The sequence below is a fragment of the Struthio camelus genome, chromosome 9 (assembly GCF_040807025.1).
Source record: "Struthio camelus isolate bStrCam1 chromosome 9, bStrCam1.hap1, whole genome shotgun sequence".
NCBI classification, from domain to species: Eukaryota; Metazoa; Chordata; class Aves; order Struthioniformes; family Struthionidae; genus Struthio; species Struthio camelus.
In genome coordinates, this window is record NC_090950.1 from 11,106,039 (window position 1) to 11,394,396 (window position 288,358).

A 288,358-nucleotide genomic window follows, 5' to 3' on the forward strand; every position below is an offset into this window, starting at 1 on the left:
TATCTAATTGAGGAATTGGCAATGTCCAGGTCAGAAACTCCACCAAGAGATCTCTGTCACTTTCTGCGTACAGAGTAGCAGCCAGCTACCTCCAGGTGTAAAAATGAATTCCCTAGGTGTTTGCTTCATGGTATTATAAGGTATGTAATGGAAACATGCCATATAGAAAGCATGATGAAGGCCAGGGTACTCATCTGGGAGTCCTAGGTTGTACAGTTCCTTCATTTTAGAATGCTGCATTCAGTCAGGTGTTTATGTCCTGTTGCAATTAGTCCTGGTTAGTAGCATTACAGAACCCTGCTCTACTTGTCTCTTAAAAGATTTATTCACGGACAGCAGCATGTTGGTTTATTATCTTCAGGTTGCCTCATACAACCATCGCTTTAAAGATTTTTAACAGCCTTGATTTTTATGAATTTTGCAGATACGTCAAGCAAATATGAATCAGTCAATGAAAATGGTCATAGTCCATAAAGATGTGAAACTGTATTGTCTTAAAGACACGGGAAGAAGAAATATCCAGGACTTAAACTTCTAGCCAACAACATGATCCTATATTTCAGTCTGAGCTATTTTAATTTTTAACTTTAGAAGACAACAACCAGAGAGATGATGCTGTTAGGTTCGAAGTGACATAACTTGAAATGTAGGGCATCAGTCTAGCAATGGGATCCCTCTTCTTCTGAAATATCTCAATTTCAGTCAATTCATTCCATGACTTATCTCTTCTAGAGATCTCGATCTTTTACTGTGATTCTGATGTGGCCTAACACTGTTAAACTGTTTAAATGCGAATGAAAGATTTTCTGAATAATATTGTACCTACCAGTGTCTTTGCTAGTCCTGGGAATCAGGGGGGAAAAAAATCCAAGTTACTTTCTTTATATGTTTCATTATATGTTGTGGCTGTCTGGCTCCAGATCCCAGGAATATCACCAGGTTCCTGTACTCAGAACGGCTGGGAAGGGAAAACGCGTTCGTTCCTCCAGGAGAGGGTATCCCATCACTGCTGGCCACAAAGGACCTAAATGCTCAGGGTTTACGTATACTTTGGCCTGCCTCTCCCCATGTCACCTCTCAGCAGAAAATATCTTTGAGAAATGCAAAGACATTTCTTTAAATGGTGTCAAATCTTAGTGAAAGATACTGTGTTTTAAAAGGTTAATGGAAAGAATATACCTGTGTCTCTTGCACTTAGCTCCCAGCTGTACCCATGCTCATGAGGCCTGTTAATGAGCATAGAATCTAGCTTGAAGGCACTAAGAGCAATTGTACCTATCACAATTCTTGTTCCTTTTCTGTTTATATAACAACCTATATCATATAGGATATTCTGTTGGTTCCTTCCCAAAATCTACCATCTGATTTATGGAGCGTATTTTTGTCCTTGTCTGATTTTGTTTTCAGAAGCAAGGTGTGTTCGGTATAGCAGCAACTATACCGTTTACACCCACCTGGTAAAGTACCTTGATTTAGTTTTAGCTGCTGCTTCAATATGAAAGCCTTTGCTACTCTGTTCTCTTTAAACAATGGCTCATCATTCAAGTGCATGACATCTTTAATGAAAATTTGCATGAGGTTGTAGAAGTCGGTCCAGCTGATGGTTATGGAATGAACGCAATGAAAAATTTATTTGGGGGCTTTGAGTACTTCGTTATATTTTCAGTTGCTATTGCTCTTCCAAAATCCTGGCAGCTGAAAAATGAGAAAAAGAATAAGCAGAGAGAGAATCAATATCAGGAAAATTAACTTATAATATAAGGTGACAGCTTGACAGTGAACATACTTGGCATGAATTGCAAATGCAGCAAAGAGTGGGAACTGTAATCTGATTTCTTAGATTTTATATCATCATTTTATAGTGTCTTATGTGTACTAACAGCATTTGTGTCATATGAGAGCCTCAATATCATTAATATTATATCACAAAAACATTCTCAGGATGGTCACCAAAGTGTCTCATGTCCCCTCAGTGCCATTTGCAATTAATTTTTGGAATATTAAACGTCAACTTTTTGGGAATCCAGGTTAGTTCTAACTGAAGGAAGTCTTCTGCACTAGATTGAGTCACCTCTTAAGAACAGATAATCTCAAGACTTCTGTTCTTTGACGCTGAGATGTCATAGAAGTAACTTAAGTTTGGTATTATTAGACCTGAATCAAAATGTTAGTCCTGACTTGGCTTATGAATTGTACCTGTAATCAAATCCACACCTATATCTTCAATCCTTTTGATTTAAAGGAATAGGTGAGGGCACTGTATATGTGTCTCATACAATTTCTACAGTGTTGTGCTTAGCAGTTATTTCAGTTCTTTCTCCAAACATCGTATTTTTTTTTTCCCCCTAGCTAATTCTAGCTCTGTTTGGAAGAGCCCATCTTTGCCCTCCCTGTCTCTTGAAATAGCCAACACACCTTGCACCATTGGTGAGCTGGAAGTTGTTCTTCCTGTACCCTGCTCTTGTGTGTCTTTTTTAGCCTTCGCTATGTGACAGCCCCAAAGGATGCCATGCAGAGTATTTCTTCTGAGATTCCTACCAAAAAACCCATTAATTCTTTCAGGTATTTTCCTCAACTGCAGAGCGTTCATTTGAGCTAAATGAATTTGATTAAAAACTAGATCTGTGTTTAGTTTTAAAGCAATAAAAAGGTAAGGTATGTTACCTAAACATCTACACCTCTACATCTGAAGCTTAATGTTTAATAAAACACATGGCTGAGAAACTCGCCTTGCTTAGTATTGAACACAGTCCCTATGCTTGCATGTGTCCAGTGGAAAAGATGACATCAAGGAAACAAATGCTTGCCTGTGTTTACTGAAACTTCCTAATGGGGCTTTTAGTACTAGTTTTCTGAGAATGGCTTTGAAATTCTGTGTGTTACAGTGATTCAGGTCTTCATTCGCAGCTAAAACAGACGCAGCAATTATAATCCTACATGTTAAGAAAACTGGCCGTTCCCTCTGCCCCCTCTTGGCTCTCTGGATATGGATCACAGTTCTTGTATTTGGACTCATTTTAATTTCTCTGGTTGGTGGAACTGAAAGATCATCAGTCAACTCATTAGGATAGCTATGACGCTGTCTCTTCCAGAGGCTCATTAGTGCTCGCTCAGCAAGGTTCCACAGCACGCCTGCGCTCTTTGGAAGTAGCAAACAGATTGTACGTAGGTGTATAGTAAGTATCCGTCAGCAAAGTGAATCAGTCTTTAACAACTGTGATTCTTCTGTATAAAAAAAAAATTAGGAGATTCCTCTGCTGCTTTACATCACGCAGACTTTACACCGTTAATAGTAAGGAACATGTGTTCACTCTTCAACTTGCTTAAACAGTTTAAAGTGAGACAGCATTAGTGTGCTTGACCACTTCTAAAATTATACTAGTTATTGTGCCAAGTTAGAGACGTGAATGTCAAGCCATTCCACAAGCCTGGAAAGGATAATAAAAGTATATATGAATGTTGCAGCTGTAACTGTTAGATTTTTAAAGGCCTGCACAGCTTGCACCAATTTATAGCTGTTCAGCTCTTTAAAAAAAAAAAAAATCAAAACATATTACATACAAAAGAGTAAGGAAGCCATAAGCTGCGGATTGAAAGAGCTATCTAAAAATAAGAGGTATAGCTATAAAATTTAATATCCCACTGAGCAAAGGAGAGGGTTTTTCTTGTCTGGTTACAAGACTGCAGTTTTGCTGAAATGTAGTTCTCATTTTGCCTTATATAGTCTCTATGATGGTGACCGCTATTTTTATTTTAAAGGTGGGCTTTTTAATTTCCTTATTTGTGTTTTGATTCTCAGCATAAGGGGTGTATTGTAACTATTCTCTCTATTCATGAAGGGTGTTTAATCTAAACCTTGACATGGTACAGCTCTGGACTGAGCTGTGGCAGCTGGAAATTCAGCACAACTAACATACAGTCCCCAACTCTGAAAAGTCTCAAAGACACAAATTTCACAACAGATCAAACAAACAAAAAAAATGTTCACAGAGAACAGCTGGAGTTGTTTTGTACCTACATGGCGACTATTCTCTGCCATTGTCTGGATGCTTGCTTTTTTTTTTTTTTTTTAAATATAATTTTGATTTGATATTCTTAGCTAGTAGAGCAAGGATTGAGTCCTTGGTGTTCAGATGTGCAAGATTTATTTTTAATTGTGGTTGTTCAGGGCAGACGGTGCTCTCTTTCAGAAATGAGAGGGGTGGGTAACAGAGGTGAAATGCGCTGTTTTAGTAGCCTAACAGAAAACTGATACCATGAGATGGATTCTGGAAGTCAGAAGATTAAAACAACAGAATGGGAAACTAGTTATTCTTCTCAAACAGTGTGCATTTTTGATAATTTCCCTGGGGAGTTACCGTCTTGGAGAGCAAATTCTACTTTTTCTATTAAAAAAATAGAAAATATAGAAAATGTGCCTCTGCCAGCTGTGTGAGACAAACTGTTGTAAGTTTGTTTCTTTTCAGAAATGCTTCATGTTAAATGTCTCCCTACGTTTTGTTTGTCATGCTGATAGCCATTATAGGCTGTGGCCTGTGTTATGAGAAATGTGAAATGTAATATTGATGTACTTGGTCCTGGAGTGTGAAAAGCAAGTAAGGATTTTGGCTGACTGGGATGTTTTGGCACTTTTGAGAGGCTTGACTTTCAGAGGGTACCATTGATCCTCTGAAGAACAAAAAGCGGGTTTGAGAGTGGAGCGAGATGGAGCGAGATGTCAAGAAATCAGTAGCTGCCACATATTCTTAGAAACAGTGTGAGTAGTGTGAGTGCTACTTCAGGTTTAAAATTAGGATCCCAGTTTGGCAGTTTTAGCCTAATTTGTGAATTATGTAATGTAATACTTATTTAAAAATGCTGGATTGACAGCGTTTAGAAGGCCAAATTCCTCTGACCATCAAAAGAAGATGTAGGCCTCAGAAACATATCCTTGCATTTTCACTCTGTCTTTTTCTCTCTCTCGTGCTCTCTTTCTCTCTCACACTCTTTTGCGCTCGTATTCTCTCTCACGTGCTCACTCACATTCTCTTTCTTTCTTTTATTCCCCCCCCACCACCCTTTTTTTTTGGCATGCCTCCTTCCTAAGGTGATTTTAGCCTCTGTTTATGTTGCTGGTAGGACTGCTTAGCCATACAGCATCATAGCACTGGTAGTTTGTGAATTATCTCCAGAAGCACTTTGAAGCTTTCTTTGTCACTGCCTCATTTCAGAATTTGACAGCCACTGACTAGTGAGGATGAGAGGAAAGGCGGGGATTAAAACACCAGCCTCCAAGTCTATTTGGGTTTTATTTCTTTGTATTTGCTGTGGATCCTAAAGCAAGTAACCAGGTCTCCTGGAGGAGCATTGTTAGCAATGCTCTGCAGTGCCCTGATTGTGTTCCTGTGGGAATCAATGGAATGGTTGTTGTTAACTTATCTTCAGAAACACTGGCCAGACTCTATTTCTTGAAGGTTTATGTGTCCAAGGTGTCCATGTATAAATAAAGTGAGATGTACCTTAGGAAAATGCTGTGGAAATGACATATTTGAAGTGTTCATGCACTGCAGTGTTAAATCCTACATAAAACCCATATATATGACTAGAAAAAGGCACAGGGAAATATATAGAATTGCTGCTTTAAGGCATTTCCAAAGGTTGACTGCATTTCATGTTCTTCTCATTAATCAATATTTCCAAGGCCTCCTTTCATCTCTGTTATTCCATATGTCACATGAAGTAATAGAAATCTGAAATAGAGACTGGTTTTCAAGCATAATTCTAGGAAAGCATCCCCCCTTTCACGTCTGCCACGAAATACAGCACAAAAGAACATTTTTAATGAGACATCAATTATAAAATAAGTGCAAAAGTGAAATACTGCAGACCTTATGGAATGGGCTTCCACAAAATGATATGGGGCATAACTTTGTAGGACATAAGAAAAAACATATCTGATTGCATTGTTGATCTGTCAAATCTGATGTCCTGTGTCTACAACTATAGAAGGTGGAGAAACTTCAATAGAGACATTAATGAAATAATCGATAGTGAGTCATTCCTTTCTACACTAGTTAAAGGCTGGTGTATGATCTGAAGCGGAAGGGCCCATGGAATTGAGAACTTTTCTTCTTTTAGCCTCTAGAACCTGTGCAAACATCCGTTACTGATGTAAATGGATGTGACAAGACCCCTGGCTGGCAAGATCTTTGAGGGAAGCCTGCACACTCTCACATAATCTCCTCTTCCGAAAGAAAAACAGAGGCTTTAAGCTAACAAATAAATTCTGTTACAATGTAAGCTAGGATACTTAACTTTTTAAATAACAAAAATCAATGCGTCCAGGTCAGCCACCATGTAAATAAAAAGCTTCTAAACAGCACTCCACCAGGTACTAGTGCAAGTAAATCCTTGTTTCCCCACGTAGTTTAGCTCATTTCAGTTGTTTTCTGGGTTGCAGAAAATTCTACCAGTCCCACGTGGTCTTTCAGTTTTTTTCCATCTCTTTCAGTGTCCAGAAGTCTGATCCCTGTTTAAGTTAAAGCTCCCAACTCCATGTCATGACTCTTTCAGAAGTTCACAAGGACTATCTTGGCCCAGTGGCTATTGTGGTGACTGAACTAGTAGGGCTCTTACTGAGAAATGAGTCCTGCCCCAGGGCCTTTGGAACTGCTTTTGCCTGGCAATGTGTTGCAGAATGGCTGCACTAGGGGAAAGGATGTGAGCAGCTCCAGTTGTTTTGGTCTTTCTTTGGAAGTCTTTCTGTATATCCAGTTTTGTCCATCTCTATCTTTGCAATGCTCTGTCTTTTGCATTTTATTTCTGATCATTCCATAGGGGATTCTGAACTTACATAAGTATTTCACAGTTAAGGCTAATGATAAGTGATGTAATTTATAATACTTTTATTATTTTTCCCTACCATTCCTTAGCCAGCCTCAGACTTGCTTTCTTATGTGCTTATGCACACTGAACAGAAGTATTGATACATAGGGTTTTTTTTGTTGTTTTTTTACTCCTGAGTTGCTACAGTTAATTTAAAGTGCAAGTGCAGTCTCCCACAACATTCAGTCCCGAAATGTAAATAACCCTTCTTCCCGCCACTCCTGCAGCTATCAGTAGACTCCTCTAGCGAAAGCAACAAGATCAAAACCATATGAATGCTCTGGAGAGGGAAAAGAAACTCAGCCACTCGGAACTGAATCTAAAGCATCATTATGGGCTCATTCGACCTGCTGATTTTCAGTGAAAACTGAGCCTTGTACCAACTTGCCAAAGGTACTTTTAACCCATTAACACATCATCATAATTCTGCAGTAATCTGAAAGAGAGGAACTAAGCCTCAAAAACAGTTTTGCTTGACTGCAGCTTCATCTGGTAAGTGACAATAAGTTCTGAATGTTATTTCTGTAGCTATCGTTACAATTTTGGCCTTAGATACTTAGTTAATTAGCAGGGCTATGGCAAAGCTTGTGTCACTGCTTTCATCACAAACTGCAAGTATTTCAAAGGTCAAGATTGAATGGCAGAGTCAATGAAGTCTCTTTGAACTCATTTGCCCGTTACTACTTCCCTGATCTTTAAATCTGCATTCCATTACATTCAAAACATTTTCTCAACATGACTGTTTCTTAGTTAAGACTCAGATTCCTGGGTTCATATAACCTCCACTGCCCTCTCTTCCTTTCTTAATGGCCTCCATCGGGTTCTGCTTCAACGCATTTCAAGCTTACCAAGATGTGGTAGCTGTTTGTGGAAGCAAAACCACACTATTCCTTCCCCTGTGATAATGACTGGCTCCTTAAGCATTTTCTGTCAGGTCTTCAGGTCAGTCTATAGTCTTGATTTTGCTCTTGATTTTGTGCTGATATTGAGGAGAGTTTTTGTTTTTTTGTTCTTTACGATAGAGCCAGTTTAATTTTATTCCTCTATCTCACCAAATTCTGTTAAATTCACTGAGTAAAATGTAAGAAGGAGGAGATTTCAGAGGTAGGTAGAACCCCTACATGATGTTGTGATTAATGTTTGGAGTTTGATCTTCAATGTCCATTTACCATACTGTCCGCTTTTTACCTGAGGACAAGTGACTATGTAGTGTTGAAATTATCTCTGGATTTCCTGTCTTACTTGGCTGGGCAGTATTTCCCCAGCTTTCTGACGAGGAATCTTTGTTTCCTGGTAGTCTGAGGGAATTTCTTCTTTTCTGCATTTGAGACATTGGAACCGAATGGGTTCTCAAGCTCTTTCTCCTGTACTGTCACTTAGTCATCCTTGTCAGACTAAGACTGTGTCATGTTTTTGGTCTCTCAGTCCTCCTCCTCTGTCATTGTCGCTCTATGAATGCAGGCGCTGCATTGTCCTCCTCCCTGGATTTTCATTTGCCTTCACTGCCATTTGTGCTATCTCTTCTAATGACTATCCTTTTCTTGCTCTCCTGCTGCATCTCTAGCTGTCTCTTCATGAGATCTTTCTCCCTGCAGCTATCTGAGGGAATGGCACACAGGATCCTCTCTTTTCTTTTCACCTTTTTCAATGAGTAGTCTTGTCCCTGGTTAATTTCGTCGTTACAAACTGAATTCAGTGACTATGCTGGTGACTTTTAGATTGGCCTCTCTGTTTCAGGTCTGATTCCTTGGATTCAAATTAAAGCTTTAGGTGGTCTCTTAAATCTTGTGGAAGTCTAAGCCATCAAATCAGTTTCAGAAGCTCTTATCTGTGCTTTGTATTTGGGGAAAATCTGTTTCAGCTTTTCACACCTCACCTGCCTGCTAACAAAAAGCAGGGCCTGTGCAGATAACTGAAGTTGTCATGTTTATTCATTGTTCCTATGGATTCTCACATTTGTTTGTTACAAGCACTGTTTCTGCCTGTTAGTTCCATTAGTTAGGGCGCTTGAGTGTGAATGTTGAGAGGGATCTCTGTGGAGTGGATTGTATTTATATTTTATTATGTACAAATTTTTAATTTTTTTTCCTCGTGTCTTTTGTACTCAGCAAGAGATATCCCACTGTGCTACAGTTTCTGGGATTCTATAGCATGAGCTCAGGAAGCGCTTCTTTATAACACTTCTGCTAACAAAGGAACGATCCTCCAATTTTTCAGGGTCTTTGGTTCTCTGCAGAAGCTCAGCTGCTGTATTTTGGCTTATCCAACTTAATTTTTAGCCTTTCAATGCTGAAGCTATTGGTAGGGAGTAAAAAGACTTCTTTCTCATCTCACTTAAACTAATTTTACATCTGTATGTTCCCACTGGAATTGTTCTGATTTACTGTGATGTGAATGAAATCAGAATTAAGACCACTGAATGTATAAAACATACTTGGGTTTGTACGTATGATTAGCTGTGAAATATTTCTTGGTAATTTTGAGTGCAAGATGGTATACAGTAACACACTGTGATACTCTGGGAGAGCCAGGGTTGCAGACTCTGCAGGAGATGGGCAGCAGAGCTCTGCAAAAATGAGAGGGGTGACAAAATAGCAAGTGAGAAGAAGAGAGACAGAGAACATGAGAGCCGATAGAAGAACGTGTAAATGGACTGATGAATGATGAGAGAATGTGCAGCTGAATTAAAGAACGTGCAAGCTAAGAGATGGGTGATCTGGGCAGGCAAACCGCTGAACCAGCTTCACTGAGTGTATTGATAAGCTGTACTCTAAAGGGAGAGAGGAGGACATGAAGGATAGAGGGATTAAAAGACAAAGGCATTCACTACGAGACCAGCAAGCATTAGTGAGATTGCCCTTTTCAGGAGAACATTGCAGGTCAGTTAGGGAAAGGAGGAAGACAGCAATGGCTTATATGAAAAGCCTTGAAAGCCTTGATTGAAATCAGTGTGGTAGGAAAGACAAATCTAACAGAACTTTAAATCTTCTCCTAGAAGAGCTAGCTTTTCTTCTGGGCTTGACCAGGGTGATTTTCAGGCCAGGATCTCTATTTTACACATCTTAATTTGTATGAATGTGTATGCATATTCCTTACAACTGTCACTCAGGGGCCTAATTCAGAAGTTCTGAACAGTATACAGAACTATACCTGTTCTGTATAGTTGCAGGGTCTCCAGAGGACTTTGAAGTAGCATTTATGTGCCATAAATAACCTTTGGAAGCTTAACTGGCTACTTGGGGAGTTTAAGCTTTTAATTCTGACACTGAAGTCAATTGCCTTAAGTTAGACAGCGTAGGCTTTCCAGGTTGTGACATGCAGCACCATCAGAGCAGGGAGATGGAAGTGATCTCTTCGGTACAGCTTTAGGAAGATTACCTGTATTCAGTAAAGTACCACTCAGTACCACTCTAATGGATAGTGAGAATTCAGCATAGTTCTTTTGCTGATCCTTGTCCGCTTCCTTACCCTTCAAAAGCCTCAGCTCATGAGAAATGATTTTAAGAACTGTCTATATATTCTTTGTATGTCTTGGCTAGGAGAAAGCTATAGCTATTATTTCATACATACTTTCAGCTGGAATTTTTAGCAGAACCTAATCTGTGTTAAAACTAGACACTGTTTTTTGATGGATCAATCTTTATCCTGCATCTGTTACCCAGTCTATTTTGCCATGGTGCTGTACAAATGCTTTTGCTGAGATGAAAGATGGAATGGTGATGGACAGGAAGAAGCAGCTGTGGAGCAAGTCCCCTTTTTGTGAGGGCCATGCTGCCTTAAATTGTGTGTGAAACTATAGGCAAAGAAACTATAGCAAACTGGTTTTGCTGTAACAGAGTTCAGCCCCCTGCCTCCCAAAGAGAGGAAGCTAGCACTAACCATTGGACCTAGTTTAGGATTTTATACAAAATAATATGGCCAAGAAGGATGGATGTCCTATTGTCTGTGAGGGTTTGTTCCTGTTAATTCCCTTCTAAATGTTTCCCTGTTATGCCCTTATTGGGGGAGTCCTTTTATATTTAGCACTATCAGTTACCGAGAACTTTAAAATAGCCTGGTCAGACTCTCATCCCTATTATGTTTACTTAAAACTGGATAAACTGCCCTTAACCTGTAGTTACAAGGTTTAATGGATAGTGGGGTACTTAGTGTAGCATTCCAGAGAAGACTGCATTACAGTTGTTGTCTGAGGAGCTCTTTCCAGGTTCTAAGCAAAAGAAACGCACCAATGTTGGTATTTCAGTGCAAAGCTCTGCAGAAATTCTGGGTAACTCTGCAGGTCATAGAAAAACTTAAGGAAACTGCTGACTCAAGGCTGATCACACCACGTACTGAAAATCTCATGATGTATCTGAAGCATGTACTACAAGACAAAGCAGGGAACAGGTGTTAGAACCCAACCACAGGGTCAGAATAGTTACTGAAAAGCAATTGGGCTCTAGGCAAATCAGGACATTGCTTAGAGCATTCTGCTGTATACTTAGCTGCAAACTCAGCAGAGATCTCTTCTTTCAGAGGCTATGGTAGGCTCACTGATAATCTTTACCTTTACCTCTCTCATCCAGTGGTATCTAGCCTTGTTCTCCAAGCCTCTGCGTTCAGGGTTGTATCCTACCATTGTCCTTTCTCTCTTCCCCCCTCCCTGCTGCAGCCATCAACAACTCAGCCTTATACCCTGGGGCGCAGATATAATAAATTTTCGTTTATCTACTGAGAATGCTTGAGTCCGCTCTAGATGCAGGTTAATTAATCAGAGTAGAGCACCATATAGATATAAGCATACTGCTCCTGGGGGTGAGATTGAATTCTGTGCATTGCAGTGCTGGTAGGTATCCAAGCTCTCTTAGAGCTGGAGTGCGTATCCCTAGAATGGACTAGCATTGTGCTGCACCCTTGTTCCCTATCAGGCACTGTGCTTGAGCTTTGGGTTAGCACTGTTCCCTCAAATTAATCCAATTATCATGCAAATGGCCTGATTGTCTATTAGGATCTATATATTTCTCTTCTTGGCTCTGTGAAATGCTATGGTCAGCTGCTTCTTTCTGTTGGATTTCGACAATAAGGCTTCCTTTAAGCTAATATTAACAACTTGCTGTACTGCTCCTTGCCAAGATAGATGTAAAACCAGCTCATTTGCTATGCCTGTGTTTCATCTACACACCTGCAAAGCAGGGCAGTAGTCAGTAGCTAGAAAAAAATTATGATGGATAGCAGCAATTATAAACCAATAATATACGGGAAACAGAAAAGATTGCAAAGAATTTCCTGCCATATGCATTTAGGAGGCATCTGGACTACATCTGGGAAAGCACACAGTCAGGGAACTGTAGCTTGTTGGAGATGCATGTCTGTGCTATCAAGAATAATGATAAAATGGTGCAATTTGTGTTCGGTTCTTTGTATATTGAAGTGGGGGAAGGGTTAGTCAATGTGGAGCACTTCTCCAAACAGATGGAATACAATATAACATTAATTGGCTGAGAAGTAGGGGAGATCACCTTGTGAGCTGTTTGCTTGCTTTATTGCTTAATCATATTCAAGATGATTGATAACGTTCCTTAAAGAGTATGGTGCTGGGATTGCTATTAGCATAAGTGGTGACATGTAAATATGACCGACCTTAACATTTACATTTTGGCTCATTGGCCAAGGGGACAATCTGATGTGTAGTCATGCATTTTGCTAATGAGTCATTAAAAAGAGGAGGAATAGAACCTATCTGAAAGATGTGCCTGCTGATATACCAGAGCAGAGTAATTGCTAAAAAAGATTGGGTTGTCTGCTGGGAAAATTGCAGAAGAGGGGGGGGGAAAGGTTTCTTATGGAACATTTTCTAATATGTGGAAAGTTGTGGGTTTTTTTGTTTTTTGTTTTTCTCCTGATGAAATGCAGTCTGTTCCTTATGGTTACTAAGGTGATTTTCTTAAGGGCTACTGAAAGGTTTCTCTAGTTTATACACTTGTTCACATGAAGATCAAAACAACGAATAGATGTCTGTGTGGCTACTTTAAAAAATAAAAAGCCTAGGTACCTAATCCTATGGAAATCGATGCAAACAAGCTGTTCTGCACAAATGGACAGAGGTGTTTTATCCTGACCCACTCTTACTGTCTGTCTAAGAAGGAAGCTTGAAAATCACTTGGTTCTAGACACCTAGTGAGATTTTTGAAAGCTTTAGTGCACCTAACTCCTAGTTTTCATAAGGGTCATGATAAGGTCATGAGGCTCTTACAGCCTCTTTAGAGGCTCTTACAGCCTCTAAAGCTCTAACCTTCAGCTAATAACTTCGATTTCATGATTGTAGTGCAGGGAAAATCATGACTTGGCTTGGGTCTTCTACCCAGGCCCTAGGCTAATTCTTTGTTTCATTACCTGCTTCAGAGGATACTGTAAAACACATTGTTGTGTGATCTTCCAAGGCATGCTGTTACTCCTGTATTTTCTTTTTTGTATATAACCATACAATGACTGATATGTGCAGAAAAAAAAATGCTTGTTTGAATTTATTTTAGTGGAGATGAGTGATAATACGTATCTGATGTCTGTGTTTCATCATGTATTAGTCTAGAGCTTCAGACATAGATTGCAGGGGCCTAAGAGATTAAGGGCAAAGTGCTGTGTCCTGTAGCTAATCTGTACTTCTCAAGAAATAAGAGTAGCCACACAGCATAGGTCAACTGTTGTATCCTTTAATAAATGAGGAGTTAAATCAAGACTAATTAGATCCAATCCTTTCTGCTCTCTAAGTGTCCGTCCTTGGAAGGTTAAGAATAATTATGAAGCCAAAAGAACCGTTTTGAAGCTGAAATTGAAAGACGTTTTCTAGAATAAGAGTGGAGTGGTTTTTTTGCTAGGTCTCCCATCAGGGAAAAATTTTTTTTCATATGAAAAGTCTGTCTTTCATGGTTTAGGAGATTAAGTCACCAGCTTTTTTTCCCCTGCAAAACTAGCCCATAAACTCAACTGGTTTTTAATCGGACATCCGGCTTGATGCTGCTTTTCAATTCCATCCTGCCTGTGGGGTAGCATAGTGGAAGTGGACAGGTATATACATCATATTACAAACCCCAGGTGCAGAACAATCTCTCATCACAGAGTAGGTTCCATGGTTCTTGGGAAAGGATCATGTTTCTTCCTTTTCTGTCTGTTGTTCCCATTTGGTGGGGTTTTCACAGGCTTCTCTAAGCAGTTCCTGCTGTGTGCTTGACTGTACCTGAATGTAGGGCAGGGGAATAGGACTGTATTTACCTCTCCTGCCTCCACAAGCGGGTAGCTGGGCTTTGTGATTTCAGCAAAAAAGTTGTACCTTTTCCCTGCTATTACTATCTGTTGTGGGAAGAAGCCTGAAAACACCATGTAATACTATTGGCATTAAAGTTATTTGGAAGATCTAGGCAAGGAGTATAGGACAGTTATTTTAGTTCTGCTCCCTGCTGGGTTGACAGTGTTCACTTCCGGAGGCTAGACCAGCAGTTAGGGACTGTGGGCATGCCAATCTGTCTGGCACATCCCAGTTCCCAGTGGACTTTCTGAGAGACAGCAGGGAGAGAAGTGGCATCCAACAGAGCATCTGAGACTGTTCTAGGGGAGTGGGTCTCCATGCCAGAGAGGCAACACTAGGTTTTAGGTACGTCTTTGATAAGTAATTTTAAATCACAAGCACAGTGCTTCAGGGAAAAGAACAGAACAGAACATCACATGCAACAGCATTTAATGTTTTTTATCTTCTCTGAGTTATGCAGCTGACGGAAGCCATGAGCTCTCATAGTCTTGACGTAGTCAGTGTGGCCTCATTCCCCAAAGCAAGGCAAAAGCCAATAGTACTTGGCTGGAGTGTGGCATTAGTCAGATGGCACACCTGGGCTTTTAATATCATGCTACACTTCTTTATTGACTTTGCTTTTTACTTCTCCTGTCTGTCTCCTTTTGTGCCTTTCTTTCACGTTGCTTACAGCAGTATTGCGGAGAAAGCTTAGCCTCTGGCACTCTATCCTCACCTGTGGCAAAGAAATGATCTTCATATTTTTGTCATTTTTTTTTTTATAGTCAAACTAATAGTAAGTCTGAACAATATCATTTATTGCAGTATACAGCGCAGCAAGTATTCATGCAAATCTGGGTGCTCCAAACTTCCTTGATATTAATGTTTTTTCCAAGATAAACATTTTTCTATAGCAAATCAATTTACAAGGACTTCTGTTGTCATATAAGCATTATTTTGATTCCAACATTGTTAACAAAAGAGTCTAGGAAACACATACCATCTCCAACCATCCTCTGGTTTCAGATTTTCTCTCTGCAAAGTTGTCTCTCATTCCTGCTACTGGTAGGCTTATCTATCTTGGTACCAAATCTACCTTAATAGTTTGCAATATCAGACATATCATTCATCTGAGCTCAATAGTGAAGGATAATTTCTTAGTTTTGCTGAGGTGCAAAAGAATAATGAAAGAATGACAACCAGCAGCTCAGCAAAACAAACAGTAATGTATGTCCTGTGACTATTTGTGTGACTGTCTGTCAAGGTTTTTCTGCAGCTAGTTTTGTCTCTTCATGGGAATGTTTTAAATAACTGCCTAAAGAAGGGATTCACAAACAGGTAAGACTATGTGCAGGTTTCTGTACTGTTGAGAGACTGAATTGTAAGAGGTGAATTTGGACCTTTCGGAAGAACTCCGTCTCTGGTGCATGCAGTTGATTAGTTACTGTTTTGGAGAGTTATTGATACATCTCTAGATAACATTTAATGTAGCCCTTAGAACTTTTGTGAGACTTGTGTGAAAAAGTAGAGTTTTGGGGAAGCATCCAGAAAATGAATGTTTCTGAAGAACGTCTGTGAAGGCAATGATGTACTACTTTTAAGGCACTTTACCCAAATCCACGCATTTCTGTTTGCCTTTCTAATTATGTGTACCAGTATACTGGAACTTGCATATAAAAGTACTTCCTTCATAAATTAAATATATAGAACATGCCCATATGTTACTGGGAGAAAAGGAACTGAAAGATGTAGTTTGATCCTAGAGTGAGACTTGAGGGTGATGAATGTAATTATTCTGCTCTCAATCAACTGTGATAAAGAAGTGAGACTCTTTCCTAAGTGAGTTTATTTTCTTTCCATCCTTTTCAAGTTTGGGGAATAAGGTCCTGAAAAGCAAACTTTATGTTCCCCAAATATGAAGCCACTGGAAGAAAGGAGTGGGAAAGCAACTCCGTTCTCTCTAGGCCTACAAAGATGAGTTGCCAAATGTTAACGGCACTGAATTCACGCCGGATACTTTAAACAAACAACAAAAATGTGTCAGTCTTAGAACATGGGCACAGAACATATTAGCTCAAAGTCAGGTTTGGAAAATGATGTGTAAATGAAACCGCAGTATGGGAAGTGGTAGGCGGTCCTAACTGTTGCCATTTCTACCACTTCTGCTAAAAAAAAAAAAAAAAAAGAGAAAGATGGAAAGAAAGAAATCTCAAAGCTAAAATAGATTACTTTTCATAACTGTTACTACCTGATCTGCAGATTTTTATTACTTCAGCAGACATAAGGCTAGGAACGCATTTTTCTGTGTCTTTACCTCTTGATCTGTTTTGAAGAAAAAATTTTTTAGCATGTGGCCTTTAAGCATCTTTCTACATTGTACAGAGGACTTTTGTTTGCTCTACTGATTGAGTATGTTGTAATTTTCTGGTGATTCTTCCTTTGCAACTTTGAGTTCTCAGTCCCTTTCCTCTGCTACCCAGAAAGGGCTTGGTCTTCAAACTCTGAGCTATCAGCTGCAAAAAGGGCAAAAGGAAGGAACAGAAGTCTTGTTGAATAATTGCTGAGGAAACCAGCTCTGTGCATGCAGAAAGAACAGGTCAAATGCAGGAGAGATCCAAGGCGAGTAGCTATCGCCGTGTAATCACTTTGATGAAAGAGCACAAGGGAAAAACTGACTGCAATAAGGAGTCATACTTACTGCATGAAGAAGGATGCCAAGTGTAGAAAAGTAAAGTTAGCAAATGAGCATGCTTGAAGTGCTATTTATCCTTTTAGCTTCAAATGTTTTCTGTTTTTGATTTTTTTCTCATGTTCTGGTTTATAGCTGTTGCAAAAGTTAACATCCACCTTTGCAAAAGCTTAATTAGAATTACAGCTTTGAACACAAGAAGTTGGTGAGATTCCAAATTCAAATGATCCCTTGAAAGGAGGCAGGCAAACAGCATAAAAAGAAAAGAAACATTTGGAAATTGGTAAGACAGACCCCCTCCCCCCAATTTATTTTAGGAACGTAAAAAAAGGGAGTAAAAAGCGAATCTTCCATATTCTTCAGCCATTTGCTTAACATGGCCTCTCACAGGAAGCTGTCAGAGTTTGAACAGTGCAAGTGACATTAAAAATTGTGGAATAGTTTAGTGTGTTTTTTTAAGGGGTGGTGGAACAGTGAGAAGATATGATGCCATTTCTTGTGCATCTTTGTTGAAGGATCGAAGTTGAAAAAAATGGCAATGACATTTTTGTTGGTGTTTTAAAGTTCATTCCTTGTATTTGCAGCCCTTTTCCCACCTCTCAAATAGAAATGCAATGCTGTTGAAGCGTATCTGTGGAGCAGAGAGCAGGGCATGGGAATAGAAAGTTGAAAGGCAGCAGTTGTAGTTTAGCTCTGTTTCACGACTTTGGACAAATCACATTTTGTCCTCTTTACTCTAGGCTTTCATTTTCCCTTCCTCCTTCCCTTCTTCCCTCCCTCTTTGTTTAGGTTGTGTGCTTTTTCTGGGATGGACTGTTTAACCTAATGCTTATATGTGCTATTGCAGTGACTAGCAGAATGGGTTCCTGATCACTTTTGGGATCTCTAGATGTACTTTAATTCCACTAATAACACCCCAGTTGCATTGATTTCTTGTTTTTTTTTTTTTTTTAATTTTTCCCTAAGTCAATATTGAGAGGTTCTTAAGGTCCTTTTTTGCCTGCCTGAGCATGATTTGATATACAAGTCTGCTGTCAGAGTAGACACACTTGAATTTTGTCCTTGCTCAGATTTCAGACCTAGCAGTAGGATATGCATACTATATCTATGCTTTTCCAAATCAAAAAGCCAAAATTTCAATGTTAAAATGAGTATTTTGTTACAATTCAATTTCATAAGAGTTCAAAGCATCAGAAGTTGAAAACCAGCATTTTTTTTTTTTTTCATTTTTTGGGTTAGCTCTGCTCTTAATAACTGTGGTGGTGCTACAGTTATTACCTGTGTGGTAATAACTGAGTTGCAGTGTCTCTACAAATTCTCAAATCTTTCGTAAGAGGAAAGTTGCCTAGTGTTTTAATAGGAGCAGCTTGTTCCTTCGTGGTTTCCCTAGTTAATAGCACAATGCTGTGTTGCGGGGCTATCCAAGTGGAGAGTCCTTTCTGGTAGAGGCAAGTTTTCAAATGCTTCTTAAGCAGTAAGCGCTTTTAATCTAGTTTTGACTTGCTGCAGCTCTCTCTTCCAGCAACTAATTCCTAATCATGTTTTTGCCTGTTCTTTCCTAGATGTCTGTTCCTAGATGTCATTTTTCTGACTCTGCTCCCTGTTGTACAGGTGGCTAGATCAAAACAACCCACAGCTAGAGCTGGCCTCATAGAAAGCCTTGATCACTGCGTAAGTGGGAGGAAAATGGAAATCCTCTGTCCTTCTAGAAATCGTCACCCATCAGTAGAGAAAGAGTGTGCAGCAAACTTATTCCATTCCAATTCCTCACAGCAGAGTTACCAGCACCTCTCATGAGTGTTTTCAGAGATGACTCATTTCTCATTCCTATTGCTCTTCTGAGTACCATTTACTAGTGTTTTCCCTCTGCTCTGCAGGGGTATTCTTCTGTCACTGGGCTTATTAAGGGGGAGGGACATGTTTCTGCCGTTGTTAGCTGTTCTTAGTTATGTGACATGCTGTAAGCAGCCCTGTCCTAATCTAAGGAGTACTGCTGCTGATCACAGATCTCTAGCAAACCTAGCAATATGTTTTCAGATGAGGAAGGAAATAGGATACATTGTTATACTATGTTTCTGAAAATCTACAGATATGTTAAATCTTCTATGGTATGGTTTCCTCTTGTATAGCTTTTCAAATTACTGAACTAAAGTAATGCTATCCATGAAAGCCTGGCCTTCCTGAAGTCAGAGCACAACCCTCTACTGAGTTCAGTGGAGCCATGCTATCACCCTAAGTTTTATTGGCTGTTACATAATGTTAGATATAATATAATATATATATTCATAAAATGTATGTTTTGCAATCTTGTTCTGTACCGTCAGCGTTCCAGGCTCGACAAGCACTCGCAAGCATTAAAAAGAGCACTTCAGAGACTTCGCTTGGGTTTTGTGGCCTCTTCAGGATGACAACAGCCCCACCTTTCAGAGGCACAGCCAGCAGAGCAGACTTGAGCTGTTACGCGTTTTTAAAAGAATGCGTAAACAGGACCAGCGGGTAGCTATGCAGTGTTTTTTTTGTGGTCTGTCATGAAATCATAAAGAGCTCTACTGCTTTGCCCTGATCCTGCAAAAGTCTCAGAGCCTGGGCCAAGAAGATGTCTAAAACTATAGTTAATAGTGTACCATAGGGATTTAAAAGCAAAACAAAGCTGGAGATATCGTCAGTGGAAAATATACAGTGTGGGTAGTAGCTTGCAATTGATGAGCTCAGAAGGGCCTGATGTCCCTTTCTTCCCTCCCTTTTTTTTTTTTTAAACTTTTCAGCAAACAACATCTCCTCTTCACACAGGTGTTGCTTTGCAGCAAACATGGCAATTGTCATGACTTTTAGAATTTTAGAACTATTCCTTTTCTCCTTTCTTCAAAATCACTATTAAAATTATTAACATTGACTTCTGAACTAATATACTAAAGCAGAAGCTGTGCTGTTCTGTTTTCTTTAGAGGCTCTAGTTTTGATTGTTTTGTCCTGAAGCTAAAACGTTTAGTGAAGAAATTGCCACACTGGTATTCTGTTTAGTTTAGGTGAAATCCAGTCAGCTTCTTTGAATGCAGTCACTCTGCAAGGCTGTCTGTGTTTACTGTTCTTAGAAGCTGCTGGTTGAATTGCTACTTGGGTCGCTTAGAACTTGTGACTCATTTCAGGAGGCATTGTCCTGAAGTAGTAGCTTCAAGCTCGTAACATTTTTCAAAATCCATTTAAATACTAACATGGTCCAGGAAATCACCTAATTGCTCTCTGAGCCAGCTGACACTTTGTAGATTGCATTTTAGGAGAAGCCTCTGCTGTGCGATTTTGGTATACAGCAAAGTCTGTTTTCCAGAGTTTGAGTTCTGCTTCAGTTTTCTTGATTTCTGGGGCAAAATCCAAGGGATTTTGTTTGTTTTGTTCTTTTGTTAAAGAAACGTGGACGTCTGCATATACTATTGCATGAGTGTTTGCAAGTGCTCAAACCTCTTGATTCTTCCATATGTGTTTTCACTTGTGAATTACTCTTCTGATGTTTATTACTGCTTTCTATGACTTGTTTTTCACTTATAAGGCTATTCTGGCAGAGGTGGTTATTTTGCTTCTTAAGAAATGTGAGGTTTCCCCATAGTCATCACTTACGTCATGCTCTTAGTAAGTAGATTCTGTATGAAGACTCATGCTCTGTTTGCTTCTGCCCACTCTTAGGCTTGTTCCATCTCAACCAGAGGAGCACTCTTACGTCTGCTTGCTAGCATTCAGATTGTTTTTCTAGGTTAGAATAGAGAATAATCAGCATACCTAGAGTACTGAAAGCCTTTTCTAGGCAGTGAAGTTAGGAATCCATTACAGAAGGCCTTGGGAAGCATTGCTGCTGGGACAGCCTGTGATTGAGAAAGGAATGGAAAGACACAGAAGCTACAGGCTTTGGGGAATTAAAAAGGTGAGGGCTCAGTCTTTAGGTTTCTGGAAATGTGCAATAGGTTGGGCGGTAGATTTTGTTGCTCCAAGGGCAAATCTGCCACAGTAGATTTGAAGAATCAGTGTTTTCTGATTAGAAAAAAGATATTTTGCAGTCCTTTTCACTCTCTTCTCACCAAATTCACTTCTTCTTTTGCATTGCTATAATAGTACATTGAAATATCTGCAAATACTCCAAACTAATGCAATCCTAGTGGAACAATAAGCTCTGTTTCATCATGCTTTTTCACTGAGTTTACAGTATAATTGCTCCTTTTTAAAATTCCTGAATAGAATTCACATAGTATTGCACAATTAGCTGCCTCGGAGGAAGTGTAGCTAGGAGACATACTGAGAGTACAATATTGTGGAGTGTCACACAGCACTGGGTAAGGGCAAGTGATCTACACTGGTCTGATATGCAGGTGATTTCATTCATCTCTGTTGAAACATCCCGATTTACATTTTATTACAAGGATCAGAATGAAGCCTGAGCACACTCTGCTTCTCAGTGGGTGACTGCCCCAGGAACTGCTTGGTGGCAGTAACGGGATGTGCTGTGTCAGCTCAGCCACTCTTATGGCTCATCTGTGTTCCAGAGTCCCAGCAAAAGTTGGAGTAATTACAGTAGTATTTCCAGTAACCTGTAATACCTAGAATAACTCCAGCACTGCACAACAGCTTTTTTTTTTTTTTTTTTACCTGAACAATCTGGTAGCAAAACATCCATATAACCTTAAAATGAGTCCCCTTACTTTAAGAGCAGGTTCTGAAACTTGAGTGGATTCCACTGGGGTAAAATTTTATTCAGCTTAAGTCTATTTGTATCTGAAGTGTACAGCCATGTTCAGTGAGTGGGATATACGTTTTTAGCTGGGTCAGTGAAGGCTTTCTAGCATCTCCTTGAGAAGAGTACAAGGATTGCAGTTACACCTTCTTGCTACAGTGATTGTAAGGGATAAGATTCCTTCTCTGCTCACTGGCATCAGCTCTGACTAGCCTTGCTCTTTCCATATATGGAAAGAAATGCATTTCAGCATTTCTTCCAAGTTCAGATTTAGATGGCTTTCCTCTCCCTGTTCCCCACATCCTAAATATATTACGATTAGTGCTGAGTTTCCTTTAATGACCAAATATGTCAGAGATATTAATTTCTGATATTTGTACATGATTTGTGTCATGCTGTCCTGAAATCAGTTTGGGATACTTCTCCTAGGACATTATCTGGCAATAGTAATTGACCCTCTGAAGTTTCACATGCTCTGTGCTGCTTCTCAGTAGACAAGTTTGAAGAAGTGAGTGTGGACCCGAGAATTTCTGGAGGTATTTTGCTGCTGCTGCTAATGATGACAGTGGTAGAAAACAAACTCAGAAGTTACAGCTGAATTTGTAACTGTAGTATTCTGGTCCCAACTATAACATTATTGATTTTTTTCCAATTTATTTGAAAGAATTACAATATAAGTCAATGAAAGACAACAGCATAACACATGCAACAGAATATATGTAACATCTGCCAGCGCACCCGTAAGCATAACCTCCATATATTTTGACTTTTTGTTTGAATGCTGAAATAGAGAAAATTTATTGTAGTTTTTAGGAAATGGCTGATACATTGCAGTATTTATGGCAAATTTCAGCTTGGCATGGTGCTGACGTTACACCATGTTAAACTTTGGAAACACAGACAAAAAACATTGTTCTTCTCTCAACCTCTTTCCCTGTCTCCTTCTCTTCCTCTCTAACCTTCTTTTCTTCTTTTTCCAATTCCAGGTTAAGAGTTTGGTAGGTTGAATTCTGGCTGGAATTTGGGACTGAATCCTAATACTTAAGCTTACTTCCAGTTTATGTTATAGTACTATCGGATGGTTTGTTTTCCTAAAAGGTGAGCACGTTATTTTCAGCATCACAACATCCCCTGAAAGCGAAGAGCGAGTGGTAAAATGAATACATCCTCTTTTGAGCTGATGAGAGAATTCTAGCAGAGGATGGACTTTTCTACATTTATTGATTTTTCTGTATATAAAATTTTATTGGAGATTTACCTATATCCAAAATCTTTTTTTCAGCTATATAAAATTGTGCCTGTGTATTTGTTTGTCCTATCAGGATGCTTTTCTTCTGTGTTTATTTGATAGTTTTCTCCCTGGTCCCATTGAGGTATGGAGGAGTTTTGTCCGTGAATTCAGTAGACCCAGGATTTCCCTTGAGTTCCATAAACCTGAAGAAATAAATGGCTAAATAGTAGAAATCAAGCACCTTAAAAATGCACATATAACTGACTACGTCTGAGACAATTCAATAAACTCTATGGAAACAAAGCAAATTTCAGCACAATAACAAATAACTGAATAATAAAACTATTAAAATTATCGTATTCCACTATTAAAAATGACTATTGACAGGCAAGCACTACTCAAGGCTATTTCTTCAGGTTGGCTGTTAACTATGCGTAAAAGTTATGTGGTTTTGGCCAATAGTAGCAATTTCATTTTGCTGTTTGTGAAGGAATTTCAGAAATATACCATACAGCGTTTGAACATTCGAACACACACACACGCACACACTAGACAAGGCACAGTCTCTTACTCTTTGTCTGTGCAGAACCACTGTGAGAGAACCACTCTCCTGTTTGTGTCCATACTTTCTCTGCAAGCCACCGTCCCCTCACTGATGAGCGTAGGGGTCTGCATCGCTGCTTGGCAGCTTTCGTTCCCTTGGGATTGCATCTCATCATTGCATTGATGTAAAAACGTGATGCTGTTGGTTTCAGAGAAAGTAGGATCAGGCAATAAGTCCTCCAAGTAGGACGTCCATTTGCAATGTCTTTCATCAGATAAAATATCATGCTAGCATATGATATTTTATGAGGCTAGTTGTTTCCTCCCTATGCTGGCTATGGGTGAAGTCTGCATCTGTGTTCGAGGTGGCGTCTTCTATTTTGATGTCCAACTTCTCTAACACTTCATAAAACTTGGAAAAATTCTTGTGATTCAAAAGGCAAGGAGAGTTTTACTTTAGTTGTTTGCAAAGTCCTGTGCCTAGCAGTTTTCATTTAGAAGCAAGCATTCGCATTTCTGTCTCAAAAGATCATATGTGGATGCGATATTACTCTGTTTCATCTACCAAACTCTTAGAGTAGTGTTGTAAGTCACAGCTGTCAGTTATTGGCTATCTGTGCTCAGAGATTTTCTGTTGATCCATGTGTAATTTCAGGAGCAGTTGCTTTTAGAAGCAGTAGTAGTTACTGCTTGATTCAGATACTTGACTGATATTTGCCTGCAGCGTTTTGATGTATAGGTTTGAGCTTGCAGACATGCCTCTGTGCTCTTGTGCCTGCCTGTACATGGCTCAGGCAGCTGAATCCTAAGCATTGCCGTGTAACAAACTGGCATGCTCAAAGCATGGAAGAGCTTTACACAAGGAAGAGTGCAGGCAAAACAGTTTCTGTGAACTGCAGGGCTAATGAAACTTGATTTTTCTAAAGATTTGTGTTCTGTATGGGAGCACTGGGGTAGAGTTCTTGATATCTAATAATGGGCTAAGATCTCTTTTGCAATCTTTCTCAGTAGGCCACTAAACCTCTCTCTCCTGATTCCGGCTATTTTTTGATGTAATTTTAAGAAATTAATGTTATTTGGGTTCCTACTATTTCATCAAATTGTTTTAAAATCGGCCAATAAGTTCAACACTTACCAGTGGAAAGACAGGTAAATGTCTGTATCCAGAATATGATCAAAGACACCTTTTTTCTTTAGGAAACCAGGCTAAGAATCTTTTTTGCTTTGAATGAACCAGAACTGATGCAGGAAGATTTGCAATGGAATCTGCCTTGGATGTCGTAGTGAGTGAATGTGTCAGGAGGAGGTAGAAATATATAATCTCAAAATGGAGAAGGAAGAGACCCATGCATTGCAGACTACAGCTGCCATTTCCACAAAGTCAGTAATTTTTACTTATGTTTGTATGTTATATTTGCATATACAAATATTTGTATACAAAGAGCACAATTAAGTGGAAGGTGATTTGAGATATAATTTGCTTTTCTGAATTGTTTGCAAGTAAGACAAAAGCAGAGGGCGCTCTACTGCAGGGTAAGTGGATGATTACTTCTGGGTTTGGTTTGTGTTTTTACAGGGTATCGAACTGTGGCAAGTTTAAGGATACTACACTTTTGGAAGTAGCTTAGAAGCGCATTTTCAGGCATACTTTTTTACCCCAGTGTTCATCCTGTCTCTCAGACTTGTGGAAAATACGTGTATACGTATTTATATGTACATAAAAATCCTTTTTGTGCCTTCCATAACAGATGAAAATCAAATTTTGCTTTTGAAACCTCTGTCATAGCAGAAAACACCTTCAAGTGAACTAATTTTATCGGTGAACAAAAGCTTGCTACAGATACCAAAGGGATTGTGCTAACATGGCAATATAGCTCTAAAGCAAGCAAGTCTTTGTGTTTGAGAGTATTGTTTATTCCTTCACCATCAAAACAAATGGTAACGGTGAAGGACTGAAGAGATTAATTTGCATTTGTGCACGTGTGTGCGCACGAACGTTGCATGGCGTACTTCTGAAATTCCCACAGAAACAGCAAAATGAATCTGGTAATATTGGCCAAGACCATGTATCTTCTATGCAAGTTAATCCAGTTCTAGAAGGTACAAAATCTGAGGTCCTTTTGGTATGGCTTTCTTTTTTCTGTGGTGATTTCTTAGATCCTTTCCCTTGTGGTGTTGTTTTTCAGGTTTATTTGTTTAAAGAAGGTTCCTGCAACAGTAACAGAAACTTTGCCTAATTTATTTTGTTCACATTTGCAATAGGCTGCATGCTGACCAGGCTTCCTGTGAATGATGGTCTTATTCCTAGGGTTTTAATTCAAACCTAATCCTTACACATGCCTGAGCACCACTTCTTTGGGTAAAATCTGCTGTCTCTACAGAAACCTTTTATGGATTTTATTAATATGAATACATATCAAAGGCTTAAATGCTCATTTTGACCTGCTTCATGAGGTTCAGACTTCTGTATTCACAATATATCATGTTGAATTAATTCCTTTGAGTTAAGGGAAATTTGCCATTATGAGCCATGATTAGTTTAAAAGGCAGTTGTTTCTGTTTTCTTCCTTCTAGAAATTAGAGCTTTCTGTGGTACCTGAACTACTTCAAAACAATCTTGTGTGCTGGGCTTCCAGTAGCAGCTGCTGTTCACTTCTGCTGGGAGCTGCACGTAGGGCTGGTGGGAAGCGGCTGCTCAAGGGCAAAATACATCTGGGAACATCTCATTTAGGTAGAGTATCTGACTACAAATTATAAAGCTGAATTTTGAATGCAATTCCTCACCTTATTCTTTTTTCCTTGTGTATTAATTTTCAGTTAACAATTCTTTAGAGAACAAGGACCTGGACTACAATTTAAAAGCCAATGAAATGCTTTTTACTGACTGCAGTGGGCTTTGGTTTAAACTGTAAATGTATTGAGAAATATTTATTAGTAGGTCTTGTTTATTGCAAATTCATCTAACGTAAAACCAGTAGCCACCTAGCCCAAGTGAGACAGAAGAGTGCATTACTAACCAACTAGAATATCAGCTGGCTGCAGGAAACACCTCTGCTTGTGCAATATGCCCTTCTGAATAGAAAAAGCTTTTCTTGTTAATGTCAGTGTAAGCTGGTAAATATCGAAACATCATATTGGCAGTTTAATTACCTTGGCACAACAGAACCTTTATCCACAAAGTACCCATCACAGGAATGATTCTATTGAAAGGAGACACATTGCCTGCATCAAAGCATTAGCTATAATACATTGGTGGGTAATGTTTAAATTACTACCTGTCAGAAGATGATACCTGTTAAACCTCTTTTAAATCAAGTGGTGAATTACAACAATAGGTTTAGCTGTTTAGTGAAAAGATACGTTAATCTACAACATGATGGAACCTTTTATTTGTATATTTTATAAAGGAACAAACCTATAGAAGATAAACATTTTAAATAAATCACACTGATTACTAGCTTTTCAGATGTTGCCAGCTGTTTGGTAAGAAGCATGTTATTCTCCCGTTGATTCACTAGATGGCAGGACAAGATCACCCTGCTCAGATAGGTAGTACCTAATAGGGTAATCTCAAGGGATGGAAACAAAAAGCTAGTTACAGTGAAATTGAACAATTTGAGATAAAAGGAATAAGAAACTGTTAAAGAGACAGAAAATTTGCTTCCCCTTGATTAAAAACAAAATTTAGATTTTTAAACTGCCATTCCAACAGGTACAATACAGTAATGGCTAAATTACAGACGCTAGAGTGTGAATAAGTGGAGTCTTTATTTCAAAGAGACAGTGGAACACATTATAAAGCAAACAACCTGACAGTAATTTTCTCCTTGTCTGCTTTTAGTGAAGACCCATATGTCTGAATAAGAACTTTCTTCGTTGTCCCTAGCAGCGTCTCTTTCAGATAACTCTCTGTATTCATAACCTTAAAGCTCTGTTGTGAGAAAATGGATCATAAGAAAGAGAAATGGAAATGACCCTTGGGGCCATATTTTCATCTCAGCAACCATAGTGTTAATCCAAAGTAAGTGCAAGCAGCGTCTACCCTATTATGTAATACAGTTCATTCCTTTGTCAATAGAGGATCATTTCCTGTAGTAAATTTTCTAGATACTGTCTAGCACAGCTTTAAATGTCACTAAACAACTAGGTTTCTGGCACTTCCTCTGGAAGACTGTATTACAGACAAAGAAAATGTCAGGGACTTCTGTGACTGCGTTCCAGGATCAAGAACCTGTACAATGTGCTTTCTGCACAACAGTTTTTTTTCCCCCAAGGTCCATGTACGTATCACCACCACATCTGTATCCCACTCTTCATCTTGTTACCAGAACTACTGAGAAGAAAGCAACTTTAAACAGCAAATAGTTTAATTGTGTCAGTATCAGAAAACATATCAGAGTGCACATTTCTAACTCAGATGATACTAGACTGCAAGTTTCTTTGGCTTTCTGAAATTGAAAGATCAACCACCTCACAAGATTTCCACAGAAATGATGAATAAATAATAATCTGGGCAATGACAAAACTGCATTCTGCTACAGTTCAGTGTGATTCCAGATAACAGAACTGGGTAGAAAACGTGGATTTTTCTCTCATAAAAATGCTTAAGAGTACAACAGAGATAGAAAATAACACCAGTGATGCCAACAGCAAGATATGAAGCTATTTCTGTAAAACTACTTTATGTACTGTGAAGTTCTTGGGCCAATAACCTACATTTCAGTAGTTTTCGTATTGCAGGAACATCTGTATGTAAGGTGGAATTTGTAAAGCTGCCTAGGAGATTTGAATGCTTGATTCCTGTTGAAATGAAAATGAAGTTGTGTATCACCATTCCTTACCAAATACTTTTAAGGTTGTTTGTAATGTTGAGTTTTACCCTATTTCTGAATGCTTCTATTCCAATTGAAAGGGTCATATTTATAGATCCGCTTTATTTTTTAGAAGTAAATAATATGGGAAGAAAGGGAAAAATCACAATCTCCAAGTAGGTTTTATCTGCATATAGCTATAGAGCACTATTCTGTTCCTGAAAATCTCCTTTGTCTTCATAGACTATCACATAACTTACATGGAAAAAGCAGGAGATTTGCATATAAATTGATATTTTTCATCATACACACAATTCTTCTGGGCCATATAGAGACTAAGACTTAGACCATAGGTAGGAAAGCAAGCAGTTCAAAGAGAAAACGATTCTGTATTTTGAAAAGACAAAGTGAGTTTCAAACAATCAAAGTAAACATCATAGGAGATATTCTCCTCCACAACAGTTTATAACTCTTTTCTTTCAATTAAAGCTGTCTGATCTGAATCCCTGAAGAACCAAGCTACAGGCAAGATTGTGCTGAGGGCTATGGTAAGGAGGAATGGAGCTGCTTTCTCCTTTTGGCTAAAATAGCCTTTTCCATTCTAGTAATTCATGGATCCTCAGTTTTGCAAGGGCAACTAATTGCATTCAGCAATTCAGCTTCTCCTTAAATGTCCTTAATATCTTGCAAAACCTGTTAGTATAGTAGAGGTAGTCTAAGCGTGGGTACAGATCTGTCCCCTATGCTGCAACCACTGAACAGAGAACTTCTGTTAATTAACCTAAATGTTAGGAAACTTAGTTTTTTTACTGCTTTGGAAACATGTAAATGGTTGGATATGAATGCCATCTGGAGAAAAGACAAACTACCTGTGACCCACCAGACTTGCAGAGAGGAATTCTGAACTGCACACATGTTGAGTGGCAAATATGAATAATGACTCGTGCATAACAGCCCAAGGTTGGACAAGAGGATTGGCATGGCAGGAATGTCCTAAACATTTAGGATATCTGTAACTGCAGTTTTCGTTTGGCTATCAAATGTATGTAGAAAACATGGCAAAAGTCATAAAATCCCCCAGAGTAATTCAGCTCTGTGAGCTAAAAATTTGTTTTCTTGAGTCATTTGAAAGAATTTGATGAGATGAGGGCAACCCAGTCCTGGGTTTAGATAGACAGATAGCTGCTGCCACTGGGGTGGCAAGAGATATGCAGTAGAAATCTGGTAGTCTGGTGTTGTGCTGAGTGGGGTGCTAATGGGGTGGTGAGGCTTTAGCATGCCTGGTCTCCTGCAAGGCAAACGTGTAGAAAATTCATCACAAAGGTAAGGAGAAGACTTGCAGGGGAGAAAAACTGGAACACTTCTGATGTGAAAACTTTGCACTTCCCATTTGAATTTCAAACACCAAGATCATGCCTGAAAGAGACAGGCTTAATGGCCTAAGAAAAGAGTGTGTCTCAGCTATGTAAGCTTAATGTTTATTTACAGTAAAATGGTTAAATAGAAGTCAGAATTTGAATTCAGAAAGGAGTTTACTCTGGACAAATAGTTATTATTTCTGGACAAAGTTACCAGTTGTTTCTATTTCTCTTTTGTATGTGGGTCTGAGAAATGTTCTTCGTATAACCTCATCTTTGACAGGAGATTGTACTGTGCCATTTCTAAATGGAAGATAATATATATGACTATTTACACGATGACTGTGCTATCATTCTCTTTTTGCAGTATTTTTATGGATGTTTGTGATGTTGCTGTTTCTGGATAAACACAAATTTCAGAATGGCAGATATTAATGTTAAGATCTAGGCATTTCTCAGCAAGTTATCCCATTTATTTAGATATGTAGATCTGAGAGCCATGAGCAAATTTTAACAGTTATTAGAAAACAGTCAGAAATATTAAAAATAGCTCCAGAGCCATGGTGGGAACAATTTAGCTGAATAATAATTGATAGGAGCTATAGGAGAAACTATATGGAGTCTTTGTTACAAAATGCACCATTAAGGGAGACTGTATATTATATTATATTGCCATTAAAAAGCAGTTTATTTTTGTCTGTATACCTACAAACTTTTCAGCTTCACTGGGGGCTAGTTCTTAACATACAGGGGAGTTCAGCTTTTGTTCTACAAAGTTAGAAATAGATTTCTTTTTATTTGATCTGTTATGTGGAAATGACAACAGAGATCTAACATAGGAAAATCTGTCATTTTTATAAGAGGGTATAACTTGAGAAACTCTTGGCCAAATTAAGACCAACTTCTTATAATATACCAAAGGCATAGCAGTTTTGAAGGTAACTGAATAAAACTTGTGAAATGTTGGTAGTAAGTTTTCTTGCAACTACAAAAACCTAAAAGCTTTAAAATGTTATTTCTTTGGAAATCTGTAATTTGATCAATTAGCTATTTTAATCTGATAAATTAGCTGTTTTATGTTAATAAAAGGACTGAACCGAATCCCAGGTAATAGCTCTTACTTTTACTGCTGTGCAAATACAGGGATTTCAGCATACTTTGAAAGACCAATTCTGAATAGAAAGATCTGGTGCACTTTTAGGTAGACTCACTATCCTAACCGCCCTATATACAGAAACACAAACTCATACCTGCAGTAAACAATAAGCGTTGATGATTAAAGAACATAAGAAACACATTTTTGATGTTCTTGTGGGGGAAGGTGCTATGTGCTCTAGATAGTTTTGAGTGGTGTGTGTGCTGCTAGCCAGCCCGTGTGTACTGATGGGGCAGCTGGTTCTTGCCTGACTCTCTAACAACTGAGTCCAGCATGTCCACTTGCCTTGAGTGACAAGGCTAACTTGATTTTCTTCGCCATATTTGGGCACCAGTCTTCAGGAAATGTACAGGAATGTACCTTTGAAACTTCCACTCCTTTTCTGTATTTGGTTTAAATTAGCCAGCAGATTCAAAGATTATAAGCAGGGAATAGACAGCACAATCACAGAAGCCTTATTTTGTTAAGAAGTCAGGCTCAAAAAAGCTAGCAAATTGATTCAATGATAATTTAAGAGTATAACGAAAAAACAGTTTAAAGGCCTTAAATTTAGAGGATTTAAAACCTTTATCCTTTTCACTTGCTCAGTTTTCCAGCTTTTTTCCTAATAGAACTTTCTTGTAGCTTGCCTTAGAGATTAACAAAAAGTTATCCCTCCTAGGATTTATTTGGCAACATGATCTAGCAGGAACACAGAGTATCTGTCTCTAGTTCTCCTCTGCTATGAGAAAGTCACTTCATCTCTTTTTCTTCAAATGGTGATAAATGGTTGTGATCTTCTTTGTAAATATTTTATTTATGACTAGTCCTTTATAAGAATCAAAAATTGTTGTATTGCTCCTAGAGAAGGTTATGGAGCTCCATCCAACAGTACCCTCCTCTGAGAGGTTGAGACACCTATTGTATGAATACTGGCACTTAAAAAATCCTGAAGCTCCTTCTAACCTTTCTGTGCATGGTTCTATTATTTAATGGCAAAAAAATACAGCTGACCAGAGGAAGAGCAAATCTGATAGTAGAGATAGCTGGCCAGCTAAGGTTGGCAGGCTCTGATTTTCTTGTTTTGGCTAAATCAGGAATCAACTACCTTATTTTTTTTTCTTTTTTAAAGTTCCAAAAGGTCATAATTGGACACTGGTGTCTAGCAGCTATACTACTTGAAGTCATACAGAAGAAAGAATACAAGCTGCTGAAATGTCCATCTTCCTTATCTCATGCTTTGCAGTTGGCCACTGCTTGGTGAGGGACTTGGCTGTTTCCCCATCAGGGAAATTTTGTGCTCTAAGGCCCCTTAACACATGGACCTTCAGGTGGGAGAAGTAGTGGGACACTGACTATTTTCATCTTTGCAGCCTTTCGCTAATTCCTGATTCCCTTTTTGTTCACTCTCCAGCAGGTCAAAGGGTTGGGGAGAGAGAGAGAGTTTGCCTCACAGCTCTATTTAGACCTAGGCCTGGTTAGTAGAAATAGCATTCTTCACAGTTGCAGGATAATGTAACATCATAAATAGAGCTATCAAGATTGTCAGGCAGCCTTTGTGGTTGTCAGAGCGGTGATGTTAAAAGAAAAGGTTTTTTTGTTGTGGTTTTTTTTTTTTCCCCCTAATAGCTTTCCTCAAACTGTCAGGAGAGCACCTGGTGAAATGAAGCCTTGCTTTTGCCATGCAGCTTTTGTTCTCAGAGATGGCTTAAGTAATAAATATGATGAAATAATTACATAGAAAAATAACAACTTCATTTCCATCAGAACGTTAAAGGAGTGGTTGTGATTCTTCAAAATGTCTTGAATACTTGAGGAAATAATTACAGCCGGGCTACGGCTGAACTACTCTATGCAATATCCCAATATCTGTGGGTAGCAGAGGCTGTGTAGTACCTGAAGAAGCAGGGGGAGTGAACATTTGATGCTCAGGCTAATTACTCTGGAAATGGTTGAGTGGGAATGAATCACCTCTCATCTCATTAGCATTCAGCAGCACAACGGCTGGATAAAAAGGAAACAAACACTTGGAATTGCAGAGAGACAAAAAGGGCCAGTTTTTTCTGTTGGTGTAAGTCAGGGTGGTTTTACAGGGAATTCGCTAGAGCTTAAAGTGATTTATGCCTGCTGAGGACCTAGCCTTAAAGAAGCAGCTAGAGTAAAAGTTTCTTTTTAAGGGACTGTGAGGTCTCTCTGGAATCTCTGCAAAATCAAGCACTGAGCTTCTGGCTGCCAGGGGCCTGCACACATCTGTGTCTGATTTATCAGTAAACAGATCATTTGGTTATTGTTTTCTAGCAAGTAACTGTATTTTTCTACAAAGGGAGAAAGGGAGGACCATAAGACTCCTTTTATCATTTGCTGTGGCCCTTAACGTTAAGTCCTCAATCCTAACCCCCAGAGCTATCTGTTCTTAATTCTCCCCATGGGGAGACAGGAGGTGGTTGTGGCTAATGATACAGCAAGGGTGAAAACATGGTGCTTAATATAATCACTAACTGCAGCTATTTTGTACCTTATTATCTCCACCACAGGTTTTACATTTCATGAAGATGACTGCAGCCCCCTCCATCTTTCTGTGTTATCTCCTTCCTGCTAGCTACAAGATGCCATAGGAATGCAAGGGTACTAGGGTGAGTGAGAAATTCGAGCTTGGTGTCAGAGCTGCTGTAAGCCCTCTGGGATAAAGGTACAGAGATTTTTATGATTTTGCTTCTCTACCATGCAGTTGTCTGGTGGTAGAACAGGTCCATAAGACTAGGTATCTCTTTCGTCTCTACCGTTGTATGCATACAGAGGCCAGGAAAAAAGGGTCTGGTTTTGTGGCTGGAGCTTCTGCCTGCTACCATGAGTAACAATGAATAGTTAACTGTCCCTATAGATTGGGGAAGCCCTCTTGCTTTGACCTGCTGCACTACTGACAGGCACAGTTTGGCATAAGCCAAAGAATTTGCACTATGCTGGAGGCAAGAGAAATCTCAACTGTTTGTTTTTAACAGTATTCAGCAATATTTCTGTTTTCTTAAGCCGACTCAGGATTGAAGCCCTTTGGAAGTTTGTTTTGGGTAGCTTGGAGTAGCTTTCTAGTTCCTTAACAGTTACTGTTTCTCAGTGTGCTAAAGATTTAGATAGAACATGTGCAGATATTGTACACTGCGGGGGCAGAGTGTTGCTGTTAGTGTGAGATACAGCAGCCGAATAAATCTGATTTATAGCATAGAAGGTCACAGCAAGGGACATGGAAGTATGGCAGGCATCATTATTGTCCCAGGAGAAAAAAACCTTGCTCTGCCACAGCTTATAGTGGTAAACGCTTTGTTAGCAAAATATAGAACGTTTCTTACACGAGGGTAAGGCAATGATTTTTTATGGATGTTTTCTTGCTGGGGAGTGAGGTGTGATATGTGTGTATGCTTCTGGGGCAATGGACTTTTCATTTCCTGAGATGCAGCCAGTTTGCACATGGCTAACAGAAGAGAGACAGTTCTGCTCTCTTATATACGTTTGAGATTTTTGGGGCATTTTTCTCTTTCCTCCCCTTCCTTCCCCTCCTCGTTCCTGAGTATCTGTCTTGCCTTCATTTTGTCTGAAAGCAACTTCTTGATTTAAAATATGTCTTTTCTGAGTGAAACCTTGATGGTAGTATAACCTCGATTTTTAGTTAACTTTTGAGAAGGAAATGGGAACCGGAAGGTGAGGGAAGGGTTTTAACTAGGCAGGGAAGGAAGACCCTGTTTTAAGTGGTTTCAGAAACAGATTGGCCTGGTTTTTAGTAGAAACACTTGACGTTTACTTCATGTCTTAATGCTGCAAAAGGCCTCTTTCAGGAGGAATACTACCTGCTTGACTACTGTTTAGGCTTTTGTTGCTGCTTGTAGAAGTTAGATTTTGGTTCTGATGCTGTCCAGTTTCTTTTTCACTTACTGTCATCAGAGCTCTAGAGTGTTTTAGTGTTTGTGTTGTTGATTTGTGGCTGCAGAATAGCAATTTCTTCTGACGTGGATATGTACGAGGAAGATGATTCTTACTATCAGGTGTCCATCTGTCATTTGATGCACAGGTGTGTATTTTCTTCAAAGACATGTATTTGCAAAAATATGTTTGCATGAAGATCATTCCTCTCCTTTGAAGATATTTTTGTCCCATTTGGTTTGTCTTCTGGGGTAACGGGTATGCACAATATTTGTAGAGAGGTGAAGTGACTACTACAGAACAAGGAGAATGTGCCAGTGAAGTGTTCATATAGTTGTCATGCAAGCTTGGAGATCGACTTAAATAACCAGTTACATATCACATGTAACACAAATTAGCAATATATATGACAACACAAGAACCCGTGCATTAGAATTCAGTAAACACTGTTTGAAAACAAAGTAAATGGGTCAGTCTGTCGCTAAGAAGAACAATCACTAGCACAGAAATGGCTGAAAATATATCAGATTTGTTGTTCACAGAGAATGTTTGCCCTGTTTCAATCTTCTCTCCTTGGGCATGCAACTCCCATTAATGGATATTTATGGAAATTTAATGCACATTCAGAAATGAACATCCTCCTTGAACTCAGCGACTGTATCCTTCAGCAGGATGCAGTCTAATACAGAAGGCCTGTCACTGCTGGCTAGTGAGCTCTGACCAGTTCTTCCCATCATCAGATAAAATTCTCTTCACTTCTTTACTTAATATTTTGCACGTTATGCATTAGTACAATACTGTCACTCATTGAACAATGGGAAAGAGGCTTAAAAAAAAAAGGTGACTGTAACTGGTATTACTTTATTAATAGGGAAGCAGAACTTTGAATTCCAAACTCCCTCTACTTTTTTTTTCTTTTCTCTTGTGACTGTATGCAACATCCACTGCTACTTTAAACTCCACAGGGGAAATGATGAATGGTGGATATGGAATTTACATCAGGTACCTGCTGGATCATGAAATAATAAAAGAGTTGGGGTGCAATGAATAGGACACCAGGATAAAATTAGGAAGATCTGAAAGACAGGTCATCTTCTGAGCTTGTTAATACTTAGAAGGTGTGCACTGCATTCAGTAAGGTTTTGTACCTCAGTCTTTTGGGTATTATTTCCTTATAGAGGGGACATATAATGTTTTAGCTGCAGTATGCAAATGTAGGTGTCTCAGGACTGAAGCCAGAAGCAATGAATCAGCAAATTGATGTCTGGCCAGTAAACTGGGATTAGTCTCTAAGTTAGTAAAGTAAATATAGACATACTCTTTTTCTGTTACGGTTATATAGTATGTAGCAGAGGGAATCTCAGTCCCTGGCACCTAGATGCAACTACATTCCAAATAAATCATGAAGCACATAATCTGTGGATGTAGGTGGTTTGTTGTTGTTGTTGGATTTTTTTGGTAGAACAGGGCAGTTCAGTGTTATGATTAAAACTGAAAAGACAGAGAGCAAAAATATGTAACAGTGCAAATATGTGGAAAACTAGAAACGCTAGAACATTTCAAAACTTGTTTAAGTCACTTGGAACCAGCTCGGTATTCATAGCTCATGGATTTTGCTGAGCTTGTCAAACATAAAGAAACGATGTTTAAAACCTTGATGGTGAAGGAGCTGGAAATTGCTAGACGGTATAGTAGTTTCACGCGTACAGAGTCACATCCCTTTAACGACTTTCTTATCTAAAATCTCTTTTGATAGTTCATCAAACTGATTGTTGGGTTCCAAATATAGTCTTAAATTTGGCAAGAGCATCTTACGTTTCTGTGACTCCAAAGAACATTTGTTTCTATTTGTTCTAAATCAATAGTGCATATAATTAGAGAATATGTTGTGGGAAGGAAGGTATCCTTGGCTTTTTTCCACTAAAATGGGGAAATGAATGACTCTCCTTTTGACAGTTTTTACTTTCTATTTTGTTGGAGGGGAAATGGTAGTACAGCATGAGATCTGATAAAACTGAAATGGGAGAATAAAAAACTAGGTGTGGAATGCAACATATTTTATGCTGCACTTGAAGGAATGTTTAATAACTCTTGAGAAGAATGTGAAATGAAGCATGGTCTGGTGGTTAGCTCAAAGGACTGAGTCAGGTCTCTTTAGCCTCTGTTTCAGCGTGGCAGTGACTTTCTCTCTGACCTTGGGCCACTTGCTTGGGTGCATGAAATTAGGGACTCAGCCTCTCTACTCCTTCAAGTTCATACATATTGGCTGACTCCTGTAATCACACAGAATCACACAGAAGCCAGTCCTCATGGCCTAAATGTGCAGAAATATGTGTGTTCTATGGTGGTTCTTAGTGTATGACAAACTGCTAGGAGTTAGTGCTATCCCTGTCTATATTATACTTTCACCAGTGGGGATTCAGGTAACCAGAGAAGTATCACAGAGAAGGGGGAGAAAGTGTTAATCCTGAGTGGTAATAGGTTGAATGTCCTAAAACTTGTGTACTTACAAATCTGTTATCATGTAGATTCTATAGTTTCTGGGCTGTGCTCAAAACTACTGGAATAAATTTGGAAAAAAATTCAGCAGATCTCCATCTATCAGCTTTTGAAGGCTTCACAGAGACTCTTCTTTGCTTCACAGAGACTATACTCCTTATAGCTGTGCATCTGATCTGGGATTTTTGAAATTAGTTCAATCTTCCTATTGCTTTCAGTGAGCCTGGCTGAAACCCTATAGGCAAACTGTTTGTGCAGATGAAACAGTATCGAGCTCCTGGATCCTAGTCTTGCAAATTTACCATTAAGTTACATCTTGTAGACCTTGGAGGGAGGTGACATGCAAGGAAACGTGAGAGAAGAGACTGTTGAGAATTGCTGGAGATACTGCATTTTCATCCCCTTCATAGGGCAGTCGGAAGTGATGTTAAAGCCCAGAGGAGATTGACAGGTATTGACAGTAACTCACAAAGCCATCCTAAACAAGCTTTCAGTTCTGACTGAAATGTTTTCATTGCTGCAGATCTTCCTGAATTATAAGAAACTTGTAGCATACATACGTAGAAGGCCAACATTTAAAAACACATTTAGAAAGCACCATAATTATCAGAGTGTAAATGGCCAGCTATTGTGATGGATGGTTTCAAGTAGACTGAACCTCTGAAGTGACACACCTAGGTTGCTAATCCCGTTTACAGGAGAATGACATTGAAACTGCTGTCTCCTGTCCACACTTGCACATCCAGAATTTTATTATTTCAGAAATGTGCTGTAAGATCTCCTAGGAAGAAACTGGATTAAACGTTGTTCTGGGGTGAAACATGAGGCATTATCATCTCCTCTTTTAAAATCTTTCACTACTCTCAAGACTTTAGCATGGACTTACATTTAGGAAGTCTGGATGCCAGTGAAGGCAGTTCACGTTTTCTACAGACAGTGACAGACAGTATATTCTCAATCAACTCACTCAGGTCAGAGTTCAGCTTTCATCCTTGCCTCTGGTCAGAGACTGGATGACATCCTGAACAACTGGTTCCTTGTGGTTTATGATGCCAAGTGACAGCGGAGTAGTTTATATAATCTACAGCCTTTAATTGCTTGGAGAGGAGTGCAGCTGACAGTGTTTGATAAGTCATTCGTGATAAAAGAATAATCGCTACAGAGAAGTGGAGCTGAAGAAGCTGTAATACAGGATACAAATAGCTGTTGTGTTTATTCTGAGTGCTCTAACTGTTTAAGTCTGACCTGGAGATGCACAGTGAAAAGAATGAGAAAACAGGAACATTGCTGCCACCCATACAGGTCTCTATCAAAAGGAAACCCAGCTTTTCTGGACTTTATGAGAAAGAAGTGCTGTGTTGAAATTTTCTTATGAATTAACTTTCCTAGTGTGAGTAGGCATATGTGTATATAAACATCAATAAAGAGTATCAGCACTTGCATAATACATTACAAACATGAACTAGACATAATAGCTTCATAAAGTGGAAACTAAGGCGAAGATGTTAAATGTCTACTCCTTGTTTACGCTAAAGTCGTGTTCCTGTCACAGGGGTATAGATGTCAAAATTGGTGCCAAAGACGTTGTATTACTGTCTTTGACTTCATTTCCTTTTGTGTTATGCCGTTTGCCCTCTTCATAGCAAGATGCTACTCTGCTCAGGAGACAAACCAGGCATCCAGAGGCCAGCAAAGAGCTTGCAGTGTACATATAACAACAGTCACAGCAGTCCCTGAGACACTTCTGCTAGGCTTGACATAAACTGGACTTGAGTTATGCCAAAACTGAGACTTTCACCAGTTGTTCTATGAGGTCAGAGGGCAGGTGCTTAACCAGCAGGACTTTGACTGTTGAAAACAAACTGTGAGAAGCTTTTAGGCTTTATGGTATTCTAGGCTAATCTTGAATTTTATAGGGAAATCTCTCAAAAATATTATCTAAAGGTGAAGTATTACTTGCAACATTGAAATATCCCTGAAAGTTTACAGTTGGATGTGAGGATGGAAAGCTAGGTCTGTGTGTCCTTCTATTGCTTAAGAGAAGAGTTAGATTTTCACTAATACAGGTACTGCTTCTTAATTATAAATCCTGCATGGGTAGTCCAGAGATGCCTTTTCCCACTACTAGGAATTATCCAATAGTTCTGATGCCATTTAGGGATCTGGCTACAAAGCACAGGGATATGGAATGAGGTCTGGCTGGCAGTGCTTTCTTAACGGTGCTTTAGGCAAGTGGGGTTGTAACAAGATATCAGTGAAGTACAGTGAAATCTTGCTTTCTTCCAATAACGCTCAAAAGACAAATTCAGAACGAGCTGTATCCTCCTCTGTTTTTACCTAGAGCAAAACTGCCATTGATATTTGAAGGACAAAAATGCGGAATACATGGACCAAAACAAGTGATGATGAATGCAGCTGACAAATTCAAAGCTGGAATATTTATGAATGTTTGCTCCAGATATGAAAGTATACATATTTGAATAGAGATCAGAAGTCAAAAATGTGGTAGTAAGGGGTGTGGAATAAGGCGAATCATGACTCAAATTTGGGCTCTTTTTGTCATAGTTGGTGAGAAAGAGGGGCTCTGTAAACCTCAGACCTGCTTATGCCCTGCTGCAGACGCTGCAGAACACAACCTAGCTGTGTTTCAAGAGCTACTGTGCCTTGCTCAGTGTATATGCGTGGGCAGGAAAGACTGTGCCTCAGAAGATGCAATGTTCACAGTAGTAATGCTGAGATTTTGGGAAATCCTCCTTTCATAGGACATCCTAAAGAGGCTGCTATAACTCAAGGCTCCAAGAGTCTCTCCAGCTTCTGGATCAACCAACAGCTAATAAACGTCTGCACGCTCTTCTCCAGACAGATGCAAGCTTACCCTGCCAAGAAGCCATATAACTGCATCAAGCCTGGGCCTGATCTCAAGCTAGTATGAGAGACTGTTGAGAGGCAGCTTTATTAGTGAGAGATTTAGAACATAACTTCTGGCAGACTCAGAGACGGGTGAAACAACTTCACTTTTGCCTTTTAAAGACACCTCTGCGCACTTTCCTTCCAGGCAGAAAGATGACCTGTATCTCTTACCTTGTGTTTCTGAAGAGTGTACCCTATAGTGTGTCTGGCCTGAGCTGCTTTGGGTATTCCTATTCACATTTCCTCTCAATTTAAGTAAGTGCACTTCCCCCTCTCCCCCAGTTGTTTGCAATCTAAGAACTCTGTTTAAGAGCATAGCCAGGATCTTCAGATTCTGAATTATTACTCTGAACAAACCTTGGAGATGAAGGATACTCTGCGTTTGGAAGGGATGGTTTTTACATGTTTGTATTTTTGGAAAAATATGAGAAGCAGCAGAACAAAATCAACTGGATTCAGAGCAAAGGGAAAAACAGAGGCACTCTCCTCTGAGAATATGAATGATAAAAGTGTGATGGGCAGGTCAGGATCATGGCAAACACTTAACAAAAATGGTATTTTTAGATGCTCTTATGAGCTTAGCATTTAAGATTTATGCTGTGCTCCTTCCCCTGTGAATTTCAAAATATTTCTCAAGGGCAGAGAAGTGTTATTCCTATTCCGTACCTGGGTAAGCTGATGCAGAGAGGTGGAGGCTGAGGTTTCAAACTTAGTTGTCTAACTGAAAATCTCTTGTGGGAGTTGTGGATATTTAGCATCTTCTCAAACTGCTTCAGACCTGTTCAAGTGAAAGACTGTTAACTTGCACAAGCGTTAGAGCAGGTGTTTATTTGGGTGCCTGACAAACAGGCAATGGAATAATTTGACCAAAGTTTTGTCATTCCAATTCAACCAGCTTCTCCAACGAGCTTTATTCCTTTCCTAGCAATGCAAAAGTATTACCATTATTGAACTAAGAAAAGGCTCTGTGTCCCACCAGACTTAGAGTTGGTAAAATGGAAGATGCTTACATTAATGAAAATCACCTGGCAGCAATTAAAACAATACTTTCTAAGCAGAATAGCTGAACATGCCATTGATTTAAACCTTGGCAGTGACTGTTTAGCTGGATTTACAGGAAGCTTCATATGACATTTCATTAGTATCACAGTGAATTAACTTTATAGTGGTGTAGTGCTTAATCCAATTTAGGCTTGGTATTATTAATGATACTGTTAGGGAAATAGTTTTTAAGGCAATTAAACAGCAGTATGTAATGTTGCCAAGCATCACTACTGATATCCGATGGCATCACAAAATAACACATTTTTAAAAGGGAACTGAAAATGGAAAGATAGCACTTCCTGATGATTTAATCCTTTGCATTTGGAAGGCTACCAAGCCACATAAAAATCCATTCTAGAAGGTATACTTTCAAGCCAGCATAAGTAAATACATTTGTCCTTCTGCTTGCTAGCAGCTTGAGCCACATGCAGTGCATGCGTTAACTTCAGCAAATGTTACTTTGTTTTAAAAAAGGGGGAAAAGAAAACATATATTCTTGTCTCCAGTGTAAAATATAATGGCAGATTAGGAAAAATAAAAGCCGTAAAAATGGAATATTGTTAAATATTAGAATACCCAGGCTAAAGTAATCTCTGGCAATCTCTGGCAGCAAACTCGCAATATTTGTGTCATGTCTGCATGTTCATAGATAGCTGGAGCCCAAAACCGATTCAATGCAGGCAGAAGGAAAGCCTCATCAACAGAGTGTATGGGGTGTGTAGGGCTCTGACTCAATGATTTCTGGAGAGTTACCTCAGAAAGAGGTTACTGTTTATGGCTGCATGTCTTTCCCTTCTTTCAAATTTTGCTTTCTCCACAAAAAAGGCAGTAGAATGCTCTTCGTTCAGTCACCGCACAGTTCATAGCTTGTATTACCTGGAGCTGAATTGGTGCTGATTTAAGTTGATGCACAAAGCGGTGAACTTCAGGATATGAGGAAGCAGATGCATGGTGCCATCTGTCACTTTTTCAACAACGGCAGTAACCTAAGGCAGTGGGTTGGGCAATAGTTAGGGTCAAGAGCTTCTTTAAAAATCCAGTCTGAGTCAAGAACTGAAGGCCACAGTTTGATCTCTCTTTTTAACTATTCTTTTCCTCTCTTTCCTTTCTTCCCCCAACTGTTTCAGTTGGACCTTCTTAATCAGGCCACTGGGTAGCCAAAGTATTGAAGTGTCAGCAGCTTCCCTACATAAAATGGGCCTATAATCTTTTATTTTATTTTCTCTTTTATAATTTTGTCAGAGTCAATAACTCTGTAAATCTGTTGCACGTGGAAATAAGTAGGAGTCCTAGATTTCTAGAGAATATCTTTGGGATAGAGAATTGGCTTCTTTACTTGTATCTAATAGCTTTGTTCAGCAGGAGGTGCCCAACCCAAAACTCACTGAAACTGATTGAAACCTTGCTGCTGATTTGATTCTTTTGGGTTCAGGAAAGATACCAAGCCTTTAGTGGTTTTTTTTTTTTTAAATGATATAATTGATTTATATGAGGTAAAACAAGACATGATACTGTAGGCCTCCTTCAATCAAAATACCTGCTCACATCAACTGTAATGTTCCCTGATTCAGGACAGCACCCATAATTACCCATAACAGCAAAGAACTATGAATTGGACCAAGAGAAGTGACAAGGGTATTTTAAGAGATCGTAAAATTCCCATTTCCAGGCACTGTTGTGTTAATGCCCCACGACCAATAACCCATATCACCATATACAAGATTGGGTGCTTATTAAATTGTATTTTAAAAAGTGGGCTGCATTGTATGGTGGTTTGGCTAAGAGATCCTGCGTTTCTGTGTTGCTCTGGTGTGATCTTAATCTTGCTCATTGCCTCAAACTCAGGTACTTTAAGTTCAGGGGAAAAAAAAAATTTTAAGTTTTAAGCAACAAGCTATGGGTTCTTTTGAGACAATTTCTTTTAGGATCTTGCTGGGTTTTGGTTTAGTTGAAATCCCATTCTGTGTTACTGTTGGGCATACAGCATTCTGTAGACAGGTTTAAATGATACTGCCAGTTCTGAAGATGATTCTTGTGCTAGTCCTATTGCTAATTTTTTCTCCTTGGTATCTTTAGTAAGGACAAAGTACTTTTCATTTTTATTTTATGGCATGAAAAATGCAGTAAGGGAAGGAAATAACATGTCTACACCCTTTACACTGCAGTATTTTACTGTCTAAGCTGATGTGATAAAGACGTGTACTGTATCGCATCATTTAATAACATTTCCATACAATGATATTGCATATTACAAGTGGGTGGGCCCTTCTGCCTGTTCGATTTTGCGTAGACACACTAATTTGTGTGTTTTGTGAGTATGTATTTATTTATTTAAATTATGGAACAGAGGCTTCTTCTATTATTTAATATAAGTGTTCACAAATGCTGTGACTTAAATTTGGTTGCTGATACTGACAGGAACTTACAAGGCCTAAATGGCAAGTTCAAAACAGGCAGAAGGTGATGGTTATTCACATAATGTGAGGCTAAAACACTCCCTACTGAAAGATGTTGTGACTTCTAAAAGTTTGCATGTATTAAAAATGTAGACTCATTACTGTCTTAGACCAAAAGTCCCTTAAGAACCACCCAGTGCAAAGAAAGCACCTCTGATTGGGCAGTCTCTGCAGCACAAATCACTCCAAGAGACTTAGAGGATGTTTCAATAAATATTTTTCACTTTTCCATCCTTTTTCGTAGGCATCTCCTGTGTTTTGGACTGGCCCCGTCTGACTGCTCATCAGACTGCTGTTATTATGTTCTTTATGGCGTAACTAAACTGAAGAGGGAAAACCATATAGAATGTGTATTTAAACCAAAAAGAACCAACCAAACTTACAGCTGGAAATTAATGAAACTGATCGTTCTTCCCAGTTCAAAGGCCCTCTAAAATCTGATGCAGGCTGCGTTTACCCTTGTTACGTATGCCGCTGTGTAGGCAAGTATGAAGTACCATTATTGTAAGAGTGTTGTGGTCTGTGCTCACTTCCGCTAGTGTATTTGATGACATCAGCTGCAATCATCAATAATATAGCCTTGAGAAGGTTAAGCCAGGTACTTTGGGTGGAGTTTTTGTCCATGAAATAATCCCAAGGGAAGTGGAATTAAGTACAAACTCTGAAGGAAGGGATTCTCGGAGGGCCTGATTCAACTCTGGAACCTGCAGATGCTCTCTTCTGCTCCCAGTGTATGGAGTTAAATTGGTTAACGTGGAGTTTTTTGTGAAGGGGGTATTTTAGAGAGGAAGTAGAGCAAGTAAGGAACTTAAACTGCCATAACAGCAGCACAAGAATCTGCAAGCTATGCTAAACTAGGCTATGCTAAACTAAGCTACGCAATAGGGCTGAGGGTAGCCTTGTGCATCAAGGAGCAGAATTTGGCCTTCCAAAGCCCCCTTCCTTTGATGAGCAAAAGTCTGCACAGCCAAAGTGTCAGCCTTAAAGGTGATGGCAATTCTGTCACGGTTTGTACTAAACGTCCTGATTTCTTTGAAAATACAGCTTTTATCAGCACAAAAGTCATCATAATACAAGGTGAGTCCTTAAGTGAGCTGAAATAAATATTCCATTAATAACTGTTAATTACCATATCAGTAGAGCACAATAACTGTATCCGATTTTATATCACTCAAAGAAACACCACTTCCCTTCTTTGTAGAGTGTTTCCTTTCTTTGAAAGTCGAACCCTCATGTTGAAGGCAGCAGTGCTGAACAACATGTTGAACCAAACTGTGCAGTTACACCCCATGTATATGTGTTGACCTCATTGGAGGTATATGGGATGTGCGTGAGGGTAAAATCTAGCCGTCAGCCTTGGACTTGGGGAATTCTCCTTTTGTAAATTCAATTCTCAGGTACACTAATTCCCCTCTACTTTTCCCAGGGAGGTCTGTGGTCTGTGGTTGATTTAAGGGTGGGAAATTGTTGCAGCCTGTTGCCAATGTGGCCAAAGAATTTATGAATCTGGAGTCCCTGGGCAGTTATAGAATCCTAAAAATTGCAGATGGAAAGGGACTAAAGTGTATCATTCAAATACACGTGCCAAAGCAGGATTGTTTTGTGCAGTTTATTCTCCAGTGCTTTGTCCAGACATATTTTGAAAAGCTGTTACATGATGTGCACAGTGAATGCTGGGGAGTATTGTGTTCCTTGACACTTAAGTGCATGCTTCTCAAAACTTGTGAAAAATCATCTATTCACATGGCACGTATTTGTCACGTGGATGAGCCATTTTTCCTGAGTGACTGGTTAGAAAAGCACTCTTCGATACTAATTTATAACGAACTTCTCTAAGGCACTGCTTGTGAGCTGTGGGAATTACATGATATTTGAAATTGAGAGCCTTGGAATCTATTAACTTTAATGTCTGTATTTCATAATCTGAGACTGTGAGGAGCTGATCCTTGCTCCTTCACAATTCAGTGTAGAAATAAGAACTAGGAACTGAGTTACAGAAGATGCTCATGACCAGGAAGGTCTGGGCTACTACTGCTCCTTCCATAGCTTCTGCCTGGGTTTCACGTAGTGGGAATATAGTAGAAGTGGAAGTTTTATGAAGGACGTTCTTTGGGAATAGGAACAAAACTTCAGTGGAATACTCTTGCAACTGGGATTTGTTTGAACTCCACCTGTCTCTGCAAGTTTTGTATGCTTAGATGGTAACTTGGATTTAACGTTATCTCTGATGGTTCTGAAGCTGATTGTGTCAAATACACTAGCCAGAGTTTTGATACCAAGACCAAGAGCTTCTTTCACTTAGAGAATATTGTCCCTCTAACGTTAATCAAACAGAGGAGCTACGGCTTTTCTCCTGGAATATGTGTATTCCTTTTCTTGGGTTATTTACAAAAGTGATAAAAGGTTGATCTTAAACTTTGTGATTGAGTTTAGGATTTAAAACTGTCTTGTTCCAACAGAGCTGATTTTAGCAGGTAAAATATTTTGTGAGGTAGCAGGAAAAATCTTTTTAATTCTCTCCTTTTCTAATACCAAGTGTTAGTACACACATGTTAATCTATTTTGTAAGCCAGATCGTTCTGGGCTTCTGCTTCACATGGGTTGCATAGCCCCTCTAATTGTCCTGGTGGCACAGAAAATGCTAGAAGATGCAGGTGCTGTACATGGAATGAGTAAATATATATGAAATTTAGCCTTAACTAATTAAATTGCATTGACTTCAATTAGATTTCAGATATTTAATGGCTAAATGAACCCAAATGTCTTAACCCAAGTGTTTAATCAGGTAATATTAGTAAGGTCAGCGTCCCATAAAATAAGCATCAGATTTCTGCATTGGTCCGTGGAAGACCTGAATTACTGACTTCTGTGCATTCAACCAGATTTGCGATATATGTCAGACGTGTTTTTATTAAATCAGTAGCTATTTTAATCAAAGTGTGACCTTTCTAATGAAGCTTCAGTTTGTGAATATCTCAATGGATGAGTTTGGTAGAAAAAGTGTCATATTTTAAAGAAGTGAAATAATACACGATGTACATCTTTGCACTCTGTAGGAGTGCATAAAAATAAATGCAAGACAAATGAGACTTGGCAGGCCGTTTCATGTGTGTGTCTCAGTGACAGCATGATTTGCTCATGCTACTTTTGACTCTTGATATTGACTGCAATACATTCAATAGCAGACCCCAAAATAACTGTGTGGGCGCTTGGTCCTTCAAGATTTGCAAGATTGGTTATACTGTTACATGCATTTGAAAAGACAGATTGCTTCACATATTTCAAAAATTCTTTGGAAAAGGATGGTTCTAGGGAACAGTTAGTGACTAGGTAAGGAAAGTCATTTTTTGAGGACTTGAGCCAGAGAATCTTGCAAAGATTTCCAAGCTTTTCTAGTTGGCTCAGGCTCTTTCCTGCTTTTAGGCTGACTGAGGAGGTATTGAAGAGGGGCAATTCGGTTCTTGCACGTTGTGGCTAGGAATGAGGTTACTAGCAAGAGCACTGGAAAAATTTGAGGAGATCAAGCAAACTTGAACTCCTGAGGCTGATGAACACTTGAAAGCAGCGAGCCAGGAGAACAGGTGGGAAGTGTATGTACTAGGGAGTTCCTGAACTGAAGAGGTCGGGAGGGAAAGGAAACCTGAAAGCCTAGAGAAGGACACTTCCTTACCTAAACAGAGAACCCCTATTTCAGCTGCTCCACTGGCCGCAGGAAAACAGAGAGTATTGAAAAGCCAGTATAATGAAAAGGACTGGCAACAAGTTGCAGGAGAGGTGTAATTTCGATTTGCAAACTCTAAGTTGTCTCTGTTGTGTCTCAGAAGCCAAGTTACAAACATATTAGGAGCATGCAGAGTCTTCCTTGGGCATAATATAGACTGAGTTAGCATTGGCATCCAAACACACTCTTCCTGGGTAGGAAAGGAATGATGAAGATGCATACTGAACTGCATCATATGAAAGAAACTTGTTTCTACCTTTGGTCCTTGCCAACCTGCTTGCACTATGGGAAGTGCAGAAAGAAAACCTCTGAGGCAAAATCTCTCCCTGATGTCTCTGCGATATAGGATCATTTTACCCCAGTCTCAATCCCTCTGCGTGGAATTAGAAGTAAAACATAAGAGATATATTTTTAGACCTGCTAGTCTCCTTGGCTAGAATAAGCTTCAGTCTAGAAAGAAGAAGTTCCTATAAGTGATAAAAGTGATCATTTCAAGAAGAAGCAGGAACTAAACTGAGACCGCTCATTTGAGTGAGCGACAGCTCTCTTGAGTGAGCATATACAGTCCATGCAGACTCTGAAATCCTGCAGTCTGCAACTAAATTGCAACGACTCTAGTATCAGGCCTGATGAGCAATGCAGAGAGGGATAAGTTTCAGAATCATAGTCTTTTATCTGTTTTTTTTCATACTGAATTGTTATTTACTAATTGCGTGGGGCTCTGTGAAAATCCCATTGAATAAGCTGTTTGCTTGTAAAGATAAGGGTGGGTGTTTGCCTCTCTTCATTATGGAGAGATCACTTTTTGCAAAAAAAAAAAAAAAATATCATTTAAAATTGTGAATAGATATTCACTGTGGCTAAGGACTAAGCAACTGAGAGTGGAAGGCCAGATTTTGCCCCTTTTTGTAGGGGATTGGGCTGAAGGATGACTTTAGATAAACCTGTTTTTGGATGATGACAGTGTGATACGAGAACTTAAGAACAGTCATTGTAGGCTTTTTTCACTATATAAGTAAATTTCCCTTAATCTGAGAACCAGCAGTTTAGTGCCCCCTTGGACCTGTTGGACAAGGATTCTCTCAGCTATTGTACTCTGACAGAGATTTGCTGTGACATGTGACACAGCTATCCCGATGCTTTGATCAGATCAAGGATTTTCTGCTACCAGTTACCTTTATGCTATATTGTAACATGATTTATGTTCCTGGTTAGCTGTGCTGAACAAGCCATGTTTATAACTTAATCCATTTCAATTTCATGCTTTTCTGTTCTCTGGGCTCTGTCAATAAAATAGGCTTTTAGTTAAGATAATTTGAAGTAGAGTCCCATTACAGTGAGGTTGGGTATGTTGAGGCCCCCTGCAAAGGACCTAGGGTGCAGAGGATGCCATAGGAAGAAAAGTAGTTTATTTCATAGTTCAGGATGCCTTCAGGTTAGAACTAACCTTTCTGCAGCTTACTGGAGGGCACTGGAGAATATTTTGTGGTACATGAGTAATCATGAAAAAAGAGTTTCCATGGGTCATAATTGGGCTGAAAGTCTCCAGTGTGGCTGTCTGTGCTTATTGGGGCCCAAAGCCTCTGACCCAGCTGCTCCCTTTAACTCCTTTGGCCTTACGAAAGAAAAAGAGTAAATCTTACAGGAAGCTGAATCAAAACTTCAGGTCATAGGCAGTTAGAGAAAAGACTGTTGCTGTGGCTCTTCGAAGAGTCAGATGGTTTGGGTAGTGCTAATTTAAAGTTTATCTTCCTTTTTGGTGGAAGATGGTATAGCTCTGAATAGAGTTGCCTGCATGCTGTAAAGCTCTTTACACAGTTTAAAGACAAAGAAAAAAAGCAGAAACATTTCTATACTTCTGGGAAGTCTCTGTGATTTACAGAAGGAGAGAAGTACAGTTAATTACTGTCTGCAGGCTAATGTGCATATATCCCAGAGAAGCTTCGCAGAGACTGGAAAGGAAATGCTGGCCCTGTTGAAATCAATAACAGCACTTCCACTGAGTTCAGTGGGGCCAGTTTTTCACCCAGAAAAATCATAAAGTAATCAGGAGTATTGCCAGTGACTGTGGGAGAGGCAGGAAAATCAGAGTTCAAACACTTCTTTTTCAGGTGCTCCACCCTCTAATTCTTAGTTTGTAAAATGAAATAATAATAAAAAGCAAACCCACAAATGCACAGTACAAAATCTTGTTTCTTGTTATTCAAAGGACCTTTCTTCTCAGCAGATTTGCTAGGTGGCAGAGTCACAATATTTACTCTGAAAGCAGCTCTCCCAGGCTTCCATAGACAAAGCTTGTCTCAAACTTCTTAAAAAAAAAAAAAAAAAAAAAAAAAGTCCTTGTTAGAAGTAAGGGCAGTAGAGATCTGGTCTTGCCACATACAGGTGAATACCCCGTATGCAGACATGCAAATTTGATAGAACCACTCAATATACTTCTGTGGTTATATTCATGAAAAAGGAAGTTTTTTAAAGTTTCCTTAGGAGAGGTTAATTAATTGCTTCTTAGGACCCTGGCTTCTTCCCAGCAATTCAATGGCAAAATTCCCACTGACTTGAATGATGCAGTTCCAATCCCCTTGAGATTATTTAAGAGGGAATTGCAAATCTATAAGTTGAGGGCCTTATGCTTCTCTGTGATTTCCCTAGAATAGCTGATAACATAAAAAACATCTAAAACAGCTGCATTCAATGCAGCGCTTCAGGTGTTAGAGTCTTCAAATACAATAGGCAATACAAAACTCCTATATTTTGGGTCTGGCAGGTAAGCGAAGGAGGGAGAGAATTATTTTGCGCTTTTCAGACTGTGTGTATCAGGCTTTACTAACACTCCCCACGCCAATTTTTGCTTTTTCTGTTAATAATGTGAGATTTTGAAAGCCTATTTCTTATTAATTATTCACTGTTACATTTTGGTCAATGTAGAATTGTGCACGGTGCTATTAAAAGCAAATAAAAATAAGGGATCCCTACTGGAAAGTTCTTAATTCTCTAAGTAGGATTTTGGAATCTAAAGCTGTTGTTTTGACTTTTAAGACCCAGTTTGTGGTGGAAGCGCAGAGTGTACATTCTTGGGAATGTGTTGGCTGAATCACAGCTCTTTCAGAAGTGCTGCTGGGAGGAAATTGAGAGCCTGGATGGGAAGGGTGAACAACTGGAAAGGGCTAGTGTCACCAGAACCGGCATTGTAACCCATTTTTTCTTGTGCAAGTGCAGTTGGGTCCCTTCCAACTCATAACTGCTGGCTGCCTGACTGCTGCAGATGCCATAACCCGCTGTTCACCTCTTGTTTTAGTGAGTTTGCTGTTGCTGGCTGTGCTGAACTCATTTTGACTTTTGAGAGTTTATCTCTAATAAATCTAATAAAGTATCTAGTTACAGCTGGTTTACTCTAAGGATGCAAGTTTTTCCATTTTTTCTCACACCTTTTCATGGCAACACAGGACAGATAGGGTGTAGCTGCACCCCTACTCTCAACCTTTGTGGGAGCAGTGAGAGGAGAAGCCAGGTATAGACAAGATTGTAGAAACTGCAGGATACCTAACAAAAAAAAAAGATACTTTTATTTATTTTTCAAGAAAATTCATTTTGTTTCCACACTAATCCTGTTGAGCGATATAGACAAACACAGGGAAGGCTTGCAACACGTTTTTTGGTGCTTTTCATGTGAAAAGCTTAAACCAGAATAATATTGGAAAAAGTGCTCATTAGCTGTTACGTCCATCTGCAAATAAAATACCAAAATATCTGGAAGTGAAATCTATCTTTCAGCATCTAAATTCTAGGAACAGCTTGTGCATTCCACTGGTCTAGCCACAAAGACAGGGGAGACTCATTGACTCTTTGAGGAGTGGAGTAATTGACTTCTACTCATTGGCGGAGCCTCCAGTCTCATTGCAGGTGGGAATAGGAAACGGAAAACTGTTTGTGTCTAACAGAGGTATTTTTCAATATGCAACCGGTGGAGAAACTAAGCTATAGTTATGGTAAGTTCCTTTTGGAAGAGAGGTCTGCAATGGAGTCGGGTAATAGAGTTTAAAGGTTGTAGTATTTTGCTGATGTTTTAGTATAAGTCCTGCAAGGTCAAATGCCTGGGCTCTAATCTGTTTCTGTGACTCGTTGAAGATCTTTAATTATCAAGAAATGGCTGATTTTACAAAATGCCTTCTAGCCAAGGAAGCGATCACAAAAACAGCTGCATCACGTGTTTCATTTGGATTATTCCCCGGCAAAGCTCTAATTTTTTTCTTGCACTGTTTGTAAACTAATGTGGATAGCCTTGGAGGGAAATAAAAGATAGTCTGTATCGTCTTTATATCTGACCCTTGTAGTTTTTCTGACTGTCCTCTAATGTGAATTCACCTGTCCCTTCATTGCTCTAGGTAGTGTTTTTGTTCTGATCAGTGTTTTCTGTGCTTGGCATTTCCAAGAGTTGAGTGCAACTCAGGTCCTTTGGCTTGCACAGGAGTCAGCCCAGTAAGTCACTGTAAAGCACTAACATTGTTAGGATTCAAATGACCGCCAGACTGATGGGAACTGAATCTTCGAGGCCAGCTGATCTTTCTGGGTGCCTTTTAGGCTCCCTCCTGAGAGATGGCAGTCAGGAGAGGACCCGAGCTACTGACTTTAGTTCCAAATATGAGTGATTCCTTGTCCTCCAGCATTAAAACACAGAACACGGCCTCACGGGGACCTTGAAAGAGCAGACTTCTAAGCAAGAGATGGCAAAGGAAAAGAGAAAAAAACTGTCAATATTCTAAGCTGTTCTGCCTGACCAACATGACCAAAAGAATTGAGAGCAGTGTGCTTTAGTCTAAAATTGGTCATAGGTGGTTGGTCAGCAATATTAATTATTGGGAGCACTTTTAGGATGTGTGATTCCCTTTCAGCAAAGCTGTTTCACCATCAAAATTAAAATATTGTATCAGTTCTGTAAATTTATGTACACTTAACTTTTCCAATAAGCTCATTTTCACTTTATATTTCAATTTTTCTGTTGTGCACCAGGGAAGTGCTGAGGGAATATGCCTGTCTATTGTGTCTGACATGGCAGGTGTGTTGACACCTTCTTGTTTCTTCCATCTGTTGTAGACTATGTGACTTGTGGCCTAATTTTTGGTCTCCCTCCCTGGGTCCTGTTATCTTTCCTGAATTAAACTCCTAGACTGAGCTGCGATTCTGTATTCAAATCTGTGAAATACATGCAATGTTTGCATGTTAGCAGCTCTTCTCAAATTACTGCCTATAATAAGTAAGCAGTAATTAATAAAATTAGCGATAACACTCTGAATTTGTATCGTCTCTCTACTGTTGATTTCAAAGCACTTCTGCAAAAGATGAGCAAATATTGCATGAGACAAAAGTTGGCAAAAACTGCAGCAGAGGTAGGTAATACTGGTATTTTCCAAGCCTTCAATAATTCCAACGAGTTATTTTCCAAGATCCCAGTATCTTCCGCCCTACGTGATGCCCTTTATAGTACTTGAAACTGAGACAGCAATTGGTGCTGGCCAGATGGTTATTTTTTCTTTCTTCAGGAGGAAGGAGTGGAGGACAGGTGCTATTTACTCCTTTTAAGTACCAGTTGTAAGATTAGGCTGTCAGTATATTGAACAAAGAAAAGGAAGAGCCTCTGGAGCGCAACTCAGGAATAAGAAGATAATTTAGTTGTTTTGACTTGACCTCTAGGAAAAACCCTGCCTTTTTCTCTTGAGTAAACAGGGTAGCAGGCTGCCTAACCTGGGTCCCTAAATCTTATCCCTGAAAGTTCATAGATGATTATCACTATCCCCTGTAGTGAAAGGATTGGGATTAAAACATAAGTTTCAGGCTACATCTGATGTCCCAACTTTTTTTTAAAATATATTTTTTAGTGATTAAAGTGAGAGTACAGTGTTTGAGGTTTTTTGTTTGTTTTTTGTTTTTGTTCTTAAAACAACAGCCAGCATGTTACTTTTGGTAAAAGTCAGTCTCCTTTAGGGATTCAGCCTCCCAAAAATGCCAGCTACCCTGATTCTTACTCATTTCTATAGAAAGCTAGCCCTGACAGTTATTCATGAGTAGCATAACTGTCAGTGGTGAAGTACAATTTGGTGCAAGGTTTTAGAGTTACAGACCTCCTAGAGAGTAAGATCCCCAGCTAATTGAATTACATTAGTTCATAGTAGCTGAGGATGTGACTCTATTGCAGTGTTCTCAGTTTTTTCCAAGGAAAGTCACCTTTCCCACACGTAGATTGTTCCATGATTTCCTCCTCATTTACTAATATGGGGAAGTCAGGACGATCTGACCACAGCAGCTGATCATAAACTCTTTGAGACTTCTGACCCTTGCTAGAAAGTCCAAGCTATCCTTTGCTCCTGAATAGAAGTGTTTAGAGCAAATCAAAGGAGTTGGAGGCTTAGGAAACCATGTTAAGCAAGTCATCGGTACATGTTCTGCGAGTTCAAACGAGCGATTCTAACTTCACCGCTTGAAAGACATGGGATATTTTGTGGCAGAGAAACAACAAAGAGAAGAGAAACAACAAAGCATAGATTTCAGTAAATCATCTTTACTATAGTAAAGAGGGCTTCCTTGAGGTCTGCTTTACTGAAAACTCAGGGGTTCTAAAGTCTCAGCAATTATCTCTTTCAGTTCTGTGGCTATCCCCTTCGCCATGAAATCTGTGGGTGGAATAAGCTGGATGGTGGATGTATGACTACCTAGAATGTCTTTCTCTTGCTGCGAATCCTAGAAAAATTCTTTGGTGAATTTTGTCTGGAGCATAACTGGTTATTAACCACAAACACACACACAGGAAGTGACTATGTATGAGACTTTGCTATTGAGACTTTTAAAAGTAAGGCGTAAGACACATCTATACTTTTCACCAAGCTAGTTCTTTTCAAAGCAACAGCTGTTTTCGAACATCTGCAGCCATATCATGTCAGCTGATTGAGTCACTGAAGAGGAGAGTTGCTTTGGCTTAACTGGCGGCAGCGGGCCTCCAGATAGCACTAATAACATCTGGAGCAGGGTACAACCAATGTTTTCACTGTGATGAGGTTTGGCGGCTTTTTGCTAATCACAGTCTGACGCTTGCTAAGCCTGAGTATGGTGCTTGGAGAGCTTTCATGTTTGTAACATTGCCATTTGATGAATTGCACTTCTAATTTAGTCACCCGAGCACTTTCATTTGAAGAATTTTATTTATTGTGAGGAGAAAATATGGTTGCTTGGTTCCTAAATAACCTATTTCTCTCTTTTTCTAGTGGCTATATGCATGTATGCCACCTACTGTGGCAAATCCTTTGAAATCAGTAGCTGGAGAGTCTTCAGGTATGCTTTTGTTCAACTTTGCCAATGAGAAAAGCATGGCTGCAGACAGTAAGGTCATAGAAAAAGAATGGTTTTAATAATCTTGCACTTGGACTCTCTAAACACAGTACAAGTACATTCACCATAATCCAGCTGAAAGGGAAAATTAGCGAAATAAAGCACGTGGAAGTCCAAGCAAAAGCAAAAAGTACCTGAAGGGGAGGGTGTTGAGAGGATGAGGCCGGACTCTTCTCCGTGGTGCCCAGTGACAGGATAAGAGGCAACGAGCATAAACTGAAACACAGGAAGTTCCGTCTGCACATGAGGAAAAACTTCTTTACTGTGAGGGTGACAGAGCACTGGAACAGGCTGCCCAGAGAGGTAGTGGAGTCTCCTTCCCTGGAGATATTCAAAACCCACCTGGACACAATCCTGGGAAATATGCTCTAGAGGACCCTGCTTGAGCAGGGGCGGTTGGACTAGATGATCTCCAGAGGGCCCTTCCAACCTCAACCATTCTGTGATTCTGTGAAAATAAATTGTTGCAGGCCTTGCTAAAGCAAAAAGTCTAATTTCATATTAAGGTGGGAAATGGAGGGGAATATGTCTGATTTCCCTGGATTGTGTGATATGAGTGGAGCAATTCATGTGGGTTACAGCTGTAGTTTCTGGCTGTCTGCAAATTCAGGCAGCCTTTGTCATATTGTTTTACCCTAACTCCTAATTTCTGAAGGACCCCTATAATCATAAAAGCAAAGAAGAATTTTCTTTTTCTACAGTGAAAGAAGGAAGAAAAGAAAGAAGTAGAAGAAGGAATCTTATTTTCCCTGAAACCTACTTCTCACACTTACCTGTGAGATTATATCTGCCTGTTTTAGAATATCCTGTGGCAAATATACTGAAATCACTAAGCATAGGAAGCGTTCTCGTTTGATACCAACTATTTACATAGTGAAAATAAGCTGCTTAAGCAAAAAAAGGTAGTGATGCTTTGTTTATATTTATTCCTCAAAATACTCTGAATTTATTCATTGAGTGTTTGTCTGTTATTGTTCTCTGGACTTGGTGAAGCTGGCTATGGAACCTTTCCCATGTTCCTGCAATATACTTGGCTTCTGGCAGAGATGCTTACGGGGAATGAAGATGTTAGCAATCTGCCTTCACAGGGGTTCATTGCTATGATGAGCTTAGCTTTCCTCTTGTTTGCTTCCCATATATGCTGTGAATTTTTATTTTTTAAAAACTGAACCATTACAGGCCTAGATGATACCTTTTGCATGTGGACAGAGGACCCTTGATGGCTAATTCATTATTCCAGACTGGGAATCTTGCCCTCAACAAACATATTTAATGCACTTACAATGTCTCTTGGCTGTGTACACTCATGGCCCATCTGCTTGAATGGCATGGTGCCTGCTCCTTAGGGCCTAGGTTCTAAGTGGTGACGGGTTTAATTTGGCATTGCATATGACAGTGCAAATACCATAACCTCTTCAAGAGGTACTTCTGTGAGTTATGCTATCTCATCAGGTCATTGAAGCCTCTTTAAAAGTTATTAAATTTATTGACCATTCGGACTCTGAATAGCACTGAAAGAAGAGGAAGAAATATAGGCCTCAGAGACATTTATTTAGGCTGGTAGTGATCTGATTTTTTTTAGTGGTTGTTGTCAGGTAAATGAAGGCCTCACAGAACATGAAAATGTGAGGCACGTAGTGCGATAAGAACCTACGTATGTGATAATGGCCTTATGCAATAAACTGCCCTGGAGAAATCTAGCAGTCTCTTCCATCACAAAATACGTTAGGTACTTGGTACAGCCACAGCTTAGTGAATGCATTTAGGTCTTTTGAGTAGTAAACACGTTATATTTGTCTGTTTTGAAAGCATGCAGAATACGCTTGATTTTACTTACTGTCACCTCTGAAGGCTGAACTGAGGAACAGTAGTCAACTGCATGGATTTACATGGCTCAACATTCAGATCAGCGCTTTGCTAATGGAGAAGCCAGTATTTCCGTAGATCTACCCTCTCTTAATTATTTCATGATATGAATGACAACTGAGCTAGGATGTTGGGATAAGCATAAATAATGTCCCGCATAGTTGGTGATAGTAGTTAGGAGGCATTAGATGCGAGTTCAGGAGCAGACTGGAACTCTTAATATGAGGATCCAAAGTCTGATTCTCTTTTAGACTTCAGCTTTGCCAGTGGTGAGCTTTAGGCACAGGAAATGTTTGCAGGCTCTCTGATTGATTTGGCTCTGGTGCATTGGGTTGTCCCCTGTAATAAAGGACAATAACACTTCCTTCATGGCATCCTTCTATCCTGCACTCGTGACCACTGAGTATCTCAGTGTGCCCACTGTCCTAAACAAAATAGTCAGAGTTACACAGTTCCCCATACTAGATTCATAAGAAGAGCTGCTGTGAACTAGGTGTCTAAATTCCCATGACAATTTTCTAAATCCTACCTGTGAAATATATTGGTATAAGTAACAAGCGGTGCATGTGTGTTTTTTAGCTCAAAGTTTATTTTTTGTAGATACTGTACGTCTCCTTTTCTGACTGGGCCACAAGGAGAAAGGCTGCCTGTCTGCTAGAGCACTTTGAGGCTATGCGCAGCCATGAAGCAGAGAAGACCAAGGGAAGAAGTAGGGTGCCATCCCAGAGGGCAATGGGGCATGCTCAGCGAAGGGCCCTGCTGGAGCACACATCAAGGGGCAGGGCATGTTGCTGGGAGTGGATGCAGGAGGTGCCTGAGAAGAGCAGGGGACAGATGCAGAGATTCAGGTGAGGGAGCCAGAGGGGGTAGTGCACAGTTTGTACGACTCAGAAGCCGCTGGAAGTTGCTGGTCTTCTATGAGAGGCAACAGTGGTAATAAGGGGAGATTTATTTGCAAACCTTTTATCTGACTGTCACCCAGGAAAACAATATTTTCTGTTTTAAAAAGTGACTATGCCCTAATTTGCATCAGAATAAAAGAGAGCTTTTGATATAGGAAAAACTGCTGAGTGTTTCTGATGTAGCTACTTTAATGAAAAAGTGCAAGCAAATCTTTAAATCTCTAGTCAACTCAGACTCCCCTTGCAATACACTTCTAGTAGTTTACAAAGTCAGATGCACAGTTTACCTTTTGTCACATTTAATCATCATGATGCATTAGTTCATGAATTAGTTGCTTCCCTGCCATGCACAAGCCTTTTGTGAAGCTAATAATTTTACTGTTTTTCTCCAATTTTAAGTATGTGAAATGTCTCAAAATTTATGGACTCTTTTAAAACAGTGACAAATTTTAAAGTGCAAGAACCTCAGTTTATCAGGTCTATGTATTCTCATACTATATGGAAAAACATGAACCCACTGGTTTTTAGAGTTGGCCCTTTTGAAAAAGTTAAGTTTGAGTTAAATCCTCAAAAAGAAAAACAGATCTGAAGGTAAGGAAATCATGGATGAGATATAAAAAAAGTTTAGCATATTGGATGAATATAAATCAGTGATTTAGCAACAGGTTACTGTTTCTTCCTTCTCAGTGGTCCTTAATGAGTCTTTGAAAATTGATAACAATTTAATGTACTTTTGATTGCCTCATTCTGGAGGTCAGTCTGATAGAGTATTGCATGATGCCAAATTACTCTTCTCACAGTGGATATAATTAAAAGCACAAGCACGCTGTTTTAGATGAAGGGAGCTGAAAAGAGTTTATTTTCTGACTAACTAAGAAAAATTGAGCTTCATGGAAATAACTTTGGGTTTTTAGTTACGCTGTTGCTTAACCTTTTCTTTGCCTTTAAAGCCTGTGCGTGTGTGTGACTGTTCAGAACAAAAACTGAATCAGCAGAGCAAATGCATGCAGCAGTATCTCAGGATCTTTCTAATGTCTTTTGAAGGAAGTATATCGTATATACTAATCCCAGGTAGAGTGAATTTCATAGGACGCAACTGGTAACACCAGTCATCTGGCGTATGAACCCTCTGCTTCTGTTTCTGCGCGAGTTAGCGCATTAGTCCATCGTTCCTATCCATAGTATTGCAGTAATTTTACACAGTTAAAAACTGTGCTGAAATATATAGGCAGAGTTGCAAGAAGATTGACTTTTCTTGTAAGGATATACTTGCCCAACTCTCATGATTTGCTGCACTCATAATTTTGTTTCTCAGGCAGCAGAAATGAGCATTGGGTCAATGCCTAAGCAAAGGTCTCCTCTCCAAAGTCTCCCACTTTTCAAACAGTGGCAGTTAGCATCTCTGCCTTGTGCTGCCTTGTGCTGTGTCCCAGCTCCTGGAGTGTGTGGTTGCATAAGAATCTCAATTTCAGTAATTAAAAAAAAAAAGTTTTTTTTTTTTAAATCTAATGCTGTCATAGGGGAACTGCAGCTTGAAATGTGATCCAAGTGGCTTAAGTATGCGCAGGGAAACAGCAGGAACTCCATACTCTTCTACATTTGTAAAATTCATGGTTCTTAAGCCATGTTTAGAATTCCTAGGGATCTGGCTTATGATTTGTGAATGTGTCAAACTGGCAATACTATGTTGTTTTAAGTAACCCAGATTGCACTTATTCACACAGAGTAGTCTCATGTCATAGAGGGCTGTTTTCCTGTTCTGTTTTTTCTTCTTTTGTGTTCTGAGCTGGAGCTGGTTTAAACTTATATTTTCGAGTGAAATAAGCACTCTACGTCTTGGGATGGAAAACTTAGTAAGTGGTGTATTAAATGTAAAAAAAAAAAAAAAATTGACCTAATTTTCTATCTGGGTATATTTATATAAACACTGTTGTAAAAAATGATTACAATGCCATAGCGCATAAAATCCTAGGTCACAAGTCAGTGTGTAATGAATTTGCTGGTTACTCTGACATTCACAGTTGCAGGAGATATTTGAACTGTTTCACATCAACCTCCTTTGTAGCGGTGGAAAGGATCTCATTGGACTCAGCAGCCTTTGGATGAGGCTGTCACACTCAGTATTTTTCCCTCTCACTGGTAATTATTGTCCAGTGCAACTGAGATATTTCTCTTTTGCTGTTAAGCAGCAATTGGTTAGAGCAGTTTGGAGAAGCTGAGGTTCCTTTCCCTGGCCATATAAGGGGCGCTGCTCCTGCCGGTGGATGGTTGCTTGCCACAGACACAGCAGCTCTAAGAGTATGCTGGTCTCTGAGCACATGGGACGTTTCAAACCTGCCAAGCAATAGGAAATGAGGTAGGTCAGCCAGCATCCCTGAACTGTGGTTTGAAGGTTAAAAAAGACTTTAAAAGCTTTCCTGGGTGCACAAATAGTATGGTCTACTTTACTGCTCAAGTAGGTTTGGAGAGGAGCCAAAAAAACCCCCTGTGGCTATCGACTTTGTATGAATTGAGTTCAAAAGAGAGATCACTTGCTCTTGTGAACTGACAGGTATTTTCAGTTTTGCAGCATGATTTCATTACTCATAGTTACCCAGATTTATTTTGTCCTGCTGGAGGCACTTATTGGGCACAGGGGTAGATTTAATTTTAATAGAGGTTTGGACCTGGCGGTAGTTCAGTATTATTAGTCTGGGGTGGAGAAGGGAAATCAAACTTGGATTGCCGGTTTGCCTCTTGGCTGAGAGATTATCAAGAGGGAAATAAATTTGCAGTAATAAAAGTTGTTCTTGACATTCCCTTATGCAGAAGAGGTAAAGGTGGCGAATAAATGGGGGTTACACATTAAAACTTCACAGTCAGAGGAGGGGAGAAAGGGCAGAGCAAGATGCCTATCTGTCCCATTGAATGCTGGAAGCTTCAGGTACTGGGTTTTATTATGGGCTCTGAGGAATTATAAGATCTTCTTTATACTTCTAATGGGCAGAATATGTGGTGTCAACTTACATTAGTTATGGTTTTCTGATTAGTTCAAACGTGCAATCATAAAGACAACCATAGTTACCTGTTATGCTCTGATTTGGATTTCTTTCCAGTCAGTCAGGTTAAACAAGATAGTAGGGTCAAATAAAGATGAGTGCAGAAACTGAATGAATTTTCCACTCATTCTTGTGCTGAAGATAAGGTTTTCTGGAGAAACCTTTTAATTTGCATTCAGACTCCAATTCATGCATTTTTTTGGATGACGTTTACTGGGAAAATGAACATAAACCTAGACTGGTTCAAATGGGAAATCACAGGTAACGGCTGTTGTTGCACCTAGAGAATTAATAGTTTGTACTCATCTCTTCCCTCTCCCTCCCCCCCAAGTACTTTTAAGAAAAATGAACTTTACTCTTACCATCCTGTGCAGTGTCAGCTTTTGGGTGTCAGCAGAGTAATGTCCCTTATACTGTGTTGTCTATTTCTGCCTGAATTGGGCCGTCACAAGCCAGTGTAAAAAGTTGGTGATGAATGTGAGATGTGGTCGTTAGCCTGCATTTTCCTGTTGGACAGATCTAGTGATACACACATGATGTGCAGCTGGCCTGAAAAGTGAGTGGCTAGAATTCTTGTTCTTAGTAACGGCCCAGAAGGGGAGAACAAGACAGTAGTCTTTTGTGTTGAAGAGTGAATTTACATACACGGAAATGCAGCCCTTGAACTTTTTGCTTGCACAGAGGGGTTCTGTACCTTTTGTTTTACAAAATTGCGTTTTTGTGCTTTTTTTCCTCATGTAAGTTCTTGTGCTCCGTAGTCCATTGCATATAAATTGGTTAGGGTCACTTCTTGCTGTATCTTACCGAGTTATGTGACTTTGACAAGGAGTATTGATGAAAAGATCGTACCTTAGGAATTCTCATAGTCCAAAGAGGTGTCAGCTGGGCTGCATCACTTCTTCAGTTGTTTGTCTAACCTACCCTTAAAGATTGCCAATGATAGAGACTCCACAAACTTCTGAAGTAATGTGCTATTCTGTCCCTTTATTTCGAAATCTTTGCCTTATGTCTAATCCTTTTGCTTATTGTTTTGTACACAAAACACATGGAAAGCAGGGTATTCCCTTTTGTGCAATAGCCTTTTTGAGTACTTGGAGTTTTTCATCACAGAGCCCCTTCATGTCTCCTCTTCTCTAGGATAAACAGCTCTGGTCTTTCAGTCTTCCCTTGCCAGTCATCTTTCCTAGAAGTGAAAGGAGACTAATGTACTATCTTGATGGGCTACATGGGAGGAACAGGCTGCTGAGTGAAATTCTTCTGTTGGAGATTATTCATGCTCCAAGATGTGCTAATGAAATACTTCATAACTGCCTTAATATAAACATCAGAGGGGTGTCATTTACATTCATGACCTTTCATTCCTTCAGCATGGTTGCTAATGAAGTCGGTTAGTTTGTTTTACTGAGAATGAGTTCTTTAGCATAAAATGAAAGAAATAAACTGAAAGAGTATGTACTAGATATAGCCATGACTGTGCCAGCAAACAGCAGTATATGTGGCAATGGCTTAGTTTCAGCTGACCAGGCCACCAGAGTCCATGAGTTGGGGAGTACTGAGGTTCCACTGAGGTTAGTTAGAAATGCCAGTCTCTTTATAATAATCTCCATCCAAAGGCTCTCTTTCTCATTACACCCATCTCATGCTGCAGATGAAGTTAGGTTTTAGGTGTTAGGTTAGCTGTCCTTTTAGAAGGCAACTGTGGCAAGAGTTTTTGAAATGCTCTGTTAGTGACAACTAATCGCTTCTATTAGGTCTGTGTTAGCAGCTTGACTCAGATGTCTTGATCTCCAGTCCTCTCCCTTTTCACGAGATCTGTTTTCCAATGCTGTTGTTATATCAGTTATGTTAAAGATGCAATGTGTGTAAGTCCTATTTTGTTATTGTCTCAGGATATTAGAGTAAGAATGAGATTTTCCAGCGTAACAGGAAAAAAGAAGTATTCTTTTCATTTCCATCTGCTCTTTTGTCTCCTCTCCTCTTCCTTTCTTCTTCCCTTCCTTCTTTCCTTTTCCTGTTTCTTCTCTTAACCACTCATAACTGCTACTGTACAGCCTTCTGGCAATGCCCTAAAGTTGTCAGGGAGTTGACAGAGCCTTTTCATCATGAGATCTGCCAGAGGAGATGTATCAAGGCCTTTTTTCCCTCCTTGAAAGAGGCAGAAGAACTAACATGAATAAAATTCAATCTTTCTTTAGGGAAATGGAAGTGGATGAGATATTCCTGTCTATAACACTTCTTCCCTTTACTTCTATCTCTTCCCCTCCATCCCACATGCCATATGTAGTGGGTAGGTAGAGCAGGACCTCAGCAGTTCCTCAGCCAAGAAGCAGCTGTCTCTGCATTTCACTTCCTAACTCCTTTGATGCGTCCACAGAAGGAGTGGAGAGTCTGGGAGAGCCATGGAGAAATTCTCTTGTGATAAAAATAAAGAGGAAGTGCTTCCTGCTGTGCTCTTCAAGGGTTGGGCCAGTGGGTCTACTCTATTAGCAGCTGCTTATCAGATGCACTTTGTGATTACTTCTTTCCTCTGACTGCAGGACTTTATACTAATGTCTTATGTGCTTGTGGCCAGTGTGTCTGGCAGGAGTCTGCAAAGCTGGCTTCAGAGCTGGAAGTACCGTAATGGCTGGGCTCTCTCTTACCCCTGCTTATCATATGTTCTGCATCTACTGTCATGTTTCAAGCTTACTACTGTTACTTGCACAAAGTGATTGTTATGACTTATCACTCACACTGTGACAGAAGGGAATCTAGAGCAAGAAAAATGGTCCAAACTGTTTGAATCTTGTTCCCAGTGGGATATATTTTTCTATGTTAATTCCTATTAAACTTTCCACAGGCAATAGACAAAAGAATTAGAAACACATAAGGAGACTGATATACAGCTATGTAGCTGTTCCTGTTATAGTTGATTTAGAATAATTGAATCATTTTCCTGTAGAAATCTCTTCTTCTGCAGAACGCTATTATACTCTGCAATACCTTTTGTTCCTTTGGTTAATAGAGCTATATAACAAATGCGTATCTGCACTGGCAAATGCAGGCCATTTGAACTTTAAAATATTAATTTTAAATGTACCTATGGCTATTTTTAATAGTAATTTAAAGTGATCCTAAAAAGCACATGTTGAGATAATGAGAGCCATAAATACTGGTTGGCATTATTGATTCACATGTATTGCTTCCGTCGATTACTTCCATTTTCCACATTTCTTTTCATGTCTACACTAATCAGGGGTTTGGATTTTAAATGTATTTATTTATACTGAGCCTTGCATAAATACAATGAAATAAATTTTCCAGTGGGAGCAGAGCTAGGCCAAGGCTCACCATGCAGAAAAAAATTCCAATCCTTAGTTTTTCTTAAAGGTTAAGGGAAAGTGTTTAGCTTATTATATAAGAAGGGAGGAAGTAACTTTCCCTTTCCCCAAAAACATGAGGGACCACTGCTTAATTTTGCAGGGCGGAAGAATCATTAGGGAATGGAGAGACAAGAACCTACTGTTGGAATGAAAAGTCATTTTCAGTGGGAACAAACCAGAATGGTGCAGGCTTGTCCAAGATGATGTGTCTCAGCTTGTGTGAGTCAGTGAGTCCTGTAGCAGCTAGCATTCTACAGTCAGGACACTGGAATAATTTTAATTGTGTTTCTGTAAGATATTCTGCTGACCATCCCCACTGATGTCCTATGTAATTAAACCAGACAAAACTATGGCCTTGTCAAAACAAGAAAAATACCCTGAACCTCATCTAACCTGTGATTCTGACGTGATTCAGTTATACCCATTCATATTTCTGCAGGGCTAGTCATTTTCATATTGAGTGTGTGTATATATATGTGTGTGTGTGTGTGTATATATATGTATATTTTTGGGGTTACATATGAACCTTTCCCAAACTGATTTTGAGATAATCCAAAATAAGCCAGGCTTAAAGATTGTTCATACAAAATATCATCCTGTTTTAAATTGCCTGCGGCAGCTGTCCCATATTAACAAAGTGTATCCACATTAGAAAAAACAAGTATGTTCTTACCACATGGTTGTTAAGGACTCGGCATTTAATACTGGATAAATGCTAGTGAAGAGAATGTAGTTTGTGCAGGGTTTCTGAAAGATCGACTTCATTGGATTTAAGTGCTGTGATTTAAGATGTCAGCATACTTGCTATCCCCCCTACCCCTTTGCAAAAGAATACTGCCAGCAGAACAGGGATGGTAGAAATCGACATTTTTGCACACTTCTCATTGTTGCCTTTCAGAACTGAAGACCTGCCACCCCTGTTCATCACGCTCTCGGGCTGTGTGGCTAGTTGATTAAGTTAAATTCTGCAGGGAATTTCAGGTTCCAGACATATTTCACCTCATACAAGTTTTATATTCTTCTGTTTCAGTACTTCTAAAATTGTTTTAAAATATGTGACTGTGTAGAAAGAACACTCATTTTTTTGAAGACATGCCTTTTGTGATGTTTTGAGCTCCCTAAAATTAATGTTTTTAAAAGTTATACATCTGTTTCTGTCCTGTAGTGCAAACGAAGAAATGAGACTAAAGTCTAAGCTAATGTGGCTTATGTACTTTTTTGTATCATTCAAGTTTTTTGTTTTCTTTCTCATGTGTGTATTCACTCAGCAACACGGACCATGATCTCCAACCACTGAGAGATGGTACACAAAGGTGGAAAGATATTAAGATGACATCACTTAAACACTAAGTGGCAGGGGTGTAATGTAAAGTTTTATTTAAAATTAGTCTCTTTTGCATTTGTCATCTGCTCTGAGATTGGCAGGTTGAATTATTTACTCTACATGCTTTCCATTCATAAGATTTCTTCTGAATGTGGTAACAGAGAAACAGTGACAAATCTTATGTGGAAGAGATGACATGTCAGCCTTTTGTTTTATTGGTTATTGATGATACAGTATATCACTAAAAGCAGTTTTAGAGCCTAGGAAACAGCATTATTGATCTCCTGGAGTCTTGTTGCCAGAAATTGTATTAAAAAGCTTAATACTATGATGTGTAGCCTCATGGTAGCCACATAGCCAAGAAAGACCTTTCCCAGAGATTAGCAAGTTAAGAATCCCAGTAATACAGTGATTTTCCTGAAGGAGGTATTTTGCCTGTTTGCTGACCTCCTGCAGACCAAACTGTTGAGTACCAAGAGGAAGATTTATACGTTCAAGGTTTCAGTGTCCTGAAAGTACTGATCCAGATTTAGAACAATGTAGGTGTTACTGCCTGCCCTGCTGTGCGTGCCCACCCACCCCTAGGTTTTGAGCAATGTGTTATATTTTTCTATTTGTCATCCACTTTCAAGACTAAACTTGGAAGATGAATGTAAACATACGCCAAATTTTCAACTATATGATTGTATGCGTCAAAAAGAAATAGTTTATTTCCCATAAATACTATATTAATATTACAAAGTTGTTGGCAAAAAAATCTGTTATGCAGCTATAAAAGCAAAATTAATCTATACCAGTGAAGTGAGTTGTTCTAAATTTATACTTGTTAATTGAAATCAGAACTTGAACCCCATTTAAAAATTGGGCTAAATAGCCTTTATTTGAAGAATACCTTTTCTTTGATTCATGTTTAAAAAGAAACACTGCACTTCTTTTATATTGCTTAAATACAGGTTTAAGTTGTTTAATACTATATGAGATTTTAAATGCTTACATATGAAAGGCTGCTTATACCCCAAAATGCATATATTGTAAAAGCAAGTCCATGAAGAAATAATGCATACAGGTTTGGAAGAGCATGCATAACTTTACAATTTTCATCTCGTTTTACAAAATGAAGGAGAAGCCTACTTACCTTCCTAAGAATCGTATTCTATTTGTTTCTAAATAGACCTGGGGTTTCTTAGAAATTTAGGGCCAGATCTGCAATATATGTAGTCACCTAAAAGAACAGATAGGCTCTTCAAAAGTTCCACGTGTCATGCTTCTGACCATAGGCATCTCACTTGGATATTTCTGAAGTCCCTCAAGGCATCTATTTGTTTTATTAAGCATTAGGCTGTATCCTTAGTGTCTTTGAAAATTTGATTTTTAGCTACTTTTAAAAACGTAAGCTAATATGTGATTGGGAGAATCTACTTATTTCAAATACAAATCATAAGGTTTACTTCCAACAATATTATTACAATCTTTTAAGCCACATAAAACAAGATAGGAAGTGTTTCATGAGTACAGCTTTGCTTTGGTCCCATACTCCTTCGTTGAAAGTGAATTGCTGCTACTTCTCATGCCCTGACCCATGGAGGAATTTATCTTGGTAAAAATTAGAGATAGTCAGTTCCCTTATGCTAAACACCTAAAAACTTGATGCCTTAGCCACAGTTTCTGTTAACTTTTCAAATTGTTTCATTTTTCAAAGGGGATAGGAATGCTCTTAAAGGGGATAGGAGTATTCTTCTATTTTGGGTTCTTTGTTTCCATTTAGAACTAAGAAATGGAATAGGTACAAGAAGCAAAAGGTTATGGAGAGAAAAGTCAAAGTTTACTGCAGCTTCTCAATTAAAGCCTTAGACAAATTACAAAATGTTTTTCTCCTGTCACTTGTTTCTGTGCTAGTACATCCCTTCTAATAAGAATATGTTATTGTTTTCACTAATATGTCATTTTTATAAACTTCTGTTTTATAAGGCAGCTCTCTTAAAAATTGTGACTCTTCCCTTTCCCATGTGCTCACGTGTCCGTTAACTGGAAAGCATTTGAATCTGAAAATGTGGCTTGATTCCCAGTGTCTGCTGTGATTCCCATTCACAAGTCAGTGACTAAAGCTAGAGTTACTGCTCTGCAGATTTCAGCACTTCATCTATTTAGCTTTCATTTAATTCACATTGCTTCAGGAAAAAAATGTATTTCTACTCAGAAAGCAAAATGCTCCACATCCACAGTGCAAACCTACTTTTAATCAGTGGAGAAGTAAGAACTCTAATTGTAGGTTGGTACCATTAAAATGTTTGAATGTGCACAAGGACTTTGTCAGCAGTGATCTGTGTTTGCAGAATAGCTGGCTGCAGTGTTTAACCAGGGATTCAACATTATTACCCAGTAATGGTAATTATTAAAGATTATTACCCAGTAACACAATATGAACCAACCATGAAAAAATGACTTTTCTTAAAAAAAAAAAAAAAAAAAAAAAGAAGGAAAGTATTCCTGAAAGTACTGTGGCTGATATTCCAGCTTTTCGTACAGAAAGCAACATCTTCATATTTACAATTCCACCCTTAAGTCTATTCTCCACCCTGACTCTTCAAGTGTCGCGTTCAAGCTTTGGAATATGTTTTTTCAGGTTACATGATCCAGGTGTTGTTTCTGCTACAATGATAGTATTTTCTCCTCAGTTGAAATGCAATTGTAGATTATGACTAGACTAAATCCTCAGATATAGAGACTTTAAGCAGATGGAATGCAAACTTGGCCTTTTGTTTCTGTGAGTGTAAGCTAGGCTTTGGCATGGGCAGACAACACGGCTGTGGAGTTAGACCCAGCCATAGCTGTACTCTGTGTTCATGCTGTGTTCTATGTTTTCTTCTGTCTGTCCTACAAACTGAAAATGTGGTAATTATGGCTGTGGATTTTGTTATTGGTGTATCCTCTAATTCTGTTTTATTTGTAATTTTAGGTGGGCTCAAAGCTCTAGGTCCAGATTTACAGTCATGAGCCGTGCTGTTGATTTCTCGCAAAGAAGTCAAAACCACAGCTCTGAGCAGCTTCTGCTGTGAAAGAAGTGTTGTATTTGCAGCTCAGAAGTAGGGAAGCTGCCACAAACCATAAGGTAACATTTTAAATGAAAGCATGCCATTCTCTTTCTGAAGGATGGTTGTATGTTGGGCATACTTTAAGTGAAGAGGTTTAGGGGAGGGTTTGTTTTCTCTGTAGAGAAAAGACAGCTACTAACTCTTAGCACTTGTATCCAGATCAAGTCACTGCTTTTCTTTCTTATAAATCCGTTAATAGTTTGGGGAATGAAGGGTATTATTTTCTGTTCTGCTCAGTGGGTGAGTTCAAAGCAGTGGGAAGAGTTCAAAGACTTGCTAAATTTCCTGAAGTTTAATGGAACGATAGTATTTGTAAGAGATGGGGCATGTTATTCACAACCAACTAGATGGGAGAGCTGTAGCTCTGTCTCAGTCATCAGAGGGATGAGAAAGGATGATTCTGTGCAGTGCAAATTACCACGTGTTAAATGAATAGGTGCCTCTGCTCGGCCCTGGAAGCAGGGCTGAGAAATAGCCAGTTTCGCTGTTATGAAGGGTTGCCCCTGCACTCCGAAGGCCGTACGTGCTGTAGCTCTGTCCACAAAATGTCGCGTTAGGCCTTTGTTAAAAAAGGTGAGAGAAAGTAGTAGGAGCTTAGGTGGTGCTCCTTCAGCAGTAAGTGCTCGCCTAGGTGTGTGCGTGTATGGAGAGCGTGTGCCTGTATGGGAAGCTATTGTCTTGAAGGAGATGAGCTGTCTTCTATGCACTTAGTGCAGGAGTATGATGTAGGCAGATTATGTAGCATGTACACACTGTCCTGTCTCATAACATTTTCCTCTGTATAAAGCACATTGTTCTATGCAATGCCTTCCCTAAGTCCTACAGTGATTATGGAGTTTTAGTGGAGAGAATAATACTTAAAAGCAACACTTTCTCATGAGAAAGTACAAAGGACAGTCCGTCAATCAATAGCCTCAGGTAGTACCTGTGGGATTTTGTGGCAAAGAGGAGGTAGTAAATCTGAGACTAGATCTTGGTTAAAATGTCACTGCCTTCTGCTGTTCATCATCACTTCTCACCAGAATTCACCGTTTCCCCACTTCTGTTAGCCCAACTGCCTGCATAGTTGCTTCCTAATATGATTTTGTGAGGACAGTGAGGGTTAAGATAAACTCATTTGTTAGCAGGGCATTTTCACTCTGTGATATGAGGAGGTGCCCAGTTCTGCTGTTGAGGCATTGCAACACAGGTTATAGTGTGGAAAGATCAGTTGCCTCTGTATCCAACCTAGATGCAGTGAGAAGGGCGCTGTAGTCTCAGCCAGAATTGCATTTCCTCATGGCCTGGTTCTTGAAAAGTTTTGAGTGTTTTCTTTGGAGGAAATTGAAGAACAGTCATGGGTGGTGAATGTCTTTACAGAGGGAAGGGATTCATGTGAAGATGATAATGTTATCAAAGAATTAAAAATAAATGTCTGCAATATTAGAAAGACATTTGACAGTTTCCCCTAGAATTGTCTATGTGATTACTCATTTTACAGAGGCAATTTTTGGTCCAACGTTTTTGCTGTCACAATCAATTGACTACAGTTAATAAGGCAGTGTGTGAGTTATTTGGACCACACAAATAAGGCAGTTAGCCTGCTAGCTGCAAAAATTAACCCTTGAGAAATGGCATGAGTACAGAAGTGTAGATAGAAATATTTTGTTGACTGACTCTCTTCTCTATGCTTGCTTTCTCCTTTTGACCTCCCTCTTCCTTCTAAGACAGATGCATGCACTTAAGGCTTGGCTGAGGTGCAGCTGAAGATTTCATTTAAGAATAAATAAACTACTGCTTAATTCGTTGCAGCCTTTTGTGCATAAGGTAGATCTTATATTTCCTGTTACCTAGTATAATCACTGATGCCGGAGGACATCACACCTTGTGTGTTCTTTCCTTTCAAACCATTAATGTTTTATCTATCTCAAGTAGATATATAAATCTCTGGAACACTTTGAGTGCGGTGCCATTTTGACATATGTTTTTTGGTGTGGAAAAAATATAGATGGTTCTTTGCTTTCCTCTGTGTGAAGTACTAAGATTTGGTCCAGCTATTTTCTGCAAAAGAAGTTTTGTGGAGATGTTTCTGTTTCAGTTTAGTTCCCTTTGAAGTGTATTTTGTAAGAAGGAGAGGTTGACTCACATTTTGCAGCTTGCTAGTTAGAGTACTATCCTGGGATGTGGGACAGCCAGAGTAATACCACTACAAGTCGTATGCAGAGACTTTGCCAAGAATGGGGCAGAGCAGAATTGCAGCTTTTGGTATTCACAAGGCCATACGCATTCTCTTGTGAAACAAAAATTTCAATACATAACGCAAGCAGTTTAGGAAACCTTAAGATTTGTCTCAAAATGGAATTGTCGTCATCTCATCTCTAGTTGGTATCTTCGTGTCCCTATCTTTGTGTCCCTTATGTCAATACGTAGTTCTGTCACTCATTATGATGTAAGTGTTATTGCTTTGGGAGGGAAGGATTAATTGCTGTTTTTTAAGTGCCCCAGTGCTAAATAATTTTCTTTCTCTTTAAATAACTATTAAACTGTTAGGAGAAGGTACTCAACAGGAAAGGAAAGGTAAGTAGAAATATTTAAATAAAAATTCATCAGGGAAATAGTCCCTTCGCTAGCAACAAAATACTTGTAGAAATAAATGAAATTGCTTTTGGCAGCTCATTTGGAATTAAGATCATTTTTGTGCTGAGATGTTTAAATTCATATGTTCGCACTTGAAGCACTAGATGCTTATGCAAAGACTTCAGAGCAGATACGGAATTAGTGGCTGTGCTTTCTCATGTATTTTAAGTAATCATAATGTAAAGAATTAGGAGGATTTCCAGACATGAGCAACATCTATAAGGCACATATGAGCATTTTGAGTATCATCTATGAAACAGAGAACATGGGTTGGGGAGATATCAGTACTTCACTTTCTGACCAACAATAGTGAAACAAGAGAAATGAATGAGTTAATTGAAATGCAGCTGTTGCTATTATAGAATCAAGTTCTGTTCTGGGAATCAAATTGCACTGAACTTAACATTGAACAGTGATTTGTTTTATAAACAAGCCAGCCATGCTGGCATCTCTGGTCATTTCACATAGTGTTATAGCACAGAGCTGTTGTTTTTCTTCACCTCAGCTGTTCAGTCCCTAGATCGTAGTCATTTCCTGAAGTTCATCAGTTTTGTTGCTTCTTTGTTTCCTCTCATGCTCTTTCTCTACATTGTTGTGCTGGAGTTGTTTCCATTTCTTCCTCTTTGATATTATAGAAATAGACAAAATGTCTAGATTCTAATCTTACGGTTTTAGATCTGTATAGAATTTTTGATTTTGATATAACTGCTCTTGATAAACTGTAATGCAAAGGCGATTGGAACTAGGTTCCCAAATGAAATTCTATTAAACTACAGCTGAGATGGGGTGAAGGTAAAGAAGCTGGCTGGCTGCATGTATTTGAGACAGTTCTGTTTCTTGTGAAAACTTGTTCCCATAGTCAAGATCCATAAAGAGGTACTGTCAAATGAAACAAACTTTGTGTTTAGTCAGGTTCAACATATTTGAACAGAGGGCAATGGGCCTCAAATGACCATGCTATTACTAGTTATAAAATGTAGTTATTAGTATCCTGATTTGGGCATGAAGTAGTCTGTGGGCTGATTCTTCAAATATGTCAGATAGATTCAATGTTGTTTTGAGCAAAGACAGCCTCGTAGCCCTTGATACTGCTGAGATTAGTCTCAGGGCTGCCTTAAATTGCTCCAGCTAGTAGCTTAATTGTTTCCATATAAAACAATTCCTAGTATCAAAGGAATTCTGAATTAGGGTAAATTTGTTGTGTGATAGAATAACAGATTTAATGATAAGGGTATTCTGCTGCATGTCTATACAAAGAGAAACATTTACCTTACCGTTGAGCCTGGATCTGTAGTTTTCCAACATTTTCAAACACTTGGATTCCTGCTTCCAGATTTGACCTGTTAAAATTGTGGTGGTGTGGCAGGTTTTGACTAAAGGAGCTGAGACCTGGAGCTGCACACATCTGCGCTTCCAGAATGTTCTGGTTCAGACCTACTACTTTTTAATGCTTGCTAGCATATTAAGCACAAAGATGTGTCTATATTGACATTATGGAACCTCCAAACACTAGTGTTTTGTCACGGCTTAGACAACAGAGAATTGCAACTACCTGAAACTGCTTTTTATGATTCTACAGTCAGAAAATATTTTGAACAATTAATCCTTTTCTTTCTCCTCCCTCCTTTTTTTTATGTGGAACATACATGTAGGCTGACAAGTTTTATTCCAAGTTTAACCCCATGTGACTGAAAAAGAGCTGCGATATAAACCCCTAGAGATTGATTTTACAGTGGAAACCTTGACAGAACTTTAGGTCTGGTATAGTGGCACTAGGAGAATGCTGCTATAACTACTTTTATTATACAAAAGAGAATGATCAAATTCGCTTATAAGAGAATATGGTATGAAAGGGTCACTCTCATGTCTGATATAAAAACAATATGTCACAACAAAAAATTTTCCTGTGATTAATTCTGTTTTAAAATCCAGTGCACAGGCAGTGAGCATGTTTTTCATCTGGATTTTTTTTGTATTCCAGAGTCTTTTTGTGTGGACTGGGAGCAGATGTGAAAATAGGAGAAACTGAATAGCCTGATATATTGCTGTAGGGGAATAACAAAATACGTACTCCTATCTCTCATCCAGAAGATTGTTTCATTACCCCCCAAAGCAAGGTGAGCTTGCCTGTAAAATCAGTTTCTTTTCTTCTGTCGCTTCCCTCCTACTATCTTACTCTCCATTTGAGAACTTTTTAAATCATTTCTGCACATATACAACAGCATTAGGGCAGTAGTAATCCTGATCTAGACCCCAATCAATTTTTATTCATTAAAAAAAAAAAAAAGGATTGATTTGGTGTTTCCTTCTGTTTCTTCACCATATTTTCATTTCCTGGTGTTAACTGTGTTAGGCGTATTACCACCTACTCTGGTATCTCCAATAGTATGAAAAAAAAATTGAGTTATCTCTTCCACAAGTGTGAAACTCATTTCTGTAATAGAGAGACCTTTCCAAGACTGGTTTTCCCACTTGCAGTCATTTAGAAGCACAGCAGACTTCACTAACAGTCAATCATATTCTAAGCAGAACAGGAGAAACTTCTTATGTCACAGATATGCCCATGACACCTCTCTTAATATTCCTTAATGCGTTTCTGGAAAATGTGTACTTGAGATAAACAAGTACTGATGTAATTATCACATGTAATTATGGAAAACATTATTATTATTATTATTATTTTTACTAGTAGGGTATTCCTATAAGAATTCTGTAGGAATTAAGTTATCACAGACATTGCCATTGGTTATTTGTTGATCATTTTTAGTCACTAGTGACAGTGACTGTATGTGTCATGGCAGACTTTTTTCCCTTTTTATTAGTTTTAAAAAAAGTTAGATGGGGAAAAAAAAGAAAATTAACGTTTTATTTCAGAGAAGCCTGTCTCTAGCTCCCAGCTTTCATTTCGTTTGCTTTTCGTTGATTAAAGAGACACTGGTATAAGACTTTTTTCCCATGTGATTTCCTACTCTTTACCATCTCCTGATTAATGAGGTATTTGGAATTTATCAACTCTGTCACTGTGAAATAGGTCCTCCCTGTTTTTAATGTCAAGTTTGTGAATACCATAGCATTTTCTTGCAAGGTCTCACTCTGCAGTGAGTGCAGAGGACTTGTAGACCTCTTCCTTTGTGGATCTGTGCTTGTGGTGGTTCCGCTATGAGTAAGTTACAAATGTGTCACACTAAGCAGTAGTTATCTAGAATTTAGATACTGAAGAAAGCTGCTGTCTTCTATCAGACCGCTTTGAATAATTTCTAAATGATAAGTGCCAAAAGGAGTGAAGAGTATTTAGAAAAAAAAAAAACTGAGTGGAAGAACTGAGCAATCAGAAGTCTCAGAACTGCAGAGAACAGTTAAATACAGCTTCAGTTTTAATGTATAAGCAATATGGCCAGCAAAAAGAAGGTTGTTGGAGGTTAGCCTAACTTCTGACAACAGTAGATTCTTAAGCACCTTTATAATTACAATTCCTTTTGCTAACTCTGGTAGAGTAGACTAATTGTGAAATTGTATGGGAGACATCTGAATGCTGTATTACACATACATTTGGCATCAAGTGATGTCTTTTTAAACAGAATAACAGAAGAAAAACTCTGAAATTTTAGAAGACTCTGTTTCATCAGTCTTAGATCAATCTCAGTGTGGTAAAAAGGGAAGAGATGTTCCTAAAGAAGAAAATGGACCGCATCTGAGCTCTCAGAGACACTACTAAGAATTCCTAGCAACTATGCAAAGTTGCCATGGGAAAAAAAGACGCCAGCCAAGATTGGGGGGTGTATGGTGGGTGTGATAGAGTTGCTTTAGGTAGGTTACTGAAGGACTCTACTAACAAACCTGTGTGTACTAGATGATGGATTTTATTCATAAAATGAACATTTTGGTTAGATCTACCTCCCTCCTGCAAGTGTCAGTTAAGTAGTTTTTTGTCTATTTAGCAGAGATTACAATGACACATCCTGCTAATTTTACCAGAGTCATTTAAATCACTTCAATGTACTTTAGCTGTAATTGCTCGGCATAAGGTTTAATTTTCTTATCCAAATTGTGTTCTCATCAAGAAAAGATAGGTCTGACCATGAAACAGAGCAATAAAGCTGTGTTGATTGACATTAATCTTTAATTATTTTCTATTTGCATCTCATCTCAGCCTTTCCATGATTGTGTCAGCCTGGACAGAGTTGTTATTATTTGTTCATTCTCTTTTCCATTCCAAAATATTGTTTGATTTCTTCCTTTCTCTCCCTCCCTTTTCTTTCCTCTTCTCTGAAATTTCTCATGTTCTAAAACTTGCCAAACCTGGCAGTAATATTTTAGATTTCTGTAGGTTATTCTTTTGTTTTTCTTCTGAGTGGAAATTACCTGATTGTGTAGAGTTAAGGACACTGAGTTACTGTTAAATGCCTTCCCTGCTCACCAATAGAATGGAAAACGTTACTTAACAATAAAATAGGAATATGCCACCTTGGATTTGTCCTTATACAGACAGAAAGATTTTCCTTTTCTTTATATTTGGTTATCCCGTTCCAATATCAGATCAATACCTTGGGGGCTTAACAGTGATAATGAGGAAAATCAGGAATATGGAAATCTAGGATGCTTTTGCAGGTCATCCTAGTGACTGTCATGCAATGGATGTCTGGTAATATAAGTGACTGATTTTGATCTTGTTTCCAAATCTGAAGACCAGAGGTAACTAAATTGACCGTAGCGTTGTTCCAGGTTAAAATGGCATAAGTGAATTCAAATTTGAGCCCAGTTCAATGGATTAGTTGTCACAGGACAATGAATGGTCTGAAACATTCTCAAATTAAGTGAAATCATAATCTGTAAATATTGCACACTGTACGTATTTGTGTGTGTGTGCCTATATAAATATATATGTGTGTGCATTTTAAGCACTCTTAGGAGAAGAGAACTGTATGAAATTTCATAACTGGAGGATCAGATTTCACTGTGTCTAACAGCTGGTTGAATTTCCTGGACTGACACACAATTGTCCTTGATAAAGTGTAATCAACTTATTTTTTCCCTTACTTGTAGTTCATCTGAGGCTCCTTGTAAGCCTTATAAAATGCTGTATGGCATTTTACAATATTGAGTGATGGCTATATAGGTGTAGCAGCCTTTAGGAACTCTTGTTTTCTTTTTGGGATAAAGAGGTTCCTCAAGGCCCTTTGAACAACTATCATTCACATAATCTGTGTTGTTTTTAAATTATGATAACATTCCTTCTTGTCACCTCACACAGGTGGTAATGAAACCTCCTGATTACCAGGGTCCATTTATTACACCCTCAACTAAATGATAATAACTGCAACTCAAAGTGAAAGGCATTGTGCACTTTAGCATGGTGCATTACAACAATGACTTCACTTAATGTATGTGCCCGTTATCACCTTAATCTTCAGTGGACTGTGAGCATGAGATAACTTATCCGATCTTTAGTTAAGCAGTAATGATGGTTACCGTATTTTCTCATTGCAGTACGTACATTTTCATTAACATTTTAGATTTTTTTCATTCTGCCTACTCATGTTTGATTGACACCAACTTTGTGCCTTCTGAGAAGATGGGTAGTATCCAAGCAACCAATGTAGCTCTTCAAATGGATTCCTTTTTTCCCTTTTATTCTTTTAAATACAGCTTTTTACAAGTTGGTTTCTTTTCTGCAGTATTTTCTGAGACTTAAAGCTTTAAGACCAACAATATTACATCATTCAAATGTCAGCAGGAAAGTCTCTTAAAAAAGGAAAAAAAGTAACGTATAATTCACCTTGACTAATGTTTGTCAGATCAAAGAAAAAGAAAATTTAACATACAGAATTTTTAAAGACTGGGTAGGGGTGGGAGGCAGGAAAGGGGATATTTAATAAAGATCAGGAAACTCAAATGAGCTTGGAAAAGTTGTTTTTTCCAGATGTTGTAATGTGAGGAGGCCACTTGTAAAGTCTATTTGCTGAAATTCCCTTCTCCCTGAATTCTGTGTTTTGGAAAGAGTTTATTTTGGTATTTGCTTCCGTATTTGTTTCCGTAAATGTCTTGATTTAAACATTTGATTGTAACGTTCACATGTATCAAATGCAAATGTATTGAAACAAGAATAAAAGAGAGGCTGTTGTGAAAAGTGAGGTTGAATGTTGTATTGGGCATGACATATTTCCTTCTCCCCTGTCCTTCAGAGAGTGTGGGCAGGGGGTGTCCTGAAGGCTCTGGTCATTGTGAGGGTCATGTAGCTAGAACAAGTGGTGGGGCTGGGTCTTAAGGTGAATCCTTTCAGGAGCTGTGTGGGGCAAAGGGGACCTTTACTTCTTCTGGAGATGAATGCAGGAGTACCAGTATCCTCCCTGTCCAGCTGGGGAATTTTGCAGTATTTGTGGCAGATAAGGGGAGAGGGAGAGATGCAGAAAGAGCAGAACTTGCACAGACCCAAGGATGCCAAGGATTTTTCACTGTAGTGAAAAGGTTGAAATAGTATTAAAGCTCTTTAACTCTGCACTTGAGAATTTTCCTGGGATGGGAAATTCAGAGAATCACACAGAATCACAGAATGGTTGAGGTTGGAAGGGCCCTCTGGAGATCATCTAGTCCAACCGCCCCTGCTCAAGCAGGGTCCTCTAGAGCATATTTCCCAGGATTGTGTCCAGGTGGGTTTTGAATATCTCCAGGGAAGGAGACTCCACTACCTCTCTGGGCAGCCTGTTCCAGTGCTCTGTCACCCTCACGGTAAAGAAGTTTTTCCTCATGTTCAGACGGAACTTCCTGTGTTTCAGTTTATGCCCGTTGCCTCTTATCCTGTCACTGGGCACCATGGAGAAGAGACTAGAAGCCTAGTTACTGTCTGCTGTAAGCATCGCTGTAGGAACTTTGTTTAATTTACAGAGCTGCAGGCGAGAGGCGCATCCTGTGAGTCTGCTTCCAGAACGTAACGACAAGAGTTATGGGCAGCCCTACCCAACAGCCGAGACTTGCATGGCCTCTCTGTTTTGTCTTGATTATCTGTAGGATGTTCTCAGCAGAGCAATTCTGTGCTGTGCCAGCTCCCTGTGGCCCTTCTAGTATACAGGTATCAGGCCTCACCTCAAATCAAGAAAAGGAAAATTCCATAAAAGACCTGCTATGGAAATGTTAAGTTGTATGTAACATTGTCAAACATTATGATAAGGCAAAGTTAAACACAAGATAATATAATATCCATTTTTAGAAATTAAAGTACATACTTTGTCTTGTAATTTCGCTGTGAAACCTGCATTTTTACAACACTTACATTATCATCATAGTCCAGAATATTTTTATTAAGTTAAACATTTTATATTATAAGATCTTTTCTCTCCAAGGTATTTATTTTGATAATTTAATTAGCAGTCACATACTGAATTTATTTTCAACTAGCAGCAGAGCCATCTTCATTTAAAATTCAGTGCTAAGTTAGCTTCAAACTTAGATGGCTGACAAAAGCCTGCAAATTTTCACCCTTACACCTTTTTGTTATGTTTAAATTGTGCTAAATTATGTAAGAACAGATCTCTGTGATTGTTTGTTTGTTTGTTTGTTTTTTTCATTTAAGCATCTCTAATAAATTCTGGTTTTGTGGAATAAGTAGCACAGTCCCCAGCAGTAGAGGTGATGCTTTTATCTAAGGATATATTAATATGTAGGCCCTGTTTTTTCATTTGAAAAATGGCGTGTAATCATGGAAATAAAATGTTAGAACAGACGAGGCAGTGTCACAAGGGTGCGTTCGGCCTTTGTTCTCTGAGAAGGTGTTTGGGTTTCTCAGAGCATAAATTCTTTAGTTATGAAATTGTGAGGCTTTTGCCAAAAAATTTAGGTAGTTTTTTTTTTCTTAAAGAAAAGAAAAATGAAGAAAAATTCCCCATAAGATGGGGTTTTCAGCACATTTAATACTATACACCTTATATTTTCTAGAAAGATGGTGTAGTTTCGTTTCCTGCTCCCATGAAATTCTTTCCTAAGGGACATTGTTGGTGCCATGCTGGGGTCAGAGGTTTAAGAAACAGGAGAAGTCTCTGTTTATGTCCCTCTCTGACCTCAGCCTTCAAGGCATATTGCTACACAAGATAAATCTGATTAGTGTCATTTTATGCTTCTTATTTACTGCTTACGATAAATATGCCTAGTGTTGGTAGACTAGGGCAGCTACTAGTTGAAAACCTAGCTCCTGTGAGACCTGTGTATTTGCTCAAGAAACACTGCTCCTGTAAAGCAACTGTCCTAACCATCTGTGGCTGGCCTATTTTAGGTGAGATAGTGACAAGCCTGTCTTTCTGAAGAGGTCTAAATAGCTGTAGGAAGCATGATTTGGTCCTTCTGTGGATTTCTGAATATTTCCATGATTCTTCTGAGGGGGCTGGGGCTGATGGGACTGTTTATTTAAAAAAAAAAAAAAAAAAAAAAGAAGAAGTATTTTTCAAAGTATTAGATGAAACAAGCTCTGAATTGAATTCTAAAATTCTTATTGAAGGCTAAGAGATGAAACATCATTGTGAAAAATTATCTGGTAGAATATAGAGAAAGGACCTAAGAAGTTAAATGCAGTCTTGAGCCCAATTTTTGAATCCAGAAAGACTGTATCTGATGAACAAAGCTGTAACAAGACCCTTGGAGGTTCCTTAATGCAGTTGGTTGAACCAAAAGGCAAAAAGTCAAGTAGAGCAGCCTGGTGTTACAGAGAGGGTGAAACTGGGAGTTGTTTTATTTAGAAAATCATTTTTTGCATAGAGATTTGTTTTGAAAGAGGTACATTCAGGCATGCAGATGACTGATATGCTTCAGCTCTCTGAAAGAGCTGGATGGAAGGCCTTTAGATGGTTTTTGAAATATCTTAAATGTTGAGGCTTGAAAGTCATAGAGCAGTCTTCCGGTATCATGTGATGAGTTGTTCTGAACACCTCAGGTAGTTAATGTGCTCCAGCATAGATCTTGTTAAATTATGTATAACATATACAACATCAGGTGAGTTTTGACTTGCTCAGCTTGAAAATCCTTCGTAGGCTCTTACTAATTACAATTAAAATGTCCACATTTTCAGCATTCCTTAGAATTCATTTTTAAAAAATGCTATCGAGAAGAAGCTGGGTGTCTTTTTCTTTTCTGTTTGTACTCTGGTAGTATCTGAGGGCCTGGCATATATATTGGAACGACACTGGGCGAACACATAACAGGGTTGATTACAGAAAGGTTCATCTTGGTATTTGCATGTTGAGCAGTACTGCTTTGCTGGAACAAAACTGTTTCTCAGTATAAAGATGGGATGCTGGAGTTAGAATAGAGTGAGCAATCAGAATAACCCGGAGCGCAGTGATTATGATATTCTCAAGAGATGTCACATAACTTAAGCTCAAGGTTCAAGGCTGAAATCAGACATTACATATACTTAAACTTCCGTCTTCCATTTGCCGTCTAAGTGCTGTCATCCCTGGGCTATTATGGGGCATGTTTGTGCATCTTTCTGGCCTTTGTACAATTTTGCAATGATCTCAATTCTGTTTGATAGAGCAAAGGAAATGGTAAATTGTAGTCATTCCCTGTGTGCCACTCTCCCCCCCACCCTGAAAAATCTGAATTCTTGTTTTCTAGCCAGGCCCATTCCCCATTTAATCTCCTACTGGGAGATGAAGTAACTTGTCCAAGGTCTGTTGTGTAGGCAGGAATGGAGCTAAGGGTACTAAGCCCAAGGCAGTTGCTCTTTCTTTCCTGTTTATCTTTTGCTGTACTTTTTGTGGTGTGCCTGGTCATCTAAGGTATATGGTATTGTCAATATTCTCTGAATTAGTGAGCAAAACTTTTAAATTAAGAATGATTGTTTTTACGGTTATTATAGTGAGAAACATTTTTCCACAAGTACATCAGCATGAATTCCAAGTATTCGTGTTCAAATGGTAATTCCCTATGTGTCAGTGAAATAACTGTGTTCTCCTAAAGCTTATTAATTCTTTTTTTTTTGTTACTAGACTTTTGCATTATCCGGGCATAGTAGTAGACTTCTCTAGGCTCCAGACTTCAGTCATGAAATCGTCCTATTGAAATGGGAGACAGGGCTTAAAATGCTCCCATCTTATCAGTACTTCCCAGTATAATTTGTACTTTCATTGTTTGTTCTTTTTTAATAAGAAACCTTCCTAAACCCTAAGACTTGAATAAATGAATATTTAATTCCAGAGTAGGATGGTAAACTATCAAAGAGTTTGTATGTGCCTGGGGTTATCCATTTGGTTACTGCCTCTCTGAAAGTTCACTGTGAAGCATAGATTAAAGCAACAGGCATTTATTTAAATGTTACGGCCTTCCATATAGACTTATCAGGCAGCTGGAGGGATAGATTTAGATGTCTGTAGCTTCTGCTCAGAAACACAGCACAGATCTCCATAGTGATCCTCTGTCAGAGTAATAGGTGTGGAAGCTTAGAATTTGTGTTTTCAAATAGAAATAGGTCACATGCAGACCACTTCCAGTTCTCCTAGGTACGCTTGCCTAATGTGATTGCTGCTAGCAGTGTGCTCAACTTTCTCTGTTACTGTGAAAGCAGGATATATAGGTAGGGAGAAATATTATCTGTCTCAGTCAAAATAGCTGCTGGGGAGAGAAGTTTCTTTGGGAGAGATGTGGGGATCAGAACATGTCACACGTACGTTCATCCGTACGAGTGATTAGAAGCCTCTGTTGGTCTGATGGTACCTTCTTCATGTATGTAGACCAAAAATTGCTTCATTGATTTTTTTCTCTAGGCCTGCTGAACAGAAGAGCTGTGAAAAGGAGAGAGGGGGACCAGCGTACAGGGCTGAATAATATTATTCCTCAAAGAAGGGGCTAAACTGTAACAAAATCTTGAGTGGGTTACAGCTTGTTTCTGGGAAGGCAAACAGCAGGCTGCCTGTGGGGTGGTAAGTGTTGTGTTGATGCCCCAATTGCTTTGCAGTTGAAATGCCATCGCCTCTTATTTCTTCTAAACGTGCAGGCAGAAGTAGTTAGGAAGTACAGGCTATGGAGTGGAGAACTCGATTTGGAGTCACTGGAAGAATTTGAGCATGAACAAGGTGATTATCTAAGCTGCGTTTAGCTAACGCATCAGAATGTCTTCTGTAAGCCAAGTTTAGACTATGCTTTCCTCAAAGAGTGTACAGACTCAGGATGCTTACCTAACAATCGCTACTTCCACAGCACTTTTTCTTTTCATTCAAGTGACACACGCGTCTATAAAGATGAAAGTGGTGTTATACTTCCTACTTGTTCAGCTGGTCCACATAAATTTTAGGTTTTTTTCCAGTTAAAAAAATGACTCTGTTTTTGAAGCAATATTCTTTGGAGGGATTTTGATAAAGCTTCTAAAAGATGTTTACAAAAATAGGCATTTAAAAAAAAATTAGTTTTTTGATGATTGAGATCTTTTCAAAAATTTCTTCACAAAATGTGAAAAATGTTTAGAAGAAAATTAATGAAAAATAAGTATTTTTGGACTGACTGAATGCACTTTTGCATCATTATTGGGAGATATCTCAGAGCCGAAAGATTATAGCTTTTTAAGAATATATATTTCAAATGATTATACTTACAACTGAATAAGGGCTTATCTTGTCCTGGGTTTGTATTTTGTGTTGTATTATTTGTTCAGATAAAGATGGAGAAGTTATATAATTTTAGGCCCAACTTTGACTGTAGTCTTTGTTCTTGAACTGAAAGTATAGGATACATTTTTTCAGTGGGCTTGATTAGTTCAAATAATTTAAGAAATTGTATTTTAGACCAAAATTTATCTCTTTCTGTGAATGTTTTTGTGAAGTTAAATAAAAAGCCTTATTGGAGGATTAAATTATTCCTTTTTTATTTTTATGAGAAATATCACATGTCCTTTATAGAAGAGTTACAAAAAGCGTGTTTAGTTATTGCATAGATTCATCGCTAATGGTTTTCATTCACCACATGAAATACTGTTATTAAAAAAAACCCTTTGTTTTTGATTAAACTTGAATAATTCACGTGATTTAAAATGTAATTTGTGCATACATACATATATATATTTTTAAATTTATTTTACTATCTTCATTTTTAATTTAGGTTAACCTGTGAATGAAATGCGATTTTAAACAAAAGCTGCAAGGTTTGTTTTGAAATCATTCATGTTGAAACTGAGATTCAGAAAAAATTCATTTTTATTTCTAATTTTTATTAGAATTGGCACAAATTTATGCATTGTTTTGGTTCCCCAGTGCCCTTTTTCAGCAAATATACTTTCTATAGCAAACAAGAGAACATGCCCACTTTTCCCCAGATTAATCAGATGAGAGTTTAGATTGCAGGTACAAAGAATATAATTTTGAATGGTACATTATTACCTTCATTTTGAACTGTTGGACCCTTTCTCCTGTGAAGGATCAACAGCTCTTGTGCACCGCTTGCTACAGCTCAGGACTTTGGCAGTAAGAAAGCTTTACTCCTTATTCGTCTACATTTAATAATGCCATTTATTTCAGAAAGCTTTCTACTCCATTCCTCAGCCTCTGCCAATCAGGTGGTGTGATTAAAGTTTCTGCTCTGATTTTGTTTTGTTGTATGTGAAGCAAGGGCCGCACAGAAGCCCTCTAATCAGCAGAACCTGGCGGGGAGGTAAATCCCCTTCAAGGCTTGGCATCTTTGCACTGTCACTGCTTCTCAGTGAGATTACAGGAGAATGATGTTTTGGATGATTAGTCAACCTTGACGGGCCTGTGGTAGAGCTGGTCACAGAATCTATTTCAGAACCTGAACGTTTCTGTTTAATTCTAAGCACGGAGCCCGACCAGAGATACTCTATCTGAAACTTGATTTTAACTCGTTATGGTTTCATGCACATGCCAATATTCTCTGCTCTGTAATGGTAATCGATAGCTAAAGAAAAAGGTACATTTATATGAAAAATTATCAAAATATTTGTTGTATAAACTGTTCTATCCTTGGTTTGCATCATCCAATTATATTTATCAGCTATAATTGGATATGATTATATGCTGCATTCTAGGCAGAGCAATTTTTTTGCTACTATCTCCCTCTGTATTTGCTTTTCAAATTGAATTTTCTATACCAAAGAGAGCAAGGAGGCTATTTAACACACTGATATTCATTCAGAATACTGATTATATAGCATTCTCCCCCCCCCCCCCCTTTAAGACATTCAATTCCCTGACAGACTATACCAGTAATAAAAATTATAAAATGTATCAGTAATAGGCAAGTGATAGGGTTCATGTATGGCAAAGTATCTTCTTTCTGGTTGCTTCATCATCATAAAGACATAGAAATTAGGGTTTAAGCCAAAGAACCTCAGGGATATTTTCTTTTTTCAAAATGCCTCCTTACCTGGTGTGATTTAGTTATTTTAGCACCATAAATAAAATGCATTACTTGTTGTAAATAGCATATTAATTGATGTTAATAGGAAGTAACTGTATTACAAATGGTTCACACTATGGTACTAAATTAACATTCACCCTCTAGCTAGAAAATTTATTGGTGTGCTGGGCCAGCGTTATACACTCAAATGTAAGTTGTTACTTCAATTATAAACACTCAAAATAGCGATGAAAGAGCATGCAGGTTTCTTCATTCCCTGCTTTTCTAAGCAAAATTTTTCTCTGACTATAGTAACCATTTAGCACTACCAGGAAATGCTGTTAAAATGTAGGATGGTTGCAGAAATTTATAATTTCCCATTTATGCTGACATTGTGCTTTACAGAGGACAATGTCATAAGGAGGTACGATTTGCTCAACAGTATTGAACTGCTGGCTCCAGTGCAGGCTAAAAATCCTGTAAGCATGCTAGAGCCCTTTTCCTGCAGCAGAAAACCTTCTCTCATCTACTCCTAAAGAATGTTGTCAGAAAGTTCATTTCCTTCCAGCTTTTTCATGAGTGGTATGCAATGAGGAGTGTGTGTAAAGATTTCATCACCTTATAGCCAATTTAATGCACCAGCAGAACTGCAAGTCTTAAGGTCCACATGGATTGTTTCCTCCATATTTCCTGGGAGCAATAATAGTGTCCGTTGCAATGATTTTAGAGAGGGCAGAGATGTAATTTTGCTATAACCTCCTTCTGACCAGGGATGGCAAGCACACAACTCGATGACTTTGCCAGCTAGTCTGATATTGACTGGGTAAGGTTGTCTTACACTCTGAAGAGAGATCCTGCTACAGCTGTGATTTCCCCTTGCTCCATACAGCTACATGCTTCAGTTTGCCGGGCTGCTCAGTCCAGCTCCGAGGAATTGAGTGTTTGAGAGAGAGCAGTTATTTGCATCTGTTTCGTGGTGGGGCTGATTCCAGTACACTCTCTGCAAGCAGAGTGGCCCACCTGGGCAAGCACTTGCACCTTGAAGGCAGCGCTAGGTGCTTCCCAGATGAGTTGTCTTGGTGAAGGGAAGGTAACTGCTTCCAGCACTCACTACTGTGTCTTCCTTGATGCTCAGCATTTCCTCCTTGATGAACACTTGCATTCAAAAGGTTTTCCCCACTTAGTTAGTTCTGCTGCTCTGCAGTATGTGAAACACAAATTCCGATGCCATTAAGAGTGTGTTGGCCAGGTACAATTTAGTGATACAGTCATATGGTTACAGAGTAGTTTATAACTGAACTCTCAATACCTTTGTTTTTACTTAGGTCAGATTCATTATTCTGAAACACAACGTCATTTATAGTAGCAACGACTCTGCATATGACTGTAGAATTTAGTGTTGCTTTGCGTAATTCTGTATTTCGGAGCACTGATGGAACATGTGATTTCAGTGTGGTTCCAACAGGGCATAACTCCTAAAATTTATTTTATGAATGACTTTAGAAATATTATATATTTATTTTCAATGGTTTTCAGGGTAGCATAGGCCCGATTTTTCTTCAGCACACTTATAGTGTGACAAAAACAATGTAGCAGGATTGTGAATATGATCTTCATGTCTTAATTACTGTGTATATTGTTTTATGTCTTTGAGCTCTTTATGTTAGCAGGGAGGAAACCTAACATGGGCAAACTGATGCCAAATGCACGTAACAGATTGACAGTTTCCAGTTTGATATCCTCTGATTCTGATGTGCCTTTTTTGTTCTGCTGTTTCACTATAACACTAGAAAAAAGAATGCACAATACATTACATATTATCTTCTTGCAATATAGTGGAGCGTATTTGCCACAGTAGCTTTTTGGTGAAGAAGGACACCAGAGAGCACTAGCAACTCTGTCTTACTTTTTCAGTAAGACAGAAAACATTTCCATTGTATGCCATCGTAGAAAAGAATTTGAGTCTCTGTTTTTAATACTTGACAAGGAACTTCTCTAAATGAGAAAACAATTTAATCTTGATTACAGTTTCTCACTGTAGAGTTGCTGCATCAACTTGTAGTTTTCGTAGCTGCAGTTTTATAGAAATAGTGCACACGTCCTCATGCATTATGATATCTTAGCTTAAATAGAGATGAATGCTATTTTTCTTTTCATTAGATTTTGAATAAAAAAGTCATAGACATAAAGTGTCTGTAGTGAAGACAAATTTCGGTCTTTACAATAGTGTCTTTGTATTTTCTCCTTGTGTGGTACCTGTGAGTATAAGTAAATGAATCAATTCCCATGTAGTAATTAAGATGGGAAGGATGTTTGAAGGATGAAAGTCCAAAACTTGTTTTAACTGTTTGGTTTACTCTTCAGCTATTTCTGACTTGCAAACAGGAAATTGAAATTGGCTGGAACTAAAGGAGGACTTGAACAAAAGACTCACCTGCTAAAGGTCATATAAAAAGAGGTTTATCCAGAAGCATCTTGCTTAATACAAAATGTATCTATCTGAACTAATCCATGTGGATAACACATTTAGGATTCTCACTGACAGGAGGTCATACACCATCTGTATTTGATTGAATAACATTGTATCAAAGTCAACATGCACAGGGCCTACCAGAAGTTATCAGAATTATCATTTCAATTAAACAGATGGCTGAGGAATCAAATGAAGAGCCTTTGAGTGATGGCTACAGAATCAATAATATGTTTCTGAGCTTTATTGATTTATCTTTGTCCAGGCAGTAGAATTGATTTATGTCTGCAGCTCTATTTTGATAAGTCAATGATAGCTCAACTATTCCTAAATTAATGTCGTCTTTTTGTGGCACTTACATTTTTTTTTTCCCTGTGGCAAAGACAGAATTTTACATCAAGCCAAACTGATTTTGCTAAGTAATTCTGTGGCTAACAGGGTATCATAAATCAAGCAGAAGGATGGTCTCTGTAGTTTGACATGGGGTACATGACTTAGAATTGTGGAAAATGCATTTATTTATTTAACCAGTCAGATGGTACTGCATTTTTCCTCTTTATGCTAACAGACAAGCTGACATTTGTAAGCAGACAGGACTCCTGCTGTGAAGAAAGCAGTAGTATGAGGACTGCAGTGTCCTTCCACAAATAGCAATTGAAAAAGAGGAGAAGAATGTGTCAGTGTGTGAGAGAAGGAGAAGAAAAGTGTACTCCACAGAAAAGCTGTTTCTGCCATATTGTATGTTCAAAATATATGTGAAATTACATAACACTTGGAACTCATAACCTCTTGTGTTGTGGTTAACAAAGCCTTGCGTGGTGCTAGCTTGCTTGTTACAAACTTCGATCACACACTTGCCAGCAGTTGGTTTTGCTGCTGTTAAGACTTAAGTCCACATTAGTAAAAGTTTTGTTTTCCAGGTCACTGGAATATTGGTAGAAGTTTTACAAGCGATGTAAAGAATGTTCACAGCTGTTGCTTTCTTTTTAAGTATGAGCTCTTTAAAATTTCTGGAAGCAGTTATATTTTGTTTAAAAAAAAAGTCACAACAGTAACAACTAAAAAAAGTATCAGAATGTTCTCTTATTTGCTCTTTTTCAGTACCAAAACTTTTCAAGTAGCTTGCTCAGTAAAATCTAAGCAAATTGATCCTGTGGTAAGACCTTATGGTAAATGGGTATGGGAGCTGCTGAGGCAACAAGGAATTATGGTTGAGACTGATTTTTGTATTGGCTTAACGGTTAGGTTGCGCTAGCTCATTTACTCATGTCCCTTTTAACATATGCTCTAGAAAACTTGGTGCAGCCTCCTACAATTTTGTATGCCATGTAGACCCTTCCACAATTTATCATTTTGGGGTCTTCAAATATCAAACAAAGCGTGGCTTGAAGTGTCTGCGAATATCTAGTCTGCATTTATTTTTTAGAAACGAAGAGAGAAATAATATTGAAAAGCCAATGTGGAAAGAATGTCAGGAGATCTGGATTGTAGTTTTGTTACTGCTTAACTTGTGTATAGGGGTAAATTACTTCATTTCTCTTGTCTTCATAATCAGTAAATAAGGATAAATAGGTCCAGAGTTGCTCACTTATACTTGGGTTTTTAACACCCTTTAGTTCTGGTGACAGTTTGGTGTCTGAATTCCTTTGAGCATAAAAGTCTATATTTTTAATCACTTTTTCCAAGGAGGGTTTTGTGATTTAATTTGTGACAGTCTTTCTGAGGTCATAAATTCAAAGCATTGCTATTACTGAGTAAGGGGAATAGGACTTTTGATTTAAAAAAAAAACCAACCTTCTGTAGAGGGGGAAAGAAAGAATTATGTGGTTTTAAAAAGCATATTAGAAAGCAACACATTAACGAACTAAAAGATTCCTTGAAATCAGGAGTGTAGAAGGAAAAAGTACCAAAATGCATGGTTGTTCACAGAAATCAAAACTGTGTATCTTTTGATTGATTTCTCATCAGTAATTATTATCATTAAACGGCATTCGAGAGCTGTGTAACTCAGTATTCCAGGTCAGCTTTTCTATCAAAGCATAAACAGATAACCCTAATCAAAAGCATCTAAAGTCAATGTAAACATTGTTAATCAACCTACATTTGTCTTGAGCTTTTAGTGCTCTGTTACTACTTGAACATTTGTATACTGCATGCATAATTTCTTAGCTATTTGGGACAAAACTAAATACATATGTGTATATATTTATACAGACATGCACATTTATATGTATACATATATTTATATATATGCAAGCATAAGTCTTCAAAGTTTTGGTCCTAAGAGACTAAATTAATGATAGTGGAGTGATTCTCTAAAGGCAAACCTTTTGTAAAGGTAGATTTTGTTAGTTTTTAAGCTAGTTTTTAGGGTTTTAGCTATGTTTTCATGTATTTAATGCTTAGTCAAGTCCATCATCTGAAATAGTGCCTTTTTTTACTATCTCAGAATACTAATTAATAAATAGCATTTAAATATCATTTTGAAAGAGGTTCATTTGGGAGGTTGGAAAAAAAACCAATGAAGTTGTTTACAGTGCAAGTAAAGCAGTAGTGTAAAACCACTTTTTTATTATAGCAGTAAGGGATGGTCAGTTATTTTTAACTAAAGTAATGCAGTAAAGTTATGCAGAAGCACAATAAGAAAAAGATAAAAGCATTCCAACTGTCATACCAATATTATCACTTCAATCAGATTTCAAGCACAATATAACTACGCTGAACTATGGTTCAGCATGTCAAGCCATTGTCTGGCATTAGCATCTGCATAGCTGCTATTATTTTAGTGAAGCAGCTGCCATTCAAATCTATGATGGAGTAGGTGGCAGGCATTCCACAGTTACAGTTGCATTGTGCTACACAAAAGAGACCTACTGGGAAAACTCTCCCCTCTTTTTTTTAGCTTTCCATGACTTTAATACAAGAAATCTTTTGTTTGAAATATTGGACAGGCTGATAAGCAGGATCCTGGAGATGAAAATTATGATACAGAAATATCTATAAATAACATGATCTATGTGACAAAGTATTCATGCACAAGTTGTGCTTCTCACCGTTTCTTCTGATGGGTGGACATACACCATCTAACTGAAAATATCCTCTGGTTCTTGCTAGAGATAGTTCATTCATACAAGAGAGTGGGCTTATGCACGAAGGAAATTGAGTTTGTTCGCCTTGAGAGAGAATGAATATATTTTCATAATCTTTTGTTTTGAGATTTTTAGGGAGAAAGAAAGTACAGCTAGTTCAGAGGATGGCAAGTATGGGTCTCAATGCAGCTGAGTGGTCAGTGATTAGTAATCAGCATGTGATAGCTGTTTGGCTAATGGGAAATGAGTTGCTGGTCTCAGCTGAATCCTTAAAGCTTTTCTGCTCTAATTACAGTCTTCATGGGAGGTAAATGGAAACCCCTTCAGAGAGAAAAGGAGGAGCGAAAAGGGGAAGCTGGTTTTCTCCCTTTGAATTTATTTCTCCCAGCAAGGATGCTGCTTCTGTATCAGAACTAAAGTTTTCAGAACCACCTGTGAAGGTCTGAAGTCTTCCCACTGTGTGTGCTTGTTGATGGCAGCACGTGTGGTGGGAGCTGAAGGATGGTGTGGGCACCCTCCACAAGAACCTCTTGAATGTCGGAGTGGTTGAGAAGGGAGACACCAGAGTTTTAGCCTGAAGTTAAAAGCATCTAGCATACTGGTAAAGGTACCTGTATCTCTAGAAGATGTATCCATGTGCCTACAGGTTCTTCCTAAACTACCTGACCGGTTACTTTGTCCTAAGATAAATCTCGGGAAAAACTGCCTTGCTTGTGATTGGCTCATGAACTTTTCTCTCATTTTGAGTGACAGTCTGTGTCAATCTACTTATTAAAAATACTTACTGTATTTTTCAACTGAAGTGGCACTCTCAGGCTTGTGTTGCTCATATAGCCTTTAATAGTCCCGAGTACTTCCTTCCTGTAAGAGGGGTATCTTAGTATTTACTGAAAGGATATCAAGCTTCTTGTACGTCTGCTGTAATTTTAAAACATTTAAGGTGCAAAATCTACAGTAAGGGAGGCTGCTGGATTTAAGCTTGGCAAGGACAATGGAAGTAGTACAATCCAGGTTAGCAAAGAAAAAAAACTGTTTAAAAGGCGATTGTTTACTAGACTGTCTATCAAGCTCCATTACTTTCTGTTGCTTCTCCCTCATCTGCAATTTCTAGCAGCACTGTTGGTTTAGTACATTCTTTCCTTTCCCTTACAGCTTTACATATTTGCCAGGGTTCAAAGCTAGAAAACTCCAACCTTTGCTTGTCTCTAAGCACTCTGAATCTATATGTTATCTTTACTTTCACATTTGCAGTACTGTTGCTTTTACTGTACTGGGAAATCTCAAACACATAACGCCGCAAACTGCACAACTCTGATCAGGAACAGATTACAGGAGTTTTACTATTGTAATCCTAAAAAGGTTGTGACGTTGTAACAGGAGTAATAGTACTGGGCCCTGTGTGAGGAGGAATTCCACCCCATAGGCATGATCCAAGGTGCCACAGGGCTTCAAAATCTTGCTAATGCTACCCTTGCCAGACCCAGTGTGCCATGGGTCTCCCTTCCTAAGAACACGCATGTACAAGCAGAGATGGTGGGACCAAGCCCATGTTTCACAATAACCTGAAGGTCTATTCTTGTTTCGGTTCATTTGCACCAAAAAAATGTTTTTAAGGTGTGAACGTTCCTCCTTCTTTGTTTAAAAAAAAAAAAAAAACACCAAAAAATAACCAAACTTACTCATCTGAAGAAAGAGATGATGGGCACAAATTGAAATACAGGAAAATCAACTTAAAAAATATGAAGAAAATTTTTTACTGTGAGGATGGTCAACCACTGGACACGTTGCCCAGAGAGTTGTGGAGTCTCTATCCATGGAGATATAAAAACCCATTTGGACATGGTCCCCAGCATCTTGCTCTTGTTGCCCCGGCCCTGAGCAGGAGCGGTGGTTAGACTAGGTGATCTCCAGAGATGCTTTCCAACTTCAACAATTCTGTGATTCTGTGATTTAGACAAGGAAAATCAGGAAGGCTTTTCACCTAAAACCTTTTTGCCAACTAAAGCCAAAGTCCATCATTGCATAATCACGGAGCCATTGCGTAGCTGTACTGTCTTGCTGGGGACGTAGTTGTTTCCAGCCTGTTTCTTCCACTTTTGCAGAATATTCAAATAGTCATTGCACTGAATAGGTGTCATAGATAGCAGAGTTCAGGTCCTCTAAAAAGGGGTGATGGTGATAGAGCAAAGATAGGAGAGGCGAGAATGAGCAAAAACATGATAGAGAATGAATAATGAAGCCCTCTTGCATTTTGACTCACCATGCTCCGTAACAGAATAGTGGATGAATATGTGATACAGTGAAAGAGAATGAAGGAACCAGCAGTACTTACTTACAGTTCAGGTTAACAAAAGGCAGTCACTGTCTTGGTATGCTTTTGAGACAGTTCCAGAAAAAACATTTGTTGTTTGTAAAAGCACAGGATTTGTCAGGTGTTTGTGGTTTAGCTGAAGATACGAAGAGCAGTTTTGCAGCTTTTTTGCATTGGAATGTTGAGCTCAGTTCTGCTGGAAGCATTTGCAGCAAACACCCAGGCCTGCAATGGTTTAATGATTTGTGTTTTGGTCTAGCCGGTACCCAATTTTGTGTGTTACTATTAAACTGATGCACTTTTCCCACCGTATGTCTGTATCTGGGCAGATAACCCCTGATATTGCTGATGTTCTTTCTAATGGGCAGCGTATTGTGACTGGGTAGGAAAAATGGATAAAACAATGTAGAAATATCATTCATTGAGGGGATGTTATCAAAGCAAGGCAGGAGGAGAATACCCATGAGCTGAGAGCTCCCTGCTGCTTCCCATGACCCTGCTGCTTCATGTTTTCATGCGAGTGATTTGGAAGTTAAACAGAGAGTGAATCCAGGTACTGTGCAGACTTGCTGCTGGTAGCGAGCCACCAGGTGGCAAGCAAAATACTTTTGTTACAACCTGTCCTGGATTTTCAGACCCTTTTGCTTCCTGAATCTTGGTAAGTCCATGCTCAGCCACTTATTTCAGTGCCTGAAAATGATATGCAGGTTGTTTTGGTTGTGATTGTTTTTCTTTTTAATAATTGTTATTTATTTATAAGAATTCTCTGGCTTTACTGAGTGTGCTCTGGGCAGATATTTGGTGCAGTAGTTTGAGACTGGCTTCCATTTTAATCTCTAGTCCTTGGTCTTCTAAAATCAGACAGATAGATAGACATGAAAGACATTAGCTTTTTCTTTTAACAGTGCCTCTCATATTTTGAACGGGTTAATACTGGCTGCTGTTCCAAGACCTTTTCACAGCAAGATAGTTTCATTGCTGTAAGTGTATTTTTGGTGACTTGCAGGCAAGTAACTGATTAGGGATTATACTTCCGATTGCCTCCTTGATTTAGTTAGAATAAAAGCGTCAGTGACATTGCCAATGACCCAGATGTTTGCCAAATCCTTAGATTAAGCTATTGAGGCCCCCACCTCCAGATCTTACAATATTACATTAATGCACGTTTTGAAGCTGCAGAATTGGATTTAAATGCAGTACTTGAATCCCCTTCATAATTGCATTTTGTACTTTGTGTGGTGAAAATAAGAGTAATGCATCTGCCACAGGAGTGACTGTGTGAGCGTTTTTCACATTAGAAAGGCTTTTAATAAAGTAAAAGTGCTTTAAGTGTAGAAGCATCTTTCCTTACTTTGTTACAGCCCTGATAACAATGAATAAATTTCAAAGTATTGTAACTCATTGTGGCCTGGAGTTTGGGGGAAAAGCGATATGGTTCTCTGACTCACAGCATAATACAAGCTTCAGATATTAAGGCCTCATTAAAGATAGATGATGTTTACGTCATTCATGGTTACTTTAAATTTTTGTTGCACATAAAACTATCAGATGGCATTACAGATGAAGATGAAGAATGAGAGCAGGTGATTGCATCAATCTCAGTTTTGATCCTAGATGCTTCTTAAAAAGGTGGGGCAGGGAGAGGAAGGGAAATAATAAATGTATATATTTATAAGGAAATCCTGAAGTGGGTTAGTATATCCTGCATTGAAGGTCCTCAGCAAGGGTCATTAATAAATGTAAATGCAGTGGCTTACATCCAAGTCATGATGCAAATTTGGCATACTTCTCGTAAGTTTGACAAACGGGCACTGGTGTAAGACGATGGACACTAAGCAGCATACACTCCACGCATGCTACTGGAGCAGAAGCAAGCATTAAATCAGATAGCGCTTCATGGTGACTTACAGTGCTGATGTACTTCTTGCTGGTGGAATTAGAAAATGGGGTTTCCAGTACAGGTGATCCTTTTCAATGCTAATTTACCATCTGCTAGGAGCAGGTGGTATTTCCCTATGAACATGTTTCTATCATACATAAATGAAGTGATGAATTTCTATTCTAGGACATTTTGTTCAAAGAAAAGTTAATAATCTGCATATTTTTCAATTGGTATGGGGACCTGCCAGAGAATTACAGCCTGAGTGAAGAAACAGCTCATTTGCAGTAGCTGATTCACACAGTACATAGAAAATTAGTTTGGGGAAACTGAAAGGGGAATTTACAGGTATTACCAATGTTCCCTCCCCGCCACCTCTGCTCCAAGTGTGTTAAGTTATAAAACTTAGTTCTGAGTTCTGTAGCCTGCAATAAAATGCTAAGCACAGGACCATGATTTAGGCTATTTTTCGTCTGAATAAAAAGGAAGCTGTTTTACAGGCTGTTGTTTTACTGACAGAGGATATGTGGAAGGCATGAATGAGGATTAAGGTCAGACATGTAGTTATGTATTACAAAGCCTGTAAGTACAGGAAGGATTATCCATGGACTGTGGACAACTAAAGTCAATCGCTTAAAGTCAAGTCTTGCTAAACTTAGTAGTCTGTTGGGCGGGTTGCCTTTTTAGCAGATCACAGCTATTATGGATCACTTCCAGTAGCTACTGAAGGGACTAGTTTGTCTGCTCTTTGGAAGACATTGGAAGGAACCAGGAAGAAGCTATGTACATTGCTGTGCTGACTTGTCCTTGATTTATGAGCACTTTTCCTCTATTTGAAATAGAGGGCTAATCTACTATGTTCAGTGGAAAGATAAATTGGAATTCTGATATTCTGCAGTACATACAGGAGCAAAATGAACGCTTTAACGCCTTCCCTGTTCAGACATTTGGACAGTTTGGGCAATGGTTATATCATCAACCTGAAGAGCATCTTAGGAACGTATTTATAGCTTAGATAGGATAAAGCCAAGCTAGACATGTCCTGATCCAATTTTTTCCTCCAAACATCTCTGTTCTCAAATGTCAAGATGCAGCTACTGGGCGCTTGCTCTTGTTAACAGTTGGTTTGACAAAGACCAAAGGTCTGGTGGTTCACATAGGCAACTCAGCAGCACACCCTTCCTTCTAGCTGTGCCCTTTTTCCTTCCAGAGAAGAGCAAGAGGGTATTTATGTTGTAATGGTCTTTGTATTGATTATGTTCCCTGTCAATTCATTCTTCAGCTCACTTCTTCCTAGCGTGGATTTTCTCTTTAGTGAACAGAGGTCAGAAATGAAGATATGAATGAATAAAAAACAAAGCTGGCAGTGTAATTTCATTCCTTCTGCATATCATTTTGATTAAGTTTAATGTTTTGCTGATAACTGGAGTTTATTATTTATCTCTCCTAAACAAAAGCTGTAAACTACTGGAAATTGTCTTACTAAATCAGACCTATGACACAGGTAGTTACCTCTAAAGAAGATGATACAAGAAATCTCTCAATGGGTAGAGGTAGCAAAATCAACTTCCTTAATGGTTCTATCCTAATCTGTAGTATTTAGAGAACAGTTTAAGGCCTGAAAAAGGAGACTTACCCTTCTGAGATTCTTTTTCTTAGTGTTAGCTATCATAACTCTGGACATTCCTGTCGAAGAGTAAATGATCAATTAAGTGGCATGAAGATCAGGTAATTATTTTAAGAAATGAAGATAGATTATGCATTAGGCTTGAAAGTCTTCTACCATTAATTTAATAAATGCAATTTCCTCAAGAAATGTCCCCCAAATGGATTTTGTACCTTAGGAATATTAAAATACGGAGATTTTAAGCCACTGAAAGAAAAAACTAGTAAGAAAATGTCCAGAAGTCAAAATATAAATTATTTGAAGGACGACTACTTTTTATTTTGAATTTGTTTCTGTCACCCTTAACATTACAGTAACAGTATTTGTAGCTAGTCAAGTTAGTGATTCAGTGTCTCAGTCCCAGGTAGTGGGCACTAGGGAACCGTGCTTTGAGGAACACCAGAAGCCCAAGCCCTCCTAAAGACCCTTCCTGACAATTGTACTAGCACTTGGTGTGATCTAGAAGGCTTCTCCTAGCGTGCAGCTCCCCTTTTGTGGGCTGATGTGAAGAGCACTGCCTTTTTAGTTTGGCACATACGTGGTTTTGGCACGTAAGATAACTTTGGCCTTCTCATTTTGGAAGAAATGAGCGTCAGAGACTGCTGCCATGAAAGCAGGACCTGCAATCTCCCATGTGTGCATGTGCTGGGAGAGTCTTGTGTCGCCTATTCAAGGACAAATAATCTAGTTCTAAAACAGCTACATCCAATGTATTGAGACCTCTGTTAATGTCATGATTTATAAATCATGTTCCTAGGCATTTAATATCTGAATGAAGTTCACAACACTCAAGGTTAACATTAGCTTAATTTTTTTTTATTAGGCTTTTTGTCGGTTTGTTTTCATGCAAGAAGGGGTTTCAGATGAAACTCTAATGCTTGTATCAGGACCACTGATGCAGATGGAAATGCTCTGTAGCGTAGCTTAGTCGTAAATGTTTAATCCTGTGTCTATGGGAGGGATTAGTTTTTAATAAAAATATTACTGACTTTTACACTTTCCCTTCCCTTAATTTTTTTCAGTATTACATATGGCTTTGGTTATTGTAGGCTTTTTGAACTGACAATTAATTAAGTCTTTACTAGCCTACCAAAATGTACTGCTCACTGTTAATTCTTTCAGTCTGATTATTTGTCCTGCACTGCTTTTCCAACTTTCCCTCAACAAAGCGTTTTCATTTGTTTCAATTTAATTCATTGGCATAGAATTTAATTTGGTGTTTACATCAATTTATTAAATAAAATACCACATGACGATTAAAAATAATTTAACGCTTTCTTATCTGAGTTGAGAAGAAGTATAAAACCTCAGACTGTGTGGAAAATTCTAGACCACTTCAGATATACTTTTCAGAGTTGCTGCTGATTCCTCAGAACACATAGCTGTATGTGTGCTTCTGTATTATATACACTGAATATGTTGCATAATCCAAAGCAGTGCTTTCTGAGTGGAGACGACAGTCTCCCATCACAATGGAGATATTTTAACTTTGCAAACGGTTTTCTCTTGTAATGGAATCCATGCTTCAAAAAGTTATAAACACATAAAACCCTACCATGCCTTTCTCTAAACAGGATGGCAGAATTCATTTTTTAATTCAATACCTTTCTCCAAAGTGAAATGTTTTCTATTGTGAAAAAAGCTTGTCTCAAACTAAAAATGTGTTAGAGCTGCAATTACCAAGGTACTGAGTGAAATCTATTCATGGAGGCAGCATCAATGAGCCTGAAACCTCATAATGAGGTGCAGTCACACTTCCAGCTATTTTTGGCTACTGTTGTACAACTTCAGTGTCTCAATGACCACTATTGATTGATAAGATAAAACAAACCCCCTTGCTGTCAGATTTTTTTAAACAGAAGTCAGCAGTGCAACTGAAATGCCCTACAGCTCCTTTTGCCTGAGGTGATGTATGCTAATATCTTCAGCTGGGCACTTTGAATCACTTTGTTGCAAAATATAGTGGCACCAGCTGAAAGGTGGTTTGAAAGAGTTTGAAGCTCTATGAGGGCTTCTTGAAAGTTTTTTCTAGATGTGGCTGTGTTATGTGAGAACTCACACATGCAAATGATGTGTGAAACCCAGAGCACAAATCCTTACTGCCTTAGAACTGTTCTTCTTATTTGACTTTGCGTAGCTTGTGGGTCTTGGAGGCGTTTTCTCAAATGCAGTGCTTAGGAGCTTGCTCTAAAGTTACTGAAGTCCGAGATCTACGTGAACCTGGGGAGATCAGCGGTGGCCGAAGTTAGCTATATTAAATGTTTAAATTCCGTTCATGTACATCTCTATAGGAAGTTTATTGGAGGTTAAAATCTTAAGTGAGCAAGACAAATAGTAGAATCACGACCCTGGGTTTCAGGAGAGCAGATTTTGGCTTGTTCATAGATCTGCTTGTTAGGATCCCGTGGGAGACTGCTATGGAGGGCAAAGAAGCCCAGAAGAGCTGGTCAGTCTTCAAAAACAACCTGTTCAAAGCCAAAGGACAGTCCAGACTGGTGTGCAGCAGGAGAAGCAGGTGTAGCAGGAGGCCAGTGTGGATGTACAGGGAACTCCCAGCAGAGCTCACGCACAGAAAGAAAGTAACCAGAAAAAGGATGTGGGGAGGCACCACTCCAGAGGAATGTAGAGCCATTGCCCCAGCACACAGGGAGGGAGTTAGGAAAGCTGAAGATCCTGGAGTTGGATCTAGAAAGAGATATGAAGGGCTTCTTCGAGTACTTTGGCACCAAAAGGAAGGCTGAGCTGCCTCTGAGGGGCAAGAGACCTTGTGACCAAGGAGTTGGAAAAGGCTGAGGTACTAGATGCTTTTTTGCCATGTTTAATACTGGTAAGGTCTGCTGTCTGCCCTCCCAGGTCCCTAGGCCTCCTACCAGAGTCTGTGGGAGTGAAGCTTTACCCATAGAAGAAGAAGATAGAGTTGGGGAGCACTGAAGTCAGCTGGGCATACAGAAATCTACGGGGCCAGATGGGATGCATTGGAGGATGCTTGCATTGGAGGGTGCTGAAGGAGCTGGCCGATGTCACTGTGAGGTCACTGCAATTTTTTTTTAAAGGTCATGGTGGTTGGTAGAGACTGCTCTTTTCTTTTTTTTCCCCTCCCAATTGCTTATTTTTCTCTAGAGTTTACAAAGGCTATATTGCATTTGAGTACGAAAACAAGTCCGTGTTCAGTTGACTGTTTTCAGATGTTTTCCTCTTTTTTATTAACAGCTACTCAACTGAATATATTGCTTTTTCTTACATAGTAATTTATTCCTTTTTCAGAAAAAAAAATTTAGTTTGTTTATTCAAATTAAAAAAGCAGAAAAAGATAAACTTGTTTGTTTAAAAAAAATCTGGAGCTGGGATAAAAAGTTTATGAGTGTACAGCTGTCATTTGCAAAATATGTATATTTGTAGTGGCAAGGATGTGTACAAATCTACAAAGAACACAAAATCTACAGAAGATTAAGCGCAAGCCTGAATTGGAGACCGCTGAAGTTACTGGAAACTTCTCCATTGATTCCAGTAGTTTTGAATCAAGCCCTTAGTGAGTAAGTGTGTTTTGGGTTCTGTTTCACTGTTGGCTAAGTTCATTTGCTCTTAAGTTCAAAGAGATTATTTGTCTTTCTCATGTTTCATATTTGTTTGTTTCTATTTCATCTTCATCTTGGAGTTCCTTCTTTTGTCTGGAGATCTAAACTCACAGTGGAGGAGTATGATTTCAGCACTTCTGTTGCTAAGCTCATTCAGGGTGGTATAAGAGCAGTTGCATGAGCCAGTGATCTCTTCATTTGCCATGCTGGAGAGTTAGTTACTTGTTACTGTCAACATTTTATTGAATCCTTAGCTACCTGAAGCAAATACTATTGCTCCAGTGCTGTTATGCTCATCCAGGCATGTGCATGGAAAGCTTCACAGCGTGCATTGAATACAAGCCCATTTTACTTTGCTCTCTAGTGAATGTTTCTCCTCAGCTTTGAAGCACAGGTCCATTTCTTTCAGTTCTGGAAGAGTGTATCAATATTGGTCTGACTGCTCCAGCTCTAGTAATTTTGTGTTAGAGATGGTACATCAAACTATTAGAAACAAGGAGCGTGGTCATTCCTTGTCTCACAGGAATGTTTGGTTGACTGTGAAAATCCATGATACAGCACATTAAAAAATGTTTGATTAACTTTTAACATTTACTTAACTCTTTTATATAGTCACAGTAGTAACATTTTCCACATATTGCAAGCAGGAAATCTGAGATTAAGTGACTTTCTTGAATGAATGTGACTCAGCTAGACTAGACACTTAATACATCATTGCAACATCAATGAAAGTAGTATGTGCTATCTATTTTCAAGTAGTATGTTTCTGCTAGTTGGCACTGTCTGGAGGGAAACGCTGTGTTTTGAGAAGACGTCTCCTTGCAAAATTTCAAGCTGGATTTTTATTACCAAGCAGTCTTGATTAGGACCAGAAAACCACTTCATATTTCATGTGGCCACTATCTTCAAAATGTGATTAGTTATACCTTTTAGCTAAAAAATATCTGAAATATACATATGTTGTTGGGCATAACTTGCCTTAAGACATACTGCTGTTCGTCAGCTGAGCTGCCATAACTGACCATGTATTCTGTCCGTTATACAAGATGACGTATTAGCCTAGGCTGTTGTTGAAAGCCTGTGTGTAGTGTGTTACTACAATGTAGCTGACAAACTATGGCAACTTGATGGCATCTGTTCTTTCCAGGGGTTTCTGTTTTCTTTTTATATCTTCTGTTTGGTTTAACTAACTGTTAAAAGAAAAAAAATCACTATGCTTTCATGGAGTATGTATGTTTTGCATGTAGGTATGAAAGAGATGGAGAGAAAGAAAGGAGGTAGGTATATGCAGACCGTGTGGCATAAACAGCTATTGTGGTGCACTATTACTATTTTCAGAATATGAACTTGAATATATGACTTCCAGTTAAAGGCTTGATTACCCAAGACACTGGGATTAGTTCAGAGAATTTAACTGGAGCACATGGAAAAGTCAATCAGTCAGTGCATCTCAAGTAAGTAAATGGATTAAAGGAAAAGTGGCAGTTCCAATCAGTTTGGAGTTGCAACTGAAAGTAATGCAATTTTTAATCGCTGGAGTCAGTGGTATGGGTTTATTATACTGGTGTGTTGATGAGTTAATTCTTCTATACCAAGAGGCTAAGATTGTGAATCCCAGAGCTGTTTTCTGAGCTGTAATTTCCAATTAGAGTACTGTCTCTGAATTTCTAGGTTGTGAAGAAATGCTTCTGCCTATGTATATCCCTTGAAGGGAATAGAAAAAAATAATGAAAGGAGGGATGGTCTAAATCCTCTGTAATTGCTTTAGGACGCCACCAAAGCAGGGCTGCTGAAAACTGTGCAGAGTCTTATGAGGTCTGTGGTTTAAAGAAGGAGGGAAAGAATCCCACTGAGCAGCAGAGATTTTGGGAAATTTAGTATATGGGATCAGATCTTTAGACAACAGAGTAAATAGTCTCATATCCTGTGCCTGAATGCTGTGGAGCAGAGTGAAAAACTCTATCTTCCTTGACTGTAGTGTGCTTTGTCTGTGAAGTTGTCCTTGCTGGAGAAAGGATCTTCCAGATATATTATGAATGGATTGGCAGTAGAGGGAAGAAGAGTTAATTGCAATTATATCTCTCTTTTCTATTGATTGGTCAGGATCTTGGGAACCTGAGTCCAGTGGGAGAAATAGGGAACCTAACGTGGTCTGTCACCCTCTCTGATACTATAATCAACTGCAGACTGCCTTTCTGGGACTCAGCACCTCCCTTTCCAAGCAGCACATAGACTCCTAGACTCCTCTGCAGCAAAGCAGAAGCTAGAGCTGACCAAAATCTAGACTTTCAGCTTTGCAGGAAATGTAAAGGCCAGGAAACTGGGTTTGGTCCAGATTGCTCTGGCAGCCCTTTGTGCTAGCTCTTAATACTTGTTCACGCTGAGTGCCACAGCCCTGTTGGAGCAGCTGGTGATGCTGGTATGGGACATAGCAAGGCTGCCAGATCTTGTGTTGTAGGAGCCAGTGCTTCTCCTCTACAAAACACTTCACACAGAGGAAAGTGAAATTAGCAGACTGGTTAATTGCTCAGAGGGTGTAACAATGGGGGGCACCAATCAAGGAGCAGCAGTGCTGAACATGCAGGCGCTGGAGTACAATTAATAGAGATCTTGTGATGGCAGAGCACAGAAATTGGCTACTGACAGAAGAGAGAAAAAGGGAAGAGAAATGATGAGAGTATCTAGAAAAGGGAAACTTGGAGTGAAGGCTAAGGAATGCTTTGGGTTTCTGAGTTCTTTGGACTCTGACACTCACTGGTGGTATTGACCCTGGGTCTTTTGTCATGAGGTCACCGTTTCAAGAAGTGAACAACTGTTGCTCTTCTGTTAAAGTTTTTGTGTACAGAATCCAGGGAGCTGCAAATAGAGGCTTGACTAATAGCATTTAAATCTGAATGCAAATCAGCCTGCTGTAAAGTTCAAGAATTTTGGAACCTGTGCTTTTACTGTGGCCTGTTATGAGACAGAGGCCAGAGGAGAAGAATGGGTATTATGCAAATAAAAATAATGGTAAATATTTGTGATTTGCTTTCTTCTGCTTGTCCCTCTCCATCACCTCATCACATGTGCATTTATTTCTTTTTTTAAACTAGGTAAACTGATGTTTCCTGCCTGAACTAAACTTTTCTAGATAGCAGTAACTAAGACTATTTTTGCTTACAACTCTAATACTTTGAAATTAATAGTTGCATAGTTCTTTTAAGTCAGTGAACAAAAAGCTTTAGTCAGACTTAAGAATTATGTTTAGAAAGGATGAAAAATTAAGCTTCTCTTTATCTGTAGACTGTAGGTTACAAGCAGAAATTGTCATTCACAAATAAGCAAATATGAACACCAACTCAAACAGGAAGATTAGGAAAAAAATCAACATTGCTGCTCCTCTTTAGCTAGCCTAAGCCCTTGTCTTGCTTCTTTATACACCTTTACAGGCCAATAATTTCCACTGAATTAGCTATCCTATAAATTAATATCCATTACTAGCATAATGGATTTTTCTTTCTTCATAGTAATTTGGCTGTGGAAGTGAGCTATCAGATTTTTAATGGCTTAGACAGACATTCATGTTGTCCAATTTGCTTCCTTCACTGTTTTTATTTTCTTCCCTTATTAATCTTATAAGTCTCTGTGGAAGTAGCAATCCTGTCAAAAAAGGGAAGAAAAAAAAAAACCCAACAGAAAAATGAAAGGGCAGGGTAGCAGCCCTAGCTGTCATACACTGAATAGCAAGTGCTTGAATGCTTGGTATATCATTCTAATGACAGAGAATAAGGAGTCTGGGAAATGGGTATTACCTGAACTTATAAGATCACGGCTCACACAACACATCAGCTTGTTTACTTTAAGTTTCTTAAAGCTTATTTGGATAATTTACAGTTAGTTCATTATTATCATCATCAATAGGTCTGGAGAACTAAGTGACTTGCTCAGATGATGCCCAGTAAAGCTGACTGGAGGAATATTATATGCACCATTTGTGAAACTGGCTGGGGGAAAAAAAAGAAAAGAAGCCCCCTCCTTGAGCTATAGGAGGCAGTTTAAAGTAAAGGTGATCTGAGGCTTATTCCTGCACTGGTGTGTTCTGATAGGAAATGAAGCTGAATCTGGTTAATCACACACCTAAGAAGAATCTAGCCTAATACTTAAATGTTTGGCCACCACTACACAACATCTGACAGATGAAGGGCTGGTTTATACTATTCCAGAGAGGAATACAACTTGAAATTTACTGTGCATGCCTGGATTATAGGAGAAAACTCTGCCCAGACCATTCCTCATGGATGGAGAGATGTCAAGACAAGCTGTCTACACCAACTGAGGGGTGAGAAGTGGTGAACATGCAGCGTGGCTGAGTCAATACTGTGTGTGATCTGCCTCACAGAGTCAGCATGGGAGGAGACTGAGGAAAAGTAGAGATGGTCGTGTAGAGCAGAGGTGTAGCTTTGCAGAGCTGTAGAAAAGAGGTGAAGCTCATGTGCAGCAGCAATCATTAGCCTTCGTACCTTTAGAGAAAGGAAACAGCATGCTGGCATCAATAGGCAAGGAACATGTCTGCATGATACCCCATGGAACTGCCTGCTTTCTTTGGCTATTCACTCAAGAAAGATGAAGCTGGCATCTCGTGTGAGCAGAAAAAGAACATTGGCTAGGAAAGCGGGACTTGGGTAAATTTGTTACGTGATAGAAGTCGTATTTCTAATCTCATTCTGACATCTTCAAGTAGAATTGCTGTCAGTCAGTAGGAATGTCTGAAAATAGGGCATCTTTCTTCAAATGCATGTAACTTGTCCTTATAATGTGGACGAGAACGATTGTATATCAGTTAGTGTTCCACTGTAGCTTCCTTTCCATAGTTCGGCAATGGGAAAGGTGTGAGAAACACTTTTAAATTCCAGAGGAGGCCTGGGATATTTTATTACCCTTTGACTAGAGTAATAAATTGTAGTGAAAAAGAGCAAATAGAAGTAAGGCATTAATTTAGCAGCGTGTGTGCCAAAACCAGTGAAGTGACACCAGCAAAACTTTAGTTTAAGCATTTTTCCTGGATTTAGTTCCAGTGACTGCTGTATTGCATCATTTTCTAGATAATGTCTCACTTCTGTCAATTACAAAATAGAAGTTCATTTCACACGGTGGCAACAGTCAGATACTCTTTGACCTCCTGGTCAGGGTCTCAGCTCTATAGTGGTGATGTTTGCTGTTGCCATGTGTTGCAGCTGATCTGTAAACACGACTGGAAGTGGTATTTTGAGAATGCTAGAGATTACTGATCGCATTGGGGTTACTGGGTGCAGATGCCAAGATGAGAGGCCATTGTCACGAAGAAAATTAATGTATGTGAATAAGAGCAATTAAGAAGTTTAGTCATGAAATACCATTTTCTTCCTTTACCCTAGTGATTACAGAGCTATGTTTATTTACAGCTCTTGTAATTCATAGCATGCTAGTCCTTAGTCCCGGCACTAAATGATACTGTAGTCCAAATATGAAGTAATTTGCTCTAATTTAATATCACTTTAATTTTAGTCCTTCCTCCACTTATAATGGACTTGTATACCTCTCACATTCCTTGCATCTGGTCAATTAAAACTTTCAAAGCAGTAAGTTTGGAATGGTGTAGTCTTCAATAAATAATCAACTCCTAATGCTGAGGATAGCTGATAGGAGGGATACCCTGTCACTCTGTGTGACAACACAACAAGTCCTTTAAAAAGAAAAGTTGAAGTATCCAGTAAAGGACAAACAAGAAGCATAACTGAAGGAAACATCTTTTTTTCTTCTTTTTCTTTCCTCTTGTTCACCTTGGTGGTAGGTTTTATCATGTCTTCTACTAAGGATGAGAAGAAGAAAAATCTTTCTGAGCTGGCTTTTGTCCTCAGTTAAAATGAGCTGACACCATTTCTTATCAGTATTCTGCTGAGGCACTCTGGGCTGTTCATTTCATTCTTTAACAGATGATTGATCTGGACCTGAGGATGGAGGGAACCATTGGAAGTGCAAAAGCAAACAGAGATAGAGGGATTGATTGTACTCTGCTGCAGTGATTTTATGCGAGTGTTTTTTTTTCCTTAAGAGATTTCCTACTTTTGAATTGAAAAAAAAGTTTATATAGGCTCCAATCCTTAGAACTTTTATTTACTTTCAGTTAGTGAGGTGCTGAACAGTGCAAGGAAAGTTGCATATTGGAATGGTGGCACCTGGCAGCCTGTTTGCCAGGTTCTGAGTGGATTTTTATGAGGACTGTAACTTTAAAAGCTAAGCTTTCTAGGTAGAGAGTTTGGATAGAGTATGTGAACCTGTTGTGTTAATACTTATAATCCTGATGAAGTGCTGAATGTCACATCCTCCAGTGAATGGATGGTCTCACTGTAGCTGAATGATGTATCCTGTTGCAAAGACCTCTTATGATTGGCTATCAAGAGCAAAAGCTACCGTAACTTTTAGTCCTGTTAGTTTGCAGGACTAGCTTTAGGCATTATAAAAGTTGGAAGTTGCCAAGGGCAACAAATGGTAGTGGCCTATTTACTTTTGCTGTTCCTGAGTGTTGGAAAGCCATGTTGTCCTATGAAAGCCAGCCTGCACTTGTGGCCAGAATAGGCTGGGGAAGGAGGGAGGCTGAGCAGTCTGTTGAAAGATCTGGTGTGGTTTTCCTAGGAAGTGCATTTATACTGCGCTAAGGAAGAGTAAAAACAGAAGTTTTTGGAAGAAAAAATCCTGATTTCCCTTCTTCTGTAATAGAGAGCTGTGTAGTATCTATGAGAGGCTGCGAAAGCCACATAACTTTGCTGGGGCCAACCTGTCTAAAGGTGAAACTGAACAGTGGATAAGGTTGCCTCATCAACACAGAGGCACCTTTGCTTGTAGCCTGTGGAAATGGCTGACTCCCTGTGAGAATTTCTGTAAAAATTCCTTTTCTTTCTTGGTAATTCCTGACTGAGATTTATCTGTTTGCTGACCTTCCATAGTAATTGCTGCTGAATTCAGTTGTGGATTTAGGATTTGTAACATTAATTCAGTCAAGGAAAACGTGAGTTAGGAAAGCCAAAGGACGGCTCAGATGCTAATGCAAATGACTGCTCTCTTTTCACTCCAAGTGAGTTATACAGCTGGAACTGGAGAGAGGTGAGACATTTCTCCATCACTCCCTCGTGCCACATTCCCCAAAATACATTTATTTGATCAAATACCGTGTTTAAAGAGAATGTGCAATGACCATCGCTTTTCAGATGGAATTAAACCAGCCTTGTTACTCTATTAACCAGTTTTACTGCAGACGTAAGGCCTGATATTGAGGACGTCCTCAGCTGGTGCATGTGAGTGTATCCATATAATTACACTGGGGATAAGCTAATTACAGTGAATGCCTAATATTGAATGGGGGTAGATTGGGATGCAGTTGTGAGGGGTTAATATGGGGGAGGTATGGAAGGAAATTAGAACAATGTTGCTTTCATTAAGTGGAAGTAACCTGCCTGCTTGAGATGAGCAGACTTTGTCTTATCAACTTTGCTCCTCCTTATCTTGACTGGACTCCTGTTGAACGTGAAAGCCTTATAGTAAGGGACAGAAATTGTCAATAGGGCCAGAGTAAGTACCGAGTTTTGAAGAATGCTGCCCTTTCAAGTAAACGAACAGCTAGCTCTGATAGTACTTCTTGATCAGTACTTCTTGAAGCAACACTGGCTTCTCTTTCTAATGCTTGTATTGCCTTGAGAAGAACTGTGTGTGTTCCACAGAATTAGCTATTCCTACAAGGAATATTCCTAAGGAAAATTTCTACAAGGACTGGAACTGGTTACATTTACTATCTAGAACAATTGAGTCCCTTTTGCTGGCCAGCATCTGGTAGGAAGGAAGAAGATTGCATGATATTTACCCATAGATGCTGAGGATGTGGATACCTGCACTAAACTGCCGATTTTTCTTAAAACTGTCTTAATTGACAGGAAACTGGCCTGTTAACCTTCAGTTTTCCTTTGTATTCCAATTGTTGCCTGTCTCTTTGCTCCTTGTCTGCAGCTGATTGGTTGGAATAAGTTAAATGGTATTGAGGAATGGTGGCAACAAAGGTTGCCATCTGGAGCAGTACTTTCAGAGGAGAAAAGTTCTGTTGTTTTTGGAAGAAAAGGGAAGTGAGTCCTGTTCTGTGAACAGAGCCGCTTCTTGAAAACATAGCTGAAACTCATAGTTGCTGTTTGATTACACAGGAATAACCTGCACTGGGTAAAATATGGCCGGTAGTTTCAGAGAGAGAGATGGGAAGACAGAGGGAGAGAGAGAGAAAGGAGTTATATTTAGCATATTTAAGAAAGGAACAGAATAGGTTTAATTTGCCTTAACAGAGTAGCTACAGAAGAAAAAATAGCAGGATAGAGGTTAGCAAATGAAAGAGTACTGTGAACAAAAATATAAAATAATTTTTGAGGTTCAAAGTTTCTTTTTTTTCCCTGTGTTCTCATAATGATTTCACTTGTGTATATAAAATGCATCCTTTCAGTATGTTGCATATAAATGCCAAAACAAGGAAATATACGTTGACAAGCACAGTGAAGCATCTGGTCTTATTTATATGCAGCGTAAGCAAAGTCCTTTCGATGTACTTGGACTGAGGGTCAGGTAAACTGTGTGAAGTTAGGTGCAAAAGCAAAAAAGGCATTTTAGACTTTTCATTCTTTAGGAGAAGCAAAAAGTCTGCAGCACAATGATCGATTGATTTGCTTGTGTAGTCCATATGGCACTTGATGTATTTTAACTAAATGTTTTCAATAATTAGTACCCATGAAGTTGATCCTGAAATGGGAAGCTCCAAATTAATCTTGAGTCTGATTCCTTCTGCTGCAGAAGGGGTTTGGAATAGGTATTTCTCACATGTTCTCTTGATCTCTTCATTCCTCATCATTAATAATAAAGAGGCTAAATCTATGCCCTCATGATGAGTTTAATAGCTGCAGACTCTGCAATAATATTACCCAGTATCTTGTCTCTCTGTGGTGAATTCCAAGACTATTAAGAATTAGAAGGTAAAAGAATAGTGTACCCTAAACCTCCTTTTTAGTGCATATCAAAAAGTAGCATTACAAGTAATTGGTATTACAAGTTATTCTTGGATTTAAAGATCATTTTTCTTCACTGCTAAACATTAGTCCAGTCTCATTAGACCAACTGAATGACAGAGGTAAATTAAGTTTAGTTTATTTACCTATGATTAAAAAAACTATGTAAGAACATAAAAATCAGCAGCAAGGCATGTTAATGAATTAATTCAGGAAATGACACCTTTAGTCTGAAGAGATCACTGCAGATTTTTTGTAATATTCGCAGTTGCATTTTGTAAGGCAGCTGGTATTCTGGCAGAAAGAAACTAGAACTTTAAAAATTGGCAGTTTTCCAGTGAAGACAACCAAAATTTATCATGTGTCCACTAAACTAACCAGCAAAATAAACGTACCTAATTTTGCTGCTCAAGGTGTCATTCATCATCTTAAATGATGGGGGACTTGAATTATATAGCTACACATATTTTATAAGAATTTTAAGTCAGGGAGCATTTTCACTAGACTGATATTCTTTCCTTGAGAACCATACCTAACACTTATGTCACTGCAAAAAGGTTTTAAACTGACAACAGTTATCAGCAGTTATTTTTTCTGCCTCCCTTATGTTTTTTTAATCATTAAAACTAGATGACATTTATCTGCATTATAAAGTCAATCGTTATTTTCCTGACTATTACAGTTTAAGCAGTAAATGCAAGCTCTATACATTTATTTGTCAGAAAAAGCATGAGATATTCCTGAGAACTGTTTCCCATAACTGTTTTCTACAAAAGCTTTGTCATTATTTGCTAGCAAGAAGCCACAATAAACGCTGGTGATGTGTTTTGATTCTTGTACCTTTTTCATTATTATTATTATTTTTTACTTTGTTTCTTAGACTGGCTGGATCTTCCCCTTCTACAGAATTAACAAAACATTTGTGTTGCTTTTTCTTCTATTTAAATTCTTTTATGTCCTTTTCCTGAAAAGTTTGGAGGCTTTCACAAACGTTAATGGCATAAACCTCAGCACAGGTATGCATGTTGCTATAATACCGTTTCACAGAGAGGACAGTTGAGGCATAGGATAACTTAAGGTCGCACAGCCATGATGAGAACCCAGATTATTTTACTCTCACTGTAAAGCTTTAATCTCTTGCCTTTATTGAGTTCACAGTTTTCCTAATTACTTCCTAACCATAAAACACCAGAGGGGAGGGGATTGACACTATCAGAGTTTTCTTTTCCCTGCTACATTCCATACTCATTCTCTTCTACTGTTTTAAATGTGCTTTTCCTTTCGGTTGTCAAGCCTTGAAACCCTGTTATCCAATTGTATTCTTCTGCTTCCAGAATACACCCTAACAACTGGACACGGAGGAAAATTCTGTTGACTTACTCTCCGTAATAGATGTAAAATCATTTATTTCCAGTCTGCCGTGCAACTAGTGTTCTTTGTGCTGCAGTTTTCTCTCTGCTTTGCTACTCTAAAACGTAGGCCTCTTTTAGGCTTCAGTCACTTTTCCCTTCCCTAGTCCTTCAAAATACAAGGGAAAACTGTCCATTTTATCTTACCTATTCCCTTGAAATCTCCTTAGTGGCTCTTGGAATTGTGCTATGTTATGACTCTGTTCAGCTCTATCTTGTCTGAATATTATTCCTAAATTTTTTTGTACAACCCCTGTTCAGTCCTTTTCCGTTATTGCTCAATTTGTCACCCCCTGCCACTCTGGATATGTTGCTGGTTCACATTGCTGCATTTGTTTGCAGGAAACTCTATTACAGTTATTGTCCTCTTGCAAAATCACTCCTTGTGTGAAATTCATTTGTCTCTAGCCTTCATGGGTAACCTTTTCTCAACTTGTTCCTTGAATTATTTGGTTCAGATTGATAACAAAGGCTGGATTTACTGTTTTTAACTCATGCAATAATATATATTCATGTCAGGAAACCTATTCAACAGGTCGCCTCAGTATTTCGTGGCATGAGTAGGCTCAGGCCTGCAGATTGCAAAACACCTCATGCCACATGCTGTAAGCAGCATTCTGCAAAGTGCTGTGCACAGAGGCTGCTAAGAAAGTACATTGTAGTCTGCTATAAAGAGTATGCTATTTTCTCTGCTGCTTCAGAGAAAAACAGAAAGATGCAAGGAAGATGTGGGTACACAGCTGATTTTTCAGAGGTTTCATACAATTGATGTTGGAAGTTCTCAGGATGAGAATGTTATAAAAATAAACATAGTCTGCACAGTGCTGTTCGTAGTTGCAACTTTTGTGTACTATTTGTATGATTCTACGTACAGCAGCCAGCATGCCAACAACATGTAGGTGTTTAAATAAGTCTCCTGGGAATTGCCAGCACCTCCTGTTCTTACTTTGTAGTATGTGACTTTTTTTTGATGAAAAACCCTCATGTAACATGAAATATTCTATTTTATGTATAAACTGCGATATGCACGCACACACACATCTATGTGAAAAATGTGGCTTAGTAATTTTTTGATTGTGCATCAGGTATCAGTGATGTAGATGGATTGTGCTATTCATGATTTATCCAGTGTTAGCAAAGATTGTGGAGCAGAGGAATCTGCAGCTGACTAGAACTTAGTCCAGACAAAGTGAAAAGATGCCTAGAAGCTGCAGAGAGGAGAACAGTATTTCTATTTCTCAGCAGTGTTTTTGTGATGAGCATCATCCAGGTGTTGTATATCAGGTCTTGGGTATGGCAGTGTGTACTGCTTCCTGAATACCTGGGAGAAGGTAGCTGTGAAGAGAGCTCTTCCTTAATTGTGCCTGGCAAGAAGGTTTCAACCACTCGTTTTGATAAAGACATTCCCTCCTTTTATCACTTTCAGATTGAATTGCTGTCATATTTACAATGCTATTGAAAGGGTGTTATAAACTTGGAGCAAGCCCTGTGTGTGACTTGTTGCTGAAATTGTAAGAAGTGGTCAGCGGTGTGTGATCACGCTGGTTGATGTTGTGAAGTTTGACTCATCGGAGGCTCTACTTGATGGTCTTACCTTCCATCCATGCATTCAAAGTAATTATTTTCTGGGTCAAGTACGCAGTCATTACATAGTCTTCAGCTCTGGGATCCAGCTTGCTTTTTTTATCCATCTTGTTTGCTGGAGCGTAGAAAAGAAGACCTACACAAGATGCTGAAAGACCTGTTCTTCCACTTCCTTTGGTGGAAGTGGAGCATATGTTGTATGGGATTGAACTGATGCAGAGGACTCCTAGCATTATTTATTAAAATATGTTTATTAAAAGATCTTAGTTTCTTACAGTATTTGAAAGCTTTCGAGGAGTCATGAAAGGGTTCTTCACACAGTAACTGAAAAACCATCTCTCTGAAGGAATCGGCTATCTATTGTGATGTTTCTAGCAAAGTTGTTCAGCAGTCTTTATCAAGGCAGATGGCTGAACGTAACTATAATGAAAATAAGACCAAAGCATGAACAAACTGTATAGTTGGGAAATGCAGAGACTTGAAAAGGTAAATAATTTCCTTTTCAACATAATTAATTTTTTAAATGAATTTGCAATATTTGTAATAGGTTGTGGAGTTATTTTAGCTGTCTGTGTTATCTTTCTCTCTCCATATTCTCTTGTCCCAAGAGAAAGAAAAAAGAAGGGAAAAACTGAGGAAAAGCTAAGAAAAAGGAATTCTTGTTTTCCAAATCTCAAATAGATTGAAGGGAGTGTGATTAAAATATGTAAAAACAAAAATGCTCCCTTCATTCAAATAGAAAAATCAAACTTCAAGAAAAAAATCTTTCAATTTGATACTCTCTTCCTGTCTAAATGTATTTTAATCAACTCTGCTAACAAGAAATGCTGCAAAATATGTCTTTATCTTGGCTGGTTTTGCTTTGTCCGGTTGTCCTATTGCCTATTTTTAAGCTGTACATAATTTATTTATGCTATGAGTTCTTTGATGCAGGAACAATATACTGCTTGTTTGGTTGGTGTTACCGAGGTATCTCTGCGCGGCCACGCTGGCGTCGTGTCTTGCCACGCAGGAGTTTTTACTTTTGAAATTCTCTTACTGTGTAAATTGGTGCATGTTGGACATGCTGAAGAAGTGGAACTATGCTGGAGAGCATTAACAGAGATTCATTTTGCAGCACTTTAGTTTTCTATATGGTAGCAATCTTTTTATAAGCCAGAATAAAAAAAAAAAACTCCAAACAATAACAGCTAGGTATCTCCTAATTTAAGACTAAATACACAAACATATTATGCATAAGCGCTATTTGAATCCTTCTGTTTAACTCAATATGAAAAAATTGTTTATGAATGCAGCGGTGTTTAAGCTAGAGTCATCTTTCCTGTGCACCTTTGAAATAAACTACTCCGTACACATCTTGGTGCAGCGGCTATTTTAGGCCTCTATGAGATTAAAATAGCATTTTAGTAAGGTCTACCTGGCAGTACACAGTACAGAGCTGTTAAAGCAGATAGGATGCCAAACTGCAAGACTGCCCAAGTAACTTCATATGTTTCAGTGACCTGGAAGTGGCCAGAAATTTAGTTTGATCACTTTTTTCTTTTTGTCAGAAGTAATAGCACTGCTGTGGTAGATGGTTTCAGATTGCATTAAGAGCAAGATTAAGAGCTGATTTCAAGGAGAGACACTAAGGAAGTAAGATTTTACCAACAGATTACCAGGAATGTCCTGAAAATGCAGTTACATTTCACATACTTTTATTAGACTAACTCAATAAAATTAGCAGGGCAGCTTTCTGGCCACAGGACTCACTTCTCTAGGTCAATACTGTGGTAAATACAGGCGATCTCCTGATAAATAGGGGCAGGTGCTCTCCTGATGTTCCCTGGGGTGGATACTGCTTTTCAGCCGTATGCTTGCAATACTGTATAAGTCCATGTCAGTTTTTCATTATAGTCGTTTTTTGGGGTGATTGGGTCAGGAATTTCAATCCTTTGGTCTGGATCAAGTTCAGGTCAGTGAAAACTTGAAGTGACCTGACCTAGCCATGAACTAAAGATAGGCCCAGAAGTTTCCCTTGTGATGGAAACTGGACTCCTGATGATGTTTATCTACTTGTGACACAGTATGGGTTTCTAGATAACGTATGACGCTGTGGGGCGCTTGTGATCACAAACTTGTCTGGATAAAAATGAAATGGACCTTTTCCTAAATTTGGTGAAGTTGCTAGTGATATTGTCATTTGCTTTTAGGTTGACTTTAATGGGTCTGGGAATCCATAATTTGAAAAATGTGTTTCAAGCCTTTTATCTCTGCCTGATCTATTTTTAAATGCTTTTATTTTCACAGCTAATTTGCAGATTCCTAAAGTATAAACTTACCATTCAGGGCCGCAATACCATATGGCTTTATGGTTTCATTGATTAGTTTCACCTTATTACCTTTAATTTATTAGGAAAAAAGGGAAGGTTCCTATATGCCATAGGTCATATAACTGAGATCAAAACAGCAAGGATAAGAGCTGCTACTGCCTTACAAGAGAAACTGAGCCAAGGATTGTGTCTGGATATACTGTGTGCTTTGTCACGCGGTCCAGCTTAGCATGAACAAAACCAGTTTCCTCCTTTTCTTTGCTGTTTGTTTCTGCCTACCCTGATCCACAGCTGAGGATCAAGATTCTACTCAAAAATCTCTTGAAGTGTTCCACAGATACTATACTATCGAAGGTTGAGTGAGGAGCCATTAAAAATACAGGTAGTATTATCAAAACTATAGCATTATATTAAAACTATAGACATGAAGAGGTTTGATACCTGTCAAACTTGCTAGGGAGAGCTGGGTACCTAAAGGCTGTGTAATTCTTCCAGCTCATGGCAACTTTGCTAACAGTGCCAAAAATTAAGATAAAGTGAAAAAACAAAAGGCCTACCATTTTTCTTCCTTATTAATCTCCAAATGGTATTTCTTAATTCCCTTTTAATAAAAGCTGGAGTGTGTCTGGCAGCACCTGCTTTGTTTGCTTACTTTTTAAAGGACAACTATTTGTTTGCAGCTCTGTCTGATATAGCCAAATCAATTGGTTTACTAACAAAAGTTGTCTTGTTGTCCAGGTGGCACTGAACTGCAGATGTGTGCTCTGCAAAGTGCTGAGTATCACTGGCAAACTTCACTGGAAGTCTCCTTTGATCTCCCACTGGAAGGGACATTGGGTTTCTCTCCCCAGACTTGAGGATCTTGCAGATTAGCTGCCTTCCTCTCTATACAACTTCTTCTTTTGCCTCCTCACCTATCAGTGTACACTCAGTTTCAACAGGAAAGCTTTTGGCTTGAACTCTGCTGATAGGATGCCCCTATTTCCTTTAATTCAAAACAATGAAGAGGTAAAGCCTGTTGTTATATTAATCCATACTTCATCTTCATTTAGAGAGTAGCAAAAGCAGCCTTTGTCATTTTTACCCTCTGCTCCCTGGAGCCCAATGCAAAGAACCCCCTGAGTAAGAGTCCCTGGGGGAGTAAAAGCAAGGTAAAACATGACATCGAAGCTCCCCTGTGTTTAAAGAAATGAGGGGAAGCATGAGGGCATGAATATGTTTTATTTCTTAACAAGATTATTTTTTGCAAAGCTTGCATTACCATGAAGCCCAAGATTGATAGGCCTTAGCATGGTTAACCCGGTTTGTAACCTCTTTCCCTTTAAATTTGTCCAGATCAGACATTAATAATAAGACCCCTAAGATAAATAGGGATGGATGTTTGTTAAGATAAATAAGATAGGTATTTCGGAGCACTGTAGAACAAGTTTCATTTTGGAATGCAGCATAGTTTGAATCTGTTCTTTCAAGTGGACGCTGTCTTCTGCTTATGTTGGAGTGTTTTAGTAAGCATTAAATTAAGGATTCAGGGCACTTTAGGTGATAAAAAGGAAGAACTGATGGTTCTGATGGGATGTGAATGAAACTGTACCTTCTTACATTAATTAATGGGCTTAAGACAACCTAGTAAAACTACTGTGCGAAGAAATGAAAGGTGTTCTGAGAAATGTCCCTTTCCCCCTTTGCCTAGTGGTAGTCCTGCTGGTAGGTTCTTCTGCTGGTGCTTATAACTAATAAACTAAACTCAGAATTACTGCATTTCTAACCTGATTTCAGGTCATTCATTTTGTGAAAAGCTCTGGGGAGTGTAAGTAAAAGACTAGCTGTATAAAACCTGATGGGTTTCTGTGAATTTGCTTTACCATATTTCTTATTTCTGAGTGGATAAAAGCATAAAACATAGCTCAGTCCGGGGGCCAGTCTTTCCTGCTCTATTATAAAGCCTGCATCAACTTACCATGCAAGTACTGTATGTGTGTGTACCCTGAGCCTTCTCTATCTGCTTGACCAATTCAGTTAACAGCTTTTACTAAGGCTCCGCAGGATCATTTGATCATCATTTTGATCATCTGCTGTGTTCTGTGATGTATCATACAGCAGTCAGTTTTATCCTCTTGGGACCCAAAGTGTAAGTTTTGGTAGAAATATACCTGTCAAAAAGTGATCCAGTCCTGGTTGGAAAATGTCAAACAAAGGAGGACCCATTGCTTCTCTAGGTAGGTTTTTCTACAAAGTAGTCTTTCAAACTGTTAAAAACTCATCTCTTTTATGCTGAATTTATCTGGATTCAGCTTCCAGCCATTTGCCCCCTATTATTCCTTTCCACTAGATTAAAGAACCATTAAGACCAGGATTTCCTCCCCATAAAGTTCCTTTTCCACTATAGTAAGTCACCTCTCATTCTCTTGGATAAACTAAATAAGTTGAACAGTTCATGTCTTTTACTGTGATTTTTCTTTCTTTCTTTCTTTTTTTTTTTTTGCTGGCACCTCATCATATTTGTGTCTTTTTGGCACAATAAATTTTTTCACTATCATTTTTTATCCTGTGGCTAACAGAACTGTCCACAATATTTTAGTCTGTATTTCACCACTGCTATTCACAGAGATAAAATTACTTCTGTGATCTTTGTTCAATCAATGTTCACAATAGTCCTTATTGCCTCAGCAAATCCGTCTCTTTACAGAGGTTGAACATACATCTGTGGTAAACAATTTATTAGGAAAAGAACATAAAAGCATTTATTTCTTTGCAATTATGCTTATTTTAATTTATTATTGCTGTTACTGCATAGAGCATCTTGATGTTTCTTACTTTTTGGAAATACACTGACCTGCTCAGATGACACAATCAAATGCCCAAACCAGAGAAGTGAGGATGTTCCAGATCTATAGAATTACCAGAATTATGCAGCAAGGAATTTCCCAGTTAAGTTTGTGTTTAAAGCTGGAGGTTGGTGTTCTTGGAAATGATATGGCCTTTCTGTGTTCCAGAGCAAGAACTATTAACCTCATTCTCAAATTCCTCAGAACTTTTTTCAGCTATCATACTGTGGGCCAGACTTTCAACTAGGGTAAATCAGTGTAGCTCTGAGGTCATTAACTCTGCCAGCTTACACAAGCTGAAGACATGAGGCATCTGTGTAAGATGTATAGGAAATTCATATTTCTTGTATTGGCTCTTTAAAGATAATTATCTTAATACTATTTTTAAAAATGAGGGAATTTAATATTTACTGATTCCTGTTTCAGAAATGAACTGCAATTATATTAATTAAATATGTGGCAGCAGGTCTTGAACAGATACACGAAGTGAATTGTTGTTCAGTGTAACACTAAAGTACTGTGACCTGTAGTTCTACCATGCAGTGATGCACTGGGAACATTCTGGTATTTGACTGATGGATGCTCGAACCTGTAAAAAGGGGGTCATATATGGATTTTGGTATGGCAGCTTAACCCATCTAGATGATATTCCTCCACTAGAAGAAAAGAGGAGCTTTTGCGGCCTTCCAGAGAATGTCCTTCATTATAATTTCGTGTACAGGTTGCTGCAAAGCAACAATATCTAGGGAAGTAGTACTCTATATGTTCCCACTGTATCCATTATCCAGTATTGTTTCCCTGTGTGCTGAATTCGTTGCATGACATAGCTGCTGGGGCACTTTCCATACATATGGCTGGTTAGAAAATTTATTGTAATAGGAAATTACAAAGAGAATTTTTCGTGTTAGACTTTGGCTTCAACAAAATAAAACTAACAGTGAAGGGATTTATTTATTTTTTTGGTGTGTTTTATATGTACTTTTTTAGTAGTATTGAAAGTCCTGAGTGCCACTAAAAATTTATTTCTGTCAGCTATTTGCCCTGACTGAAAACCTCTACATGCTGACTTACTCGTAGAGTGAGTGGATTTGGCAGATGGCTTTTCCCCTGAAAAGTACTTAGGCTGCCCTGGACCCACACAACTTAGGTGCCTCACATTTGAGCTTTGTAAGAGGTAAGTTTGAAAGTTACTGTTTTCTTCGTTATTCTCCACAATCAATAAGTAACTGAGACTTCATAAACCAGTGGGATATGCTCTGAGCTGGGTGAGATTTAAATAAAATGACTCTGTTTTTCTGTAGCTTGTTTCACTTAGTTTCATCAGCATCCTGAAAGTTTAAATTGAATATCTGTATGGTAAATTCATCATCTTAAGCTAATCCAACAAAACAGAAAAAGTCAGGTTTGACACCCTTTCCCAGGGGGCCTGCAACAAAAGTCTCAGGACAATAGACAATATTACATCATAGCTTATTGTGCTGAAAATGAACTTCTCTCTGGAGCTACAGTCCTAATTCCAAAGTTGGGCACTAGAGTAGATATTTCAAGTTTTATTTTTGACATTATCTTTTCTTTTCAATTTCCTGATCAGTTCTCCAGGGGATTTTTGTGGTTCATATTAATAGATTAGGGTTTGAGTTAAAGCCCTCTGGAGTTGATGAAAAGACTCCCCTTAGCTTGGATATGTTCTAGGTAAGGCCTTGATGCCCACAAAATTAGAGCAGAAAAAAAGTAAAGAATATAAAGTGAAAATAAAGAATTTTATTCCTTTATTGGCACTACAACAGTTCTGGTAGCATAGCTCTATGCAGATACCTGACCAATCATTTGGAGAATCAGTTAAACTCAGCATAATTTAAAATCTAAAACTTTCAAACCTCAGATGATCTGGATGTTCTTTCTAATTTTTGTGGTATTGACCTTCTGTATTCTGTAAACAGCTCTGATAGTCTCTATAGCCTGAAGGAGGGTATCTGCCTTCTTCCATCCAATGGTCCTTACATTGAGGATTTCTGGATTTCAAAGCATAAATTATAAACCCATACATGAGGATGTAAAAAGACAGTATTCTCTCAAAAATGGCCATGGTAAGGTAACATGTGATGGTACACATCCCACAAGAATGCATAAATTCATTATTTTGAATACAGCATGTTACACATATGTAAAGAACCTTCAAAACCACGGTCACATCTTCTACATAAGAAATGTGGGAAAGAAATCTCTTCAAAAGAGACCCAGGCTTGGTGATTTGCAGGTAGGGAGGAGAATTAATCCAAATTTGAGCAAAAACCCAATTTTGTTCTTCTGTATTGTAAATCTGGCAATTCATACTGCTTGTAATTATTTATGTTTTTTATACACATTTCATATGGGCCAGGTAGCTCACTTTTTTTCTAACTAGTCCTTGAACAAAAGCTTTTTAGAGTCTAGTAAGATGATTTGGGATGAGCTATGAAGTTTCTTTAAAGAGAAAATGATAAATACTTTTTAAGAATCTAGACTACTTATGGTATATATGAATCTGATAGTTATATGAGTAATTGGTGAAAATGTACCTGGTGTTAAAATATGTGGAACCTATTTGTCCCATTATTTATACTATGGTTGGCCAGCCGAGTCCTAGTTCTGCTCCCCTTTTGAGCCATTAAAAGTAAGAATGAAAAGGGGTACCTGGTAAATGGTATAAAGCAGCATACGAAAACTTAATGTAGTTTTAAAAACATATTCCCACTTCTTGGCATAGTACTTCTTGCAAATAGTAATATTTTAAACTTTGTGTTCCTTTTTAGTATTTGTGAAGAGAGACTCCTTAAAAATATTCTCAGATATTGAAAAATGAGCAGGAGGAGAGGCAGGAAAGGGGCCTTGATCAAGCTAAACAGCTATTTGAATACAAAGACTTCATGTACTGCGGTGGGATATTTTTGTCTGCCTTCTTATTTGTTTTGTGGAGGAACTGGAAGTAAGGCTGTAATGCAGCAGCCTTAGTCCCTACTATGGTGCTATTGTTTCAGTTTTATTTCACCTCTTTCTGTTTCTCCGCTATACATTTTAATTAAGAGAGCTTACCTAGGTATTAGTTAACGTAACATGGTGGTGGCTCTCAAATTAGAGAAATAGACCTCTGATCTTAGGGAAAACAAAGGTAATACATAAGTTAAGGCCTTGAACATTCGGTTCCTGGAGAGGTGCTTTCAAAGTGCTGGCTACAGGTCGGGGCACTGAGGAGGGCTTCAAAGACGGCTGCTGGGTATAGTTATCGAAGATAGGTGATCTCTGTCCATCAGGCTGCAAACCCATCCCCGTAGGGAGAAATATATCAAGGAAGCACTCTGCTTGCAGTGCAGTTCTGCTTTCTGTGGGTTATGTTGCTGGAAGACTGCTGCCCATTGCCATTTTACTGTAGAACCTTGTTCTCTGTAGCCCTGACCAAAGCCAAAATGTCAGTGAAATGGATGAGTAACAAATGTCATATGTTTGATTACCATTTCACAATTTGACTTCTTTATTGCTGAGTATGAAATAATAATAAAGTACATACATGTTTCCAGAATCTGAAATGCCATATGTTGAAGTTATATGAAAAATATCAATGTATTTTGAAAGTGTTTCAGAAATACTATTATATAGGCAATACTATTTTCAGCAGGAGCAACAGAAACCCAGCTCTGTGAGCAGAGTCAGTTGAGCAACGCATTATGATACAGAGTATTACTAATAGAGACCAACTTTATGGTACGTTATTGAGCTTGAGATTAATAGAGCAGTTCTAGGACAAGCTGATGATTTTATTCTGTTACTCAGAAGCATTAGATAGTGACAGGTTTCAGTTCAAAAGACAGAAGACTTCATATACCTTTAGCTAGTTCCTCAACTACTTATTACTGTTATCCCCATCTGTTTGTGTATAGCTGATGCTAGGATAAAATGCGGTAGACTTAAGGATGGTCTTCTGTTCTTGGCCAGATTCATTTCTACCTTGCTAGATATGGAAAAATTGGTCAGTGAAAACCTGGAGTCTTTGTTTGCATGTAAGGAGCAGTAGTAGGAGTACAAAGAATGTAAGACAGTACTATACGCATATAGCTGTGCTATATGCCCAGTGTACTTAAGCACAGGTTTTGATTTCTATAGAAAAATGCTATTTGCCTGTATATGCTAGCAAAAATACTTGCTGTAACCCATTTCCCTGTTTGAATTATATATAAAATCAAATTTTGTAAGTCGGTAACTACAAAATATTGGCAAATCTTAAGTTATCACTTGCCTCTAAGGCATAAGTGCCAGTAAGAAAATCTTCTGGTTCTGTAAATGGAGAGAGGCTAGGGAGCCTTGTGGTTAAGGCTAGGACTAAGACTAGAACTCAGACCTTTTAGGTGCCAAGGTCTGAGTGTGCCATATAGTCATCTTAATTTTCAGTCCTTTTGGCTCTTAGGATCATAAACTTTCTGGAGAAGAAAGTTTCTTGTTTCTACTGTGCCTAATACAGTGAAGCCCGTTGTAATTTATAGATGCTAATACAATGCTACTAAGAAAGAATAGTCTAGAGCCCAAACGTGAAAGGAAGCTACCTGAATTAAGCAGAAGGGAGCAAGACAGCTGATGTCAGGTAACTGCCAGAACTGTGAATTTTTACCTTTTTTCTCAAGGTGTCCTGTTCAGTCTGAACTGAAGGCTTCAGAAGACGTACCAGTGAGAACCTCAGCGATCTTTGAGCATGGAGGGTTTTGACACATTGAGTTTATGATGGATACTTGATGTCATCTGGAATTCTTCTCCAAACAGTACCTTTGCTGGTTATTTTAAAAGCAGGCTGACCATTTCACAGCTAGGTGGATGAAGTGTAACATATACCTGTTATTCATACGTTGTGCTCTTTCTTTTCCTTTTTTTTTTCCATTTAGAAAAGTTTGACACTTTTCTCCAGACTATACCACAGATGTGAATTTGCCTTTCTGACACATACAGATATTGAAATGGCTGACAGCAGTGCAAGAAAGCCGTAGAGAGATCATGTAGTATAGGAAGTGGCTTTTCATCTTGGAGGCAAGGGGATGCATTTAGTTAACTAAATTCCTTCAGGGCCAACTCAAAGTCTAAGCTGCCTGCCCATCAACACGAACTAGTGGTGTGAAGGCTGTAAAATACTCCCATTACATGCAGATCAAACATACCCTTGTTCAGAGCAATCTGGACTTCTCTGACTCTTTTTCATTTCCCTCTAGATATAGATTTAGCATATTTGGTATCTCTCTTTTCTTTTTTAAGGGTATTACTAGATCAGCATATTTTTTTTGCATACTACAAAGAAAATACATTTTTCCTTTAAAGAAAAATGCTTCTTATTTGGCATTTATGCAGGCTTACCAAGAAATATATGTGCCTGTGGGTATATATTGTAGATGTATCTGGAAAATACGTGCAAAGTATTTACTGCTCATACAGAAGTGCTTCATGTACCTCATAGTAAAACAAAGGCATTCTTTGATTTGCTGTGCTGTATGATGTAAAAGTATCAGTTCATAATAATGCAGATTTAAAAAACAATCACTTCATGAAGTAGAGAACGTTAGGGTCTATACTGAGGTAGAAACAATAGAGTGAAAGTGAGGGATTTGAAGCTTGGTCATAAATATTACATCCATATAGTGCATGGCAATCTTTTTACAGTGCAACATGCACCTATTAATAATGTATGAATTATATGTAATTTACATTCTGGGGCTTCCGCCTTGAATTGCTGGAGTTACTGACTAACTTCTCCTTACAGCTGTAGCAGTTCGCAGTGCTCAGACAAGGCAGGCATGAGGCTCTCATGATTACAGGATTTGCTGTGTATTGCTCTTCCCTCCCACTTAGGGCTCCCAATGCCTTTTTTCCTGGTTCTTGTACTGACACTGTTATCAATGTGCAGTACAAAGGTCTCTCCAGGATTAACAGAAATTTAATGTATTTGCCGCATGTTAAAAAGTCAGTTTTTTTTTTTTTAATAAGGACAATAAAAGGTGTTGACTGAATATGTTGTTGATATGTTGTTGATTTTGGAGAGTGAGAAGGCCTGACATTAAATACTTGAGTTGGATTTCTTTACAAAAAATTTGCTTTTATTTTCATGCATGCTTGCAATGCAGAAGACTGACAAACGTTCCATTTAAAATGACAATGTTTTCCATCTGCTGAGAACACTTTTTCCCAAGATTATTTTAAGAAAGGAGCTTTGTGCTGTTTGGTGAGCTTTACACCTAGACTGTGCGCAGACCCCTTGTCTCTGCAAGAAACTCTATACAAGGCCGCAGTCTAGAGTGCAATAATATTTCTGAGATTGTAAACTGTAGGTACTAATAACAAATGTAAGGTTACTACTAGGTCATGAAAACCTTCAGAAACCTCACAGCTGAGCCATGTAGGCTAACAGAATAAAGCCTTTAACCTACTGAATAGCATTAGGCAGGTACCATATTAAGTAACCTTGTCTAAACAATGGTGAAGTACACTTAGGAGAAATGCTGTCAGAAATACATGTGCCAGAGATGCTTACATGATCTCATAAATGCTCTGAAAAGCCCTAAGTACTACATTTCATTTACCTTTTAATTAGTTTCATTGTCCTGTAATAAAAAACTTTTTCTTTTCTGTTTAAGACTTCTATTAAAGGGAGTGGGAAAAGAACTTTTATTATAAAGGAGAAGAGTTAATTCACTTTGATGTTTTTCTCTTGCTATGAAGCGGTAATTCTACTGTTGAGGTCCTTTAAGAATCCTGCACTGTGACAAAAAACTGCTGTCAGTATAAAAAAGTGTTAAATTAATGGGAAGAGCCCAAATTCCATCAGTTAAATTTGATATCTGCAATGCCTGGGGGGAAACTCACTTATATCTAGCAATATTCATACATGGTATCTAAGAGAATGAACATTGCTAGAGCTCTAGAAAAATAAATGCCACCTTTCTTAACTGAACTGTAAGGGAAATGAAAACTTGGCTCTCAGCTGAGACCATCAAGCCAGATAATGAAAAAAGAAATAAAACAACTCTTTTAGAAGAAAAGTTGAAAGGTACTCATGTGGAGGTACCAAAGCGAGGCTGAACAGGTTGCTGCACAGCCTGTGATGCAGGGCTATTTCCTACTATTCCATCACTTCTGATATACTCTTAAATGATTCCTGTTGGTAGAGACAGACCTGTGCTGTTTGTGCATACGTTACCACAACTTATCTGTATAATCCTTTTGGTGGAAAGAGTTATTCTGAAAATGATGTGTCCTTTATTTTGCATTTTTCAGATAGTTGAGAGCAAAAAGTTGCACAGTCAGCTATGTGGTAGAAAACAGTGATTACAAACGGGTGAATATGCTACAACAGAACAGAACTGAAAGAGGGTTGAGGAGTGATTTTGCACCCCAGACTGGAGGATAAGAGCAAAGAACATGTTATAAACAAGCAGAAATAAATGGTGTTGGTACATACAATTTCACGCTTGCTTTCTCTTATCTCTAAATATGCTTTTGTGTGGTTTGGTAAAATGTGGGATTTGACTTCATTGTTTTCCAGATTCAGTATTCTTAGATGGCAAGTAAAAAAAAAATCCTAGCATTTCTGATAGTTTTAACCTGTGATATCTCTCTAAACACTATTTGTGATCTGGTTGTCCAGGCTAGTTCCTTTTCTAATTAAATGCTCAGAGATTCTCCAGCCTTCATGGCATGCAGAGATTACAGAAATGAAGAAGACACTTTCGGTTGAGGATGAGAGAAGTTCAAGAGGAAGAGGATTGAAGGCATAGATATGGAAGGTCATAGGAGGTAGAATTGTATTGTGCTCTAAAAACAGTTTCTCTGCTGAGTCTGTGACTTTTAATACCATCCTCCAGTGTTGATGGCCGTCTGAGGTGTTCTGTAAGGCCTTCCTGTGCCAGATACTCCCTAACGTAATGATTCTTATTTGTGTCGTCAGTCTTACCACTGTATGACTCTGTAATCCTCACTTATCTTAGTGGAAATTAGAGGAGAATCCACTGCAAAAATAATTCTTCAAAGAAGAAAGTGTCATTTTTACTTATTTTTCAAGTAAGAGTTATGAATTTAAAACAGGCTAAGTTAGAGCAAGCCATATAATAATGAATATTTGAAGTGGAGGAATTGAAAAGGTGAAATTGGTGCAAATGCTACAGTCGGGCATCGTGGAAGTGATAACAGAGGCAGCATACTGCAAAAGTACCTGCCCTACATGCGTAATTTACAGCAAGGTTTTTGACACAAGTGCTTTTTTTAAGACTCAGGTATTAGCAAACTTGCAGTTTTGTCTGATTTAGTCATTATTTGCCAAACAGAATTCTTGATAAGTAGCTCTCTTCATAGAAGGAGTAGCTCAGATGTGGACAATCTTTTTGCCAGTTTTGTGGTTCAGGCTCTTTTGACTGCACACCCAACACACACAGTACATATCTCCTTCCTGACAGCACTGATACACTGTTTCAAGAGCGTGGTCTGGGGCAGAATTCTCATTTTACAAATAACAAATTAGATATTTGCAATATTGCTTGATCTTTATAATTTCATTGCTGCAGGCAAACTTTATTTGCTGCAGTGGTCACGGAAAGTGAACGAATGAATGTATGCAGAATGGGAATAAATAAGTTAGAGTATTTTTTCAGCATTGATCCGCGTTCATGGGTGACAACTCTTGTATAAAACAGTGGGAAGTGTTTTCTGCGGCTTTGGTCACTGAAAAAGCCTAAGGATTAAAGCAGCTGAAACTATTCTGCTCTTAGGCTGAATTTCACAGAAGCCTACAGATACCATTCCCATATCAAGGAGGGCCAGATGACATCACATTATCTTCCTACTTGGGTCTTTGGAGAATTTACCTATGCCTGTTTATTGTGGGAGCTCTGAATTCAAGTTTCTCCTTTGTTTACAGAGCAGAGATAAATACTTGGGTCTCTTCTGTCTTCTTTTGTGAGGCCAGAGTCCTCTTGCTATTTTAATCTCACATTTCCAAATATCCTTTTCCTTAAAAATTCCTCAAAAAGAGTACTTTTTGACTGTGAATGATTTTTGCTTTTCTTTACTGATTTTTTTTTTTTTGCAGGTTAGTGAAAAACATTTAAAAATATTTTTGGTTTCAGCAAGCACACAATAAAATGAAATACATTTTCTTCATCCAATTCTAATGCCATAATTATTCTTCATTTTCCTCTCTCTGACTTGAGCTGAGCAATCAGTTCTTCAGTTTGAGCAAGACTTTTTCTGACAGATCACTAGCATCTGCTACTCCTGCCTCTGCTTGTAGCTAGTCTGCACAGGCATGTGTCTCAGTTGTCAAAAACACATAAATCATGTCTTAAGGTCATCTTTATTACTTGCTTCTGCTTAGTTAGGAAGTGCATCATCAATCAGTGCCTGTGAGCCTGCATCCCTCTCATCCTTGTGGCCAGCTTGTGCAACTACTGTTAATGCTATAGGCAGGGAATAAGTAAGCCTGGATTTAGAAAGTCAAAGGGTAAAGCCATGAGGGAGAACTGGTACAGGTTCTGCTGATGGAGTGGAAGGAAACTTAGGTGAGTAGCTGGAGTGTTGTCAGATCAATGATGTCCTTACATTTTTTTCCACTGTCTTTCTGCTAAAGATATTGTGCTTGAAATAAGCCCCGGGGAAAGTGATAGTGGTGCTGAAGAAGCATGGTGTGCTAATGGGCATTTACCATTGCTTTTCTTTGTCCGTGCTTTTTTGTATGTATTAAACTGACTCTGTATATAAGTATTTCTTAAATTCTGTAAAGTTCCTGATACAATGTCAGTACACTCCTGGGAAGACTATATCTTAACATTGGAGAGGTGACAACCAGCACGCAAGCATTAGGTGCGTGGTTACTTGTTAAATTGTCCAAAGGCCAATGAGAAGTTCATAGTTTTGATTCTGTTTTACTTTTTGATTTAGACAATTTGGGGAAGGATCCTTATTGTGGAGAGGCCAAACAGCACGAGTCCCGCTCCTGGAGTGCGAATAGGTGCATGCAGGAGAGAGAACTGGCTATATCGCATCCCGTCAGTGGTCACTCTCCATCTCGCTGAAATGAAGAGGTTCATTGATTCTTGGAAATTATTGTTCGCTCTCTGAAAACGTGTTCGCAGGGATAGAGTTGCAGTGCTGGCCTTCCTCTCAATCTGCTCTTGAATCACCTCAGGCTATGTTCTGTCAGATGTTATTAAGTTGATAGAAATTTGGGTTTGGACAGTGCTTGGATAAGTGACCCTCAAGGAAAACTCACATACAGTAAAACATATAGGTGATTCAGAGGCTTTTTCCCTGAATCAATTCCCAGTCACTCCTCCCTAGGCTGATGCTAACTAGCACTTTGCTGCTATTTTTGAATGAGAAATAAAACTTGTCTGGAATATTGCAACGGTGCTCCATTAATATTTTCTTTAATTTCCAATTAATTTCTTTTATTGGCTCTCAGCCCTGTTTTCTGTTCATTTACCATGAATTGGCTGTTAAACCCTGATTGCATTCGTCTTCCCAGAGCATGAAATAGTACGGTACTATCACATTTCCATTGCGTGAATGCTTGACAAAACACAGAACAATTAAATTTGGTTAGGAGAAGCACCAAAAGATTTGGAAACTCTTTGAAATCGTATGTAGCTTGGCTAAGGTTCTTGGGCCCAGTTTAATTTTTACACAGTGGAAAAATGTTACTATGAAATTATGGAGCTAGGTGGGAAATCTCAAGAGAGGAAGCTTCCCTGCAATCTTTCTATTAGGTCTTGTTCCCAATCAAGCAGTATGTACAGTCTTTCAAGGTATTTTGGCACTTGGCTTGATGATCCTTGCCAGAAGCCAGAAGTGCAGATGTGCATAAAAGTGAATAATATAAATAAACTGTGTTAATTAGACAATTCACAATTTTCAGATCTATCTGATTTGAGGCTTGGGAAAACAGATCATTTTTCTTTCCAGGGTTTCCCTTCCCTGTTCTGTGGCCTTTCCTACTCTTAGATTTATTTACAGAGATGGTTTTAACTTTGTCTGTCACAAGCAGCGGGCTGGTGTTGATTCAGTTGCCATGTATTTTGATAGATGAATTCCCTAATGTTCATCACATTGATTTGGCCCAGCTTTAAGTGTCAAAGAGAGCACTTACGGAGGTAGCACTTATGGGTATGTTGAGAGTGACTGACTAATGGTCATAGTATTGTTTGAATAATAACTTCTTGCTTCCCAGCCCACTAGGATCCACATTTTAGGCACACAAAGAAGTGTCTGAAGTCTTAATAAAGAGAGACTTTCGGGCTGACATTTCCCTCAAAGCTTATTCTACTTTGAGTTACATTTTTGTGACTATATCCAGCAGGGAAAGAGTGACTGTGTGGGGCTTGATGTCACATCTTATTTAGCATCAGTTCAGGAGCACAGACAAGGAATTCTGCACATGCAGAAATCACGTTGTGTAGTTCCTACCATCTGCAAAATAATAAATTAATTACAATAGAAGGAAACTGATACTGAGCAAGAAGGTCATACTGTAACAGAAAAGATAAAAGTGCATGTTTCTGCATAAAATATGCTGGCAAGTTGGTAGAATTTTACTTGTTTTCAGAAATTGCCATGAAGTATTTATTATCTAAGGTGGGCTCATTTTGGGGTGAGTTTATTTCACCCAGTAAAAATGGGGCTCAGGAGAAGATGAAGGAAATAGATTGGATAAAATATGAAGTATGAACAAGCTTTCACTTATTCCTACATGTAAGTTGTGCATATTCTGATCCTGCATAGGAAAATTGAAAATAAGAAACAGTTTGCTTTAATAGGGTGTCAAGTTTATTTTAGCATTTGGATAATTATTCCTTGAATTGTTTGTAAAATAATGCAATATGTGTTCTAACATGTCTTAAGTGATTTTTTTAAAAATTATTAACTTGACTGAGTAATTCAGAATCAAGTATTAATTACACATTTGTTGTGTCAAGAATTTTGAAATTTTTGTTTTGCGTAGAGAAGGGCATATTCCAGCAGAAAATAAGTTTCTACTCCTGCCAGTCTCTATTACATTGATCATTTGAATTCAGAGATAGCAGCTGGAAACACTACTAAAGGCCCAAATTTAACATCAGAATTCAAGAATAATTAAGTGGACAGATATTTAGCAAGATCACTCAGTTCTGATTGTGCCAAATAAAATGGAGGGTGCTGTTTATCCTAAAACAATATTAAAGTCTTCTGATCTATTTCACCTTTGAGTAGGATCCTTCAAAGAATTTTAATGCAAGCATGTGTACGATCTTAGTGAAGTGAATTTCAAATATGGTTGTAAAAACTATATTTCTTAACAAAGCTCTATAAAAAAGTCAGTGCTTTTTAGAGTGAAAAATTTATCCTTGAAATAGACTTTTTTTTTTTAAAAAGAGCTTTGATCAAATTTACTGCTTTAGAGATACAAAGCAACATACTGACCTGCTGCTTTATGTCATGGTATTGTCACAGAGTTTGACTATTCTCATTTTCAGCCGCTGAGCATCTTGCTCTGCGTCCTTACTGCAGCATTTAACATTAGATTTAAAGATGCGCAATTTCTTTATTTCGGTGTGACTAAAATATACCCTTTAGCAACCTCTGGAAATTATAGGTCTTTTGGCTTTTATTGCTCTTCCTGTTCTTGAGCATATTGTCGTTTTCATGTCTTCTTCAGTCAAGATACCTTGACTTGCAGCAAGGCCTATACCCAGTTTGACCTTCCACAATCAAAGCTGAGTGCTAGGTTGCTAATATGTCTGGTGTTAACTTATCTTCTGCTCAAGTAATCCACATGCCTCCAACACCCAGCAAGGAAGGTATTCAGCTCACAACTGTGTCCTGATTGCAATTTCTGTTTTAAACTTCCCCTTTTCTTTAATCTTGTTATCAAAGTTCTTTAGCTTGTTTCCAAATTTGTCCCTGAGCCTGTAAGCACCTGAGTATTGTTATCATACAACAAGCACTGCTGACTCAGATCAACAGGGCTGCAGCCAGAGTGCTCAGAGCGGAGGAAAGAACCCATATGCTTAAGGGCTGGCAGACTCATAATTTGTGGAGTCAGCAATTATGCTCCATATTGTAGAAGGCACAGATGGTAAGAATGTGAAGTCCTTTAGGTTACTACTGAAATTACTGGGCATGCGGTGGTCAGAGAGGGCTGACTTTCATATGGGTCTCACAAAAGTACTGTTTGCATCTTCTGGCACTTTTGAAAATCTGAAGTAGTCTCTCTGCTTTAAAGAGCTCACAATGTCAAATAGAGAAGGAAACAGTGTCAGGCTAAGTAGAGCAATGGCATGGAGTGTGTGCGTGCAACTTGTATACAAAGGTGATGAACTGCAGATGTTTAGACCTGACATCATGGCAGTGTTGCAGCCTTGTTCATTCTTTCTTTCTGCTGAATCATTCAGGTATTTTATCCTTCTCTCTTGTTCTTTCATCCCACAACCCCATTCCCTTGCACTGGTTAATTCTCCAGCTTGATTGGGAAACTTTATTTTTGTGTCCTATCCAACAGTGGTATTGTTTTTTGGTTATTTGAAGTATAGTGATAGACCTGGTTTTTGCACCTAGCTTGTTAAGTATTGTACAAACATGTAAATATAAAATAATTACAGTATTTAAAAGAAAAAAAAGCAGATGTGCAACAAACAGCACAAAATTGAAAGGAAAGCTCACCTTCTTCTCCTTGCTGAGAATAATTGAAGAGATCCTTAAGTCAGCAGAGAGTGATAGAATCCCTTCCACGTGGGTTGTTAGGAAAGGTTACATGTATGTTACAGGAGAAACAGCTCTAAATGAGGAGAGATTTGCTTATATGAAATGGATAATAAAATGAGTAACCTAGCCCCCGTAAGTGGGATTGGCTGATTTGGAAGAGAACTTAAAAGATTCACATTGGCCTAGCTTTTGGTCGCAAGGTGGAAAGTACTTAAGTTGTCGTATTTTAACAAGGTACTATCAAACAGGTTGGTCCAAAAAATTAATCTCTACATGTGCTCTTAGGCAATGCTTAATTGTGAAGCAGGTCATGTTAGATTAAATGATCATAAAATATATGCTTAAAAGTTATTTTCCTTTGCAAAGGGTGTGGGTTAAGAGCACACTCGACTCATTGCTGTGACTCAGCTACAGAGGGTAACTTGTTAAACTGGAGTAAGTCAACTAATTTCAGTTGTGTCTGTATGCCCATTTCTTCTGTGATGACATGGAAATAACACATGGAAATACAGGAAGGTCAGAACTGAATTTCTGGGTTTAGTTTGGAACTTTGATATACTTTGCAAGAGACTTAGGAAGGTGAAATTCAAAATCAGCACCAGCCATTTTAGTCATGTTGACCGTATCAGTTGTGATCATACAGTTATCACATTCATCCTTATTTATTTCATCAGCACACTTCAAAACTATTTTCTATCTGTATTTCTATCTAGAAATACATTTTACTGATTAAATTTTAGAAACAATTAACTTCTTTGAGAGTATGTCCCAAAATACCCTGAACCTTTTCTGCTCATCATCTTAGATACTGGTAGCGTGTCATGAAACCACCTGTTCAGGATGCTCTAGATCCCACCTGAGAATCCAGGACACTACTTTGCCTAGGACTTTGCACACCCCTCATCACTAGTGGACAGTATTAGTCAAGTAGAAACATCATCACAGTTGAATTTGTAATGTATCTTCTTAAAGAACTGGTTATTTTGGATACAACATACATTCATCTTACTGCTTTCCTCTATGACAATAGCAGTTCTCTAAATGTATAGCTGCTTTTTCCCAGAATATTTTTCAGGCTTGAAAACATACGTTTGATGTTCTTTATTAAATGTGTATGTGTTTTTTATACAGCTCAATTGTATTTTCTGTATCACATCTTCTCTCCTGAAATCCATTTAAAAGCACTAATACATGATAATATAAAAGGATATTTTAAATCAGTGGTTGAGTTTTAAAATATTTTTCTCTTTACATTTTGAAACATAACTGATTGCTTGGAAAGATCTGAATCCGACATACAGGATTTTTGAGACCTGAGTAAAGGCAATTTGTATTTTCAAAGCCTCCCACTTACTCCAAACATAATTCTCACTAAATTGTAGTTGATAGGCCTTTTTGTCTTTCGTTTTCTTCTGCAGAGAAAAAACTATGATTTGTGGTGAAAAGAGAGAGATGCTTTTTCTACTGCAAGAAAGCCTTCCCAGTGTGCACAGCAGCGGTATTACTGTTTTACCAAATCCTAAAGTTCATCAAAGTCTAACAGACTATGAGAAGCAGAGAAATGAGGAGTGGAAGATACAGTGCTCAGAGTGCTGACAGTTTAGTTCAGGACATGCCTGCATCATTAACTGAAGACAGTTGTGCACTTCTTCCACCCATGCTTAAAGATGTCTAGCTTAAATTAGCTCGTATGGAAGCTGGGTAGAAACATTAGCAAAGAAGAGCTGTATTAGCACAGTACTGGGCCTGAGATAATAAGTCTCACAAAAAGACCAGAGACATTAGCTCAAGCCTAGTGACAATCTGGTGTGGTTTCACTGCTTTTGAGTAGACATGGCTGATTTCCAGCTATAGCAGAGCTGGCATGTGACTGTCTGCAGCTGACAAGCCAGACATGCCCAAAAGCATTTAAAAGTCTGGAAAAATACCACTCTCTCTATGTAACTGTCCTGGCAAACTTTGCCCGTCTTGCATCTGTGTGAGAACCCAGCAAGAGTCAGTTTAAAAGCTCCGTTTAGTTTCTCACTTCAGCTTTCCTGATAGGTTATGGGAAATGTATACACTTGTAGATGACTGGGAAATGTAAGGGAGTACCAAAATAACGTTTTCAAGCTCTAGTTTTGGTAAGTAGTATGCAACTTCAAATAGCATCAGTTCAGAATGACTGCTGCCAATCTAACACTGCACTGAAGACAGGCCCTGGTGAACCCTCAGATCTGCCTTAAACTTTGTAGCTAAGGTTTCCCTTCTCTTTAAAGTGAGATTCCCATTTCCCCTGTCAGGGTTATCTTAGTGATAGCCTTTTAAACAGTCAGACCACTTGGATGTTCAGAAGTTTGACAGTCTCTGCATTGATCCTACTCTTGCATGAAAATGGCTTTATCAAGCCTGTAATTAGAAATGAAATAGTCTTAAATGGTTTCCACACAGCTTGACTTTCAAAGAGGTTCCAGTTTCACATAACTTCATATAAACAGGGAATCAGAAGATATAACCAGATACCACAGTTCCTGCTTACTAATTGCCATAAAGCAGAGCCATCTGCTTTATACAAAGTCTAGGTCAGGTAATCCTTCTAAACCATGACCTTTGGGGCTCCATGGAACTTGTTCTTGATTAAATAAAACCTTCTTAGCAAGTTATTGGGAAACTTGGTGCAGGTTCAGTCTGAGCAGAGAATGTAATTGATTGGATTTCGGTATAATCTTAAGCAGACAGTTCTAAGGTGAGAGTCTGTCTTTTGAACTTTCTTTTCTCACCAGTATTAATCTTTGATAGCAATTCAAGGTACAAATGAGTTATTTCAGTTTTTAAAATGATTCCTCATAAAAGATAAATTAGATGGCAAACGAATGATTTAAACATAAATTCATGACAGTTAAAGTGAAGTGACTGAATGTTCCGTACGCCTAAACTGAGATCACACTCTGTGCTGGAGAAACCAGCCTGCAGTCTCTGTTTTGTGCCATTGCCTACACTTTTAGAGAGTTCATTGTCCATAGTTCAGTGAGGTGGCAAATACGAATGGAGCAAAATAAAAATAATTGTAGTTCAGCCAATACAGCAGAATACTTTTCATTCCTCAAAATTACTTCAATACTAGCAGCAAAGCTCATATCATGAACGCTTTCAAGTGTGTTTGTCTCCTTCTTTTCCATCATATACTTTATTTAAATATTTGATCCATTAAATGAAAATAGTTACTATGATTAAATAATCAGTTCTTCTGCTTTAGTTTTCTTCTGGCATTGATGACTATTATTTTTGGCCTTCTCTCTCTGGCAGGCAATTTCCAATTATTCACTGCCAAATTAAAAATAGAGGTATTATTGCCAAAGCAAATAATACATTATTTTGCACTTGTATAGAGCTTTCCAGCTGAGGATCACAACGTATTTTATAACCACTAATGAATTTAGCTGTTTACCACCCACCAAACATTGGTATTCTTCTTATCTTAGGGATGAGAAAGTTAAGGTAGAGAGGATGTACATTTTACAAGGGCTGGTATAGATCAGCACTTATGGGAAGGCACTAGAATGGGTCAGTCATTTGGAGAAAAGAGGAGGTTTACATTAGTTGAGAGAACCTTGTCTGCCAATCCAGACTGCTGGACAAAGGGTGGAGCCGCTTCGCCTGGTGCAGGGTTCCTGCTGTAACAGGAGACAAAGTCAAGCTGAACTGTAACTGCCTCCCTTCCCAAAGGATATTGTAATTGTATCCATTCATAGGGTGCTGCATTAGTAGACTACGTTAATGCTGTGAGACTAAGCACATTGCAAGCTTTGAGAGTGCCCTTCTGATTCTGCGTAAGATCAGATAGGAGGTCAGTCAGGGCAGAAGAATCCAGTTTTCTTGATTGGTAAATCTCAATCCTGATATTCCTGTTCCTCCTTAGAGTTGATGCAGTCAGATGTTCCCATACTGACTGTGGGCTGTATAGGTACTTCATGGTCTTTACAGAAATTTTATGAAGTACTACTACAGTGGAGAGGAGTTTCTGAACTGGGAGTCTGCTCATATCTGAGGACTGCTGTCTTCCAGTTTTAACACACTTTCTTGAAAATGGCAAGATCCCTCTAGCACTGAGATTTTAAGTCTGAATGTTATTCCTAAAGTCTGCGTTGTTTTCTGCACCTTTGAATATGCTCCTCAGAAATGTGCTGGCACAAGAGCCTAGCTCTGCACTCACATTTGTATTCAGGTGATAGTTTTCCTTTCCCATCTGGCCTGTATGATCGAGCACCTCCAAGTCTTCAAGGGGTATCAGTATTTGGGGAAGTGTGGACCTGGTTCTAGGTTTTGTTAAATGAATATAAAGACATGATGAGGGTATACTTTCTTTTTTCTCAGTTGCTGTAGGGACTGGTATCATGGGTGAGCTAATGGTCTTCTCTTGGCTACAAAGTTTTACATCTCATGGCAGGGCCGGTCCACCCTATACTACCTCTGTCCTGTGCGTGTCTCTGACAGAACTTGGGACAGGCCTAGGAAGCTTGGTGCCTGTGCTCGGGGCAAGAGTGAGAAACAGCATTTATCCATGATGTTTCTGTTGAGAGGGAAGTGTCTGCTTCTGACCTAGCTAGTCCTAAGCTCGCCAATAGAGTGACTAACAGTAATTATTTAATGTAATAATATTAGATGAATGTATGAATTCTGTGATCTTATTTAAGTATTTTTTCTTTTTCTTTTTTCTTTTTAACTGCAGAGTGTTTTTACTGTAGGAATCGCCTTATTTGTGACCCAGTCCTGCTCACCTTGTACAGAGCCCTAGATACCCTAAGTGGCTATTAAGTTCAGAAATTTTGAGGATTGAGCTGTCTGTGTCATTTTCTTAAATGAAGAGGCATCTGAAATCTGATATCCAATATATTCTGTGAGCACAGCAGCAGTGGGGGCAAACAGAGGCAGTTTTCCTTGAAATGTAATGTGCAGTTGTTCAAAGAAGACTATCTGTGTGTATTTAGGAATCTGAAATTACCTGAATGCCTGACAAATTTTTTTAATCATCTCAAAAATGAATTTGATATTTCTTATTATTTGATAATTCTCCAGTTCTTCCATTCCTACTTTGATAAAACCTATTGAAATCTCTTGCCTATTTTATTCCTTGCTGGGTTTAAAAAAAAAAAACAAACAAACCAAGAAAGGTCCTCTGAAAGATCTTGTTGGAAGTTGCTTATGTTAAAGATTCCAGATTCGACTGCTATGGCAAATAGACAAACAAAGGAGTGCTGAAATTTGCCACACCAGTTTCACTGAAAAATACATTATTCTGTCACTGATCAAAAGCAGGGAAAAACCACGGAAAAGTTTGGAAGAAAAAGCAGGGGTAGAGCATGGTTTTAGCAATGCTGGCAAAACAGCTGCTTCTTTCTGACATGAACTGAAAATGCAGGATCTTCTATACGGCAGATCCACTCATGCATATCATTCCCTATGGGGACATTGACTGATGTAGTTATTTGGGATAAGTATTTATGTGGAGCTAAACCGAAGTAGCTATGCTGGGCAGTCACACAGTTGCTAAATGACAGTTGACTTTAACTCCTGAGTGCTTATTTCCAAACATTTGATGTAGAATGACAAGAATGAACTTAATTTTATATTGATATATTGATTTTGTATAACTAAAGAGATACAGAACACTAAATTACCAGTGAAAATCAATGATGAACACCCACTTTTACTTGCAGAATCTCTCTTTGGTTACAGAGAAGAGACAAAGCTGAATGGTATGTCACCAGAATACCACCTTCAAATTTCAGAAATGGGAGAACTAGGCAAGGGTCTCTAAAGCACTGGGATTCAGACATCCCTCGTTCGTTGAGGCTTAACTTTTGTTCTGGCAACGACAAATGACGGGGATGATCTTCTCCAGTCCCTCCTGGCTCTCTGTGTTGTAGGAACTGCAGCTGGGTTCAGCAGGCATCCCGCACTAGAACTTGCTGCCCCTGGCAGCTGTATTTGGCAGCGTGAGTGCCAATATGTTTTCTTGTTTGGTATTGCATTTTAGTAATTAGTTTTAATGTAATTTATTTTCTTTCATGTGGTTTAGCTGTAGTTCTTGGTAATTGGAGCAATATCAATCTGTCAGCTATGACTGATTTATATAATTTTTTAAATAATTTTTGAATGATACCCGATTGCTGTGTCCAGAGTCTATAGGTTCGATGGCATATTCATTTTTAATTTCTAGCAGCTTTGAAGTATATGGTAAAATATTTTAGCTGGCTGAGGGTACAGTTGCAGGTAGAAGACCTGATCGTCTTAGAGGTATACCATGCACTCACAGTTAGGTAGCTTTTGAGACCCATGCTGACATCTCTGCCTCACACTGTGTGTTATGCTGTATGTCCATACCAGCTTGGGCAGAACTCTGCAAACTGTGCAGGCCCCTGTCGTGTGTCTGTAGCCCTGTCACTGTCATGCAGGGGTGGGTCGTGCTGCACAGACAGTGCTTGGTGAGTTCCCAGGCCTCAACAGGCCAGGATCTGTGGTGTGCACTACCTGAATGGGGTGTTTTGGAGGACTCAGTTTTTGAATGCAGACTTTCTTGGCTGCAGGCAGAACACTGCCTAAATAATTTATGTTAAAGGAGTTTTTCCAATTGGAACTTTGAAGAGATGGAGCTAGCCAGTTTGTGACTTTAACTAAGAGTTTTATGATGTGACAGGACAATGTAGGAAAGGTTTCCAGTAATGTTACATGTTTTTGTTTCACAATATTTTTCCAATAGGAAGTGTTTAATATTCTTTTCTCTAGTGGAAAATCTTTATTTTTATACTCCCTTTTCTCCCAAAATAGAGGTCGTTTCCCATAAGAATCAGGGCTTGATCACTGTGAATTTTGTTCTGGAGATAATTTTGACCGTAAGAGAGGATTTATTTCTGGGAAAATTTAGTATACCATACTGAGTGTATTCATCTGTGTTTTCTACAGTTTGATTTTCTTCTTTGTTCTTTTAGCTAAGTTCTGTGACTTCGTGTCCACCCAGAATAATAGCTTTCTTCCAGCTTAGTTCTCTAAGAGGCAGAAGATACTGTCCCAGATAGCTTTGGGAAGATATTGGTAGTTCTGTCAGGGAGTCCCAGATCTTAGTTGAATTTCTAAACCTGTCTGCACTGCAACTCACTAGCAGTCCAACAGGAGGTATCAGAAGACAGATTTCGGAACCTACTGTCCAAGCTGAAGCAGATAAGAGAACTATTTTCTGAACTCTAAGGAACCATTGTGGAAATCCCCAAAACTCAGTGAACTAGTTGTGAAAGGCACTGTTTGTAAACCTTGGCAGGATTTACAAAAGGCAAACTGAAATTGTAGAGGTTGGAGTATGGCATCTTCCTAAGTTCAAATATCATATCTTCCCAATAATGTGTATGCACGTATGTTTGTCTATCCTCAGAAGAAAGAAAAAGGAGTTTCTTGAGTGAGCTAGCTTGAGATGAAACAGCTTCTTCTATCTGTAGTGCTGCCTTCCACTTACATTTTTGATGGACAGACTCCAAATTCAAGCTCCACAGCTTCTTCCATTCTTGAGTTCTCATTGCTACACTACTGTGTAGATGTCAGAGCCTGATTTTTGCATGTAAACGTCTGTGGTTGTACCTCATATATCTTATTTTCTTATAGCACTTTTTGTCATCATAGGCGCTAGAGGGGAAAAAAGCTTTCTCTTGAGATTGACTAGACTGAAAATACCTTAGATATTTTATTTATCTGAATTCCAGGTGTTCCCGTTGCGTGTTCAAAACGTAGATGCATGATGCATGTTCATTTCTTTGATCTGAACTTTGTGTGCCCACCCAAACAAAGATTTGAAGAGTTGCACTGGTTGTATGTTAGGAATACGTCAAACAAAAGTAATGCCAATTAGGAGGTGCTGTAAATGAACAAACAATTTCTGCGTAAAAGAAAGGGAACCCTGACGTGATGCTGACTGAAAAGAACAAGAGAGTAAACTGAGTCCTCCAGGCAACCTGAGAATAACATAAAAGCGGAAAACACTGAGGAAGCCTGAGTGTTGAACTGAAATGGAGTGTCTAACCATAGTTCAATATCCTCTATTGCCTATAAATATTCTATAACTTCAGTTGACTCCAATATTGATTTGATAAAACATTATTTAACTTAGCAAAAAAGTCACATATTTTACTCTATGGAAGCTGGTAAGAGAAATAAGTTAATCTGTTACTGTATATGGTATTGTTTTGTCACTGAATTCCACATTAATTTAAGATACTTCAAAAAGATCCCTAAATGGAAACCTTTAACAAAGCACAAAGTGTTATTATCTCTCTGTAATCTTCTCTCAAACACTTTCATTTGACTTCAAAAGCTTTGTCCATTACCTGTGTGCCAGCTTTCCCACCTGTAAAACGTCTCTGCCCCTGCTGCTTTATAAATGGCTCCTAGGAAGAGAATTCTTTCTAACAGATATGAGAGGCTTTTTGGAGGTTCACACTAAGTGTTTTTTTGATCTAATTATATCTGACATTTCACAAGCGACATGTTTCTTCATTTGATAGGCAAAACATCAGAAATAATTAGACGAAATGATCACACAAACCCCAACAGAAAGCATTTTCTGCGCATGTTAGCTGCTGCTTCTTAATAATTATCTTCATTAAACTTTACCAAACTTTATTATAATCCTATTTCTTTCTCATCATTACTGAACTCTTAAAACCCAATGAACATTTGAATTTTCATATGAGATCGCTGAACAATGCTTAAATTAGAGAAAATTTTAACTTGTTCAAGGACAAGTCGTTCCTTCTTACCAACACTTTCTGTTTCTGATAGAAAAACAGCTATATTTATTTTCCTTTTTTCCAGGAGAGGTCACTCTTTCTCCTTTCTCTTGGCTGATTCAGTCTATAGCAGCATAAGGACTCCTTCTTGCTTATTATAGTAGATTGACGTTTTGCTTGAAGTACTGTTTGAATGCTGTCTTATATACATGAACAGCTCTGAATTGGGAGGATTAATAACATTTGCTTGATATCAATATGGGAAAGTCTTAAAGAATTTTATGGAAAAGGATAATGTATCTCCAGGTTTCCATCACCCATCTGGTATAATTCTACCAAAAGCCCATAATTCTCTCAAGTTCTATTACAGAATTATAAATGGAGGTTTTAAAAAGCAGAAACTGGAGAAGATGTCACTTAATTAAATTATACAACTTTTAAAGGAATTTTGAAGAACCCCAGTGTTTTAATTCCACGTATTAGTGACAGATTTTACTGTGGTGCCCAGCACTGGAATAATAGTGCATCTCAGTAGAAGCTGGTAAGAACTACTCAACCAACCTTCAGTTCAAGTAAACTCTAGCCAAAACTGAGTCCTCTAGAATATCTTCTTATGTATTTATGAGTAAAATTCTTCTTGACTTTTCTCAGTTCTGGCCATAGTAATGACTAGAAAACCCTCAGGATATGGGTTCTAATTAATAAACTGAGCAGGTATGAAAAAGAAAATAATTCTGGTAATTTCTGTTTCAGACATTTCTTTCATTCCTATGTAAAATGAAATCCAATGGTTTGGATGAAACAAAATCATACCCAGACTCATGCCCCAATTCAAGCTTAATCTAAAACAACTTCTGAGGTTGCAAAAACGTGTTTGATTTCCTTGCCTCTTAAATAATTTTTCATTTTCACACTCCTCTGCACTCCTAAGTCTCCAGTGATGTAGAAGCAGGAAAAAAAAATCCCAACCCCAAACCAGAACACCATGAGGCTGGCTAGTCACAACATTGCATGATTCCCTTTGGACTGGCAGTCTCCCAAAACCAGCCTGTGTCATGAGATTACTGGTTCAGCTTTGCAGACTCAGGAAATTTAGATCTACATCCAAATGTTGGAGTTCTAATTTAAACTCGGCTGCATGCGTGAGATATGTATGCGACTCTGCTAGTCCCACTTGTATATTGTCTATACAGTAAACGATGGAAGAAAAGAGCAACAACCCAGTGCAAGCATCTCTGTATTAGGAAGCTCACACACTTCTTTTCCTTCTTTTTACCTCAAGGTTTAGGATTCGAAAATAAATGGAAAAGTCAGATTTTCCATAGATTATTTTTATGAAGGACATATTACTTTTTTTTTAATTCTTATTCTTCAACATTACCAGCTCTCATGCAGTGATGTGACTAACTGGATCCCAGTGGCTGTGAGGCCTGATAGTAATACATTTGATTTTAACCACACAATACCAGTGTGGAGTGAATATCCATCTAATTTCTTCTGCCTTGAAGGTTCCTGCTGAACAGGTGAGTGATTCCTGTGAGGACTGAAGTGCTGGAAAAGGAAAAAGATGTTTAGGCATAGAGGAAACGTTTATGAATTCGTACTTGAATTTGAATCCTTTGGAGACAAGTGCCTTTTTATTTAATTGTTTGCAGCTCTGAGGAAGATGAGAGCTGAACTCTTAAGTGTCTCCAAGCATGAAAACAATAGAACTAGTAAATAATGATAAAGGCACTCTCCTTACTCCATGACACCATTTTGTTGTTGAGGTGGAGCACTGTCAAAAGAAGACTGCAAGTATGCCATCAAATCAAATTCCTAATAAACAAGCACTGTAGCAAGCTCTCTGCCAGAGGTGTGAACAATGAGAACATGTCCTTTTGAACACATAAACCATCTGCTCTTTATGCAATAGGCAGGCTCCTCATCATAAAACTCAAAGTGCCTGTGTTGTTATATCCCTCATTCTCTATAGGGATATATAAATACTCAGCTTGAGCGTCAGAATAGTTCTGCACAGAGACAGCACTGGTGAACAGTGAACTGACTTCTCTGTTACCTTTTGTTACCCTTTAACTTTTGCTTTCTTGTTACCTATCAACAGGAAGCACTAACAACTACTGTGTGGCCAGATTTATATACTATTGTCATTATCTGCCTCATAAGCTACAGAAGAACATGTATTGGGGATTTAAGCTAGAGTTGGAAGCTGTGCAAGAAAGAAGGAGAGAAGGAGATCCTATCAGAGAAGGATCTATTCTTGGATTCATTCCATGTGTTCTTGGCAAAAACAAACAAACAAACAAAAAAAAAAAACAGTTACTGCCGGACAGAATTCTTAGAAATATTTTACTTTTTCTACTGTAGGATCCACTAGAATTGCGGCCTGTCTTTACTAAGTTTATTACTAAGCCTAACAAGCTTCCTCTTTACCACATTTATTTGTCCATTACTTCAAGAAATCTTGTTTCAGCATTGAATAAAGGGGTATTCTAATTCCTGCAGGACTGAGTTAGGGCTTTAGGGAGCTGGGGCAGTTAAAAGAGCAGGCATGTGAAATGTTAACTGAGTGCCTTTATGCATGTGCGCTGCGACACACTAAGTTACTGCAGGATGACTTACTTGGTCCCATTTTCTACTTTGTATTATTGGAATTTTTTTCTAATCTTTATGCCTGTGTGTGGCATATTCTAATTAAAAATGTACAGTAACAAGTAACTTCATTTCCATAATGGTTCAATATATCTGTATTGATAGAGGGTCTATAGGCAGTAAATTCTCTTACAGGAGCTATCTTACAGTTTTGATAGCGTATTGTGCTGAAGCCCGTTTTTCTTTTAAGGAGCATCTTAACCTTCCATGATTACATTTCAGAAATATTCTCTTTGCTGCAAGGTCTGGAGTCAGAAGTGTTGCTTTCTATTGTCTCTTTCATTCTAGTGACTCTGCTGACTTAAAAATCTCCAGTATTTCCCCAAAAGGCTCCTATCCACGCATGATTGCTCTGAGCTATTTGGTAAAGTTCTTAGCTTGCTCCTGTTCAAAACGCAGTTTTGCTGCACCACCTTTACAATGAAAGTCAAAATGACATATTGAGCATAGCTGGTGTTACCTCAGTGCATGACCTGAGTACTTTCTTCCTCTAGCAGTCTTGAGTATTTAGAAAATATTCAAAAAACTGGCAAGCAGAGATTGTAGTTTTATTTGCCTGTTTATCTAAACTATTGATGACTCCAAACCTGTTCAAAAGTATGAACATGGATGCTTTATTTAAAGAGCTGCATGAATCAAATTCAAATGAATGAACGTGTTCATTTGAGTAGAGACCAGGATATGTGTACACGAATGTAACTGGAGTAGAGTCATACAGCTGTGACAGCAAGTGTATAGAATTTGGTCCAGATGAGATTATGATGTAGCAGACATGATTCAGACTCATTCACAACTTGAAGAAAAGAAAAGATTTAAAACTGCTCAAAAATAAGAGTTTTCTGGGGAAAGTTTGATCTGTTTTTGCTTTTGGTGATTTTTGGTGATTTTTTTGTTTGTTTGTGTCCCCCCCTCCCTGCCCCCCAACCAGTTTTATTGCTAGTGAAAACAAGACAGACTTTCATTTTTTATATGGAATTTGAAACTTTCAAAAAAAAATGTGACCATGCAGCAAGTATTGATGAATATGTCTGTTGGCAACTTCTGATAGTTTGAAGGGGGGATCAGAGAGAGAGAATTTTGGGAGGTGAGATAGTTGGCTAGAGTGCAGTCGTTGTGGACATAGGGAGCCTGTTTCATACTTAGGTAGCTCTTCTTTCTTGGGTTTGTCCCCCATGACATGTAAATAGTGCCATGATCATCATATTTTCCTCCTGTTCACCTCCCTTTTCTTGCCCTCACTGTCGCCATGGAGTTAACCTTTGGCAATGTGACTTTTTAATGCTATCTACTGTATCAACCAGTGGTAGACTGCGTAGCTACCTTTCCTGTTATTTCCTATGTATCCTTCCCGAGGAACAGTGACTGGGAGGAAAAAGGAATGCTTTCCTCAGAGAAAGCCAAATATCAAGTGCAGAGAAGAGATGGGCTTCAGTATGAGAATATTTCAGAGGAGTAAGCGTATCTTTCTCACATGTACATGCCTTGTTTCATTACTTTCTTACTTAGTAGGTGGGAACTTTGCATATAGCTCATAGGAACAGGAAGCTCTTCAACACTTCTGGCCAAAATATGCAGGAGGGATGTTACCTGGGATGAGAGTGAGTCTCGGAGTTTCAAGTGGTTGTTGTGCTTTGAACACATTACAACATCTGAGAGCAGAATCACAGCAAGGCAGTTTAGTCCAGATCTCAGGGGCAGAATTAATATGATGCTAAAAACCTGTACAAACACATATTCTGTTGAAAGTACGTTCTGGTGGACAGTGGACTGGAAACCCTCTCATCCAGTCTCTTTTGGCATCTGCTTTTCTAAATTAGCTGGCTCATCTTAGGAAACTTTGTGCGATTCAGAAACATCAGGAGCTTCAAAATAGACTCATGAAACAACAGCAACCAGAATGACACCAGCAGGAATAACAATGAGGCCAGCAAAAGCAGAAGCTGTACCTGCACAAAGGATATAGTAACTTGAGGACCAAGCTGGGTTAAAAAAAAAATATTCCTGCAGGTTGAGTTGGGACCTTGGATGCCACCCTAGGGAGGTAGCAGTAAGACAGGGAGAACTTTAATTAATGGTAATAGCTATTGATACCTATTATGTGACTTACATGTATAAAGGTAGTTGTCTCTATTCATTTTCTCATGGACAGGTTGTCCCCTTACTAAATTCAGGACTGTTGGTGACAAGCAACATACAATTAGGTCATCTCACAAGCAAAAGGTGAACTGAATGAATATTTATATGTACACTACCAAGGGCTACCAAGATGATTAGAGGGCTGGGGCACCTCTCCTATGAAGAAAGAGTGCAAGAGCTGGGCCTGTTCAGCCTGGAGAAGAGAAGATTGAGAGGCGATCTCATAAATGTGTGCAAGTATCTGAAGGGGGAGTGTCAAGAGGATGAGGCCAGACTCTTCTCCATGGTGCCCAGCAACAGGACAAGAGGCAACGGGCAGAAACTGAACCACAGGAAGTTCCATCTGAAGCTGAGGAAAAACTTCTTGACTGTGAGGGTGACAGAGCATTGGAACAGGTTGCCCAGAGAGGTAGTGGAGTCTCCTTCGCTGGAGATATTCAAAACCCGTCTGGATGTGATCTTGGGCAATATGCTCTAGGTGACCCTGCTTGAGCAGGGAGGTTGGACTAGATGATCTCCAGAGGTCCCTTCCAACCGAAACGATTCTGTGATTCTGTGATACTCTGCAAGGTCTTAGCTATGTAGCTTGTTCTTACAGAATTCCCCCACATCACAAACCAAGCTCTCAATTAAAAATCAGAAAGCTCTCAATTTAAAATCAGAAATCAGCCAAAACATGCTCCCAATTGAAACAACTCACCTCCCAAATCTAAACGCTTCATTTTTTGTTCTGTATTTAGTTTTACTTTACGTCATAATACAATACAAAATGTGGATAATCATGAAATCTCAAATCATTTTAAAATGGAAAATTGTTGCCTATCTAAATACCATACCCAAAGCAATATGATGTTTGAGAGCTACAGAAAAAAACTAATACTGATTTTTTCTTTGCACCAATATAAGGCATTGGTATATTTATAAAGACAGTTAGTGTATGAAATGACAAATTTTCAAATCTGAGTCTTCACAGTTTTTCTGCTACATTTCATCATAGTGACAAATCAACAAAGAAATCATACTGTTTATGTGATACGAATTTGATAGTAATCCATAAAAGCATACTTAAAGAGCACATTTACTGAAAAAAACTAATAATGTACCTTTTCAGAGTTATCTGAACAGAGGAACTATTTATATGGCAATAGAACAAATATTACATATCTTTAAAAGCTTGAAGCTTGGAAGTACGGTCATGACTGTATTCCAGAACACACAGCTTCTTAAATAAAACCTCTGGTGATTTAAATGATAGTACAACAGGGTGGTCTTTCACAATTTGATTTCCCTCTCCTTTTCCTGCCCAGAGAATTCCATTAAAAGAATACTTAATTGAGGACATTTTCTTTACTGCATTTTTCCTTTTCTTTTGAAAGTTTGGAGCTTTGTTCTAAGTGTTTTACTTGTAATCAAGAAATGTGTCAAGTCTGTTGCCAATTAGTGCAGCTGATGTGAAAATTGATTGGGTCCTGGGAAAGATGGCTCAGCCTTGTAAAACAACAAAACAGTGTAAAAGAGGAGTGAGAAGAGAGGCAAGAAGTAGCAACAAGAAACCAGCTATATCAGTTTGTTTCAAGGTCAAAGGGATTTAAAAATAAATATGCCTAGATAGCTTGAGAATTTTTTCTTTGGTATGAAGCGCTCTTTTTAGCTCCCCACTTTGAAGCTGGGTTTATGCTGCAGAATATTTCTTTGTGTTGGCTGAGCACAGGCAGTGGTCAGACCCCTCTGCACAGCGGGGCACATTCCCTAGCGGGGTACAGCTCTGCCAGGTAAAGACAACTTTTCTGCTGTTTTAATTGTCTCATCAGAGCCCTTTCTTTTGGTCAACAGAGGGATGCAACTATGCTGACGTGTAGGGCGCTTATACGAGGGAGCTCTGCTGAAGTAGCAACAGAGGCAGAAGTTCTCTAGTGTAGGCTTTGAAGCCTTCAAAGCTTTAAGTAGGAGGAAAGTTTCCTGGTAGAAATTAAAAAAAAAAATGTAAGGGAAAATTCAGACAGAAGACAATCATTTTTGAGACTCTCACATGTAATATAATATATATGTATTACATGTTCAATATGTATTATATGTATAATAATTTATTATAGAGGGTTATTCCTTCACATAGAAGAAACTAATGTTTGCAGTAAGGCACTGTTTCAGGGAGTTTGCTTTGAACGTGGTACAGCATGTCAGCGCTAGACTTTGAACTGTCAGATGTACCATCAATTGGATGAAACACACGCAATCTTTGAGCATGGATGATGCAGAAAACCTTACAGAAGCCTTTGAGAGAGCAGAGTGCAAAACCTGTGTGTTCACGCCTGTGTTTCGATCCCTGTGTTACTGTGCATTTTGAGTGCCTCAGATTTACTGCATCACATTAGTTATGTTTCCTGCAAGTATGCGAGTTCCCATAATGACTCAAATGAAAAGCACAGCTAGCTCATTTTTCTGTCATCACGGAAGATGGTGGGGTGACACTAGGAGTGGGTCAGACTTCATTAAAATGGTGCTTTATTTTCCCAGAGAAGTTACCAGTTGCATAAAACATAACTTGCTGCTTTGTTTTGTTTTGTTTTCTGAAAGGAGGTTGGGTTAAAGTATCATGACTGATACTTTATGAAACTATCAGGTCATTATGCATCTGTTTTCAATTTTGGCCTCTACAACATCCTGTGCTATGGACTGGCACAATTTAGTTAGGCACTCTGTGATTATTATCGACAGTGCAGAAAGTGTTGTCCAAGGACGTGCTCACTGAGCAGAGAAGAGTTGTGGGGAGGTGGATGCGGTGCAGCATGCGGAGTTGCACCAGCCGGTGTGTGCTCTGCACCAGCCACTGCTTTGGAAGGTGGATGTTAAAGCCCTCTCTGGCCTCCCTTCAGTGAAATTTGTGCACTGGTGAAACTAGCTGACCTTTCCTTTGGGGAAAATATATTTTTTTCTAACATTCATGGATTACAGCTTTTAGGAACAAGTTGGAAACCAGGTCTCCTAGCTCCCTGAAGACCAGGGAAGAAACTAGGGAAAACTGAAATACTATTCCCACACTGTAATAAATAACTCTCTTCACATATGTATCTCAAAGCACTGTAGGAAGGAGCATAATTCTCATTATTCCCATTTCATAGATTTGGGTATGAACTTTGTCATTCGGATATAGTGGAGATAAATGTTAAACTCATTTGCCTGCATCACAAAAAATGACAACTTTTCTCTATTAGAATGTGAAGTTGAAGCTTTGTAATTTGTTTAAATTACATTTAAACATTGCATTGATTAAATTACCATGTTACTAGGAGGAGAATTTAGGAAGATATGGCAAAGCACAATAGCTCCGGTTTAGGCAAAAGATATTTAATAAGATATTTAATAAATGAAAGTAGTTTAACTTCTATGAAAAAAAGATGAAACAGTAATATATTTACTAATATTTTTTCTGATTTTCCCTCAGTAATATTACTATTGCAACCTTAAAAAAATTAAGCTATATTAATGTGTTGCTATATTAATGATTAAATAATACATTAAATACATGCCATATATTCATCTGAAAACATTTAATATGGCTTCATTGATACCAGTGCAGCTACACAGACTTACATGAGCTGACAGTTAGCCCACAGAATTTGATATACTGTGCTTGATATTGGAAATTTATTGATTTTATCTTAAAAAATAGAACATGTTTTTTTTCAGTTGCAAAGAGCTATGAGATATGTTCAGGTCTCTCAAAGCGGTAAATCGCACATTGAATGTTTGTCTTAAGTCTCATCCAGCTGTGAGTGGGTATTGTCTGATGAACTGAACCTACCCTGAAAAAAGGTAAATATTCAGTACTGTTTACAGTATACGGTATAAAATACCATCCAGTATTAAAGCTTATCAACTACATAAATCGCATTGCGGAATGAAACTGTTATTTACTATTACCTTTGTATAAAATTCTTTGATTGTCAGTCAGTGTCACCCAAGGTAGAGATATTTGATGCCAGTGTTTTCAGGGAGTCTTTTCCAAATACTTTCCTCAATGAGGAAGTCAGTGGATAGATGATTCTAAACTTGTGAATTACTGGTGGATCAGTGGTTTATGTCTTCCGTTTTCTTTCCAAAATTGAGTACTTCAGGAAAATACAGCTTATTTACTGTAGTTTTTCTTAAAGTAGAGCTAGACAAAATCAACTTTGATCTTACATAGAGAAGGCTGTAAAGTAGGATCTCAGTGCAAGGATATTCTGTTTTCTGAGAAACTTTTGCATGTTGAGAGTGGGTGATTTTGTTTTATTTTTGTTTCTTTTTTTTTTGGAAATAGTTAACAGGAGTGGAGTTTAAAAGTCCTTAATTCCCATTATTTTCTGTAGGCTGGGCTTCTGAGTGGGCCATAGCTTCCATCTGGTCCTGTGGTGCTCCATTTTAGAAAAGGGAGACGTGCAGTCATGGCAGTCGTATCATGTTTGTCCCTCACAGGAGACGTCTACCCAAGCAGGTAGTTGAGAACAGAATGAGGCAAATGGGAGCACAGCTTAGCTATACTTTATCTCTTGTGACAGTACTCCCAATTATTTTAAGTTTTCCTTCATTAATATTTTGATAGAAAATAAACAGTTACCATGGAAACTACTTCAGTGCGTAATGATTATTCAACGCTACATTTTTTTCCATTGAATATACCTTCAGAGGAATTTTGCAAACACCTAGACCTAAAGACTTCTCAGTGTGATCGTTATCTTCCTATTTATCAAACAATATCATCTTACAGTCTCCTTAAAGTGTATCAGGTATACATGATACGTCATGTATCATCCCCTGATTGCATGTTTCTGAAAGTGCAGGTAGGGTAGTTGCTGTAAAATGCTGGACAGATTTCTTCAGGAAGAGCGAGCATTTGGACACCCAGAAGAAACTTGTACAGCCAAGACAAAATGAAGCTTCAGCTGCTCACAAGCTTTAGTAAGGTATACACCTGCGACACCTGCACATTTACTAATAGAAAAGATAAGCTTTTGTTACTGAAATCAGTTTTTTTTTTTTATCATTTTCAAGCTATTTTTAATTTATTTTGTGGAAGAGGTTTAGTGAGACTAGACCATTATAATTCAGCTACGATGATTCTTTCCAATTTTTGTTTGTTTTCTTAGAAACAAAAAAAATTAAGCAAACATTTATCTGTTTGTTTGGGGGATTTTTTTAACTCCTTTTTTTGTTTATTTTTCCGTTGCTGTCTAGGAACAGAAGTTGATCTTTTTCACATTGGCATAGATAATTTAAGAAAATTAAGGCAGAAAAGTAAACAATGTAAGAAACTATTTCATAGCAATACTATCAAAAACTGAGAAAGATTAGATTGTGAAATAATTTCTCACAAGTTAAACACTCCTGTAAGTAAGCATTTTGGGTGAGATATTCTTATTAATAAAAGATTGAGTAATCAGTCAACAATGAAATCTTTTTTTTTTTTTTTGGTGAAAATAACTAGGAATATCTTGGAAAGGAAAATATATATCTTTAAAATATGAATTAAAATTTTCATGACTAACAGACATCATTCTCAGGGAAGTACAGCCCTACATTTAGCAGTTACTAATCAAAAACCTTTGAAAAGGACAGCACAAATGATCTAACATCAGACACAATTGCATCATTTATAGAAATACTTTTTTTTCTTTTTAATTTGCCTCTGATGAAATGTTTCAAACTAACCTCATTTGTTGAGGAGAGGTGACAGGAAGTGGGATAGTGGGGTCATTTAGGAACGGTTTGAAAATAAAGTAGCATAAAGATGTGGAATGAACTATGAATGAAGGGATATATAAAACATGAAAGGCACAAGTATGTGCTGCAATTATAAAAAGTAGGGAGATGAGCAATTAACAGGCAAGAAATGTTAGCGCAGAAACCGTAATGAAGTGGGTGGTGAGACCTAAATTGGTTGCGGGGTTGGTCTCAGTTATCTCACTACTGTTCTGATGAGATCAACTGTGAAAATTCACTGTGTGCAAAAGCAGTCAGAAATTCTCATTTCTTCTCTAGAGCTGTGCTGTATGCTGCAATAGAAACTAAAAAAAAAAAATTACTTTTATTTTTACTGGAGCTGGACAAAATGCTTTATTGCACAAGTAAAAATCCAAGTTTCATTCTGCTTTGTTGCAAGAAAAAAAAACTATTTTCAAATGCATTTCCACATTGGGTTTTTCACCTGTTTAGTATTTGTTGTCTGCTGCAGAATTTCAAATGAATAGAACAGAGCAGCCTTAATCTGGGCTTTAATTTCCTTGTTATATTACAGAAACTGCTGATTCTTACAGTCAAGTGTGTTGCTTTTTTTTTTTTTTTGAAATTGCTTTCCCCTATTTTCTTTAGCTGCAATTTTGTGTTACTGAACATTAATGAGAGATTTTCTTTTTTTTTTACAAGGACAAAGAATAGGCTAATAACGTGATGTTATAAATTAGAAAACTCAGATTTTGGGGGTTTCAGACATTTAAAGTCATCCTGAGGGTCAAAAGAAACAGTTAAGAGTCAGTCACAATATATATGCATATAAAATACACATAACAATATTGATTTAATAGATAACATATATATATGCACTCACAGTGCACACATATATGTATGATGTTAATATAATATATAATAATGATGTTATACCTTTGAACATATCCCACTTTCCAAGTTCTAAATCCTGTGCTTAATTACGCTTCACAGTCCTACAAAAATCTAGTTTGTATTTGACAATATTTGAAGAAATATCTGGGAGTTTCTCTGTGTCTGATACAGTTAAAACCATAGGTGACTACAAAGTCATGTGAAACACAGTTTCAAGATACGTGATATTCACTGTAAGAGTCAGATGAAAATTAGACACCCTCTGTCTTAGTATTTCCTGCTTACATTTGTCAGAAACCTTAAGTAGTGTATGTTGCGGTCTCTAAACCTCTACATATAAACTAATATAATTAAGCTTTTTAAACTCCTACTTTGAATAGAAATAATATTTTTGGATCAAGAGAGGATGCTTTTTGAAAGAAATTCTGTAGTCAAACACAATTTGGGGGGCTTAATGCAGAAATAAAAATATAAAAATGTATGCTCTTTGTTATAAGAGGTCAGGCATAAAGAGTTAGTGGTCCCTTCTGTCCTCATAATCTATGGATCCGTGTGATCAACTTTCTGAGGACGCATGTTTTTCCCAGGTTAAACTTTTTTTTTCTGAAATGGCGACTGTTGATCTCTAGCTCTTGGTGGTCTTACCGGGTTCCTTCTGCTTTTTAAATTGTTATCGTTGATCCATATAAATGGGTTTGCCAACAATTGTGAACTTTGATTAAAAATTATATCCTAGACTCTAGAGGAGTTATTGTGCAATTTTACGTGATTAGTGAACTGAATACTGTTTTAATGAGAATATTCTTTCTCTCTGTATCATGTGAGAAATGTGTAATGTGTCACAAGATCATTTTACTTTCCATACGGAGATGTAACTGGGATCTTCTGGGTGTTTTTGTTGCATCTGAGCCTTCAATAAAAAGAGGAAGAGCCAAAAGCTCTTTTTCTCACTCCCGTGTCCACTCTTGAGAGTTGTGGCACCATCTCTTCTTCCATCCCTTCATCAGGTATCTAAATGGGGGCCTGATAGTTACAGCAAGCTCACTGAAGCAGCCAGTCTCTCTTCTCCCCAAACTTTTTTTTGGGGAAACCAACCCCCTTTTGCTTAGGAGTGAGATGAATATAAAAGAGTCTATGACTTGGGAGTCAAACTTTCTCCTCACATGTACGCTGGATAGTGCTTAACACATTGGGAAGCCCCTCTGAGGTCAATGGAATGAAGTAATAGGACTACTCAGGGCAAGTAAACTGGCAAAGCGGCTGTGATAGGGAGATTTTCTTGCACAAGATAGGAGGAGACATTTGTTGAAGAGAAAAAGGAGAACAATTCTGTAAACTGTTCTTGTGCCATCTCAGCAAAGTCTGTTAGGGCAAGCTGAAGGTGAGGGTAAGTTGTGCTCCCCATTATGACTTCCAGCAGCGAAGCCTGCCTGTGTAGTAAGCCCTCGGGTATGGGGAAGAGAGCATATCCATGCTGAGGACAGATGGACAGGGCTAGGGCACCAGGAGGTTTGAGAAAACGCTAGCAAAACACTTTGAGGGAAACAATGGCTGAAAATCTGGTACAACTACAAACCTCAGTCCAGTGTTTGCTCTCCATTTTATCAGTGGGAATCCCAAGACCCTCCCTAAATGCTAATGGTGATAGAAGTGAACTATAGATAGATAGATAGAACTTAAATTCAGCACAGTGAGGTCAATACCAGAGCTGGGCCTGTTAAAATGGGGAAATACTTGTTACTGGGTTCTGACTTTTCTAGCCAATAATGCTAGGATGGGAGCAGCTGGAGAGGCTAAATCAGAACAAGAAATCTGACGGGGAATCAGGAATTCAGGGAGGATTATTGCTGGAGCCCTCTGGGGCTCCATGGTGGAGCAGCAGCCTGACCAGCCTCACAAGTGATGCAGTCTGAGTTTCCTCTGGGAAACTGGCTTTGAGTTCTCAAACTTCCTTTGGGAAGCTGGCTGAGCCTTAGCTAGTACTACCAGCTGCTCCATTTCTCTACCTTGCAGGTTATCTCAGCCCTATCCGCAACACCTGCAGTGGCCTATTCAGCGCTGGTGCTTCTGACCCCTCTCTGTGGATCCCAGCGAAGTTTCCTCTTCTCCTTTCTATTTCTGTGTGCTTGTCTGTAGGCTCAGATTTTTCCCTTAAAGTAAACCCCCCTGCGTTGCTCAGTAAGTGTGCTCGGGTACTGAAAGTGAATCTGATGAGTATAACAAGCTGAAGGAAAACAGCAGAGAAAAAATGAAATCCTGCCTCACTTTTCCCCAAAAACAAAGTAAGTCATTCTGTGAGCAACAGATCTGGTTAATGAATATATTTGTGTCACGCAGTTGACATCTCTAGTATTAGTTGAAATGAGATAGTGTGCTCAAAACTTACAGAGGAGATAGGAGGAATGAACAGACCTACAGAACGACAGGCACAGAGACACACTTATGCACACAGGGTGATCACATGGGTCTTGCTTCCGTGAAACAAAAAATGAAATTGGGCTAAAATTAAACTCCAGAGGAATGGGGAAGGGGACAAGGGAGAAATAACTTTGATCTTTCCAGCAGCATGCAGAAAATCTCTCCTCCAGATCTATCTAAATATTTAAGAGAGGCTGCTCTCCCCATCATATGCCCCTACATGAAATAGAAGTGGTGGGAAGTGCAACAGCCTGGCAAGCGCAGAGCACATCTCTCCTTTCCCCTCCCTCCCACCGAAGATGGCAGTTAATCCACCTGGCTTCCAAACAAAAGGTTTTCTCAATATGCTAATCCTCTGCCATCATTAACTGAGACATCCTCTGCCTTTCCTAACCTGTGGGATTTGCAGCTGTGTTGCACATACACAAATCAGCCACTCAGCTTAGCCTTGTAGCTGGGGAAGGGAATATCAAAGAGCCAGTTTCTGCAGGCTGTTTCCTTCCTGTTCCTGGTGATTAAGAGAGGTTTTGTGGGCCAAATGATGTTTGGCACTGGTTTCTCAGCTGACGGCGCTTCAGTGCAGGAGTTGTCTTGGAGTCAAAAACACTGAGGCGATTAGTACCTTACATCTGAGGTTAATTGTCATGGCACTAGGATTGAAGGCACCCCTCAGATCTTGGCTGAGGAGGGTGCCCTGGCATTGCTGCAAATTGGGAATGAGGTCGTTTGTGTGACTTTACTGTCATTTTACTCTGTCTTTTAGAGGGTTGCCCTTAAGCTGAGACAATCTAGGGCTGTGCAGTCATATAGATAGTTATCTACCTTTGCAATTCTTTTGTCATTGCATAATCACCTTCAACAGCTTCAGCAAATGTCTGTGGTTAAGGAAATGTAAAGCCTGTTATGGTATAAAACTGAGGTAAAGACTTTGATCAGCTTCCTTTGAAGCTAATATTAAAAATGCCATCAAATTCAGCGGGACAGACTTGGCTGGAAGTAATGATTTATACTGGGGTGACAGAGATATCCATTATCCTGTCAAGGGGAAGAAAGGGAGGAACAGAGGAAAATGTTAGGCTGGGGCCAGGGGAGGCAAGGCCAAGGGTTAGGAACCACCAGGGACGGAGGCGAGAAGGAGCTGAGCAGAGAGAGGCAGAGCCGGGCACTCCTAACTGAGCTCCAGGCACTAAGGACACTAAAAGGAGGTATAGTAGACTGTGCTGAAGGCAAATTTTAGTGGAGGACTAGAAGTGGCTGCTACTGTGAGTTAAAATGGGCTGGTCAGAGCTAATCACAGCTGACTTGTTCTGTGAGAGTCTATTCCAACATAGCTTTCAGGAACAGGATGGGCAGATGAGGGGATCATCTCTGTTACTGCTCCCAGCTGGAGAGTAACTCCTCCTCAGATGCCCTGGCTCAGCACCTTGTGTGAGTACTTCCAAATTATTTTAATCAAAGTGTCAGGGTTGTTGATCCACTTCTATTTGAACCGGCTGCCTGGTTGTGTTGCTGGTGGTACTGCCTGTTGGGAAGGAAAGAAGGCTTTGGACAGCTTCTGTAAAGCAGAGTTGTAGTTCTGATTTTCCAAAAGGATTTGCAATTGTCCTGCTTCATTATCTTAAGTGAAATTTTGTTGCTATGGGTGAGATGAATCTTACCTACTAACTAATCCTTTCTTTAAGGTTAGTTTCTGTTCATAATGTGTAAGGCTGTTGTGTATACTTAAAAAAATAGTTGAGTTAATGGAGGAATGGTATTGGCCTTCGTCATGTTCTAGCTAATCTTATTTTACAGAATACTTATATTCATTCTAGATTTTGCAATCTAAACATATCCTAATGTTTAAGCGTAAACATAGCTGAGACTATTGCAAGTTTAGTGCATATGTTCTGCTCAATGTTTTCACAACAACTTTGAAAGTGGCAGTTTGAAAATGACTTAGGATCAGCCTCTACAACTCTTAGTCCTAGAAAGTAGTATTTTACCCAATGATTTGTTCCATTTTATGTAAATAATGGTGACATAATTGCTAACACACTGCAGTGCGTGTAAATATGAAACAAGAAGTGCAGAGCATGTCAAATGTCAGGTTCTTGGCCGTTCAGAATAAGATTTCTTGAAACACGAAAATTACTGTGTAAAGTCAGTCTTATTCCTACTAAAAAGGACAATATAAAGAACATGTAAAATCTGGAGTAAAACTAGCTCAAAAGACTACAATTATTGGCATTTACTCTCAGTTTTTCTCAAGAGACCTGCTTGGCTAATATGGTGGCATCCTTTGTGACACTTATCCATGGGGCATAAAATAGCAGTTTGCCACCCACCTTGAGCAGGTTGTTTTTGAAGTGTTTGAAGGCAAAACAAAAAAGTACCCTGCTATTAGTGGCAAGCTGAAATTTTATATCCACTTGTTTTTGACAGTTATAGTTGAAGCTGTCACTTACTACTTTTTCAGGGCCTTTAAAATGGATCTTTTTACATGTTAACATGAATACATTCAAGTGGAAAAAATCCCTGCCGCTTTACTGGGTGCTAGTTGACACATGAAGACCTCTATATAAAATGCACACACAGCACATGTGATTAAAATAGCAATTATAGCTCTGTGTTAAGCATTTGAAAGCATAAATTAAAGGGGATTGGTAATCTTTTATATTCCAAGCATTTCCCTTTTCCACATATTCCAGCCCAGGATCTCTGCAATCCTAAACTGGAGCACTTAAAAAGAAGGAAGCAGCAAATACTGTATAGCTGTTTTTGTGATGAAAAGCGCCAAATGATTCAGCTTGCATCACACTAAACTGAATAGTATCCAAAACAGATTTTTTTTTTTCAAACAGGCTTTTGTAAATGAGGGCAGGGTACCCAGATTTCGTAGCTAGCTTTGAAAGTTGCAAGCATGGTTTCTTAGGTGTATGGGACTGGAAGGCATCTCCTGAGTCATCAGATTTAAGTCTGCCACTACCAAGGGCACTGTATCATGAAATCCTATTTACAAAACTGTATCATGAGCTCCATTTCATAAAACCCCACTTTATAAAGAGGGAGGATCTTGGCTACAGTATGTTACATGTTCACTATAGTGAACTCTTTCGGTGTTTTTTTCTTCAAGTTCTGTGCATGTGTGCGTGAGTTGTGTTATGTTCCCTTACTGGACCATGGATGAGCAGCAAAGGGGAGGCTGGCTATTTGTTTTGGGTTGGTTGCTGTAAACTGGATCAAGTGGACTCCTCTGAAGGAAAGGGCAGATTGGTTTTCCTGGGAGCAAGAGAGGAGTGAGGAAAACCCAGCCAACAGGGAGACCGAGGCTCTGCTGAGCACAGCAGTGAGTTAGACCCACAGTTGGCTTCTGAAGGTTTGGGGTTTTGAGGGTTTAGTGTGGGTTTTGCAGAGTCTGTTGTGACCTGTAAAATTACTAATTTCTAATATTCCTAATTTATATTCAGATAAATCTCACCTTTAAAATTGAACAATCCTTTAAGTTCTGTGACTGTAATGAAAAGGCAGAGGCTTTCTGTCATAGTGGGCATAAAAGTCTCTCTTCACATGTACGCAGAGGGGATTCTGGTATATTACTGCAATTAAATATGCTGTAGAGTACGTAGCAGCAAGGTTTATGATTTTTTAAAACCTGGCTAAAATGATGCATGTCAATACCCCGAAGAGCACCGTCAGCAATCCAAAAGCACTTGGAACTTGATTTCAAATTTAGATAAGAATGTCTTTTAGCTCTTGTTTTTACTGGTTGGATTCTGTCAAACCATATAAATGCGCTCCCTTGTTGGAGCAGTGCTTTAGCAAGACCTAAGCAATGCTGCTTAGCTTGATGCTGATGCTGTTAACAGATGCTAACGGCTCTGTTACATTTTGGGTAGCATTGTCAAGTGTACTCAGCACAGGCCTCCACTCATACTGAGAAAAGTGGATCTAACATATACTTCTCAAGCAGTCTCTGTCATTATGGTGACGTTCAGAAAACAGCAACGTCCTTCATTCTATGTATTTGTGCTTTGACAGCGACTGTTATGTAGAACTTTCCATTTTTCCACTTCCAATTAAATTCTAATATTGTGTTGCTTATGCTTAGTCTAGGTAATAACTTTGGAATAATGTGAGTATGGCAGTAACATCATTTGGCCACAAAGGTAATTGAAAAGTGTTTTTCATGAGAATACCATGCTTTCTCATTTTCTTTGGCTATCTTGAGTGAAATCTCTTAAACATGGTGAAGAAGGAACTCCTCACTGTTGCTGGTCAGTATAGCATAAGGTCTGAAAAATGGTCTGAGAAGACTGCAGTGATGTCCAATAATTGCATGACAAAATTTCAGCTCTTTTGGAAACATAATTTTATGTCTTTACGTACGAAGGACTATTGCATTTTTATGGAAGCATTTAGAAGATTTCCTAATTAACTTTGCAACTCCTGCTCAGTTACTGTATTTATGATTCTTCATTTTTCACAGCCAACCTTATTATTTCTTACTGTTGAAAGGCAGCTTCTAATCCTTACAGAGACAATTTTCTAACATATGTGCAATCACTACTGTTCACTCTGTTTTTTAATTCTTTTCCTTTTTGTTTTCTTGGTTTCAGCATTCATTGCCTTATTCTTATACACAGTTATGTGTGCTTAAATACAAACTTAGTCCAAAAATAGACCTGTTTAAGAATAATTTCCTGCATACCAGTCTCATGGTTTAGCTATAAAGCTGAATGACTATGCTTTCTTCAGTTTATGTCAGAGCTATATATTGTGAATTCCCTTTTAAACTAGGATATAAACCTGTAAAGGAAATAAATCTACTCACATGAGAGAAGTGTGCTGAGCAGTCTTCTTTATTAATTCACCAAGCAAAAGATTCTAACTCATGAAATGGGAAGGAATCACAAGAGCTTTTGCTGATTCTGTCTTGTGTTTTGTAAGATAGTGAAAATATTTTTAAAATCCATTTATGGGAGTGATTGTACAATATATATTGAGAAATATCTTGTTTCTCTTTGTAGGCTTTTCTGGGGGCAGCTACAACAATACAATCCTTAGGAAAACTGCATCAGGCAGCGAGGTCAGAGGAAGGTAAAAAGCTGAGGAGTGGGAGGACAGAAGGCCATTATTTGGAGGAAAGGTGTATGAGACTCACTTCCCCACTGGCACTTTCAAATGATTATCTAGCAGCTGGGAAAGGGCTTAATTTTGCTACAACTATTTCATACAGCATTAATTGCGATCTATAAATTTTCTACTTTAAAATATCAGATCTTTTCAAAAAGGCAACTTTTAAGATTGATATCATTTAAGAAGACTGTCTTTTGAGCTATACAGAAAAAAATGAGGGTTGATTTCTTTCCTGGTGGTGATGGCATTACTTGGATGTGGTGACCTGTATTTAAGGGGGGTTGGAACGAACAAGTATATGGAACGAACAAGTATAAAGAACTGGAACTTCCTGTACAGTGCTAGCTGGGTCAGGGCGATGTGCACAGTAACGGTGCGGCTGGGTCTTAGAACAAAAACTATGACCAAGCAGAAGGTAATTCACTGCTGTTGTCTGTTGCTAGTTTCCATGCTGTCTGGGGAGGAAACTTGCTGGTTATCGGTATGGATGTAGGTTTTACTTTACTGTTCTGCATTAATGACTATACTGACATTATTTTATTTCTTTTGAACACAGCTTTGTGGCACTTCAAATATTTGAATACCGAAATTCACTACAGGTTGACTTTCTAAGTTTATTTTGAAGTGCCGTAGGATCCACTATAAGTAACAGCATTGCTGAGGTTGGACTTGGTCTGATAGTGCCAGAACTTTGGCATTTCCCCTTTTTTGGAAAGCCTTTTACAGCCTATCTGAGAAGGGAACGCTCTGAAAGAGCATCTCCCAAATGCAGGCTAGAGGAATCTAGCAGAGGGATCTGTGACATCTATAGTCTTATCAAGAATCTCCTTGCAGGGTAGGAACAGAGACACCAAGAAATGGCTTCCATCTCTTCCTCTAAGAGTTCACATTGAAACTAATGATGTCTCGTTACAATGTACTAAGTCATTGTTAGCGCAACACACAGCAAATTGTATCAGCCGTTCTCTGTCACATTTGAGCTTATCTCTGGTGACAGAGAGAGAATGAAGTAAATGTTACCCAAATGATAAAAATTTCAGAGTTTCTTCATCCATAGTCTTCTCCCTGTCATTAAAGTGCAAAAATTTGTCACAGGAATAACAAATTATTGCTGTACCCAGCACTATGAGTCAGTTTACCAGGACAAGACATTCTATCTTTCCATGTGATCGTTTTGTCTTTCCATGTCAAGTTAAGGAAGCATTTACCTGAGTGCCGGCTGAAACAACTGTGGAATATATTTTGGCCAATTGTTGTGGGAAAGACAAAACTTTGTTATCATACAGTTAATTAAATAAAGTATGTAGCTAACACTGGCTATTACTTTGTGGACGCCTGTTAAGAGTTTCAGCTCTGGTAAATTGAAACTGGTTTTAGGAAATTGTTTTAGGATTTTAGATGAGGGTTTTAGACATGGTTCTGAGAATCTATCGGTATGTATTGTGGCTGTCAAAAACAATTTAGCTGGAGTTGTGTTTAAACCAAATTTGAACACTCTTCAAATGCCAGTTAAAAAGTCAGTGTAAACAAAGCTTTTGCTTCTTTCTGCAATAGCAGTGATGTTGATGAGGGAATTGTTAGAAAAAGGCCACTGCAGTAAGCTGATCAAAGCTGTGCATGACATGATTTTTAACAAACTGATTTTTTAGTAATGTTTCTCCAGTTCAGCTTGTTGTGATTTTTGACACTTTTTACTGTTTTGAGCATGCTATGATTTTGATTATTTTTTCAGAATAGCTCTTGTACCCCAAGAATCAAGAGCTACTGAGTCTTGGTTTAAAAGGACAATTTCATGTAACAGCTTTCCATGTAATAGCTGCAATTTGGGTGGTGTTTCTTCCTACACCACTATTTCAGCAGTTTGAGGGTATCCTGACTTCCTGCCAGTTGCCTCTTTCTTGGGAATCTGAGATTTTAGTCTGGTTTTTGTCCTATAGGCAGAACCACAGCTTGGTAGAAAATACAAGTACCAGATGACCCTGGTAACTTGGAAGAGGGCCTACAAGAAGAGGGAGAGCTATTTGAACACTTACAAAAGAGATGAAATGCACTCCTTTGACCTGATGAATTGCTAAAATTCCTAAGGATATTACACTTGCAAATTCAAATTAGCCACTTTTTTCAAAATGGTTGAGTTGCCTGCTCACCTTTCCTGCTATGTTATTTTGCATTTTGATTCCTGCACTTGTTTATTGTCACCCCTTAGGAGAGTATTCCACTTCCACCAAACAGCTTGAATGTTTAAAGAAACAAAAGTATTAAAGAAACTAACACAGACAAAAGTGTCTAGGTTGTAGGTCACAACAAAAATCTACATGACAGATCTGCTGAGACAACTTAGCCCACAGGTAGTTTAATCCAAACTTATCTAACCTGAGGCACATGACAAGTACCACCAAAAGCTTCTTGGAACTCGAGGAAAGAGCATTGCTATTTGCGAACAGTTCTATACAGACAGTGCAGAACTTCTGCAGAGATAATGAGGGGAAAAGTCTTATTCTCAATTTTGACAAAATATTAATTCATTTAATAAATGATGTTCAAAATGTTGTGTTTTGGAGGAAGTGGGAAGTGTTGAGTGGTTTAATTTTGCTGCTACTATTTCATACAACTTTAATAGCCACCCGTAAATTTCCTACCTTAAAATGTCAGAATTACTCAAGACAGCATTAATAGAACTAACATAATTTAAGGTGATTACCTTTTTGAACTGTGCAAAGATAATTAACCCCAGGAAGAAATAATATTTTTTGTTGCTTATGTGTACATATCCTGGTTATCCGTGTTATAATTTTGTATAATCCATACTTTTACTGCTGTGTTTGTAGAAATATATTGATTTGTAGGATTTGTTTTACTGTTGGATGAAAGCATAATGAAAGAATGCTTTAGGGCATGATTCAAAGCCTCCTAAAATCAATGTGAATCTTTCTATTGACTTTAGTGGGCTTTGAATCATCTTAAAAAATCTGGCGATATAAAGAGATAGTTTTGCCTCAGACTGTCTTCACAGACAGACTCTGCATGCACACTGATAATGCATTATTTTCAAAATTGTTTCTTTCCAGGGTCAGATTATGACACCTCCTCTCCCCAGTATTTGAAAATTGGACCAGTGTGAAAAATTTGCTGGAAAGTATTTCTCATTTTGAATCAGGGGCTAAGTCCAGAATCCCAAGAACAGAACTTAAAGAACTAGCTGTAACGGCCTATAAGAGTCCTCTTTCTAGCTCTGAAATAGTGGGTAAAAAGAGAAATGATTTTAGGCCTATTTCTAAAGGAAAATACAAACTGGTTTCATTTGACCAGTGATCTCTCTGGATCATCTTCTGATTCCTCAAAAGGAAGTATGAATGCCTATAATGGACAAGTATTCAATGATATGATTTCCTAATCTTAGACATACAGTGGCAGGCATTTAAGTATGAAGACTGACTGTAGTAATCTCATAAATTATTCTTCTAGATAGTTTAACCACAGACATCTTTTAATCCTGCCAAGTTTCCTGTCTCTCTGATATCTTGTGACATTGAAGCATACAATCAATTTACATACAACTTGAATGCAAAGTGAGAAAGAAATGGAGGAGGTTAATACGAGGAAAACTCTCTCTGCAGTGATAAGATTTTTCTTGTGTGAAGGCTGAATAATCATGACCTAATTAAGTGAAAAGGAGGTGACTGCTCATACTTTTTTTTGTGTGTATTAATAGGTGCTTGTCTGAACCCTGATTTAAAAAGACTGAGTGTTTATCAAGGTATTCACTTATTTAACAAAGTTGGAAGCAGTCCAGTTGGTAAGCCTGAAAGACATGCCAGCACATGAAAAAAGCCAGAAAAAAATCTAAGATATTTAAGGGCCTCCGTATTTCGCTCTGTGGTGATGCTGAAAAGCAAGAATATTAGTGTTTAGAAAGTGAACAGCTGTGAATTAGTCACTCATATTGTAGCTCCACTAAGGTTTTAAAACCTTGAAAGCATTCTCTGTGGTACTGTAGGATTGTTCCTTTAGTTTCCGTTGTTGTGTGTTCAGACTCTTTGTTGGTAATCCAGTCATTTCAGTGGGATGATATGGGGTGTCAGCTCTAATGCTCATTCAAGTTAGTAGCCAGTTTTTGTTTCTTACGTATCACATTTATGCTTTCCCCCCTAAAATTCAGTTATTCTTTGTGCTGCGTAACTGATGTGCATCAGCATAGTTGCACTGTTTTCTGTGGGTGACTTTTACCAACTTGTTTAAATACACAGTCATTTGGGGGTAAGGACAAAATGTGAAATAGAGTAAAAATGCCTTCATTTTCTTTGTACTTATGCTCCCGAAGCCTCTCTCACATTAGTGGCTTCCCACTGATGTAACTTAGAGGACAGTTTGACACCTCAGTTCCCATGGAGAGCGTAGTGCAGGGGCAGGGCCTGTGCTGGGTACCCTGCCGGCTGCAAGTAAACGTGAGAGATTTACAGGTAACTGATGGTAGAGTACACCCGCAAGCTCAAACCCCTTTCTCACCTTGCAAACTTAAATTTATTCCAAATTCGAGGCTCTAAAGCTTATTTGACAACGAAGGCCCTTGGCGTCCATGCTCACTTGTCAGGTATTGCTTCCCGTCTTTGTTAACCTTCTTTTTCCAGATATGACTCTGTGTAGGTCCAGGCAGAGGCAGGCACGGGGCCTTTCCCGTGGAGGGGTGTCTCAGCCCACCGCAGAGCGGCTGTTGCATGTGCATTGCTGGGTGCAATAGGAGGGTGGCAGGAATGGGGAGAAAGGCGTTATGGGGCTGGAGGTGGGCCATGGAGTGACTGAGCGGGGGAGAGGCCCACTACTCCTAGCTGGCAAATTCATCTAAGGTGGCACCCCCTTAGTCTTTGCTGGAGCCCTGCACTGTACCAGCTTGGTTTTACCTCTGTGCTAACTCTGCAGAGAACAAACTCAAAGGCACCAAGGAAAAGCGGAGCAGTGAAATGACTAAAATCATCACCCTGCTTTGAAAAATGATAGGTAAGATTCGAGAGTCGTGTTTGTGATCCAGCACGTGTATCTGTCGTTTCAAAGACACTAACTCTGAACGTTTAAAAAAAGTGAGGAAAAGTAAAAATAGAAGGAATACCGAGACGTGACAGGAAAGTATTTGCAAACCACAGTTTGATGAATTTCTCTTGTCTTTGAGAATTGAGAAATTGGTGTTGAGCTGCTGGTGAAAGGCTTGAGTTTTGAGTATAATTGAGTTTTTGAGTATAATTTTAGTTCTTGTTCAAGCTTATACGGTGCTGCGAGATACATGTTAGGAAAGCGCTCATAGTGGATAAGTGGTCCCAGATACCATGTACAAAAGCAGCATTGCCCTTGCATGTGGCCATGGGTTAGATGTCTGTCAGGTAGTTAACAAGGTGAACACAGAAACAGATGGCAAAAGCCAAACTATGACAGACCGAAGAAAGTTTACTGAAGACAATCAATTGTGCTGCCAAGATAAATATATTCCGTCATCTAGATCATTAATTTGTAGTTCGTTGGAACCAACCAAAATAATGAGGGAACTGATCCCTTTGGAGCAACCCTTCTGTTTGCAGGTCTGAAAATCACCCCTAAAACTGATACTGCAGGATAGTGGGCAGAAGGAAATCTCAGCGAACAGTGGCAGGGAGATTGCCAAAAGCTGGGATTTAAGCAGAAGGCAGGAACATTCACCAGCAAAATCACCTGCCCGCTTGACTTCCCTTTCCTCCCTTTTCTGAGCACCGAGGGCTGGGTGGGCTATGCCATAAATGGAGCAAGGGGAAATACAAAATCTTTTCTTGCATGGTCTCTCAGTTTACTGCAGGGGAATGCAGTGGTTCAGCGGCACCATCTTTATATTGGCATAAATTTGAGTTTTAAAAGGAGATTCTCTGTCATGCAGTGAATGTGGAGTGCTTGGTTATACCTGTGCTTTGAAAAACTCCCTCTAAAAGAATCATTGAAAAAGAATCATTGAAAAGTCCCGTGTGTTACTAGATTTTAAGTGGCTCACCATCATCCACTACCATTAGCTGGTGCTCACTGGCTTTCTTCTTTGCATGATCTAGTCCTAGGTTTCAGTCCATCACCTGCTGACTAATGGAAATGTTTCCCCTGACTTCGCTTGAAACTAGGTTTATCTCTAAGGCCTGGCATCCGAAAACACTTCAGTGTGTGTTTGTGTTTAGCCACATGAGTAGTTGTATCATTTATGCCTGCAGCTAAAGAAGCTTATATGTCTGGAGGATACTATATAGGTGAAAAGCTAAGAAGGGAGAAAGGCTGCTCAGAGCTTCGACTTAACTGGAGAATAAAAGGAAAGATACAGTATTATGGTGACTACTTCTATTGCTCTAAAAAATAATAATATTACTATGATAATTTTTGTCAGATGAAAATAAATATAAATACTGCAAATTTATCTATATTCTGTAATGTAACTGTGAAATGCAGGTAACTAGAGCAATAAGTATATTAAAATCTGGGAAACCTGTCTAGTTTCTTTCTAAAATCTCTCTTTGAAGTGATTCTAATTGCATTTTCATTTCCAAAAGTAATTTGACAAGTTGCATTTGAACACCAACTCCTCCCATCACTTTACTTAGGTAAATACTGATTACTACTAATAAAGATTATCTGTAATAGGTATATATGTATATTTATATTTAAATAAGTAAAATCAGATTTTTTCCTCATGGATTAGCTTCTTCATTTCATATATTTTTTTTCAGTATTTTTGTTATTCAGAGAAAAATTATTTAAGAGGTCTTATTAATTGAAAGGTGAGAAAAATATTCAGTCTGAAAAGTGAAGCCAACCTTATTTCACATTCAAGTTGCTTCTGCAAGCAGAAAGCAGTGTTTCATAAATGTTTCTTTTTTAATATGTAATTTCAATGTTCAATGAAGTTAAAGAATGTTTTTGCATCATTTATGTATTACCTTTTTCCCATAGGCTTTGGATTCCAAGTATCACACCAGAGCTGTTCAGACAATGGCTGTCAGGTGATATGACATGTGCACAAAATGACTAAGCATCCATACTTTGTCAACATAAAATATGTGCCTTTGTTTCTCATAAACAGGGATTATACTCGGTAGAACTTCTTAGTGGGCCTTGCTATAACAACTGCTGTTTTTCACGTTTGTCACAGAATTGCCTTTTTTACCTACTCAATTTGCCACAGCACATTAAATCTTTTGTAGGTATCTGATATTTCTTGTAACACCCTTTTCTTTCTTTGACACTGAAAGCCCTGTGTGTTCCTACTGGAAGCGCACAGCTCTGTGTTCTGACTGTGTTTCCCAGGTATTGCTGTGGGATTGATGTGATACTGAGCTGGCGAATTCTGAGCCAAATAGTGCTAAATCTGCAGTTTTGCAAGACTGACATGGTTGTATTATTTTCTGAGGAATATCCATGTTTTCTGTGGTGCTAGATCACAGTTCTTGCATTGCTGTCTGTTAGTTGAGTTTCTTGGTCTCCAGAATTATTATCTCTTCACGTTTCCCTCATGCAAAAAGTCTGAAAAATGCTTATTTTTTCTAGCATTTGAGTATCTAAACAACCACATTCTTCTTTATGGGGGAAAAAGGTTCTCTGGGATAGAGCAAATGAAGCACCTCTCAGACAGTAAAGGCCTATTTCAGAGAGTTTTTAGTCACTTCCATTTGTCACTGCCCTCACTGGAATAGGAAGACGGTCAGAAAACCAATAGCAAAATACTCATCTTAAATGAGTATTCAGTGCTTGAAATGGTCTTTTGTATATTTATATAATTCTCACCAGGGAGCATCAGCAGCACAGTTTCAAAATAGCTTGTTCCTTCGGGCATCGTGCAAAACTCATGAATTCTTGCAACCTTTTAAGTTTGGAGAGGAGAGACAGAGGGGCAGATCCCTGAAGGGTGATACTGGGAGGTATAACTTAGCCTTTCTCCTTGCTATTTGCATCTGGCTATGAGGAAGAAGCCAAGAAATGTCTAGATTTGTAATTTTATAGGAATTATATTGTGAGGTACTTAAGAGAAGCTTGGATCCGGGAAAAGTACTTTAGTTATAATTTAGTATAAATCATAATAAATACATGTGTTCTAGTATTTAAACTATATATTCCTACACTATGTAGATAACATATCTCTAATAAATCAAATATTCTAAGTATGAAAGAAAAAGAATAAATAGCGTTTTATTAACAGGGAACAAGCAATGCAGACCCTTTTGTTTTGATATGTGATGAAGGGACCCAACTTTTGACTTAAGTTATATCCAAGTGTTTCTTGAGTTACAGTCTGAATCTGTACCTGAGGACCGCGGAAGCCCCTGTGTGTCGCTGACCTATACTCCAGCTTATAGTTCACAGCTGGAAAAGAGAATGCCAGCATGGTGAGTGAGAGTAAGAACATGTCTCTCTAAGCCTGCTTCATCTCAAGGATTGAACTTTTTTCTCCAAAACACCCTTTACTCTTAGTCCTAATCTTGGATAACAGTTAATTGTGACAGAAGTTACATATTGTTGAAAAGATGTTTATAACGTGAAATTTATAATTTACTTTACCTAACAAATACCACCTAATACGAGTAACTAAATACGTGAGAGGATTGCTGTTGTCAAACACAGACCTAGTCATCTGCATGCAGTTAGTAGATCTAGGCCTAAATACATGAGACTGTTTTGCCTAATGTTTCATTAAGTTTATTTATTGTATCTGTTAAGCACAGTTAGTGATTTAATTCCTATATTTTTGGAGGTATGGTTTCCTGACAGAAAAATGTTGAAGATACCATTATTTCTCTGAAGAGTCTTCAAATAATATAAAACAGTAATTTGGCAAAATTTATATCTCCAAATATTTTTTCTGTCCTCTGATTACTGACATTTCCTAACGGATTTATCATTAGTTCAATGTTTCCCATGTCACTGCTGAAGAATCAGAGAGTGTGAATGCAAGAAGAGGAAAAAGAAGGTTGGGCAGTCAGAATAGTGTCATACTAGTGTTTTTTTGAGTATCAGTTTGGTATTTAAAAAAACCAGAGCATGTAAAACTCTTCGGAGTGTTTACCTCATTTGCAGTCTTCCTTTAATGAAGCAATTTTTTGTGTACATTCTCATTTTTACTAAAGTGAAGTCTATATTCCTTCCATCTCTGTTTTGTACTGTTTTTTTTTTTTTCTAAAGGAGTTTGGGTTTGGTTCATTGTAAAAGTGACCACCATATGTTAATATAAGTCTAAGTTAATAAAATGATGAATGAATCTTTATTGCTTTAACGCATGATCGTTCATTTTAATTCCTGAACAAAGATGATATCTATGATATCAATGATATCATGATATCATGATATCAAAGATGATATCTATTCTTGATCCTTGTACTACTACTACTTCTCATGAGAATCATCATCATCAATTTCTAACACACCATTCTAATTTACAGGTGATTATATATTTCTCAGAATTGCTCTAATGCTCATTCTGATTTTGACTGCAGTGGGCCAACGTTTTGCTGTAGAGTGTTTCACCACTTCTTTGTATTGTGTTTGTATGTGTGCGGGAAAGTGGGGGGTAAAATTAACTCCAAAATAAGCATTATTTTTAAAAGTTTATTTTTCAGAAACGGGATAAGGATTGTCACTTTTTAATTTCCCCAGACTTTCTAGGCTTTTTACTATTGCTCTGCCTGAATATGACTTTCCTTCTAGGAGACAGCTTCTCATCACTTGCATTTAATGGACAGAAATATTTTTCTTCTCTGCTGAAAATATTGATGAAGTATTTCTTTCTTCCTTTTGTTGGCATCACCTACAGAAATAAGGCTGTTTTTCTTTTCTGGTTATGTTCTGCTGCTTGTTTGACCCCTTTTCTCACAGGTCAGTAAGGGAAGAGGTACTATTGCTCTGTCTCTCACATCTTTGGAAACCCTAACCCGCAGGTTCAGGTCAAGTATACTGACACTTCCTGAAAGGGAGATCCTTGGGTATGTTTCCAGTGAGCAGGGTATTTGAAGGGGTCAAGTTATAGCCTTTTCTGCAAGCAAGTATGTAAAAGGAAATTCTAAAAACACTTCAATTAAGATCTAATATTTTTAATCACAACCAAAATAAGACTGATACTCTTCTGTGAGGAACTAACTTTAAAATTAAAATTCTTTTTTGAATGAAAGGTCTTTTTCCTTTATGGAATACCTCAGATTTCCAAATTCTATTGAATAGACACTCAAACAATGTTTTGTTGTGAGGCTGGATATGCAGAGACCATCAATAACCATGTGATACTGAAGTGTTTGGTACTTCTCGCTTAGAACTTTAGTTCCATTGGTCTTACCTAAGGATTTAGCGAATCCCCATTCAGTAGGTCGTAAGTGGGTTCAAAAACAGAGTCTCTACATCTGTCCTGGTGGTTTGACCTTAATGCTAGAGATCCTCAAATTTAAATAAGCCAAATTAAAAAAAATTCATAGAATCAAGCATCTAGCCTTTATCGAAATAAAAGCCTGAGTTCATAAAGCGGGCTTTGGGGGTTTAAGTGGTTTACTTTTCTAATTTGCTTAAGAGGAAGAAAGAGAGTGTTCTTTTTTTTGTTTGGCAGTTACAGCTGTGCTCCCTCTTGCTCCTAGTGTTGCTGCATCACACGGCAGTAGTGACTGCTTCTGTGATTAAAAGTTGAGTATTAATTCAATCCTTAATCATCTTTGCATATTTGGTGGCATATAGCTAGCAGCTCACTGGAAGATTATTTTATGCAATGTTATGAAGTTGTCAGGTCCTGAATATGAGACTCTGATGTTCTAGGCTGAAATTCTGGACCTGTTTATGTCTATGAGATTCCTGTTAATTTGAAGATCGGAAAGCTCCACTGCTGTTTTCTGTTCCTGGCTGTCTTGAGTCCTTGTGTGTTATATGGCAAATTACGTCACCTCCTATACCTTTGTTTCTCCATCTGTAAAAATGAAGAAAATCATATTTATCTTCTCCTCTGAGCACTGTGAGATTTATAGATAGAGAATTACATATGGGAACTAGATTGTATTAGACCCTTCTAAAATATGTTTTTTCTCTTGTTCCTACCAAATGATGATGTATATGCTTGTGTTCCTTATATAGTCTGTCTATACAGGTTATATCCATACTTTTTTTTCAAAGCCTGTTACCTGTGGTCCCTCGTATGATTATTTTTTTCCAGTGTCCTGAGACTTTCTTAATTATTTTTAGGTAAAGTATTGTTTCAAATAACCGGAATTCACAATCTGACTATGGTAACACAACAGCCTTTTACAGCAACATGCAGCATGGCTTTTACCTCTGTTCACCCCAGTAATTATCACTCAAATCTCTTTGTGTCTTTCCAACATTTGCCATGTCAAATGTCTAAGCAAACACTAGAAGCGTTATTGCCATGACATATTCTACAAGTGTTGCCGGAAAAGGAAAAGTTCATTTCTTTCTTCAAATGAGGCAGCAGTGAGTGAAGGGCAGAAGCAATTTCTTAATAACTGCCATCCATTCACTGATCGATTCCACAGTACAAGAAGATAGGATTAAACATTCATTCTTGCAGTCTGATTCTAACTTTGCATGTAAACTTTGAACCTGATTATGTCATCTCCTATCTCCATTTTCCATTTGGTTTTATCAAATTTACTTCTATCGTACAAATCAGTCATCCTTTTAAAGAGTCATCCTTGTAACTTTCAAATTCCTATGCAAAATTCACTTCTTTTATTTGATTTTTCCCAATTACTTCTCCTTTCAAGAACTTCTTCAGATTTTTGTTTGTATGGAAGGATGAGCTAATACAAGAATCCGAGATCAAACTCCAGCCTGGAGTAAATGTATGCAGTACAGCAGTCAGCAGGGCTGATGGAAATTATTTTAACTTGGGGTCTAAGACATTGTCTTCCTATACAAAAAGGGAGGTACACTTATCCACCGCATATTTCTGAAGATTAGCTTTATAATATGATTAAAAAAAAGATGAACTTAGATCTATGTGCAGTAAATATTTATGGCACCTGCATATGAAAGTTACACAACTCTATCTTTCTATATAACTTTCAATATTTTGTCATTAATCGTTACAAGACATCTTACATATTGGTGTTGGTAGTCCTCACAGGCGCATGTCTTGTGCACTGGAAAGGTCAAAGCTTTTTTACAGAGTAGAGTGCAGTCTTTTGAAAGCAACAGGTCACATGTCAGGTCAGTGTTTTTGAACTATTTGGTTCTCTGCGGGCTTGTATTTGTGGCCATGATGTGTGTAGGTCCATGGCAATGTGCAGGTGCAGAACTGTTTGGGAACCGGAAGGAGGGACCTGATGCCTTGGATCTACTCCAGGGCCTGCCAGTTAAAGACCTGCCATACTGTATTCCCATGATGTTTGTGACTTCAGATAGTATTCAAGTTGCTGACTCACGCAGTTGATTGTGATCATTTGCAGAATAATTTCTGACCCCATCATAATGGTTTTCCAGATAGGCACTTCTTTGATTAAATTGCCTGGACTTAATCTGTAGTGTGAGTTTTGCCAAAGCTGACGAAGTAGGAATGAGTGATTTTACCATTACTGAATGTTTTGTATGATAACCATAGTTCTTTTTCCAATCTGTCCACAAATCCCAACTTTGATTTTTGTGAATATATATATGTTTATTATAATTCGAAACTTTTTGCAAATATTATTTGACTCTTGAACTATCTAATAAATGTAACAAACTATCTAATAAATGTGACAAACTATCTATCTGTGCAGTCCACCTCTTTGCTAAGACTTCCTTGAAAAATGCCAAGAACTGAAAGGCCTGTTATGGTCTGCAACCAATAACTGCCAGTTTTATTAAGTCTACAGTTTAAGGAACTATACTAAACATCCTTGAGTGCCATCCTTGAGGGCACCTGCTAGCTCACTTCTTCCTTTCATTCAGCTGGCATCTTCTGTGCTGTTTTGGGGCATTTACCCTCTGGGTTGATACTAGTCCTAAGGAAGTGCCGATTGAATGGTTTTCATTTGTTGAGTTGTACTTATTTGCTAAAGCTGCTCCTGCATGTAATCCCTTAGGTTTTTCTCTTTCCTCTTAAGATGCTCTGAAGAAAGAGTCTAAATATTCCTTAAATCGGAGAGTTTTCCCTGGGATAGGTTAGAAAAAGAAGTGCCTTCCAAAAGAAGGGAGAATGGAAAAAAAGGAACTAAGCTTAAGTTCTGTCATTAAAGAGGAATGTCTCACCTGATCCATGTAGTGTGAAAACAGAAGGCATCACATTGGGTCTTCTGCTTCTTCTGTGCTTCGCTGGTGCACGACTCATGGCTTACTGTGAACAAATTAGTTTACTTAATGGCCAACATCAGAGTCTCAGCCAGGCCAAATGTGAGAGGCTGGTATTCATCTTGGTCAAAGAGGAAATGGCCTATAATCCAGGCTTTTCCCATGGATCTGAGCCACCTAGCCTTGTCTTCCAGGGATTGTGTCAAAAGTGTCAGACAACTGCAGCTCTTTCATCCGGTTTGACTCTTGATCACTTAATGTTTATTGAATAACTTGCACAGTGTGTGGATTCTAGCAGAGAAAACTAAATTTGAGCTACTCTGCTGAGCTCTATTTTTAAGGCTGAGGCACTCAGCAGTCTTCAGTGGAGTTATACGTGAATGCCCTCAGTTGGTTTGTAATACTTTTCCATGCAGCATATAAAGATCTTTGGTAGCTTTGATTTCACTCACTTGATTATTCTAGATTTTTCCTTTTCAATTAACTCAATCTGAAAACACTTGGGAGGATTTTACCTAACACATTTTAATGGAAAACTGAGAAATTTGCTTTTTTACAATCTTTATAACTAAATACCTGAAAACTTTTAACATAAACTCTGTTTTCCATTAGTTAGTACATAACCATTTTTATTTATTTTTTAACATACCTATCATGTTTATCTCCTATTGCAATGACTTATGAAAGCTTGAAATCTTACCAAAAAAGTGAAGGCAAAGTAATCAATTACTTCACCTGATTTAATTTTGAAAGAAGATAAGATTTTCCAGGGTGTAAGTTTGTAAACTTTAAGAAATAGTTTGTAAAGAACAAGAGGATGGATACATATTGCTGTGGAAGGAGGAGGAGCCTTGGGAAGCTTTTTTGTAGTATGCTTGTGTCAATTCCTTTAACCAAGGTTAAAATAAACTATATTTGAAGGAAGAAGTCTGGGGTGATCTTATGTTCTTATTAAGAAGGCTTATCCTGAAGAAGATAGGAGCAAAGCCCAGCTTCAGCCCGGGAAAGACCAGGATAGATTTTGTGTAAAAGCCTGGCTGTATGTTTGTGACTGTTATTTTGCATTTTCTGCTTTGCCAAAGGTTACACCAGCTCAGCTGTCTACCTGCTGAAGAAGTCTAAGAACTTGAAAGAAACTTGTAAAAGATGATGGAGAATGTTGGTCAGGTAAGCAGGAAATTAAGTTGCTTCCTATAGCCTGTTACGCTTAGTGTCTTTGCTTGTATCCCAATTTAGACTGAAGGCAAAATGCGCAAAGTGTAGTAGAAAATTCTGTTCTAAGCTAAAAGGATATTTTCATTTTTGACATTTGTTGTGCAGAAAAGCACAAAAATCCCTGCGTTTGGTTTCTTAACTAGATCTTTTTGAGAAGTGGTTTGGTGTTTTCATAAATCTCATCCTACAGGAATGGGGCTCACAAATGACATTAACTTTCAATAAAGTAGTTGACCTCTTCAGTCCCAAATGAAATCTTAAGATACAGAAAAGTTTGTAGTCACACAGGACAATTAGCTTTTTCTGAGCAGCTTTGAATAGCGTTGATGTAAGCGAAACTTCAGGACATGAACTCTGGTAGTAAGCAACATGTAGCCTACTTCAAGAGTAGGAGATAAGGGACTCACTGTCACAAGAAGCTGTGTAGCCAGCTCCCCGAGAAAGAAGAGCCTGTAGAAGGTGCTCTCATGCATGCTGTTGTGATAATCAGTGAAATACACCCTAGGAATTTTTGATGATTGTCAAAGGACATAGACAAATAAAATAACTAGAAGCACATTTCATGGGAGAGCCACACAAATCTGAATATTAATCTTACAGATACAAATACTTAAAGAAGACATGCGCTTAGTACATTTTGTTTCCAACAGATATCTGAAAGCAACTCAGATAAATTCTGAATTGCACTAGCTGCTGAAATACCATTGGCAAATGCAGCTTAGGAGTATTTTTGCAATTGGTATAAATACAAAACAGTTTCAGTGAGTTTTTGTTTAGTCTCATATCTTATTAGCTTCAAGAGTTCATATTTTACTAAGTAAAGGCCCAACACAGTCATGTCTTAAAGAACTGTATCTTTGTCTGTAATGGTAGAACACTGTTGACTAACTTTTAAGCCTAACTCACCCAAACAATGAATCTGAGAAAATACGTAGTCATACATATTAGAGTATTACAGTATTACAGTAGACAGAAAGCTCAGCACCTTCGCACACTTTCTGAAGGACTCCACTACAAAGCCTTAGATCAATTTGGTTGCTAGTCTAAGTATTTTCATTCCCACCATTACTTCTCCCTCCCTGTGGATTCTCATATGGTATAAATTTGTAGTGTACTATTGTTTTCAATGTTTATACCAAGTACGTTCTGCTTAGGATCTGCCCCTTGATGTCTCCTTTGTTTAGATGTTTTTAGTATTGTTGGCCAAGTTCTGTGGAAATTTGACTGCTCTGCTGTTACTGCATGCCATTTATTATTATATGATCTGATAAGCTGAATCTTTGACAAATGTACTTAAAATAAAAAGTTAATAGAGGAAGATTAGGGAGGAGAAGGAAAGCATACTCATCATTCAAATATACTTATTCTTAAGTATTATAAAATCTCACTCTTTACAGTTAAACCTAGGATGGTTTTCAGAATTTTTTGAAGTTCAATACTATTGATATCAAATGATTTGTACCATCCTGGCTGTATAGTAGGATTCTGGGGCTTAATTTGTGTTTAATGTCTACAGTATCATATCAACATTTGTAAGGATTTTAAGAAGACCTTGCTGTTCATGATTTCTCTTTTACTGGTTTCTGTATGCAGCACAGTTGTACCCAGTTTCGTGACGATTTTGTCTAGTTTTGATTATGCTGTTTTCTATCCATAGCTCAGAGAGGATGCCTACCTTCTGTGAAGGTAAAGAAAAGAAGCCTCTTGCCTTTGATAAGACTGAAAATTCCCATGTATGCTGCATAATTAAGGGTATAGAAGAAAGAAACTCCACCAGCTGGCTTTGTATAGAACAGCTTAGGTGAATGCACTGTTAAAAAATGAAGGAGGAAGAAACATTTTTAAGGCAGGAGAGAACAACAAACTATGAATTTTTCACAGTAGCCTTCTCTTTTTGAAGATCTCATCTGTGGCAGAGACATGGGCCTTAATTTTCTTCATAGTTTGTGTTTTTGTATATGCACCCTCTTGTATGAATAGCAACTGAAGGAGCAACAAACTGGTCTATACTAATGGACCATTTTTATTCCACTAGGAGAAAGAACGCTATTTGCGGTGAGCTGTTTGTCTGGCTCATTGCTGCTCTGGGGCCATTTTTTGGTATTCTGAACTGGAGGTCCAGGCGTTATTAGAATATGGAGCTGCTTATGTGTACAGTGCCATGTACTGAGAAATCAAAGATGAAGAAATGAGAATCACAAAGAATTTGTTAAAATCTGAGAATTCAGTGTTACCGTTGTGGTATCATCTTTCCACTGACATTTCCACTGAGGTTTACCAGTGGAGTTTGTACCTGCATTCATACTTTGTCACACACAAACGTTCCAGAAACCTGTAGTTCTGGAGGAAAAGAAGCCTGTCTGTAGTAATGTTTGCCATGGGGCATCAAATATTTGGCAGTTAAATAGTTGAGAAGTTTGTCTTTTAGTAAGTTTTATTCTCTCTTTGCTGTGAATCCTGTGCCAAAGATAAAGTGCTGGGAGCTTACAGAATTTGGTGCAGAAGTTCATTCTACACCCTTTCTCAAGAAAGGGTGTTGTAAAATGGGAAAAGAGAGATATTCCATTTTGTATAAAATAACTACTGAACTAGTTAATATGTGAATTGTCATAAACCGGTAGTTGGAGTCGGTCTTCCTTGCAGGGATCAAGTTGGAAATCTGGCTTAGTATACAATATTTTTCAGGAATGTCCCTATTGGCCTTACTTCTCTGGCACTTGAGTGGTACAGATTGTACTTGTCCAGCATTTTTTCCTTTTAATAAGACAGTTCTGATGTAATGTAAGAGGAAAGCAGCCATGCCGGCAAGAGTGGAAATCTGGAATGACTGCAGTACACACATTTCAGCTGCTCCGGATTTACAATAGCATGAGAACTGTCTGTTCTGTGATGTTGCTCTAGAGCATGGAATATATCTCAGTGCACAGAACATTACTCAGATGTGACAGTGAGAATACTAGCGTTGTGATTTATGATCTTTCAGCTCTTTTGAGAATTCCATTTCATGACTGTACGTAGGCTGATAGGATACATGCTTAAGAAAAACAAGATATGTTTCCCTACTGGTATGAAATCCTCTTGTTGCTGGTCAGAAAAATATTGGGACAGGAGAGTAAAAACCAGAAAGTATTTTCCTGATAGTTGGTAATTCTACTTTATCTGCTTCCAGTACTAGTCCTAAGGCAGCTTACCCTCAGTGACCCTCAGCTGCCCACCACATAGTCCTCCAAGTTTTGGCTCAGAAGGCTGTTACGAGAAGGTCCATCCACAGTCTCTCGAGAAGACTTATTACCTTGTTTGGAACTTCCTCATACAGAGCTGAGAGGAAGAACAAATTCTGCCAACTCTAGCCACAACTGTTAATTTCACAAGTGTACTCACCATCGCTTCTTGCTACCTGACCCAGCATCCACCAGAAAACTTGTTAAAAGTGATTTCTTTTATTACCTTCTTCTCCTTCCTCTCCCCTGTTTGAGGTGAAATGGATTTTTTGCAATGTCTGAAATTCTATAATTTTTTGCAGCTGTTAATGATGTCAAGTGAGTCATGTCAAGAAACTGCTGCACAGGTGATGAGGGTTTGACAGGGTAGACTTCCCAATAGGGTACTGTAATGTCTTTCTTGATATATGTAGTGTGTCTTTGAGAAAAGGCAGGGAAGGAAAAGGTCTCCTTGAAACTCTTTAAAATTTTCTGAAAGTTAGCATATCACAAGAAATGTCCCAAATACTTCTAGGATTTTTGTGAGGTTTTCTGGGGGAGATTTCATAGCTTTTTGATTAGAAAGTGAGACTTCTTTTCACCAGCCTTCTAGCTGACTCGTAAGCCTTCTGGCTTACACTTAAAGTTGTGGCTCAACAATGCATACATGTCACGAAAGATATTGGAACAACATGCTACATTACTTCATATTATGTTTAGGGAGAGTTCTGTTGGCTATAAATCAGTATAAGTCTCAAGTATAAGTATAAGTCTAAAGCTCTGGGAGTATTCATTATAAAGTTCTCTGGCCTGGAATGATGCAATCCTGCCCCCTCAGAGTACATTATAGTGGGGTGGTGAAATTATGCATTTTATTTATAGCCAGTTTCTGCACACCTTTATATTTTATCAGTCAGTCACAACAAGAAAAATCAGCATGAGAGAAAATAAAGACCGAGATAGGTTGTACACAAGCAGAATAAATCATGAGATCTTATATTTTCAACCCTGTGCAATCAAAAATCAGGAAGAAAATCATGAAGCTGGTTTGAAAAGTATTGAACATTTCTTAAAACAGGGGATCTTTTTTTCTTGTTTTTCTTCTGGGAGAGAGGGTGGTGGAGAAGAGAGGCACCATTCATATTTATCTCCAAGCTCTCTACAAAGGCAAATTCCACAGTAGGAGCTGAAACAGAAGCTGAACTTGCCACTCTGAGTCTACTGTGGAGTAGGCTGTGTGAATAGTACATATAATTAGTTTGATGACAGCTTAGATTCTTATATAATCTCTTGACTCCAAGTCAAGATTCACAGAAAACTCCCAATTATGATGATGATGTTAATACTAAAACTATAATACGTAACTAAAGAGTAAGTCCATCACTGATCATTTAAACAAGTGAGGTGATTTCAGGCTTAGAAAGTCCCTTAACTGTTGGCTATCACAACTAGGAGAATATATTCTCTACATATCTTAATCTTATACTTTTCCCTCATTATCTGCTATGGAGACCTTGAAAACAGTGCAGGCTGGATGGGCCTTGTCTGAAACAGTGAGAAAGTTTTTTGATTCTTATAATGTAGCAGTACTTTTGGTAGACTGAAGGGTCTCATCAGAATATCTGGTCAAGAACAAGTATTGTACAACAAAAACTGGGAGATAGTAGTCATAGTGGCCCAGCCACAATGAAATCTGGATCTCAGTCTGTGGATGGGGATATTATATTATGTGCAGACGCATTTTGAAATGCTTATTAAGCTTCTTTAACATAATAGAAGGTAAAAGTTTTGATGACTTCTGAAATTTTAGATAATGGGTGCCATTAAAACTGTTAATGCCATGAACTGGATCATCTGCTTATTTCAAAATCTTCTTGAAAGGGATGGAATTGCATTAGTAAAGCAGCTCCTGTAAACGCCTAGGAATAACTTTGCTCTGCAATAGCTTTTTACATTTAGTATTATGATTCCATAATTCACATGCCCTTTCTATAAATCCATAGTACTGTTCATAAATGTACACTTGAGATAATATGCATTCACGATCTGATATCTGACATTGTAACAATTTTTGCATGTATGTATATTGAGAATGATAGCCCAAATGCACATAAAGCAGTTTCATATTATAAAACCATGCATGGTGTGAAATGTATACCACTTTTAAAAGGCACAAACATAAAGTTTCATTTCCATTTTTTATTTTATTTAGTGGACTTGGATGTTTGTGAAAGCAGTTTTTTGTGCTGAAGATTTTTGAGTTTCATTGCCTCACAGGGTCTCAGTTTCATTTCTTTGAACACTTGTGGTATTATACTATAAATCCGTACCTCAGCCCTGATGGCAGTGGGGACGCTCAGGCCTCTCCATCTCATGTCATATTACTTTATAGGACATGAATCTGTGCTAAACTAAATAGGAAGACATGCCTACATTGGGCCGTGGAACAGGCATGATGCCAAATAGGGTGAAACATGCTCTCCCTGGCTCTTCACAGGGCCGTAGGCTGGGACTGTTGACTGTTGGGAAAACAGAAATACTGCTGCAGGGAATGATGATCAGGTGCCATTGAAAAGGCTAATAAATCTGTACTTGGACTTAGTGTTTTTTCACATAGTTCAGTCAGATTCAGTAATCCCTTGAAGAACTGTATTGACTGATCTTGCCCGTTGTGCACATATGACTTCAGTCCTGCTGCAAACTGGATCTTTTTACATAGAAGCTTTTGGGTTCCATTTTGAATATAGCACAATCTGCAGTGAAATTAAGACTTGGCTGCTGTTACAGGGAACTGCATGGTGTGGGGAAATTGCTTGTAATACATAGGAAATATCATTGAACCCTCCTGGGAGTAAGTTGCAGGGGTATGGTGGAAGTGATGAAGCCTTTTCCTTCCTAGGTCTGTGTTAAGAATGCTCACATGGGATATGGAAAGTGAAGATTCAGTCTCTGTTCTCTCTGAGAGGTTGGGAGACCTTTTTCAAATCCTCTCTATGTGGGTAAAAGCTGAATTTGGATGAACACCAGCCTATTAAGCAAAATGCATAGCTGCTGTCTCTTCTGACAGTGATGTAAATCTAGTTCTTCATTGCCCTCATTTTTTCTATCAGAATCTCTAATGAAAACCCCATGTGAATCTGTGGGTAACTGGCATGTCATTTTTCAGCAATCTTGGAGAGAAAAAATGACCCTTTTCTATTTTGTATTTTGTCTGCTCCATAATTCAGGGGAAAGCCACTTAACAAAACAGTTGTGTATTTGTAAACTTGGTTGCAGTTTTTTCTTTATTTTTCCATAATACAAACTCTAGAGACATATTCTCTTTAAAGATGTGGATTTGCATTAACTACAAAAGAGGAAATAGGCTGGGGAGTGCAAACAATAGCAATATTGCAATAGCAATAAGACTTTGGATCAAAATTGGACATGGTTGGCTGGACTGAAAGAAACTGCTCTGCACACATAAACAGGTGAGTCTCTTTCATAACAGGAAGCCCCTGTGTATAAGCAATGATTAGAGAAAGTAATTTAAATTATTAGAGATGATCCTGCAGGTTAGTCCTTACTCCTCTTTACAGTTGCATGCTTTTATCCTCAGCTCTATTTGCACAAGAAGCAGAGTTTGGAGGCAGTATGAAGACTCCCATTTCCAACTCACCCTCAAAGGAGGGAGCCCAATGAAAAGAGACCATATCTTTTTCCCCCCAATCTTCTGTCATTCTTTCTCCCCACAGCTCCTACCTAAACAGACTTCTGTCTGCTGAACTTACAGTGCAGTTGGCAAAGCCACTGTGTTCCTTAGCTTTCCCTTCCCTAGAAATAAATTCTGTTCAGGGAAGACTCCTTACCTTCTATTCTGGATAGTAGTAATAGATCTAAATTCCCCTCATAATCATGACAGAGTGAAAGAACGGACATCTGTGATAGACGTGCATCATGCTGCACAATGAGTGATTGATTGTCTTTTCTCTACTGGTTCAGAAGCAGCTTAAAGCCCTTCAGGCTGAATTGGAACTGATCTCAATATTTGGCACAAGCACAGAGGATTCTTATTCTTGAGGGCTAATTCTGGGCCATCTGGAACAATAAAAATCACCTCTCTTATTTAAAGATGTCAAAATACAGTCTCTGAAATGCCCTGCTGTACAGACCTGCAACAGCACCAACAGGTTGGTGATCCTCTGGAAGTGTATGAACTTGAGCCCATCGCTCATTAGGAATGTCTCCTAAACAAAGAGACCTGACTAATGCAGGTATTGAGGCTGCCTGTGGCAGGAAATTAGGGTCTTTAATTTTCGGGATGAACTGCAGTCTTATATGATCCATTGTGGGTAGAAGGAAACAAAGCATTTTTCTTCCTGGCAGTCCTCTAATTATTCTAATTGGAAAGGGAAGAGGCTGTTGCGAAGGATAACATAAACACCTGAGAGTGCACTTAAACAGAAGTAGAGCTGAAAAGATGCCAACTCGTTCTCAAGTGCACACTTGTTGTTCTCTGAATAAAGGTTAGCCTTGAAATTTGCATAGCAAAAGGTTCAGAGTGAGTGCCAACAGCAGGGTGGAATACATTTAATTAAAGACAAAAGCAAAGGTAAATGATACTCATTTCTCTTTGCTTGATTAGGAGCTACTTGGTTTGGGATTAGGTGAATGAAGCAGGGTTGGTTGTTCAGCTCACAAGGGCATAAAGGGAGGGAGGGAGCAGAGCCTTTGGACACTCAAAATAACAGCTGGATTTCCCCAGCCTGCCATCTGGATTGTAATTCATATCTTGGAGATAGGTGCGTCCTCATGACAGCACTTCAAGAATGAAAAGGTGTCTGCCAAAATGGCTCACGTTTGCTCTAAATATAGGGCCATGTCGGAAGTCTTAAGGAAATTAATTCCGTAAGATTTAATTCTTGTAATTAAAGGAATTCTAGTTTAAACTAAATGGTGCTAGTAAAAACTTGCTTGAATATTAAGCCTGGATTTACCAGTGAGTGGTTTTTGGTTTGCTGCCATTCTCCACCCTGCCAGCCCCACCTGAAATGTGCATGCTTAATGTCCTCTTTCCCATTTCTGTTGTTCTTATTATCATTTCATATGAGAAAGTGTTCAAAAACTAACACTCATGGGAGAGTGCGAAGGGAGAAGATTGATAGAAGAGTATATATATTAATAGCAGCTAATAAAGATGTCTTAAAATTCCCATTGATTCTTGCTGATGGTCATCACTTGGCCAGGACTTAAAAATGCAGGAAATTAAATTGAGTGAAATTGATTTTAAATATTAGGCTTTCAGGACCTTATATTCTTACATAACTATGATCAAGCTATAGAGCTTGGTAGAAGCCTTCTGAAATTCATCTTAACAGAATTTGGCTAGAAAAGTCACTAGATTCCATTGTTAAGGTTGTTTGATTCATTCTTTTTTTCCACAATGACTAGAGCCCTTTAGGCTTCTAAGCCCTGCACTGTGTCCTCTAATGCGGATGAAGTCTCACAGAAAGTTGGTGTTTGTTACCTCAAATCCTATAATCAGCAAGGTCAGTAAGCTAGAGTAAAAATGACATTAATGGATGTGGAAGACAGCATAAATATTCTCCTGGCCTTTCAGGGTAAAAAATACGCTTGTGCAGATATCCTCTGAAATTTACCATTGCTTTAGCTCTTTCAGAGGTTCTTTTTGTCCAAGTGCATGAGAACTTTTGATGTAGACTCCAGAAAGTTTCACAAAACTGTTGCAAAGCCTGTTGGGGTTAAACAGGGACAGTTTTGACTGTTGTTTTCACTCAGGAATCTGTTAAAAGTACCAGGAAATTTATTGCTGGTACTTACCAGCAATAAAGGTACTTTACCAATATCAACAAGAATTGCTTGTTGATATTAAAATGGAGAAATAAAAACTAGAACTACACTAACTTGAGAAAGGCTTGGTTAAGGCTTCTGTCAGTTCTTGCTGAGCTAAACATCATCAAAACATTAAAACAACTAACGCTAATCCAGGAGACTATGATCTCTGCCTGGCTTCATAGCCCTTATCCCTGGGCTAAGAATGTCTCCTAGCGCCACTCATGGAAAAGGTCTATTGTACCATCTTCTTTTCTATCTTAAACGCATCTGAACATGGCTTCGGGTTTTTTTTTTTTCCTTCCTGTGTTTAACAAATAGGTAAAACAAGGCCAGTGCCCTATGTGACATACATCACCATAGCTCTGCAGGGGCTTGGCAGAGCTGTGTCAGTACAAAGGGAATGAATACTTTAGCCATGCGTTTTGGTTTTTTTCCTACAGAAAAATATGGAACAAAAATCCCTCTTTTATGTGAAGCTGAGAAAGAGAAAGAAAAAGATGGTTCTCTGCAGTTCTATAAGGAGCTAGTTGCAGCTGATGACTTCACTGGTCAGGGTTTAAGGGCTGATTCGCTGTTGTAGATGAACTTCTGCTTGCGCGTTCTTTAAGGGCGTGTGAACTACGTTAATATTTGCACTTATTTCAGTCTCTGTAGGCACAAGAGAAAGCTTGCCAAGTTCAGCTGGACTGCACGCTTTGTTCTTGTGATCTTGCAGTGCTTTCTGAGAAAACCCTGGAGGGTTAACACATCATTTGGAGATGCAAGTTCATAATGTTTTGTTTCAGAATCCATGAAAAAAATAGATAAAAAACAAGCTGTGCTTCAGAGAGGGGAAATTCTGATGTGATTTATAGATTAGCATGGATTAATTTATCAAGTTTTGATTTATGAAATATATTAAATTGACCAACTATATTACTCTACTGATGCAAAAGTCTTGCAATTGGCAAAAAAGACAGCTGTCTATCTTATCGTTGAATTATGTGCCAGTGATGCATAGCAGTATCTCCAAATACTTGGAGTTGTATTCACCATATCTGTTAGTAAAACTCAAGTAGCTTACCTATTAGGCTTTATAGAAGAGTCTTCTAATAGAGAAATATATGCAGACAGATAAATGCGTAGGTAATTTTCTGGGATTTTCCATAATGCACATAAGTTTTGCCAACCTTTTGAATTCTTCAGCACGAATGAACTGTCTGTCTGTCTGCGTAAGAAATCTTTCCTACTTCAAGAAATGCAGATCTTTGATCTCCCGTATTTTTAAAAAAGTGACCTTATTTCTAAATTTATTTTGTAAGTGGTTTATTGCTACCAGCTGTCAGAATGAAGGGCCAAAAGTTCAAGCAGAGGCTGAGATTTTTGGACATCAGCCATTGGGTGGGTCCGCAGTAATGCTGCAGAGGTATCAAAACTCATTGTGTGGACTCATTGCGTTACGGGCTTCCTCTAATAGAAATAGATCTTGGGGATGTAACTGCACTATTAATGTATTTGGAAAAAAGGCTTTTCTTGTGCCAGCAAGATTTTCCCTTCTGTTTGCAAAGGGGAGTTATAGCTACAGCTATTTTCACTATTGAATGTGTCTTTTCATACATGATCTCTTATGTATTAACATGTACAGCTTCATGCATATTTGAAGGGGTTAGACAGGAAGAAATGCTTTTGGTAATACTTAACCTATATAAACTACAAGGACATTTTGCTAAAGCTGCTAGTTATTCTTTTATGAGAGCTTGGCAGGCAGTGACAGCTGGACCCTTACTGTCTGTTTTAAAGCCAGCTCTTGTTGAGAAATATTTTGCATCAGAAAAAATGCATCATTAACACTTGAAGAATGGCTATGAACCAGGAGAGCAGAGGCATACACATACATAGTACCTTAAGAAAAATCAATTTCACCATCGGTATGCCATTTATCTTCTCCAAATTATAAGCGTATTGTGCTTATCTCAGTGGTGCCCAGCGATAGGATGAGAGGCAACGGGCACAAACTGAAACACAGGAAGTTCCGTCTGAACATGAGGAAAAACTTTTTAACTGTGAGGGTGACAGAGCACTGGAACAGGCTGCCCAGAGAGGTTGTGGAGTCTCCTTCCCTGGAGATATTTAAAAGCCCTCTGGACACAGTCCTGGGCAACCTGCTCTAGGTGACCCTGCATGAGCAGGGAAGTTGGACTAGATGATCTCCAGAGGGCCCTTCCAACCTCAACCATTCTGTGATTCTGTGAAACGGCCGTATTGTACAAGCTGAGTGAATCTCAAAGCTTAGTAGTGAGCTAGGGCAAGAGAACAGGTGAGAAATGAATAAAAGAAATCCATTGTGACATGGCTGGATCAGAGTTGGTGCAGGATTATTATAACCTGGTACTGGTATGAGCCAATTACAATCCTACCAGAACTTTACCTACACTATGGCATTTCTTGGGGTTGTTTTTACTGCAGCATATTTTGTGAACAACTGAAAGTAATTCATTTTCTGGTCCCAGTCCTGAGGTGTTCCATTCTGCTCTGAGTAAGTGTTTACACAGAGCCCATCACCATGGTAGATGAGTGTCCATCACTTTTAAATTTGTAATGTGGATATGGATGTTGTAAAAACTAAAATTACACTGCATAAAAATTCACTGAGGTATCATTGGGAGGTGATAAATTGGATCTTATATTTGCAGATTGAGTCAGATGTGAATCTGCAACCTAGACTACCATTATTTTATTTTATTAGCACTTACAGATCTGTAGCTGAGATCACTGTACCAGAGTGATAGATCTATAGGGGGAGGATGTTTCTGTGCCCAAAGAAAATACTGGCTAAAGAAGGAGTAGAAGAGGAAATGGTGATGTAGAAACTACTGAAGACTGAAAAGTTTTACGTTGTCTTGTTGTGTGCCTCAAGTACTTTTTGATAGCAAAGACCATAGATAATGAAATTCAATATTTTGTTTTCACTGTTAGAAGAGCCGTGAATGTCTTTCAGTAAGTTTTGTAAATAAAATATACCTGTATGCACGATATGCTTATAGTTTGGAGAGGATAAATGACATACCAATGATGAAATGGATTTTTCTTAACGTAATTATGTTATAGGAAAACTCTGTTTCATTGAAAGTCTAGATATGCCTAGATAAATCAAGGTGTAATTGATAAACTTAATACCAGTTCTCGTTATTTTCTGATGTCCCTGCACAAGCACAGAGTGAATGTTTCGAGAGTGATACCATGTACAGAGACTGCCTGTCTGCTTGTCTCTGGGGGCCTTAGAAAGGAAACCGTAGAATCAATTTGCCTGACCAAAATCCTGAAAGTAAGGGAGCTGTTTAGATCAGTCAACAGAAGTGGCACAGGAAATTACATCTTTACATCATTATATCTTTAGTAACAAAATATCAGGCTTAGATTTCCTTTCAATATTACAAAATAATGGGAATTCTGTCACTTGGGGCCTCATTATCCAGAAATGGAGAGGATATAAAGCACAATTACTTGATTAGTTTCTATATTTATTTTTTAATAAACTTGTGGTCTTGGGACCTGTTGCAAAGGTCACTGAAATCAAAAGAATCCCACTGAATTTGGAGCAGGCCCTTGATTATTATATTAATGCTTTCCATTCTTTTCCCCGTATACTTAAACTTGCCATTTCATTCTGGCTCCTAACTGGTTGCTTCACAGAGGCATGCTACATGTCATCTACAAATTGAAATCTGACAGCTGAATTTGTACAGTACTTTTAAGGATCAGGCCCTAAATCAGTATGCATTCAGCACGCTCTCACACTGCTGGCTGGCTCAAAGAAGCAATGTATGGCAGTCTTACTCTGCAGCTGTATGCTGTTTACTGATAGTAGATTCACAGCACAGCTTTCCACGGTGGGATTTTTTTCTCTTTCTCCTTTTGTAGATGGCTCAATTCATCCTTTAAAAAGGGTAAGCCCAATTACAATAGGGTTTAGGCCAAATCATCTTGAAACAGCTCCTATTTTTTCAGTGACAGCAGAAATAAGTTAAAATGAACAATTCCGTTTTCCCCTTACATAGCTGTGTAATCCGTCACATGTAATCTACTGGCTTGAATGAAGAAAGCTGCAGCTCTTTGCATCAATGGTGAATTAATTTTATTTCCATATGTATGAATACATAATGTCATGTGAGCGGATATATGTTTAATATAGGTAATATTTCTCCGTTTGTACACTTATGTGGAGAACTCATTATGGTACGGTACAGAGTGTATGTCTAGTATGTCTATAGCCTTAAGTGTGACCCTGAGTAACCTCTTCATCATGGTGACAATCAGAAATAATGTCTTATTAAAATGATTGTGCTGGCAAGAGGTTCTGTGAATGTTTGGGAGGGTCATGAAGTAAATCTTGCATGTGCCACATTTTCTTAAATCCTAAAGGTGATACATACATATTGCAAGCAAAGAAATGTGAATAGTTTAGACTGGATCACAATGACAGGGGGAACAAAGACAGACAGCTCTCATTGCATCAGCAAGGTGTCTTTGTGACCACTGTTTTAATATTGTAAAGGTGTTGGAAGGGAAGTAAAAGCAAATCTAGTGGCAAAGACTGGAGCTCCAGGTCCCCTGAGTAGGCAGCTAGAGAGACAGGCAACTGATGATGGCACTAGCGCTTGTGCAAGGCAAGTGGCACGTACGTAGCAGGCGTTTGGGTGAGGGTGGGTGGATGGTAGGGGAGGGGGATGCAGCATCATTCAGAAGGGTGCTACACTTATCCAAGAAAGTGGTCCCCTTCTGGTGATTGCATTGGACCATTTTTTTCCAACAGGCTAATGATGGGATCAGAACAGCTACAGTTCTCTTACAGATGATCCTCAATTCTTACTTGAATGGCAGGAACTCCTATTTAACTTTCATCACGTATATAAAAAACCTGCAGAAGCCAAACCCAGACATCATTACCCATTGTAAATAATTTGGGGGAGGGGAGGGGAAGGAATTAAGTAGATTTAATTCAAGTAGGTCAGAATAACAGATTGAAGAGGAAAAATGCAGAGCTGGTGCTGGCAGTCTTTTCTCTTTTACAATATAATTAAACAAAATATGAAACATGCATTCCTATGGAAAATCACTATAGGAATGAAGCTGTTCTTAAACACTGTCATATATATGTGTTTCAATATACAGAATCAGACTGTCAAAGCAGCTTCAGCTTTACCACTACACTGACATTTCTGAAATCACACACGGCTTGGATATTATTTCAATTTGATTGGGAAACAGTATGATTTTCTTTTTTTTAAAGTAATTGCTTCATGTTTTAACTTCACATGTGCCTTTCTGAAACAATTTTCTTAATTATGACTTGAATAATTAAAAGGCCGTATTATTACTTAAAGTTGTATAAACACACACATGGGCTTTTTCATATGTGTCAACAATACATTGTAAGGTATAATAAGCCTGTGATGTATTCATGCGCACCTTTGTATATGGGTAATTCCAGCATATACGTCCAAGTCAGGAATTCTGTTCATGTAACCCCAGCTGATACTAACCTGGGGCACTTCCAAAGGGAGATCAGGGCCCCCGAGCCAATTTTGAAAAATCCCTAAATGCCACAGGTTCTGAGAAATTTTCTTCTGAAATAAACAACTCAGAGCTGCTTTTTTTTTTTGCCCCTCACTGTTCTTCAGTAATGTGTCATATTTTGAAAATCACAACTGTTAAGTAAGGAGTAAAACAACTGTGTTGAGTAACTACCTGCCACAGCGTCCTGCTCTCTGTACTGTCAGCAAAAGTTTGAATTTTTACCCTTTGGAGATCATTTCAGTTCCCTGCTGGTGTTTCAGAACTGAGCACAGCCATTAGTGAAAATGGAGGGACAGTGAGGACAGCGAGACGTTCATGGGCCCAGCTGTCTAATCTGTTCACCTGCTTCAGAGGTCTAAAACGCTGGGTTTTTATTCTCCCCCAGCTCTCTGAAATGAGGATCATGTAACGGATTGTGAAAGCTAAAATGGTAGTGTGAGTCTTTTAATTGCTTTCCTTATTTTTTTTTTTTTAAGATTCCCTTTAAAGCAATCCATAAAGTCTAATGGGCGGTGCTTGAGACTTGTCTGTTGTGTGGTTACTACATTGATCATAGCCTTGCACCTCCTAGCTGGGTATAGAGCTGTTCAACAAAATAAGTTTAAATATGATCTTCCTGAAATTAACCAAATAACCAAATTACATTTCAAAGGGAGCCAAGGCAGTACAAACTTTTGAACATCTCTGTGATCAGAAGGAGAGAAATTGTTAGGTCTTTGTTATCTCCCTTCTTGAGCTGGTATTATTTATGTGTAATTCCACTGCAGTCAATGGTGTAAAACTGGCGTGAAAGAGGAAACCAGCCCTTCACCTGTGTCTTTAGAGCAGGAAGGAACAAAATGAGATTGATTTCAGAAAGGAACAAATTCCATATTGTGGGCCAGAAGTCACAGTCGTCTTAACGATCTTTAAACAAGATGGTGTCATTCTTCACCAGGAGGTGCTATGTGAGGTATTCTCACAAGTGCAAAGTTCAAGAAGCAAATAGAGAAGCTGGTTGTAAAGCCACTATAAAAAAAAACTCACCGTATAATCCATGGTGAATCAATGCACTGCTGTAGAAAGTGTACAACATTCAGACTAACATATGTCACTGAATTGTGCCGTCATATTCTGAGCACACTTCAGGGAAGAATAAACACCCCATTGGAACAGGAAGTTCCTAGAAGTGAATGTCATGACCATGTGAGAATAAAGTGAGGTTGTAAGACCACATTGAAATTTTAAGCGCACAGGTAATATTTTTCTTTGCTTAGGATTTCAGACTGCATCTGGCAAAAGGGTGTCTGTGAAAATATATTTTTAAGATTATTGACATCGCTGTTAATTTGCAATCTTTAAGCAAGGTTCTCGAAAATGTAGGGATATGAAAGGGAAACCAACCTTTTTCTAAAGCTACCAGCCAATGAACAACCAGATTGCATACAGTTGTATAGCTGAGCTTAAATGCAAATATAAACAGGATATGCTACATTGTCTTTAAAAGTGATCCTGATAGGAATGATCCTTTTTGAATGACCATTTATTGGTGGCTATTAGAAACGAGGACATATAGCACCTCTCAAAGACTGAAGCTGTTGTTTAATGTACACTCAAAAGCATATGTGATGGACATTTGTGTATATACATTAAACTGCAGGCTCAGTCTTTCAGAGAAAATACATCTTAAAGCTTTTGCTGATTACATCTGACACACTGACTTCTTCATTGTTGATATTTTGGGGTATATCAACAGAGTCCATCAAACTGAAACACCAAGCATAACAGTGAATAACAAAATGCTGGAAATCTCCAAGAGTACCCTGAGAAAGATCTCTTCAAGTTAGGTTCTGTAAAGGAGAGTAATACAAAACTAGATGGGGGAAAAACAGCTCAAGAGTTTATAACACAAATGACTTTTGAGGGTGACATATATGTGATGCTGTATACTCAAAGATGTGCTTTTCTTCATGTCTACAGCAATACAACTGACTTGCTAGGAGGTGCTGGTGAAGCAGGATAATAGACCTTCATAAGTCTTTGCTGGTGAGAAAATTACCCTTCTGCCTTGTCCTGATGTGGTAAGCTGTTCAACTTCTCTTTTTACAGACAGGGGTCGTTTGTGTAAAGGCCCTTTAAACTGAGCATAAGACGCATTTATATTCCAATTACTCTCATTTTATTTTTCAGAGTATAGTAAGAGTCTTACTAAAAATGGAAATCAAAGCCCCAAAGCCTTGAATATCCCTTTTATTAGAGTCATTTCAAGTACGTTTCAAATACATTTTCTTGTATACAAAACAGCTTGTGCTAAATAACTGGGATATTTGACATGTCAATTCTTTTGGAGGAACTGTGAGCTCAGAGATACCAGAATATTACATAGGTGTATATGTGGTTAGTAAACCACCATGAAAAAGATTACGGAATATCCCCAGTAACTTCTATAGAAACTGATTCTCCACTCCAAACTTATCCAGAAATGTAGTCATACACTAGAGGCTAAACTCCAAAGGTTTTCTGGGTTTTGCTCTCAAGTAAAATGAACAGGCTGCAAAGTGAGAGGCTAGGTGGAAGAGGATTTATCAGCTGCACAGGGCAAGAAGCAAGTTAAGTTGGATAGTTTTCAAGAATTGAAAATAGGATAAGCGCTCAGGGTTGGAGGTTAGGTGCTTTGGGCATGTGGGAATAAAGGGTTTGAACATCAGAGAAGAGCAAAAAGAGTATTAGAACTTGGAAGAAGTTAGTGATTGGAAGTAGATTGAATACCCTAACCAAGTCAGATGCCTTTCTATCCGTGGAAGGAAAGCGGGAGAAGAGAGAGACTTTAGTAGAACTATTCCCATACTGAAAAAAGGACTTGGCTACACAGAGTCCAAAATTGGACACCAAATTCCTCTGGGAGGATAGAGCATTTAGGAGAGATGGTTTTGGAACCTAATTGTTATGTGTCTTGGAGAATCTGGTAATAAAGCTTTGAAATTCTCTGGCTCTGCTGTAGTGATAGCAATGAAAATTGATCCAGTGCACTCTAGCAGCCCTTGTGTGCAAGTTGCATTTTAGTTAGCGTTTAGCTTCTTTGCATTGTCCTCTTTCTAAGGACATTTGCATTGTCGTATGTGTGGAGCAGGGGTCCTTTGAGGAGTGCATGCTGGAGAGTTAGCTCCAGCCCTTTCCTACCTCTGGAGTTATACTGTTCTTTAAAAATACTTTTTTCCCCCTCTTCTAGAAAAATGTGTGGTTTTGTGAGATCCTAAATAAATGCCCAAGAAGTAGCTGCAGTTTACAGTGTTCCTCAACAGATAATCTCCTTTCTGGCAGATATATAACATATACGGCAAATGCTCAGTTTGCTATATTTACTCTCTACTATGATATATCGGTGTGCTCCCTCTGTTGTTTCAGTAGGAGTGGGAAGAAAGCCTCTCCCCATTTCTGCAGCTTGTTACCTGGGCTGGGACAAGAGTTAGCTACTACAGAGACTGAGTAGAGCCTAAGCTCCTACTGCAAGGCAGAGAGGAAAGGGGACCTTGCCCAGCTGAGAAGAGGAGGACTTTGCCTCCTGAATTTCATAATATTATAATAGCATCAAGAGGCTGCACGCCAGTATCCTGGAGAAGGACTACTGTCAGGTGCTTCATATTCACAGTGTAAAGGGCTAATCCAGCTTCTAAAGCAGTTGCAAAGAAAGGGTAAAGACAAAGAAAGTGGTGGCTCCATGGGCTCGTTTGAGGAACAGCAAATACGGAAACATTCAGGGTGATTTTGATAAGGAATAATAAGTTGTTGCGGTACAGCTGCTGCCTGACTCACTGCTCCCATTCTGTAGTGATCACAGAATGACAGAGGCTGGAGTTGGCAAGTAAGAAGAAAAGAGAGCTAGGGGTTACGCTTTCTTTCTGCTTCCCACAGTGGCTCTCAGGAGCTATTGCAGTGTAACTAATAGGATATAATCATTGCTAAGAAGAACTGGGAACCATTATCCCTTCACTTTTATCTGACTTCCTATTTCTTGCACTTTAAGGGTGGCTCTGCACCTCAGGGAGCAAATCCAGTTCTTTGGCATGGGAAGTATCTTACATTGCTACAAATAAAGCCAAGTTATTTTAGCGCTCTCTTATCTGAGGATCTCCAGATGTCCTACAAATACTGATTAAGACTCCTAACAGCCCTGCAAAGTACAGTAACTAAACTTATTTTACAGGTGGAGAAAATGAGGTCCAAGGAGATTAATGGTCTGATTTTTCAGCGATACTGGGATGGGTGCCTGGCATTGCTGGAAATCCAACAATAAGTGATCGGTCCAAGGCCACACAGCAAGTTGGTAGCAGTGGGGAGAAGAAATTCAGTTCTAACTCTTGGTCTTTTGAGTGAACCACCAGATGACACTTAAAAAGCACTTCTGGGGATGAAAAGTACTATATAATTATTGCTTCCAATATAAATATTTTCCTCTTAAAGTAAAGCTTTTCTTTTTTACTACCACTGACTTTATTAAGCCCATGTGATCATCTTTGTTTAAGCTGTTGCACTGTGGATTATTGAAACCATGTAAAACATTCAGGCTCTGCATGCAAAATTTATGTAGTTAAAATACATTATCCAGTATAGTGAAACATTTCCTTGTAAAAATATTGTCTCTGTAACCCACATACAGGGAAACTTACAAATACCTACCCATGCATGAGTAACCCCCAGAAACGAAAACCCTCTTGTTACTTACATTAGTGCAGATGAACCCTGGACAGTATCATGCCCAATTTTAATCTCAGTGTCTAACACAGTATCTCCTTATATCGCTTTTTTTTTTTTTTTCTTGTCCAAGGGAAACCACATGGCAAAAATTTTGACATAGCCTGAAATGAAATGTTGCTGGTTTCTTCCTGTAGGCCAACTTCTCTAACTGGTGCCAGTTTATGCCAGTGTTTGGTGCCGTATTTGTAGCTGTGAACTTTTGTTACTGGGCAAGGCATATGGTAGGGTCAGGAAGGAGGGGCCAAACTGATAGCCAATGGAAGAAAGCCAGTGCAGCGGGGGAAAGCCTGTAATAATCCAGCTGTGAAAGAGAAAACAAGAACAGAGGTAACAGCTAAAGGCGCAAAGGCTAAAAGCTGGTAGTCAAGAAATCTTTGACTTCTGATCACAAAGTAGTACCTTCAGTGTGCTCTTCATAGCTATTAAGAGACTAACAAGGTGACCCTGCAAGTGCCAGGACAAAGGAGAAATGCAGAGAGGCTGGAGTGCAATCATGATCGTCGTTTTAGCAGTTCATTTGACATGTTTTAAATTCTTTGTTACTAGAAAACCAAAGATTTATAGTGCTGTTTAGACAAATATAAAATGTTAGCAGATGAAGATCACTCTACCAGTAGAGTAGAGCATTGCCTGAAATGCTACATGATATTGAATTAACTCCCTCCATGTTGTCCCCCACCCAAAAAACCCTTTAAAATTATAATTGGAGTAAGTTAATCCACTGACAGTTTGATTGATATCAGATTTTGGCTTAGGTCCAGGCAACTGAATCCTGAGAAGAAAAAGATATAGTGACAAAAGAAGAAAACAGATGTCTCAGAGTTGTCTGCAGAAGCCAATAGTTTGTTCTGTTCTTATAAACATGGGGTAGTGTCAAGAGAAACAGATTCTGTATGGAAACGCTAAACATAAACAACAGTAACGAATGGTTTCAGGGCAGTCTTTGCTGAATTGCAGTCACACCTGCTGGTGCCTTATTGCCAAGTGTGGATCGTACTTACAACAGCATTATTTTCCTTTGATGAAAAGTCCTGTGAAACAGCTATAAACCATGTCCCACTGTGTTACCTTCAGCATGTGTTTTTAGCCATACAATGTCCCTTTGGAGCAGAGGTGAAGCAAAGTATATAATTCTTAAATGACAACATTTTGTATCCATATTCAGGTGTTGTGACTCGCCAAAAGAGATGCCCTGAAATGCTATCAAAGTTCTGTTTTCTTTTTTCTTCCAACTAATTAGACTTCTGATGAACTTCTCTACTGGTTTCCGGTTAATCAGTTGATGATTTCTTTTAATTGACTCTATACGTTCCATTTAGTCTACTTGATAATCTGCAATCAGAAAACAGTGTTTTAAAATATGATACAAGAAGAAAGACCATAAAGTAAAAAGATACTGTATAAAGGATGATTCCAATTAGAGCGATCTGAAAACTATCCCTTTGACCTCTGCTTACTGCAGAGTATAATTTTAAGAATTGCTTTCCAAATTGTCAGTTGTGTAGCATGCAAGAAATGGCAACCGTTCAGGAAAAAAGGCAACAATCCTTTTTGGAATTCAAATAGAAATTTACCTGAAATTCAATATGTATTGACAATGAGTCTTTTAAAGAAGCAACACTCTTAGTGTAGACAAAACCATCTATATCGTTATACCATTCATGCAGGCAATTTTTTTAAGTGAAGAAGAACACAATTCAAGGTATACCAATATTGCATAAATGTTGCACGTTGGAATATTTTTACCTTCTTTTAAAGAAGGAGCAAAAGAAAGTCAAATATTTCTTTCCTTTCACTCATTGTCAGCCTTTAGTCGGGTAGATTTGTGCTCTGAATATCTTCATTTTTTGTGTGATCTTATGAATTTTACTGTGTTACCTGCTTTTGAGGATGTAATCATTTAGGACTTGTCCTCTGTGTGCCACTTCTGCATGTATGTGATTTTCTTGCCTAAAATCTGCCTTATTACTTGTTTATTAGGCCCTAGAATATGTATTTCTGGGAATAGTGGGTATCTTTGGCTTGAAATATCAATCTTATTTTGAGCATGAACTCTGTTTTCATAACTCCTTGTGCAGAATTGAAAGTTGCCAGGGTTATAACATTCTATTAGAGAAAATTCACTATAGTCACATATCAGTTTTTAGCCACTTAAAATCAAGTTTTCTGTTGATTATCACTCCCATTTGATTGTATTTTGTCAGCTATGAGAGCTGGCTTGCACATCTCTTTAATCTTATCTTTCTTTAAAAACAGCAGAAAATGCCAGTACACTCAGTAGCAGAAACAAAAGAGCTTCTGTTTCTTTTGCTGGCGGTGCTGTTTCTAGCACAGTCCTTTTCACTGCAGAGTACTTGAACTTTCTCAGTCTACTAATATATATAGAGAGAGAGTAGCATGTGAAGTGTCTCTGTATGTATTTGATTGCCTCCCTCTTTTTTCCTTTCTTTTCGTTACGGTCTGTATAATCAAGTTTCTGTTATATTGGGTAACTTGGACTAGAAAACAATAGTGAGAAAGCCTAAATAAAAGACATCCAAGGAGGCTCTCAGGAGTGCACTTCAAGGTTGCCTGCACAACACCATGTGGAATTAGGAATTCTTACATCCAGCTCAGACCCTCCTGCATCCACTTTGGCTCCTGAAGGGCAACTGGAGTTTCTGCTTTTCATTCTTCCAGAAATCTAGCTCATAAGAGTGCTTGTGAATACAGGTGCTACTGCAGCTGGATCAGGCATGATATCATCTGGATGACTCCAACTATTTTAGTGTGATCACGTGTTTCTACACTATGGTTACCAGTACTCTGGCTTTCAGGAAGGTGATTTAGATTGGCTCTACACAGAGCTACTGTGTCTGTGCTAGCACCTTTTGACTTAACATAACCTACATGGAAGAAGAGCTACATTCCAGTGACCCCACTTTAGGTTGAGAACCTTATTTGGAAATGAGCTGGCTCTCTGTGGAGACAGTGTGTGTCTGTGGCTAATTTGCAAGCAGGTCAACTGTCTGCCGATTCCCGAGATGACTGTTCAAGCTGGTGAAAGGTGCCTAAACAGAAAGCTATAAAATATCTTTTAACACGCCATTCTGAAATGTGGTAAGCCGTAATTCATGGTGCGTTTATAACCAAGGCTTCGAAGTCTGCCTCATGAGGTGCTTTGAAAGCTGTAACCTTGGGCAGGTTAGTCATGCTGACATAGACCAGCTTGGGTGGCGTCACAGTTCCTGAATTTCCTTTGTAAGGTTTTATTACTGAATCAAGGTATGGAAGGATAGCAAGAGTTTGAGGTTTTGGCCAATGGAAGGAGAAGGTAGCAGTCAGAGCAAGTGACCCGGAGAGAAGGGTTGACTTTGAGGGACTGAAGTATTTTGAGCAATAGTTCATTTGGGTTTGGTTTTAATCCTTTCCTTTTCCATCTCTGATAGAGTTCACTGGACAATGAAAGAAGAGAAGGAGGGTTATTTTTAGATGAGTAATGGTCTGAAAAGGTCTAGAAGTTTCTTAGTTATAATGTTTTGGGCCCCTGCCCAAGAGTTGTTTATATCCACTCAAACGCTTGTGTGCGGTCTACACTCCTTGTTTTCCTTGGTGTCATGGGCATGTACTACATCTTTTTGAAATGCACCTTTTTACACTTTGTGGGAAGTGATTTTGTTGAGCTGCTGCTGCTGTCGCTGGTAGCCTGGACCAGTTTCTTACTGAATTTTGCATTTAGATTTGAAACTGGTGTGGAATTTGAGATTTTAAAAAAATATTAAAAAGTATTATTCAACACAAAGAGCAGTTACCCTACTTTAGGTCAGCCAATTTACATCTGTCAGTACACCTGCACCTTTCACTCTGGTCATAATAAAAAGGTGCATCAAACAGCCATATAATAAACAGCCATAATAAAAAGGTGCATCAAACTAGATATTCCCACTGACCATATTTATACCTGTATATATTACATTCATGCTTGTTTAACTGCTTCAAGAAGAGTAGTGTCTTTAAGTGAAATAATTATTGTGCTGCCAAAGCTAAGTTAAAAAGAAGATTTAGATATTAGATATTATGGAGAGTTATTGGGATCTACCTAAGCAAAATTTTGAGAATGAAAGCCTTAGCCCTGAGGCTACAATGTGATGTGAGTCACATTGTCATGTTGCTTATATTCAGGAATGTTGTATGTATCCCGAATCTTAATGATACACCTTAAAGATATCCAGACTCCATGCAAAGAATATTAGAGGTAGAGATAGAAAGATAATCAAAATTTTGTTGTATTTTTAGTTTCCCTATTGCTCCCAGAGGAATGAAATAGAAAAAAGGGTAGAAAAAGAATTCTCCCTGTAGATAGCCTTTAAATCAGTTTGTGTTGTTTCCTGAGTGGAATGAATGCATTATTCTCTGTTTCCAAGGAATTCTTTTGATACTAGCTGTTGAGCTGAAGTTTATACAATGCAACTTCTATGTAAGCAATATTTCCTATTGATCTTCTAATGATCCTATTAGTTTCTTTCATTCCCTTAATAGAAATTTTAGCAGTAATAAAAGATAGAATCGGGCAGTAATTAGAACTGTGATTAGTTGTAACATGTGTTTCTTTACCAAAGCAAAAACCCGATAAAATGTAAATTAAAATAATGGAACTGTGTCTAGCTATCTTGAGTTTTATTAGAACGTTCACTTTCTCTCCCTTCTAAGGATTAATATACGCTTTAAAAAGCAAATGCTTTTATTATGCAAATTCAAATCACAGTGCAGTAAGCGTATTACTTTGCAAATTGCTCTTCCCCCCAAGCGATACAAAAAACTGAAATGAGTATATGAGAGGATGTGGATGTTTGTGCTCTCAGGTCTTGATCCCACAAACATTTATGTCAATAACCCCTGCTAATTAAAGTAGTCACATGGGTTTCTGTGGCTTCACTCATGTGTAAAACTGAATATGATACAAGGATATGGATTGCACAGTCAAGCCTAGGTTCTGTAATTAAGCATGGGATCTACTTTCTGGTCCCTATCCAAAGCGATCTCAAAAGCTCACATTTCTGCAGAGGGTTTGATCACACTATTGTAGATGACACCTAGCACCACTTCATCTCCGTTCCCAGGAAGTTCACGGCATCTTGTGAGATTTGACTCATGATCATCAGGTCATGCACAGAGGTATCTTTAATATGTATATTACATGACCAGACTTTGCAGCCCTTCCTCATTCGATAGAACTGTCCAGAGGAAGCGGAAAGCTGGCTGAGTGGTTGTCAGGGTATAGTTTTTCCATAGCACTCTCAGCAGCTGTTTTTAGTCATTGTTTCCTGGCTCTTTATATTAGAGTAACTGTCTCTGAGAAGCAGCTAGCCAGGGCAAGGCTTGACTGTGCTAGATATTGATCAAATTCAAACACAACCTCTCAAGTTTATTCCCTCTTGGTGCAGAAGAATGCTCTAGGGTCAGGAGTTGGGAGGATCAGGTGCAAAGGTGGGCAGTGGGTGCAGTGCAAAGCCAGGTGTGGGTGACGGCCCCCAGTTATGGCACAAGGCATGGTCTCTCTGCTGCTCTTAGAGCCCACAAGGCACAGATGTAATTAGCTGTCTGCTTCTGGCAGCTGGGAGACCCCAGCACAGGAGAAATCCTGGGGCACAGCGCTGGAAAATGAGTCAAGCTGTCAGGAAGTGAGACAAGAGCTAATTTATGTGGATCTCAGTTTGTAAAAATGCTTCTGTAGCTGCAAAAATGGCTTCAGCACCTCACTCATACAAGGTAAAGAAAACGAGGAAGGCTTGGCAACATACAAGTTAGGGGAAAGAAGATGGAGAGATGGTTGGTGAATATTCTCTTATCCTCATCCTCCTCCCCCCCAAATAGTAAGTAATGAAATTCCATATGTACTTTAGCCTCAGTTACTGCAAAAGCCATGCTTCTTCTGCTTCTCTGGGCTGTAGTCTCTGTACTGTCAACCAGAGTGTTCTGGTTTGTGCTTACAGAGAACAGAATTTAAATTTCAGTTTGTATAGTCACATACTCCAATGAGGGTGTACAGTCAGTCTCTTTAACTCCATGTTTCTTTAGTCAGTGGAAATGTCAGCATTATCATGACTTAATAGCACAGTTTGGGCAGGCAGGCTGTTGGATTTGTGCCTGCCTTCATCAGTTGCATAATCTACTCAGCGAAGCATTTTAGAGCATAGTGTTGCTGTAACATCTCTTCTTGGAATCAATTATTTTTGATTATATTTTTATCAATATATACCTGCCCACACTATTGTTTCCATACTCATGTAAATGTCTGCCTCAATTGCTGTGAGCAGGTCTCCTATTTTGCCCTTGGCTAGGCTGCATGCTGCTGCTCCTCTGACCTTTTTTCTTTTATATTTAAGTGGATGTAATGTTACAGAATACCCTAGAAGGCAGTGCTGAAGTATTATACTTGCTCTACCTATATATATACAGGTATATATAAAAATACCATGTTATTGATAACTGAAGGAAACTAGAATCTGTTCCTTTTTTTCCCCATATATTCTTGGTGAATTCCTGTACATTAGAGAGGTGTGCAGTCTGGCTAAAGCCTTTTTTTTTTGTTCTTTCAGTGTCTTTTTATTTATTTTTTTTAAGACTAGGTGAAGAAAAACAGGTGTCCTGTCGTCTGGCTGTACTTTCATTAAAGCCTTTTAACTTCTGTCGGATTTGCTACTGTTTGGATGGGAGGTAACAGGGGAACCAGGGGGTGGTTTGAACTAATTAGTTTCTTTGCACTCCCAGGCCCTCAGCCAGATTCCTGTAAGTTTGAGCATAAAGTTTTATGGCATATGTTTGCTCTTTATGGGAAGAAAAGCCATGGGGAGCTGCACTTCAAAGAGTCAGGCTCCCCTCTATGCACTTTGAACTGTACTGATAGACCTTCAGACAGGTTATGTGGTGTGACCATTGCTTAAGTGCTCTCCTTGAATAACTGTCTTTTCATTGGCTCTTCAAGGAAAGTGTAGGTCTTTGGAATGAAATTACGAAGAGGGAAAATAAGACCTTATTAGAAATTGTGAATTCCTCAAGGTGTGTGTGGGCAAGATGCAGTTCACTGCCCCAAGCGGTGCGCTGCTCATTACTCGCAAGTGTTCTTCATGTCTGTGCTCCTTGGCGGGAGTCGTGACGAGGGCTGCTTCTGCCTTCCCTCCTCAGCGAAAATGCTGACAAGCGGGAAGGAATGTGGACGCCGGCTGGGTATGCCAGTGGAGTCCCAGCAGTCCTTACTCCTGGGTTTGGCTTGAGATGTTCCCATAGCTCAAAACGTGTCTTTATGAAGATGTCATTGTATTACTGTATTAGTATATGTACATTCTGATAAATATATAGCATTGGATAGCGCATAATTGTGCTCACATAACTTAGTTCATGTACCTGTAAAAATAGAATTAAAAAACAATCTCCCTGCGTGCATAATGTAATTCACAAGCCTAATACCTGTGTTTGACTAGTAGTCATCCCCTGATGGAAAAAATGTCCTTTGATTTTCCCCACAGATGTGCTGTGGATAGAAAGATGTAAGGAGCAAGCCTCTGTGTAATGCCCAACCTGGATATGTTAGGCTCTGCAATAAGAAACTTAATGATACTGTTTGTTCCCCAAAGGGAAATACCAGGTTTAGAAACTGTGCAGCAAGGCCAAGCCACGGTGTACAGATGCTGTGTAGTTATCAGCAGGCCTCTGCAAGAACAGGGCTCTCCCCAGAGAAGCATTAACTGCATTGCGGCATGCATTTGCTTCTCTGACTGGGCTGCTCCTCGAACCCTCTGCTCATTCATTCCCATCCCATGCTACCCTGCCTTTGTATGGTTGGCCAGGTAAAAGCCAGATCTGATTTGATATTTTCCAGAAGCTCCGATATGAATTAGGAATGGACATCCTACTAATATTAATGGGATTTATAAGCCTAATTCATTTATGTGCCACTAAAGATACCTTTTTAGCTGATTAGGTAGCTGAAGATAATTAAAGGAGAGCTGTTAATTTCGGCAGTTTTAAAAATCCTACTGCTATCTTATGTGTTTACTAAATTGAAGGTAATTAAGGATAGTTGGTTTCAAAAATCCCATTCCTGTCTATGTGAAGAAAGTCATGCCATTGCTAACACAGTAATGAGTTAAACACCACCTATTAAAATGTGGTCTTTAACCTGACCATTTCAAAAAATCTACTTTCTGAAATTGAGCCATGAGACATTCTGGAAAAAAGCTCTTCTATGCTGGTAATATTTTTTAATATAAATTCACCAGGCCTTTTTTGTTTTGTTTTGTTTTCGTATGACTTAGCAGGAAAATGTAGTTTTCAGCCAAGTGTAGAGGTGCTTCTTTGACGTGCTTTCCTGTTCAGAAGTTACCTCTTTGATGTGGATATTTTGCCCAGGGATTAGATGTGCAGGCTTGTAAAATACGTGAAAAATTACCAAAGAGAGGCATACACGGCAAGAGAAATAAACAAATTAAAGAAGTCATAAAATATGTTTTAATATATCTTTTCCAGAACCTCAGCTGTGGAATGTAGCCCTCTTGATATTCATAATTTTTTTCAGTGCGGAGCAGGAACAGTCATTGTGTGTGTGACAGAGATGTACTTCTTCAAGTCTAGGCTGTTTCTGAACTTAAAGCTGCCTATCAGGAATGCTCATTTCGATATACTGGGTCACAAAAGTCATTTTTCTGGTGATTATTTATACCCATCAGAATAGGTCTGTAGTGTTTCAGATAAGCAGTAATCTATTTTTGTTTCCCCCCCCCCCTTTTTTTTTTTTTGGTCCAAGGAGGGTTTCAGTCACCTTAACATACTATACCAGTCTACTTTTGTTTAAATGTATATAAACTGATTTGGGAACATAGACTGGCCTAAGTGAGAGGCCAATCCATCTCTCTTGGCCTAAGGGAGAAGGGAAAGGAGAGGTGAAGTAGCTGAAGGATCTGGAGAGATTCCCTGCTCTTCTCTGGTACAGGCTTTCACAGTTGAATATAATGAATGCAAGCTCAAGGCCAAAAGGTCTGACCAGCATGATCAGCTTCTTAACAGTAAACTTCTCTGTTTTATGACTTTCCAGGAACCACAGTGTAGATGGTGGCAAATCCAGGCATTGAGCAGAGGAAGGGCCTTAAATTTGAGACCTAGATACAACACAATTAGGAATCTTTATGAGGAGATAAAGGGAAGGAGAAATCATTAAGCCTCTTTGAGCAGTTTGTTCCACAAATGGCAACTTCTTTCTTCACTCCCCGCTACACTTCAGTTCGTGCAGAAATGTCATTTATTCAATTTCCTTTGATCCCAAAGGAATTTTTTGATGGATTATCTCATATCCCAGAATGACACTTAATAATGCATCATGATACAATGTGATGTGTGCTGAATTTCTTAAAATATAAAATAACATCATGTGATACTGCAAAGGTTTTGATGTGACTTTTCTTGGCCTAGTGTGACAAGAATTCCCATTAAGCAGTTAAATAAGTAGTTTCTTGAAAAAGCTGTGTCCCTATGAGCAATTTGCATTTCCTGAAAGTAATGACCAGGTAGCTAAACTCTGCCAAGAATATGAATTGTTTCCCTGCCTGCTGATTTGCCAGTATGATCTAACCCATCATGTTACTTACACTGATAAATACAGTGCAGCACTGGGAAATGTGATGGTCTTGTAAAGTAACACATCTGGAAACAGCATCCAAAAATCCTATGGTGAATTTTTTTCCCCTGGTTTTTCAATGGGTGTTTTCAGATAATTGGATTTTCTTCTCCTTATTTTAGGATGATCAGAGAGAGTAAGTATGGAAGAGGTGTTGAAATTATTCCCTTACCAGCACACTGTAATTTCACTGGGCTGCCAATTGCTACTATAGGCACAAAAATTTAGTTTGTCAGCTCATAATTGGTAATTGATATTACAGACTGCTTAATGTTTAACATGGATGATAGATTTTGCCACCTATATTGTTTTAATGAATAGTGTGAGAGCCAATGAACAGCTATCTCAGTTGTATCCTAGACACTTGCAAAAGAATCTGTTCCAAAGTACTGCTCAGTATTGTGCTTTTGCCACTGAATGTATTGACACAAGAAGGTACTGGAGATAGTGATCAATGTTGTATGGATTAGCACTTAATGGCTAGAGTCTTGAACCTGTCAAACTTCAAGTTGACAGAAACAGGGTTTGCACAAGCAATGTTTCACTTCTCCCTACCCTGTTGGAACTAGAACCTGAAGGGTCAAATGCCAATGGCTCTCTGAACTTTGCTGACCAGAGTCTATAATAGCTTATCTATTGCCAGATTTCAGGCTCTTGCCCTTCTTGTAATGGAGAAACCATACAAACAAACTTGATTTGGGTCAGTCCTGTACTAAAAGACCTATAGCAAATCAAGAACAATGAAATATGTCTTGTCCTGCCAAGTGTGAAAAGCCTTAAGCTATGATCTGGAGGATTTGGAATTTAGAGAGAAGAAGGCTTTCGATGTGGTATCATGACTCCCTTTTGTTGTTATTAGGAAATCCAGGCATGCATGGAACTATTGGTGAGGAAAATTAAAATCTTTCCTTTTTTTAACTTTGCCATTAGTATTCAGAGGGCAGTCTACTTCTGTCTCTTGTAGGGCATCACTCAAGTACCATCACATTGTAAACAAAAACACTGCCTGTCCTGTGAAATGTGCTGCTCGATAATCATTCACAGCCAGAATCCCTAATCAATGATGTATAGCATGAAATAGAAAGTTCCAGCTGGCTCTTGTAAGATCTTAAGGCAGTTCCCTTCTCAAAGTCAAGCATCTTCATTCATGCTTGGATATCTAAACAATCTTGCTCTCAAGAGGATCTGAACATCTACTGCTCTCATTAAAATCAGTGGGAACTCAGCATGTCTGAAAATTAGGCAACCTTATTATTTATTTACTTAGCTTGGAATTTAAATACCTGACTTCAAGATTTGGAAATTGTAATAATTGTTTTCCTCAAGTACAGAAGTATGCTACAGAAAATTGTTCTCTCTGCTAGGAGTCCTGCAGTCTGCAGGTGAGAATTAGGATATTTGAACTCAAACCCTTTAGCTTCAGCAGTGATTGGCAGCTTAAAAAAATCCATCTCATCTTCAGTGGAATTTAAGCATAGGCTTAGCTTTAAGCCTGTGCTGAAATGTTTTGTCCAGCAAGGTTGTAATACCAAATCCGGGTCTTACATAGCCAGATAGATCCCTAAAGCTTCATTTCTCTGGCCTGCTGGTCTGTTTTCTGCAGCATCCTGGATGCAATTTCCTCTTCAGTGCATCTAATTTAATGCTTTTATATTTTCTTCTACCTCTTCATACATTAGCATTCTGACAAAATTAAAACCAAAGCCAGCAAATCCAGAGACATTATTATTTCCCCAGATTTGTGCTCATGACTTTCTTCTTGAAGTGCCTTGAAAACCATTTAGTTTAGAATTCCTTCAACATTGCACGTTCTTTGGGTAAAACCATCTCAAGGCATAGCACTTCTGAGGTGTCTGGTTGGCCAGTGGGCAAATGTTAAAAAAATCTGGGTTTTCTTGAGTATTTTTAGAAATCTGTGTTGGTTTCAGTGACCTTAGAGATGGAGAAATTAATTGTAGTAATACAACAAACTTCCACTAAGGATGGTCTGCCAACAGTTTGCTTTTGGTCAGTTTGTTTACAGTCTCACTATTTTTATACAGACAAATTGGAATGAGTTTCAGGCAGGCAGTCCTGAACCAACAGATAATTTGAATAATTTGCTTCAGCTGCCCTTTGGATGGTGTAGTCTTTTTAGTGTGATTGGTCACAGTGCACTTCTAGGTCTGTTTTCAGCTTCATAAAAGTAAAGTAAACACTTCTCAGTATATATCATTAAGAGTTTACACTTGAGAGTGAATGTATGTGGAAATAATAGGTTGAATGATCATTGTTTGAGGAATTGCACTTTCAAATCCCAGATGTTAAAGTTTAGTAATACTGTTCATGTCCAAACAGGTTATCTGGATGGACATAAGAAATTTCCAAATCTCAGTGAACCAAGCAACCTAGGGAATTGCTGTTTTGAAGAACTGATTTATATGAGATCAATTTGTACAAAGTTTCTGATCCTCCATGCATACGGGAGGGCCTGGCTGATGGAATGTATGCCTCAGTACAGATAAAATCCTGTGGAGCCTTGTTTCCACTTGTTACATCTTCTGAGGCTACAGGAAGGCTTTTTTTCCTGTTTCACATAAAGTACAGATTCTAACAAAGTGTCATGGTTGTATTTCAGGATGTTTCCCTCTTACCTCATTTTCTTCAGCCTCACTTGAATACTCTAACAGTTTGGCATGATAAAGAAAAATTTCCCCTGTATCTTGGGACATTTTTGTCTGAAGTGTTTCCACTTGAACAGTTTTGCAAAGGATCATTGACTGCTTGAACTATTTCTGACCTTCATGTTATACCTTATTTGGAATCTATGATGTTGTAAGGTAGGATGATACCAATCATATGGTGGGTAGTCCTAAACAAGCCATACACAAGGAACTGTAAGACCAGCACCAAAATATGTACCTGGCTGCTGTAGAGTTATATAGCCATTTAACCATTCAGAGAAAATGAGGCTGCAAGAACAGTTCTCTCAATGCAGTCATTTGTAGTGATTACTGAGCACCCCAGAATCTGATGTTTCTATGACATTGATGAAGTTGCAATGTATTGGGGCTTGATGCACACAGGACTGTCAGAAATAGAGAGGAAGATGAATGTCCTGTTACAAACTGGAGTGATTTAACAAGAGATAATCTGTCAAGTAGTACTGGGGCAAGAGCAGTGACAAACCTGTGAGCCTGAAGGCATCCATCAGAGCTGATCTCTTAATGATCAAAGGTGAGACTCTTACTCCCACTCCTGCTGCTTAATGTAGAGAGGGCCCAGGGCAGAAAACCCTGAGAAACAATATCTGGTTGCCAAAACAAAGAGGTTTTGTGGTTGAACAGAAACTGGCAGCACAGTTTGTGAACTACATTCAGAAGTGCCCTAGAAGCTAGAAAATCCCTTTCTGGTTCCCCTGTGTTGGGTATTATGGGAGTAGATCCCAGGATATTCCTTGGGAAGCATCATCATAAAGGTCTTAAATGACCATTGAGTCTTTCACTCAATGCCTTTTGTCAATGGTCAAAAGCCTCCACATAGATCTAAAGTAAAACTCGAAATAGAAAATGGAACAAAATGATTTAATATGTAGAAATAATTAAATGACAAATATGCCTGCAGGTGCACATCTCTGGTAAGTTTTCACCTGTAGGCCCTACAGCATACAGAACCATGGGATCTGAGCACTTTCCCGGCTTACGAAATGTTCCTTTGAAGTCACGCTCTCAGAACGATACAGCTAATCTTTCTTCTCAGGGTCCCATAGTTTCACTGACTGTGAACTGCAAAGTATATCCTTTTCGAAGTTCATTTCAGATTCATAGGCTGCAAATACATGCTGCTGCTTAAGTAGTGGATCAAGGAGAATAGAATCTAAGTTTATAACTGTTGTATATAGTAAGATGATGTATAGGCTTTTCCATTATATTACAGTGTATAGTGGTTTTCCTACAATGTTAGAAACTAACATATAAATGAGGAGTGGGAGTAGGGGGCGGCATCTTCATGTCTCTTGCTGTCAGACTGTTAGTACCAGTTGAATGCAGTGATTTAAAATGTGAAATTACTGTTCTTCTGTTGGCAGATAAAGGCATTTAGGAACCTTATCCTCTTTTAAGGGTAATTAATAATAACAGATGTTTTTATTCCTGCACAGTAGATATTGAATATGATGTGATAATTATACTGAAGTGATACTTTAATACATAAAGCAAACAAGCAAAAACTATTGACCAGACAGGATGGTGAACTGAATGTTGAAGCTATTATCATCTTGGAGAATGCAACTCCAAGGAATTACCCTCTTAGACCCCATATAATCTACTTTTCTTAGATTTTTTAAAACAATAAATGTTAGTGTATTCCATATGCTATTGCATATTCTAAGATATGTACACTTTTGTAGTAACATTATTATCACAGGTACTTTTTAATTAAAACATACTCCTTCAGGAGCCTTATAATGATACCCAGTATTAAAACAGTACTGCAACCTAGTTTGCACACGTTCAAGTTTCAAGAGTAACCTTACAATATTCTGCAGTTAATGATTCCAGAGCCCTCTGCTAATGTTGGAGTTGGCTTCAGGGTTATGACTTGGTAAATTCCGAGGGCGTTCTACTTTTACTGAGGTTAATGAAACAGCTTCTTGTGACGTTGCTTTCTTCTTTCCATAGTCATATTGTGCTCACACCTCTTCATCAATAGAGTAGTCTAAGCTTTTTTCAAATTTTAGCTAGGTGTGTTTTCCAAATTGCTTAGGTGATCATATTTTTCTTTTCAAAACCATAAACTGTGGAATGGGGAAGCAAACTAGTTTTCTAACTCCTTTTATTATTATTACGATACACAGCCCCTCCCAGATAGAAACATAAATATATTCAATGCATATCAACCTGCAGTTTAGGTTCGTAGGACAATCACCAGTGCTCAGTCTTGCAAAAGATGTAGGCTCAAAATGATCTAAACTTAACTTTTGAAATTTTATTGCTGAAAGGATATGCATGATGATGTGGAATATTTTTATTTGAGTTGGTTCCTAGTTCAGTTATTATAGAGGTGATAGTTTCTGTTGCTGAGAGACTTAAAACTGGCAAAACTCAATAAAAAAAGAAGCTGTTGGGTGAAAATTCACTCTAATGAAGAGATCGGACTGTTGTTGGTGTTTTTACGATGGATGTGAAGAGTAAGGATTTAGGGTAGAGGGTTAACTCTTCACTCTGACACAGACTTCCTAACCTTAGGCAAGTCTCTGGGCTTTAAGTCCCATCTACAAAATGAAGATAGTAACACCTCTTTTTCAAAGGTTCATCTTCTGGGTACATACTTGTGAAGCTACTGGCTGATGATGTAACAAGAACTACAAAAATACCTTTCTAAGACAATGCAGGGCCCCTGTTTACATCATGAGGATGTCTAAAATATCAAAGTATTAGAAAAGTGTGATGATATTTTGAACAGCTGACTTATTGCACTTGGCGTTGTATTATGTATTTAATCTGGTTCAAGAAAGTGACTGAACCCAGTTATCGTTAATTTCTTTTATATTTGTCTAAGGTTAAAATGGCTAATGAAGAATGTATGAAGAATAGCTATGAAGCTATGGAGAATGTACCTAGGTTAGCTTTTGTGTCAGGTTCCTGCCTCAAGCAAATTTTTATGCCGAAGCTATAGATCTCAGTACTAAGAGCTTCACCATGAAAATGCTGACACAAACTAAAATGTTGTAGCACTGGTGTAATAACCATGAATTCATACAGAGCACGTATTTCCCTTGGATGCATCATAAAAACAAAAATAGTTGAAAATTGTTCTTTTAAATAGTCTTTAAAATGGTAAAAACTGTTGATTCACATTTTGCCATGACTAGAGCTGCCATATTGACAGCCCTATTTCACCGTTATTTTAGTGGCTGAAAGTTTTGTCACTACAGTGACAAATTTAAGCAGTTCTCTCCACAGATGCAAGTAGAAACAATGTGTTTAAATCAAGACACAGTTCTCAGCCTGTATTGTTATAGACTCTTTATGTACAGCAAGCTTGACCTTGCAGTGTGCAACACAGTAAGTTTCAGAAAATATCCAGTTTATTTGATCTGAATTTCTTCATTAAATTAAATAGAATATGTAGATTGGGTCAGGTATGATAAAGTGTATTAAGTCCATCTCATCCTTTTGCAAAGCTGGATAGTTGTATAAGCCAATATGTAAGCTCCCTCAAAACGCAGAACTTGGATAGAAAAACCCGAAGATCTGTAACAAGAAAGAGTCTGGAAATTTTATTTTCTATTTGAGCAGCTAGATAGATATAGGTTTAATGGCTGGCTTAAGAAAAGACAGCCACGATAAGGAGGTAATTATAGTACAGTTCCACTTTCTCAATATCATCAGGGATGCTGTGGTCATTGTCTGCTTCCCTGCTTTCCCTAGTGAGCTATAACCCTTTTCACAGTCAAATAATTCTTCTCTTTTAGTGCCATTTTGTCCAGTATAGCTTGTCATGTAGATCAGGAGAACTGTTTGCCTTTGGTAGATTGTTCCCCAAGGCCACGTTTGCAAAGAGACCTTGTGAGAAAACACTGGAGACTTCTACAGATGGTGCATCCCAAGGGAAAAGAATTGAAACAGCAAGTGAGCAGATTATCAGGGTCAAGGCAGGCTTGACATGAAGGCAGTACTTGTTATGAGTGGACTAAGGTTAGGATATTAGGGTAAATTTAGAACTGTCAGATAGTGAGAATTTTTGCACAGTAGCAGTTTTGCTCTGAAAATTTGTTTAGCATTTAACTCATGAACAGCTTGTGCCTATTTTTGCATGCAACCATCTGAGACCCTGCATAGCTATAACTAAACTTTCTAACGGTTTTGAGCAGAGTATCAGTTCAGGGATTGTAGTCCTTCTGTGACTACTGCTACAAGGTGCAACAGGGATGTGAGTTTCAGGCCATCAGTTGTGGCTTTTCATAGCACGTAATGTTACTACTTGCTGAATGTGTGCCTTTCTAGCAGGAAAAAAAAGTGGGGTATAAGGCCATTTGAAATTACTGCACTGTAGTAGATAGAGCTGTTATGTTTACAGGCAATCTACTCAGTTCATTGAAAAAACAGAGGAAGCTCTTTGGGTCTAATTCTGAGTGGGCTTATATCTGTACAAATGGGAAGTAAGTCTTCTGAAGTTAATAGAAACAAACCCTTGTGCAGTCTGTGTGAAAGGCCAAACTTAGTTCCCAGAGAGTTCCCAGACTAATCTCAAGTGACCTCTCCAGGTCAGAACTGATTATTCAAATCTCCCTAAGGTGTGTTAACCACACTTTTTCCCCTAGCATTACCTGCAAGATGGGTGATGCCACACCTCCCAAAGCAGTAGATTCCATTCGGAGTCACTTAACTTGATGCCTATAAAAGCCTAAGTCACATTACAACCTCACTGGGCAAGACACTATAAGTTACCCTTGTGAATCTAACCTGGAAGCTCCTTGACTCCTCTTTTCTGCAAGTTGGAAGCAGTCTTTTTTATCCCTTTCAAGATACTACATAAGTAACCACAAATAATGTATTACATGTCCTCTTCTGCTTAGATAGAAAGCTGGTGAGGGAACCTGGTTCTTTATCTAACGCTGCAAAAGTCTTGATAAATGAGGACTGATGCACAGGTTGGTCTTTGGTATGTTGGCTGGGAGGGAGTTGTAGTTCTTTCCCCATTCTGAGCTGCTAGCTCTACTGACTACTCTGTGGACTTTCAGCCTTACCTACACAGCCATGTTGATTTTCCACTCATTTTTTCCCTTGGAAGCATCATCATGTGGCCTTACAGTTCCTAGCAATATGGTGAGGAACTGAAGTGGGACCCTGTTAAAAAAAAAAAAAAGTCATGGAAAATAATGCTGGTGAGCATCATGCAACCGCCCCAGGATCATCAGTGCTTGTCATTTATTACATTTCTGTGTTGTTCTTAAAGATGACACAGACTATAAAGTCATCTTTGCAATCCATCCCCATGTTTCAGTTCAACCTGAAGTTTCCTTGCTACAGCTTGTTTGCTGTGGACATGGTATTCTCATTTGTATCACTTCTATAATTGAAAATCATAATCCTGTTGTCTGCATAGTTCTCTTGTAGGCCAGTCTTTCCTTATGAATCATCTAGACCTTCTGGATCATCAGCCTCGGTGGCTTTTTTTTGTACTGCCTCTGTGCTACAGCCTCCTTCAAGTACAAGGACAAAACCTCAGCGCAGTACTGCAGCTGAAGCTGCGCCAGGGCTGAGGACAGAAAAGAGATTAGATAATGTAATTTTAGAATATGTTCTTGTTTGTATAGCCCAGTGTGGCTGTGCCGTTTCCACAAGACCGTCAAAAGAGTGACTCATATTCCACTTTCTGCCATGGCCCCTTTTCTGTGTCTGGTATATTGTGATCCTTCTCTTGTCCAGCTGGCTATTCCTGCATAAGTGTAGAGCCTTACATCCGTTTTCATTGCAGAATGTTCTTAATTCCGTGCGTACCTGCATGGAATAAGGATACAATTTAGCCCTAATGAGCACTTGTAAATATTTTCTTAAACTTTTCCCCTAAGTGCAAAACAGTAAATCTTCAGGTCCAATAAGTTGGCATGTCATGACCATGAATTCCCTGGGAATTAATGAAACTGCTCTTATGCCTGCAGTTCAACCTCAGCAACTTATGCAAGAAAAGAATGGCAGCAAAAAATTTAGGGGTACGTTCCTACACACTCCACTTTGTGTTGCAAACGGGCAGAAGTCACACAGTAAAAAGCATCCTCTTTAGACCAAACATGATCTTTTGCAAATGTCTCTATACTAAGTTTGATCCCAATGAAGAGTTAATGCACAGAAATACAAGGCAAAAATCCTAAGATCTAAAGACAACAATGCTTTGTTAAATTATAAAAAGAGCTTCCTTTTAGTGTGTTATCCTCTGCTGGTGGTGCTATTTTTAAGTAGATAGTACAGGATAGTTCATAGAAGCTCTATAAACATAGAATTGCTATGTGCGTCTATGGACTTCACAATTTTAAAATAAAGATAAGAAAAGAGATTAGGTTTCACAGGTAGTAACTGCACCCTTTAAACTCAAGCTCCCTCATAATGTCCGCTCTACAGAAATATTCTTAGAAGATCTATACAGTACTAGCTTAATATGATATTTCATTTAGCTTCATGTTGCTTATTTTGTATTCTTCCATTCTTTGTGGTTTGAGTGTATACCTAATTGAAGAGTTACTTTTACTGTATCTAGATGGCAAGTACATTGGTAAACAATGGAAATGACACAGTAACTCACATTAATGGGGCTACATAATGTCCTGATAACTCCAATTATCTGCTGTCATCCCTGTAATGTAATTAAAATGCTTAATTGTTTTCTTTAGATAAGAAAAGGTTATAAAAGCTATAACAATTTGTGTGGACTTAATGACCAGCTGGTGTTAATGGCCCAAAGCCTGCAGTTATCAAACCTTTCACACAGTCATTGATTTCAAAGAAATGCCCTGTCTGGAGCATTCACATATTCTTTTGGACCTAAGTCATATTAGACCTTGCAATCAATTGATCACACAAATAGTACTGATGCAATTTATTATACCCTGACCTCAGTCTACCAGTGGTGATTTACAGTGTGAATCAGGTTATGTCGTGTCATTGAGTATGATAATCCACTGTGGCATGCCTCCACTGGGATGGTTATAAGAAATATACAGCCATGCTGTACTAGTGTTAACAGAGGCTTATATAATGTGAAACAGTCCAGAGAGCAATCTAAAGCAGAGGATTGGGAAGCCCATGATTTTTCTGTCCTTCTTAGACTTCTTATTACACTGACAGGAGAGATACGAATTGCTACTGCTCTAGTGTTTGGAAAGAGAAAAAAAATCTGAAGAAACATGGATGTATGTATGTGAGTTTGTGTGTTTGTTGAGAATAGTAGAACAAACCATAGGAGAGGCAATTAGTATAGTGCTTTTCTTTCAGGAAGTTCACCTCTGTTTAAAAGCTTCTGCTCCTTGTCTTTTTAGTATCTTAAAACTGTGTTATTATGGGGGTGAGGATGCACTGCCTGTGGTTATGACCAAGAGACTTGTCAATTGCTTAAGACTTATGCCGACTTTTATTGATGACTTAAAATTTTCATGCTTAATTCCCCCCTCAGACTGAATTTTCATGAAAAAATACTCTTTGTCTCACCTTAAATGCTAGGAAAAAAGCCTTTAAGGTCTAACATTCAGCTCCTTGGAATACAAATATGAAATTCAAGCAAAGATCTGCACTATACTAGGTGTTAGAAAGTAGTTCATAGTGTTTTGTAAACTAAAAATCTGTGTTCTATGTGGTATCTTTTATGTTCTCTATCTTTTCAATACCCAAGTTGCACTAGGCAGTACAGCAGAGAAAGCTATCTGAATTAAGTAGTCAGGATAAGAATAAGACCTACTGAGTAGTGAGATACTGGGGTATGGAATCTGCAAACATTTTATCTTGACGTTTTCTGTCCGGTGGCTTGCTAGTTATACGCCCGTTAAGGCTTAATGCTCACTTGCCTTCTGCATTGATATAATATTAAAGTGCCTTTTATGATTTGTGATTGCTTATGGATAAGACTCAAAGGAATCAGCAGGAGTTGATTAAGCACCCCTGATTGCAGCAACAGGTCCTAGTGCCCATTTATGGTCATGTTACTAGTAAATTTACACCTGGTTATAACATCTTTAGTAATCTTCTAAGTACTTTGGAAAGTGATGTGAAGGATGGTGTAGTGGAGAGATGAAATAAATTGTTTTATGGGCAGTGTAAATCACCAGCCATGTTCTGCTTCCTATATACAGAAACTTATTTTCATAAAAGGAGGTTTATAACATACTGTTTTCTACTTCTTTTTAACCCACAGTCCATCCTTCCACCTTTCAGATGTTCTTAATAAGTACATGTACTCCTGACAGTCATATGTCCTGTCTCTTTTCCATTAACAGATGAAAAGTGTATGAATTAACATAATAATTTTGCTTTATCTGTTTGACTATATCAGTTTTTGACCATGGCTGTCTAGAATACTCTATAAACAAAGGCTAAATTCTGTGTTGTTATGATAAAGTCTAAAGGCCTCAACTTGGTTAACAACTTTATTGTGCTAAGAGTGGTACTAACAAACACTGAAAGATGCCACTGTAAGAACATGCACTCTCAGTAGACTAGACAGGTAAGGAGTCTGGCAAATGGCAAGCTGCTTTATGGGGCAGAGCAATAGCATTTTATGTCGTTACTGAAAAATAAAGTGCATGTGAGTAATCTAGTGACATTTAGTAAGAATCTCTGAGTCATATGTGTAAGCTAAAATAATTTACTGAAAAATTATATTCCTGCTCTGGAATTCTGTAATACAGTTGGAAAATATATGGAAAAAATACAATCACCTAGCAAACATTATAGGGTTTTACTGTAATTTCTTTGGAAACCTATTGCTTCCATTCCTTTAAACTCCTATGAGACTCTTATGAAGGGAAAATTACGTCCTCATGATTTACTGTGTTATTCAAGCCTTTCAATGTATCTATATTCTTCTTGTTAAATTGTCATTGTATAAAAGTAGGCCCCTATCCTGTAATTAGATCCATGCTGGTGAACCCTTCTGCCTGCTTGGAGCTCAGGTTAAGTCATGGAGCAGCTAGCAGTTCTGGCAGATCTCGGCTTCCACTAGAGCTGTTGTATCAATAAGGTGCTCAGTATAGATGCTGACTTCCGATGACAGAGATTGAAGCAAGCCATGAAAAATAACATTTGTTCTGGGGCCTCATGCTGATGTTTCTCTACTAGCTTCTCATTGCCTGACTGTAAGTCATAATTTTAAGGATGTCACCTACAATATTAAGTTCTATTTGTATGTGTCATGCTTACAGAAGGCCTACAGATGGAGAATCTGTGAAATCTTCTCTCCCGTATTTTTGAGTTCTTTACAATTGCACCAGCTTGTCTGGTTAATTGAGATCCAGAGACCAGCAGCTTATTAAAGTGGATGAAATTCCTGAACAGACAGGTGCTGGCAGAGGTCCAGGTCTATGCACTCTATTGTATTAAGCTCTCCCTGCAGAGAAATAACTCACTTTTCAAACTTGAGAAGTGATGTTACACACGTACATATTCCTCTAACCTGAGTATTTGGTTTGCTCTGTGTATATTAATAAATATAGATTTTGCTTTGAGCATTGTCAGTTTGTTAGCTCAGCTTCTACATGACATTGAAGAAGTCTAGGTGCCAACCGATTTGCCCTGAGGATTAAGTAGCGACACTAGGAAACACAGTCAATTTGAATTACATCATTAAAATAAACTTCCTATCTGGAAGTATCAAACCATAAAGCCACAAGAAGCGCTGTATTTTAAGGTGTAAACAACATATATGTTTCTCCCTACATGTCTAGCTGATGGCCTTGCGCTACAAAGGATAAGAAAGGAGAGGAGCAACTTTCACTTCGTCCTCCCAGATTGCCTATCTGTCTGTGGCATCCCCAGCTGCCTCTGTCAGTGGAGAGCAGTGTGCAAGATTTCAGTCTTAAGGGGCTCTGGCCAGTGCCTCTGCTGCCTAGTGTCCTCAGCCTAAAAGGGAAGGTTTGTCCTCTCTTCCCTGCCATTATCTACCAGGCACAAATAAGGAGCTGTTGCCAAAACATGAACTCTTACGGAATTTGGGGCTCCCCAAACTGTCACCTACAGTGTAGGAGAGATTTGACTGTTACTCTGTGATGGATAGAGTTCCCTTTTTGTTTCTTGACCACTGAGAGATGAATCTAATTGAGAATTAGAAGTTGTTTCCAGAGAGCATTTTAGTCTTATAATCTGTACAGTCTCATGAAGGAAAGCAGGACCGAGCAGTGGTTGAGCCATACCTGCAGGCTCAGATGCTGTCTCAGCCCTTTACTGTCCAGTCTGGTGCTCTAGTTGCAGCGTTAGTCTGACCAACACATCCAACAGCACATACCTTGCTATGCCTTTTTCACTCTCAGATGGATATATGACACCTCCCCTGAAGTCATGTGGTCCATGAAGGAACAACTTTGCAGTGACTACCCTGAAATCTGTCATAACTCCACTTTGCAAAATAATCCTTTCAGAAAGACACAGTAATAGGGTACAGAGCAGCTCAAGGGAAGTGGAAGAGAACAAATTTTGAAATAGGCATTGGAAATTGCACAAGGCACAACCAGCATGTTGCAGTGATCTAATAGACATCCAATAGTTTGGCTAAAATAGTGCTCAAAGTGAAATAGGTAGTGGTTTAGGAGCTTGTGGTTCACAGGCTGGCAACGAAGTTGTATCATTGAGCATCAACAGAGAGAACTGTCCCCTTTGTTAAAAATATCTTAGCAAATATATATTAGTACCATCTCCACCCCCCCAGGAAAACCACATATAGGCTTACTTTATTGTCAGGCTGTCAGAGATTAGCAGTGAAGGCTTGCGGGACTTTTATGCAATCAAAACCTTACAAAGCTCTCTGGATATCTGTTGAGCACTGTGTGTATGTACAAAACTGGATTCTTGAGTATGAACTTTAGCTTGTTGAGAACACTTTTTATCTTATTAGCTAATGGAATTTCTGGCTCTTCTGCCATCTGTTCATATTTCAAAGGTTAGGATTCATTAATTTGCTTACAACACAAAACAATCCCTTTCATAGAACTACTAAGCAAATACATTTACAATGCATACTTGCCTTGCTTATGTAATGAAAGAAAATTAGCCTGTGAAATTAGCACTCGTAATGCATGCAAGGTATTCATGTATCCACTGTTACCATGTGCCTCTTACATCAGTGCGTGCAAATGATATGCATGATCATTAATAGCAGCTATAACAGCAGTGTAGCAGCATCCAAAGATCTCATTTCAAAGTCGGCCCCATGGTACTGTTGAGAGTTACTGTATAAACGTGTAGAAGGAATCAGTCTGTACCCCAAAGCTCTTAAAGCTGAAAAGCTAATTGGATAAAAATGGGAGTAAGGTGTACAAAAGCAAACAAAATGCAATGTATGTACGTGATTTGAGATTAGATACTTCAAACGTTGCATGTTTTATCCATTATTTTGCTGGATAAAGCTCTGGAATTTGGCAGTCACTCAAAGCGTGTCTTACGTTTTGCTGGTACTTTTTAGGAGTACTAAAATATATTTGTATATATATTCTTATATCTCACAGTTAAGGTTATATTTTCACTGATTTTATAGCAGCATTTGTGTAATTGCATTCTATTATTCTATCACAGCATAGTGTTATCAGATGAATATTGCTTGTTGAATTATAAGAAACTTGTAAATATTTTCTTTCCTTTTGAAGAGTAGTATATACTAGATTGCCTTTAGACTTTTGTATTTTGAAATACCTCAAGTGAGTCATGAATGCAGGATGTTATAATATCCATATGTGCCAGCTTATCTGCTTAATTAGCTTAGAAAAAAGCAGATTGGTGCTGGTGAACCTCAAATTATCCTAATTTAGGACTAAACCCTACTATTTAGTTTAAATTACTCAGGCCTGAAATCAAAGCCAGCATTGAAATATTCAAGAAAGTCCATTTAAACTTTGATGTGTCCAGTTCTATATGATGACAGGGTACCGTTCAGTGTGGCCAACAGAATTGAGATAACAAAAGTAGCATTTGATGGAAAAAAGTGGAAAGCTGAAACTCTCCAGCTTACAGCGAGAAGGGAAAGTATTATGAGAAGACAAGTATTAGTTCTTGAGTGGTATGTTGTCATAAAAATAAATTGGGCAGGAAACATTTTTAAACAACTAGAAAATAAGATCAGGAAGGAATATGTATGGATCTTCAAAAATCAATTAAAGACTAGAGTACAGAATAATTTCTTGGGAGGAGGGGGGAATAAGCAGAGTGTCTCTTTTTCTTCGATGTTGTAATAAATTGGTACAGAACCTTTTCTCTTGGCTAGTATCATTATGCCGAAGGCCCATTCCATCTCAAGTCATTCTTTGCTCTTCAGATACTGCAGGCTTTCTTTATTTTAGTTTTAGTCTTTTTTCTTGGCAAGTCAAGGTGTATAAAGGGTTGCTGGAAGGTTATGTGACTTGCTCTTTATCATCCTTTTGCACATATACAATATGCAAGCTTACTGTGGCCTTTGTACCAATAGCATGAAAAAAAATCTCTGTTTTCATTATGAAAATAAATATCCTCATGTTGATATGTTCTTGGGTTTCAACTGATACTGTAGATAAACACTTCGTGTCCGTATAGGAAAGTCTTCCTTTACTGGGCCCAGGTGAATTCTTGCTCTTGTAAACACTGACTTTCTCTTATCTAATCCACTCTGGAATAAAAGGGTGAGGGGAATGAGGGGGCATTTGAAGGCACTCTCCTGAGGCCATGAAGGATTGCAGTCAAGCGTCATTGGGGTCTGGGGAGTAGGTGTCTGGGCAGGACAGGAGAAGAGTAGCAGGAGGAAGATAGGGAAGTAGGTTGTTGATATTACAGACCATGGTGATGGAAGAGAGTGCATGGTTTAAATCATAAAATAAAACATTTCCTGGAATGCCAGGTTTCTAAAGTGTATGCTCTTTCCCCGGTGCACATATTCACCTATAAATCATTTAAAAATATGCCTAAGTGTCTAAACAAACCTATGATCTGATAAAAAGGTCCTGGCTTTGCTTTAATAACAATGCCAACCTCCTCCTCCTTATTTTCCATAGAGCACTCTCTGTTACGCAGTTTTCTAATATGAGTGGGGAAAGGTCCCAGTTCCTATTGGTAAAGTCACTACTCTGTCTGTGAATTGCCTCCTCAGATGCACTTTTTCTACAACATATATGGAAAAAGCAATGTGACATTGTCGAGGTGGGTGAGCTGCTGTGATTATTGCTGCTGTTATTTCCTCAACCGAACCTGTCTGTCTGTATCATCCTCCTTAATCTGTGGTGGCTTCCAGGTGGTTTGTCGTTTGAGGAAGTGTATCTGTATTCAGCTGTCAGCCTAACATCGTTCTAAATGTCACTTGTTTGCCTTTACTCCTTTGGTCTTGATGAATGTGTTTGGCTTATTCAGAAGGCATGATGTTAGGTACTGTTCTTTATCTCATTTCGTAGTAGCATTATTTACTTCGGATGCCTCAGAAAGGGTGTGTGCTGGGGCCAGGCAAAGGAGGCCGGGCAGAAGGAGGACAAGAGGAAGAAGGGAGGACTCTTCTATTAATTCACGTGTGTTGTAGCGCACAGATAATTTGGAGCCATTGCACCCTATCACGGAGACCTCTTTTCTGCTCTGTTGTCTTATTGAGCCCTAATTACAGACAACAGAACCGGCCCTCTGGACTGAACTTGCAAAACCTTTGTGAAGTTTAACCATCTCAGGTTTTTCCGACACTCAGAATAATGTCTTTTTTTTTTCTCTTTTACCTGACTATTGCTTCAAAAACAACTCTGCAGCTACTGGCTTCATTAATATGCATGCAGTGCAATGTAAATGGCTCTTGAGGCCTCCCCTTGGTAGATGATTTAATGTGGCAGTTATGAAAGCTGCTCAGACTGTGCTCGATTAGCATAATAATGAAGCTTCTGCAGCAGTGTTATCATCCTCAAAGGAAATAGCCTGAGTGGTCACAGCTCCTTTAACAAGTACCACTTTAGGATAAAAAGCAAAGGACTGTGTTTGAAATGGTAGATTGGAATATGCAAAGCGGGAGGGAGTTGTTTGTTGTCTTTGCGGTGGTGCAGGGAAGAAGAGGAGAGAGGGGCCTCACCGGCAGGCTACGAGCTGCCAGCAAGGCAGGCAGCCGTCGCGGGCACAGGTGCTTCCCCACCTTCAGTACCTGCTGTTGCAGGAGACTTTCTGTTTGTTTTAGAAGTCATGCTAATAAAGAAATTCGACTTTCTTTTAATCCTTTGCTCCCCTGTACTTGGCCTCTGACATGACTGTAATGAGGACCGGTTTATTTTCTAACCTCAGGGAACTTGGAAGATCTGAAATGTTGTTGGGGTTCACGGCTGTATGTTTAGGTTTTGATTTCTGCAGCTTGCTAACAGATGAGGGAGGTCTGACATGACTGAATAAAAAGCTTTTGGGTGGCTGAGAGGGGTCTTGTTCTCTGACTGAGGTGAAAAGGTGACTTTTCAGGTAAAAACAATAGCTATCCTTAGCAGTACTGCCTACGATGTACTAACTGTTGGTCACAGTACTATTTTTAATATAGTTTTGAATAAGAATGAGATGAAGATGCAGAGGTGAAATTTTAGGTTTTTGGCAGACTTGAAAGAATGGGGACAGCTTGCTCTACCCTTCCTGTGTAGCAGAGAGGCAGAAGGAAGTGATGCCTTGGTCCCAGCGACTGGAACGTCTGCAATGCTCGGTGGGAGCAGAGGCTGCTGGCAGCAGGGGATGCGATGAAAAGGGCTGAAGCAGTGTGTCCTCAGCAGGCTCTCCCGGCAGTTGCTGCCCCGATGACAAAGCAACTACAATTTACAGCTTATTTTCTTAAGCTGCTCATGATTTTGGTTTATTTTTCATATGGCAAACCAAACCAACAGCATTTTGGAGCTGCTTTGCATCCTACTCAGCCATCCTTCTAGGGGGATGAAAACTTCCAGGAGACAATGTCGCAGGCATCTTGGCCTGATCTTTGCCTTGTCATAGCCCAGCACTTGATGAATCCAGATCTGATGTGTCTTTATGCCCAGAAAAATTGTCAAATCACTGCAAGGTTTGTTTAGGTGTGGCTGCTGAAGTAGAGCAAATATTTGAGTTCTGTCTGGGCTCAGAAGAAAACCTGGTTTTTGTTGGTAACGTGGCTATTTTTAGCTAGTTATTTATTTAGTTATCCTCTGGCTGTTTTCATGCTGAACTGAAAATTAAAAATTTTACATTATTTTTAATCTGAATCTGAAGTCTCATTAGGAAGAGCTGACAGTGTGGAGCACATGCAGGAGTAAGGGCTTAGTTTTGTGGCTGTGATAGTTTTTCCCCTTTGGCCAATGTCCGGCTCAGCTCTATGTGGCAGAGACCTCTGCAGTCTGCGTGTTAGCATGTTCAGGCAGGACGTTCAGGTCAGAGACCAGTTGTGCATTTCTAGCCTAAGTCAGGCAGAGTGGATTTTCAGTGGGTCTTGTCCCTTCAGTTGGGTTACTTAACTGCTGAATGATGAGTTTCAACAGTGAGATGAACCAACATACAAGTGTTTGTTCAGACCTGTCTTCAGGTAGTTTCAGAATAAAGGCAGCCAGATTTAGCATGGGCTTTGGGGCTCGGGACTGCAGAGTGGCAGCTAGCAAGAGACAGGGAAGAAGGTAATGGCGATGAAACTTGGGCACCAAAGGTTGAAAATTACACTCCTGTCACCTTTATTCATTTCATACAAAAGTAGAAATAGTCATTGAACCAGAACGAAGAGAGTTCTCTACCTTGGTGGCAAGTCGTAGATGTGCAATGGATATGTGCACAGATACCCTGAAGCGTAGTTCAGGCAAGGACTGGGGCCCAGCCCTGAGCTGACCTGGGGCTCCTGGACCAGAAGGCAGAGGATGGGCAGCTGGAGGTCACTCCCATGGGCAGTTCAGGGCTGGACAATTAACACCTGTCCGTGAACTCAGGCCCTGAAGGAAGCTCAAGGAAGTCACAACAAGCTGCTCAATTGATTCACTCCTGCTTAAGTGGATGCAAAATTATTCCTATTGTCAGTTTCCAGAAAATACAGAGTTGCTTGAAACTTATCTTTCTCATTGGCCCTTGACATTGATGAGTTCCAAGAAGGCATCTGACCGCTTTTGCCCATACACCATAATCCTCTGTTCTGCCTCTTGCACAAAGGTTTTTCATTTGCTACCCAAGGAGTGATGAGGAAAAGCAGCAACAGAGATCATGATATTTCACATATATAGAATTTTTCTTTGCAGTAGATTTCTGCAGAGGTTAAGAGCTTCTGAAGAATTCTTTTTTGATATTTTTCAAGGACGCCTGTCAAAGAAAGGAAACATGCTTTGCAGTATAATATAATGTAATGAGTGGATATAGTGGTTAATAAAACTTTATCATTCCAATAACTCTGGTTTACAAAGTAAATGCTATTACGGCTTTGAACAGGAAAAATACATAATACAGTGTTCCTCAGATAGCTCAGAAGTGGGTATGTAAAAGTAAATTAGAAAGACAAGACAATAAATCAGTGAACCTCCTGGCTGATCCCAGATGTTGTTTGAGTATTACAGATTGTCTCACATGACTATGTCTGTGGTGGTCCTGTATGCTGGTAAATCATTTGCCTTGTTTCAAAGCCTAGGATTGTTCTCTGTCCCAAAACTTTACTTTACCAAATGCTTGAAGTTTAGAGAGATTCCAGTCCTGCTTCACTGAAGAAGTGGGAGCTTAGTCACTGTCTATCAAGAGATCCCTGCAAGAATTATTCTCATGGAAAATCCCTGCTGTCCCTGGAAAGGGCAGTATGCAAGGAAGGTGATGGAGGAGATAGGGGGCTTTGAATTTCCTTAGAATTTAGCTTTGCACCATAAATGTATGCAAAATGCTGAGGCTGACTATTAATAATTGAAATCCAGTTACAGGATTTCTTGATACGTGGTACATATCCATTCTTCAGTGGCCCTATCACCTCATCTTCTTTAAGCCAGAGCACAGACATCCCCTATCTCGCTGCTCTTCCCGGCATTGCCCTGGGCCAACATTCTGGGTAATATGGATTCTCTATTTCTAATTTGCTGACACCTCTCCTGCACTGATTATGCTAATTACATGTGCTTTTATGACCTCTCACTCTTTCTGTCTTTCTTCTTTTGCTTGCGAAGGTCCATTGGGAGGGCTTAGTCACATCACTTCTTTCTTTTTCCTTTGTTCTCTCCCACTTTTGTGTTTTGGCTGTAAAAACTGCAATAAAGTAGATTTTGACAGCTTAGGGAATGACCTGTCCTTTTCTTGGTTCCCAGGGAAATGGGTTTCATAGTGTGGTGGTAACGGCTGGCAACTCTGACCTTGGGGCTCTGTTGGTTTACTCCTAGTATAATTCCACTGTGCGCAACAGAGTTAGTTTTAGTATGCATAAGTATGCATGAGTTGAGAATCAGACACGCTGTTTTCCTGGGCTTTAAGGTTGACTGCCTTTAGTTATTACGCACCTTAACAGGGCTAGGAAAGGGGAAGATGCAATGAGCCTGACCTAATCCATTCTTCCACTTGGGAAGTAAGGAGGGAGAGAAAAATCTGTTTTTCCTAATTTTTTTCCCTCTGCCCATCAAGTAGTCAGGTAGTTTTCAGCTGTGACTTTTTGCCACCTCTGTTTTCCATGCACTTAATGGATTAGAATATATTCAAAAACAATTAGACAAATTAATGGAATAAAAAACTATGGAGGCTATCAAAGACAGTTCGCAGCTTTGTCAGAAAACGTCCAGGCTGCAACTGCAGGCACTCCCAGAGTGTCCTGGAGAAGCGCTGCAGCTATTTGCCCAGCTATGCTGCCCTTCCCGTGGTGTGTGCACCTGCAGGCTCTCCCAGATGGACGACCGCTAAGGCTGGAGTGGCTGCTCTGGGGTGTGGCACGGTGGGAGGCAGGGGAAAGCCGAAGGGAGGAACGGGATGAGAAGTGGCTCAGGTGAACCTGAATAGGGAATCCCGTCTGAGCAAATACCTTGCACTCCACTCCCTGTTTAAAAGAGGATAGACTAGAAGAGAGACACCCTGAAGCAAAGAGTGGAGAGAAGAAAAGAGGGAAAGACAAGAGGAGGCATAAAAAATAACCATAACTGAAATCACATTGTTCACTAAGTGATTGCTGCTGTAATGGCTACAAAATTTGAAAATACACAGGGAATCTGGGTACTGTAACTACTGGCTATGGTGCTTCTAGAGTGGCTTTGCTCTTTATGAAGAGCTCAGTCAGTACTGCAGAAGGCTCTCTGGCAGCACTCTGTAGCCAAACTTTGCTAGCAGTGACATGGTGTACACCAGCAAATAGTGCTTTGCTGATGTGTCTCACACCAGGTCTTTGACAGAGTGAGGATAAAGAAAACAAAAGCTTGTTTCCAGGGATTTGCAGTGACGTGCTAAGTAACATTATCAGGCATCACTACCTACTCGGCATGAGTGTAGTGGACAAGTTTCAAAGCTAGACTTTCCCTTTGCTCTCTTGATCTGCTTGCTGTTGTAACCAGTTGCCATTTGTGTGATATTTAGTTTGAAATTGCTTCTATCTTTCTTTAGGATTTGCAAAGCACTTGCATAAGATGGCTGGCTATCTACAATTACTGGGATAGAAGAGCTTAGTAGTAATGGGTGCCTGTGCTATATTTACCGCATGGTAATCTGCAATGAAACAAGTTTTTGTTAATTGTCTGAGCCAAACCCAGCTCGGGGGCACGTTTGACATTAGTGCTGTGGGCTGCTGCCTCTACCTTCTAGTGGCTCTGTAAAGTTGGAAAGTGCTTTCATATCTTCTGCTTCAACACTCCTCTCATCCATACGTGGGCTAGGCATTTCTGTTTCACTGCATATTGCTGGTAATATTAGGGAGGAAGGGTTTTGCAGCTCTCTTAAAATGAAAGGCTCTTATGCATTAGGTGATGAGACCTGTCATTTCAGATTGAAAAGAAAATAGCTAAAATCATGAAAGGTATTTGGTGGTTCCTTTTTTTAAATCTTGCATGTAAATAGATAGTAAGAGGGCTTCCTGCTAAGCAGTTAAATTGTTGCTGTCTTAGCGCTGAAGAAACTGGAGTTGATGTCCTGGCTCTGGGACTCTTGCCACTGGCTTCTCTGGAGGAGGATGGATTCCTCCTAGAGCCTGTTCAACACCATTGTAGTAACCTTAACAGTTAGCCTGTTCAGGAAGGTCCTATGTAAGTTTTTGCCTGAAATCTTGTTGATTTACTCGGTATGTCCATCAAACCAGTCTGCCATGTATTACCACACACATAAACGATATCATCATTTTATGTTGTTACCTTTTATCCATGGGATGGTATCACAAGTTGCAGTGGGGTCCCTTGCATAGAAGACTTCCCTGGCCTGACGTGTGTGTTGCCAAGAAAACTAGTAACATTGATATCTATGTCTCTGACAGTTAGTCATGCATGCAGGAGAGACTCTATGTATGTATAGGCTTGTTTGTATAAGATTATTTACTGATTAATATCCTTAACCTAAGCCTAGGCCTAATTCAAGGTTTCTAGGGAAAAAAGGAAGGGCCTTCTACACTGGTGTATGCCACCTAGAAGACTGTCTGAATTATGTTATTGTTTATTAGGCATGTTCTAGCACCTAGTAAATAGTTGTCCTTTTTCTTTTCTGGCCCATCAAGGAAGAGAGAGTAGAAAAAGATACATTTTCTGTGTCTTATGTATCTTATGATACATTTTCTTTTCAATAATAGACTTCAGTGGAAAAATACACTGTGCTACTTATTGTTGGTAATGCTTCATTTTTATTGGAAGGAAATACTACTGTGTGGACAGTTCAGTGTTTGTTTATGCTGTTTAACAGTGCTATGCAACTGTTTATGTGCTTACAAGATATCAAACGTGGACTGCTCTCCATGTTATGTGCCATAAAAAAAAGTGATTTTGGACACTCCAGAAATGACGTGCCACTAGCGTTATTGTATTCTCCTATGCTTGTGAGGGGGGAGTGTCTTGTTCCTAATGTGAAGCAAAGGAGGACTGTGAATTGTAAAAAGAAGCATGGCCAGCTAGAGTTAAACATTCAGGATGAGACATTAACTTAAACCACATGTGAGATGCAGCTGTTTCTGCTGAGGCTTTCATCAGTTTGTGCTAGGAAGATTGGTGGGTTTTAATATGTGGTCTCAAGCAGAGCCAATAGAAACGTGTGGAAAATGTGTGTGGAATCAGTGTGTATCCATGGGGGGTCCTTGGGCTTTCGTGTAACATTTTCTCTGTATTAATATAAATAATGGTGATAATACCTATCTCATCACAGAATGCCTTTATTTCCCAGGCGCACATGAAGGGCAGGAAGGAGTGATCAGATAAATGGACCTAGCTGATCACAGTAACCTCTGTGCCTACATGCTAAGTCACGTCTTGCTTTTATATTGGTTGATCAGAAGAAGCAGAAAGATGAAACCATGAACTAAAATTCCTCTGCAGAAAAATACATGAGACATCTGAGAGTGGATGGTCACAAAGTCATTGAAAAATGATGTTTCTGACTCAAACTTTTAATGCCACTTAGCATTTAGGTGCTAAGGATGACCGTGGATCAAAGAACTGTTGAATCACAACCACTAAAGGAGATATTACTATGACTGAGGAGAGATGGGCAGAGGCTTGAAAGCTGATTTGTTAATAACCTACATTGCGTAAATTCATCTGAAGGAAGGGCTAGGGGATGGGAAAGGACAGCCTGCTTCTAAGCCATGATGGGATCCAAACTTTTCTTGGCTCTGGAGCTGATGGCACTGTTGAAATTTAGTGGATTGTGCTCAAATATGTTTCTGACAACGCTGCTTGGATGCTGTCCGGATATCATAGTGCCCTAATTAACTACATGCGCAGCCCTGAAAAGCTTGAGGCTAAGGCCTCAGCTGGGATCCTTGGGGCCTCGCAGGTGAGGCCTTCCTAAAGGTATGCTAAAGAAAAGCCTTCTGCTAACTATGCCAGGAGGAGATGTGATAAGCCTTTCGCAGCTGGAAATCCCTTCTGCATCAGTGTATACTATGATAACATACCAAATTCAGCAACAACAGAAGAGCAGACCTCTAACAGGAAGAAAAGTGAAGTTCTGCCTTTGTGTGTAGACATAATAGGATGTGGTAGACATAAAGGACAGCTTTAGAGTAGTTTTTCACCTAATACAAAGACAGCTTGAGTAAGGGGAGAGAAACAGGAAGCCAAGGGAAGTGGTGGAGGCTTAAGTGTGAATTTTTTTAACCCCTGATAAGTGATAAAAGTGGCTCAGACTTTATCAGCGCCCTGTAATTTTCAAAAGTGTGAAAGGAAGTGAAAGTGGCAAAGAGGCAATGGCTCATTTTGTAATGATGGCCTTGGAGAGACTCACTTTGTTTGAACAGACTTGTAGCCAGAGAGCAATCGGCGACCAAGTCGGGGAACAAAACTCAGTTGACTCCACGCAGGAAAAGTTGTAGGGAAGACCTGAAAGGTGAACCCAGGTTCAGCTCAAGCAGGAGGCAGCGTGATGGAGTGAAAGAGGCAGGGGAATGGCAGCCTGGATCGCCAGCTTCTGCTTATACCTCTGCAAATGGTGGGGGCAAATCACAGACGTGTTCTGCGCACGAGATTCTTTTGTATAAAATAGGAGAAGATGATGTCTTGTGAAGTGCATGCCAATCCTTAATGAAGCAGTGTGTTATAATGACAAGTGTATTATGGGGGTGCCCACAGCCCCTGTCCTTGCAGACACAGGAAATAAAAACAACTTCAAGGTAAGAATTTCCCTTTAGATGCTGATGCTGTAACACTTGTCATAACCACAGGTCCAAAAGGGGAAAAGATTTCACTGATGAGTTTCAAATACAATCTGAAAATCCAGGTAACTCGTCATTAGCGCAAACACATGCAATCACTTGGAGAAAGAGCAATTTCACCTACTGAAGATCCTTCAGTGAGCATTAGCTATGTGAAACTTATTGAGGCCTGACACAGCAAGCTTGCCTGAGGGTTGTGCTGCAACACAGCAGCTGGGAGCCTCAGGCCCCTGCGAGCTCTTTGCTTTGGCAGCCCTCCGAAGCAGCTCAAACACACTGATGTTTCTCAACCTGAGAGAACCAGCAGCAATACTGATGAAGAGCATCAAACACCCAAGCCTCCTTTCCAGCCAACACGCTGTGAAAAGACTTAACAAGAACTAAAGAGCTTCCTGCAGGGGACTGTCTGATTCCCATCGATCTCCCTAAGAGCAAAGGAGAATTAGGGGAGGTTTCTTCCCAGCTCTGTTCTTTTTTTTAATTTTCTGCGCTCAAGAATCATGCTTCTAGCAGAAGTCGTCGATCAGCTCTAGCAGCCTTCTCTCTGAACCTCCCTGCTGGTGCTGTCCTTCTTCCCCTGCTCTCTGTAGTGCTAGAGCATGCAGGCTGCCTCATTTTGTCCTCAGTATGTTGCTCTTGCTTTTCTGCTTTCTGTGGAGCAGTGTCCTTTTTTTCATGGGGGTCACAGAAAAAAAAAAAAACATAGTAAACTTTTGCTTTTTGGCCAGACTTTCTCCCTTTAGTTCAAGACTTTATACAGACATAATTAAATTTAACTAGAATCATGAATGGGACTGGACAAGTAACTTGTTAGCAGTATTGTATTAGGTTATTTCTGGATTTTTTCTTCTTTTACAAATAGTTCTGGGAATAGACTGATTATTTTTCTGGGCTGTTTAAATGTGTGTGTTCAGAATCTTCAGGAAAGTTATTTAATACATTTGCCATAAATTCAGTGCACAGATTTTCAAGCTTTCATTGCATGCACAGAAAGATAGTGTATTTTTGTTTTTCAGCTGAACGAACTCGGTTGTTTCAAATCATGCTTCCAGTGCAAATACTAGCAATTCATTTTTCATGTCTTTTCTGCAATATTCATTTAAAGATAGTCGTTTAAGAACATATTTGTGCCAGATGAACTGCTTTCTACAGTATTTGTGGGAAGAAAATACAGGGTGGGGAGTGCGATTGGACAGAAACAATCAAAATTGGTTTAGCCAGAAACTCAGGCAAATGTTGACAGAATATTATTTGTTGTTCTGATTTGTGTGAGCTAAAAGTTTTTTTTTTTTCCTATGTAATTAGTTAATGGCAGATATCAGCTATTTTGTATATTTGTGGAAATACTACATAGAGGCCCCTGCTTCATGATTTATGTCAGTTGAAATATAGCGGAATATATTCTGGAATAACACAAGTTTGCAGTGGAATTGTTGAAGTTTTTAGAGAGGGCAAGCTTCTTGTATTGCCCACTGGTCACACAATCCTTGGGTGGCTTTGTTTATTCACTTATTTACTTTCACCACTTTTTCCAGTACTTCAGCAGAAATGTTATTTTCCTGCTGAAAAGAATAGAGACGGTGGTGATCTGTCTTCCGAGCTGGTACCGCACAACTGGCATAATAGTCTTAATTTCCTGAGACTGATTACAGTAAAGAGCTTCAGCTCTAAACTGTGAAAACTCTTCACATCTCCAGGATTTTTCAGACCCTGAGTCTGATGCTCTGAATAGTAAAAATATCTTAGCTCTAATTACAACCAAAGAGAAGTGATAAGGAATTATCTTGGACAGCTGTTGCACTGGGCCTAAAAGGATTTATGGGACAATAGGAAGAATGAGCATTTCTAGGGTAATTTTAACAGACCTTTCTTACTAAAAGTCCCTAATAGTCCATCCTCTGAGAGTTAATGTAATCGTGGTCAAACGAGGGATATTTTTATATATGTGAATGTTTTGGTTGTTTGAAAATTAAACACATTCTTAGATTTCATATCCCAGTGCCGGCAGTAGACCTACTGAAGTGTTCCTAAAAGGATAAATTGATAAGAGTCCTAATAGGGGGAACTCAACAGGAAAAAAACAAAATGAATTAGCTTGCCGAGACATGGCTAACATCATTGAGTTTATATATGTTTCATTAAACTGAGACTTGACAGCTTTATGAGGAAACAGTGGGGTTTGCAGTGTATGAAGAACCTGTAATACTGCCAAGGCTGATCAGGTCCTGTGCCATACAGCCTATTTAATAGACAAATATTTGCACAGTGAAAATGTCATTTTAAACAACTGGTTTGATAATCTCTTAAGCTTTTAAATGATCTGCAAAGTTTGGAAATTCCACTCTAGTGTTTAAAATCCACTGGCATGTTAGATAATGAAAGCCAGCAAAAAAAGATGGGCTAAGCTTTGTTCCTAAATTACGGATTTTTTGGTGACTTCTGCTGTTTCTCTTACCTGTTAGTTTTCTGCCATATTTGTTGAGGAACAGATCTGGAACTGGGCTGATGTCTGTTCTCTCTGTTGCAGGTACGATTTGTTCCTCCAGAACGTGAGCCTAAATTCTTACATGTGGGGGATTTTGCACATTTTGGACAGCTTGTGCTATTTTAATGATGTGGTCTATACCCACATTCAGTTTGTGGGACACTTACTTGAATCCACATTTGTGCTTATGCTGTGGGTCTAAATTTTTTCATGTTCAGACTGGCCTTGCCTGCCTGATAAATGTATAATAATGATGAATAAAACCAAGGCTGCTTTCATAGTTTTGTGTTTTTTCAGTGCCACCTGCAATGCGAAGAACACTGTTAGCTCACAGTTGTGCAGTCACAAGTTGGTGAGTTCATCAGAATTAGTCAGTAAGTTAAACAGCTATTTATGACCGACAGAATGATGCAGCCAGATTCTGGCAATGTATTTATCCCTCTATAACCTACCCTATTCCTCTATAACCTCTATAACTGTCTTGATAATTCAGTATGGAACTATGTATAATATATACATCTGACCGTAACCAACATAGCAGTTAAAGGAGGTTAATGAGTAAAACTAGCTCTAGTTTGACTGCATCTTAAAAGATGAAATTGTACTTTTAGATCTCATCTTGTTTCAGCTGCTGTCTAGAGCAAAACTTTCATTTTCCTTAACAGAACTGGGACTGGCTCCTTTCATTTCATCCTTGTCCTTTTAACCTTTACTGCTTCTCTGATCCATCCTTATCTTGCTTTTTCCCCCTTCTCCCCAAAAGTCAGTGGTCAGTTTGATCTTGTGAAGAGAAAGAGATCATACCAAGAGGTCTGTATGATCCTGCTTAGTTGAGAACGCAGATCAGAAAAATCTGATAGTCAAATAGAGAAATAGCTGAGCAAAGGAAACATATTCCAAGAAAGAAAAGGTTAAAGTCCTGATAAGATAGCAGTAACATAAAAAAGAAACAAGATCTGTTTTCCTCTCCCATACACGTGTTTAAACAGAGGTTAAGACATAGCACATGGTTTAGTAAATATCAGAAAGATAATCAGAATCAAATGGTTACAAGGAGATTTAAATAATAGAAACGCTACCCAGATCCTGATTACAAATAGTAAAATCTGTCATTAAGTACCTGTACCCCTTAAACCGTATATTAAAGAAAGCTAAATTTCACAGATTCACAAAGCTAAATTTGTAAGTGAAAAAGCAGTAGTTGGCTGTGTGAATGATCAGAATTAGGGAAAGATGCCCTCCACTCCATGTTAACACTCATTGCTACATAGCAATGTGTCAAGAGTGGGTAAATAAATTTAGCAGGGTGAGAAGCAGGAAGGAAAACACGATCTTGAAAATTGCATTAATGGAAACAGCAGGCAGGTGGCAATAACCAGATAGCTTTAATTGTCCAAGGAGCTCAGGGGAATCAATTTGCTGTGATTATTACCCACATGTTGTAACGAAAAAATAGCAAATTAAATAGAATGACACAAGTGGTAGTAAACCATACCATAGGATTCCTATAGAGAACTCTCAGCAGCTCTTTCCTCAAGGACACAATGTTTTGGGTAATTTTGTCCTGGAGAAAGAAGAATGCAGATGCCACTCAGGCAGTGAAACATGGTTGTTGTTAATGCATACATACAGCGATAACCTACTAAACCAGATGTATTTTTGCCTTTGGGTGGACTGGAAAACTTACAGTTCTCCTCAAACTCCCTTGATAATATTTAATAGCTTACCCTGAAACAGAACAGGCCAGTAACTTCTCTTCTTGTCTATACTAAGCCATACTAAGCGACCACTCTAGGTGTACCTAGCTCCAAAATTACTTGACCCAACAAACTGATAGTTTACCCACTCCCTTAAAGTTTTCAGGGTTTCAGAAAAATATGTATTTCTAATTGAGATTAAACTGACACCTACTGAGATTTTCAGGGAAAGTTCGTTAAGAACGGCTACTATTTAAGTAACTCAGTTTATTCACAGAAGACATGGATGGTGCATATTCAAGCTTCCGGCCTGCCCAAGTCAGAGCTGCACTAGGAACTCAGAGTGGGATTTGGCTGACTGAATGTAGGTAACTAGTGCCATTGGAGATGCCTTAAACTCGCACATCTAACCTCCACTGCATTCCAGATGGGCACAGGTTTTCTGTCACGTCTGCAAGTCTCCATGTCGTATCTGCAGAGAAGATAATGCAGGACTTCCTGCACACGTCTTGGATACCAGAGTGTATGAAATGGCACTAGGTTCCCATATTTAGGCAACTGAATCCTGTCTCAGCCTTCTGTATGCCATATGGATGCAGAGATCAGTATATTGTAGGATCGTCTAGGATGAATCTCTCCAAATATTTGCTGTTGGAGATGTTCTCTTCTGTGTAAATGAATACCCATTGATAGAGGAAGGGCTGATTTCCTGGGTCAAAAGGTGAAGTATTTGCTGTGGATATGAGAGAGTGGGGTTTAAATTCCTGGTCTGAACAGGCAGACCAGGTTTGAACCTGGATCTTCCACATCCTCAGGAAGTGCCTTGATCATTAGGCTCTCAGCTAATTACAGGCCCTAAGTTAATTCATGCCATTTGAAACTAATGCATTTATGCAGAGATGCTTTGATTTTTAAAGAAATGGCAATTCTAAAAAGAAAAGTCATTTTCAGTGAAGGAATCCTAAATAATTAGGACATTGATTGTTATGTGTCTTTCAAACAGAATATTCGCTCTTCTTTCAAAAGAGAATGTTCAGAAAAGAAGTACAGAGGCTGTCTTTGAAATAAAGGAATGTTAATGGCTGGATCTCTGCTACTTGAGATGGAAACTTTTAAAATGATTTAGAATGGCTGGGGTGCCCGACTAGAAAAATCTCATACTGCATAACCAGAGTAATTTCACAGTTCACATTTGGGTGCTTAGATATCTTAGATACTAGCCTTGCTGACCACATCATTGTTTGCTGATTGCTGCCCCCTACTCCTCAGAATTTTCCACAGGGTAATAGCTAAATGTGTTCCAATGAAGCATCTGTACAATAACTTTCAAGTTTAGAGGACTTAAATGGTAGTGTAAGATCTGCACGGTCAATTTAATACAAATATTGGTTTATATTTCTGAAGGTTTTAGTTGAAATCTCTACAATACACACATTATTTAGCTTGCCTGCAGCATTACTATTAGATCTAGCTGACAAGCTAAACTACACCCATGTTAATACTAATCTCTCATCTTTAGTGGGACCAACTTACAGATTTGGCTCAGCATATAGATTTTTGGAAAATTTGTTTTAAAGTCTGCATGAGGAGCATATTTGGACACTTTAAATGTAGTATACAACTTGATTTGTGACAGCATTAACTTAAAGAAAATGCACAGTCGTTTAGAAAATAAACTTTATATGCCACACATCTCATGTAACTTTTCCATCTTTTCTGAGGTTCCTTACCCTTTAAAATTAATCTTTGCAAGCTAAATATGTCTAGTTACTCTCTTACTGGTTACTTAGAAAAACCACATAAATTTTCTGCACTAAATAAACAGCAATTCTTAATTATAGCTACCACCTCTGGCAACTATGTCATTCTTTGATAAGCAGTAAAGAATTTAGAAAAGAAGCACTTGAATCATATGTAAATTGCCCAGATTTTTGTATAGTGTAGCCATTGTACGTACTTAGTATGACAGGTTACTGAACACTTACACACAGTAGGTAATGTGCTAGCAAATGCTAATAACAACAGCATTAGGCACAAAAAATCTTTCCTTGTGTTTGTGTCTAGAAATACCTCTTGTTGTGATCACCAGGTTACAATTCAAAATTAAATTAACTTCATTGTGTTCTTGCAATTGCAGGAAAAAAGAAAAAAGAGAACATAAATTAGAGGATAACAAACGAAAGTACATATCAATCTGTTTTGGTTCTGCTAGATATCTGTGTAAATAAGGGCAGTATTTCATTATTGTCTTTTCTTATAGTCATATAGGTTGACTTTGCTGACGCCTAAGCCAAATCCTAGTAGGAACACAAAGATACTTGATTGTTATCAGTGGATCATCACCAGAACGCTCAGTTCACGGAAAGAAGGACCAAAATGCATTCTCCAGTGCACGTTATTTCTTCAGAAGCCTCTGTTTGCACAGCTATTGCAGTGCAGGAAAGAACGTTTGTTGTAGTATTTGTCATAATATCAGCTGTATTGGAAACTGCTAAAAATAAGAGGCTGGGACTCAGCCTTGATTTTAATAAGCAGCAATAACCTGGAAGAGACTCTTATATGGGAATCTCACCTTTGGCTTTAGACTTAATACAATCTCTCCAAACTCCCAATTCATTTTATTTCCCTGGAGGCCTCCCTGAATGTATTAATTGTCAGGAATACTCTGCATTTTTTGGTATGAAGGACAGCAAACAAGAATACATCTATGTGTGACCTAGTAAAACAATGCCTAGTCCAGGGTAACACAACTTCTGTAGTGCCAGCCAAGTAGAGATCTGTTTTACTGATTGTATGGATTATTGAAACATTTGATTTTAGCTGGGCTTTGGTAGTGGTGGATGGCTGGGAAATCACCAGCATTTTGTATTTATAACAATACCAGTGTGGCAAATCTGTACAATTCTAAAAATGAAGCTTCCTGATGTGTATTAGTGGAAGGCTAACCACAGAGTCCCATGACTAGAGTTGTTAAGTGCTGCTGCAATGTAAATAACAAGGGAGGCATTATTGACCATTTGAGTGTCTGACATTTTCCATTAAAAAGAGCTCTTCCAGCCTCACAAAAGGCTGAAATAATGGTTTGCATCCACCCGCCTATGAAATACTTAGTCCCATCTGTTTTAATGGTAGAGGCCAGAATCAAAATTTCAGGCTTCAAAAGCAATAGTCAGTTCAAAACTGGGGAGTTAAGGTGCAATGTTAAATCGTTGCATAATTTATTTTGTTCCTTTAGGAAACAGCAGCAGCAGCAGAAGAATATTAAGGCACTATATTTAAAAGAAAAGAGAAAAAGACTTTCATTTTCAAATGGAGGCAACATAGAAACTTTGCCTTAGGCTGTGCCTCTCCAAGGTACACCTGAGCATTTTCCCTTCACCTGTGACTGAACTTTCGGTACTTCAGCTCCCCTGCAGTTGGTCATGGGACTGAGAACAGCCTCCCTTTTTCCTTGGGTGGCTGGACTCTCTTTGCTGACACTCAGGCATCACAAGGAGAAAAATGCCCGTCTCCAATCCAGAAATGATCAGAGAAGTCTGGTGAGGTTAGGTTTAGATCCATTTAAAAGGAGGGAAATAACCAGAGGGGCAGCTAGAGCTGGGACTGGCTGGACAAGCAAAGTGAGTTGGCCAGAGATGAAGTGCCCAGAACAAGATGCTCGAGTAGCTGAGCGTGGAAATAGGTAGACAACAAAAATAGGCCTGTGGTGAGGTGCCAGAGGCAGGAAGAGCCTGCCTGACAAGGGCTCCGCGACGGAGAGGACTGCGTGGTCGTGGTAATGACAGACTGCATAGTAATGCACGTGCCTGAAATAAAGGTAGGCAAAACCTAATCTGGCCTCCCTCCTTTTTCCAAATTGTGAGCATTTGGATTGCAGAAACATAGTGTATGAACTCTGTGGATGATGTATTTTCGTGTATGTGTGTCATGGCCAGAGGGATTATCACAGACTAGCCAAGACTTATTTTTCAGTAATAAAGCTGTCTTTCTCATGAAATCCTTTTAAAATGTCTCAAGCTCCACATTCTCAGGGCTGGTATAGTACTATTTCACAGGAGTGACCTTTGGGAAATTGGTTAATTCTTTTAAAGCTGGTTACGTTTTTAAAACCAAGCTTTAACAATATAAGCAACTAAAATGACTTCATCCTTGCATCTGATGCCAGCAGCAAGTATTTTGTGCTATATAGTATTTATTTAAAATCATTAGCAATATTGTTTTTGTATGCATATTTTTGTACTGTCCGATTCTGTTTAAGGAGAGGAAAACTCAAATCCCTAATGTTTAGCAGTGACAATTACGAAGGGTTTGGTGTAACAAATATAACATTTAATGGTGCAGTTTATGCCGTAAAAGGCCTTTGTGCCTCTGTGTGAACATAAAATCATAACAGTGATCACATGAATGTAAATCAAAAGTAAAGCAATGCCATGCATGATGGGTAATGGGATGGGTAGATACAGTTCAGACTAGTACCTTTTGATAAAGCAATACAGATAAAATATCATCTGAGCTAATCAGAAATGCATATTCTTTGGAAATAATTGGAAATGCATATTACATTGTCTGATACCTTCATTGCTTTGTGCAAAGGCAGTGAAAATATGTTTATTTGATACTATTGAAATGGAATTGGTTTGTACAGCTGGAGTGCATAGATGGTGTAGCTCAGTGACAGCTGAGCAGTGTGCCACCCTACCCAGTGTGTGTTTATGTGTGTGTACATTATGTGATGAATCTCTAACCTCAGTCCTCTAGTGATACCACTAGATATGGGAATATCCAGTGCCTAATGAAAGGAATCAACTCTCTACTCTGTGCCATTGTATATACAAAGCTGGTGATCGTAGGGCTGTCAGTGTAATGCAGTGGTGTTGAGCACAGCAGTGTAGGATGCCTGTGAGAATTCAGTCTGGAGGATTTGGAAGTTCAATGTAAAATGCACCCATCATTTTTTGCGGATGTAATTCTGTTCATAAACAGTAAGGAGAGAATTAGAAATGTTAAGTCCTGACATGATTTCAGAAGGAGTTTTCATCTTTAGATTTTTATTCTCTTCTTTCAGTAAACTTAGCTGGAAATGCTTAGAAGAAAATTAGGCATAGTTAACTCCTAATTATTGTGTTTATATACTAACAAATACTGTTCTGCTCTGATCTGTTGATCAAATTCATGTGTCATATCCCTCTTGAAGAATTAAACATTCTCATAAAAATGATGCTAGTAGCCTGAACCTCTATGTGGACCATCTTTGATTTGAATAGAGTCACATTTAGGAATTATTTGGCTTGTTATGTCTGTAACTTGGATATTTATCTTAAGAAAAAGCATGACAGAAGGAAGACGTGATTGGAGTCACTGATGTAGTCCTCTAATCAGATGAGATGATGTGCTCCACTTTATGAGCCTGTTTGCCTGAGGTATGTGTTTCTTCAAATCCACAAACTATTCTGCTTTTTAAAATGTGTCAGCTAAAAAACATTATGCCTCAGTTGTGAGAAGTCTGACAAGCAGTGCTTGAAGTGAATTGAAACTCTAATTCTTCCCACCATGTGTAGATAACAATAAGTTTCTTCCTGTAAAAAGAAAAGTAGCCTACATCTGTAAGGTCTGAGCCAGATATCATTGATGTCTGGTGTAACTTTGAAAAATATTGTGCTAGAAAGTACATTTAGGGAGGAGGAGTGTAAATGTTTAATGTCTTGTTTCGCATCCCTTCTTTAACATCTTTTGGCCTCTGTTACTAATGAATATGCTAGCCAAGTTTTTATTTCTTAGGAGATAATTTGCAACTGTTTATAGTTTCAAGAAAAGAATGATAATGACCTTCATTTTGCGTTCATTTCCACTACAGTCCACTGAGATATCTCAAGCAGGGAGCTTTGGCAGTGAGTGACTTCATTTTTCACTAGAGTTTGAGAGTCTTTCATAAAAATAAAAGTTCTATAATTAATTCTAAATTAATAATAGTAATTCATGATAAAATGGAAAAAGGAAATAAGTACAGAAATTATGATGCAGATTTTTTTCCAGGTGGTATCAGCAAGCGTTTGAAATAAAGTTAGTGCAGGCATTCAGAAATCCGCTCTGTATATGTGATACATGCCTACAAAGCCGCTGTTTGTTCTCCTTTTTGAAAGAGCTGAAGGAATCCTGAGGAATCCTGAGAATCTTGAGGAATCCTTGCTTGACTGGGAAAACTTCCAAAATGGTTTGCAAGGTACATTTGAATTCTCCAACTACATCCAGTTCTGAAAGCTTTAGGAATTATGAATCCACATGCAAAATGAGCTCTTAGTAACAATCGGAGTAAGTTAAGAAATATAGACGAATTCAGCCTTTCTTAATATCTAGTTGAGATGAAAATTTAAAAAAAAATGAAGAGAGGCAGTAGAATTGTTTACATTCAAGAATTTTCAAATGCTTTAATACTTATTCAAATTTCCAAGTTTGAATTTCCTCATTTTGGCTTGATGAAACAGTGATGCATAACAGAAATGAGTAGATTGGTCTTATTGCCTAGGCTCACACCTCTTATATAATCTATAATACGTTTCCACAGAGCAACCTGAGATTTAATGTAAGGCATCAAAGAGAAGGAAGGGCAGCTCTGGATCGCAATCCCTTTTGGGAACTGAGGTAAGAGCACAGAACCTAGAAGTCCTTTGAAGATGCAGGCAGATGAAAGAGATTAAAAGCAAAATATTTGGATTTATTTTGGAACCTGCATGTTTGAATTTAACTTAACTGTAATAGCGTTTAGAATTTGAAAACTGGTAGCAAGATAGAGGAAAGAAATCCAAATTATTGTCCTGTGAGGAGATGGCAGAAAGAATTCATCCAATTTGTATTTTTTTTGGCAGCAGTAAAGGATACAAACCTATTAAAAAAATGTTTTACCGGTTCTGCTGCACATAGAAAAGCACTGTGGTGGCCTCTCAGTCGTTTTTTTCTGTTACCAATATTCAGCTGTCTGCTGTGTGTAAAAGGCAGTAAAGGTGATTTTGCATGTTTTTCTAATATTTGTAAATAGTCTTTTATATGTTTTCTCTTCTCCTTTTTTAAATTCCAGAACCACTCCACTTTCAAGCCAAAACTAAACCAAAATATTTCACCTGAAGTGGGAAAGCTTTCAGAAGTTACTAATGAACAAATGGTAACTGAAGATGAAGGAAATGAGGAGAGATTTAGATTACAGATTCACTAACGCTCTTTTCAATGTTATTAGTGGCTAGAGAATTTGCATTCCATTCATGCTACACCTATTAGATCATTTGGGAAAAAAAACTGTTTTACAAATATATTAACATTTTATTGGTACACTGTCTTCTACAGCTATGTCTGTAAAGCGCTGTGTGCTAAAGCACTCCTGATCTTTTACAACCAAAGTACCTATGTCAGATGAAGTAAACAGGTGACCCAGTTGACTGTTACAGCTAATAGTACAATTAACAGTAACCAATTTGTTGTGTAAAAGCTATGCATTTCATTTCAGTATATACTCCCTGAGGTTTTAAAACCTATACACATGATAAATATGTATTTCCTGTAAGGATAGTTAAAATGTCACTGCTCTAAAATCTTGGCATCTTCAGGGCTAGAAACAAATCCTCGGAAACCCAGTGGGAAGCTGGCAGTATTTAATTACTCCCATTTCTAGTTCTGCAGGGTGGCATGATATCAAGTCTTAAATGCCATGTTCAATCTTGTTGGCCCAGCATTTTGGGCCAGTGTAATTTGGGGAGGGAAACGTTGTAAGAAGATATTGGTGAGGAGAAGGAGGAGGAAACCTGTCTTTGTTTGTTAGGTGACAAAATAAATGTAAGCTTCCTGCAGCTCTTGCATGTTTGATGTGTTCGAAATACTCCTGACAGAAATGGATTAGTAGGTAGAATACAAAGTCAAAGGTGCCTGGTAAACACAATTCATTACATGCCTCTGAGTTTTATTGTGCAGATAGCACTTCCGTGTATAAAGTTTAAGAGAGAACTGGAATCATACAGGGAGCCGGCTGCACTAGAGCCTAAAGGCTGTTTCTGCTGTGAGTCCCTGCTGGCCCCCAGGGAAAGGACAGTGCCGTACCCCTGAGAGCCAGCTGGTATCCTGCCCGCGTCCCCACGTTGGGGGTCTGCTAGGTGCCGTGGCATGCTTGCATGGGTCACTACGGTGGTCCCTGAAGGAGTCGGAGTAGGTAGAAGAGCCTCAGACTCAAGTGTTCAGCCTGTTCTGTGCTCCTGTGGTACTGCAGCTTTAGCCCTTTCTGCTTCTATACTTATGCTTGTTTCTCTTTCCAGGATTGTGCCAGTTTTCAGATGTCCTTTGATACACATCGGTGTGCTTTCAAGGCTTTGGCTCATTTCTTGATGTCTTCCTTTTAGACTAAGGCTGATTGGTGATTGATAGTTTAGCCACGGAAATAAAATGTTAGAATGAAATTCAGCTTAAAAAATTAAATGATAAAACATACCACCAAATTGAACAAAATATTTCATATCTGATCCAACAAAACATTTCTTTCAACATTACTTTTGCTATTTGCTTTGGTGAAAAATAAACACGAAACAAAACCCCAAATAGCATTAGTAACACAAGAAAATTTTAAAAATATTTTTGGCTTAGCCAGCAAGCCCCAAAGTACTAATTACCCAGATCCATCACCAACCTTCTGTTTACTGTCTGATGCCAGGGCTCAGTCCCTTTAAAAAGCTTAATTTAAAAGGAAGACAACCAAATCCATGAAGAACAAATAGACTATCTCATCCATGAAGGGTGATTATGGTTCTTCGACTTGCTTAAAAAAAATAAGACAGATCATTGCCACACACTCCGACCTGCAGCCCTTCTGAGTTATGGATCTTTCATAAGCAGCAAAGGAGCTTAGCACTCACCCTTCATGGGTGAAGGATCCTATTCATATTCAGGAGCAAGTAGCAAACAATTACAAATTGATTTAAAGAGACGCCAAGATTATTGTCTGGAAGCATCAATTACTATAAACTGTTTTTCCTTTGTTCCTTCCCCTAGCCTTGTATTTCATATTACAGGATCTAGCAGTGGTACCTAGCCAGTTTAATATTGAATAGAACCCAAGAATCATTAACAAGGCTACATAAATAGCATTACCTTTTCCAAAAAAAAAAAAAACCTAAAAAACCCCAAAAGACTGAATGTGTGACCGTAGACAAGTTACTGCAGTATATTTCTGCAGTAACTAACCGAGATGACAATCTGCAGGACTGCAGTCAAAGCAGGGTAGCTTAAAGTAGGCTGCCTGTGCCTGAAAGAGAAATAAAGTCTTGCCCTGAGTTACAGTGCTCCAGTGGCACCACAGTGCTTCACTGTAGCTTGATTATGTGCCATAGTAATGGTAATGTGAGAATGACGAGATGAAGGATGTGTAACCTTATTCTGCAACAGATCAGGAAAACAGAGTATCGCATCTGTCATGCCACATCACACCTTGGACAGCAACAGTGTCCTATCCAAGCTCCATTTCCCTGGAAACTCCTACTGAGGAGTCAGCTCTTCTTGAGCAAGATTTTTTCTCTGCAAATGTGAGCTAGAAAATATGGCCTAGATTCACCTGAACTAACTCTGAGCTCTTAACTGAGCCCTACTCACTGTCACTGGCGAGAGACAAATGGTCTGCTTTCTCAGCTGATTAGGATCCTAACCGAGGTGTCTCTGTTAGCTGTCTGCGATCACCAGGAATGAATCTCATTCTATGAGATTTGTCATCTTAAGTTCAAATTCAAAGAAGGATGGCCTGAAAGTGGAATTTTTAGCTAATGATAATTAACATTCAAATGGGACCTGCATGGAGTGGGCTGGAGTCAACTTGTCACCTTGCTCAACCACTCACATAAGGGAACATCATTACTAGGACACACAGGAAAATAGCCTGAGGCTTCTTTAGGTTACATTTTTGTAGTAGGAGCTGGGTAAGCATGAAAACAGATGGAAGGGAATGAATGGTAGCTGTGTGAAGCACCCAGTGATAATGTAGTTACTGCCTCAAGCAAATGCAAAGGACAAGAGTCACGGGTGGCAAAAGAAGTTGCCAGGAGATAAAATAGTGACAAAGATGCTTCTGTCAGGACACCCAAAGACACACCTGAAATAGCACTTTCCGTTTTTCCTAACTGGCAGATAACATATTCTGCAAATTTCATTCTGCTATACATTAGTAGTAAAAAATGCTATTTTTCTTGCTCTGTTCCCTCTTCCCAGCCATGAGGAGGATTAAAATTGCTAACATGAAGATAAGAGGAAGAAAGGTGAGGAGCTTTTGGTTGACTCTTTAACCCTATCTGAAAACCCCACAGTGCAGAATGGTCATTCTGACAGAAACCACAAATCAGTTTCTGACAACTCAGAGTGGATAATAACTTTACAGAAGCAAGTTCTCTCTCTAAATACCTAATTGTACTAGCTGTGAAGTAAAACCATTTGTTTCAGCAGTACTATACCACCACTACAGAAGAACACGTTGACTACTTCTGAAGCTTGCTAAAAGTGAAGTTTGCCAGGCTCACAGCATGGAAGGAAGCCTGAGGGACCTCTTACAGCAACTGTCAACTTGAAGCTTTAAAAGAGCAGCTGGCAATCCATGAGCTTCTTATGGCTGTTTTACTTGGTATTTCAAAGGTAAGCTTTTGTGTATTAAAAAGCCTACTTTGCAAAGTAACTCTTTATAATATATCCTATTAAAGCAATAATACTGTCTTTTGTGTATCTTGTGCTTACATCTGCGTGCCTTTATCCCCATGTTTGTATTTATATATCCCTATGTGCATATTTGCCAATATACATAAACATACACTTTTTATGTATATAGGTGCATCTATATAGATTTTATTTTTCTTTTCAATTCATTTGCCTCTCTGTTTTCTGCATCATGAAGCGGATCACCTACATATGTGTTTGAGATGACTTTCAGTCAGTCACCGCTATAGTACTGAGGTGGTAAAAGTACACTACTTATTAACAGATTTAAGCAACTGTCTTTGTTATGCTCCTGGGCCTAATTCTTGGCTACAGTAAATTGCCAAAACTCTGCTAGAATTGTTTACATCGACTTTCCTGAAGCATTTTACATGCTCTGCGGGTTTGGCCCAAAAGGCTTGTAGTGATTAACATGGACTAAAATATATGAAAATCCACAGGGCATGTCTGAAAACTGAAACAATAAAGACTTTTTTTAGGTCTTTTCCTTCATTTTTTAAGGCAGTACTGTGTGACTCTCTTAAAGCAGACTCCTGGCACGTGACTCTAACCCCTGGTGCAGGAGAACGCTAAGGAATCATGAAAATCAAGCGAGCCACCGGCTAACTCTTCAGGGTACACAGTCATGGCATGGGCAATAGGAGACACTAGTTCAGTCATGGTAGTAGGGCAATTCAGTGTGTGATTTTCTGTTCAAAATGGTGGTAAATCCAGCAGGACTCTCTTACTGTGAGCTAATAAATTAAACTTAATTTCTCTCAGGAGTGGTTGTAAGCTTTTTCATATTTGGGGAGCTTCAGCCAAAGGTGGCACTAGGGCATCACAAGAAGCAGTCTGTTAAAATACACCACTGTGTTCTGCGTGCTCTCCCTGGAGCTGCCTTCCACTCCCTGCCTCCTCTGCTTCCACAGTTTTTCAGTTGGTGTTTTCTAAAAATGGGTAAGTCTTGTCAGTTTGAAGCAAGCTAGAGGTACAGAAGTAGGAATGGGAATGGGAAGGGAAAGCTGATGTTAATGCCTTTTTACAGTTTTGCACTTAATTCCAAAGGGACACCTACTCGCTAGGTGTCTATCTATCCTTGCAGGATGGTGCTAATCCTGGGTAGACATGTATCTGGGTGGTTCCAAAATATGGCTCCGAAAGTCCTCCAGGCATGACACATGTTGAGAAGCAGTAACTTCTCTTCTACACTTTATCTGATGAGTTCAAAATCCTTCTAGTGCACTTGTACTTCAGCTCCATTAATTGATGTTTTCAGTATATTGGGGAGACTTCAGAAAATACTTCCTTCATTTTCACTTTGGTGGACTTTGGCTTGTGCCCACGGCTTGTGTTTTGAAAAATTCTCTTACCTCCCTTATGCCCAGCTTTGGGGTCTCTTGGCATTCGCTTGTTGCTACCAGAAAACAAAATGCTATCACCTCTTAGGCTGCTGCTGCCTGTCATTTGGGATTTCATCCTGGAGAACAGGGTTCATGCTGCTGCTGAAAACACGTTTGGGAGTTGCCAGACTGTTAATCGTTGTGTAAAATTAACCTGGAAACTGCAGGTGATGCAGCAGCCTACTTAAATAGAGTGTGTTTCCTGTGGGATTGCAATAAAGTCACTTATTCTCTCTCTGCTTCAGTTCCCTTTCTGAGAGAATAATCCTTCCTCCTTCATGAGCTATTAAGACAATAAATCAGTTCCCTTACATGCCGCAGATCTGGGTGACATAAATATCTAGATATTCTACTGAGTCTGCCCCACATCTCATAGGTTTGTCCTGTTCTCCTGTTATTCAGTCTGTTGCTGTCTGCTCAGCAAAGGTTTCAAAGTGGAATGGATGTGAGCAGAAACCCCAAACTATTTCAGATCAGCTTCACCCTGTTTCTCTCTAGGCCCATTTGGCCTTCCCAAAGTTGCAAGTTTTAATCTTGTTTTCCACACAGGTTTGGTTGTTCTGAATCGAGTCATTACCTCTATTTTCAGAACTGTTTAGTAGCTGAAGGTAACAACTTTGTTGTTCTAATAGGGCCACTGAAATCAATTGGACTTGGACACCTTGGGGCTGTGGAAGAACTTACTGAAGAAATATTTGTGTCTTTTGGTAAGTAAATTTGATCCTTAATGTCTTTGCCTCAGGCTCCCTACAACTAAAAGAGAGGTAATTTTATTTACCTATCTACAAGATTATTGAAAGCCATGGCTAAATACTATGTGTGAAGTACCACTAATTTTAATCCATATGAAACGTGTTTGTAGACCAGCACTGAGTTAAAAACTGATGAACGAATTAGGGTTAATCAAGAACTGTGTCATGTCTTACTGGACAATATAAAACCACCTTCCTGTATGTCTCCTTCTTCCAGTACTCTCCTTCTCCTTTTCCTTTTACTTCTGTCCTTAAGAGTAACGTTACAGGTAAGATGAGTGTTGCTTGCATCAGAGTGCAGCAGCCTGCTACGTGTTATATATCAGCAGAGATGTGAGAGCACAGACTTACTACTGGCTTAGTTTCCAGTCTTCAGCTTTGCCCACGACTTTTTGGAGTTGTGTTTTGTTCTGTAACTGCAACATGCACAAAAATTTTTGGCATCATTAACTTTTTAAAAAGGGCAAGGGAACATGTTCTCCTCCCTCATTGGTTCTATGCTTCCTGCTTCTACTTGGGACACATCTTGGTTCATTAGAGCACTTGTTTCTGTCAAGAATTTTTAGGCACAAAGAGTTAATATACTGCATTTGAAATGGTGACTGCAGCTATTGAAAAATATATGAGATAATGTTCTCTGTACACAGTACGTGTTCTAGAGCTGCTTGTGCATTGCCAGGATCTTCCTGAGAAATAGGCAGTGTGCCACCTCAGTGTGTGCAATGGCAGAGGAACTTCTTATGAACTGGGTAAGAAAAGACACTTATTGTGGGGAAAAAAAGCCAACCCTCCAGACAAGAGTGGCAGAGAATGGAAAATATGGGGTTTGTATAGGTTTCTTCTGCTTCCCTCTGCTTCACTTCCCTCCTTCCCTTCCCTCTTCCACTCTGGCCTTGTATTTGTTTAAAGAATTGGTATGGTATGTGTGAACTATACAAGTAAAGCCCTCCCCCCTGCAGTGTGCTAATGACACAATTTAAATCATTACCATGTGCCATATTTTCTGAGAGATCCTGTTCTGTTTACCAGACCACAGTAAATACATGCTAGTAATGTTAAGGGTCTGATATAAATTCACAAAAGCAAAAAAGATACTCAAAGCTGATCTTGAACCTTTATCCTCAGTGCAATACAGGTTTTTGTCTTTGCTGTCTCACAGATTGGAGAGATTGAATGTCAAAAATGCTTGTCAGTGGATATTGGTAAAGTAGCACTGTTTCAGATATCATAGGCTTTTCTTAAGGAAATACTATTTTTAAAGAGAACTGAAGAGATCATTTTCTGATATAAATGAGAATGGGGCTTCCTTAGCTGGCTTGTCTGGTTTCCTGGGTTTCTACAATGTAAGGTCCTGAAATGCAGCTTGGGTTCCACAGTAATGGGAGCTCTAATGCCAGCTCTAATGCCAGCTACCAGCTAAGGCTCTTGCTGTCAGGGACAGGAAGGAAATGCTGCAGACCAGGCATCCGCTGCTGATTCGGTGCTGACTCCCCTGCCTTTCTATGATGGGTCAGCATCAGCAGGGCCAGCAGGGAGAGCCTTGACTCTCGCCCTTGCCCAGGTTCTGCAGCAGAGCTGTGTTTTCCCCACTCTGTGAAGGTCCTTGGCTTCTTGCAAATGAAGGGAGCTGGCAGACATCATGGCTAGGCCACTCTCAATCATCTCTGACAGGTCATGGCAATCAGGAGAGGTTCCTGAGAACTGGAAGAAAGTAAATCACTCCAGTCTTCAAAAAGGGCAAGAAGAAGGGCCCAGGGAACTACAGACCAGTCAGCCTCACCTCCATCCCTGGAAAGGTGATGGAGCAGCTCATCCTGGAGGCCATCACTAAGCATGTGGAAGACAAGAAGGTGATCAGGAGTAGTCAGCATGGATTCACCAAAGGGAAATCATGCTTAAACAACCTGATAGCCTTCTATGATGGGACAACTGGCTGGATAGATGAGGGGAGAGCAGCGGATGTTGTCTACCTTGACTTCAGCCAGGCTTTTGATGTTGTGTCCCATAACATCCTCACAAGCGAGCTCAGAAAGTGTGGGCTGAGTGAGTGGACAGTGAGGTGGATTGAGAACTGGCTGAAGAGTAGGGCTCAGAGGGCTGTGATCAATGGCACGGAGTCTAGTTGGAGGCCTGTAGTGACCCACTGGGTCACTATTTGGGTCCAGTATTGTTTAACTTATTCAACAATGACCTGGATGAAGGGACAGAGTGCACCCTCAGCAAGTTTGCTGATGATACAAAACTGAGAAGAGTGGCTGATACCCCAGAGGGCTGTGCTACTATTCAGAGGGACCTGGACAGGCTGGAGAAATGGGCAGAGGGGAACCTCATGAAATTCAATAAAGGCAAGTGCGGGGTCCTGCACCTAGGGAGGAATAACCCCATGCACCAGTACAGGCTGGGAGCTTACCTGCTGGAAAGTAGCTCTGAGGAGAAAGACCTGGGAGTTGTGGGTGGACAACAAGCTGAGCATGAGCCAGCAGTGTGCCCTTGTGGCCAAGAAGGCCAATGGTATCCTGGGGTGCATGGGGAAGAGTGTTGCCAGCAGGTGGAGGGAGGTGATCCTGCCCCTCTCCTCAGCCCTGGGGAGGCCTCACCTGGAGTACTGTGTCCAGTGCTGGGCTCCTCAGTCCAAGAGAGACATGGTGCTACTGGAGAGAGTCCAGCGGAGGGCAACTAAGATGATTAAGGGACTGGAGCATTTCTCCTATGAGGAAAGGCTGCGAGAGCTGGGCCTGTTTAGCCTGGAGAAGACTGAGTGGAGGTCTGATCAATGTGTATAAGTATCTGAAGGGGGAGTGTCAAGAGGATGGGGCCAGCCTCTTCTCCGTGATGCCCAGCAATAGGATGAGAGGGAACAGGCACAAACTGAAACACAGCAAGTTCCATCTGAACATGAGGAAAAACTTCTTTACTGTGAGGGTGACTGAGCACTGGAACAGGTTGCCCAGAGAGGTAGTGGAGTCTTCTTCCCAGGAGATTCTTAAAACTCACCTGGACAGAGGCCTGGGCTGCTCTAGATGACCCTGCTTGAGCAGGAGGGTTGGACTAGATGATCTCCAGGGGTCCCTTCCAACCTTGACCATTCTGTGATTCTGTGAAAGCACTGGAAAAGGTCTTTAAGAGCAAAGTACAGAGCATCATTTTCCCATGATCTCTGTTTAGGGCTGATCATGCGTACAACTTTTATACCAGTAGCAAATGATCCCGTGGTCGTCAGTGCACTATAGCAAGTGAGAGAGGTGCAGTTTTGGTGTTGGAGAACAGAGCTGAGCTGAGCTCTTGAGGGAAAGTGTGTGAATCTCAGAGCTTCAGGAGGGAACTATGTGTGGGGAAGCCAGGCTTATGTAGTGGGACCACGCCATGCACAATGCAGATACTGCATGTGAGTGTTTCCTGTCTCCCCTTATATCTTATTTGATCAGATGTTGGAGATAGCAATCCCATCTCTTCTGATTTTCTGAGGATGCATGTGGCTCTGCAGTCAGCAGGGAGATGAAATTAAAGCTAAACATCCTGTGGTTCTCCTTGTAAACGCCATTTTCTGGAAGGATAGGTTATTTATTCCTCACATTTTTTAGTCTACTAGATATTTAAAGAGCACGTTTGTACCTCTGGATACCTTCCACTCTTTTTCTTTTGTGCCACTCTTATTCTTTTTCTTATAGTGGGATAAGACAGATTTTTTCAGTTCCTTTTTAAGAGCTATCTTACAACTCTGAGAAGAGTCAGACTTACAGTGATCTGATCCAAAGCCCTAGGAAATCAATTAAATGAAACTTTCTTATATCTCAATGGTCTTTGGACAAGGCCCCAAGTTAGCAAAGGAGAGGGCTTCTGGAAATGAAGTCACCAGCCTAAAGGAGCTGCAGTCTAGATTTAAAATGTATTGACATAGCATTTTAAAGATGCATTTCAAACCACTCTTTAAAATACTTGTGCTTCTTCAGTAGGAAAGCTCTGCTGACATAAGGCAGATTCTGTGTTTGTAATGATACAAGGGCTTTGTTGGATAATGTCCGTCACTTTAATGTCGTGAGTTTTTTGGAACTCTTCCATTGCATAGTGCAAAGATAAAGGTGGAAAGGAAGAAGTTCTGGGAAGAATGGAAGGCAATGATAAAGCTAGGAGGCAGTTACTGATAATCAGAGGTGGTCAGACTATCAGAGCTGCACCTTTTGTTTTCCATTCCACAAGTGAAATTTTAATTTTTACGTCTGCCATTCAAAACTATCAATGTTGTTCATAATGTGCCGTCACACTTTTTAGCTACTGTTGTCTTGAACTCTAGAGTTGAATTGTGTGGTAATTTACTAGTTACTAGAATGAAGGCATTAGAATAAAATGATGGGGTTTCTACTTTCTGACAGAATTGGAAGAGAAGATTAGAACTGAGGACTTCAAATGACTCAGAAAGCATATGGGGGTGGTGAGGAGACAGAATGTGGGACACGTGTTAATTGGGGGAAGAAAAGGATTATGTTGTCATTAACTGTCCAAAGCAAAACGTTTAATTCTGTACAGTGTGTGCCTCTCAGATTTTAATAGCTGTTTTTCTTTCCGACTCAGAGAAACTAAGATTTATTAGCTGATTACATTCAATTTTGTCTTATCATATTCCTACCAACTAATTGCATGTGTAGTATATAATGAAATGCTTTTAGGCTTGTTCTCTGGAGTGAATGTATAGGCTATATGAATAATCTTGTTTATGCCTGAATGCCCATTCACATGAAGAAGAGCTCTTCCCTAAACATTGTAGAAATGATATTTCTATTAATGACGTCTAGAAAAGCAAAGAAAAAGGGTTACAGTTTTTCTCCCCCTAAGTTTTTCTGTAAAAAATACTAAGTTAACAAAAACTGCAAGTTTTCACATGAATGGCCTTGGCTGGATGAAATGTTCAGTAGAAAACGTTTCCAAGGTCTGAAATCAAAGAGAAATGTATAGTAAAAATCAATGAGACTGCTCTAGAGTAGCTGGTAAGTCTTCCAGGCACTACTATTGTACAACATGTGTCTTTCTACCTTAGAAAATGTGACCCTTGACATCTTACATGTGAGGTGAGTCTGCTGGCCAGTGCAGTGTTGGGGGAGGGACACTTAGTCCTTACACAGTTTCTCAGGCTCTGTGGTAAAATTTAGCCGTCATGTGCTGTGACACAACAGCTAGCTCTTTGAGTGTTGCTCATTTCAGCAGTTACATCCCAGCTGATCTTCGTGAGACAGGGTCTACAGTCAAAGCTATGGATAGTCTTATATTCTTCTATGCCTTTGCTATCATATTGTCAGAGCACGTCACTTTAATGCTGTTAAACCCCAAGGGTTATGGAAATACTTTTATGAAGCTAAGGGATAAAGGCTCACATCTTCAAAAATGGATAAATAACTAATTTCAAGTGATATACGCCTAGTACCTTTAAAATTTTGGCCTGAAATGCTTTCCTGTAGTCCTACAGGAAGGCTATTGTGGAATAAGATCCTGTGAACTTACTGAGATGGTAACTTAACTTTCTCATCTGGTTAATAGTGTTTTCCATTGTATCAAGGAGAAAGACTTGAATGAATATGCAACTTAATGATGCAGAGTCAAACTGATATGCAGAATAAAAGCTGCTTTGGGACTTCAGCGTGATAATGAATACCCATGCTGTTTATATTGGTTGTGGTAGAAGACAAATAAATAAGAGGCTGTGTCTTTCATTGCTCTCTGTCCAGCACCTTTCTCCTTTGTTAATGCTTAGTTTTTAATAGAGATCATAGTAACTACTACTCAGTTGCTTTTGGCAAATGTATCCTGGTATATTCTCAGTTACAAATTCATTTCTCCTCAGAACAGGAAAGTTAAATTGCTATGAGATAGACCTAACTGCTATGTAAATGCCCCAACCTATTAAAATCATGATATAATAATAATATAATAATAATAATAAAAGGTTTAAATGAATAAACTCCCCTGGATGCCAATGGCTAAAGTACAGTAATTCTCTGCACTCTGCCCCCCTCACTGTGCACCACTGTCTTTGAAGGCAGAGAACATGGGAAATAAATAATCCTTGTAAAATAATATATTTCTGACTAAAGGTAAAAGTTGATTTTTTTTTCTCTCAACCCACCTTTGTGACAACAAATAATTCTCCATCTTTTTATATTTTGTTAGGGCTGGTGAAGAATGAGGGCAGAAATTAGCATTAATGAACCTCGGATTAAGAGGAAAACGTACCCTCTAATTTCTCGATTGGTTACAGAAATAATTTACTTTTTGGTTTGTCTTCTGATTATGGCTCTAAAGAGCATGCATTCCTACAGAGGCTGAGAAGAATGTAAATGTAAATTCTTATTTATACTTCAAGGCAATTTTCTGTCCTTAAAGTTCAGCTATTTGTGTTTTCTTCCTTATAGAAATTACATCTGAATTGCCATGTTAAATTATTCCAATATGTATTCATCTTACTCTGTTTTAGTGCCTCTTTCAAAAGCAAATAAGAATAAGGTTGGGTTTTCTGTTGTTTGTAAAATATACAACTTATTGTCTCTTTCAGGCAATTTTAAGTTACATTCAAGTTTAAACAATTATTTGCAATGTCAGACAGTGCAGTCTGGTAAAATGCTGAATGTCCTCAGGGTCCATTAAATTCTCTAGAATGACTAAGTTCCCAGCAATTATACAGTATGTACAGGATCGGGACTGAAAGTTTGTTTCATTTCCCAGTTGGAGAAACGTTAACCTAGCATTTTAAGAAAAGGAAAAAAACCCACAGGTTCCTGGAAACTTTGTCTAAATGATGAAGAGAGAGTGGAGTCCCAGACTTTAGCTCGTTTTCAAGAGACAGACAGGCAAAATGGTGCAGATACATTTGGGAAAGGTACTTTTTTCAGATTGAAACGTGTAGAAGCTGCAGGTCTTCTAATTAGTCAGGCAAGGATTGTCTGGACTTTCGGAATCTGAGGAGAAATATGAATCCATTAACCTAATGGAAACACTCGGATATTGCCTTTGAACGAAGATACAGATATTGGCATGTTTCTTTTAAACTCAATACTGTTTGATAAGGTCTTGTGGAGTTGCTGGTTTTGTGAGATAAGTGCTCTGGGAGCACTAGTTGTTCTGGGAGCAAGAGCAAGAGCAGGCTTTGGAAGTGTAGTGCAAAAACCCACAAAGTTGGGTTTAGTGAGGAAATTTTCATTTGAAAGGTAGCCTCAGTTCAGTAAAACAGACATGCTGAACCAGAAGTTCTACCTGCTCTGTGTGCCACTCCATTAACATTTATGTGAGTTTGAAGGCTAATCCTGTCTAAAATGATTCATTAAATGGGAGTCAAGAGCATTGAATATAATTAGGAAGACCGGAAATGATGAGAATATTTAAATCAAAACTAATGAATTTGGCTGTTTCTTATGGGAACAGCACAGTGCAATTTCAGGAAACCGCAAAACTCATGCAGGAGCAGAAATACTATGCTTGCTTCCACTCGCTGTTGCTTGTATCTGGCTGCTGATATCAGGTACGTTATGAAAGAAACAGCTCAACTAAGCCCTGACTAGGTTAGGTATACCAAAGAGTGATATATGAATCAGTCATAGCTGTTGTATAAGGAAGAGAATATGCTTCAAAGGCAAAAGGACACTTTCGGCTTTCTTTTCGTTATTTTCTTAAAGGCAGGCCTGTGGGGTGGGGATTATAAAGTGCTTAATACAGCATCCAGTAGCTGCTGTATTAGCTATATTGTGTTAAATGCATATTCTCCATCTTTTTGTTCTATCTTATCTGGAAGGTAGTACAAGAATCCAGAATAAATGGCTGCATGTGAATTCAAGATGCTCATCTCCTGATTGTTCAAGCTGGTGGGTAATAGGAGGGTACTAACACTCCAGTATGATCTGGGTTTATTTTCTATAGGAATTGGTCTGTGCAGGACCCCCAATTTCCTGGTTTAGATGTAGCATATGATATTTTTATGTTGTAAGTGCTATAGCAACAATACTACTAGAAATAGGCTATTAATATACGGTATGACTTTTCTGTGGTTCAATGGAGTGAAGATGAAGAAGTAGGAGAGAATAGCAAATGTTGAAGAGATAGCGGTTCTGTAGAGTACAGCATGAATGTGTCTGGTGATCATATTTCTCAAGAAAAAGTAATTCTCTTGTGAGCATGCTTAAATATTACTTTTTTCTAATGCCATTTTACTATGGATAGTAATCTGTACTGCAAACAGTAAAACTAACAACATAGCTGCATAAACACATTTCTCATTTGTCTAGAATCACGCATTACTCTTCAGCGTCCTTTAGAAACAGGTGGCTGCCCTACCCCAAAGACAGCGAGGGCAGACTCAGAGCTGACAGGGAAAAGGCAGCTCACAGTTAGTTATAAAAGCCATTGTGGCTGCTGTCAATATTGCTTCAGCTGGGACTTTCTGGAGCCTGCTGCTATAAATATATAACAATTCAATTGTGTAATTGCCATTACCAATGTGAATTCAATTTGTCTATATTTTTATACTATAGCGTTAGGTCTTAGAATCTTGCATTGGTATAGATTCTTTTGGTGAATACCGATCTCTCCAGATCTTGAGAGGCAGAAATTAAGTCATCAGAAGCAGATGGGGTATAGAATAAAGTAAAAAATGGAAGAGGGTCAAAGAGGAGAGAGCCTTTTTCAAGAAACTTGTTTTAGTTTTAATCCAACGTTGCTTGTGCTGAATAGTTTCCTTTAATCACCTGACCTACTAAAATTAGGTTAGAGCTCTAATTTCAAGAACTTTTGATTCAGACTATTGTGCTTGTTAGAAATATCAGGGTGCTGTAATTGAAAATAGGCTGCTCTTTGAGATGGGAAAATCATTGCATAGTGCACCAGCATAGGTTTCTTCCCCTGAACTGCAAGGATTTCTGTGAAAAACAGAAAGGGAGTCTAGTCTCCTTGCCCAGTCCCTCCCATCTCAGCAAGAGGTTCAGATTAGAAATATATGCTCCAGGTATGGTTTCTTTGAACTGGACAGACACTACTACCTTACTTCCAGTGGGCAGTGATCGGAATCTCGATGTCAGATAGTTAAAGCTTGTAAAGCACAGGCTGCATTCCAACTCACCTGATGCAAAATATTCTGTACAGTACCTTGGGCCACATCGCCACCTTAATTACTTTCCATTATTATTAGTTGTTATTATTAGTTGTTTCTACAGGTCCTCTCTTAGATTTCCTTTAATTCATATAGAATTGGTGTGTGCTCTGTTGACAACATTGCATATGTATTTCACTGGCAGGGACAGGGCAGGAAAACCTGTTCTAGCACTTAACTGTATGTAGAGGAATAGCTAAATGGCGTGTCTTCAAATGTACGTGCAAAGGAGAGATCCGTTAGAAACAGATAATGGGCATCCATATCCCGTTCTGTTGTATGGGTTCTCCTACAAGCAAATCCCCTGTGAAAGACACCTTCACTGGTACAAGCTGACCTTAGGAAGCAGAACAGAAGGAAAGTGCATGGCCCAAAGACCCATTATTGTGTGTTAGATGTTTGGAACAAGTGATGAGGGCTAGTCTAGTCTCCAGGGGTTGCGGTGGATCAGCTCTGCAGCTGTTTTGTAGGCTGGGTAAGGAAAGGAGTCTTTCCCACTGTATTTCTTATCACTAGCTCACCAGGCTGTTTGGATGCCTCAGTGTTTGCCTCTTGGGTCAGCATTTTCTTCTGCAGACAGAAAATGCTTGAAACAATAGAGAATTCTGTGCAAGAACTCTGCAAGGCTGACTCTTGTTCTGACTGATTTCAGTGGCGGCTTGACCTAGTTTTGCAAGTACAAATCCAGACTTCTATTCAGTACAGTTAATCTCTATTTCTTCTTTACGGATGGACTTAACAGAGTTTATAACCATCTTCAGAAACTGGCAGTGTTTCAAATCTAATGCATACCTGAGTAAACAACCCTGATCAACAAAAATGGATGTTCAAGGTCGTATTTATTAGTTTGACCAGTGGCCAAATGCGTAAGTGTAAATCCTATCTTAAGTAAAGATCGATCTCTGATAGTCACTAGCCTTAGACAAACTTTCCTGTAAGGGCTTGGTCCAGCTGTCGTTCTTTGAATCATCATCATCACTCCTTTGAATAACTGTTGATTTTAATAGGACTGATAGTGAGAGGAAGACTTCATAGAATCAGGACATTAAATAGGCTGTCTCAGTTAAGCGGCGTATTCTGTATGCTTGAAAAAATGTGTTTCACACTGAGAAGTTAAAAGGACAATTCACCCCTCTGTTGGATTTAGAACAAATGAAAGGTGATGTTTTCTGTTGGTTAGAGACTAATTTCTTTTCTCTTTCTCAGCCTTGTCCATACCAGTAAGCAAGCTCTCGTGGTTTTGGCTTTGATTCTTCAGTGTGTCAAGGTCCCTCGTAGGTTTAGGTTTAGTGCAGTAATAACACTCAAGAGACTGTGCGACCCTGTGTGCAAGACCGTGTTAGTCTGGCTGCACTGTGTGATGCCCTGCAAGCGCGCTACAGTGCAGAGTTTTGTTCCAATCACCCTTAGGCAGGAGGTGGACGTAATGAAACACTGTCTCCTCTCTCCTTTTCAAAAGCTGTCTATGAAAGCTGCTTCCACATGTTATTATCCTGTGGCCCACAGTGCTCCTTTCAGTACCTCTCAAATGTACCACATTATGTTTTCTGGAGCTGATGCCAGCTGATGCTGATCGCCGTGATCTCTGCAGCTCAGCCTCATTGGAACTATAATTAAGCCCGTCTGTTATAAACCAAATACTCTGAAAATCATTTTCTTCATTTACTGCACCTGCCAAGGGAGAGCTTCTGCAACCTTTAATGATGCAGGCAATCCTCTTACTGTCAGTGCAAATACTACATTGCGGAGAGGTTGCAGAACCATAACGAGAACTCATTGAAAAATTTGCCAGGAAGCTTTTTCCCCTTCCTGTCAACATCTGAATATTTTGTAGAAACATATTGGCCTTTTGGACCAGGGTTAGACATTCTGTGGAGCAGGAGAGAGATCAGTGCTCAAAATAGCCAGTAGTACAGATTAAAGCATTCCCACAGGGAGATGGAGATACAGCTTCAGGTGTTTATTTCAGGAAAAAACCTGTCCCTGGCAAATGTTGTGAGCATTGTGCTACTGCCAATTCTGAGAAACTCTGCTCACCTCTCCACCCCCCTCCTCCAAACTGCAAGGTTTTATTTTCCTTCTGCCAGGGAGCAAAAGCACCAATGTCTTTCTATAGAACAAAATTATGGTTTCCAGTGAGATCAAGCTATACCTATGTCTCGATCTCAATACACTCTTTTCCCAAGTGACAACATGTCAGTAGGTGCTTAAAATGTTACAATGTAGGGAGTTCTCTTTGAAAGCCCTGAAAAAATGCCATCAGCTTTGTGCTAGGTTCACAATAAAATTCTGTATCTTGGACATGGTGGGCAAGTAAATGGAGACCGATTTTCATTTCTGCACTTTGAAACTACATTCATTTCTATCTGTTAAGTCTACTCTTGCTATAGCTGATTTGAATTCTAAACAGTTTTAGAAATTTATTTTTGTAAAGCTGTGCCATTCATCTTTAATATAATCGTGTAATTTACTCTATTAATACCAGCTGCTGCATTTGGCACAGGTCACCTGGAGTGTTTGAAACGCTATATTAATTTTTCCTTGAACCTATTAGCTAATTCTAAAAATCCATAGAAGTCAGAGCATCCCGTCTCCTCAGTCATGGAAGGTTTATTTTTGTCCAGGTTCCTGGACATTTTCTGAGTCTGATAGAAGAAAAAATTCAGTGGGAGATGTACTTAAATTTTGCTGGGCTTTATTTATTTATTTTTTTGTTCTGCAGAGTTGCCCTTGGCCTCAGGTAACACTTTTTAGAGGGAATTCTACACTGCGTGTAGCATTTATCTCACCTCCTGTGTGCCTGAGAACATGACATCTAGTTGGTTTCTGGATGCTTGGTTCTAGATCTAAACATATGTCATAAGTATTAATTATACCTGATCTTGACAACACTATTTTTTAATCCCCTCTGTGAGGCTTTCTGATACCTGGTTGCTACCCAGCTCTTGCATTCAGAGTCTTCTTGTGAGGGCCTGGCAGTCTCTCTAGCTGTTCTTGGTCAAACAGAATCGCTTGGTTACATGGACGTCTCTCTGCATCCTGCTTTTCTGGGGGATTTCACAAAGCGAAGCAGCTGCTGACTTGAAAAGGAAACTTTGTAGCTGGTTGATGTTTGTTGCTTCTCCTATCTGTTTGTATGGGAAATCTTTTAGGATGATCTTTTCTGCTGAGGTAAGAATTTTAAATGTTTTGTGTTTCCATTCTCTGGCAAACTTGGCTTGAGGCTCCCCTTGAACTTTCCAAAATGCAAAGGCAAGTTTTGGGATTGCACAGATGTTTGTGCGAGTTAGGAGTGCTTCACTCTGGGACAGCAGAAGACAGAAAACCTGGAATAGGACTGAAGACCTCAGGAAACAAAATAGTTAAAATATAGTGTGAAGCATCTTTTCTGGCACTTTGATTTTATATTTTTCTCAAGCTGCAGATAGTGACACAGGTCCTGTCTCCTCCCAGCCCAGTCTACAATTATTTTTTCTTAGTCCTCAGGAGAATGCATTGTTTTAGCTACTTTTCAAAATAAATTCAACTGGAAAATTAAGATAAATCATGCCATTTACAAATGCATGTTCTAATAGGAGGCTGTACTTTAAATACTGAAAGAACTTCCTCTAGCTGAGGAATTTCGAGGAGATACAATAAGTACAGGCCTCCGGCAAGCCTAGTCAGACTAATTTCCATTCTGCTGAAAAAGCAGAACTCCTGATCTCAGAAAAACCTATTTTCCCCTTGTAAAACTGTGATGTATTTATTAAGACCAAACCGTAGTGTAAGACAGTTCTGGCTAACCAGGCGCATTACAGCAGGTGATAACATAATTAAGCCCTTGGTTGTCAGAGGCTGATACAGTAACTAAAGGGAAAAAATGGTCCGATTTCTCCATCTGGATCATAGAGCGCAATTGAAATCCTGCCTCTTCTTCTGATGAACCAAATTCACTGTAGTCACTCACCTAATGTGCAGCTTGTTAACAGAGCACTCTAGCAGGATCATTCGATGTGTCCCATGAGAGCCCTCCCACGTAACGTAGTTCTAGCTCACAGCGTATCTCATTGAATGTTTTCTAAATGATCAGACATCTACAACTGGTTGAACGAAGTGTTCATGGTCCATAAAGATCCTGTTTGATCAGCACTGGTTCACTAGTTCAGGACCAGTCCCTATGGGGATTAGCTTGAAATTGGTTTGTAGTTGCAGGAAAACATAGCACAACTCAGTGTGCTCTAAGTTAGCAGTCAGCTAGTGTTGCTACTTCAAATGTACTAACCCTTCTCAATGTATTAAAAAACTCCTATTTAGTTTTGAACATTAACAGCACCTTATCTCTACCATGCTGCTGTGAGCAGATCCACAGCCAGAGGTTCTTACTAATTAGAAAAGGATTTTGTGTGTATATATGTATTAGTTTCAACTTTATGTGTTTAACATCGTTGGATTTCTCACTATTGATGTCAAAAAGGGTTTCCTCTTAGTCTAACCTCTTTAAACTACTTATCCTAATATTTATCCTCATGTTATAATGCACACGGTCCCGTTCCTTTAGCAAGTAATTGATGTGAGACTGTGTCACCAAACCCTGAGGCCTGTCACTGTTGCAACTGATTGTTAATGTAAAGCATGTTTTATTCCTCAAATGATCTCTTTTGAAGAGAATCTCTCTGCCAGAGTTGTGTACTGCTTTGTTTTCAAAGTAATCATCTACAGTCCAGATTTCCTTTGGGAGGGGAAAAACAAACAAACAAAAATGAAAAGCCAAAATAAGGAGCTGGAGCCAAACCCTTTCAAATTAATGAGTTAAAGACTTCAGACTTGTGTATTGTTAACTGATGTTGAGGCATTAAGCTGCCTCCCATACTTTCCTTTTCCCCTTGTTGGTTAAAGCTTCTCTTTTCTTTTGGGGATCAGTTTTTACAAGTCTAAGTTTTTCATCTTCATCAGAAAAGAATATGTTAAAGCTATTAAGTCAGCAAGGACTGAATAGGTTTTTAGCTGTTTTTTTCCCCCTCCCAGCCCTGCATTGAAGAAAAGGCAGTGAGCATGAAAACGATGCCCTTTTAAGGAGAGAATAATCTATTTTCCAGTTCTAACAAATTTCAACCACATTTGAACAAAAAAGATCACATTTCTGTGCTGTAGGTAGATGGCTCCAACATTTTTCATATGATTCTTTGTATATGTCTGTAGCAGCCCTTTAACAAGAGCACTGAGCCAGCTCTGAAATACAATAGCACTCAGGGCCAGCCTTTTATGTTTGTTTACTCATTTTTATGAGCCTTCCTCAGTTATTTGATTCACAGAGCTGCAGCTTGCCAGAAGACAGCTAAAGAAATTTGTCGAACTGTTCTAAAGAGAGGCCTGCTCCATCAACCTCGCAGCACCACAAACCTAAAATCTGTGTTTTTTACCACGTGGCTGGTTAAAGACAAATTAGCGGCTCAGCCTATCTCCACTGGTTTTGGTAGGTCTCCACCAGTATTGATCCACTGAGGATCCATCCAAGGGAGTGCAATTATCCTGTCTTGTGCACAGTTCAGGAAAAGAAAACTGAGGCAAGAGGAGCAAAGGAAAGGGGCACCGGCATATGGTGTTGTAGTAGCAGCATCCTTAAGGGACTGTACAAGTCATAGGCACTGAGAAGCAGACGAGGAGAGGGGGCATATCTTGCAGTCTCTACCCCTGTTGGTGGAATATAGTATGGTAGACTTCACAGGAGATTAACTGTTTCAAGTTTTCCAGTCACGTATCCCTTATTTGCCGCTGCAAAGAACTCAGAGTGCTAGATGCTGAATGTTGCACAGCCGAGAAAGACTCAGTCTCTAAACAACAGCTAGTAGAAAGGAATTTAAATTAGGAATTCAAGATTTTTCAAGTGAAGGTCAGATGGGGGCCGGAGGTTATCAAACTTAATTCTGCTGACCATAGAAAAAAGTATTAACAGGGAGGTAAGCTAACCATTGGAGCATTTTCTCCATTACTTCTTTTCTTGTATCATGACAATCTTTTTAAAAAGATAAATAAAAGTTATAAAGCTTACTAACCACTGTGGTCTTATTGCAGCAATTATTTAGGTGTAATTATTTCAATTTTATTATGGAGAAAATCAGGAACAACATCATCTCACTGCAGTAGCCCTAGATTTGGGCCCACTTATATATGTGTTTGATTAGAAATATGTATATAAATCCCTCTTCTCAGTGAACATATACGCAGTAAAGTGAGTGTTGACTTCTCAAAGTGTTTTGAGTGCTTAAAAATTAAGCAAAAGGATTCAGTTCATGCATTTGTCCTTTGGGTCAAGAACTGTCTTTTTATATATGTGTGTTTGTGTGTGTGTGTACAGTTTCATGAACAAAGGAGTTGAATGATCCAGGTACCAGTGTACTAGAAATAATTAATATTTAGAGGGTGAGCGCAGTTTGTCCTCCCATAAATTGATTTGATTTTCATATCCTGATTGCCTAGAGTGGCTCACTTCAGCAACCTGGCACAATTTGCTATGGTTTTGATTTATTCTACAACAATCTTATACACTTCTAATCCCTACTGCTTTCACACATATGGAATTAGTTACAGATTTAATGCCCCATTGATATCAGGGAAAATAATTAATGTTCTGACATCTTTAAAAGAGAGTAAATCAGAGCTTCAAGTATTTTCCCACTGCTAATTCTCATTTAAGTATCATCTCTAATGCAAAGGCAAATCTTTTGAGCTTAAAATATGACTAATATCTAAAAAGTAACAGATAATAAATATGCATATTGCAGGTGTAGTGAACATCTCTGGAAGTAAGAGGTAAGAGAATAGTTTTATACTAGTTTATAGGGACTAATTAACATGAGGCCCTAAAACCTGCAAAATGGAATGCACATGGAGTGATGAATTCCAGTTAACTTTTTTTTCCTCATTTTAAGAGCCTGTAGTGCTAATTCTACTGTAGTAATGACTTAATTAATGGCTTAATTATCTGCCAGTGATACTACATTCTTCTAGGCTATTTCTCTAAGTACATTTTGCAAGACCATCTTCTACATTAGAAGGTTTTCCGGGGAAAAAAAGGGCTACCAGTTTGGAAATCCAGCCCCTGTGGAGTTTTGCACAGCTTGATCTCTGAAGGACTGTGTGAGAGGCAAGAGGAGATGGGCTTTCTTACGAAGGAGCCCTATAGGAAATTACAATTTTTATTCATCCTGTTGAATGGGTCAATAATTAGATTTCTACTATAGATCCATATGGATTTTTTAAGAAGAACTTGTGTGTAGTTTCTGTCAAAGCTTTCTCTGAAAATTAAAGAAACCAGATTTTGTGTTGGATCTGTAGCTATAGCAAAGAAAATTCCTTAGTAAAATATTTCAAACATTTTTGGAAGCTTTGTTGCTTTAGCTTTGTTTGTTTGTTTTTTAAACATAATGAATTTAATTTTATAGGGTATTTAAAAAAATTGTTCTCCTCTGGAATGAAAATGAATTTTTAACCAGCTATTTCTTGTTCAGGGGAAAAGGTCCTGACTGTTTCACTTTAAGATTAAAGTAGTATAGACAGGATGGCATTTAATAAACTATGTAGATATTTAAAGTAGCTCCTATAGAGCTAGCTGATATGGTATAACTAACCTTTTGAGGGCTTATACTGTCTTCCTGGAGACAGACTTATGGATTTAGGTTAATATATTATTGACATGTTTGAAATAAGTCATTATGGATTCCCATGCCATGTAATAAAAAGGAGATAAATATTTATGTAAACATTTTGCCTTCATGTTAATAGACTAATAACTGGAGTGGACAATTAAGGCTGACAGCTGCTTCTTCATCAGTGAGATTCAAGGAAATTTTATTTAGATAGATGTTTCTGCGCAAACTTGGACAGAACAGCCACACTGAGGCTCCATCCTTGTTAAAATTTAGCCTAATACTGAAGTTGTATGATACAAGTAAAAGTTATTCTACCTATGTCCACTCAAATATTTCAGAAACCATGACCTTTTCTATATTGATTTCTCTCTAAAATTTCGTTGCTTTAAAGAAAAAGATTATGTCTATTAATTTTGTTCCTATCTCTATTAAAGCCTTTCCTACAAAGCAATACAGTAGTACCATCAAGGTGAACATGTATTCATCTTGCTAGCATATTGTTAGCTTTTCTGCACAATGCTGCCTGCCAACTACATTCAACACAGTGCCGTCTACAGTTTTGTTTAGAGTGTTTTCACCTTTGGCTTGTGTCTCTGAACTTTGAGCGAGGAGGAAAAAAGTGTGTTCTAACAGTTTTGATTTAGTTCTTGGGTTAGATTTGTAAAAGATACTTTTATGTATAGTGGGATTTTCAACAATACCAAAATACATAGTTCCTCTTAAAATACAAGCCCATTTATTCAAATAGATTTGAGGTGATCCTAAGGTACGTGGAGGCTTAGATAAAGTAACCTCAGAGCTGCTTGTAGTTGATCTTAGAACTCGCTATGGAGTATGTATGAAATGATCGCAAAAATCGAAAAAGGCAAATTTGATGCCAGTCTTTGAAACAGAGAAGAAGGGAGAAAATTGGGGGGATTTTAGAATGGTCAGTTAATGGCAATTCCTTGAAATGTAATGGAACTAACAACCAAATAGAATTTTGTAAACCTTTGAAAAAACTATGTAAAAGCCATCTTGGATTTAAGATTGTGGAATTCTTTCCACAGGTACCATACCTAGTGCATGAGGAAGAAACAGCAGCTGTTGTTTATCTTGACTTTGATGAGGTCTTTGTCATGATGCCCTCCAAAGCAAGCTAGAAGAACAGAGTCATGATAGACTACTATAGGATGAATGCAAAATTGGTTAGATACTTATATCCTATATAATAGTTACCAGTGTTTAACTGTTACAGTATTAATATGTATTCCATAATGTTCTGTCTTATTTTCTGGATCCATTTCATTTTTTCTGTTGATGATTGAATGGAGTATTGATTTAATTGGCAGATGACTTGAAACTTTGGAGCAAGTACTCCAGTACTCCAGAGAGTACTTTGGCAGTCTTGATAGGCTTAAAAGTGATCTTAACAAAGTAATCTGAGAACAGAGCTACTGAAAAGAGTGAGATGAAGTAAAATATGGGTAAGTGCAAAGATATTACACTTAGGTTGGAAAAAACAGATGCTGAAACGTGGCTGTTCTGAAAATATTTTGTGTGTTGAAGTTGACAGCAGCTAACTGTGGCTAGATAGTGTTCGTGCTTTTGTCAAATTGGCAGTAGTATACTGAGTTGTGTAAATAGTCCTCAAGACAAATGAGATAATCTGTCTAACTGACTCTGGGCTGGCAAGGTCTCTGTGTCTGGTCTGGGACACTGTACTTGAAGAAGGACATGGAACGTCAATAGACTGAAAGAGTCTAGAGGAAAGGGGCTAGGGTAATCATGACAGACGATTGAAAGAAAGGGATTTGTTTAACCTAGAGGAGAGAATGCGAAGAGAGGCAGCACGTTTCCAAATGTTTAGAAAGCTGTGGAAGAAAGGAAGGCAGGAGGGAAGGCAGGCAAGCAGTCAGGGAGGGAAGGAAGGAAGAAGGCAAAGAAGAAGGGAGGGAAGGAGGCAGGAGGGAAGGTGCTCGCGTGGACAGAATAAGAGGAACTTAAATTGCTACGGGAAGTCTTCTAATTAAATATTAAGAACATTTCATATAGTGACACTAGTAAAACCTGGAGCAAATCATCTAGGATGAGAGGCATGGAGGCCTTAAAAGGTTAGACAAGTGTCTGAAGATAGTGACAAGACATGTAGCCTGTCCTGCTTTTTGAAGTACTGTAATGGCTGAAATGGCCTGGAGAAGTCTCTGTGCTTCTGTACCCCTTTATGCTTATATTCTGATCTGTCACTGAGAAACTGAATGAGAGGCAAAATCTTTGGATTCATCTGGAAATGCCCAAAATGGAGAAAAATGTTCCTGTTGGTTGTAGAGTTCTACTGTACGCAGAAACAGTGAGCAATGAGCAGAGCGTGTTTTCGTAGAACAGCTCTGCGCATAGTTATAGAGAAATGCATATGCTTTTAAATAAAGACAGAGGAAGTAAACACAACGTTGTAGTGGGAAACTCTGCTTATGCACTGCAGTTTGCTACACTGAATGGTTTGTACAATGAAGTTTTGCACTGAGCTCTAGATTTTTGGTTTTGACTTGGAATGTAGGATATTCTCTCTTACTAGTTCCCTGATAGCCCACAGGCAGTAAAATTAGAAGTGGCTAGCATGCAAGAAAACATACTATAATTAGAAGCTGTTCTTTCTTTTATTTTCTCTGTGGATTTGAATAAGAAAAATGTTAAAAATAAAGTTATGAGCAAAGTTAATTTTTTACTGATTTTTTTTCAGCTCTAGAGGTATAAACATCTTTATTTGTTAATGATAGGAGTAGTAGAGACAGCTGTTCTTAATTGAAGAAAACTCTCCTGATATTTTCTTCTAGTTAGACAAGACCAAAGCCTGAATCTGCACACCTCTGAAACTTCAGAGGTTCAGAGCTGGTTTAGGCTGTGAACTTTGCATCTGGTCCATATCAATATAATAAACCAATCTAAAGAAAAAATACCAAAGCCAATTTTAGAAGTGATGTGTATATTAAAACTCCTTTCATTCATACTCTTTTAAGGTTATACATTCATCCCTATTCCAAGTGCCTAAGTTTGTGCAACATGCTTTCTGAGAAGTAGAGTTAGAATAAGCAATCATAAGTTGCAGGCTTATTATAGGTAGTTTTGTCATAAGGAGTACAGGCAAGTGTCTAGGGATCAAATCCTTAGGGCTGTCCTAGTGAGATGGACCTCAGGAGAATGTTCACGATTTGCATTTTCTGGGTAACTTCAGCTCCCCTGTGGGTGTCTGATGCTGCAGTAGAGTTAGGAAGGACTGCTACCTGGGTTAAACATATCTATATCTATATTTAGATATATATTCTTAACTATCATAAAACTGACATAGTGAGCTGCTGGTCTTGTGCTGAAACAGGATGTATGCTGAGAAATGCACACTCAGTTGAAAATGAGCCCCTTGGAAGATCAGTACTGTGTTCTCTGTAATAGCAGGCTACTTGCATCATATGACTATGGATTTTGGGATCGCTCTACTGTCTTTTCTATGCGCTAAAGAGCGTCAGTGCAGCAGGAGACTGGCGAGTGGTTACTGGTCGTGGTGGAGTACTGCTGAGTGTTCCACAGTGAGGAAGTGCTGAAAGACCTGAAACAGAGTTATGAAGGTCAAATCCTGCACACTCTATGTATCTGTATCTCTCTCTCTCTCTCTCTCTCTCTCTCTCTCTCTCTCTCTCTCTCTCTCTCTCTCTGTATCTCTATATAGATATATAGATATGCACACACACACACATATGTATGTATAGATGTATATATTTTTTCTGCCTGAATAATAAAGAGCTACCTTTTGAAATACCTCTCTGTTCAACAGAGCACTGGGTAAGCTTATATTGTCATTGGGGGCTTATTGCTGTTAAGTCATTATGAACAATAGCATGGATTTATTTATTATTAAAACCTTTTTTTCAAAAGGCATAGCTACAGAAGCCAGGGGGAGGTCAGCAATCTTACCTCTCCTAAACCCATGCTTCATTAAAGTGGACTGGCTTTCTGTAGGCTAGGCATTAGCTTTGTTCTGCCTATACTTAATTTGTTCCAAGTGTAGCGGAGCCCAGCTGGGGCATAAGGCATAAGTTGTAAGAAGACCCTTACAACCAACATTTATGTGTTTGTGCATGCAGCTGGAGCAAAATTAAACAGCTCATCCATATCTACAACTAGCAACAAAACCAACATAAACATTCTTGCACAACTAATCTATAAAGCAATATATCTTCATTAGCAAGGTAACATTTTATGTTATTGGTATTAAAGATCTTTTTGAGTCAGGTTTCACTGCAGTTGTTATTGATGAATAAAACTCTGTGAGCTGAAATTGTTGTCTTTTAAAAAATACGAATCCTGATTTGGTGGATTTATTTTTCTTGCATTGCTTCCAGCCACATCTCCTATTAAGCCATAAAATATTGTGTATGTATTATTTCACAAGTGTCAGTTATGACTCATACTGAACACTGCAGGTATGAGACGGTAGCAAAATAATGAAGTAATATTGGGGTATGTGTATCATTTAGGGTTATTTTAAGAATGGATTTTGACTTTTATCAGTCATAGTTTAAATATGACTTGCTCAATAACATGTTCAGTTGTAATCAGATAATTTAATGTCTACTGACAGGTCTTTTGTGACTGAGACCCAATTTTAGCTCTGCATACCAAGGAGCTTGCCAAGGAAAAGTAACCCTTTTTACTGAGTAAAGAAGGATAATGGATAACTTCTGGAATTAAGTGAAAAATTGAATCCAGCTTCCTGTGTGCACTTTAGGTCCCACACTGGGATTACAGAACTAGCTCTGAACTGCTTGGCTGCTGACAATAAAGATTTTATATGTGTCATGTTGAATTTTCAAAGAAGTTCTCGAATCAAGAAGGTCATTTTTACATTGAGTCCAGGCTGTTTGTTTAAGAATTTAAGTGCTTTGCACTGGCTTCTCTTCTCTGTGGGACTCAGTTTACGTAGCCATTTTGGAGAAAAATGGTAATATAGCAGTTTAAGGAAAGGGGAGAAAAAAAAAAATAAGGTCATATGCAAACAGAATTTTGAAGTGTTAGCCTACTTTCCGTCATTAAGAATTTATCCACTGCAGAGCTCTCATTGGCCAAGTGCTTTCTTGCCAATGAGTTCACTGTAAGAGAAATTTTATAAACATAGGAGTCATGGCATTCCCTTACTATGCATATTATTATATGTGTATATCTGTGTACATATAAGCAATGCAGAATCATTATCCTTTACCAGTGAAGATGCCTCTGCCCTTGGCATGAGACAGCGAAGAAAATAAAGGTACTTTTTCATGTAGTCTACATTATAAAATATTTATATACTGTCTTCTGTAGCACATAACCTATTACATTATAGGTCATCTTGTCTGTAGAGTGTTTAATTTTGAGAACTACTTGACTGCGCCATGCAGTCGCTGGGGATAGACGCATGAGACAGCCCTACAAAAAGGATATGCAGTCATTTCTAATCTGCGCATATAAATGGATCACACAGGACTTAAGACATATATGAATATCTATTGTGAAAAATCTCAAAGGTCTGTATTAAAAGCTTCTCCATATTAACATGGTATGCTCCCACAGAGATTTGCTGCAATGCTCCATTAATCAAGAAAAGCTGCATTAATCAAAATATAGACTGAATTTTTAAAAGCATATTTAAAGTAAATACTTATTCCTGCGCAGTTATATGTGCTAATACAGTTAGCTAGAACTGTGTGAAACTCTCAGTCAAGAAAAGATCAGTTGATCTTAACACAGCCTTCAAAACAGGGCTTTAACTTTGCATTTTATGCTCCTTGGCATGAGACAGCTTTACAATCTTTGTATTTGTAAAGGATTTATGTACTTTATAGAAAACTTCCGTGTGCATTGAGGGGAGAATATTTTCTTTGAAATTCCACTGCGTGAATTCCACAAGAAAATAACCAGGAAGCCCTGTGATGTGATATTGTTGCCAGACTCTCACTTAACTACTCATTTGTCTTTTAACTCAGTCGTGGGAACAGTAATTTACTAATCTAATTCAATGTGTTTTTTTGCATTTGGAGATCAATCCTGCCTCCATGGAAAATCAGTAACAAAACTTTATTGATTTCTCTGGGACAAGATAAGACCCTTTACACATGGGTGGACCTTATACTGTCATTTTTTTTTGTATAATTACTTAAATATTAATAAGTGCTTTTGCCTACCACAGATTTTGCCAGCATCTGTAAAAGGAAACTGAGAGCGAAGCTGCCTTACCCAAAGAGCCGCAACGGGTCAAGCGCACAGCCAGGATTTCTAGTCCCCTGAACCACACTGCGTAGGGGCCTCCTCTATGAGTATGTCGCACGAAGCGGTATCAGATTATGAAATGTGTTATTAATGTACTTCATAACTTAGTGTTTCCAACTACTAAAATGACTATTTTTCCTTCCCAGACGCAGATAATAGCTGCAGTTCTCAGAAGAAAGCAATTATATTGTAAACAAATATTTTTGGGAGGAAATCTATTATAATGACAAGAATGTTCTCCCTTTTTGCCAGTAAGTAAGAAATATTTTACAGACTCTGCTACTGAATTTACTGTACATCCAGTTTCTTGTTGGATTAAGTATGATAAAGAAAGGAGGGACTGAAACTGAGTCTCAGAGACTTTACTTCTGGTGTTGATGCCATGTCATTTTGTATTCTGGCTCTGCGTTAGTTGTAAGATTTGGCAGCTAACATAGAAATATTCTAAAACCCATCAGTTAGCTCTATAAAACCATTTACAGTTGTACAAACAATTCAGGAGCTTATAATCCTTAAAATCTAGACAAACTGTCAAGTGTAGAGATACACAAGAGTCAATAAGGAAACTGCTGGGGGATGTTAGGTGGAATTAAAATAGATTGAAGTACCTAGGGGATAGATGAAATAATTGCTTACTAAGAGGGACCTAAACTATTCTCTCAACATACAGAGTTGAAGAGAGAAAAGATTATCAGTAAAACATTTCTTGAGATAGCCTCTCCCTCATGGTATGTATGACTGTGAGAAGAGAGCTTGGATGTGGTAATGAAAAACTTAAACAAAGAATAGAGAGAATATAGAGAAAGGCATGTAGTCTGGGAATTTAAAGTCAACAAGAATGCATACAGAACAAGATTTGTATATGGTCCAGAGGTTTTTATGTGACCTGCCTCTGCTCTGTGGAAATGACGGGGGAAGGGTTCTCCTGCCATGTTGTAGGTTCTGATCAGGGCTCTGCAGGATGAAAACAAGGCCCAACCTCAGATCTTGGAATGACGCTAGGTTTAATAAACTATGAGATTTGTACCCACCAAAGGTCTAGTATGCTTCTTCAGTTTAATTAGACTATTGAAAAACCCCAACCTGTTCTTGACATTTATGAACATATAGTTAGTTGTTCTTTTTCTTATGAACCAAATTCATAGCTTCTTCCTATCTCCATATTTTTTTTGTGTGCAAGTAGATAAACTGTGTTTGAAGCTACCCTTTATTTTATAAAAAAGAGTGAAATCCAGTAAATTACCTATCCTAAGCAAAATTTAAAAAATAAAAACCTTGCTGAAGTGTGGCTAAATATTAGGAGAATTAATCTATTAAGAACAGAATCAGTAATTTCTTTACTAGAGAATCCTACAGCTTTATCACATAGTGCCATGTTAAATTAATGATGCATCAAGCTTCCTGTTAGTAAGCAAGAAACCCTGAAGGCAATTGAAATGAAATAACTCAATGTACAGAGTACCTGGAAAAAAATTACAAGGCTAGACAAGAAGAATGTTGCTGCATGGGAGGTCTGTAACCACAATCTCCAGGAACCATGAGTCCTTCCTGTACGAGAGCAGTTAGAAGGGGCAGTTTTCCCTTGTAGCAAAAAGACCTTCTGTCTGTTTAAGAATATGGGCTATGTTATCCACACACTGTTATGTGCTTATAGCTTTATATTTGAAAATGTACTTGACAGCTTTATAATATATTTTAACATGGCTCATTGAAATATTTCCCAAAACTCCTGATGTGCAAAAGTTGTTTCAGAATCAGAAATTAAAGAAGTTGTTAAGTAAATAAGTTGATTAATAATAAATAAATAAATGTCCAAATGTCAAAAGATGTGTTCTGGAAAGATCTCTGCACTTTTAAACTCGTAGATTTATCAAAACTAGCTAAGAACCTGGATAGCAAAGTTTGTTGAAAAATCATGTTTGGAAAGAAGTTTAATAGGTCCTTTGGTTGTTTTATATTTGTTTGTTCAACATTTGCATCTGCCTGGCTTCTCAAAGGAATGGAGGTAAATTTTCACGAGTGAGATTATGACTATACAGATTAAACTTCCTTTGTTCACTGTAAATACTTAAATAGCCTCATCTATGAATGAGAGAACAGACTGTAATAAAATTAGATAATTCCTGTTCTCTATCTCTGGTTTCATTCCTAAATCATAATTACCGAATGCGTCTGCCATGGAATTTCCTTGTGAAATTTCAAATAGGCCAGATTTTTAAAGTATCAAATTTGTGCTGCTGATTCATTGCATGAGTCATTTTATGCATGGCAATGGGCAGGAGACAGAAATGGGACATTTTATGAGGAAACATAATGGATGAAAATAAATGTGCTAAAAAAGAAAAAGTGATTACTTCTTCAGTTTGGCCCGTTTTTTCCCATTCCTTAAAATGAAAACTCTTTTATAAGAGCAGGCAGCAAGCAATTTCTACGCTGAAGTAACAGGGTAGGAAACTGAAAATAAGAAAATAAAGAAATAGTGTGAAATAAAAAAGTAAGGGTGAGGAATCCGATACTATGCATCCTATGCAGGTCACAGCTGTGCTTAGGTCTTTGTGCAAGTTTTCCAAGTATTTTGACACTTTGCATGAGATGACATCGCTGATCATTAACTTTTCTTGAAAACTTGTTTCCCACATACCCTTCTGTATGTTATCCTTCCCAGCGACTATGTTTGTGGAAGTAGTATTTGGCATGTGCGGAAAAGGTACATGTTCAATTATTTTTGCTTGCCTTGTTACTTAAGCTTCTGAAGACAAGAGAAGCTGACTGGCTATTGCAACTTACTCAAGAGTGGTAGATTGAAGTGACAATAACTCTTACATCCTTGACTGGAGTTCTCACTGAAGTTCCTGTATAGCAACTAGGATGTTTGTTGCGTTGTTGGTTTACAGCATGAAATTTGTGCGCTCATTCACCTTCAAGAGATGTTATATTGTAATTTTGGAAGTGTAGCGTTTCTTTGTTGACACGGTTATTTTAATGTTAAATGTTGAATTAACTGATATTACTCTCGTACACTTTCATCTGAGGCAACATTAATGCACATATTAATGTATGTATATTACTACAGATTCCTAGAATATGCTGCCAAATGTTGCCCAGGGTTGTTTGACTCTTAGCTCCTATTGCTTGAAGTTAATAGAAGCATTGTCTGTTATAAGGAGATTACAGAGTTTTGCAAACAGAAGTAGGACTTTCCTGGTATGATATTCTGCTTCATGTGATCCTGAGTTTAAATTAACAACATCACTGAAATTAGAAGGACCAGGCCCCTGAGTAACAATGTGTAGGGATGAAATGCACTGATTGTGCAGTCCTAACTTTTAATGAGAACTCTTTAGCCAGTTTTACTCATTTGCACTGTCATGAACTGTAGGGATCAGAAAGTCTCTAAAATCAGATGTTTGTATAACTGCTGTTATTTTCACCAGGATCTATGGGTTAAATACCAGAATAGTAACACATGTGTTACCATCTTTATAGCTTTGTTTATTATTTCACTTTGTTAAAATTTTAATACTTTGAATTACATTGTACAAGTGCATGTGCCGTAACTATTGCTAGAATTACTTAAAGGGAATTTAAAGAATTCTTTCCTTAGCCATTTCCCTACAGGGAGCCTTTCCAATTCACTTTACTGACTCCAAGCCATTTCAGTTTCTACTTGTATAATTTTACAAGAAATATGACAAATGTAACTGTTTTCCCAATGTTTTATGTCCCTAATGAGGATCAAAAGGTCAAGAACTTTGGGGTAGAGGGGGAGGCCAATTACTCTTGCTACCGTGCTTTGGCATACTGTTTGCAACTTGCACTCGTTTTTCTACCAGCAGGATTACAGGACAGTTAATTTCCTTAGAAATTTTATGAGGCTTAAAGGGTTGTATTTTGTTTTTTTTCCTTCAGTGTTTGTGGTTCTTGTTTGAAAAAGGCTCCACAATATTCCCTCTGTATATGTGCATAGCTTACATTTATAAAAAAAAAAAAACCACCCTTTTTTAAGAATCTTTAGAATCTGAAGGTCAGATTATTTTGGGGGCCATTAGATGCTTAAAGCTGGAGATACATGCCTGATGGATTTTTAAAAGCAGTTATAGACCTATCTCATACAGCTCATGCACCTCACCTATGAGGTGGATGTGAAAGTCCTAATTGACTATCTGCTTATTAGGTACCTTAATTAAAAATCTGGTTCTAAATGTCATTAGGACTACCAAAGAAGGCAGTCACTGGAAAATAAAGAAAAGGTCAGAGAGAGAAACAGGTCAGTGGCGATTTGCAAACTTGATACATTCTTTTCATGTTTAGTTTTACATAGCTGACTGGAAGGCCGGAAACTGAGAGAATAAAGGTAGGTAAGAGCTTTCTTTTCCCACATAATAATCAGCTGAATTTTCCCATGTGTAAGGAGAAAGGTGAGAAAACAGGAACCTGCTTTTTAAAATATTAGCCCTGGCTTCTGCTTAAGTAAGGCTTATCAGCTTTCATGAAGACAGTGGACAAGGCTATGTAGTAGGTGCAGATCGCTTAAGCCAGTTGACTTTGTGCTAACCACAGGACTAGAAATACTGGGAACTATGGCATATAATAAGCCAGCTCCATTGCCAATGGAGCCAGGTAATCAGTCTTTCTAGCCAAACAGCTGTGCTGCTAAATAACCTAAGGGCTGTGAATCTACAGACGCACCCCATGTGCTTCTGAGTGCCAAGGGAGAGAAGGGGTCAAGGACAGTTTCACAGGCAGAGGACAGTGCTGCCACCCCACGAGTCCTACTGCAGCACTGTGGGCCTGATCTGAGCTGGGTTGTTCCCCTCACAGCTGGGGATTTGGGATACCTCTGCCGTTCATGCGCCATATCATCCAGGTGGAAGTCACACTGGAACTTCATTCACAGGTTTCTGCCTTCGAACGTGCCCTTATAGCCGAAGAGTCTGAGATTAACTTAGAGTTTTGAAAGTCGTTTAGGGCCAAATAACGGGCTTTGCCACATAAGGGATAGCCCCATAATTGAATCTGGAATCTTCAGCTGGGGTGCCTCTCCATGGGCCGCAGTAGAGATGGGGGAGGGAGAGATTTCAGAGACTTAAAACTTTATTCCCAAAATCTGGCTAAAGACTGCAGAGATCTGTTTGAGATCTGCAGCGCTGTACAGCCACTTAGGTCTTTTCATCAAAGAAATAGTTTGGTCGCTAGAGCACTCTGTAGTGAGGGGAGAGTTGGGAGTTAAATCCAGAGCTCTACCAGTGCTTTTACCTACTCAGTTGCTATATAAAATCTAGAGTATCTGCTATATAAAATCTTCTTGCTGCTCTAGGACTGAAAACACTTGATAGTTTGAGAGGCTCAGGGGATATATGCAGAAGATCAAATATTTCTAGGTTCTGGTTGGTTTCAGGATACTGAAGTGTTTGGCATAACTGAAAGACAAAGTGCTATGCCAGGGAATGGGATGAAGAATGCAAGGATGAATGATCTTTGAATGATCTTCCCTCTGCTAGTGGAAGCACTTAGATTCGTGAGAAGTTGTGATTTATAAGCCCTATGAAAATGCTTGTCAAAGTAATGTATTTCCAGTAACTATTGAACATTGATGCAGGACATCATTGTTTTTTGCTCTCCTTTTTCATTAAGGCCATGCTCATTCATAGATGTGAGCTTTTCAGTTTTCTCGTTTGATGCCCTCTCATATTAACCTGATGCCAGGTGGCCAGTAAAAATGCATGATTGCGTCAGACTGGAACAGAGCTGCTTAATGCACTACTAATTCTTCTTTTCCACTGTTGAGTTCTCTTCCTTCTCCTATCAGATGTCATGTCCAAAATCCATGGCTTATCTGAAAACTAATACACTTAAATGTCAAAGCCATCTGAGGATTTACACAGTCCCTTTGTCCTTTGGGTTATTCTTGATTTTCCCTCACTTAGATGCCTCTGTACCTGACTAAAATAGTACTAGCAGTCTTAGAAATACCAGTTGGTGGTCTGATTTTTAATATGCACCTCATATGTTTGTGTTGGTTAACATGCCTCTAGTTTAAATACCTGATGGAAGTGAATCCATTCTAAAACTTCTGTGTTCCTTGTTCACCTAGCCTTTTTCTAACTTTAACAAAACCAAAAATAATTTAAAGCATTTGAAAACAAGCATTTAAAGAAATCAGTAGGCGAGTCTCGCTATTTAAGTACCATACCAACCAATTCAAGCAAATAAGAGTGGTTTCTTTCTGAAACAGCCTAGTACTTTGGGTAGAAATTTTGCCTGCAGGGGAGACTATTACATGAGATGCATGCTGTGGTAGAATTAAGCAAACTTCAAGCCATGATTCACTGACAATACAAAATTGTATCCCCCAAGATCTGGAGTTTATGTATAAAGAAAGAACCAAGCTCTCTCTGATTAAAGACTGTGCAAGTATCCCTCTGTGATGTGACTAAGCTCAGTCATCAATGAACTTAATTCCTATGATCCAAAACCTATGCTGATTTACTCTAGTCTAAATGAGGAGAAATTCCAGAGCAGCTCTAGTTATATTTCAGTGTAATGGAGAACATAAACCCTTGCAATGGCAGCACAATATGGCAAGTTTTTGGCTGCCACTTGACTCCAAATGCTGTTTTACTTGACCTTCCTGTAGCACAGTTCCTTCCTAACAGTGTTTGCATTGGTCTTACTGGGTTACAGAGCTTTATTTTTGTATTTGATGGTAGAGATCCTGTAGTGTAGAGGCTAGGAGATAAATGGACCAATAAATGGTAACTGATTACTTGAGTGGAGTTTAACTAGCTGAGTTTAAGTAAGGCAGTGGAGTGATAGGAATGTTTTTGGTTGGGCGTTTCACTGGTTTTACTGCCAGTGTGACAGATCAAAGTTTTCTTGCAGATGGCGGGCTGGGGAGGGAGGTGAATGGATTTTGGTTCTTTGTTTTGTTTCAATTTAATTGGATAGCTTAGAAGGATGTATTGTTTATTAGGCACAGACCACCATCAAACAAACAAACAAAACTCCTGGCAATTGTTTCTGGACTTCTTTTGGTTTCTGTTTTCTTAGGGTTTTTTAATGTTTCTGCAAATGTAAGAATTAATTCTGGTTTCAGTTTCTGCAGCTAGAAGTTTGCGGTAGAGTTGCACTGGCTTTTTTCTATATAGGATAAATTCTAGCCTTCCTTTGCAAAATACGAGGAGTGAGACCCTGTATAGGAATTGTGTGAGCTGAGGGAACTGCCATTCCCCTTTCAACCATAACTACAGTGTCTCCATAGTAGATACTGCCCATAGGAGTGATTATGTACCTTAGACCCAAGCCAGCAAGTCTTATTTTGCCCTCACTTCGTCTTACTCTGTGAGCAGAGCACTCTCTTCTATTACCACTGCATATGATCTGTCCTCATCTCTCCTCAGCTAAGGTAGCAAGGAATTTTGGCTTTCCTAGTGTGGAAGGAAGTGTGTGTGTGTGTGTGTGTGTATAAAATTCACACACATATTAAATATGTAATAATGTATAATAATATATTTGTATATATGCACATATATATAATATTAAATATATATAATGTTTTAAAAATGCCTCACAGATACAGTATTAAAATTAAAATGGAAACGTGTTATGTTTGCACTATTTCTTGCTACCTGGCTTTACAGTTTTTGTCACAAAGTTATACCTAGTAATGACATTTATTCTGGGGAAGATATCTGTCATGCAACAGTTTGGCCTGTGATATGACCGGCCACCTACTTTTGTTCTCCTCTTTTACAACTGCAGCAACCTGTAAGAACATACTGGAGTGCCTGGCAAATTGACTTATAAAATATGAAGGAGCTCAGTGTATTACTGTCTTTCACAGACTACACTTGGCATTACATTTTTGATGTCTCATTGCAGTGACAGAGACTGAAAAAAGAACAGACCATGGAGTACACGAGCCTGTAAATCCATTGTCTGAGATAATGAAAGGGGGAAATGATGCAGTATAAACCTAACTTACTTTCAGTACAGTCTTTGGATTGAGTTTCTTCAATACAATCATCCAGTGTTCTCCTACTGTTGTAATTCAGACTAGCCACACATTTCCAGTTTACGAGAGTTGTCTGGATAGCACTGGTGACTGATGAATTCCCAGGGCTCCTGGCGCATGTTGTGGAGTGATAGTGTTTAATGAAGAACACTTTTGTTATTTTCCATAATATAGCTCTGTTTCATGAAAAGAGGAAGAGGAAAGACCACTCCTGGAAATGATGGTTCATATCTGCTTCACATTTAGAAAGAATTCATTTGCCAGAACGAGATGTCCAGACAGAATCAAAGCACTCCTCCTTTTGTTTTTTTTTTCCTCTTGCAGACTAGAGTTTAACTCATTTTTCAAACAAAAAGTGAAAGCAGATGATCAAGAAAATAGCTGGGTTGTATCGGTTTAATCTATCTTGCTTCATTGGAGACTCTCTTTATTTGCATGTTTGGTTTTAGGTTTTCTGAGTGACCATCTGCCCTCACCCTCTGTTCTCCTAGCACTTTTGCCAGCTCTTTTCTGGTGGAGAAACAATTCAGTTCACATATTATCTCATTTGCGTCTGTGAGTATCTTACTGAGAGTTAGCCACGCGTATACTGGCTTGTGTATTTCTAAGCCTACTGCTTGCATTTGTGTCCGCTAGAAAATGGATTGTGGAGTTCACTGATCAGATAAGTTCACCAATGGTTTCTCTTTATGCTCCTTCTATTAAAAGTCCTTCCTCTATCTTTTAAATTCAGTGTTTTATATTTGGCCAGTAGTCAAAGCTGGCCATGCTGCTAGAATTTACATCTTAAAAAAAACAGGTTTTTCTGAGAGCTCAGGTAGCTGACAGCAAACTCAATATGCCTGGGAAACTGCCTAGCGTGTTTCATCAGCGTTTCCACTTGCCTTTCCCAGAACTGTTATTCCAAATTTATCTTGTCTTTTGTGGTTTTGGCTTCTAAATATCTTGTCAGCTCTGATGCTGAAAACTGGAAGTTTAACATGTTAGTTGGAGAGGAAGTTGAGCTAGTAGAGTAGAAAAGAAGGTCATGGAAATGAGGAAAGCCAATTCAAGTGGACACAGTGGGTGACAAAACCTCAACAGGTGCAGGATGTGTTACCCTAGGAAACAGCTTTGTGTTACAAGCTGTGCAATATAATGCACTACTTTCTGCTTTGACAACCTGTGCCTTCAGCCTCATGCTTAATAAAGCACCTAGACCTATGTTCTACTCCCTGTTGTGTCTTGCCGCTTAATTATACAGTATCTGTTTGATATTTGATCTTTTTTTTTCTGCAGGAACAGTTTTGGAAGTAATTACTCAACATGAGCAGGGAATTATTTTAGGGTAGTTTACAGTGACAATTTCCTGACTGACATTTCTGTGGAGGGAGAGGCACAGTGAATTATCAGTTCATTAAGAAAGCTGTGTTCGGAGAGGTGGTGTGGATGGATAGACGAGTGCTTTCCAAGTGCAAATTTTAACTTCCCACTTAAAAGCAGAGAAAAATGTCAGGAAATAAAGAAGTGTTAGGCTCAGTAGTATTAGACATGAGAGCTATTAGACATGAAAAAGGCTAGCTTATGAAGATCAGGTATGTGAGAAACAGGAGATCAGCGATATGTATTTTGCTCCCTTTTTCTTGGAGCTGCTCCAGTTGTCGCAAGCTCCCGAGAAGGTGTTGGCCACTGTCATCCTCTGAGGCAAAAGTGGGTGCTTTTGCAGTCTGGTTGGACGAGGCTGCCGAAAGCCCCAGGCCTAGTGCTTCCGTTTTTGGGTAGAGATGCTGCATCCACTCTCATGTGTCCTCCAGGCTCTGCACTCCTGGGGGCTGCTTGCAGCTGTGTTGTTTGTGTTTTCTTTGGTGTCTCTTTGCCAGTGTTGAAGCCTACAGTTTTAAACATTGCCAATAGATTGTATTATCACTAATTTTCTTTCCTGTTTCTATTTTTTTAAAGGAAGCAAGGGTAAAAATATAAGGAAGATATAATCAACAGTAAGGGCAGTGAGAGTAATTCCAAATTCAGTGCTTATTTCTCCTGAAAAGGCCATTGGACACCTGCAATTAGTACTCAGAAAAGCAATTAGAAAAATCTTACAACTTTTCTCAAAAAAAAAAAAAAATTAATATGGATGTCTCACTTCTAATTTTTTTATTCTCATCAGAAAGACAAAAATCAAAAATGTTTTTGTCTTTCAACTTGTGAGGGTTTTTTTTCTTTTTCAGTAAAAGGCTAGAATTTTCTTAGAAATGCATTATCTGGGATTTTTTAAGTGTAAGCATTAACGTATGATATTAAATGATGAGTATGCACTGGGTTTACAAAAGAGATTGTTAATATATATTAAAATAATTGCTTTTAGTACATGAAGAAAAATGATTCTATAAAATACTTTGTTAAAAGGCTAAAGAAGATTCAGTTTACTTACAGTATGAGATTCCACTGAACTCTGAAGGAGTAGGTCACGTTTACTTCTGGGTAGCAGTTGTGCAATACGCTTGTCTTCTAGCAGGTGGCAAAAATATCAGTGGAGTGAGATTCTGGACCCATTCTTTACAGGCATGTCCGGCAATGTAAGTAAGTATTAAGATTTCAGTTTGAACTATTAAATTTTACATGTCCAGCAATGGAAGCTTAGAGATTTCATTTTGAGCTATTAAGTTTTGTTCTACCACCACAAGTCTGATTCTGGGGCTTGTTTCTGCTATAGCACTAACTGTTACCAGTGTTGTAATAAACTGTCATATTACTGAGATGTGGCAGCCATTTTAAGCAGCTTACACAGTATTCATATGATTAATTCATTAGTGTATTAATTAGTTATATTTAGTTCTAATTAATAAGTTAATGTTTGTAAAGTGTTTTCCAAATGTAAAATGTTAAGTACGTGTTAGGGATTTTCATTAATACTATAGGTCCCTGAAGTTTTTTATTTTGCATATGTAGAAGCGTCTTGGGTTTAGAACTACTTCTGCATATCAGGCTGGAGTGAAAGAGGTACCAAATTTATGTTGCTGTAGTGGCCAAAAGCAGGCAGAGCTGAATCCAAAAGTCTGGCATGTGCAGTTTAAAATGAGGCATTTTGCCTTGTTTTTGTTGGAGAAGTACTAACTGTTGGCTGACGCGAATGAAACTTCTTAATTAATAACATGAACTCATGTGATTATTTTTTCAGGATAAGGATTTTGCTAATCTTGTCTGTCTGTCTCTCTCTCTCTCTCTTTCTCTGTCTCTTTTTTTTTTTTTGCACTTGCTTCCTTGTATGCTATACTGTGGATCCCTGTTCTAGTATCTCAGTTCTCCATGTACTTTCCAACCCCAGTTCTGCAGCTTAGAAATACGGTTCATTCACGATGGTGGTTTCATTTTCGGCACCAATCCCACAAAGACTCTGGCATATGGGAATGCTGATGGGATGACTCACATGCATAAAATTAAGCATGTGTGTAACTAATTGTAGGATCAGAGCTTCAGTCACTAGTGGAAACGTACATTTGATTTCCTCCTGGAATTACCATAACAGATGGGGAAAGATATATTCCTAATGGCGAGATGGGGAGAGGGTGATGGTCAGGGAACCCCACCCCTCAAGTGTTTGTTTAAACTGACAATTTTTCTTGCAAAATGGGAGACTTGAACTTTAGGATTTGATTCTTTTGAAAATATCTGTGATGACTGTAAAAAGAAAATCAAAAAATACAACACTAAGGTAGGATAGCTGGCTAAGACACATCAAAAGCTTGCATTCCCTAATTAGCTGTCTCTCTCTTGTGCGGTTCCTTCTACCATTTTTCAGAGCTAATGACAGCAGCAAAAGCTGCTATGAGACTCAGCTCTACTGTGCTTCTACTTTTGGCACTCAAAGCAATACCAACTGTACTCTCAAATCTGACCTCTGGATGCTCCAAATTCTGTTTTCTTGGAATTTTATGTTCCTACAAGTTATTCTCATTATTATCATGAGCCTCCAGAGTACTCCTGTTGTATATGTTTATTATGTGTGTGAAGCACAGACCTATATCTGAACATATATCTTATGCCAAGCTTACGTTAATTTTTGGCTGCTCAAAAGCTTCCCCTTATTTCTCCCCTGTTCTCATATAGTGGTCAAGCGTGGCCATGTAAAGCACAGGCAATTGCTGCTGTGTTTTTCTGCCCGTTCCTTAGCAAGAGGAACTCCTGTTCTGCTTTAGCTTGTGTCTCCTGTGTGGTAGGTCAGGGTGGGTGCTTGGGGCATTTACCAAGATGATTCAGAAACTACCCAGACTCTGTATTGGCCCCCTCTGTTTACATTTGGTTAGTAAACTTGAAATGGGTTTGTTCCAACTGTTCTACTGTGTGTTTTGTGCTGACCCTTCCCAAAGAGTGCCCTGACCTTTACTTTAAAGAATGAGCAAATCATCTGTCCATGAGGACTTGAGACTTGAAAGAGTTCAGCAAGCAGAGATGGTGGCTAGCAGCGAGGTGGGAGTTTCCAGGCTTCTTCCTGAGAGAGCTTCAGGGAACGTCATCTGAGAGCTGCTTCAGCTGGGAGCTTCCAGCTCACTGCTGCTACTGAGGGTCTGCTTCCAGAGGCTTTTGCTTGTGTCAGCGCTGACAGAGCTTCTGCTGGCTGCTTCTTGATTAGGAAGTGCCTACAGCTGTTGTCTTAATGGACTAGTGCTAGTGGGGGTGGGGGGAAGGGAGGAGGAGAAAAGAGGGACTTCAAGCACCTGTTCAGCTGGCTGGTGGGTAGGAGCATGGCTCCTAGGCTGAGTGTGACAGTTGTAGCAGCAGTTAGCGGGAGGTAAAGTAGCTTGGGAGCTCTGCTCCAGGCATCGGGAGACTACTGAGTGCGTGCAGTGGGGGTGTCAGTATGCTGCAGGGCACGGCCTCTAGCTTTGGCTGCAGAGACTGTCCTTGACGTATCAGAGGCCTCAACCCAGACAGGACTTCATTGGGAGGATGCTACCAGCCAGATCTTGTTGCAGAAGGTGCCTGATGCCTCTCCCTGACAGAGCAACATGAGAGAAATTCCTCTTAGGTTTAAGGAAGAAGATTTTTTTCCATGAGGGTAATTGCACACTGGAGCAAGGACCCAGAGGGTAGGATCTCCATCCTTGTAGATATTCAGCACTTGCCTAAATGAGTCCCTGAGCAAACAGACTAAGTAGCCCTGCTTAGAAAGGAGGCTTAGACTATAAAGGTCCTTTCTCACCTAAATTATTCTATGATTATATACTTTAATAGAAATGTGCTAATTTCACAGATCCTGTGAATATTGGCTGTGATAATGTTTATATGCAACTACTTCAAATGAAAATCTATGAATGATGCCTACATAGGACAGCAAGTAGCTTCATTTCTTCATTTAGTGATTTCATTACTCTAAGCAGTGTTTTCTCCTTTCTCCTCCCACCATTCAAAAGGCTTTTGCATTTCTCCATTTAGCACAGAAATGAAAGGTGACTCTCAGATCACTTTTCATGAAATGATCCTATCAGGTTTGAACTGATATTTTTTAAGTTTATATAAGAACGGAGGAGGAACATTACAATCTATCTGATGTGGCAGCCTCTATAGACTCATGGGGATACGATTATAATTATCATTGCAATTAAACACTAATTAGTACTGATAATTAGTTAAGCACTAGAAAAAGCTTGTGTTGTTCTGCTGTTGTGTTATTTATTTATTTATTAGGGGGGAACAGGGAAGGAAAATTAATCTCAGGAAAATTTAATTTGGTCCCTCTCACAAGAAGAGTAGCTCTTGATCCTATTACTGCTTGTCTTGTTTGATTTTATGAAACCTTACAGTTTACCTTCTAGATTAACTGGAGAAGGGCAGCAACTCAGCTATGTGCATCTGTCCTCCAGAGGAAGATCCCTGTGTCAAGGAGCTGTTACAGTAGCTCTGCTCTGTAACAGAAGTGTGGGCCTGTGCCTGCTGAAGCCAATGGAGGTTTTGCCTTTGACTTCAGTGGAAGCAGAAGCAGGCCCCAAATGTCAGAAATGTACTTGTCTGTCTCGGAAGCAGAAGAATTGACAGGTCTGGAATACGCTTACGCTTTCTGATTCCCATGCAGTGATTACGCTGAAGGTTTTGCTGTGTGTAGTGTCAAAAACCACTCTCAACAAAGCAGTTCTCTTGGCTCTTGAAGGGCAAGTTTGTAGAAATATTTTATTTCCCCTTATGGAGATCTGTGCTTTGAAACAGTAGTTGGCAGGAGAGAATTATGACTCATGGTGCCCTGAATTACCAGAATTGGGGAAAAGTAAACTGAGTAACTTTGCTCTGTGGCTCTGAGAAAGAAGTTGCAGCTCATTCTCTTGCCTTCAGTGTGAGAGTCTGGGGTCCACGCTTCTCAAAGTATTTTCTAAAAAGGAGTGGAAATGAGGAGTGAAATGATTCACAAGATGGATTGGTCATTCCAGTAACCCAACCAGTATATTTTGAATCAGAGCAAGATTGTGCAAACATAGGGCTTAAGGTGAACATGAGTTGTGTTTCAGGCAAAATTCAGAGGTTCTTGAAATGGCATGTGAACCTTTCAAAGTAATTTCAGAGTGGCTCAGGAATGAGAACATGAAAGCCTTTTCCTGTGGAAACACGCATCCTAGCCCAAAGACAGGGTTACCCCACGTAGGAATGCCTGGGCTCAGTGTCTTATTGGCATGCATAGTCCATGTTTGAATGAGTTATTCAAAACAGACAGAGGAAGGTCTGCAGACCTGGAGAAGTCCTCTGCAAAACAGAGTTGTGCAGCTCCAGCTGCGAGCAGCCTTGCTCACTTGCTTGTCTTATGTATTCTGAAAATAGAAAGGATGTGAGTATCCTTGCTGGATAAAGGTTTTAGACTGAAGCCTCTCTGAAGCAGGATTCTCTCTTGTTTTCTGCAGGTACTTCATCCCAAATGTGGGCATCCTATAGGCATTTGGAGTCACTGCCATGAAAACAGTAATGATCAAAAGTGGAAGAAAACAATGATCATGCCCAAGTTACTGTAGCAGCCAGAAGACTGTAGAAGGGTAAGAAATTCAAATAAAGGAGGGGAAAATGATGTGTCTTTGCGTAAATAAAGTGTCAAATATCTCTGGGTATATAATTTCCAGAATTTCTCTTTTAAAATCTTTTTTGAAGTTCCCTTTCCAATTTTAATTACTTAAATTTGTTATTTGAACTTTATTTTTTCTCATTTGTACTGTAAACTCTTTTTATCCACTCAAGAGTTTCTTGCTCTTTTTCCAGGTCACTTGATCCTGAAAAATGCTAAGAATCTACCCTCAGCCTCTGGTTTTAATTAAATTCTCCATTTGTTCATGCAAGTTTGCTTTAGCTTTTTTTTTTTTTTTTCTGTAATTTGTACAAGTTTTACAGAGCTTCCAGAAATCCAGGCACAGCTTTTGAGTATGTCAACGTCTTCTGTTATTTTACAATATGGAAAGTTCTCTGTCTTTTTGGTCATATTGCAGTCGGATATGTAGCAAGCATCTAGCAATATATAATAGGGTTTTAATAAGCTACCATACAGCACTGAGTAATTGCTCATCACAACAGGTACATGTTGAATCATTAGTTTTAACCTTTTCATAGATATAACTAAAAGAAATATTACAACATCCCAGTTCTTACAGACTTATTTTAAACAGAAGCATTTTAGTAAAAAGGCCTTCTGAGCTGAAAGTCATTATGAGAAGGTGCTCCTGTGGCTCTTGCCACTCGAGACAGGAAAGAGTTAACATGTCCTCAGTCAGCCCAAGAGCTGTGTAGGAGGTTTGGTTAGGCCAGTGAGGAGGACCTATACCCCACCTGTCTGGGGAAGGAATATAAGGAACACAAGATTTCTCATTTCACTCTGCACATATGGATTTTCTTTGAAGGTAATACTAGCTCGTGAGCTGGAATGATAACTAGCTTTGTCCCATGGGTTACGGTGATGGATGTGATCTAAACTGGTGTTCTCCGGTAGGAAAGGCTAGAGGCTGAGGCAAGGTAGATGGGGCTGTGCTGGGATGCAAGCACAAGATTCTCTGTTGGACCAGAAGGAATGTTTTTCCTGCAGATGAAGCCTTTTCTGTAGGCAGTGCCTGATGAGAACAAGCAGTGGACTTAGTTGTCTGTGCTTCAGTAGCGGGTTTCTTGCATTCAGTTTGCTGCAGGAAGCAGTTGCTTCAGAGAGATGTTTAATCTAGAGTGTTGTGCCCTGAGGAATTTAAGGGCAAACCTGGAGAGAGAGACTAAGCCTGGATAGTCCCTAACTGTTTCAGTGTCCTGTCAGTACACTTTCTTTCCAGCTTACCCATACATCAGCTAGGGGTAAACAACAGCCTTCATTAACTAATTTCAGTCATTCAGTTATATTCGCTTGCAAAGTCTTCTGACTTTCAAAATCCATATTCCAATTCACAGTAGCACATGAGCAAGAATTGCATTAGAAGTTAAAGCAGTGCTTTGATGTTGCCCGATTACTGCAACTTGAATGTTTATTTTCACACACTCTGTGTCTCTCCAACAGATACTTGAAATAAGTGCCTAAAAGTTAGGGATATGACCACAGGAAAGTTAGAATTTACACCTTCAGGCTCTGATTTCTCCTCAGTGTTGCTCTTTCTCCTGACATGTTATTCCCTGTGTTCTTTACTTAGAGAACTCTATGATCTTTGTGTATCTGTCTATCTTCTTTGTCAGTGGGTGGGGATAGCATATGCGATATACCCAAATTTCATCTGCTCAAATCCCTCTTTGAGAATGCAGGTGGCATGTTATCCAAAGACCGGAGAGCTGAAATCTGAATTTCAAAACTTCTGCTACTTGTTCTGAGCTGGACTGAAAGCTTTTCTGAGAAATGCCTCCCTTTTCTGAAGAGATCTGTTAACACCCTGCCTCACCATTTTTAGTGGAACAACAGAACGCGCTTTCTTTGAGTTTTGCAATTGTCATAAAAGCCTATATGAAAGCAGCATCACAAATCAGAGACTAAGTATAAAATATGCAATAGCAGGTCATCCCCTTTGAGAAGGCATGAGCTGCAGGTGACAGATCCTAGTCATGTTGCTCAGTATTTCACTGAAAGGGGCCTGGTGCTATTGTGAGGGGTGTGGTAGAAAAGGCAAAATATAATGCAACGTGTAAGTACCATATGGGCTATAACTCTGAAGACAATGAGATGAGGATAGAATATTAGCTTTATATGCCAATGGTCTTGCTTTGTGTCATCATAACCTTAATATTACATGAAAAACAACATTTCAGGGGTGTGTAGTGTTAATGCATTTTACAGTGTGATTGATTTAACAGAATGTGCTGAAATACAGTCTGACTTTCAACAGCAGAAACTGAAACTAGAGAAGGGCATTTCATTTCCGGTAGACAAAAGCAGTGATTTCCAAGACTTCCCAAGTTCCTGCCCCTTGATTTTGTAATGTTTGTTGATTTGACTGTGCGTTATGATTTGCAATAGCAAAATAGAGAAGTCTTGTAATGGCAAAATCATTAAGGACTAATTTCGGTTCCCACCGATGCCTTTGACAAATGCCCTTTTGACGCTAGTAGGAGCGTTAGTCTATACCTCTAATTAGAGGCATTTGAATTATGAAGAAAGGCCTGCCTGAATATTCTTTAAAGTAAAGAACTTTCAGTAATAAATACTCCTTTCCGTTTCTGCCCCTATTGTCATCAGATCTGCTGGGGGAATGGTAACTACAGCGAGCCTTTAGCAGCTTTGTCTTGGCTCTGCAGAGCACCAACTTGCTGCAGTCAAGGCTGCTGGCCTGAATCTGCGGTTTTGAGTGAAGGCTCTGTGGCACCTCAATAGTTACAGCTGGTAGTCAATAGGGAGGAAGATAGTTATGGATTTGTTTCTGCAAAAAGAATAGGGAATTTTCGAAGAGTGGAGGCTTCTGCAAACACTGGCTGATTAGGGCGGAAAGCCAGCTAGCTGCACAGGCTTGCTGGTGTACCCATTCCTTGTTTTCAATCCTGTAACGTGCAGTGAATCATTAATGAGCTCAGAGGAGAGCTGCAGCCTCCATAAACTAAGACAACGCTTTTGCTGTCATTTTTATATTAATATATGAAATATCCTCACCTTTCTCTTTGTCCTCCCCTGTTTCTCCTTTGTTTTGCTTTCTTGTAATCCTGTTCCTATATGCATCTTTTTATGCATCTTGCTTATAGAAAATTCAGTCAAGCTTACTAGAGGTGAAACTGATAAAATCTTCCAGGAGTTTTGTAATTTCTCCTGCTCTAATGGAGAGCCACGTGCAAAGCAATGAGAAACATGAGGGTAATGAAACTGCCTTTCTGTAATGACTGGGTGAATCATGAAGCTAGGAGTTTCCAAGGAGCCTAAAGGACTCCTTCAAATGTTAGGACACCGATTCCCAACAGAAGCAGTTAGTTGGGTCCAAATCAAGGAAAAAAAAAAAAAGAAGAAAAAGAAATAAATTGATTGAAAGGTCAACCTGTATTGAGAGAACTCTTGGAGAACCTTATACCTATTCTCTAGACCACCTTTTGCCCTTAAAATTCCTCTCAGTGAGGAGTTCTGCTTTTTGGCACGTTCAGAAGCATCCTAGTGTGAGTGGCTCAGGCCATGGCTAACATACGAGTTGAGACATTGGTTATCTCAGAAAAAAATAAATGTGGCTGCTATGGATGAGAGCATGAATCATTTTTTGTATAAGGACCTAGAGAGTAGAGTACTTATCCAACAAGTGGAAAAAAAAAAAAAAAGAAGAAAACGCTACTCTTCCAGCTTGAGAGTCAAAGCCATGTAAATGAAAAGCAAAACAAAAACATCATCAGCACCAAAAGCAAAACAAAAACATCACCGGCACCAAAAGCAGATATATAGGTATATTTCATGAATGTGAGGCCAGGACACTGAATTAATCTGCTAAGGAGCTTTGAGCTCGGGATAGCAACCTGGATGAGTTGTGAGACCACGCAGAAACTCAAGAGGAGCAGAAACCAGTCTGTCTGTGGATTGTCACTTTGTTCTGAACGAAATCTCTCTGTATTTCTTTTTGGGTATGATGACTGTTCTTAAATCTCTGCAGAGAACTGTGTGATGATGAGCCATGGCACCTGAGAGCCCGGCATTTCTGCCCTCTTGATCTCTCCTATGTGAAATGAGACTTCAGTTTCTTCTGAAGAAAAAAGCGCAGGAAAGGCCAATCTGGCAGGGAATATTGTCAGAGAATTAGAACAAACAGTGCCTGTATGCCTTCACTGATGACACAAACTGGCTAAAAGGACATGAGAGAGAAAGACAGAGCTTTTAGTTCGTATATCTTTATTGAACAAAGCCTGTTTTCCGGGCCTTAAGGCTGTTTGAATGGTTCAGATGTAACTACAGAGGCCTCGTGGAATTCACTTTACTCACTAATTCTGGTAAACGAAATGGTTATAGTTTGGGACTGTGGTTTAAGTAAGTTGCGCGTTCAGGTGCGGGAGAGGAAAGAGCGCGTGAATGCAAGCAAGGCAGTCTGTGGATCCTGCATGCTTATTCTGAGGCGAGGAAGATGAAGTGTGATCCTCATTTTAAATTGCCTCTTTGCTGGCACTCTTGTTGCGGGGGAGTTTGAACGACACTTTCCCAGAACTCATTCTAAGCAGATTGGCAGCGATTTCGTCCGGGTTAGAGTTGGGTCAGGGCTGGAGCACCTCGCAGTCCTCACGCGGGTGGACCTCCTAGGCCCGAGCTCTGGTTTCCGTTTTTGCTGTTCGTGGCGTTGCTGGAGGTGACAGCCAGGCGGAACAAGAGAGTTATCTTTTGTTAGATATCTTTGTGAAACTTTCTTTAACAGTCTATCTTTATTTGAAAGTAAAAGCGAGCTAGTAGTAGCCAGTTTGAGACCATATCTTTGTGGAAAAGGCAGCTTCAGGGAAGAAAACTACATAGCCTTTGTCCTCTGTTCTGTTTCTGCAAAAAGAAGTATCCACCTGGTCTGAAAACGCTGGAATAATCATTTCCATTACTCAGATCAGCATTGCAAATTGAAGTAGCAGAAACAGAGAAAGTATTGCTTGTTTACCTCTGTAGTTAAGAAGCAGAGATTAATAGTCTGGGCATAGACTTGCTATAAGGGTTAGTCATATAATCTAGAATACTGACATTTCTAAAACAAAGCACTGTCTTTACCAGTTGCATTTGGCATATATAAATCAGAGAAAATAAGAATTAAGTTTTGAGAGATTGTCCTGAAATAACTCCAGCTATCTCATCTCTCAATGTCCCATTTTAAAGCTTTTTTCATATATCTTAAGTACAAATGTCCAATTGTACATCTCAATGTAACTGCGAGAGTCACTTGGCTTATAACAGAATGATCTGCTTCTATGTAGGTCTCATTCTAGTCTTCAATACCTGGAGAATGTATTTTCTCACTTCTAAAATGTGAACTGTCAGTAATTATTGCCCCACATACTGCTGATACCCCTGTTGATATTTTAAGATATATACTTTTAATCTTCATGCTTTGATGTTGGTGACTTCTGTAACATGATGTGATATGGAAGAAGTTTGTGTTTTGGCTATATTTTCTGCTTTTTATTGTCATCAAATGCTTTTCTATTATGATGCAGGCAATACAGATTGCCTGCCCCCTCCCCTCCCCCCCCCCCAAACCTTCTCTGTACCATTTGTTACTTTTCTAGATTTCTTCCAGGTCTTTCTGAGTCTCCTTATGCCTGAAGGAAACACTCATGTTCTCCTTAGTCTCATATTTGAAATTTGTCTTTGAATATTTTCGTTTTTATTCTTTGAGCCCACTAATTTGACAATGTCCTTTAGAACTAGGATGACCAGCATGACAGAGGTGTCTCTAGGTGATGGCAAAGCACAGATTACTGTTAAAAGACTTCATATTTCTGGGAAGGATAAATTTTTATATTTATCCTTGTAGAAGATGCTGCATGCCCAAATATTGGTACTAGCCACAAACACAGTCCTCACATTTTGAATAATTTTTTTGTTGTTTTAATTTATTTATGTTTAATCCCCTCCTATCTCTCTTCCAGCGTTCACCCTTGAAGTGAATAGGTGATCATTATGAGCCTTCTAAATTTTTAATTAGGTCTTATAGACTAGATAAGTCTGTTCTTCAATTATTAAAAACACAAACTTTTTTTCTTGACTTCTGGAACAACAGTTATAAGAAGTATTACCTAAGCAATAATATGTACACTGAAATATAAGGCCAGTTACTTGCAGTTCTTAATAGCCCCTCTGGTCTGAGCTGGGCCTTACCAGTCCTTCCTTGGAGAGAACTCATGTTGAACAGATCTACCTGTATCCACGGCAAAGGAGATAGTTACTTCTGTGACCCTAAGCCGTACTTTGAAATGTCTGTAGGTCAAGGCAGGGGAATTAGGGGAGATGGCTGTGACTGGGGTAGGGATGGACACGAGTCCCAGCTATGCAGCATCCTGTGATTTGTTCCATTTGTTAATATTGTAATGTGGTTTCTTCCACACTTGGCAGGATTTGCTTTAGAGCTAGGACAGGAAAGAGTAGGTAGGAGAGAGCTGCACAGAACCATTAAATATATACAGATGCAAAACCCTGACTCTAAAGGGTGGTCAAAGTAGCACATTTTCTTTGTGTTAGGTGCTGAGTTGACATTTCCAAAAAGCAGAGAAAAGTCAAGTTTAATAAAGTATTCTGTTTGTGCTCCCCCTGCCCCCCCCCCATAGGAGAACTCAGTATTTTACCTTTGAATTATTCTTTAGCTTCACTGAAATTTCTAAATGAAAGTTTTTCAGTTTGCTTTTTTAATATCCATCTATATTGGTTTAATTCTATCCCAGTTCCTAGACAGATGTTCTGCTTCCCGAACATCTCCAGCTTTCACAAAACGGGCAGGTCATTTTGCGACTGTATCTGAACTTGTGTCTCCCAGTAGCCTTTGACAGGCCCTGCATATTCTTTTTATTTCTCCTATGATGTGTAGCCTCACCAGGAGCTCCACTTTCTCATGCATCTTGTTTTGTCCATTACAGTGCATTAAAGAGCTTTCTTGAAGCTCCTGTTTGGGAGGAGGGCTAGAAGGGGGCAGCAGCTGACTCCTCACCACATCCAGATGTGCTGGCCCAAAGAAAGAAGAACCTGTCTCTGGAGCTGCCCCCCTTCTTTGAACTGTTTGGAGTAGACGACAGTTGAGGCAAGCGCTCAAGTCAAACGACACGCTAAGTCCCTCACGTATCGCGGCGGCGGTTTCCCCTTTTTTTAGGGCTTGTGTTACACATTGTGAGCTGGATGGTGATTTTTATTAAGTGCTCAGACATGTATTGCTCACTTCCTCTGATTTCAGGAGACAGCTCTATGATTATAATTTCCACTGGTCCTCTTACTCAGACCCATGCATTTACTTGTCATTGGGGTATGGCTTACTAGTATTGCAAATTTTGACTTATTAAACTTCATGTTGCCACAGAAACACTTTTGCTCTCAAAATTATTTATATTTCCTTTGGGGCAACTGACTTTTCTGTATTTTTCATCATGCCTCTTATTTCATTTTTAAATGAGTTTCATAGCTAGGTACAGTACCCTACTGCGCACAATTATTGCACCAATATAAAATCTAATCACAAAGTCACTTCCAAAATCTAGGCAGTTACTGGTACTGTTGCAAGGAAAATCAACAGAAAAGTCCTCTTTTTACCTTAAAGTGGGTCATTTATCTGACGTTGAAAATATTATCTTTAATATTTCTTTCTGCCTCGTTAGAGAATTAAATAATCCATGAAACTGTGGATATTAAAAATCTATTCAAAATATTAGAATACT

The 288,358-nt window shown here is 38.8% G+C and overlaps 2 long non-coding RNA genes across 2 annotated transcripts; both read left to right on the top strand.

Moving 5' to 3' along the window:
- The first annotated feature begins 25,988 nt into the window (after window positions 1–25,988).
- Window positions 25,989–192,218, top strand: LOC138068209 (uncharacterized). The gene is made up of 3 exons (XR_011142911.1): window positions 25,989–26,035; window positions 171,965–172,049; window positions 188,648–192,218. It is a non-coding gene; the product is annotated as an uncharacterized lncRNA (long non-coding RNA).
- A 43,598-nt stretch (window positions 192,219–235,816) lies between these two features.
- Window positions 235,817–265,797, top strand: LOC138068207 (uncharacterized). Its single transcript, XR_011142908.1, has 6 exons — window positions 235,817–235,917; window positions 236,260–236,336; window positions 240,159–240,344; window positions 242,437–242,511; window positions 265,508–265,634; window positions 265,734–265,797. It is a non-coding gene; the product is annotated as an uncharacterized lncRNA (long non-coding RNA).
- Window positions 265,798–288,358: the final 22,561 nt, after the last annotated feature.